Genomic DNA, 223,012 nt, shown 5'->3' with positions numbered 1-223,012 from the left:
TTCTGCCAAGATGAGCCTGAGACACAATCCTAGATAGGCTTTTGCTCACTGTATCCTTTGCATGGGGCTAGACATTGGTTTCCAAGGGACCCTGCAGATACACTAAACTCCTTTATAGGCAGCATTGCTGGGTCAGTACAGCTGGGCACTTCCTGCTATAGGAGGGCAGATGTATGACCCCATCAAGACATGTCCCAGGGTGAGAGTCCCCACCTTCCCCAGACCTCCATAGTGAAAATTCCCAAAGACTCATACTCTCATCACAACTCAGCAGCAACTTCCAAGGGACTGCTTTTGATGTTTCTATTCTAAGGGTTTAACGTATAAGTGAAAGTGCTTCAAAATGTAGAAAGAGCTGTAGAAATACTGATAAAGAAGGTTGAAACTTGTGAATAAAAGTACATTATTTGTGTTAGCTGCTCAGTGGTTTCACAGGGAACTTCTGCTATAGGGAGTCACAATTTATTTCACTATAAAGATTAAAGCCTGCTTTCATTCATTCAGTTAATAGACCTAACCTATTGTGCTTGAGATTCACTGAGAAAATTCATGGGCCTCTTAATGTTTCACCATCAAAACGGGCAAATTATTGCTGTGAAAGTTAGATTGTTTCTTTTGTGGATAAAATTGATTGTAGATTCTCGAATGGGCTCAATTTAGATGGCACTTTAAGCTAGAGACACTAAGTCAGTAAGTATTTCAGTGCACTATTGTCATCTATTTCATTATATTTTTCTCTAATTCATGTTGGAATTTATTTTGTTTCCTTTTAGGGAATGACCTTTATGGTTTTTATACCACTCATTTTAGTTATTTTTCAGAAGGACAGAGGATTTGCATATGTGATAAGATTCACTTCTTTTTTTATTATATAAGAATGTTGGGCCATGCCAATGTTGGGCTACTTTGGGATGGAAGAGAGAGTTTAGTTTCGTGGGTGGGGTTATGTGCGGATTAGGAACGAGTCCTTGGAACTAGAGGGTTTAATAGTTCAAGGACGTAGGATCAGGAACATGGAAACTGCATGGTCTGACATTGAGGCAGCTCCTTAGCAACTCCAAGAGCCTACTGGGGCAGTCTTGGCCACTGCATGGACAGTCAAATGGGGGTGAGAAATGAGGCTTGCTTGCTTCATGTTTGAGAGACTGATCCATTAGGTTTCTTTTTCACCTGTTCCAAACTAATATCTTGGTTTCCAGCATAGACTATAGCAGGGTTTGAATAACCACCACAGCTGCAAGACAGGTGAAGGTCACCCTTCTCAGCAAAAGTTAGAATAGATCAGTCACTGTGAGTGTCCAGGGCACTGGGGACTTCATTTATTTTTTCAGAGGGTGAGAGATGGTAAGCAGCCCAAGTGCAGCTAAAGATTTTCATGAGAGGGCAGTGGTTACCCCAGGCCTCAGCCCACGTTGATGGCTATCCAAGAGGGACAGTCTTATCTAATTCCACTGTGCATTACACCTTGGGTTCAGTGGCCCCACTTCATTATAAACAGAAGAGTCAGGGGGATCGCCCCTTTTCGCCTCTGTATTATTTTCTCTTCTATCTCCTACCATCAGGACTGATGTGGGTTCTCTCAGTCCTGGTCCATGGGAGCTTGGGCTCTCTTTCTTCACCACAACATTCCAGGTGGTGGATATGAGAAATAAACAGCCCAACTTCACATAGCCTGACTCGGGAGTTGGGGTGAGGTCAGGGGTTCTCTCTTTTGATGGAGGGGGCCATTTAACTGGTTAAAAGGATGAAGACAGCTTTTTAAACTCTGGCCACTCCCCTTGAAAGGGAGGGACTGAAAAAACTGCAAATGGTTAAGAAGATGCAAAATGGAGATGTGTCCTTTGAAACAGACAGACAGACAGTGATGGTAAATATAGACCTTGAAGCAGAGAGACAGGATGCTAGGCTGGTGTGATGAGGAGACAGATGGCTGCCTGAGAGAAGGAAATCATGACCTCCATGGCCAGAGAGCACTAACACTTTCTCTACATTTTTCTTTTTGGAACGTTGATGTAGCTCTTTGATATGGTTTGGCTCTGTGTCCCCACCCAAATCTCATGTTGTATTGTAATCCTCAGTGTTGGGGGAGGGACCTGGTAGGAGGTAATTGGATCATGGGGGCGGACTTCCCCCTTGCTGTTCTCATGATAGTGAGTTCTCATGAGATCTGGTTGTTTGAAAAGTGTGTAGCACTTTCTTCTTCTTCTGTCTCTCTCTCTCTCTCGCTCACTGCCGTGTGAAGATGTGCTTGCTTCCCCTTCACCCTTCTGCCACGATTGAAATTTCCTGAGGCCTCCCCAGCCATGCCTCCTGTGCAACCTGTGGAACTGTGAGTCAATTAAACCTCTTTTCTTTATAAATTACCCAATCTCAAGTAGTTCTTTTTAGCAGTGTAAGAATGGACTAATACACTGCTGTTAATGGAAAAAGCAATACACACACGGTTATAAAAAAGTTCAAGCAGAATAAGACAGTGCACTGTAACTTTTAAGTCCTGGTGATAGGCAGTTTTATGTATCAATTGGCTAAGCTATAGTACCCAGTTATTCATCATACACTGATCTAGGTGTTGCTGTGAAGGTAATTTGTAGTTGTGATTAATGTCTACTATCAGGCGATTTAAACTAAAGTGGGTTACTCTAGATAATCTGGGTAGGCTTGATCTAATTGGTTGAAATGCCTTAAAAGCAAAGCTGAGAAAAAAGAAATTCCGCCCGTGGACTGCAGCATCAGCTCCTGTCTGAGAGTTTTCAGCCTACCCCTCCTGATCACCCTCCCCATGGATTTCAGACTTGCCTAGTGAGTGCCCCTTCAATCATGTAAGCCAATTTCTTGTAACAAATCTTTCTCTTTCCTACTGGCTGTTTCTCTGGTGGAACCCTGAATGACAAAGGATCCCTTCTACTCCAGTCTTCGTGTCACCACAGAGGCAACCACTCTTTTTTTTTTTTTGAGACAGAGTCTTGCTCTGTAGCCCAGGCTGGAGCACAGTGGTATGATCTCGGTTGACTGCAACCTCCGCCTCATGGGTTCAAGCGATTCTCCTGTCTCAGGCCCCAAGCAGCTGGGATTACAAGTGCACACCACCACGCCAGGCTAATTTTTGTATTTTTAGTAGAGACGGGGTTTTGCCATGTTGGCCAGCTGGTCTCGAACTCCTGACCTCATGCGATCTGCCCGCCTCGGCCTCCCAAAGTGCTGGGGTTACAGGCATGAACCACCGCACCCAGCCAGTGGCAACCACATTTAACAACTTACCACTTAAGAAATAATCTATGCCCATACAAATGAATATATATTTATGTACCTCATTACTTTTACTCAAATGGCACACTGAATACACACTGTTCTTCACCTTGCATTTTCACCTAATAATATATCTTCTTTTTTATGACTTTTTATTTTGCAATAATTTCAAATTAGGAAAAAAAAGTGCAAAAATATTAGAGTGCCTATATACCCTTTACCCAGCTTTCCTTAATATTCACTTATCTAACTATGATATAATTATCATAATCAAGAAATTAACATTGGTGCAATATTATTAACTAAACAGACCTTATTAGATCATTCTTACAGATCTGCTTGTAAATCTACCAAATCTTTTATGTACCTATCTGAATATACCAATATTTCATATTGCTAAAATTGAAAATGCTAAATCAAAGGGTAGATGCATTGTAAATATTGGTAGAAACTGTACAATTACTCCTGAAAGAAGCTATACCAATTTGTACTACCACCCTCAGCATACATAGTACCTACTTAACCATACCCTCATCAGTACTATGTATTGTCATAATTTTAGGACTGGTCCATTTGATAGGTGAAAGATGCTACAACATTTCAATAACAGCTTTATTGGGAAAGAATTGACACCATAAAATTCACCCTTTTAAACTGCACAATTCAGTGACTGTTAGTATGTTCATGGAGTTTTGCAACTATCACCACTGTCTAATTTTAGAACATTTTCATCATACCAAGAAGAGAGCCCACCTCTATTAGCAGTCCCTCCCCATCCCCGCCCTGCCATTGCCCTACCATCCAGTCATTTGCAGCCTCTAGTCTACTTTGTGTTTCTGTGGCTACACCTATTCTGGACATTTTATAAAAATGTGATCATACACATAAATGAGACTATACAGTCTGTGGCCTCTTGAGTCTCGCTTCTTTGCTTAGCATAAGGTTTTCAAGGTTCCATGTTGTAGCATGTATCAGTGCCTCATTTTTTTAGTGTGTGTGTGGCCAAATAATTGTTCTTTGTATGGACTTTGTTTATCCATTCTTGGGTTATTTCTACTTTTTGGCTATTATAAATAATGTTTCTACAATTATTCATGGACACATTTTTGTGAGGACATGTTTTCAATTTTCTTGGTTATATACATATAAATGGAATTGCTAGGTCACTTGGAAACTTTGTTTAATTGTTTAAGGAACCACCAAACTGTTTTCCAAAGCAGCTGATCATTTCACGTTCCTACCAGCAATGTACAAGTGTTCCAATTTCTCCATATTAATGCTGACACTTGTTACTGTCCTTTTTATTATAACCATCGTAGTATGTTTAAAGTGGTATCTCATTGTGGTTTTGATTTGCATTTGTCTAGTGATGAATGATGTTGAGCATCTTTTCATGTGCGTGTTGGCCATTTGTACCTTCCTTGGAGAAATATTTATTTAAATCCTTTGTTCATTTTTAAACTGGTTTGTCATTGAAAATCAATAAAATTGTTGTGTTGAGTTCTTTATATATTCTGAATACAAGTCACTTATTAGATGTAAAATTTGCAAATATTTTCTTCCATTCTGTGGGTTGTTTTTTCACTTTATTGATGGTGCCCTTTGAGGCACAAAAATTTTTAATTTTGATGAAGTCCAATTTATCTATTTTTTTTCTTATGTTGTTCATGCTTTGGTTTACTTCTGTATTTTTTGTTGAAGAGTTTTATAATTTTAGCTCTTATATTTATTTCTACAATCTATTTTGAGTTAATTTTTCTATATGGTGTGAGCTAGGGTCCAACTTTATTCTTTTGCATGTGGATATACAGTTGTGCCAGTGCCGCTTGTTGAAGAAACAATTCTTTTCCATTAAATGGTCTTGGCACCTGTGTCTGAAATCAACTGGTCATAGATTAATAGGTTTATTTCTGAATCCTCAATTCAATTTCATAGTCCTGTGCATCTATCTACAATGTTTGTACCACAATGTTTTGATTACTATAGCCTTGTAGTAAGTTTTGATATTGGCATGTGTGAGTCCTGCAACTTTGTTCTTTTTCAGGATTGTTTTGGCATTTGGAGCCCTCACAATCACACACGAATTTGAGGATTGGGTTCTTCATTACTGAAGAAGGCACTGGAAATTGTTAGGGATTGTCTTGAATCTTTTGGCCAATTTGTACAGTATTGCCATCTTAACAACAGGAAGTCTCCTGGTCTATGAACCTGGGCTATCCTACTTATTTAGGCCTTCTTTAATTTCTTTCAGCAATGTTGCATAGTTTTCAGTGTACATATCATTCTCTTGGTTAAATTCATTCCTAGGTATTTTATTCTTTTAAATACTATTGTAAATGGAGTTCTTTTTCATGTTGTTTATTGCTGGTATATAGAAACACAACTGATGTTTGCATGTTGATCTTACACTTTGCAACTCTACTGAAGTCATTATTAACTCTAGTAGTTTATTTTGTGGATTCTTTCATATTTTCTATATATAGGATCATGTCATCTGTGAACAGAGATAATTTTACTTCTTTCTTTCCAATTTGGATGCTTCATTTCTTTTTCTTGCCTAATTGTTCCAGCTAGAACTTACAGCACAATGTTCAATAACAGCCATAAAATTAGGCATTCTTGTTTTGTTCCTGATCTTAAGAAGAAAACTTTCAGTCTTTAATTATTGAATATGTTAACTGTGGGTTTTCCACAAGGGTTCTTTATTATGTAGAAGGTATTCCTTTCTATTCCTAGTTTTTTTAGTGTTTTTATCATGAGAGTGTGTTGGATTTTGTCAAAAATTTTTTCTGCCCCAGTTGAGAATTTTTTTGATAAACTGAAGATTTTTTTTTGGTTCTATTAATATGGTGTCTTACATTGATTGATTTTCTTATGTTGAACCACTCTTGCATTCCTGGGATAAATCCCCATTGGTCACAGTGTATAACCCTTATAATATGCTGTTGGATTCAATTTGATAATACTTTGTTGAGGATTTTTGCACTCTATGTTCATCATGGGATTTTGATCTATAATTTTCTCTTTTTGTGTTTTCTTTGTCTGGATTTTGTATCAGAATTTTCTTTGTCTGGATTTTGTATCAGGCTAATTCTGGCCTCATAGAAGCCATAGCTAGAAAGCTGTAGCTCTTCCATTTTGTGGAAGAGTTTGAGAAGGATTGATTTGAATTCTTTTTTAAACATTTAGTAGAATTCATTAGTGAAGCCATCTGGTCCTGGCTTTGATTGCTGATTGAATCTCTTTACTTATTATAGGTCTATTCAGAGTTTTTATTTCTTCTTCAATCACTTTTGGTAATTTGTGTTTTTAGGAATTTATTCATATCATTGTGGTTATCTAATTTGTCAGTGTACAATTGTTTATATTATCTCTTATAATCCTTTTTCTATAGGGTTAGTAGAAATGCCCCCACCTTCTAATTTTAGTCATTTACCTCTCTCCATTTTATAATCAGTCTAGCTAAAGATTTGTCAATTTTGTTGATCTTTTCAAAAAAACCATCTTTTGGTTTCATTGGTTTTCTCTGTTGTTTTCCTATTCTCTATTTCATTTATCTCTGTTCTAATCTGTATTATTTCCTTCCTTCTTCTAGTTTTGGGTTTAGCTTGCTCTTGCTTTTCTAGTTCCTTAAAGTGTGAAGTTAGGTTACTAATTTTAGATCTTTCTTCTTTCTCAGTATAGTTATTTATAGCTATAAATTTTCCTCTGTACATTGCTTTCTCTGTATCCCATAACTTTTGGTATGTTGTATTTTTATTTGCATTCATCTGAAAGTTTTTTTCTAAGCTTGCTTGTAATTTACTTTTTGACTTATTGGTTGTTTATCAATGTTTTGTTTAATTTCCACATATTTTGTGAATTTACCAGTTTTCCTTCTGTTACTGATTTCTAGCTTTATTCCTCTATGGTTAGAGAAGAAATACTGTGTATGATTTTAGCTCTGTTAAAATTTATTGGAACTTGTTTTGTGGCCTAATACATGATCTATCCTGGTGAATGTGCCATCTGCACTTGGGAATAATGTATATTCTGCTGCCATTGGGTGGAGTGTTCTATAGAAATACATTAAGCCTAGTTGGTTTATAATGTTCTGTTCTTCAGTTTTCTATGTTTATCTTTTGCCTCTTTGTTCTGTCTATTATTAAATTATACAGTTCTTGAATTGCCAGTTTCTCCATTCTATTTGGTCAGTTTTTGCCTATTTTTGATGCATGTATGCTTATAATTGTTATATCTTCCTTATGGGTTGACCCTTTTACCATGATAAAATGTCCTTTTTTTTCTCTAATAACAATTTGTGTGTGTGTGTGTGTGTATGTGTGTGTTTGCCTGTGTGTGTTGTTAGTATAGCCACTACACCTCTACTTTGGTTAATGTTTGTATGGTATATTTCTCCGCACTCTTTTATCTTCAACTCCTTTATGTCTGAATGTAAAGTATGTCTCTTGTAGACAGCATATAGTTGGATCATGTTTTTTAAAGTTATTCATTTTACTGATCTTTGCCTTTTGATTGGAATCCTGAGTTTATTTCCATTTAACACTATTACTGAGAAGGTATGATTTACATGTGTGATTTGAGTATCTGGTTTATGTTTGTCTTATGTCTTTTTTGTTTTTTTATGTCTCCATTACTGCTTTCTTGTGTGTTAAATATACATTTTGTGTTATACCATTGTAACTCCTTTGTTTCCTTTATCAAATATTTTAAAATTATTATTATTTTTTTTGAGACAGAGTCTCGCTCTCTCACCCAGGCTGGAGTATAGTGGCATGATCTCAGCTCACTGCAAGCTCCGCCTCCCAGGTTCATGCCATTCTCCTGCCTCAGCCTCCCGAGTAGCTGGGACTACAGGCGACCACCACCATGCCCGGCTAATTTTTTTGTATTTTTTTAGTGGAGATGGGGTTTCACTGTGTTAGCCAGGATGGTCTCGATCTCCTGACTTTGTGATCCACCCACCTTGGCCTCCCAAAGTGCTGGGATTACAGGTGTGAGCCACCGTGCCCAGCCTAAAATTATTTTTAACTTGTTTTCCTGGGGATTACAATTAACATCTTAACTTAAAACACTCTACTTTGCAATAATATTAACTTAGTTTAAATAGTATGCAAAAGCTTTGTTCCAATATAGGTCTGTTCTTTCTCACCTCTTTTTGCTACTAGTGTCATAAAAATTACATATTTATACATTATGAGCCCATTACATAGGTCTATAATTATTGGTTTATGCAATAAGTTGATTTTAATAAGAAGAAAAGAGTTAGAAACTACATTTTTAGTGTCTTTTGTATTTACCTATGTAATTACCTTTACTAGCGCTTATTTCTTTGTGTGAATTCAAATTATTGTCTAGTGACCTTTCTTTTCAGTTTAAAGGACTCTCTTTGGTATTTCCTATAGGGCAGGTCTGCCAGCAACAAATCCTCTCAATTTTTGTTTATATGGAAATATCTTTTTCCTTTATCTTGGAAGTATAGTTTTGCTGGATATAGAATCATTAGTTCACAGCCTTTACCTTTCAGTCCTTTGACTATGTTATCTCACTTCTGAACTCCATTATTTCTGCTAATAAGTTCATTGTTAATCTTACTGAGGCTCCATTCTATATGATAAGTTCTTTTCTCTTGCTGCTTTTAAGATTTTCACTTCATCTTTGGCTTTCAACAGTTTAATTATACTGTTTTTAGGTCTAGATCTTTTTGAGTTAATCTATTTGGAGTTTGTTGAACTTTTTTTTTTCATCAAATGTTTTTCATCAAAATGTTTTTCATCAAATTTGAGAAGTTTATGGCCATTATTTCTTCACATATACTTCCTGTTGCATTCTTTCCTTTATTTTGGAAAAGAGTTTTGCTGGATATAGAATTCTTAGTTGACAGCCTTTAACTTTCCTTTTGGAATTACCATTATGCACATGTTGCTATGCTTGATGATGTCTCACAAGTCTCTGAGGCTGTATACCCTCTTTTTAATTATTTTTTCTTTCTTTCCCTCAAACTGCATATTCTCGATCTCCTGACCTCGTGATCCACCCGCCTCGGCCTCCCAAAGTGCTGGGATTACAGGCGTGAGCCACCGCGCCTGGCCTCAAACTGCATATTCTTAGTTGACTTATCTTCAAGTTCACTGACTCTTTCTCCTGCCAGTTCTAATCTGCTGTTTCATCTGTCTGATGAATGTTTCACTTCAGTTACTGCATTTTTCAACAACAGATTTTCCATTCGATTCTTTTTTTAAAAAAGAGTATTTCTATCTCTTTGTTGATATTCTTTATTGGATAAGCCATCGTTATTGTAGTTTCTTTTCTTTAGATATGCTTTCCTTTAGTCCTTTGAACATAATAGCTAATGTAAAGTCCTTGTGTGTTAAGTCCAACACCTGTGCTTCCTCAAACACTGTTTCTATGGACAGTTTGTTTTCCTGCATACAGACCATATTTCCTTTCTCTTTGTGATAATTTTCTGTTGTTAAAAATGGATTTGTTTTTTGAGATAGAGTCTTGCTTCGTCACCCAGGCTAGAGTGCAATGGTGCAATCTCAGCTCACTGCAACCTCCACCTCCTGGGTTCAAGTGATTCTCCTGCCTCAGCCATCTCAATAGCTGAGATTACAGGCATGTGCCACCACACCCAGCTAATTTTTGTATTTTTCTTAGAGACAGGGTTTCACCATGTTGGCCAGGCTGGTCTCAAACTCCTGACTCCAAGTGATCCACCTGCCTTGGCCTCCCAAAGCACTGAGATTATAGGCATGAGCCACTGCACCTGGCCAAAAATGGATATTTTATATAATATAATGTGATACCTCTGAAAATCAGATTCTGCCCCTTCCTTGGGGTTTATTGTTGCTTTTTGTTTGCTTACTGATATGGTTTGGCTGGGTCCCCACCCAAATCTCATCTTTCATTGTAGCTCCAATAATTCCCATGTGTCATGGGAGGGACCTGGTGGGAGGTAATTGAATCATGGGGTCGGGTCTTTCCCGTGCTGTTATTGTGATAATGAATACGTCTCACGAGATCTGATGGTTTTATAAAGGGGAGTTACCCTTCACAAGCTCTCTTGTCTGCTGCCATGTAAGATGTGACTTTGCTCCTCATTTGCCTTCAGCTGTGATTGTGAGGCCTCTCCAGCCATGTGGAACTGTGAGTCAATTAAACTTCTTTCCTTTATTAATTATCCAGTCTCTGGTATGTCTTTATTAGCAGTGTGAGAACAGACTAATACACTTACTGCTATTCCAGTGACTTCCCTGGACTAACTTTGTAAAGTCTTTATTCTTTGTCATGTGTAGCCACAGACACCTAAGCTTGGTTAACTCAGTGGTCATCTAGTGATTGGACAGAGATGTCCCTAAATACCTTGAACCAATAAGCCTCCCAGCCTTTGCCAAGGCAACCACTTGTGTAGGGCATGACTTTAACACTCTTTCACTTTATAATTCTGCCTCAGTCTTCACTTGCCACTTGCACAGAGGCTCAAAGTCAGCCAGAGGTAGGAGAAAAGGACCTTCTTAGTTCTTTTGTGGGCATGCACACATGTATGAAGCACAGGTATTGCAGAAGGCAGAAATGGTTTTGGATTTTAGGAATATGTTGGAGCTTTATGATTGTCCAGATGTCCCCTATGGAGATCTAATTTCAGTTTTTTTTTTTGGTTAAGTTTTTTAGCCAGTCTCTTGTAAGCCTCAACTGATAGCACTGCCTCAGGCAGCTGTGATGTTAAACAATTGCTAATGATTATCTCTGACAAATTCCCCAGCCATAGGCTGTTCATACAGACCAACCTTAGGCCAAATAAAGACAAGCCCTGAGAATGGAGCTTTTAAAGGAGCTGCCACAAAGATCAAATAGTGATAATTCTCTGGGGATGAGGCTTTTGGGAATTCCAATCCCATTTTATTTCCTTCTGGGAATTCTTGGATGCTGTTTTTCATAGCTGCTGTTACTGTAATGTTCTTGGTTTTCAAGGCTATTGCAGAGCTACAGAGAGGGAGATGGGAATAGGGTACATTAAAATGACAGAAGTGTGCCATTCTTACCAAGATGCAGCTGTTTTCTTGAATAAATAGTCCTCAGATTGTTGCATACCTTTGATTAATTTTGGGAGTTTTGCAAAAGTTGATTTTGAGCATTTTTGACAGTGTTCTTATCACTTTAATGGAGGTCTTCGCTATGCTAGAAGTGCTTTCCCGTCCTCACTTGTTGCTTTAATTTTGAATTTAAAGTATTATTGGAAGGAGAGATATTGACTCAGATATTTCCTCAAATAAAACAAAACAACAGAAGGCCAGGCAAGTGGTCCAAGATGATGAATTGAGAAGGTTTGGACTGTTAAAACTGGCTGTACCTTTGAACTACTTGGGGAGCTTTTAAAAAATCCCCACCCTGAGAGATTCTGATTTAACTGATTTAGAGTATGGCCTCTATAACTGTATTTTAAAAGCTCCCTTCACCAGGTGCCATGGCACATGCCTGCAATCCCAGCACTTTGGGAGGCTGAGGTAGAAGGATTGATTGAGCCCAGGAGTTGAAGACCAGCATGGGCAACATGGTGAGACCCTGTCTCTACAAAAAATAAAAAAATAGCTGGGCTTAGTGGCACGCACTTGTGATCTCGGCTACTCAGGAGACTGAGACTGTGGGTCGCTTGAGCCAGGAGGTTAAGGCTGCAGTGGGCTGTGTTTGTATCACCGCACTCTAGTCTTGGCAAAGAGAGACCCTGTTTAAAAAAACCCAGCAACCATAAAAGCAAAATAACAACAAGACAAAATAAAAGCTTTCTAGTGATTTTCATGTGCTACCAGAGGGAAAACCAATGGTCTAGAGTGGGTTTCAAGACAGGTTGACTTTCTGAGCCAGGGACGCAGTATGATGATATGACCCTGGACAGTAATGTTTGTCAACGTGTGTGCTGTACGTTAATTCCCTCCAAGTCACCCAGACTGGCAATTCCCAAATTATATGTGTTGAAGGACCAAGTTTTCAAAAATTATTTTTTATTTCTAATATGTATTGACTGAAACTTTTATAAAATGCAACAAAAATGAATTACCAGAAAAACAGAGTAAAAAGTGATGCATAAAATATGTCCAAATATTTTATTATTATATCCAACAGACATATGATTATTGTTTAAAATAGATACAAAAATGTCTGCTTAAGCTCAGTGGACCTTGGTGTGGACTGGCAACTAAGTATGTGAACCAGTACAGAGACGAGGTAAACTTGACTTTGGGTTCTTTGTTGAAGAGTCCCATCTTAGGGAGGCATTTCTGCTGTACTGGCAAAGCCAGCCAAAGGAAGCGACCCACAGGTAAGGCTCAAAAGGGAGCCCTTCTTTACCCTGTTGGGCTGGCAAAAAGGCAACTGTGGATGTGTGTGTCTCGCAAGCACACATCAATCTGGGGTGGATACTGGGAATTTTGAGGATGGACAGCTAGCTTACATGCCATCTGCACAGGAAAGTGCAATCCACCAGATGTGGTCATTGACTCAGATCCTGATACAAGGAGACATAGAAGGTTTCCCTAAGAGAAGTGCTGGGTGACCCCTCACAGACAGTGGAATGTGATATGAAGAGAAGCCCTGAGGAGGATGACAATGATGTGTTGGAAGAGGGAGAATTCATACCAGCATGCACCGTGACAGAGAAGCACAGGTATTGCAGAAGGCAGAAATGGTTTTGGATTTTAGGAAATGTGGCAACAGAGTTGGAATTCTCCCATGCTGTGCTCCAGTTGATGTTTGTGAAGGCCATGTTACTTATTAACCTAGGAGACTTGAATCATTCCAGCAGTGAAAGTGAATGATTTTATAGGCCCATAAATATGCAAATTCCTACCACTGACCATCCAGCAGTATTATGAGTGGTTTGATACCCTGAGCTAATGAGGACTTTGCTGGGGTGGAAGGTGGTAGGGTAGGCAAGTGGCAGGTTCTCACACTAATTTGAGCTGCTTCTCAAGGAGATATGATCATAGTCTGGGACCTGAGAGAAAGTGGTTCATTTTCTCTCTTTAGAATTCATTATCTCTAAGTAGACAGACCAAAGTTCCCAGAAGGTTCTTGGTAGCAGCATAACGCCCAGGACTATAAGGGTGAAAGAAGCTCAGGGTCCTTCTGGCCCAGTGTTTAAATTGCACATGATTTCTGGGAGCCAGAGAAATGACACGGTTTGGCAATCAGAGTTCAGCTGTGAGGTCCTATATTTGGTTCCAAAAATTTAATTGTAGAAGTACAGGATCAGAAATTCTTAGTTTTGCAGCAATTTATGCCTAAAAGTTTTGGGGAGACTAGTTGATAAAAAGCTTTGTATGAGTTATCACGAAGATACGGTTGTTATTACAAATGATCATGCTGTGATTAAAGATTACATTCATTATATTTATAAATTATAAAATGAATATATGTTCATGGTAAGGAATTTGAAAAATATTAAATAGTCTAAACTCAGAAATCACTTATAAAATCCAACACCTCTACTACCTAGAGCTAATAATTGTTAAGATTTTTTATGTGTACATATGATCGAGAATATGCAAAGCAATGGTATTGCACCTACAGTTTTGTATCAACTTTTAAAAATTAAACTTATTATTCTGATATAACTATAGATTAATTAACTATAGATTAATAAGCAGTTATAAGAAATAATATAGAGAAAGAAAGGATTTTGAACGTTCGCAATGTGAAGAAATGATAAATGTTTGAGGTGATGGATATGCATGATTTGATCATTATACATTGTAGATGTGTATTGAAATATCACTCTGGGCCGGGAGTGGTGGCTTATGCCTGTAATCCCAGCACTTTGGGAGGCTGAGGTGGGCGGAACTCTTGAGGCCAGGAGTTTGAGACCAGCCTGGCCAACATGGTGAAACCCTGTCTCTACTAAAAATACAAAAATTAGCTGGGCGTGGTGGCTCATGCCTGTAATACCAGCTACTCGGGAGGCTGAGGCAGGAGAATCACCTGAACCCGGGAGGCAGAGGTTGCAATGAGCCAAGATTGCGCCATTGCACTCTAGCCTGGGAAACAGAGTGAGACTGTTTCCCAGTCTCAAAAAAAAAAAAAAAAAAAAAAAAAGTCTGTCTCAAAAAACAAAAAGAAAAAAGAAATATCACTCTGTATCCCATAAATATGTACAATTATTACATGCCGACTAAAAATAAAAGCGAAAAAAGAAATAATTCAGAGAGATCCCATTGTATCCTTTACTCAGTTTTCTCCAATAGTAACATATTGTACAATATCATAACCAGGATATTGACATTTACTGATCTTATTCAAAATTGCCTGTTTTACTTGTACATGTGTGTGTATTTAGTTCTATGCAATTTATCATGTTAGGTTTGTGCATCTATAACCACAGTCAAGATGCAGAACAATTCCATTGCCACAAGGATCCTTTGTGTTGCCCTTTTAAAAATCACAACCCTTCCTTCCTCACCCTCCTCCCACGTGCCCATTCCTCTTCATGGCCTTCACTAATCTGTTTTCCATGTCTACATTTTGGCTTTTCAAAAATACTCTATACATGGAATCATGCTGTTGAAGGACATCTGGGTTGTTTCCAGTTTTGGCTATTATGAATAAACCTTTGTGTACAGATTTTTATGTAAAAATCTAAGTTTTCATTTCTCTGGGACAAATACCTGAGTGTCATTACTGGGTTGTATGGTATTTGCATGCTTAATCTTGTAAGAAACTGCCAAACTCATTTCTAGAGTGTGAATCATAATTTTAAACACATTGTATTATAACTATTTCTCCAAATAATTAAATTATCTTGAAAAACAAAAATTTTAACAATTGCATAATATTACATGGGATAGATGTAGCATAATGTATAAGATTTCCTCTAATGTTGAACATTTGGTTGTTTGAGATTTCTTTCTCCTTGTAGAAATCAGTAATAGACTCCTGCATGTGGAACTGGTGTGAACAGACCCGCTGGAACTGGTTCCTGTAGTCCCCAGGAGTGACTAAGTTCTGAAAGGCTAATTTGTGCTAACCTCATTGCACAGGGGCCTGAGGAAGATATCATGATGTCACTTTGTAAATCTTTGAATGAGTCATATAACTGTCACACAGGGACTATTCGTGGTAGCACTGGCATAAATGATATCCTTTCCACCTATGTTGGAAGACTATTGTAATCAAAAACTACCTTTTAGTTTACCAGGAGGAAGACACTGGAATGCTATGTTTCCATGTAGTCAAGTGCTGGAGGACAAAAATGGTCTTTTTGTGAGCTTTGTACCAGGAAAAGGGGAGTGGGATGCCTATCAGGGCCCAATTTTGGGATGGTCTAGTGCCACCTTCTCATCTTGGGGATGGCCTTGCCATAGGTCAGAACATAGGACAAGTGCCGGCTGTGTTGCAAATGAGCATGGGCCCTGCCCGTGGCACTCTCTGATTTCTGGGTGCCTGTGTTTAAAACCTCTTCCAACTGACATAATATTTATTTTGGAAGTGAATGCCCTCAACCAAGGCCAGTGAGCCTAGTATCTTTTCTCTCTCTTTCCACTGACTTTGCATCCTTGGATTCTAAACCATCTTAGGTTGATTTTGCAGTTTAACTCTCAGTGGGAAGTACAATTTCTTCATTCCCAAGATCTTGGAGGGTAACTCACTGTAGCCTCTAAATACTTATGCCTTTCACTATTGTAAATAACTTCCATTATTAAAGATAAGTTGCACTCTTATTTAAAAAAACCCCATTCTGCATAAATCTTATTTTTAATGTTTAAATTATTTTCTTTTTTAAAAAAATAAAGAAGGGGTCTCCCTATGTTACTCAGGCTGGTCATAACTTCTGGCCTCAAGCGATTCTCACACCTGGGCCTCCCAAAGTGCTAGGATTACAGGTGTGAGTCACTACGCCCAGATTTTTTTTTTTTCTTTCAGCTTATTTTTAAAATTATTTCTTTAAGGGAAATTAAAGAAATTAAGTGGGATCATTGGGCTAAAGAGTAGAAACATTTTGGAAGCTTCGATAATCTACAAATTGACTCCTAGAAAAGTAGCTCCTTCTGAAGCTTAATGACAATGCCCCTTTCATTTTATGCTCACCAACAGTGGGCAATAAATTTAAAAAATTACTAATTTGAGAAGTGAAAAAGGGTATCTGTTGTGTGTCACTAATTTTCAGTGAACAAAACATTAACATATACACAGGCTGCCTCCTACAACAAGCATGAGGGCTATCAATAGGAAACCTGTGAATTACTGGATGGATCATGGTGGGCCATTTCCAGTTTTCAGAGGTGCTCATGACTTTTTAAGGAACTGACTACAGTAAGAAAAGATTTATCTACCAAAGGCTATGGCAATGGATGCTCTCTACTGAGCATGTAACTTGGCACTATCTATGAACCAGACAGTGGGCATCCAGCAGACAATGAATCTGCTAGTGTCTTGATTTTGGACTTTCCACCCTCCAGAACTATGAGAAATAAGTTTCTGTTGCTTATAAGCCACCCAGTTTATGGCATTTCTAAAAAAAAAAAAGTTGCAGCCCCAAAAGACTAAGACAGTGACATTTGAGCAAACGCTTGAAGGAGGAAAGGCAGCTATCCATGTGGGTATCTTGGAGAAGACATTCCTGTAGAACAAAGGGTTTGTGCTTAAGCTCTGAGGAGCTGCCTTTCATTGATCAGAAAACTAACCTTAGCTGGTTTTACAGGCTCTGGTCTGGGAGGTGTCAGGGCAGATGGAGGTGGGGGAGGTGAGATCTATGGTTGCAGACTTCAGGTGCCCTTAGGGAAATCTAATTCACAACTTTCCTGTAGGTGGAAGCTTTGGTGGTTGCAACTTGTCCAAATTTTCCAAGTTCACTTTGATGATCTGAGATCTCAAAGTAGGAGTTGGTCTCCCAGTAGTCACAGTGGTGACTCTCTTTTCCTGCCCTCGAGGCAAGGTTAGCTGCCTGGAGGGTACACTTGTGGAGACAGGTAGGGCAAACAAAGAGGGCAGAACAAGGTCTGTCTTGTCCTGCTGTGGCTTGCTCTGTGCTATCTTTTTGGCTTTCTCTAGTGTAGATCAGAGCTCTTTTGGAACTGAATTTCCATAGAGTAGGAGTGGAGGGTCTGAGCAGAGGGGCAGCAATGATTCTGAGTTGTATTTTGACAAACACGAAAAGTCATACCATTCGAGGGAAGGAGAAGGGAACACTCACTGCATTTTACCAATAGGCCATTCACTGTGCTAAGCGTTTTACATACACTGTCTTATTAAATCTTCATTACTACTGTGCAAGGTGGGTGTTACTGTCACCAATTTTTTTTTTTTTTTGAGACGGAGTCTCGCTCTGTCGCCCAGGCCTGAGTGAAGTGGCGCGATCTCGGCTCACTGCAAGCTCCGCCTCCCGGGTTCATGCCATTCTCCTGCCTCAGCCTCCCGAGTAGCTGGGACTACAGGCGCCCGCCACCAGGCCCGGCTAATTTTTTGTATTTATAGTAAAGATGGGGTTTCACCGTGTTAGCCAGGATGGTCTCGATCTCCTGACCTCGTGATTCAGCCGCCTCGGCCTCCCAAAGTGCTGGGATTACAGGCGTGAGCCACCGTGCCCAGCCTATTGTCACCATTTTGCAGAAGCAAGGCTCAAAGATATTGGCTGTTTTCCTACTTACAAAAATACGTACACCTTGTAAAAACTTCAACAATAAAAAGAAAGTAAAAAACAAGAAGTCCTTCATAGTCTCACCTCTCAGATAAAACCACTCCAATTGTCACTTGGTATCTGCAGGGGTTTGGTTTTAGGACCCTCCCTAGAAGACCAAAATCCATGGATGCCCTGATGTAAAAAGGCCTAGTGTTTGCATCTAACCTATACACTTCCTCCTGTATACTTTAAATAATCTCTACATTGCTTATAATACTGAATACATTGTACATGTTATGTAAATTGTTATGCTATATTTAATTTGTGTTTTTAAAAATTGTATTTTTTTTTAAACTGAGATGGTGTCCTGCTGTCACCCAGGCTGGAGTGCAGTGGTACAATCTCAGCTCACTGCAGCCTCAACCTCCTGGGCTCAAGCGATCCTCCTGCCTCAGCCTCCTAAGTAGCTGGCACCACAGGCAGCACCACCACGCCCGGCTAATTTTTTTTTTCTTGAGACAGAGTTTCACTCTTGCTGCCCAGGCTGGTGTGCAATGGCGCGATTTCGGCTCACCGCAACCTCCGCCTTCTGGGTTCAAGCGATTCTCCTGCTTCAGCCTCCCGAGTAGCTGGGATTACAGGCATGCGCCACAACGCCCGGCTAATCTTGTATTTTTAGTAGAGACGGGGTTTCTCCATGTTGGTCAGGCTGGTCTCGAACTCCCGACCTCAGGTGATCCGCCCACCTCGGCCTCCCAAAGTGCTGGGATTACAGGCGTGAGCCACTGCGCTCCGCATTTTTTTGTTTGTTTTTTTTATAGAGATGTGGTTTCGTCATGTTGTCCAGGCTGGTCTCCAACTCCTGGGGCCAAGAGATCCGCCTACCCTGGCCTCCCAAAATGTTAGGGTTACAAGTGTGAGCCACTGTGCCCGGCTATTTTCTATTTTTAAAACTTTGGAAAAAATATTTTCAATCCTCGTTGGTTGAATCCGTGAATGCGGAACCCGAGGATGCAGAGATCCGACTGCATAGGAACTTGGTGTATAATCTTCCTGAATTTAAAAAATGTACACACATACATACCTAACTTTTTTTTTTTTTCCACAAGAAACCAGGACTATAGCGTACATACACTGCTATGAAATTTGCCTATCCTAGCAGTGCATCTTGGTTATCTTGCTGTGTAGCCAATTCGTCTTACTAATGAAAGCAGAGCTTTGGGGGAGTTAGCGCTCTCTGAGGACACACGTGGTTGTGGCTACACGCAGGTCACTCTGCTCTTAGGGCTCCAGCTTCCTCCATGTAGGAGGACGGCAGGGGACCGGGAGCTCTGCGATGTAACGCCAACCAACAGGGCGCCGCACCCCCTGCCCGCCTCTGGACTACCTGGGATGTTCTTAAGATCCAGTCTTGACTTGGGTGGCAGCCGCCACTTTCAGTAATTCAGACAAAGTCGCCGCCGGCGCCGCCAGGACCTCCCCTCGCCACTCTTCGGGAGGGGTAAGGGTGACCCGAGCGGCCAGGCGGGCTGCGGCTGGCTCAGGGGCGGGGACTCGGGCGGGGCGCCGGCCGAGGGGCGGGGCCTCAGGCTAGGGCGCCTGGTGCGTGCGGGCTGGTAGGCTTGTCGCGGCGTGACGTGCTCGGCGCCTGCGCCCGGCCCCGCCCCATTCCTCCCAGGCCCCGCCCCTCCGTCCCTCGCAGTACCACCCCTAAAGACGCTGGTGCTGCGATGGCGGAGGCCGTGGAGCGCACTGACGAGCTGGTCCGGGAGTACCTGCTCTTCCGCGGGTTCACGCACACACTGCGGCAGCTGGACGCCGAGATCAAGGCGGACAAGGAGAAGGGGTTCCGGGTGAGGGGCCGGCGGGAGCGGCGCGGGCAGAGGCGGCCCGAGGGAGCCGGGGAGCGGGCTTCCCCCCAGCACAGCCTCTGGGGCGGGAGCGGCGCTGTCACTCGCGACGCGGCGCCGGAGACCTCAGCGCGTCCGACCCCAGCTTGACGGATGAGGAACTGAGGCCCTCAGACGGACGGGACCTGCCTGAAGCCGCCCCCCGAGTCAGGAGCATCGCCGAGGCTGGAGCCCCGATGTCCCGGCTCCTGGTCTAGGATTCTGTCTCCGCTCCAGCCTCCTTGGCCAGGATGGCGATGAGGTTTTAGGAGCCGAGGTTAGGTAGATGGTTGCGTTTTGGCAACAGATATTCGTGTTGCCTTCCAATGGCAGTGGAAGCAAAGAAGTCTGCAGTCCAAAAACGTTAGCTGCGTTCAAGTATCTGCGGTGTTTGTTTAAAATGGCCTCGTCAGGGACTCATTGGCAATTTTGCTTCTGCAGTTGTGGAAGACCTCATGGCACATTAGAGAAACCCAGACTTCCCCTGCTCTAAAATGGTTTTCCATTGCGAGGTTCTTGGAATGTATATGTGTGTGATTTGTATGTTTGTGTGTACTGACTTCAATGAGAGGCAGTGAGCTAACAGCAAGAGCACTGGAGGGGAGTTAGGAGATCTGGTTTCCTGCCTGGCCAAAGTTAGTGGCTACTTAGTGGCAAAAGCAAATCATTTCACCCCTCTGGGCCTCAGTGGCCTGATCTATAAACTAGGGGCGTTGGACTGGTATTGATATCCAAACCCTTTTCCAGATTCTGTACTCTGCTCTAATTGCTCCTCACAAGGAGGTGACTTCCTTGGCTGACATTCTGAGCAGCTACCACGGCTTCGGTGGAACTTGTATGACTTGAAGGAGTCAGTCCGTGCACCTCCTCATGATCCTTGGGATCCGGGAATTGTGGAGATTGTCTCATACCCTCTTCTTCACCCCACCCCCTTTTTTAAAAATGTGAGGTAACTGAGACTACAGTTAAGCAACACTGCCATTTTTTTTTCTTTTTTGAGACAGAGTCTCACCGTCGTTTAGGCTGGAGTGCAGTGGCACGATCTTGGCTCGTTGTAACCTCTGCCTCCTGGATTCAAGCGATTTTCCTGCCTCAGCCTCCCGAGTAACTGGGATTGCAGGTGCGCGCTACCACGCCCTGCTAATTTTTGTAGTTTTAGTAGAGTCGGAGTTTCACCATGTTGGCAAGGCTGGTCTGGAACTCCTGACCTCAGGTAATCCACCCACCTCGGCCTCCCAAAATGTTGGGATTACAGGCGTGAGCCACGGTGCCTGGCCTGATGACATTGCCAAATTGATCAAGTAAGTCAGAGGCAGATCCAAGATCTGGAGCCAGATCTCTTAGGTTCTGGGCCAGAGCCCTTTTACACCTGAAATTTCCGTGCTTGCTAGAGGGTCAAACCACCTCTCTAACATCAGAAAATTACTGAAAAACCTTTGCATTAGTATGTTTTGAAAATTTTATAGATTGCTAACTTAAGAATTTTTTTTTTACACCCAGAAGCCATGACAGGAGGAAAAAGCTTTATTCCATGGAGGGGAGAATTCCCTTCTGTCCCTTACCACCTTCTCCATCCATGTTTCTCCCCAGGTGGATAAGATTGTGGACCAGCTGCAGCAGTTAATGCAGGTGTATGACTTGGCTGCTCTTCGGGATTATTGGAGCTACTTGGAGCGTCGGCTCTTTAGCCGCTTGGAGGATATATACAGACCCACAATCCACAAGCTGAAAACCAGCCTGTTTCGCTTTTATCTTGTCTACACAATCCAGGTGCCTGTTGATTCAGGGGTTCTGTTTCCCTTGGTGGAAGGAGCTCTTTGATCCCAAAATAGATTTTCTTCCAGTTCCTAGGGAGGACTCTGTATGTGACTATGGGAAAGAGTGCAGCAGTTACAGTGCAATTACTTTTGACTGTTTTCCTTCTTTTTTTTTCCCTGTCGTCATCTGTAGATCATCTGACCTGTCTTCCCCATTCCTATTTCCTTTTTTATGTTAAGCATGTAAGCTTAAAACAAAGGTGGTATTTTAAAGAATATAAGTAGCTGGGTTAAAGTTTGAGTAATAAAGATGATAGCTGACCTGGAGGAATGAGTCACTTAGTTATTCGAACATCAGCTAGGGATTAATTTTTAGGATGGGATTTATCATTAGAACTTCAGCTTAAACCAGCTTTGAAATGACAAGTTCCTTGAGAAAAGAGTGATGATTTCTTTTATATTATGGAATTTTATTTTGCCACTTACCTGGCAGGCTGATAGCCAAAGGTTGTCTGCTGTGCAGTGATGAAGAGTCTTAACTCTGGATTTCTGTCTCTCCTCCCTCCTTGCTACCTCCTTGTGTCTTGGCAGACAAACAGAAATGACAAGGCTCAGGAGTTCTTTGCAAAGCAGGCCACGGAACTCCAGAACCAGGCTGAGTGGAAGGATTGGTTTGTCCTGCCCTTCCTGCCATCCCCAGACACCAACCCCACCTTTGCTACCTACTTTTCTCGACAGTGGGCGGACACCTTCATTGTGTCCCTGCACAACTTCCTGAGCGTCCTGTTTCAGTGCATGCATATCCTTTCAGTTGCCTGGGGCTGAGGGCCCAACCTGAGGCACCCAGACCTGAGGATCGGTAGCCCGCTGCTCTCCATACAGGCATTTCTTCTACAAAAATGCCCGGGGACCATTTTTATGGGTCACAGGAGGGGGCTGGACAAATTGTGGTTGTTTTTGTCAGTAAGCCAGGGAATCATAAATCTTAGTTCTGACACTGTGCTGCTGAAGTGTTAGCTGACATGCGTGGGCAGTGACAGTGGCAGCAGTGGGGTGCTAGTACTGACTTTGTCAGCAGGCACTGGGGTTGGAAGGCAGCTGCTGCTTGGAGAAACAGGGCAGCCTTGAGAGTACCCTCTCTGTGCATGAAACGTGTTCCCAGGGATATACCTTTGCTGGGATTAGGTACAGATGAGAAGACTTCTTGGGTTGGAACTTCTGTCTGCGTTAGTGTTTGCATTATTGTCTCTAATAGTAACTTCAGTGTTCCTCAAATTGCCAGAAATCACAGTAGCTTTAAGAATATATATGCGGGTATTTGAGAGGGGGAATGAATGAGAATGCAGGTAAATAATTTACAGCCTACCAAGTGTACAAGCCAGAGCTCCCGAGGCCATCGTTCATGCTCTCTAGGCTGGAAATTTAGAGGAGGAGAAGGGATTCTGGCTTGAATGGGGCTGGCTGGTGAGGCACTGATAAACTTGGGTGTTTAGAGGCCCACCCATGGGTGGGCATTTTGGCCTCTGGGAGGAACACTTTCTGGTGGAGGTGGGAAGGGCACCTTTCCCTGCCATTACCCTTTCTGTGCCCCAGATGAATGTGAATTCCACCCTTGCCAGGGCTGCCTTGTTTCCTCCCCCTTGCTCCCTCTTCATCCTGAGAGCTCTCCAGTTAACCCTGTGGGCCCTCCAGTGAAATTGGAACTGTCACTCAAGATCTTTTCAGTGCTCCTCAAACTAGGTTACACACATATGGGCTCCAGTCCTCTTTCCAGTTCTGAGGCCCTGTCTGCTCTGTGCTCCTCCTAACTGAAGCTGCTTGAGGCAGTGGAGAAGGACCAGTATCCCAAGCTATAGACTGTGGTTGTTCTTGGGGTGGCCACGCAATCTGCAGAAAGCTTTCTCTTCTCAGTCCAAACCTTTGCCCGGGAGAGGCTCAATTTGGGGAGGCGAAGCCAAGTGACTGGTCTTTTCTGCCTCATTGGCTGTATTATTGCGGAGCCACTGGCCTCCAGGGCTGCTTTTAGCTGAACGTAGTGACCTCACTAAAGCTCAGACTGGCTGTGAAGTCTACTGGATGCTAGCTCTTTGCTGCTGGTATTTGAGAGAAAATGCTTAGGTTTGGATTTATGTCCCCTCTGTGGGCTGGCCAGGCAGATGGTCATGCGTCTATGAGTCTGTCCGAATGAAATGAGGCCAGACCTAGAGAAAGTCTTGGAGACAAGACTATAGGGAGCGACTATTTCATTAAGCCCACAAGAGCCCACGGCACTGCTCCTGTACTCTGTTCCCTGTGTCCCTGTGTCTCATGTGTTTTACTGGTGTGTCAAGGGTTTGGGAAGGACTTTTAAACATTTCATGGGCTGGCTTATTCTTTAACTTCGTGCACCAGTCCCTGTGATCCTGAACTTTGATGCGGAGTGTCAGAGGACTAACCAGGTTCAAGAAGAAAATGAAGTTCTGCGTCAGAAGGTTTGTTCTGAACAGGCTTGCTCCTGAGGAAGTACTTCTGTTTTTTGTGTGTGAAATCAGGTAGTGGCAGTGGAAGACTACATTAATCAGCTTTCCACTGCCACTACCTAGTTTCTCAGGTGGAAATGAGTCACCAGAAAGTCAGTATTGGGAATTCGGAGAGTAACAGTCTCTGAAAACCAGAGGCGAGATTCATATTTTAAGTCAGATATATAGCGTGAACAATATAGTAACAGTAATTACCTTTTAAGGAGAAAAAGACTATATGCATCCATGCCACCTTATAACTAATCTGTTTTCATGTGTCTGTTTTGTCTTTCCACATATAGCTATATATGTGTATGTATATATACACATATATGTAAACTATACTTATATGTATATATGTAAACTATATATATACACACATATATATGTATTTTACAACCCAGATATAATTTAGTTGTTCCTACTCAGCTACATGCTTCTCTAGTTTGATAAAATAATAGAGCCAGGGGACCCACATTTGCCTGTACATGTTGACTGAGGAACATTTCTCTTTCCTGAAATTAAGATCTCTTTAGGTGATATTGTTAGGAAAAGGAAAATTATAGGCTGTTTAGGTTATGGGGTTTAAGATTCTTGGGTTTTGGGGTGTGTGTATATGTAATTTTCTTCAGGCAAAAGGTTAAAAACACTGTAATTCATTAAAAGTTTTTTTTTTTTTTTTCCATTCCAAAATCAGGCTTTGAGAGTTCCAAAGCCTGATTTTGTAGATTGCAAAAAGCAAAGCAGGATGGGTGGAGCTATTTTTCTCAGTGAGTCTAGGAGGAAGCAAGTCAAATGATTAAAAAGAAAATGGGTTTTGGATTTCTAATGGTTTTTGATTTTCTCACCTCATTGTTGTCCAGTGATAGCAGTCACTTTTCCCAGTCTGCAGTGAGCAGAGTGAGATGGGCCTCTTGACGCTGAGGCGAGTGGCACTCAGACCAGTGGGCTTGGATGCAGTGTGTCTAGAAATCTTCCTCCACAGAGGGAAGGTTAGGTGAGATCATTGGCTAACTCAGTCCCACCCCTGTATAGCTTTTTGCATTGCAAGCTGAAATCCACCGACTGAAGAAAGAGGAGCAACAGCCAGAAGAGGAAGAGGCCTTGGTCCAACACAAATTGCCTCCTTATGTCTCCAACATGGACCGCCTGGGGGACTCGGAACTGTGAGTGTGTGTGACGGCCCTCTCCTTTTCTTTGCCCTCTGTGCTTTCAGCCCCACGGTTCCCTCTGATCTTGCCTTGCCTGCAGCCCTCTGTGCCTGCTGAAGGAGAATTGCGGAAGAGCCTCCTGGCACACACTGCTCTTGCTTGAGAGCTTTATTTTTATTTTTAGAGATGGAGTCTTGCTCTGTCACCCAGGCTAGAGTGCCATGGCACAGTCTTGGCTCAAAGCAATGTCTGCTTCCTGGGTTCAAGAGACTCTCCTGTCTCAGCCTCCCAAGTAGCTGGGATTACAAGTGCATGCCACCTTGCCTGGCTCATTTTTTTTGTATTTTTAGCAGAGATGGGATTTCATCATATTGGCCAGGCTAGTCTCAAACTCCTGACCTCAAGTGATCCACCTGCGTTGGCCTCCCAAAGTGCTGGGATTACAGGCGTGAGCCACTGCATCCAGCCTTGCTTCAAAGCTTTATGAGTAAGGTCCCCATGGCCAAGTCCTCTAGGAGTTCTGAGCCTCCAAGCCTGTGGCTCTGCCTAGAGCTGGGGAACTGCACAGCTCTGCCAGCTCTACATCCAGATATGTGTAGTCGGGATAAATAAAAACACAATCACTGTGGTAAAGTCTTGGGAAGGTTTTGTGCATTGGAAGGAGCATCTCATGTATGGAAAGATTAGTAACCACAGGTTGGATGCATTCCTCAGTAGAAGCATGCACCTCTCTGACAGTTGTAAAGAGGAAGGCAGATTAGACAGAGGTATTTGACCTTCAGAAACACCAGTTAAAGCAGAAGCCCCAGCTGGTGATAATAATAGTAGTGGTTGAAGAAACAGAGGTACACACAGGTGAGGAAGACAGTGATTGGTGAGTCACGATGCAAACCCAGGCAGCCGGATTCCAGACCTCCACATAGACAAGTACTGCACCAGATGAAATAGCTCTAGTGGTAGAGCCAGTTCTTTCTGATGGAAATAAAATGCGAGCCAAATATGTAATTTAATTTTTTTTAGTAGCTATGTTAAAAAAAAAAAGATGAAGTTAATTTTAGTGATTTATTTGGCCTAGTATATTCAAAACATCATTTCAATATGTAATGGATATAAACAAAATGTTAATGAGCTATTTTATACTTTTCATGCCAAGTCTTTGAATTCCAGTGTCAATTTTACGTCCCTAGCATATCTTGATTTGGACTAACCACATTTCATGTGCTCAGTAGCACATGTGACCAGTGGCTATCGGACAAGACAGCTCTGAGTTTACTGTGACCCTCAAAGAAGAGCCGCAGACTTCACCCTTGTAACAGATAAGCTGCTGGCTCCCTTTGTGCAAAAAAATGATACCAAGGATAATACCACCTGAAAGCCCAGGCTCCTGGACCTGACCCAGGCCTGGTCACTTAATGTCATCCATAGCCTGGGAGGTCTGTGTTCTTGGTTTTTCCACATCCTGTTTCAGCCCTCTGACCCTGTGGTGTGTTTGCTGACCAGTGCCATGGTGTGCAGCCAAAGGAATGCCTCCCTCTCACAGTCACCTCGTGTGGGCTTCCTGTCCTCGCTGCTGCCTCAGAGTAAGAAGAGCCCCTCAAGGTTGTTGCCTGCTCAGGGCCCTCAAGCTCAGAGCTCGGCCAAGAAAGAGTCCTTCGGTGGTCAGGTAAGCACAAGTCCTACCCCTCTAACTCTGGCCAAGAAGCCCCTGACAGCTGCCTGTGCTTCCAGACCTCCTGAGCAAGTGTAGACTTGTTGGCACTCCCTTTAGGACTGATTTCTTGGGCCTGTTGATGAGATTCTAAATTGACATCTCATTCCCTTTCTTTCCCCTTCCCTGCCTTTCCTCTCAGAAAGTGATGGTTCTGCAGGATGAGAATCTAGATAAGCTTGTAGCAGAGGAACTGAGAGGAGGAGGTGGAAAATCCACCGAATGCATTCTGGCTCCCGGCTCCATCTTCACCTCTAGCTAGACTGCAGGCACTGTGGTGTTTGATTACTAGGTATATCTTGTGCACTGATCAAGGCAGTGCCAGACCTCACACCCAGGTCTCCTGACCCAAGGGGCTGCCTTCCCTTGCCTGCACTCCTGTGCCAGTTCTCTGAAGTCTATGATGCTTTCTGGTTGAAGTAGTAGATAGCTGATGACAGGAAGTAGGCTTTGAAGAGTCTCTCCTCTTTTCTCATAAATTTCCTATGAACTCATAAGGGATTATGACTGTTTTGGTGGCTCAAGTATGAGTTCAGGCAATTAGAATTTTGAATTTTTGGTGATATAAAAATAGTGTTTGGCTAAAGACTAAATCAAGAATTACCTCTGAAACAAGTTGGTATTTGCTGATTTTGCAAAGGATTTTCACTATTTCTCACTTTTATGGAAGACTGCAAGCGGATTTTTTTTGATGTCGGCTTATGTCCAAAGCAGCCAAGGGTCCCACTGACTAGTTTAACTAGGAGACATTGTCAGAATTCATTGCTTTCAGAAATGCCTGCAGACTGTTTATTGCTTCGTAGGGACACTTTGAGTGTATTATTAGTTACAGATAAAATAAATAGTCATAGTCTGTGGCTTCTTCTCCTACCAGCCTCTGTGTGAGACCAGTTGCAAGTGGCACAGCAGTTTGGGGCTGCTCGCTGTACCCAGGGAGGTAGGGGTCTGCCTCACGCTGCCACTGGAATACGGCACTTGGGCTGAGTATTGTTGAGCTGGAGACACTGAGTAGGACACTGGATCACAAAGAGCATGGGCTTTGGGGCCAAGCAACTTAACTTTCAGCTCTGGCTCCTCATTTGTCATTGGTGCTCAGATTGTTTAAACTCACCCCAGTTTGCTTGGGATGATAATAATAGTATTTACTCCCCAGGGAAGGATGAATTGAGCTGCTAGAAGAAGAGTGCTTGACAGAGGGTCAGCACTCAGTAAATGTTGGTAGTAGAGGTTGTATTCCTGCAGGCCCTGGCCCACGTGGGTACCTGAGTTAGTTCTGAGACCTAAAGTGCCATTAATGCAAAAAACTATAATCTTAGCAGTCATGAGGGTTCAGGCAGTCAAAACTCAATCATGGTTACTCCTATGAATATTTTTCTGAAATTCAAATCTTAAAGTTAGAATTCCAGTTCTGTGGAGTGTGGCCAAGTAAGTTGTAGTGCTTGCTTTCTGGATCTCTCACTGTGCAACATTTTATAAGTTTAACAGGTGACATGTGGAATGTTGAGTCCTTTGAAATGAGCTTGAAATTATGAAATTCAATTTCATTAACTTGAAAGAAAACATAGAGACAGCTTCTGTGGGAGTAAGCTGTGGCCATACTCTATGTGGTTAGGAACTGTGTGTCACATGGTGAGGTTGAAATGAGATTGGAATAAGAATGTGTGATTTGCAGTAAAACATGCCTTACCTTTCCTCTAAAATATAATGGAACAAAGATTGTGTCCCTGTGTGGTATGTTAACAGAGCAATTTCTAGTTCCTCAGTGAAGACGAAAGATATCTCTAATCTAAAAAACCCAATAGTCAGGTCACTTGTTTTTTATTAATGGTAGATGATTTAGATTCAGCATTACTGTTTCACTTCTAAAAATAACTAGTAGATTTGAGGTTCAAGAAAATCACAGAATTTTAGAGTTAAAGGGAAGCTCGAAGGTCATTTGGCCCACCTCCTGCTGAGTATAGGAGTACACTGTCTGGATTGATTGCCTCCTAAGATGCAGAGCTCACTGCTTGTCAAAGCAGGAACATATGCATGTTAGAAAGCTATTAGAAGAAACTTCTTTATGACTTTTCCTCACAGATCTTAGCTTAGCCCTCTGGAGCTACATAGAACAATAAGGCTTATTGTATAGAATGACTCTTCCTAACTTTTCCATGCTAAGCACTCTTGTTCACCCTCCCTCCAACCCCCACCTCAACTGTTTGTCCCTATGGCATGATTTCCCCTCACATCCTGGGCCCCCTGCTCGGGGGGGACATTCTAATGTTTCAATCCCGCTATTACAATTAATGCCCAAATTTGAGTGTACAATTCCAGGTGCTCTCTCACAGATACTAAATGCAGGGCATTTTGAGAATACACTGCTTTGAACTCAGTATACAATGGCATTGGTTTTTAAATAAGCCACATTGCTTTGTAAGTGCATATTAAGCATGTTGTCTTTTTTCCTCGCTACTACCACACCAGAGTCCTTCTTTCTTTTTTACTGTTAAAGAATAAGCACACACACAAAATAGGCTGTATTTTATTGTTAAATTAGCAATATGTAAAAATGATTAGACTTTCCTATCTTAAATATAATTTATAGAAAGCATTGTAAATTTTGCTCACATCAGCATTTTACCTGATTGTAATTGGTTGCTGTACCTGTTGTCATTATTACTGAAATGTTCATAGCATTATTCTTGTAAAACAGATGGCAAAATAGATGCAAAATAGATTGCTTTTATATTGAAAGCCTGGCAAATACTCTCCAGACTTTCAATATGAGTCTGGAGGCAATTTTTTTTTTTTTTTTAGTGGAAATAACTGCAAAACCACACTTCCCAAGCCCTTCTAGGATCTCTAATTACAATAGCCAGCGAGAGCACATCCATAGCAGGCTTGCCTGGGCTGCTGCTTGGCTCACATAGCCTGTAGTTAGTACTCCATCGTTCCCGCCAGCGATAATTCTGCTCCTTTCACACCCACTTGGTGAGCCGTGGAAATTACCTCATTATAGAGATAACCTTTAATCGGCTGTAATGTAAGGCAAGCAAAGCATCCACAAACTTCTGTGCTTGTGACTCTTATTAGTGTCATATTACCTCCCAGTTACTGAGAAGTAAGTGGTCACAACCACTGCCCTGAAGGTTTTTCCCAAGGATCTTGACAGTAAGGAGAAAGCCTGTCTTTCATTCTGGGATTTCTGTGTTACGAGGGCCTGTTTTCTGGGTAGCTTTGTTTAGCTTCAGGTGATACCAAATTACTGGAACTTGTTTCCTGCTCCATTTTGATGGCTGCCATCCTGGTAAGCTCTGTGAGGCTCTGGAATCCCTCCTGACCTACTCAGTCCACCGGAAATTAATGGGTATCAACTTATGTCTGTCTCCAGAGTGAGAAGGTCAAATGATAAGAGAGAAGTTACCGTGTCTCTCCTGAACTGTAGGAGTCAGGTAGATGAAGATAAAATATACTTTAGACTATTGGGATATTCTGTTATTTGAAGCCAGCAGTTAAAGACTATTACGGGGGTTGCACTTGAAATAAAACTTTCAGTTAACAGTTATTTCATCTGTCCATCAGTCCATCCATTTGTGTATTTAGCCAGTCATGAATGAGTGCCCAGCTTATGCGAGGCGTGGTGCTGGGTGCTAAGGTTACAAAGATGTGTAAGGTAGGGTCACAGTAGAAGAAGCTTCCAGAAGGGTGTGAGCTTCTCTGTGTGCAAGTGTCATTGTCTAGAGAGTACGCAGTTCTGCCGACATCTTTCACTCTCCCCAGCTCTTTACCCATACACAAGTGCTTGGCCAGAATTTTATGGATTTGTTTGAAGGTAATTACTTACATAGCATTGTGACTTTACCCCTTTTTCCTTTGTTTTTATTTCTTAGCTTTTTATTTCTAAAAAATTAACAGTTGCCAGTAAGCATTCACTTGTTATGTACATTTGTGGCTAGACACAAATTGGCCTTCACCTACTTATTAAAAAATATTGTGAACAACCGCATTCACCAGCTTTTAATATATTATTATCTTTTGTTATTCTTCTTCAGTGGCTAACATAGATTTAAGGAGAAAGGAGAACCTAGCCTCTTCTTTAAGCAAAATCTGATAGGTCATGCTTAGGTCCATCACTGTCTTGGCATAAACTGCCCTATCATTCTAAAGGCAGTTCTTCTTCTCTGTACCAGATGCCTTCCTTGCTATCTTGTCTTGTGAGGGAAGTATTACCTTTGTACTTCTCAGTGTTTTATTGTTTGCTCCTGCTGGGGAGTTACAAGTGGCTTTCAAATAAGCCAGAGGAATTCGAAGCCTCCTCCTTCCATCAATATTCACCAATTGAATTGAGTACTCTTTACTGTTGCTGAAAAAGGAAAAGACATCATTATCCAGTGGAGGGGCTGAATAAGGCAGGAAGGGGCCCATAAAGTGCCTGTCTCCCTCTGTAACAGTTCCCACCTTTGCTTCCAAGACAGAATCCCCCTGTGACCCATGTAGAGCACGGCATACATGTAGCAGCACAAAATGTGGAAGCGGCACCTCCTGGACCGTGATGTGGCTACTCGGTGTTTGCATTTTCAGTGATTTCTTCTTATGGGGGTTTCAGAGCCTTGTCTTGAAACAGGACATGACGCAACTGCCTACCACCTCCCCAGATCTTAGCCTTGACAGCCGACTCCAACAGGCCACCTCCCCACTCCATCTCTCTGAAACTCTGAGGAGTGGACATTACCTCTCCATGGCTTTTGTCCTCCCGGGGCCCATACACAGTTGTTATTGACACAGTTCTAATACTTGGAATTAAATGTGTTTGTGGCTGATTGAGACAGGTTTACCATCCTTTCTTTGTTCACAGAAGTACTTGAAGTTTATAAACAGGCCAAAAATAGTAAATACCCTGCAGGTTAGCCATGGTTTGGTTCCAGGAAAGCTAATGGTCCTTTAACATTTTGTTTCTTAACTGTTCACATAGTTGCAGGATTCCAAGGAATCCAGGTTAATAATTTTAAATTGTTTACTGTTGACATAAAAAATAACAAGTAGAAGAACTGGAAAGCAGCAGGTAGACTTTGGTTGAGTTTCTTCTCTTCATGTAGGGCTTGTGTAGAAATGGTTTCTTGAGAAGATTGGTTTCAAACCTGAGTAGGTGTTTGCATTCATATCTCTTTGCTAAGAGTGTAAATAATGGAAGTGAGAGTGTTTGACCATCACAATTTGTGGGTATAAAGCTGGAAAAAGACAGCCCTGCCCAACAATCTGGAAAGATGCGGGGGTGGCAGCTCCTTTTAAGAGTTTCTAGATGAAGAATGGAGACTTCTTCTCTCTATATGGGTGGGGTGGGGATGATCAAATTCATTCCCTCTTGCTATAACTTAGCTGACCCTATCACTCTTGTTATGAAAAGGAGCCAGAAAATACCAGTTTATTTCCTGTCCAGTTTGTCTTTCTTAACATTCCTTGGGTTTTCAACAATTTCTGTTAAAAATTTCTGATTTTCTAGTAATCATTTTCAAACACCTCAGTATTTGTTAATAATAGCTGGTTTAGTCCACACTTGGCCGAAAACAAGAGAGGGTACTGTGTTCCTTTTCCCTCCAGAGGCGATTGCTTGTTGCATAAATAACTTTTAGATTGCCCAAACATATTGTTGCTTGTAAATGTGTATAACACCAAGCGTAGCTCCCGGCCTGCCTTAGTCATCACTTAGTAAGTGCTGGCTCCTTCCCCTCAACTAGACTAAATTGTTCCGTTTAGATCAAGATGACATCTCCCTCCAGATGAGAGATACCGCAGGATGAGGATTGCAGGTGACCTGTCCTCTTAACGGATAGAGGACAGAAAGGAGGAGGTCATAGCAGGGGCTGACTATGACCTCACCTACCTAGCTGAGCCAACACCATTTTAACCACCTGCTCCCCACCCACCACGCCCCACCCGCCCAGGGCTGACCACTCCTGGCATGCTTGTCATGGCCTGGGCAGATGGGAAGAGACTTCACAGCCAGCTTCTTTTCCTCTAGGGCACCAAGGGAAAGGACCCGATGTCTGGAGCCAAGGATGGGAAGAGCCTCCTCAGTGGGCTGGCCACTGGGGAGTCCGGTTGGTCACAGCACCGGCAGCGGCGCCTGCAGGACCACGGCAAGGAGAGGAAGGAGCTTTTCTCCACAACCACTTCCCAGGTATGGGGTTGTCCTGAACACCCCTGGGGACACTCATGCAGCTACTGAGGAGCACTGTGGAGGGCCTCCTCTTCTCTTTCTTCTGAATTCCGCTGCTGTGCAGAGTGTGCTTTTGCCTAATTGGTGTCAATGGCTTGTATTTTGGTTATTTCAGTTCATCATTTGCCTGGGGCTTCTGTGGTCCATTTCTCCCATGCAGCATTTCCCTAAGTAGGGGCCAGAAAATGCAGGCCTCTGGAAGTGCTATCAGAAGATGACTTCTGTGATTAAGCTGGCTTGGGAACCTTTGCATACTCATCCTTCCATTAGGTTAATTGTGCTAAGCAGCCTATTGTGGGCTCCTGGAGACCTGTCACCCAGACTTGCTTGGTCACAGGATTCCTTTCTCCTGTGCTGCCTGAGGCCCAGCTGCCTGTATTGATGCACTGAAGGCCATGTGCCCACACAATGGGAGGCTGTGGCCCAGGCCCTTCTGTACCGAGCCCTGGGCTCTGGGGACTCCCCTCACTGGCCACTGTGGGCCACGGCCTGCTCTTCGTGGCATTACAGCTGCTTCTGTTTCTGTCAGATACTCCTGATTGATGGCAAAGTCTAAGGTATTTACCGGTTCTCTTGCCCAAGTCACCGTCTTGACCATTTATCTCATAATTGGGGCTCTTTGCCTGTTTTAAAGGTATTTCCTCATTAACAGCCCAGTACTGTGGTGACAACAGACCCCTAAGGCTCAGATCATAAGTTCTGGCATTTCAGGATTCAAGATGCACTTGGGGGTCAGCCACAGCCCCATAAGGTCTGAAGTTCCTCTGTTATTATTTTTTATTGTTGAACTCCTCCTCCTGCCTCTCTGAGGAAGCACTTGCAGGAGCATCCAGACCCCGGGGCTGGTAGAGAGTGCCCTGGCCGATGCCCTCAGCCCGGATTGTGTTTAGGTGAGCACCAGATTGTAGCCAACACCTGCTGCCCCAAGGACGTAGAGATGGGGCAGCCTTGGACCCCCAGTGGCCCTTGGGTCTCTGTCTTTCTTCCTGGCCAGTTGTGTCTATTTCTTAGTTTCTCAGTGCCCACCTCCCAGGAGGGCTGGTGGGCCTAGGGGTGCACTGGAAAGGGGCCAGGCTTACCTCTCACCCACCCAGCTTCACATCCAATTTCTCCCCCTTGCCAGCCATATGACTTTGGGCAAGGCATTTGGCTTCTCTTTCAGTCTTTTAGTTTCCACAGCTGTAAAATGGGGAAAATAATAGCATCTCATTGTTTGAGGAGGACTAAACGAGAGAAATCTGTAAAATACTCAGCACGGTGTGTGGCCTGCACCACGCATCCTCCGCCTGGTCTGTTGTCAAGGCAGATGTGTGTCCTGGGTCCCATCAGCTGTGTCACGGAGAGGCCACAGCCCCCTCTCCTTCAGCAGGGCCTGTGTGGAGCGAAGTCTCTAGGAAGGGGCTGTCAGGGGGGCAGGCCCCGCACTCTCCCGGGGTGAGCTGAGCACCACCCTTGCAGGTCAGAGCTCTCCTCTCCACTCCATAATTACCGAGAGCCCCGCAAAATGCTGCGGCCTAGGCCTAGACCCCCTGCGGTGTACGCCCCGGTGTGGGGGACCCTTTCCTGGCTGACTTATCCCCGCCCTGCTTGTGACAGTGTGCAGAGAAGAAACCAGACGCCAGTGGTCCAGAGGCTGAGCCCTGCCCAGAGTTCCACGCGGAGCCAGTGGAGCCACTGACTCGGGCATCCTCGGCAGGCCCTGAGGGTGGAGGAGTCCGTCCTGAGCAGCCCTTTATTGTGCTGGGACAGGAGGAGTATGGGGAACACCACTCGTCCATCATGCACTGCAGGTGGGTTGGGCCTGGGGCTAAGGAAACCCTGGGAAGCTCAGATTTTCAGGCAGTACACGTGGAGGTGTGGCCAGCAGGAGATAGCAGAGAATGGGGGCTTGGACGAGGGCCACAGTCATGGCAGAAGAGTCATGGGAGTCGGTTGGAGCTGCCAGTGGACTGGTCAGCCTGTCTGCCCTTTTTTTTTTTTTTTTTCTTTTTGAGACAGAGTCTTGCTCTGTCGCCTAGGCTGGAGTGTAGTGGCACGATCTTGGCTCACTGCAACCTTGCCCTTCCAGGCTCAAGCGATTCTCGTGCCTCAGCCTCCCAAGTAGCTGGAATTACAGATGCCTGCCACCACACCCATCTAATTTTTATATTTGTGGTAGAGACAGGGTTTCACCATGTTGGCCAGGCTGGTCTTGAACTCCTGGCTTCAAGTGATCTGCCCATCTCAGCCTCCCAAAATGCCGGGATTACAGGCATAAGCCACTGCACTGGGCCTCTCTGCCCTTTCTAATTGTGTTTCTCTCAGTTTTAGGAACAAGTTACCCTTTATTTTAGCCCCCCAAACTCACTCAATTTTAATTTGCTTTATGTTGGTACTTTTAGGTAAATACCTGATTTGTAATTTATCATTTGTAAGTTTTTACTTAAGCACAGTATAAACCTTTCAAGAACAAACCCTGGTGGGGCATAATTTTCAGCTGTAGATGGGTTTCTCATTTTGACAGCCCTGACGGCTCTTGGGTCCCTTGGGCTGTTCTGGAGTGTGAGTCGGAGGCTCTAAATCTCCAGAGACTGCAAGTGACCTCAGGGCAGGGCCCTGCAACCCTTGCTTACGGCTCTTTGCCCAGAGTTGACCAAAAGCTCCGCACGTGGTTGGCACTTAATAAGTATTTCTTAGACAAACGAATGAATGAATATTTCTAGAAATAGCCTATACCAGTCATTTGAATGTAGACTTCTAGGGATTGTTTTTTTAAAACAGTAAGGAAGTCAGGAAAGCGATCATCTTGGCATTTGCGGAAGAGGATGGGGACTGAGAGGCCAGCTGACAGGCCTCTCTTTTCTCTTATCTCAGAGTGGATTGCTCTGGGAGGAGAGTCGCCAGCTTAGACGTAGATGGGGTCATCAAAGTGTGGTCCTTCAACCCCATCATGCAGACCAAAGCGTCCTCCATTTCCAAATCGCCGCTGCTGTCTTTGGAATGGGCCACCAAACGGGACAGACTGGTGAGTAATGGTGGCCTTTGGGGCCCGCTCTGCTGGCTCAGTGGAGGAATTCCCCAAGGTTCTCCACTGGCTGAGTCAAGACAGCCAAACCAGTTCCCCTCCCTTCTTGCCATTACTGGGGATTCAGGGACACACATCCAGGACTGGCCCAGAAGGCTCCTGTTGTAGGAAGGCAGGGAGGTTACCAGATTGACAGATTGAAATGAGCTGCAGAGGGCCTGGAACACATGGCTTCTTCCTGTCTGTGGTGGTCTGCCCCGGGGACCACCTGTCTGACTGCTATCCCTCCATCTGTCTGTGTTTCCAGCTGCAGTTTCAGTGGGCACCCTCCCGTGCCAGGCCCCACGGGAAGTGGCTTCTGCTGGTGAGGGGCTGGTGTTGTTTTGTGGTTCCCATGGGTCTTATTGTCCCTAGGAATAGTACAGTGTTCTTCCCTCTGGATTTTATATTTGAGATATAGGACTTTAGGAGGTAAAATTGACTTGCTGTTTTTTCTTTTACTTCATTTGTGGTGATCATACCACATAGCCCAAGATGCAAACCCTGTTTTTCTATAATTTTTGGCAGCTGAAGGGATTATCCTCATGGATGAGGACCTCAGGGCTTGCCCTGTGCCAGCGCCAGTTTGCCAAGTGAATGCTGAGGTCACACTCTACCTAATATTCCTGGGAGACGCCCTCAGAGCTGGGCTGCTTCTGGCACTTTCCTCTGGCACTATTATTATCTTTGAAGCTTTTCACCAAATAAGTCACAAGTTCCTGAAGGCAAGGATAGCCCCTTTTATTTTTTTTTCTGGAGGTCTTTACAGACCCAGAGCCAGAGCTGTCCCCTGAAAAGGCAAATGGGAGTCACCCAGGCCCCGTGGCAGCCGAAGCCAGTACGCTGGGAGGGGTGCTGGGCCGACCAGGAGTGGGAAGGAAGTTCCAACAGCTGGGGTTTCAAACCAAAGAAAGGGAGGATCAGAGGGCCTCATTCACCAGCCAGAACATTTCCAGATGTGTCCAAGGTGACGCGTCTCTCCCATTCCACAGATACAGATATTTTTTGTGGTTTTGCTTAGAAGTTCAAGGTCAGCTCTCATGTCTTTGTTTAATTTTAAAGTGAGGCTCATTGTAGCCAGATTTCCCCTGAACTGCCTGGATGTGTAGAGGAGGGGGCCTCACCCCTGCAGCCTGCCCAGCCTCGCCCCTTCTGGAGATCCTCCCTGACTCAGCCTCACTCCATGGTATCCTTCCCACCTCCCGCCCCTTGTCGTTCCAGCTCTTGCTGGGCAGTGGTGTGGGAACGGTGCGTCTCTATGACACGGAAGCCAAGAAGAATCTCTGTGAAATCAATATCAACGACGACATGCCCAGGTGAACTGGAACCTACCCCTCACCATCAAGGCCGCAGGCTGCCAAGTGTGGTCCGCGGGGCTGGTCCTTTCCCGAGCCTTGTGCCTCATCTCCTGTGCAGGATCCAGCCTCAGGACCAAAGTGCACCCTCCCTCTGTGGGCCAGTGGAGGGTCTGACCCCGGCCCATGTGTGTTGCAGAATCCTGTCTCTTGCGTGCAGCCCCAACGGGGCCTCTTTCGTCTGTTCGGCTGCAGCTCCGAGCCTCACTTCCCAGGTGGACTTCTCAGCACCAGACATTGGCAGCAAGGGCATGAACCAGGTTCCTGGCAGGCTGCTGCTGTGGGACACGAAAACCATGAAGCAGCAGGTATGGGCCTGCCCTGTGGCTCTCTCTGGGGCCAGGCACACTCTGCATTCCTCTGGGTTTCTGAAGAGCCTCTTCCCTCTTTTTGCTTTGGTCTCCTCAGATTTTTAATAAAGTTTTAAGTGTTGAAAAGTAATGTACTCCAACTGGGCAGATTGTTAGTGACATGTCATTCAGAATTGTGCCACAAACTTAGAAGTCACCCAGAACCTACCAGAGGGCCCCTGTGGTTGATTTTTTAGGAGAGGACTCGTGCCTCCCTCTGACATCCTGTTAACTTATAATTGTATGAGAATTATAGCAGCAGCAGCCAGCAGTAGCAAGGATACATGCAGATTCATAAGAAGTGAGGTGACCAGACAGCCTGTGAACTTGCTCCCAGGGAACCTGGGCACCACCTCAGAGCCAAGGAGCCCTTCCTTCAAGACAGTAATAGATACTGCAGCTACCACCCTGAGCCCCAGAGAGATTGAATGATGCTAAACTCACCTTCCAAGGCAGTGCTACTTCTTATTAAAATGATTCGTTTCACTGCTCACAAGTCATATGGCCTTTATGTTGAACACATTGTTTCCTGATGCTGCTGGAAACTTGAGGCTCCTGCTTTCAGTTGGTTCCTGTTCCAGATGTTCAGTTTGTTCTGTTCTGCATCTGCCTGTAGAAGTGGTCTGTGTTCCCTTTGGGTCTGTCAGACCTCTCTCAGGCCTATCAGGGTCACACTCGAATTCTTGACCTCCACCCCTTGCCACATCCATCCCTCCCCTCATAATTTTCCTCACTTTGGCAATGTGCCTCATTTAGAAATTGGGGATCTTGGGCAGGAGCAGTTGCTCATGCCTGTAATCCCAGCACTTTGGGAAGCTGAGGCAGGTGGATTGCTTGATGCCAGGAGTTCAAGTCCAGCCTGGGCAATGTGGTGAGCCCTTGTCTCTACAAAAAATTTAAAAATTAGCCAGGTATGGTGGTGCTCACTTGTAGTCCCAGCTACTTGGGAGGCTGAGGCAAGAGAATTGCTTGAGCCTGGGAGGTAGAGGCTGCAGTGAGCTGATGTGGTGCCACTGCATTCCAGCCTGGGTGACAAGAGTGAGACCCTGTCTCAAAAAAAAAACACACACACACAACAGAAATTGGGGTTCTTCCCAGACCTGTCTTTTTCCCTCTGCTCACACAGTCAGTCCATAAGCAAATGCTGCCAGTGTGTTTCCCGTCTGACCAGTTCTCTGCATTTCCAGGGACATACTCTAGACCTATCTCTCGTGCCCCTCCCTGCCCACTGTCCTCTCCACCGGTTTAATTCAATTCCTCTTAGTTTATAGCATCTTGTATTTTCCTCCAAAGTTCATATTACAATTTGTAATTGTATGTTTACTTGTGATTTTCAAGTTTTTAATTAGACATTGCATACATACAAAAGCATATTGAAATCATAGGCGTATAGTATAATGAGAAGAAAAACAGTACAGTGAGCACTTGCAGACCCATCACAGTTTATACAGAACATCATCAATACTTTTTAGCTCTTGTGTAGCCCTTCCCAATCTTGGTCTTTTTCCCTTCCAGAGAGAACCTGTCTTGAATTTTGTCATACTGTTGCCTTACTTTTTTTTTTGAGACAGTCTTGCCCTGTCACCCAGGCTGGAGTGCAGTGGCACAGTCTCAGCTCACCACAACTTCTGCCTCCTGAGTTTCAAGCAATTCTTCTGCCTCAACCTCCCAAGTAGCTGGGATTACAGGTGCCCACCACCACACCCAGCTAATTTTTTGTATTTTTAGTAGAAATGGGGTTTTACCATGTTGGCCAGGTCTTGAACTCCTGACCTCAGGTGATCCACCCACCTGGGCCTCCCAAAGTGCTAGGATTACAGGCATGAGCCACTGCGCCCGGCCTGCCTTACATTTAAAAAGTTACTTTACCATGTTAATTACTATGTATCGCTAAACAACTGAATTTTTGTTTTGTGGCTTTTCTGACTCCATATGAATAAACCACAGTATATATGTTTTTTTAGAACAGCTTCTTGTATTCCAGGCTGAATACTGATTCCCTAACCTTATGACTTGGTCCATCCTCTGGCTGCCTTTGCTGAGACCGGGACATTAGCTCTCTGTGTAAATGGCATTCCTTTGTTATCTTTTCTCTCTGGCTGCTTTTAAAATCTTCTTATCTGGCTCTCTGGATGTGAATTTTCTGGTTTTTAAGTTTTGAAATTTATTTTTTTAAAGTTCTGCTTGGGATTTGTTTTCTGAATCAGAGGATTTGTGTCTTTGTTCAATTCTGGAAAATTCTCAGTCATCATTTTTTCCAGTATTGCAGTTCTCTTATCATCTCTTGCCTTCTGGAACTCTCATTCCATATGTGTTAGAACTTGCCTCTTCCTCTTTTTTGTTTCACTTTGCTGCATTCTTGATAATAGTTTTTTTCAGATCTATCAGTTTGCTAATCTCTTCTCTACTGTATCAGTTTCATCTATTTATTAGGATGGTAATTTCAGTTATTGTATTTCTTATTTTTAGAAGCTCAGCTTCATTTTTTAAAACCTGCTTTGTTGTGTTTATAGTCTCTCATTTTTACCCATATTTTCAATTCCTTATTTTGTTTTGTTGAACAATTGAATGTGCTTGTATGTTCTGCATTATAAATCTAATGTCTGAAGTCTTTGTGGGTCTGATTCTGCTCTGTTGTTTCTGTGGGTGCTGGCTCCTTTTGCCTTATTTTCCTGTTTCTTATGAATTGTGGTCATGGTGTTTCTTGGGCCAGTATCTCTGAGAATATTTTGAGGCATGGGTTGGAGGTGCATTTCTTTGGATTTGCATTAATTTTTGCCAGGTTCCTCCCATGTCAGGGCTAGTTTGTGGTTATGAATTTGCAGGGAGGTAAGTTTTCTTGTTATCCCTTTCTGTGAACTAGGTTTGTTTCTAGTTCATTCCTGCACTGAAGGTATATAGCTCTTCAGAGTCCCAGCTCCATGTGACGGTTTCTTATCGCCTGACCTTGGGCAGATCACACATTGTTGTCTCCAGGCTCCTGAGCTCTTCATGGGTAGCAGAATGGGAACTTGAGTCATCTGGATCTGATTAATGCCCCATAGTGAAAGGCAGCTTTGGAGTGCACTGGTTCTCTGTGTTCTTGCTTTCTCTTAGTTTTGGCCCTAGAAGATTCTTTTATTTGCTAGCTCAGTACTCTGTGTGTATTTTAAATAACATTCTATCTTGCATTTTTAATTTCAGGATGATTATTTAGTGTTGCCAGGGTTCCATATTGTTTGAAATGATAGTGTTCATTAATTATGTAATTAATAGACCTTATGTTCTATGAGGTGGTTTTGTTTGCTACTATATTTCTAAGTGTTTCTGTGGGGAGCCATAGGGCAGGTTTATTAGTATTGTCTGTCATCAAAGGCAGTTGATGAAGTGTTATTTTCTGAGGGCACAAGACTTTTCAATGAGAATTTGCTTGGAATGCATTCTGGGTGAAGTGTAGGTTGCTAAGATGTATATTATTTATTTTATAATGGAGCAAGCATGGATTATTATTTCTCTATGGAAACCAGAATGTATATAGGCACAGAGACCTTGTTCTCAAAAGAGCACAGAAGGTCACTGGCACAGCACTTTGGCAAAGGCTCAGATCTACATTTCCAGATTACATAAGGGAGGAGCTGGTGGAAAACCCAGTCTGAGACACCTGTCTGCATTGGAATAAGCAGCATGCCTGGGCTGAGTGAAGATCTGCTACTGGCATTTTTGTTTTGTTTCAATAGCTCCAGTTCTCCCTGGATCCAGAACCCATTGCTATCAACTGTACAGCCTTCAATCACAACGGGAACCTGCTGGTCACGGGGGCAGCTGATGGTGTCATCCGGCTGTTTGGTATGCAAATGTGCTCATAGCAATCCTTGATCTCCTTAGATCTCCCAGGCATTTTTTTTGCCGACGTTGGATTTTTTTGCCAGCTAGGCTAGAGGCTTTTGCAAAACCCTGACTTCAGATGCATGTACTAGAGCTTAACTTTGGTCAATGTTTTCAAAACACCCACCGTAATAAACTCGCCCATAGTTAGTGTCAATAGACATGGGAGGGGGTGGAGCTCAGCAGTCCTTGGGTCTTGAGTTGTTCCATCTGAGTCCTTGTCACCCATGTGAAATACAGGAGGGCATACAAGAGTACTGCTGTCCTACCCACTTACTGTGGGTAGTTGATTCTCAAAAGCATCACAACGGTGCTCCTTAACCAGAGGCATACATCAGAATCACCTGGCATGCTGTGTACAAATCCCCAGGTTGGGCTCTGTCCCCAGGATACATCCCCAGAGCCTGGGCTGGGGCAAGGCAACTGTATCTTTAGGGAATTCCCAGGGCACCCATGGGGAAGTTACAGAGGGCAGTTTCTTGGGTGCCTTCCTAGACTCAGGGCTCCCCAGATGAGCTCCCCCCAGGGACTCCTGAGCCTCGCTTCTGACCTGGTGAAAGAAGCTGCCTCTGAGGCTCAGAAGCAGCCTGACCTCTTGGGCAGGGGCAGCTTTATGGCACTCATTGGGTCCTGGGTGCCTGCCCTTGGCCTCCAGAACAGCTGTCAGCCTGAGTAGAGGGTGAGGGGGCCTCCTGCTGCAGGTATATTCCTTCTGCAGAGCCCTGGCCAGGATGTGAGTGATGGTGTCTCATTGCTTCAGACATGCAGCAGCACGAGTGCGCAATGAGCTGGAGGGCCCACTACGGGGAGGTCTACTCTGTGGAGTTCAGCTATGATGAGAACACCGTGTACAGCATCGGCGAGGACGGGAAGGTAGATGGCCGCAGGATTCAGATAAGAGAGCACTGGGATGACATGTGGGCCGGCTGCAGGTTGTGGCCATACCTGTTATTAGCTCTGCGACCTGGGGCCTCTTTTTGCAGCTTTGTTTTCTGTAGAATAGGGATAAACTAGTAATTCGTCTTACAATCTTTGCGAGGTTTTAGTGAGTTCAGTGGGAATTGGCTATCCTTATGTAAGGAAGTACCAAAAATTACTCATCTTACCATAGATGGATCTGTGGGGTCTGGGTTTAGGGCTGAGTTTGCTTTGCTGGGCTCGGTAATGAGTGGTCCCAGGACCACTCATGGATGTGTAGTTTGCTGAGTGGCTGGGGACAGCTTCTTAGATGCGTACAGACCCCAGCAGAGCCCAAAGATGTAAACAAGAAGCCAGAAAAAAAGGAAAAGTACATGCCCTTGGTAGATTCCCTCTGTGGAGGGTTAGGAACTAGGAATAGTGACCGCCTCAGAGTGGGAGCTGGCAGGGGCAGAGGTGGGAGAAGGACGCCCTTTCCATGTGTGCCTGCCTGGACCTTTGGGATTGGACACTGTCTATCTTTTTATCCCTTGAAAGGAGTAACTACAAAGTAAATTCTTCATTTGAAAAGTTTGGGAAGGGACTTTTACATTAAAGCTCGACTTCCTTCTTATGTGGGATGCTCAGTGAGAGAGGTGGTCACAGCCAAGTAACCTGTCCGTGGGGTAGGCTAAGGGATGGTGTCTGCTACGATAAGGAGCTGAGTTTATAATGGCATCTCCCAGTGTTCAATTGATTATGTGCCTGAAACACTGGAAATATATGTGGACTTTGTCCTCTGTACCTTGTTCCGAGGACAGAAAAATCTAGTTGGGTTCTAACTCTGATAATAATAATAATAATAGGTCACTTGAAGCATTCCTCCTGCTTGAGAGACCAGGAATCCAGGCAAAGCCACTTGCTGTCCCTTTTCCTCTCCTAGGGTCAGGCCAGAGGGAAAGAGAAGGGTTGGACTTTAATGTGAGGTTGCTGCCTCTTTTTCTAGATTTTCTTCCCTAAAAAATGCTTAAATCATGTTGGCCAGAGATAGGACCTGTAGACCTCTCACCCGCTTTTCTGCTTCTGGCACTTGAAAGGCTTTTCAAGGATGTCAGCACTGTGGCTGGGGGAGGCGGGTCACCCTCACCAGCCTCTGCTCTGGAGTGGGTCCTGGCTCTTCCTCGAGGCCGGCATTGGCCAGCTCCGCTGAGAGCACCCTGCTTGTGCCCTGTGACTGCAGTTCATCCAGTGGAACATCCACAAGAGCGGCCTCAAGGTATCCGAGTACAGCCTCCCCTCAGACGCCACGGGCCCCTTTGTGCTGTCTGGATACAGTGGCTACAAGCAGGTTCAAGTCCCCAGGGGCCGACTCTTCGCTTTTGACTCAGAGGGCAATTACATGCTGACGTGTTCTGCCACAGGCGGCGTCATCTACAAGGTAACTGATGGTTGGGGGTGGGAAGTGGTGGTATTGTGGTGGGCAGGGGTTCCTCCCTGGAGGTCTGGGCCATGGCCGCTGAGCATGGCCCTCTACCCCGAGCTGCATGGCTGTGGAGATGCCTTTGACAAAGGGTGGGCAGCGCCTAGAGCAGGGGTGTCCAATCCTTTGCCTTCCCCGGGCCATGTAGGAAGAAGAATTGTCTTGGGCCACACATAAAATACCCTAACACTAATGATAGCCGTTGAGCTAAAAAAAAAAAAAGAAAATCGCAAAAAAAATCTCGTAATGTTCTTAAAACACAAATTTATGTTGGGCCTCATTCAAAGCCGTCCTGGGCTGCATGTGACCTGCAGGCTGCACGGTAGACAAGCTTGGCCTAGAGCCTCCTTGCTGCAGGCCTGGCCGGGGCTGCTTTGCAGCTCAGGTGGTTAGAAAAGACGGGACCGGGGCATGAGACCCCCATTCTCTCTGCTCATCCTTGACCAGATTCTGCCCTTTCTCTGCCTTCTTTCCTTGGGAATAGCCTATTACAGAAATCGCTCGGGAGTAGGGAGAAGAGTTGGGGAGTGTTGGGATGGAGGAACATGCCCCCAACCAGGTCCCAAGTAGGTTATTTTAGTACTCTAATCTGGTATAGATTTATTAATTTATTGAATGTCCCATGGGTCAAGTATATTCCAGTCCATGTTTTTAAAAAAATGTTTTAAATTTTTAATTTTTGTGGGTACATCCGTAGATATATATATTTATGGGGAACATGAGATATTTTGATTCAGGCCTGCAATGTGAAATAAGCACATCATGGAGAATGGGGCATTCATCCCCTCAAGCATTTATCCATTGCATTGCAAACGATTCAATTACACTCTTGATTTTAAAATATACAGTTTTTATTAACTATGGTCACCCTGTTGTGCTATCAAATAGTAGGTCTTATTCATTCTTTCTATTTTTTTTTAACCCATCCAGTCCATGTTAGAGACAGAAATTTGAGGGTGTGATTTGTCAAGCCATAGTGTAAATTGTCCACATTGTTTTTTGCCCCTCAGTTTACACGTATTTTTAGCTCTTAAATCAGAACTTATTTCATGTATGTTTAAGTATAAGTGTCTTCTGTTTTACTGGTATCACCTAGACTAGTGATGGGGATTTGTGTCGTAGCCTGAGCTCCTGTGTCTGGTGTCGAGTGGGTCCATTCTCAGCCTGTGTGATACTTTTTAGTTATTTGCCCAGTGGTGGTGTTTGTGTAGATAGAGTCCTTCAAGGTGGGATATTCTCAGCAGCTTTTGCTGCCACAGCTCATTGACCAGTCAAGAGCATGTGTTTTGGATGGCAGTTTTGTGCTGGGTGTTGGACCAGGCACTGAGGAGTGTATGAAGGACATACGGAAAATGATCTCTGCTCTCTTGGGGTGCATACTCAGAAAGAGACACAGTACCAACAAAGGAGAGCAATGCGAAGTCGAGCAGCTCAGAGAGAAGAAAGCTGTCTCAGTGGGGACTGAGTCCTTGGGGGAGGTGGGAGGCTGTGGATTGGGGGCCTTGGAACCAGGAGGAGAGGACGAAGAGGAGTTGTTGGGTAGATGGAGAGGAAAGCAGGGCTTGGGGCCCCACATGGGCAGAGGTGAGCAAGAGCTCACAGTGAGGCAAGGGGCACTGCACGTGCTGAGGTGGAAGTGGGAGCCTCCTAGACTGTAGCCTGAAGTGTGCACGGCAGGACCTGCACTCGCTGTCAGTTAGGCTCCTCTTTTCTGTGGAGCATGATTCTGTCAGTTGCCCTTGCCCTTTCCTTCAAAATTAGCTCCATCATTTCTCATAACCGATATTTCCCAACAGAGACACTGTAAGACGCTTTCCATTTACAAGCCTGATCTTATTCTCCAAAGGTTTGTTTTTGTTGCATTTTTGGTGGGCTGTTCAGTACTTTGCTCTCTGTATGGATATATGTGTGTATGTATTTTATTTTTAGTCATGCAGCCTTTGTCATTTCATCTGATCAGTTCATATGATTTACAGTCAGACTTGCTGTATGACCAATTAGTTGGTTGAAAGATTTTCCTCCGTAGAATTCTTTAAATGTGAATAATGAGATCTAATTACTTAAGGAATATATTGAACTTCAGGTCCCACTTTTATAATCTATAAACAATGTAATTTATGGTTTTTGTAAGTGTTTTTTCTATGATGGCTGAATACTGCGTTGTCTGCTGCTCACAGTTGTTATACATCGTGGTACTGATAGTAATTCAGTTCGTTCCTAGCTTCCCCTTCCCCGTTAGTGCCCTATCGCACAGGATCGCTGGCTAGCTAGTGCTGGGGTTCAGAGGAGAGCCATGTTTCTGCACTAACTGAAGGCTTCCCTGTGGCCAGCACTGTTCTGGGTGCGGCAGGCTGGCCCCCCCCGCAGGAGAGAGCTGCCCGAGGCCCTGCTCTCCACAGCTTGCATTCCCCAGTATGGGACGTGAACCTTCAACAAATAAGCAGATTCATGAGCACCTGTCAGGTAGTGAGAAGTGATGCTGTAGTGAGAACCACCAGTGTGCGTGCAAGAGTCACCAGCCCACAGTCAGTTCAAGGCAGCTGAGAAAATGCCTTTTTTTTTTTTTTTTTTTTTTTTTTTTTTTTTTGAGACGGAGTCTCGCTCTGTCGCCCAGGCTGGAGTGCAGTGGCGCAATCTCGGCTCACTGCAAGTTCCGCCTCCCGGGTTCACGCCATTCTCCTGCCTCAGCCTCTCCGAGTAGCTGGGACTACAGGCGCCTGCCACCACGCCCGGCTAATTTTTTGTATTTTTAGTAGAGACAGGGTTTCACCGTGGTCTCGATCTCCTGACCTCGTGATCCGCCCGCCTTGGCCTCCCAAAGTGCTGGGATTACAAGCGTGAGCCACCACGCCTGGCCGAAAATGCCTTTTTTTAAGGAGCCGCTCAGGGACTTGTTTTCCACTTCAGATGGACCAGCTGTAGTTGGGAAAGTGAAAGCATTTCCTAGTTCAAGAAGTTAAACAGACTTTCTGGAAAGGTGGGCATGTGTGCCTGGCCTCAGGCACATCCTCAGGTTAGGCCACTGAAAGTGGATCAAGTGTGTGTAAGTGGTGTTTGCTGACACCTCCTCCTCTTTCCTGTCCTCTTGCAGCTGAGTGGCGATGAGAAGGTTCTGGAGAGCTGCTTGAGCCTGGGTGGCCACCGAGCCCCTGTGGTCACCGTGGACTGGAGCACTGCCATGGACTGTGGGACCTGCCTCACCGCCTCCATGGATGGCAAGATCAAGCTGACCACCCTCCTGGCCCATAAAGCCTGATGACCTGCCCCAAGGGCCACCCGAGGAAGCAGTATTATCTGGGGTGGGGGGAGAAGATATAGGACAGGAAAAGCAGGTGCTGCACTCCAGCTCCCTGCCAGTGCAGTGACTCTGCAGGGAAAGACTGGCAAGGAGGCTCAGGCACTTCATCTGTGGTGACTGGAATGGGACCCACATGGAGTAGGTGGCATATGCTTCCCAGAGACTGGTATTGTGGCTGTGCCAGGAGTACACGTGAGACTATGGGAGGAAAGCTCTGGAAGAAGGAGAAACATTGCAGTGGCTACTGTGTTGGCCCAGTAGAAATTGACAGTATTTTGTATATATGTGCCCATTTTTTTTCTTTTTTAAGAAAAGAGAACACTCTTGTGGTCCCCTGATGTCTCTTTCTAGGATGTGTGTCACTTTGCTTCAGTGACAGCCCTCCCACCTAGCCTGGCTCTGCTGGCCCCGAGCTGAACCTCTCCAGGCTCTCCTGTTGCTTTGCCATGGAGCCAGGTCAGCTCTCTGTCTGTTCTGCTGGGTAACAAGGTTTGGCATTTCCTGTTTCTCTGGGCTTAAGTCAAGGCCACGGAGTTCTTTTTCTTCCCTGAAAGCTGGCAGCTTTTGTTACAGAAGATTCTCAGGATGAAGGCAGGGGCTAAGGCCTCTGCCACTGGCTGCCCCTTTCCATCCAGTGGCTGCCATTTCCCAAGACGGGCTAAGCGTTCCTTATCTGAAATGCTTGGGACAGGAGTGTTACAGATTTTGGATTTTTTCAGACTTTGGAATATTTGCATATATACATAATGAGGTATCCTGGTAGGTCTTATGTCTAAACGTGAAATTCATTCATGTTTTATATACACCTTAAACATGTAGCCTGAAGGTAACTCTATACAGTATTTTAAATAATTTTGTACATGAAACAAAGTATTGATTGCGGTCAGGTATGGTATTTTCTTCTTGTGGTGTCATGTTGGTGCTCAAAGTTTTGGGGCCAGGCACGGTAGCTCACGTCTGTAATCCCAGCACTTTGGGAGGCCAAGGTGGGTGGATCACTTAAGGTCAGGAGTTCGAGACCAGCCTGGCCAACATGGTGAAACCCCATCTCTACTAAAAATACTAAAATCAGCCAGGCATAGTGGCAGGTGCCTGTAATCCCAGCTACTTCGGAGGCTGGGGCAGGAGAATCACTTGAGCCCAGGAGGCAGAGGTTGCAGTGAGCTGAGATCACACCATTAGGAGAACCCAACTCAAAAAAAAATTTTTGGGTTATGGAGCATTTTGGACTTTGGATCTTTGGGTTAAGGATGCTCAACCTGTACCTCTTTCATTTGGTGGCTCCTCTCCTTCCTCCAACTGAACATCTTTGTGGAAAGGTGACGGCTGTCTGTACCCACTGCTGGCGAATGGTGAGAAGGTTAGAGCAAGGGGGCCAAGTTACTGCTGGTGGGCACCTGGGGTTCAGGCCAGCCCAACTGTGGCTGAGCCAATCTGTAGCTGAGCTGAGCATCAACCAGCTGTGTCCACACCCTGCCTGAGGCCTGTCCTGTCCTCCCTGGCTGCGATGGGACCTTGAAGAGGCAGATCCTCCCACTAGGTGAGGAGGAAGAAGAGACTCACTCCCCTTCTCCCTCTTGCCTTTCACAGCTGAGGCAGAGCTTACGGGAGGAGTCGCTGTGGGAGTGATGGGCCTGGGCTTTGGTCTGCAGTGCTTGGCAGGGGCGACCTTATCACTGAGCTGGGGAAGGTGGCTGCCAGGAGTCATTTTAAGTCTCTGAGCTCCAGCCCAGTTCTAGGGACACAAGGCTGGAGTAGGGATACTCCTAGTTACCTTGAGGAAAAGCACAAAGAAATTGGTACCAAAGCCTTGGCTCTGTTCTGGGAGTTGAGGGAAAAGTAGGGAGGTATTTAAGTGGCTTGATTATGAGAAAACACCAGAGACAGTAGTAAATAGTTATTTACCGATTTTTACCCATTTCTACCCTGGTAATCCTCCCTGCAAATGAAGAAAACCAAGACTTCTTCATTTATTATTTTTCCCCATCTTCTGTATTGAAACAGTGATCTTACTTATCTCACCCAGTGACTCTGTAGGACATTTAAAAAGTGGTCATGGTTTTCACTGGAGTGAGAATGTATTAATGTTTCCTCTCGTCATCTCAAAGTTTCTGTCTTACTACCTTTTCTCTCTCCTTAATACCAACTCTACAGCTTGCTGAGATGCTTTAAGGATCACAGAGACACAAAGAAGATTTGAACCCTGCCCTCTTCCCATCCCACCTCTTACTGCCTCCCGGGTGAGCGCTCGTCCTCAAATAAAGCATGTTGGAACTTCCGCTTATCTCTCCTTCCATAGACCTGCTTGGCATCTGCTTAAGAACCCAAGCAAGACTCTTCCATTGTCTTGGTTGAGGGCGGCATAGAAGAAAACATCTTTCCCAGTCCCAGCCTCAGTTCCCAGCCCAGGTGTGGACCCTCAGCTCTGGGGAGGGCTGCACCAAGAGCCTTGCAGGTGCACTTCCCCACTTCCTCCCTCTCTTCAGATACCTGCCGGTATTTGCCTCTTCTGCTTCATGGCCTCAGGCCTTGGCTGTGTTCTGGGAGTTGAGGGAAGCATTTGAATGGGGAGGGCCTCATAGCCAGTCCCCATTTAAATGCTTTAGGAGTTCAACGTAATCTTTTGAAGTATGTATACATTGTGGAATACAGATAATGTAGAATGATTAAATCTAGCTAACTGACATGTACATTACCTCACATGATAAATAACATTTTAGCTGTCAGTTAAAAAAATTCCCCAAACCCCCAAATGCTTTAGGTGCTGACTCCAATCTGTGCAAATCACACAGTTCAGATTCCTGACCCCTGCCTGGGGCGGGGAGCATCTCTCCCTTCAAATAGCTCTTTTCAGCTGGCTATGGAAAGAGGTTTTAAGGAGAGAAATGTGCAAGGGGTGGTTCTGTTAAAAGAAAAACTTAGTCAATGATACTCGTTAAAGCACCGTAAAGACTACTATCTCGATAGGTATAGGGACCACTGCAATGGAGTCTTGCATGGGGGGAGAGAGATTGGGCTCAATTCTGAATACAGCGTGCACAGTGGGAATTCCTAGCCAAGGAGCAGGGTGGGGGCCTGTGAATAGAAAATTACTAAGAGGAGCCGTCAGGGTAAGAGAGATTCTGGTGAAACTGACCTAACAGGACTCTTGCTGAATACAGGCTAGGGTGATAGACCACTCGGGGATGGTGGAGGGTGAGGAGCCTGATAAGGCTTGGAGGGTGATCAGATACCGAGGGGAAAGGGGTTTTTGCTAAGACTGGATTTTACAAGGAAGCCACAGACGGGCCTTGCAGAAGACTCAGAAGCCTGACCGAAGCTTGGACTAGTAAAGCCTCTTTTGTCAGTTCCAATTGCCAAGGATTTTTTTTTTTTTTTCCATAAGTGGCAAGGCAGAATAGCCAAGTATTTTCTGTTCCTTTATTCACAAGGAAAAGATGCTTCTCCACCCCAGCCCGTGAGACCTGGGCTTGTCCTGGCTCACAGTCAGTGAGAGCAGGGACCCTGGAAGTCAGTGACCCTAACCCCTCAAGGGGCGGTGGCGGAGAAGCAAGTCCTGCCTGAGACTGCCCTCCTGAAGAGCTACGTGGACCCCAGTGTGGCAGTTTGGTTTGTGACCTGAAGGCACTGGGGCCGCCCCTTCAGCCTTGCTATCTGGACACTGTCCCATGCGGCCAGGGGCTGAGGGCAGAGATCCAGCTGCATGGGTGTCGCTGCTGTGGAGGAGCCACAGGCGCCACGCAGGGAGGGAGTGTGGTGTCCGAGCTCGCTGTGCCTGGGTGTGGGTAGCACCCATTCTAGTTGCCGATTTTTTGCAAACCACGTTTCAGATCGCTGTCCTGAGTTCCCATTTTAGGGCCAGATCTCGTCAGATCATCCTTTCAACCTGAAAATGCTGCTGGGGAAGGCCTCACCAGCCACTGCTTGCGCGGGCGTTTCCAGCCTGGGCTCTGGCGTCCTTTGGGCTGTGTGAAGCCAGGAGTGTGGTTTTCAACTAAAACTCAGCGCCAATGTCATGTGACCGTGGCGGAGCCCAGCATCCAGCAGGACATGTGGGCAGAGGGGACCCCCGGGGCCGCCACCAGAATATTAAGCGTTAGCAAGGCTTCGTGTCTTAAAATGTTGTGAAAATTAAGGGACAAGAGAAACCGAAGAATGGGATGCAGGAAAGTTTTTATTTTTAGGTGTACGTCGGCTCAGTGGAATTGCATCCAGAAAGTCTAAGCATATAACAAAGAAAACGAATGTCTTTTAAGCATTTTGAGGCAGGAATCACGTGAAGCAGGAAGCAGGCTTACAGAAGCAAGAACAAAGGCCATTAATTACCTTGTGACACTTTTGCAACATGTCTTACATCTCTGGGAAAACTTAGTATGCAGCTTATGCTTATCTGTCTTGTGACCTTGCAGCTGTGCAAGGAGGAAAGAAAACACGAGCTTACAGAGCCTACAAAATACCTGAAGGGCAGATATGGTTAATGTTTCTTGGGACTGGCAGTTAATATCCTTCTTTAACTTCAGGGGGGCTACTTAAATTCTTTTTAGCCTTGGTTGGTACAGCAATTCATTCTATGAGCTATTATTTCTCTTACTATAATTTTACTATTATTACTTATGCTATTATCCTATTATTTTAATTTTCCACTTCATTCCCCCTTTGGTGCTCTATATAAATGTTGGTTAATAGCACAATTGTGTATTTTTTCGTGAGTCGGTACATATTCTTCTTGGGGCAATACTTAGTCAATGCCATTATTTGAGTAGTAGTGTATTTGGCCACGACTGCCTCTATAGTTGACTGAACACTTCTGATGAGAAGAGGTAGGAGACAAGGGAGCATTAGGCAGGCATCTGTGATAAGTAGGAACCCACCTATTAAGGTTTTGAACCCACTAAAGGTCAAAAACCATCCTTCAAAGAGAGAATCTGGAGACCAACCTGACCAGGTTTGAACTGGAACATGGGCTAACTTCCACATCCTGGCAGTAATTTCCATGACAGCTCACCTATTGTCGTCTATTTCTAAACAGCAGTTTGTTAGATTAAACTTATCACATACTCCTCCTTCTGAGGCTAGGAGGTAATCTAGTGCCAGTCTGTTTTAATATATGGCATTCCTCATCTGTGTAGCTTGTACAACTAGTAAATCTAAAGCTCTTGATGTTTCATAGGTTATTATTTCAAGAACAGCCTGTAACCTTATGATGCGGTTGAGCATATAAATTGGGGTGCGGTATCCCCATTACCTATTTTGTGCCTAGGTAGCTGGCCCATAGTATTTAATGATTTTTTCAGGAGGCCATTCATTATTTTTCTAGTCTCCTATGTCTATGTCTTTTTTGATATTTGTATTTATTTTTGAGATCATGCTCCTTTTAGTTCTTTTCTCATTATAGACTGGATATCCTAAGAGTTCCCCTTGCTTTAGAGGAATTAGAAGGATGGCTTGATTGTTCCTAACACACATGCTCCTGTCCACTTAGCTGGCAGTTGCTGATATGCCTGTGCTCTACAGATCCAATATAGGCCTTTTCCTGAACAAAAACAATAACAAAATAATAAGATAATCAGTATTACTAAGATCACTACTAGGCTTATAAGTTCTATCCACATTTACTTATTTAGTGAAGACTCCTCAAGCTTTGGCCACACGTAGACTAGTCAGCTTCCAGTGTGTGACTAGAGCAGGGTTTGACTCCTCAAGCTTCAGCTGTGCATAGACTGACCAGCCTCCAGAGTGGTCAGAGCAGGGCGGTTGTCTTTCTCAGTGGTGTCGTGGTTTTGCCACAGGATTAGTCATGTTGGATGGGCCGGGTCTTGTTGACTGGTTCACTGGTCCTGCGCAGCCAGCTTCAGTCGACTGTGATGAATCCAAGGTGTGATACCTGCAACTTTAACAGCAGTGGGAGTAGACAAGATTATAGTGTGGCGCCCATCCAATGTGGGCCCTAGTGTGGTTGGGTTCCATTTCTTAACCCAAACCAAGTCCCCAGGTGTAAAGGGGTGAACTGGGTCTGTCAGGCTTATAGGCAATTTTTCTCATACCCAGCCATGAATCTTTTGCATAGCTAATCCTAAAGCTTGCATTTGCTTTTTTAAAGTTAGTTCCCCTAGTTCCCACAGATCACCTTTTACCTGATTTATATAATCAGGGGTGGTCGGCTGAACACAATTTCACAGGGTGAAAGCCCAGTCAATTTGGGTAAGGGTACACCTGACTTGGAGAAAGGCCATGGGCAAGACCTGATCCCACCTAAGATGAGGTTCTTGACAAAACTTCAGCAGATGTTTTAGTGTCTGGCTCATCCATTCTACCTTTCCCGAGCTCTGTGAGTGGCAGGCTATGTGCAATTTCCACTTTGTCTTTAGCAGCTGCGTCAGCTGTTGAACAACTTCAGCCATGAATGCTGGGCCATTATCTGATCCTAAAGTTAGAGGCAGTCCAAACCTAGGAATAATGTCTTTTAGCAACACTCTGGTTACTTCTTGGGCTTTCTCTGTCTTGGTAGGGAATGCCTCAACCCGCCCTCAGAAAGTGCAAACAAACACTAGCATGTACCGATAGCCTCCTGCTCGGGGCAGTTCGGTAAAGTCCGCAAGCAAGTTTTCACAGGGTGTAGCTCCAGTCTCTTGAATCCCTGGGGGCTGAGTTGGCACTTGCCATGGATTGTTCTGGGCCCAGGTTAAACACTGCTCACAAACGGCTCGAGTGATGGCAGTAAGGCACAGCACATAGAAATGCCATCCTACAAGAGTTTCTAATGCAGTCTTTCCCATGTGTGTTCCCTGATGAAACTGCTTCATAATTTGGGGGGCTATTGCTTTCGGAATAGCTAGCCTCCCATCTGAGAACTTCCACCAGCCTCCTTTTATGTAACTTCTGCTTTCTTGTTCAAACCAAGCTTTTTCATTGGGAGAGTAGCTTGGGGTTTCAGGTAAGGAGGGTTCTAGTAGAAGCAGCAGGGTTGGGGTTTTCTTTTTAGTACTTGAGTTGGACATAGCTGCTTGTCTGGCTTCTCTGTCTGCCTTCCTATTTCCTTTTGCTTCTATGCCGCCTCTTGTCTGATGTCCTTTACAGTGAATAACGGCCACCTTGTCTGGGGCCCACACAGCTTCTAAGAGTTGTAAGATTTCTTCATTTTTAGTTTCTTTCCCTCCAGCAGTTAAGAGTCCCCTTTTTTTGTAAATGGCTCCATGGGCATGTAATGTAGCAAGGGCATAATTTGAATCAGTATAGATGTTAACTGTCCTTCCTTTGGCTAGTGGTAGTGCTCTAGTTAGAGCTATTAATTCTGCTTTTTGTGCTGAGGTTCTGGTAGGGAGGGCCTGTACCTTAGCTACTGAATTTAGAGTCACCCTGTATACCCGGCTCGGCAGACCCCTTCTGATATAAACCTACTTCCCTCTGTGAAATATTCAGCGTCTGGTCCTTGAAGGGTTGGTCTCTTAAGTCTTTCCGGCTTGAGAACACCTCATCTACTATGTCTATGCAATAGCGCTGGGGAAACTGGTCTTGCAACTTGGGCATTTCTACAGGCAACAGGGTAGCCAGGTTGAGGGTATTCGCGGTTTTTAAAGTTACATATGGGTTTCCACATAAGAGCCCTTGATATCTTAACATTCTTGGATTAGATAGCCAGTGATATCCTCTTTGCTCCATTAAGGTGATCACTGTGTGTGGCACCCGTATTATTAGCTTGTGTCCTAGTGTCAGCTTCCAGCATTTTCTGCCAACATGGCAGTGGCAGCTAACGCTTTTAAGCAGGGGGGCCACCCCAGGGCCACACGGTCTAACTGCTTTGATAAATAGGCCACTGGTCAATACCATGATCCTACTGTTTGAACTAAAACTCCTGTAGTCATTCCTTTTCTTTCATGGACATAGAAAAAGAAAGGCTTAGTCAGGTCTGGCAATCCCAGGGCTCGAGCTTGGCTTAAGGCCTTTTTGATCTCATTAAAGGCCTTCTCCTGCTCATTACCCCAGAGGAGGGACTCTTTTTCTCCCCCACTTTGTGGCTTCATACAATGGCTTTGCCATGAGTGAAAAGTTTGGCATTGAAGTACAGCAAAAGCCTGCTGCCCCTAAAAACTCCCTTACTTGTCGCCGGGTGACAGGAGTGGGGAGTGCGTATATGGCTTCCTTCTCCCCACTGCTGAGTTCATGCTGCCCTTGGGCTATTAGGAAACCTAGATATCTTACTCTTTTTGCACAGACCTGAGCTTTTTCCTGAGACATCTTGTAACCTGCCTTCCATAGAAGGCAAAGATCTTTGGTGCCCCGGAAGCAATCTTCCTGGGTAGGTGCCGCAAACAAAAGATCACCAATGTATTGTAACAATACACACTTGTCATTTGGTGGGACAAAAGACTTGAGGTCTGATGCTAGTGCCTCTTCAAAGATAGTGGGGGAGTTTTTGAACCCTTGTGGGAGCCTGGTCCAGGTGAATTGTGTTCCTCCCCATTGGAATGCAAAAATAGGCTGACTTATTGGAGCTAGCCTGAGGCAGAAAAAGGCATCTTTTAAGTCCAAACAGGAAAACCAGGCAGCATGAGCAGGAATGTGGCTCGTCATTGTATATGGGTTGGGCACCACCGCATGTAACAGTAACTTTATTTATGTCCCATAGGTCCTGCACAGGCCTGAACCCACCAGACGGTTTTTGCACTGGTTAAGAGTAGAGTATTCCAGGGTGACTTGCATTTCTTTATGATCCCATGTTCTAATAGCCGATTTATGTGCTTGGTCATTCCTTGCACTGCCTCTATAGACACCTGGTACTGGGGAATGCGCACTGGAGTTGCACCTGGAACTAACTCTACTACCACTGGTGCCTGGTTTATGACCAATCCTGGAGGACTGTCTTCTGGCCACACCTCAGGTATTTCAGTGACTAGTTTGTCAAATATTCTGTCCATAAATTCAGACAGCCTGTATGCCTCTTTTACGTATAGCCTCCATTCCTCAGTCTCGGGGAGGGTAAGAGTTAACATCATAGCTTTTGGTCAGCTTAGATCCAGAGTCATGTTTCCTTCCCGCCTGAAAGAAATTTGTGCTTGTAGTTTCTGAAGCAAGTCTCTCCCTAACAGGGGCACAATAAAGTCCATCTGTTGGCCTCCCACTTTCATAGAGACCAGGGGCTCCTGGAGGCCTAGAGAGATGGAGCCTAGTCTGTCTCAGTCCTTATATTCCTCAACTCCTGCTAAGCCGACCAGATCGGCATCCAGCTTTAGAACAATGGCTAGTGGCTGCAGGCCTTGGGCGGGCAGCAGGTCCCTGGCTGCTAGTTTCTTCCTTTTCTCTTTCTGGACATTCATTCTTCCAATGCCCTTTCTGTTTGCATTTTTGCACATTGATCCCTCTCAAGCCTAGGCTGGCCTTCAAACCCTGGCCTAGCTTGTCCTCTACTGTGACCACGACCACATCCGCGTCCTCTCACAAAACCAGTCTCTCAATCAGAGCAGCAGCCAACAAATCAGCCTTTTCCTTGGCTTTGTGCTTTGCCCTTTCTTGGCCTCCTCCTCTGGATTAACAAACACCTTAGTAGCTACTTGAATGAGCTGGGTAATATTCATAGCCTCAAAACCTTCCAACTTCTGAAGCTTCTGTCTAATGTCACCTTGCGCCTGGCCCACAAATGCCACGTTAACCATGCACTGATTCCCTACAGCCTCCAGATCAAATGATGTATAAAGCCGGTATGCTTCACAGAGTCTTTCATAAAATTCACCGGGACTCTAATCAGCCTTTTGGCGTACCTCTGAGACCTCTCCCAAATTCGTTGCCTTTTTCCTTCTGGTCTTTATTCCATTAAGGGGTGCCTCCCGATACCTATGCAGGTTTTGCAATTCTCCTGCCTGGTTTGGATCCCAATTTGGATCTGCTTCTGGGAACCTCTTCTGTGCATACCGCTTAACATCATTTGTGCCTTCAGGCGCATTGCTTTCTAACCACTGTAAGGCTGCCTGAGTAATTCTCCTGTGTTCTTCTGTATTGAACAATATTAAAAGTAGCTGCTGACAATCAGGCCAGGTAGGGTTATGAGTCAGAAAGATGGACTGCATGAAGTCTATGAGGGCCTGGGGCTTCTCCGTGTAGGATGGTGTAAGCTGTTTCCAGTTTAGGAGGTCAGTCCTTTTCTGTCAATGCCTAATGTTACATATTTTCCTTTATTCCACTTTGAGTCTGAGGGGTTTGTGATTATCAATTCTAAAGGGTCACAGCTCCCACTGGTGCAGGAGGGGCTGCCTTTCCTTTTTGGAGCCAAACGGGATATTTTTTAATCTTCTTTCCAAGTAGCCTAAATGACACAAGACCAGTACTGACACATCTTACATAAATATGATTTTTGACAGATGTACTTATTTTCTGCTGTGTAACTTTTTTCTCAATCTAGAGAACTGCATTCTATCCCATGCTGTTTACTATTAATAGCCGCACAAGCGTCAAATTTTAAGGTTACATTTTTGGGGACCCCTCTTCTGTTCTAGCTATTACCTTACTTGTGTCACCTAGAAAAGGACCAGTCCTTAATTTTAAAAACTGTGATCATGGGAGGCTTAAAATGGGTCATAACACGTATCAGGTTGGTTATTTCCTGGGCTACATACCTTGGATAGAATAGCATTATACAAACAAGTTTCTTTTAGAGTCCTGGTACACTTATAATAACCATAAAATAATAGGACTGTAGCAATCTTTTGTCCTACCTCAATGACTTGATGTATATACTGGAAACAGTTCTCAGTCTGAGGAAGGTCAGTTGAAGTCCTTACTGTTCAAGTCCAAATTTTAAGGAAGATGAGTCTGCGATGAGTTTCCTCATGCTTCGGCTGTGCGTGGACCAGTCAGCTTCTGGGTGTGACTGGAGCAGGGCTTGTCGTCTTCTTCAAGTCACTTTGCAGGGGTTGGCGAAGCTCCTCCCATCCACGTACAGCTCCCAGCCTACTGATGTTTAAGGGTGGTCTCGGTGGTTGGGCCTACTAGAATAAACTGAGTCCAATACTTCTACACAGTTATGGTTAACTGGGCTCTCTGATACCGGGAGCAAGGTGGCAGGGTTTAGGGTGTGCAAACTTCAGTGGTTATGTGGGGATTTTCACAGAGCAAGCCCTGGTATCTAGTTAGTCTAGCATTCATCTAGCATGGTGTCCTTTGGTATTTATAAAATCACCACAGCATGGGGGGAGTTTATGTTTAGGTTTTGTCTAAGAGTTAGCTTATCTGCTTCTTGTGCTAACAGGGCCATTGCTACCAGGGCCCTTGGACATGGGGGCCAGCCTTTGGAAACCCCGTCTAGTTGTTTTGAGAGATAGGCCACCGTCCTTGGCCAGGGCCCTACAGTCTGGGTTAAAACTCTTAACTGCCATTTTTTTTCTTTCTGACACAGAGAGTGTAAAGAGTTTTGTCTGGTCAGGTAGCCTCAGGGCTGGGGTCAACATGAGTTTTTCTTTTTAACTCATGAAAAGCTTGTTGCTGTTGGTTGTAATAGATGTAGTTTATCTAATCTACATTTTTATTGACTGTCATCTATCAAAATATTGACTTAAATCCTGTAACTATTTGATTTCAAGCTTTAAATTGATCTGGTATTCCTTGCGGGGCTTCAGTTGCATCTAAATGGATGTGAGAGTTGAAAGACCTATAAGGGGCTTTTCTCGCTTCATGATGTCTTCTACTTATTATTTTTTCCTCTTGTTGATGAAATGTCAGGGTGAAAGGGATAGCCAAATGGACTAAAGCACAAGTGCCACTCTAGTTATTCAGCAGAATGCCCAGTAAAGGTCCACCACAATACCACCACACATCCGCTTGGGGATGAACAAGGGCTGACTGATTGATAAGCTCTTGAAAGTTCTTAAGCTCATCGCATCCCTTCAGGTCTCCAAGGAATGCTAAGTTTCCTCCCTGTTGTGAGAGACAACGAAGTGAACTTAGTGTTGGGAGACGGAGGCTGGATGGCCCTCGGGGGCTGACCTGCAGGGTGCCAGACTTTGGGATATAGCAGAGAGAGCTTGGCATGACTTATTAATCCAGGCTGTAGAATCCTGGAAAAGAGCTACCATGTAGCCCACACCTGGCCGACTGGAGGACCACCTTAGTGGAAGGGGGACAATCAGGGCCTCTGGCCTGCCATGTGCACAAGCATAACAATTGCTTTTGTTTAACATGCAGATGGAATATTTGATCCATTTCAACCAGGCATTTGCATCTTGGTATGCTGTCTTAATTGCCAAAGTTTGTTTTAAGTCTTTAAGTTTTATGATCCTCTAGTAAAATGAATGCTTCCTTTAGCTCCAATTTTCATTAGTTTTTAGACCAAAGAAAGCTAAACACTATTTTATATTTAATAATGCTTCTTGTATGACTTTTATACCAGATAAGCTAAATTTTACCTTTATATTAGTATGTTATTAATGTTAAACTTAATTTTAAGAAAACCTTGTAGACATATTTATCCAATTTTTTATGTTTGACCATAAGTTAAGATGCTATAGACTCTCTAACATTTTATAATTTTTGTTAAAGAGCAGGTAGATGCTTTAAGAAAAACCTGTTCCGTTTTTACTTTAATGTCCAGTTCACAGAAAAACTGGATGATACCTTTTTAACTTTAGCTAATATGTTTACACACAGAATTTTTTTTATAATTAACGTTTTAAAACTTGCTTAAACTTTTAAAACAATAATTTTTTTAACCTTTTAATGTAGGTAAAAATCCACATTTTTATGCCCCTTTATAATTTTTTTTTTTTTTACCAAAGGTATATTTTACTTTTCTTATACATCTTTCACATGAACTGTTTTTTTTTTAAAATAGTACTCAGGAGGCCTCATTACTTTTAAATTATACAACATTTTTTGCATAAAAATTTTTTTTATAACTTTTTTCTTTTACGACTTTCGCAGACAATTTTTTAACGTCTCAATTTTTTGACTTATTACAAACTTTTTTTTTCGTTAAACAACCAGTTAATTTATTTCAGGACAAGAATTTACCATATAACTTTTTTTAATATAAATTCTGTCTCCCCTGTTTTTTTTCCTTTTTAAAAAAGCGAACTTTCTTTATGTCTTTGGACTAGACTGTCGAAGGCCACAAGATTAGAAGTTACCATAATACATGTTACACTGTTAACTTTCAGCAAACTTCACTTTTGTTGAAAACCTTGTAAGTTTGAGATTTCAATTATCCTTTGCTATTAATAAGAAATTGTTTAGTCTAAACTCTTAGAATTGGTACAGATGGCCTCTTTTTCTCTTTGCTGGTCTTTCCTTGCCTCTGCCAGCCGCTTATGCTGCTGTTCTCTTAACTACTGTGGTGGTGGAAAGGGGGTCTAAAACCAGCTGTAACTGTCTATGTACGGAAACCGGTCTGGGTGATTTGGCTTACAGGTTACCTTGTGCCATACCTTTGAAACGAAGGACCTGTCCAGGCTTCCTTCTGGTGGCCAACCTACCTCTAATGCTAGCCAGTTTATTTCACACAAAGTTCTAAGTTTTCCTGTTGTCATAGTAACACCGTAATCTCCTTTAAATTCTCTCTTGAAAAAATTTTTTTAACCTAGGTCCCAGTGGGGTGGGCTTACTTTGCACCTGACCCATGTTTCTTGTTTTTTTTTTTTCTTTTTTTTTTTTTTTCCGAGACAAAATACCACGCTCACACCACACATACTCACCACAAGACAAAGAACGGGTAAAGAGGGCACACACACTTTTACCGTTTATACCAAACCAAAATCATGAAATTCAAAATCCGAGTACCAAAAAATTCAAGCCAAGTCAAAACCAAAACCAAAGTATCCAGCAATTCAAGTCAAGTCAAAACCAGAACCAGAGTGCCAATGCAGGCATGCCGTGGGTGATCAGGCCACGTTTCCACTCAGATGGAGTGGGGCAAGTTCCAAAGACTAGTCTTACCAAGTTTCAGGTGTCCGGACTCCAAGTGCCAGTTCCTTCTGGGTGTTCAGCCACTGTGTTAATCCTCCTTGGAGGCCTGCTATGCGCTGCTCTGGCAAGGCGTTCCACCGGAGCAATTTCCTCCCCGGGACTGCTCTTTGGATCACGTCACTCAGGCTGGCCAGAGTCCCCCGCAGGGATGCTCCACAAGGCAGGCTTAAGCCACCTAAGGGGCTGCCTTGGCCGTCTGTCATTCACCTTGCTTCCCAGTCAGGGAACCAAGGAATGTAGCAGGACGAGCTGCAGATAAAACCTGACACCAAGTTGTGGAAGGAAGGGCTTTATTCAGCTGGGAGCATTGGCAAACTACTGCCTTAAAATCCCCTCTGCACTCCCTGAGTGCACAATTTCTGTCCCTTTTAAGGGCTCACAACACTAGATATTTCACATGAAAGGGTCATGATTGATTTGAGCAAGCAAGGGGTACGTGACAGGGTCTACATGCACAGGTGGTCAGAGAGAAACAGAACAGGGAAGGGAGTTTCACAATGTTCTTCTATACAATGTCCGGAATCTATGAATAACATTGGTTTCTAAATCATGAGTTCATTTTTAACTCCTAGGTTTAGGCCAGGCAGGCCCAGGTCCAGTTTTGGGCCTGGCGCTGGGCTGCCTGTTTTTGATTTCACTTCCTTTTTTTTTTTTTTTTAAACAGGTACTGAGTATAAAACAATATGAGAGGGTCTCTCTCTTCCCTCACTTTAACTTCGGGAGGGCTGAAATTCTTTTTAGCTTTGGTTAATACAGCAATTCATTCTCTTCTAGCTATTGTTATTTCTCTTACTATAATTTTACTGTTAGTACTTATGCTATTATTCTATTATTTTCTTAATTTTCCATTTAATTAGGATAACAAACCGAGGCCGGGCTCCCGTCCTCCTCCAGCACACGAGCGGCGGGAGCGGGGACCAGCCCAGCAGGGAGCCTCGCTTGGTTTCTGAGGGAATTCCCAGCGGGCGTTTCCAAAACACTCCCGTTCCCTTCCGCTAACTTCAGGGGCCGAGAATTGACACTTTCACCCTCCTCAAGCCCGTGGCGCTGCCTCGCTGGCGTTCGCAGCGCACAGCAAACCGGATGCCAGCCGGAGGCGTTAGCACCGCCAGTACGGGGCGCCCGCGGACCTCCGACTGAGCCAGCTGCCAGGAACCGGAAGTGTACCCGGCGCCGGGATTGCGAGAGGGCCGGGAACGCCCCAAGACCGGAAGTGTCCCGGGGGCCAGGAGCGCGCGGGGCCCGGAAGAGGGGGGCGGCCAGAGGAGGTCCGCGGAGTTCCGGCGCCAGGCGAGGTGGCGGGGCTTAAAGTTCCGGGTGGGGCGCGGGTCCGCAACCGCTCGGAATTTGCCTCCCGGCTCCGCTCTGGAAGCTAAGAAGGGGCACGAGAGACGGGGAACCTGAGAGCAGGGAAGCCAGTAGGCGGCCGGAGTAGCGCGCGGCCGCTCGGGTCGGAAGGAGCCGGTGCAGCCCTGTCCGGCGCACGGCGGGGTCAGCGAGGCCCTTGCGGTGCTTCGCCCGCGCCTTCCCCTCCGCAGTCACCAGCCCTTTGGGCCTCCCACCGGTCGGCGCCGCCAGCGGCGGGTACCGGCTCGCAGAACGAGGGCGGGCTGTGAACTGGCAGCACATCGCGTTCCCGCGGGGCCCCCGTTCTGCCCAGGCAGGGAGCGGCTGGGATGGGACTGTCTGAGGTGGGTCCGCGAGCGCGGTGCCCCAGAGCCCCGGCTTCTGGAAGGCGCTCGGCCTGCTCTTGGGGCCGAGAAGCAGGGCGGGGAGGCGCGGGGTCTGGAGTCTGCAGGACCTGGCTGCGAATCCAACCAGCTGATTTCAAACTTTGCTGTGATCTGCAAGTTAACTAAGTCTCAGTTCCTCGTTTGCGAAATGTACTTAATAGGCACCCCAGGGTGAACTAAATTTGTCCGCATAGACTGCAGCACTGTGCTTGAGAGGCGCCTTAGTGGGTAGGAGTCACTAATATCACTGAGTTTTGATAGAAATGAAGGTGCATTGGCAAAGGTGTGCCCCATGGCCGGGCAGGTTAGGAGGAGGGCCTGCTAATATTTTTTCTTAAATTGTAAACAGCCATCTGGATGAGCAATACATTATCAAATTATGATTCAGAGAGGACTATCACTGACTACTCTTTTTTGGGCAAACCTCCGCTTCAGGAGCTTCTGGCTTGATTCCTAAGTGGAAGGTAGAGACCTAGGCCCTCTGAGTCACAACTCCATCTCTCTGGGTGAGGACTGAGTTCCAGGACTGCTGAGTGGAGGCAGAACAACTGGGATAGGGAAAAGAGAGGCCAAACTAGATCAGAGGCTGGCGTGGGCTTCAGAATCTACAAACTGGCACAGTTATGCCTCCGGGCCCCTATTGCTGCTTCACGTTTGACCAATCAAAAGTAGCTTAAGGGCAGCGTGTTGGCCAATGAGACTTTATTGTGAAATAAAATGCCCTCAGTTTCATGTAACTGAGCCACCATAGAGGAGTGGAGAAATCGAGTTGGCCAGATGAGGGAGAGGCCATTAAGAGGTATTTTAGGGATTGAATGGGCTGGGCACCCCGAAGACAGTGGCATTTGGGGTGGTAATAAGAAAGAACATTAGGGGCCTCCGCCTCCTTCCTGCCTTTCCTCCTGTGCTGCGTCAGTCAGCACAGAGGCTGCAGGAGGTATCTCTGGTTGGCTTTGGAGAGGCTGCAGGTATCTCTGGTTGGCTTTGGCTGCCTGTGGGGGGCACCAGCTTTGGGGAGGTCAGAGGGCTCTCTCCTGAGCTGCTCTCCTGCCCACAATCACACCTGCCTGATGCCTGTGAATGGCTGTCTGAGTCTCCTGGGCCTTGGTCACTTCTGGCCTGCCCTGCACCGACCAGTAACTGTGCCTGATGACTGGAGGTATTGGAATTCACTGGACTTTATTGTTCTTTGTAGGAATCAAAGATCAGCTCCCACTGAGGACAAATGGACCTGTAATTCCGGGTGTGACGAGAGAACGAGATTTACCTTCCTGAATTAAAAAACAGGTCATTAAGCTTGGGCCCTGACTCTTCTTTGTGAGAAGGTACAGAGATGGAATCCTTACAATCTGAGACTAAAACGAGGGTCCTTCCCTCATGGCTGACAGCCCAGGTGGCTACAAAGAATGTTGCACCAATGAAGGCCCCCAAGAGGATGAGAATGGCAGCAGTGCCAGTGGCAACAGCAAGGTGCGACAACCCTGGTCGTAAGACTCCTGCGAATCTGGCAAGTGGAGCAGGGGTCTCCATGACCTGGGCCAGGTCTTCCAGCCTAGGCAGAACAGCAAGATGGGCGGGTGTTTCAGTCTTATCATCTCTTGAGCTTTTAGAAGGTGGAGGGGCTGTGGGCGGGAGGCAAAGCGGGTTAACCCTCGAGGACAGGCACCCACTTCAGCCTCTGCACTGGTGAGTGCCCTGTCCTCAGCACACACAGAGTGGGTTCTCCATGTCAGCCAATCTCTGATGCCAGTTGTCCAAAATGCCAGTCTCTTCCTTTACAACAAACATGGTAACATCAGATGGGCAAGATCAGTGGTAGGGTCTGTTCTGAGTGGTGCCTGCCCCTGTGGACAGACCTTTAGGGATGGACAGATGAGCAGCAGCTGCAGGGCCAGCAAGAGATCAGGAGCTGGGGAGTGAGTTAGTTGAATGACGGTAATTGCCGGGGGCGGGGGTGAGTCTCCAGACTGCAGCGTGAAGTGGGCGGGGCCCCAGCACTCGGTGTTCCCGTCGCTGGCTCCTCCTCCTCTAACGTTTCCTGACTGACAGCCTTCCCTTGTGACTGCTGCCGTCTTTCCCTAAGTCTGGTCCTGCTTTCAGGTTCCTCTCAGTGCAGCCTCAGCCCGAGGTCCCCTTCCTCTTGCATCCACGTGTGTGTTTCAGAGGCGGCCATCCTTCCCTACTTCCAGATCCTTGTAGGGCAGTTGGAGGATGGGAGGCACCCCGGTGTTGCCTCCATGAAGCCCTGTGCCAGTCACTGGGCTGCAAGGCTGAGGAAATTGTGTCCGTGTCAGGGAAAGCTCCTCAGCTCAGAGGTGCTGGTGCCTCCTGCGTGGTAGGAAGGCAGGGGGAAGAGGCCCTGTTGCTCCTGTTTTCTTTGCCTTTATGAGACCTGAGAGTCTGTGTCATCTGTGCCTTGCGTGTCTTTGTTTCAGACTCCCTGTGACAAGGACTGTGTACTGCATGAATGAGGCCGAGATAGTCGATGTTGCTCTGGGAATCCTGATTGAGGTAAAGTCAGACAAGCCTCTTACTCATGACCAGAAACTCCGCATGAGCAGAAGCTAGACTAGGCCCTTGGTCACTGTCAGTAAGAGAGACGCCCTCTGCCGTAGGCTACCTCTTCTTCCTCCTGCCACTTGCCTCGCTTTTGTCTCGGCCATGCTGCCCAGGCCCCTCCCCATGTGGGTGTGCGCTCGTGGGGTGTCTTTGGGGCTAGATGCCTGGGAGGGCGTGTGTGTTAGGGAGGGCGTGTGTGTGTTAGGGAGGGCGTGACTGTGCGCTGGTGTGTATGTGGAAGGACATGAAGCGTTTACCTGTTTGTGTTCTCGGCAAGGTTCCCAGTTGGGTAGATGACTTCTTAGCCATGGCCCCTCTCCTGAGCAGAGGATGCTGAGGTTCCTGGCTTCCTGCAGTAATAATTGCAGTGCTTCAGAGTTGCACAGTATTCTACAGTTTACCAGGTGCCTTGAAAGCGTGTGTTCTGTCATTTTAGCCTTGCAATAACCCTGTGGTGTGGGACTTTTCCTGGTGCTAAGGCATGGGCCTACACCCAGGTTTTGTATCCTGGGCTCCTCCCATTCTGTCACCGACCTTTCTAGACATGTTTCTTCCATTTCTTTTTCCTTTCCCCTCAGCTAATCCTCATGCCTCTGCTTGCTTCTCTCCCAAGTGGGTTCTGGCTTCAAGAGCTGTGAAGAGGGGTCAGGGGGAGGAGTGGGGTGAAGAGAGGGTGGGTGCTCAGGATATGGGTACATTGCCTGGCCTGGTCACATTGGCTTTGTAGTTGCTTCTAGAAACATCCTGCGTTACTGAAAGATCAGCATGTTAGGGAAATAAAACAGTATGTTGAGCCTGCCTTTTCCCATACTCCACAGAGCCGCAAACAGGAAAAGGCCTGCGAGCAGCCGGCCCTGGTGGGGGCTGATAACCCAGAGCACTCCCCTCCCTGCTCCGTGTCACCTCACACAAGTTCTGGGAGCAGCAGTGAGGAAGAGGACAGTGGGAACGAGGCACTGGCTCCAGGCCTCAGCCCTTCCCAGAGGCCGGCGGGTTCCAACTCTGCCTGCAGCAGGAGCCCTGAGGAGGAGGAGGAAGAGGATGTGTTGAAATACGTCCGGGAGATCTTTTTCAGCTAGGGCATAAACTCTGCACTGAACTGTCTGCCGAGAGCAGCTGGAGGACAGCTGAGCTTCCACTGGTGCTGCTGGGCCGCCCGCCTGTGGGAATGGGGCTCTCTGTGCTCCTGCCTTTTTGCCTTCTTGGGCCTGGCAGATTCACCTCAGGCCAGAAGCCCCTGGACACTGCAGGCCTTGGGGCTGCCGTTCTGAGTGTGCGGAAGGCAGGACTCAAAATGAGATCCCATTCGACTCAGTCTGTATGTACTGTGCCCTCTCCCGGCTCTGAGGCTCTGGAATCCCAATTAGTTAGTCAGTGACCAGTGTGTTAGTCAGTGACCAGGTTCCAGGGAAAGTGATGTCATTTGGTGGTCCAACTTACTGGAACCAAAGAGACAGTACTTTTCAAAGAAAAGGATCACTGCCAGGTGCACTGGAATTGCTACAGTTTAGTCCACATGATCTCTCTTGAAGGAGGAAGCCTGTTTCAAAAATAGTTTCCATCATGAGTCTATCAATGAGATCCCACCTCTCCAGCCAGCCTAGAAAGCAAACGAGCTGCCCACAGTTATCTGCCCTGTCTGGGAGGTTGAGGCCACAGTGTATAGACTGGTAAGCCAGACAGGCCTCCTCCCACAAGCTGCTATCTTGCTTTCACCTGTACCTTGGTCCCCGGGCAGCTAGCTATAAGGCAAGAGGGACAGGAGCCCAGAAGAGACACTGAGGACAAGAGATCACACCAGAGTACATGTTTCTGCCTTTGTTTTCGTTGTGGCTTTGGACAGGAATAGATGAGTAAATCACTTGCCACACAGGTTTTCAAATACACAGGTGCTGGAAAATACACACAGTTCCCCAATGTGTAAGTTGTGCTAATGTCTTTCCAAGTTCTGGGTTGGGAAGTGGAGGGTGGCAGCGTTTGTATGTGCGCAGCCGTCCAGTCCTGTTCACAGCAAGGATTTGGAGTCCTCCAGCGTCTCATCATGGGAGTGATTTGTCAGCGGATGCCTCTGCCCTGTCTGGCTTCAGGTCCAGGGAAGCTTTGAAGCAGTCAAGGCTTGTCTTTGTACCCTATGTGTCCCGTCTTTGTTGAGTCACTCAGAGATCACTCCTGGACCTCTGGGGTTGGAGTTCCAGTGATGGCTTATGGCGGCCCACTCACCATGGTGGGCCGAGTGGAAGCTCCTTAACCATGCCCCTAGAGACACTGAGGTGCTCGCTCTTGGAATGTCCTTGTTTATTGCCATAAGTCTTTGCTAGGTTTCAGTTTGGCATTTGGCAAATCAGCCTGGAAATCTGGCCCCGTGACAGCAATCGCTCCCTCCCCACCCTCCTGAAGCTAGAGGAGGATTTGCTCACATCCATTAATTAAAGCAGGAATTGGTGTGACAATGAGCTGCGTGGTTTAGGGAGTCTTTGGGAGCCTTGGAAGTCCTGAAGGACAGACAATCTTATACTAAGAAGCTGCAGGTGCCCTGGCTGCCCTTGCCGCCCCTTGGCCTCTTTGATATGGGGGCCCCACCTCCTCTGTAGTGGGTTCCATCGCTGGAGCTGGAGATCAGCGTTAGCTGTAAAATGAGATGGCTGAGCAGATGTGCCACCTCTGACCATGGTTGGAACTGAACCCTTGCAATTACATAAGCCTTTAGCAGCTCCCAAGCTTGCTCTCAGCCCTCTCAGCCCTCAGAGGGAACACAGCCGTGGCCATAAGCAAGAGGATGAGTAAGGCCTGGGCACTGCCCAGAGCTAGAAACCCAGGCCCCGGGAGGGAGAGCCTGACCCACTTCCACACATAGAAGAGGAAGAGGCCCAGGCCGCCGGCCAGCAGCACAGAGGACACAGCCAGGAAGCCCACTGCCAGCCGCCATGCCCCCTCATCACTGTTGCACCGGGCTAGGAGGAGAGGCTGGGGGGCAAAGAGGGTGAGGACTAGGGCCCCGTACATGCCAAGCCTGGCCAGGGCCAGGCCAACCTGAGGCACCCCCAGGGCCTCCAGCTCAGGGAACTGGTGACACTGTAGGGTGCCGGTGTCCTCATTCCACAGGCAGAAGTTGTAGAAGCCGATTCTCAGGTTGGGCAGGTCAATGAGGTTGCCAGCCTTCCAGAGAAGAGCGTATAACATCAGGCAGATGACCACAACCACGAGGACTATGATGCTCACAAACAGCAGCTGGTCACGCCACCGAAGCCTTGGGCTGGCCATCTCTCCTGCCCTCTGCGGGGGGACCTGCGGGGAAGTCACAGCAGTCAGTCCATCTCCCCCTCGCTTGCTCCCTGTGTCCATACAAGCTCATGTTCTCCCTTTGGCATTTCTTACAAACCCATGGCAAGTTTCCCTCCTACCCTGTCCTCCGCCAAGGACCAGAAATCTGAGGTAACCTCCTGCCAGGATCTATTTGCTAATAAGTCATTAGCTGCCCTCTGATTTGAGGTCAGGAGGAAAAGTCTCTCCCAAGCAGCTTTGAAAGTGTGAAACATCTTAAACTGAGTGAAGTGCTCTTTAGCCAAAGGCTTTGCTCCAGTCCAAATACAACAAGCCATTGGAAACACTAGTGAGGGGATTTCTCAGATCTTTTTTGAAGGTGGGTTTTACTGAGGTGAAGGGCAAGGCCCACTCTTAATGGAGACCTAAAGGTGGAGGAAGCTATTGGTTTTCACCACCACTGCCAAGACAACCACCTGGGGAGCTGTAAGAACTACCCATTGCTGGCCACAGATCAATCAGAGCTCAACTTCTGTGCTTAGGGCTGGGCACTGGTGTGTTTCTGAAGCTCTGCAGCTCATTCGAAGGTGAGCCTGGGTCGAGGACCACTGACACACCCACCCTGATTTTACCTGCAGTGCTCTGGGAACTCATTACTGGGTCAAGACATCACCTGGTGATGAAATCCCATCATATACTCTTTACTTTAAAAACTAATACAAATTTTTTCCTGACAATGGTAGTATAAGTTATAGAAAACTTAGACGTTTTTGTTTGTTTGTTTGTTTTTGAGATGCAGCCTCACTCTGTCACCCAGGCTGGAGTGCAGTGGTGCAATGTTGGCTCAATGCAACCTCCGCCTCCCGCAGTCAAGTGAGTCTCCTGCCTCAGACTCCCGAGTAGCTGGGACTACAGGCACCCGCCACCATGCCTGGCTAATTTGTGTATTTTTGGTAGAGATGGGTTTCACCATGTTGGCCAGGCTGGTGTTGAACTCCTGACCTCAAATGATCCACCCACCTTGGCCTCCCAAAGTGCTGGGATTACAGGCATAAGCCACCATGCCTGGCCAGAAGATATTTTAAAAATAATAATAAAAAAGATAACCTTTTATCCCACCATACACATAAAACCACTGTTAATATTCTACCAATATTTTCTTCCTGTACTGATGTATTTTTACATAATCATGATGTTGAATATAGTGTTTTTCACTAGATTTAGTAAACATTTTTCAAAGCCGTTAAATATTCTTCAAAAACATGATCAATGGCTGTGCAGTAGTTCATGTGGAATCATCCGTTACACTATTACTTGACAAATTGTTTCCACTTTTCACCATTATAAGTGATGGTCAGTGAAGATGCTGTGTGAATCGTGTTTGGAATCTGATTTTTCTCAGGTGATCTACCTATAAGTGCAATCATTGGATCAAGGGTAGAAATATCTTTTAGTGATCTTGCTGAATCTTGCCTAACTGGCCTACAGAAAACTTGCTAATCATAGTCCCTCTAATTGTATATAAAAGTGCCCACTTTGTTATACTCTTAAAAAATTCTTTTCACTCCTTTTTAAATCAGAAGGGCTTTGTCCAGTTGGTCTCTGAACAGTGGTCTGCACACTGTATTTTACATATGTGTATCTTCCAATATGGGATAAGGTTTGGCTGATATGGTTTGGCTGTGTCCCTACCCAAATCTCATCTTGAATTATAGCTCCCATAATCCCCACATTGTGTGAGGGACCCAGTGGGAGATAATTGGATCATGGGGGTGGGTTTCCCCCATACTGTACTCATGGTAGTAAGTCTCATGGTATCTGATGGTTTTATAAAGGGCAGTTCCCCTGCACCTGTTCTCTTGCCTGCTGCCGTGTAAGATGTGCTTTTGCTCTTCCGTTGCCTTCCACCATGATTGTGAGGCCTCCCCAGCCATGTGGAACTGTGAGTCCATTAAACCTCTTTTTCTTTACAAATTACCGGGTATCTCTTCATAGCAGTATGAAAATGGACTAATACAACAGCATTCACACCAGGAAGTGACTAGGAACACAGACCTTCAAGCTTTGTGAGGCACAAGGTACCGGGGCCATGATACCAAGTGGCCTCCTGGAAGCGCTGGCAGGGCGTCCCAGGTGGTGTTCAGCAGCAAAATGAGTGGTGGCCCTGGGAAGGGACGTGAAGGCTACACATTCCTGATGATCAGCTTCTGAGGGGACCCCTCTGGGGGAACAGCCCCCTCCTCTTTCCCAGAGCTGACTGGAAGGTCTGTCTCATTCCACACACTGCATTTGTTACAGAAAGGGACCAAGTGGGGAAAAAAAAGAACATGGAACAGGCTGAGAGAGAGGGCAGCTCCATTCAAAGGACCTGGGTGTATGCCAAAAATGAGAATAAAGATTGACCAGCGACTTCTTTGGCAGAGACCTGGGCACGCTGGCCAGCGGAGAGCTGGGGCCTGTGAGTACAGTAAGGGTGGGGTCCACACTGCCACCACTTCCCCTCAGATGCAGCTGCTCTGGGCTCAGCAGCACTGGGCAGTCTGCCCAGTTCTGCCCGTGGCTTCTGCTCCAGAGAAGCCCAGTGGGGACAGTCAGAGTGGAGGAGTAAGGGGCTGTCCCAGCGGAAGCCCTGGCTGCTGCCTTGGGTGGCACTGTCAAAGGCTCTGGAGGTCCCAGAGGGCCAAGGGTCTGAAGACTTGGGTTTGAATGTAGTTGAGAGATTCTTGGAGCAATGATGCTTGTTACAGAAGGATTTATTGGGAATTGAAAAGGTGGCATTAGTCTGGGATGATAAGGAGTTCTAACCATTTGAGTCCATGGTATGGGAAAAATTGCCGACGGGAACATATTTTGTATGGTTTTGCTTATTAAATGTTCGTAAACGCCTATATCTGTGCTTTTAATGGGTTTGGGCATTTTAGGGTTTGGAATAGATTTCCAGGACTTCCCTGATTTATACCGTCCATGCTGTGGAAAAGAAGGTTTGACCTCTTCATTGTTCAGGACCAAATGGGAAGGGACTTGGGGATGCCTTTGTTTAAACACTCCCTCTCACTTTTCCCATTTGAATTCTGTTATACTGGAGTTCCAAAAAAAATTATTAAACATTTTGCTTTGAAAACAGCTGCCTTTTTAAAAATTAATGTGGCTCCTCGGGGAGATTGCCTCAGCCACCTTGCGGCAGCTCCTGCCAGACGCCAGGAGCCTTTGTTTTGACTTCCTCATTTTCTCTCAACTGCCCTTTTAATGTAGAGCAAAACAAAACGAGCCAAGAAGCCCAGGACCAGGCATGTGGAGAAGGTGGTGGCCCCTCACCTTTTTATATTCAGTCCCAGCTCTTACGAGGCTCGCCACCATCTGGTGCGACTTGGAACTTGAACTTGGAATTCTCTAGTGAGGCCCAGCTTCCCCTCTTGCCTTGTGCAGTCCAGCACCTGCTCAGCTGCTCAGGCTGTGTATGAATATATTCCCATCTGCCCGTCCTCAGCCACCCCCCCAGCTCCTAGAGTCCTACCCTACTTTCTGCTTCTCTAAATCTGATCCATGCAGCAAGAGCATTCCTGGGCTTCTTCAGCCCACACTCTGGTTTAGCTATAAATTAGGATTTATTCTTCACTCTAAGTGTCGTGTCTCTGAGGAACAATCGTCATCTGTTTTGTTATTTTGATACATAGTAGGGGCTCTTTTTTTTTTTTTTTTAATGAGCGAATGAAAATGCTACATAGGCTCGCTGAGTTCTTTCATGTACGAGTCTTGGTTACACATCTTAGGACAGCAGAGCTGCCTGAGGGAAGGCTGTGTTTAATGTCGTATGCATGCTCAGCACAGTGCTGGCGTGGCCCATCCATGCTTTCTGTTGAACTATGGACAGACTTCAGGAACTTGTGTATGGAGAGGGTGGAAGTCAGTGCTCGCTTCTTTCCCTAAACATTATGCAGTGACAGCATATGGATCTTTGGTTGGAAACACCATGACACTCTTCTCTGCTTCCCCATGGGCCTACCCTGGTTTTTGTTTTTCTTTTCTTAAACAATCCTGGTAATGACACTTCCACCACAATTAGCTTTTAAATGTCCTTTAATGATAAGCCAGTGTTTCCTTCAGAGGGCAAAGGGGAGACTGCTGAGTCACTGGGCCATTTTTAGATAAACTTTTTCCTGTTTATAATAAAATAACACATGCTGATCGCAGGAAACTAGAAAATACATGAAAGTGCAGAGAAAACACTAAAAGTCATCTATACTTCAGGTCGTAGAAATAACCACTCTGAACAGCACACTTTTTACACTATTGTTTTACACTGTTGGGATTACATAAATATATATGTTTGTATCCCACTTTGTGAACATCATTCTGTGTGAACTAGAAATGGTTCCTAAACTTTAAGGGCTGCATATAGCTGTATCATAGTTTATACATAGATGATGAATCAGTGGTAGTTTTTCTTCATAATAAGTAAGTTTAACATTTTCAAGTGTTTGTTGACCATCTGTATTTCTTCTTTTGTGAAGTGCTGTCAGTTCTTTTGCTATTTTAAAAATAATTTGGAGTTTCAGTTTTTGTTGGTCTGTATGAACCCTTTAAAAATAAAGGCTGTTCGCCTTTTGCCATCGTAGTTGTGACAGTAAAGTATAATCCTTTGCTGCACTAGGTCCTCTGGAACAAGATGCATTTTTAGACTCCAGGTTAGCATGTAACTTGACCACTGTCACTCAAGAGTTACAGCCTGAGCAGGGCCTTAGGAGGGAGATGATTTCTGCTTAAAGGCGACGCAAATTCCTAGTTAGGGGAATAGAAGGAAAGTATTCTCAGGAGATTAATTTAAGGCAGCTTTTTTGTTTGTTTGTTTAAGCACCTCTAACATTTTCATACTAATAAGGGAGAATGGGATGGCGGCTGAAAGAGACACAAATATTGTATCATTTAATTCTAAATTATGTATTTGTCAGATTCTTACTGAAAGAGTAAATTTTCGAAAGGATCAAGATGGCTATCTAAACACAGGTAGTATGTGCCTCCACCGTGGTGAGAAACCAGAATAGTAAGTGGATCTATTTTGAACAGATTGTCTAGGAGAGAATGCTAGGATAAACCAGAAAAGATATGGGAATCATGAGAAGTAAGTAAGGAGAAGATTCGAGGTAGCTTGCCCAGCTGGGAACCGACTGAGAGTCGGGAGAGGCTCTTGATATGGGGAAACAGTAAGAGAGAACCCCCTAGGGCTCCAAAACAAACTTTTATAATCTTGGCCACAGAAGGAAACCTTGACCCACAGGGCCAGGGCCTGGGCCTGACATTCAGAGCTGCCTAAACATTGCACAGAGGCATTGCTCCAGAAAGGAAACCAATACAAAATCTCACATGCATCTGAACCTGCAGCAGCCTCAGCAGGGTGCCATTTTGAAAGCCTAGATACTGGGACTCTACAGACATGGCTCTTGCTGCCGAGCTGCTCCAAGGAGGGAGACGGGAGAGGAGGTGCTCCCATGCACCCCTGGGAGGGTCTGCTGCCCTGCTGTGGGCTGCTGTTGAGACAGATGTGAGTAGACACCCCTCCCCACAGCTTCTTTTCCACACTGCTTGTCTGGGAGGAACACACTCTGATCCCAGGCCCAAGGTGGCATTTTGAGAGTTTAATGCTGGGCTGCATCCCCCTCCCAACCTGAGTTTGGGCTGATGAGGCTGCAGCTGCCTCTTGGCTAAGGAAGGATAGGGAAATCAAGCCATCCTACACATATCTAGGACAAGACCCACTGCCCTGCTATGGGCTGCTGTGAGACCGAGATGTGGCCATCCCGTGTGTTCCACAGCTTGTTGCCAATGCTGCTTGCTTGTGAGGTGCTCCACCCTCTCTGGTCTCAGGCTCCAGGTGCTATTTTGAGAGTTTAATGTTGGGCTGCACCCCTCCCTGGAACTGAGATTGGGCTGGTGCGGCTGTAGCTGCCACCCAGCCAAGGATTAACAGGGAAATCAGGCTGTCCTATGCACATCTAGGTCAATACCCACCGCTCTGCAACATGCTGCTGTTGAGACTGAAATGTGAGCAGACTGCCTTCCCTACAGCTTCTTGCCCATGCTGCCTGCCTGGAGGGAGCCCTGCCCTCCTGGTCACAGGCCCAAGGTGCCATTTTGAGAGTTTAATGCTGGGCTGTGCCCCACCTTCTTGCTGAGTTCAACTTGATGTGGCTGAAGCTGCTGCCCAGTCAAGGAGAAACAAGGAATCCATGCTCTCCCACACATACCTAGGACAATACCCAGTGCCTGCTACGGGTTGCTGTGAGACTGAGACTCAAGTAGACCACACCCCCTACAGCTTCTTGCCCATGCTGCTCACCTGATAGGGGCCCCACCTTCTCTGTTCACAAGCCCACAGCTGGCACCATTTTGAGGGTTTAATGGTGATTCACAATCAGTCTGAATATCAGGCAATGTGGCTGCAGCTGCCACCCAGGTAGGAAAGGGACAGGGAAGACCAAGCTCTCCTAAGCACACTTAGAACAATGCCCACCACCCTGCTACAGGTGACTGTGAGACTTGGGAGTAGCTCACTCAGCCCATCACAGCTTCCAGCAACACCAACATGGACTGCTTGGATCCCAGTTGGCTGCTTCAACACTGCTACTGCCATCACTCACATGATACCACCTGCTCAGGGGCTAGAGATCATGCCCACACACTGGGCTCACCACTCCCACTACTAGCTTCTAAGCAAGCCACTTGGAGACCCAAGAATCAGCCCTCCAAGACCCACTAACCACCAGAGCAGTGTAAGCTGCTGTGGGGCCTAAAAACGGCACACTCACCCCACTGTTGCCATCACTGGGGCCCAAAGGCTGCTCAGTTGGCATCCAAGTCCCAGCTAAACTTCTGGGGACTTAGTCTCAGCTAATTACCATACTCTATCCCACTGAGGAAATCACAGAGACCACTGACCCTATGCTGAAGAAGTCATAGAAAGATCACATGACTGCAGGCATCCAAAATCAAAGTCAAAGCATCTTAATCAACAACATACATCCTCAGGAAAAAATTCTCCCTTATAAAAGCAATTTCAAAAAATTGGAACAAGCAACTGCTACACCAGATGCAAAGAAATCAATGGAAGGATACAGGAAACATGTAAAAGCAGAGAAATATGACACCATTGTATTAGTCCATTTTCACACTGCTGATAAAGACATACCTGAGACTGGGAAGAAAAAGAGGTTTAATTGGACTTACAGTTCCACATGGCTAGGGAGGCCTCAGAATCCTGGCGGGAGGTGAAACACACCTCTTACATGGTGGCGGCAAGAGAAAATGAGGAGGAAGCAAAAGCAGAAACCCTGATGAACCCATCAGTTCTCATGAGACTTATTCACTATCATGAGAACAGCATGGGAAAGACCAGCCCCCATGATTCAATTACCTCCCCTTGGGTCCCCTCTCACAACATGTGGGAATTATGGGAGCTACAATTCAAGTTGAGATTTGGGTGGGGACACAGTCAAACCATAACAATCATCAAAGGACCACAACAGCTGTCCAGCAGCAGCAGATCCCAATCAAAGAGAATTCTTCAAAATGCCAGATAAAGAATTCAAAATGTTGATTTTAAAGAAGCTCAATGAAGTGCAAGAGAAATCTGAAAACTAATACAAAGAAATCAGAAAATTAATCCAGGATATAAATGAGAAATTTATCAAGGAGATAGACATCTTAAATAAAAACAAGCAGAAATTCTGGAACTAAAAAAATTCATTGAAGGAAATACACCATATGCTCAAAAACTTCAATAGTAGACTACACCAAGCAGAAGAAAGAATCTCAGAACTCGAAGACAGGACTTTTGAAATAATCCAGTCAGACAAAAATGAGGAAAAGAGGATAAAAAAGAATGAATAAAGCCTTTGAGATGTCTGGGACTACAAGAAGCAACTGAACTTATGAATTATTGGTATTTCTGAGGGGGAAGAGAGATTAGAAAGTTTAGAAAACATATTTAAAGAAACAGACATCCAGATACAGGAGGCCCAGTGATCCCCAGGAAAATACATTGCAAAAGGACCTCACCATGGCATATTCAAAATGTCTGAAGTCAAGTGAAAGAAAGAATTTTAAAATCAGCAAAAGTGACTAGTTACCTATAAAGGAAATCCCAAATCCCATCAGACTAATTGAGGACTTTTCAGCAGAATCCTTACATGCCAGAAGACAATGGGATGGCATTTTCAAAGTGCTAAAGGAAAAAAAACCAAATTGTCAGCCAAGAATTTTGTATCCTGCCAGAATAAGCTTTATAAAAGGAGAAATAAAGTCCTTCCTATACAAGCAAATGCTGAGGGAATTTGTCACCACTAGACTGGTACTACAGGAAATGCTCAAAAGGATCTTAAAGACTGAAATGAATGGTGTTTTTAATTAATTATTTTTGATACAGGGTCTTGCTTTGTCACTCAACCTGGAATGCAGTAGTGCAATCACAGTTCATTGCAGCCTTGACCTCCTGGGCTCAAGCAATCTTCCTGCTGCAGCCTTTTGAGTAGCTAGAAATACAGACATGCACCATCATGCCTGGTTAATTTTTAATTTTTTTGTAGAGACAAGGTCTTGCTATTTTGCCCAGGTTGGTCTTGACCACCTGCCATCAATTAATCCCCCTGCCTGGCATCAATTAATCCCCCTGCCTAGCATCCCAAAGCACTGGGATTAAAGGCATGGGCCACCGTGCCCAGCCAAAAGGTTGATATTCACCATCACAAAAACATACAGAAATATAAAACTCATAGTTTGTATAAAACAATCATACAAAGGAAGAGAAAGGAATCAAGTGGCAACATGACAGAGTTTCATCAAAACACAAAGTCAAAAAGGCAAAGACAAAGAATTTATAAAACAACTTGAAAACAATAAACAATACAGAAACAAAGTCTCACAGATCCATATTAACCTTGAATGTAAATGCTTTAAATGCTCCATTTAAAAGATACAGATTGGCAGAATGAATGAAAAAACATGATGCATGTTGCTTACAAGAAACTAACCTTACCCATAAAGACATATAGACTGAAAACAAAGGGGTGGAAAAAGATATTCCATGTAATTAGAAACCAAAAGCAAGCAGGCATAGCTATACTTACATCTGATGAAACAGATGACTTTAAGTTAAAAATACTAAGAAAAAAAGATAAAGAAGGTCATGGTATAATGATGTAGGGATAAATTCAGCAAGATGATATAACAGTCCTAAATATATATGTACCCAACATTTAAGCACCCAGATTCACAAAACAAATATCACTAAAGAAAGAGGTAGACAACAATACAATGATTGTAGGGGACTTTTAACACTCCACTTACAATACTAGACAGATCATTGGGACAGAAAATTAACAAAGAAACATTGTACTTAAATTGAACTTTAGACCAAATGGACTTATAAAACATTCTACCCAACAACTACAGAATATACATTATTTTTGTCAGCACGTGGAACATTCTCCAAGATAGATCACATGTAAGGCCACAAAAGAAGTTTTAACAAACTTTTTAAAAATTGAAATTATATCAAGTATCTTCTCAGACCACAGTGAAATAAAACTAGAAATCAATACCAAGAGGAACTTTGGAAACTATACAGATACATGGAAATTAAACAGCATGCTCCTGAACAACTACTGGGTCAATGAAGAAATTAAGACAAATTAAAAACATCTTTGAAATGAATGCAAAAACATTGTACTAAATCCTGCAGGTTACAGCAAAAGAAGTGCTAAGAGGGAATTTTATAGCATTAAATGCCTACATCAAAAAGTAGAAAGATCACAAATTAACAACCTAACATTGCACCTCAAGGAATTAGAAAAGGAACAAACCAAATCCAAAGTTAGCAGAAAAGAAAAAACAAAGATCAGAGCAGAACTAAATGAAATAGAGACAAAACATTTACAAAGGATCGATGAAACTAAAAGTTCATATATTAGTTCTTTGGATCAATGAAAGTAAAAGCTGATTATTTGAAAAGATAAACAAAATTGATAAACCACTAGCTAGATTAACCAAGAAGAAAGAAGATCCAAATAAACACAATCAGAAATGAAAAAGACATTACAACTGATACCATAGAAATACAAAAGATCATCAAGGACTATTACAAACAACTGCATACTCACAAACTAGAAAAACTAGAGGAAATGGATACATCCCTGGAAAAACAAAATCCCCCAAGACTGAACCAGGAAGAACTAGAACTTCTAAACAGACCAATAATGAGTAGTGAGATTGAATCAATAATAAAAAACTCCCAAGAAATCTTAAGACTAGATGTATTCACAGCCAAATTCTACCAAACATACAAAGAAAAACTAATACCAATAATCCTGAAACTATTACAAAAATCAAGGAGAAAAGAATTCTCCCTAACTCATTCTCTGAGGCCAGGGTCACCCTGATACCAAAAACCAGACAAGGACACAACAGAAAACGAAAACACAGACCAATATCCCTGATGAACGTAGATGCAAAAATCCTCAACAAAATACTAGTAAATCAAATCCAATGGCACATCAAAAAGATAATACACTATGATCAGATGGGATTTATTGCAGGGATGCAAGGATGGTTCAACATATGCAAATCAATAAATGTGATACCCCGGGTTGCTGGATTGCATGGTTTTTCAGTTTTTTTGAGAAATCTCCATGCTGTTTTCCCTAAAAGTTGTACTAATTTACATTCCCACCAACAATGTATAAGCATTCCCATTTCTCCACATCCTTGACGACATCTGTTGTTTTCAGAGTTTTTAGACTTTTTTTTTTTTTTTGTGGAGATGGAGTCTTGCTGTGTTGCCCAGGCTAGAGTGCAGTGGCATGATCTCAGCTCACTGCAACCTCCGCCTCCCAGGTTCAAGCGATTCTCCTGCTTCAGCCTCCCGAGTAGCTAGGACTACAGGCACGTGCCACCATGCCCAGCGAATTTTTGTATTTTTAGTAGAGACAGGGTTTCACCATGTTGGCCAGGATGGTCTCGATCTCCTGATCTCGTGATCTGCCCACCTTGGCCTCTGAAGGTGCTGAGATTACAGGCATGAGCCACCATGCCCTGCCTAGACTTTTTAATAATGGTCATTCTGACTGGTGTAAGATGGTATCTCATTGTGGTTTTAATTTGCATTTATCTGGTGATTAGTGACGTTGCGCATTTTTTCATATGTTTCTTGGCCACTTGTATGTCTTCCTTTGGAAAATGTCTGTTTATGTCCTTTGCCCACTTTTTAATGGGATTGTTTTTTCTTGTTGAGTTGTCTGTGTTCTTGTAGATTCTGGATATTAGTCCTTGGTCAATGCATAGTTTGGCAGCCCCTTCCCCATCGGACACCACTAGCAGCAGTTGCTATCATGGCCTTGAGGACTGCCGCATAGAACTTACATGTTTTAATTTTGCTGCTGTTAAACATTACACACTTTGCAAATTTTGCAGAGTAGAATATTAAAAGAAAAAACAGGTAAGCCATTAGGTTCCTAGGGCCTTTCTTTTAATTAATGATTTCAGAAAGCCAAAGGGGACCAGGGAGGGAAGAACTTGCTTTGATAAGACTCTTTGATCAGTGGAAGGTGTCTGAGAAGGAATCTAATTTTAGTGAGAACTTATTAATAATTAAAAACAGACCTCAAAATCTCTTGAGAATTTACTATATGCCAGGCCCCGTGCTAAGCACTTAACAGGTATTGTCTTATTAATTTCTTACAACCATCTTCATTTTCCAGAGAAGAAAACAGGCCTAGTAAGGGTCAGTAACTTGCCCAAGTTAGCACAGCCAGTGAATGGTGGAGCCTGTCAGGCTGCATTGTTAATCACCATGAGGATCTACCTCTAACTGGGGGCCTGGCCCTTTACATGCATTAACTCATTTAATCTTCACAACACCCTTGTGTGGATGTTATTATCACTGTTCCCATTTGATGTAGTGAAGACAGTGTGGAATACTGGTTCTGAGCATGGACCTTGAAGCTATGGCTTCTGGGTTCAAGACTCTGCTCTTCCATTCACCAGCTGTGTGACCTTAGTTACTTAACATCCTTCTGCCTAGATTTCTCATCTGTAAAATGGCTTTAATTATATAACTTATTTTGTAGATGTTATGAAAATTAAATGAAGTAATTTGTGCATGGCATTTAGAACATGACCTGGTAAGTATTATTTAAATTATTACTACTATAGAGAAAAAACTGAGGCTCAGAGAAGTTAAGCCCAGGCTACCAGCCTGACAGTGGTAAAATTCTAAGAAGACAAATAGTGCCAGGGTTGATTCCCAGAGATGAACTCTAGGAAGCTGGTCTCATTTATGTTTGGTTGTGATGACTCCAGGATGCAGCTGCCTGTCGAGAGGTAGCACAGTGTGGTGGTAAGGAGCATGGGTTTTAGAGCCAGATGACCTGGGAGCATGTCGTTGTTCTGTCACTCACTAGTCATGTGACCTTGGGCAAGTTACATAGCCAGCCTGAGCCTCATATCCTCATCTGTAATGCGTCAGTTGTCACGTTCCTTATGGGCTGTTGTGAGACTGAAGGAAGTTCACTCACATATAGAGGGCTTGGGGCCTGACACAAACTGGGTCAATGTGTCTGCTCTGGTCATGATGCTGAAGCAATAGCTCAGCGGGAGAAACAGGAATTGACGGAGAGTCAGGTAGAGATTGTTGGGTGTGTCGCCTGAATGGAGAGAGGAGAACTGGGAAGAAAATGTTAGCAGAATAAAGCCAGGGCAACAGAGCTTGCCAGGGCATAGAACAAGAGCACAGATTTACTTGTCGGAGGCCACCAGTCCTGGCTAAAATATTTCTGGTGGAACACATTGAAGATCAGTGTGTTCATGGTTTAGGTGTGGCTGTCACAAAAAGGGAAGAAGAAAGGGAAATGTGTCATATTTCCTTTGGCAGAAACATGAGTCCAGGGTCTAATTCTTTTCAAAACAGGGCTATTGCAGTGTTTTTCAACAGTGTCATACGTGGTGGCAGCTCCTGGATTTCACCAGTGTTTTCTGTGGACAGCCATCCCAACCACCAAGTTTTTAATGAATGCTGTGATGTTTTGATTTACTTAATTATTCCATGTAAATAAAACAGCTTTCTCAGACAAAATAGGACTATACCATGAGATTGTAACATAAAGTCAGAAGCATGAGTCCAGGCACCCAGATGACAAGCCATTGAGATAGCTGTTTAAATGGTTCCATTAATATTAACTTGCTATTTGTGCAATTGTTTTGTTGATTATTAGCTCTCACTAGCAGATAATCCAAGTGGGAACAAAGATTACAAAAAGTTTAGAGGGAGAAGAAAATCCTTAAAAATGAGAAAATGTCTACAAATGAGCCATCCTAATTTGTTTGTTTGAGACAGTCTTGCTCTGTCACCCAGGGTGGAATGCAGTGGCACCATCTTGGCTCACTGCAATCTCTGCCTCCCGGGTTCAAGCAATTCGCCTGCCTCAGCCTCCCACCACAACGTCCAGCTAATCTCCAGCTAATCTCATTTGGTTTCTGTTGGCAGGACTCCATGGTCCAGTTTATGGGAGGCTAAGGTTCACAAGATTCAGAGTTTGAGAATCAGTAGTACCAGAAACTGGTGACTGCCTTTGGCTGTCAATGGTTAGTTTTCCTGCACCAGCCCTCTCTTCCGCAATTACAAAGGCAATTTGCCACCCCCTTTGACTCGTGGGGTCAGCATTTCATCTTGTAACTCTATTAGTGACACATTTTGGATGACTCCCTGAATCAGAGGCCCTGGGGAATCAGTGCCACACAGGACAAACCAGGTGCCTGCTCTCATTGAGCTTGTACTCTAGTTGGGAAGGCAAACACCAAACGTATTTTTTAAAAGGTAATTATAAGTTTTGAAAAGCTTTGGGAAGGAAATAAACAGGGTGAGTGAGAGAGAGAAACTGGCAGGAGGAAGTGATGACTAGATTATAGGGTCAGGGAAAGCCTCTCTTCAGAAGAGATATTTGTTTTGAGTCCTGAAAGGGTTCTTCATTAACTAATACTGAAGCAATTGATTAGCTAACTAGAAAAGAGAAACAAAACTATTTTAGGTCCTCATCTCACTCCACATACCCAAATAAATTTCACATGGATCCAAGAGTGAACGGTAAAACCAGATAAAAAATCAATGATCTGGAAAAAAGGATGTATTTGATTTATGAGTGAAAAATAAAATTTGGAACTTAAAAGCAAATGGAAACTACAAATAAAGAATTGCACAGGTTTAACTATTCTAAAATATAGATTTCTATTTGCCAAAAACAACATAAATATAATTGAAAGTCAATGAGCATGGAAAATATCTACCACAACTATGAAATGATTAATGTACTTAATGTTTAAAATGTTTATGCAAACTGTCAAAAAACATTAAACCTCATTAAAAATGGACAAATATGAAGAGATAATTCACAAAGAATGCAAAGTAGTTAACTAACATGAAAAAAAAATTCTGTAACTTTTCTAATGTAATTAAAATACGCCAAGTAAAATAACCTGAGTTTCCCTATCAACACTGTAGGTAAAAACACTTGATGATCAAAAATATGGTAAAACTGGTATTCTCACACAATGATGGTGGATGTGAACATTTGTACAAACTTTCAGGGAGGCAGATTGGCAATAAACATTAAAAACCCTAAAAATAGTCATATCTCTTTGGCCCACTTTTATAAATCTGTCCTAAGATAGCAATCAGAAATCCAGTCAATAATTTATACATAGGAATGTTCAGCACAGCATTACTTTTGGCACAAAATGGGAAGCAGCTTGAAAGTCCAGTATTAGAAGTAAACTATGACATATCAAGGATAAAATACTATGCATCTTTTAGAAAAAGCAGGTATAAAATCACTCTACATAGTGTGACTACATCCATATAAAGAGGCATAGGAGAAAGAGACTAAAGAAGTATTTGAAAATGTTAATGTTAGCTGTGGTAGCTCTGGGTGATGACATTACAGGCAATTGTTCTTCTCTATTTGCAGTAAAATATTTTTAGAATTATGTGCTACATTTATGAAAAAAAAGAAATTTATAAAACAGGCATTCAAAACAATCTTAGTAATTAGATAAAGCAGGGACTAAGCTGGAAAGAAAGTTGAGAAAGGGGAATATGTGCAAGATTGAAAAAATATCTCATGGACCTAGTCTCACACCTGAGATTTTGGGGAATGGGGTATGGGAAGTTGATACTGAAAAATGCTCTTCAGTTATCATGAGGGAAGAAGGAAATATGTGTCTTTTCCTTCTTTCAAAGGAGCCTTTGATTTTATAGGTGAAGAAGCATAGTGGAAGTTATTAGTGAAACTAAGCCCACATTAAAAAAAATCTCTTAAAATTCGCACCAAGAGAACTAAAATACCACCATGGATTTCCATTGGGGCATGAGAAGCAATCTGGTCTAATGACTAACATAAGATCTAAACATCTCTTAGGTCCTATTCTTTGAGGCAAGAACACAAGTTTTTCTGTTGGTACTAATCTTCAGTGTGTATTTTAAAGTTTTATGATGTGTTCGTAACTACCATTGAATAGTGGTTTAGTTAGTGCTGGTTGGTGACCTGCTTTTGTTTGCCTATTTCTGATGAACAGTGTATTGCACAAGCCACAGCCATGTCCTTGTACACGCTGCGTGCAAGACTCTTCTGTGTGCAGTCAGCCCTGCATCATTTCTAACCAGTTATACTGGCCTTACTTTCATCATCTTTGAGGCCAGAGCTACACATGTTGATGCTGAAGAATGGAAGGAAGGAGATCAGAGAGTAAAGGGGGTAGATTATGTAGATTTTACAGACATGAGGGAGGGAAGGTCACAGATACTGAACAACCAGTGAGTTCCCCTATGCGGATTGCCAGAACGTGAAATATCTGAGAAGAAAACAAAATTGTCTTACAAGGTAGTAGACGTCTGGGTAAGCTGTGATGCTTGCAGGATCGGTACTTACAGAAAGGAGGTGCAGAGACCACAGGAACACTCATGAAAAGGAGAAGCAGGAAATCAGCGTTGGTTGGTTGAATCTTCCTTCTCGCTGGCTTTCTAATGTCAGACTCCAGAAAGGAGGAGTGGAAGGGAAATGGCAGGCAGATGCAGTCCTGAGCTGGTGCCCCCTTGCCTTTGCAGTCGTGCCTAGTAAACAGCTCTCTGAACTTTGGTACATTTGTTCTGACTGATGTCACTATCAGCTGATTTTACTTTCATTTCCTAACTTGCCAGTGGCCCATGACTTTTCAGAAATGAGGTATGTAAACAACTTTTTATTGTCCATCATGACATACTCTTTACCCACACTGTAGCCGGCAAACCAACTGATTTAAAGAGCCAGGTACATGTCTTGATTATATCACACAATAATTCCAGAAAGGGAAGTAGCCAGAGAACTCTCGAAGCTCCCAGTGATTTAAACTGCAAGATAAACACAACCCGGAATTTTATTAATTTTATTCAGAAGAAACCCCTCAGGATCATCTAGTCCAAGCTCCCAGCCAGCGTGGCAGTCGGGACCCAGGTCACCTCCTACTCATTTCCTTGGGAAGCAGCTATGCTGTCTGTCCCCCAGCCCCTTTCAGAGATCAGTTTTGTAATGATGACTGGGCTTCTCTGGACACAAAACTTTGTGTCCTGAGCATTCTCACTACGGTGTTTAGGCCCATGTTGGAGCAGCTGGAACATCTATTTTATTTCAAAATAAGAGCCAAACAAGGCTTTTATTTTTGTAAGCACTGGGGCTCCTGGCCAGAGTTTAAAAATTGCTTCTGTTGCTCACATGACCAACTGGAAATTTCAACTGTGTGTTAAACTTGGTTACATGAGACTGCTACCTAGTGCTATTGCTGAATCCTTCCGCGTTTCTCTTCTGCTTCCTTGCCCTTCCTCCAAAGGAGGAGTTATTTGAACTGCTACATTGCCCTCCCCCTGCCCCTAGTTCTTTTAAACTCAAACTCTAGAAAGAGGTGATGGGATCCAGGAGGAAGGAAGAACAGAGGCTTTGAGATCAGAGTTCTGCTACATACTAGCAAATTATTTAATCTCTTTGAGCATCAATTTCTTATCTGTAAAATGGAAACAGTACCTACTGTGCATGGTTGCTCTGGGGACTGGAGATAATATAAGTGCTTAGTACAATACTGGGAACATAGTAATGGTAGCTATTATTATGAAAAGTGGAATTTCTGTATATTTAGTCTAGCCTCCATTATTAATGCCTTTAAGACAGAGAAAATTAACTTTTAGATACTAATATAAAGTAGTTACTCTGAAAACTCAATACTGGTGAGTGAAGTGATATAGAAGAGACAGAAACATATTTATATTTATGAAATTTATTCAAGGTTATGATGTATCTAGTTTTCAAAGAGTCAGTTTCTCAAAACTTATGAAAATTGGCAGTCCCACACTCTCCCTTTCTTCGTCTTCAGAGGCAAGCACTTTCACTTGTGCTCATTCTTTAGGCATTTACCTCAGTTCTCTAAATAACATGCTTGGATTGGTACTTCTTGATTTTTCAGTTTCAGGCATAATCTACTGACTCCCAACCATAAAACGTGAAGATTTAGCTTTCTTCTTCCCAACTGCATGTTCCAGAAGTATGCTTCCTCTCTTCCTCCTCTATCCAAATTGGTTATAGTTTTGTTTAAATCAATATTCAGTGTTTACAATATTGTAATATGCGCAGGTATACTTTATTTTATTGTGCATCTCTTTCTTGGTGGATCCTGCATCTTTTACAAATTGAGGGTTTGCGGCATCCCTGCATCGAGCAAGTCTGTTGGCACCATTTTTTCAATAGCCTTTGCTCACTTCATGTCCCTGTGTCACATTTTGGTAACTTTTGCAACATTTCAAACTTTTTCATTATTATTAGGTTGGTTATGGTGATCTTTGATGTTACTATTGTGATTGTTTTGGGGTGCCATGAACTGCGCCCATATGATGGTGAACTTAATTGATAATTGTGTGTTCTGACCGCTCCCCCAACCGGACATTCCTCCATTTCTCATGTTAGGTCTCCCTATTCCCGAGACACAATAATACTGAAATTAGACCAATTAATGTCCCTACAATTGAGAGGTGACAGCGTGCTGGCAGTCCTCACAGCCCTCGCTCGCTCTCGGCGCCTCCTCTGCCTGGGCTCCCACTTTGGCGGCACTTGAGGAGCCCTTCAGCCCACCGCTGCACTGTGGGAGCCCCTTTCTCGGCTGGCCAAGGCGGGAGCCAGCTCCCTCAGCTTGCAGGGAGGTGTGGAGGGAGAGGCGCGATTGGGAACCTGGGCTGCGCGCGGTGCTTGCAGGCCAGCTGGAGTTCCGGGTGGGCGTGGGCTTGGCGGGTCCTGCACTCGGAGCAGCCGGCTGGCCCTGCGGGCCCCTGGCAATGAGGGACTTAGCACCCGGGCCAGCTGCTGCGGAGGGTGTACTGGGTCCCCCAGCAGTGCCAGCCCACCGGCGCTGCGTTCGATTTCTCACCCGGCCTTAGCTGCCTTCCCGCGGGGCAGGGCTCGGGACCTGCAGCCCACCATGCGAGCCTCCCACCCACTCCATGGGCTCCTGTGCGGCCCGAGCCTCCCCCACGAGTGCCACCCCCTGCTCCATGGCGCCCAGTCCCATTGACCACCCAAGGGCTGAGGAGTGCAAGCGCACGGCGCGGGACTGGCAGGCAGCTCCACCTGCAGCCCCAGTGCAGGATCCACTGGGTGAAGCCAGCTGGGCTCCTGAGTCTGGTGGAGATGTGGAGAACCTTTATGTCTAGCTCAGGGATTGTACATACACCAATCGGCACTCTGTATCTAGCTCAAGGTTTGTAAACACACCAGTCAGCACCCTGTGTCTAGCTCGAGGTTTGTGAATGCACCAGTTGACACTCTGTATCTAGCTGCTCTGGTGGGGCCTTGGAGAACCTTTGTGTCCATACTCTGTATCTAACTGATCTGATGGGGATGTGGAGAACCTTTGTGTCTAGCTCAGGGATGGTAAACGCACCAATCAGCGCCCTGTCAAAACAGACCACTGGGCTCTACCAATCAGCAGGATGTGGGTAGGGCCAGATAAGAGAATAAAAGCAGGCTGCCTGAGCCAGCAGTGGCAACCGGCTCAGGTCCCCTTCCACATTGTGGAAGCTTTGTTCTTTCGCTCTTTGCAATACATCTTGCTACTGCTCACTCTTTGGGTCCACACTGCTTTTATGAGCTGTAACACTCACCACGAAGGTCTGCAGCCTCACTCCTGAAGCCAGTGAGAGCGTGAGCCCACGGGGAGGAACGAACAACTCCAGACGCGCCGCCTTAAGAGCTGTAACACTCACCGTGAAGGTCTGCAGCTTCACTCCTGAGCCAGCGAGACCACGAACCCACCAGAAGGAAGAAACTCCGAACACATCCGAACATCAGAAGGAACAAACTCCAGACGCGCCACCTTAAGAGCTGTAACACTCACCGCGAGGGTCTGTGGCTTCATTCTTGAAGTCAGTGAGACCAAGAACCCACTAATTCCGGACACACAATGGCCTGTGTTTAAGTGAAAGGAAGCATCACAAGTCTTTCATTTAAAATTGAAAGCTAGAAATGATTAAGCTCAGTGAGGAAGGCATTGTGAAACCAAAGATAAGCCGAATGTTAGGCCTTATGTTGTGAAAGCAAAGGCTCAGATGATTGTTAGCATTATTTAGCAACAAAGTATTTCTAAATTAAGATATGTCCGTCTGGTTTTTTTAGACATAACAGTATCACACACTAAATAGGCTACCTTATAGTAGGAACATGACTTTTATATGCACTGGGAAACCAAAAATTTGTGTGATTTGCTTTACTGATAATACTTGCTTTATTGCAGTGGTCTGGAACAGAACCTGCAACATATCTCCAAGGTGTGCCTGTAAATACCATTTATAGCAGCTGAGCCATGTAGAAAATTAAGATTACTTTTCCTATCCTGCATAACTTTTGATCTTCTCTGAAGATAATTGCCTTTTTTAAAAAGTTTGTTTGCTTGCTTGGTTTTCTATTACTTAACATTAATCCAACCCTCAGATCTTTATCAGATCTTCTATGAATAAATTTCTATGCATCAAGTATTCTATATCTTCCTGAGAAAGGCTTTTCAGACTCTTCCAACCTGCCCCAGTCTGGGGCTTGACACCACACACAGCTGTTGTCCTGGCTTCTCACATTACCACCATGCTGGGGATTCCCTTTACTTCTGTCCTAGGTTGGATCTCCTGCTTCCTGCATCAAAGGCATTTCTCTTTCTCCATTTATTCAGTTCTGGGAGAGTAAATCTCCAGTAACTTCCTGAGAAATGGGTACACTGAAGATAATTTTTTGAGAACTTACAAAACTGAAAATATCTTCATTCTAACTTGATCTATTCAAATGCGATCAAATTTAGACTGAATATAAAATTTTAGGTTAAAAATAATTTTCCTTTATAATTTTGAAGGCTTTGTCCCATTATGTCTGGCTTTCTTGTTTTGTTGAGAAGTTTAAATTCGTTCTGCTTCCTGGCTTCCAAAATGGTCTCCTCTCATCATCCTTTCAGCTTTATGCCTTAAAAAATAATTATTTTGGTGGTTTTGAGAGGGAGCAAAATTGAATGTGTATCCAGTTTGCCATTTTTAACTGGAGGTCTAAAATATTTCTTTGTTCTTCTTCTTCTTTTTTTTCTCTTTTTGAGACAGGGTCTCTCTGTCACCTAGGCTGGAGTGCAATAGTACGATCACAGCTCACTGCAGCCTTGACCTCTTATGCTCAGGTGATCCTCCCACCTCAGCCTCCTAAGGAGCTAGGACTACAGGTGCGTGCCACTATGCCTGGCTAATTTTTGTATTATTATTATTAATTTTTTTGTACAGATGGGATTTTGCCGTGTTGCACAGGCTGGTCTAACACTCCTGGGCTCAAGGGATTCACCTGCCTTGGCCTCCCAGAATGCTGGGATTACAGGCATGAGCCACTGCACCTGGCCTCTTTCTTATTCTTTATCTTCCCTTTTTCTTTTCTTTGTTTTTACCCCAAGAGGGTTATTTCTTACTGTCTCTTTCACTGGTTTTCTGGCAACCTAGCTGGCCTATGGTTGAGCTTGTTGCTTTTATCAAGCTACTCATTTCCTCTTAATTGCTTACCATCAAAATCTCCATTGTTTTTGGCAGTACTCTTAACCTTGAACTTCCCCACACTCTGTTCCAAACAAGTCAATTTACTTGAGGACAGCTTCAGAGCTCTTTGTTCTTAAGGCATGCCTCTCCTCTGGGCAACATATCTGAGCCACTGCTCTGGACCTCGGGTTGGTGACAGTGGCTTGCTTCTTCTAGAGTGACCCATCTACTTTTTGAGCATGGTGCTGAGTGGGGTAGTAGCCTCTAGTCTTGTCAACTTCAGCTTGACTCTCCTGGCATGGAACCCTCATCCTATGAAGTAGCTGGAGAAAAGGTGACCAGAAATCCAGTATTCCCAGCCCACTGAACCTTTGCCTTATGGTTGAGTGGAGGAAGGGAATCCCTGACCTCTTGGCCTCATTAGCCTCAAATGTTGTTTCTGCTTCACAGAGGTAGGGAGATGAGAAACACTGGCAGCCTTCTCCTCCTAGGGGAGATACCATAGCCCTTGACTGGGAGCTGGAGTGACTGTGATCCCAGTATTCTTGGCCATATCCTCCCACAGTGGAGTTTCCCTTCTGTTGTACATGGGGGAAGGGAAGGAGTGGGCCATGGCTAAGTACCAGAGACCCTCACTTTTCTTACAGGAATTTAGTAAATTTTCTGAAGAAATATGTCTTTATTTGATGTATGTCCTTCGGACAATTTTCAGAAACTTTAAATGTGTTTTTCTAAAAAATATTTCTACCAGGTTCCCCTCCCTGCCCACTGCTGGGGAGTGGGTGAGAAGCTCCTCAGGGTGCTGTTTTAGAGCTGGATCTCTACCCATTTTTTTAAAAAAAATTCAATATTAAACACTTCATTTCTTAGATTGGTTTTAGGTTCACAGGAAAATTGAGAGGAAGGTACAGAGATATCTCATGTAATTCCTACACATACCCACAGCCGTCTAGTTTTTTTTCCTATGTTATCTTCCAGATTTATAGTATTGCATTTTACATTTAGGTCTGTGATCCATTTTGAGTTAATTTTTGTGAAGGCAATAAGATCTGTGTCTGGATTTGTTTGTTTTTGCAGTATGTGGATGTCCAGTTGTTCCAGCACCATTTGTTGAAAGGACTATCTTTGTTCCATTGTATTGCCTTTGCTCCTTTGTTAAAGATGAGTTGACTATATTTATGTGGATCTTTTTCTTGTCTCTCTATTCTGTTCATTGATCTGTTATTTTGCCAGTAACATACTGTATTGATTATTGTACCTCTATAGTAAGTCTGCTTTTAGAATTTTTTTTTTAATTTATTTTTGTAGAAACAGGGTCTTGCTATGTTGCCCAGGCTGGTTTTAAGTTCCTGGCTTCAAGTGAATATCCCACCTTGGTCTCCCAAAGTGCTGGGATTACAGGCATGAGCCACTGCACCCAGTCTATAGTAAGTCTTAAAGGCATGTAGTGTCAGTCTTCTGACTTTGTTCTTCTTCAATACTGTGTTGGCTATTCTGGGTCTTTTGCCTCTCCATATGAACTTTAGAAACAGTTTGTTGATATTGACAAAATAACTGGCTGGGATTTTAATTGGGATCTATAGATCAAGTTGGAAAGAGCTGACATCTTGACAATATTGAGTCTTCCTATCTATGAACATGGACTATCTTTCCATTTATTTAGTTATTCTTTAGTAGTTTTTTTTATCAGAGTTTTATAGTTTTCCTTATATAGATCTTGACACATACTTAAGTATTTCCTTTTTACTTTTTGGTGCTAATGTCAATGGTAATGTGTTTTTAATTTCAAACTCCAATTGTTCATTGCTGGCATATAAGAAAGCAATTGACTTTTGTATATTAACCTAGTGTGCAATCTTGCTATTATCACTTATTACTCCCAGTTTTTGTTGTTGTTATTGATTTCCTTGCATTTTCTACAAAGACAGTCATGGTGTCTGTGAACAAATACAGTTGACCCTTGAGCTACACAGGAATTAGAGGCACCAACCCCCTCATACAGAAGAAAATTGATGTATAACTTTTGAAACCCCAACACTTAATAGCCTATTGTTGATCAGAAGCCTTACTGATAACAAACAGCTGATAACACATATTTTGTGTATGTATTACATACTGTATTACAATAAAGTAACTAAAGAAACTATTAAGAAAATCATAAGGAAGGGCAAATACATGGAAAGAACTGTACCTCCCATGTACTTGATGTATTTATTGATACCATTAAGTTTACATTATCTGTTTATGAAATAAATTGTCTGAAATAGTGGGCAAATGCAGCTGCAGATCTCAATCTATATCAAGATTGATATGCAGGTGCATATCAAGCAATTCAACTTTCTTTTAATGTCATGACACATTACAGTATTAGACATATCACTGAGGCAGAAAACTAACAAAGATATTCTGGAACTAAAGTTGACACTTGACCAAATGGACCTAACAGACATCTACAGGACACCCCACCCAACAACAAAAGAATATACATTCTTCTCATTTGCACATAGCACATACTCTAAGATCAACCGCATGCTTGGCCATAAAGCAATTCTCAGAAATTAAAGAAAAAATGAAATCATACCAACCACTCTTTCAGAATAAAGCACAATAAAAGTAGAAATCAACACCAAGATTTCTCTAAACCATACAATTACATAGAAATTAAACAATTTGCTCCTGAATTACTTATGGGTAAACAATGAAATTAAGGCAGAAATCAAGAAATTCTTTGAAACTAATGAAAACAAATATACAACATATGAGAATGTCTGGGATACAGCTAAAGCAGGATCGAGCGTAAAGTTTGTAGCACTAAATGCCAACATCCAAAAGAAAGATCTCAAATTTACAATCTAACACCACACCTGAGGAACTAGAAAAACAGGAGCAGACCGACCCCAAAGCTAGAAGAAGAAGATAAAGAAGCACAATCAGAGCTGAACTGAATGAAACTGAGACACAAAAAACCATACGAAAGATCAACAAAACCAAAAGTTGGTTTTTTGAAAGAATAAATAGAATTGATAGACCACTAGCTAGACTAATGAAGAAACAGAGAAGATCCAAATAAACACAATCAGAAATAACAAAGGGGACATTATCACTGACCCCACAAAAGTATAAGAAACCCTCAGAGACAATTATGAATGCCTGTATGCATACAAACTAGAAAACCTAGAAGAAATGGATAAATTCCTGGAAACATACCACCTCCCAAGATTGAACCAGGAAGAAATTGAAATCCTGACATACTATAACAAGTTCTGAAACTGAATCAGTAATAAAAACCTACCAACCAGAAAAGGCCCTGGACCATACAGATTCATGGTTGAATTCTACCAGACATATAAAGAAAAACAGGTACCAAACCTACTGAAACTATCCCAAAAAATCAAGGAGCGGGGATTCCTCTCTAACTCAGTCTATAAGGTCAGCATCAGCCTGATACCAAAACCTGGCAAAGGCACAATGAAAAAAAGAAAACTTCAGGCCGATATCCTTGATGAACATAGATGAAAAAATCCTCAACAAAATACTAGCAAACCGAATCCAGCAGCACATCGAAAAGCTAATCCACCATGATCAAGGTGGATGCAAGGTTGGTTCAACATATGCAAATCAATAAATGTGATTCATCACATAAACAGAACTATAAACAATCTTTTCTGCATCTATTGATCATCTTAGTAGAAGCAGAAAAGGCTTTTGATAAAATTCAACATCCCTTCATGTTAAAAACTCTCAACAAACTAGGGATCAAGGCAACATACCTCAAAATAATAAGAGCCACCTATGATAAACCTACAGCCAACAGCATACTGAATGGACAAAAGCTGGAAGCATTCCCTTTGAAAATGGGCACAAAACAAGGATGTCCACTTGCACCACTGCTACTCAACATAGTATTGGGAGTCCTAGCCAGAGCAACTAGGCAAGAGAAAGAAAGAAAAGGCGTCCAAATAAAAAGAGATGAAGTCAAACTATCTCTCTGCAGATTATATGACTCTATACCTAGAAAACCCCATAGTCTCTGCCCAAAGGCTTCTAGATCTGATAAGCAACTTCAGCAAAGTTTCAGGATACAAAACCAATGTACAAAAATCAATAGCATTCTTATACACCAATAATGTCCAAGCTGAGAACAAAATCAGGAATGCAATCCCATTCACAATAAACACAAGTAGATAAAAATACCTACGAATACAACTAACCAGGGACGTGAAAGATATCTACAATGCGAATTATAAAACACTGCTGAAAGAAAGAAGAAATGACACAAATAAATGGAAAAACATTCCATGCTCATGGATATGAAGAATTGATATTGTTAAAATGGACTTACTGCCCAAAACAATGTACAGATTCAATGCTATTCTTTAGCAAACTACAACATTTTTTACAGAATTATAAAAAAAAACTATTCTAAACTTCATATGGATTCAAAAAAGAGCCTGAATTGCCAAAGCAATCCTAAGCAAAAAGAACAAAGCTGGAAGCATCACACTGCTTGACTTCAAACTATACTACAAGGCTATGTAACCAAAACAACATGGTACTGGTACAAAAACAGACTAATGAAACAGGTTAAAGAACCCAGATATAATGTTGTACCCTACAACCATCTGATCTTTGACAAAGTCAACAATAACAAGCAATGGGGAAGGAGCACCTGATTCAATAAATGGTGCTGGAATAACTGGCTAGTCATATGCAGAAGATTGAAGTTAGACCCCTTCCTTTCACCATATACAAAAATCAACTCAAGATGAATTAAAGACTTAAATGTAAAACCTAAAACTATAAAAACCATAGAAGAAAACCTGGAAAATACCATTTTGGACATAGGCCCTGGCAAATATTTCATGTTAAAGACCACAAAAGCAATTGCAACAAAAACAAAAATTACAAGTGGGACCTAATTAAACTAAAGAGCTTCTGCACAGCAGAAGAAACTTTCAGCACAGTAAACAGCCTATAGAAGGGGAGAAAATGTTTGCAAACTATGCATCTAAGAAAGGTCAAATATCGCCGGGCGCAGTGGCTCACACTTGTAATCCCAGCACTTTGGGAGGCCGAGGCGGGCGGATCATGAGGTCAGGAGATCGAGACCACGGTGAAACCCCGTCTCTACTAAAAATACAAAAAATTAGCTGGGCGTGGTGGTGGGCGCCTGTAGTCCCAGCTACTCGGAGAGGCTGAGGCAGGAGAATGGCGTGAACCCGGGAGGCGGAGCTTGCAGTGAGCCGAGATTGCGCCACTGCACTCCAGCCTGGGTGACAGAGCGAGACTCTGTCTCAAAAAAAAAAAAAAAAAAAGGTCAAATATCGAGAATCTATAAAAAACTTAAATCAACAAGCAAAAAACAACCCCATTAAAAAAAAAAGGGCAAAGGACACGAATAGACATTTCTCAAGAGAAGACATACACATGGCCAACATGCATATGAAAAAATTCTCAACACACTAATGATTAGATAAATGCAAATCAAAATCACAATGAGATACCATCTCACAACAGTCAGAATGGCTATTGTTAAAGTAAAAAAAACTAGTGAGGTTGCAGAGGAAAGGGAATGCTTACACACTGTTGGCAGGAATGTACATTAGTTCAGTCACTATGGAAAACGGTTTGGAGATTTATCAAAGAACTTAAAACACAACTATCATTTGACCCAGCAATCCCACTATGCAGTATATAGCCAAAGGAATATAAATTGTTCTACCATAAAGACACATGCATGTGTATGTTCACTGTAGCACCATTCACAATAGCAAAGACATAGAATTAACCTAGATGACCATCAATGGTGGACTGAATAAAGAAAATGTGGTACATATATACCACAGAATACTATGTAGCCATATAAAAGAATGAAATCGTGTCCTTTACAGCAACATGGGTGAAGTTGGAGTTCCTTATCCTAAGCAAATTAATGCAGGAACAGAAAACCAAATGCCACAAATTCTCACTTATAAGTGGGAGCTAAACATTGAGTATACATGGACATAATGAAGGGAACAATAGACACTAGGGCCTACTTGAGGGTGAAGGGTGGGAGGAGGGTGAAGATCGAAAAACTACCTATTGTATATTATGCTTATTACATGAGTGATGAAATAATCTGTACACCAACTGCCCACAACATGCAATTTACCCATGTAACAAACCTTTATTATTTTGTCTTCCACTTGTTTTCTACCTCCTTCTATTTTAATTGAATATTTTGTATGATTTGATTTTTTCCTATTTTAGTATATCAATTATACTTCTTTTTTACCCTTGAATTTATGGGATACATTTACAATGAATCTAATCCTTTTTCAAGTAACCCTATACCACTTGCTTCTTTGGTAGTACAAGTATTTTATAACAGGGTATTCCCAATTTCTCCCTCCTATTCCTTACAACATTGCTGCTATTCATTTCACTTATCAATAAGCTACAGTTTCTGAATACCTTGTTATTGTTTTGAACAAACTATTATCTGTTAGGTAATTAAGAAAAATAAAAGATTTTATTTTATCTTCATTTATTCCTTTTCTATTGCTTTTCCTTTGTTTACGTAGGCCAGAATTTCTGACCTGTATAATTTTCATCCTTTATAAAGAATTTCTTTTAACATTAAAAAAAAGAGCAGGTCTAGAGATGACAAACTCCCACAATTTTTGTTTGTCTGAAAAAGTCCATTTCTCTTTCACTTTTGGAGAATAATTTCACTGGATACAGAGCTGTAGTCAGTGGTTGTTATGGTCTGATGTTGCATCCCCCAAATTTCATATGTTGCAATCCTAACCCCTAGTGTGATCGTATTAGAAGACAGGACCTTTGGGTAGTAATTAGGTCATGAGGGTGAAGCCCTCATAAATGAGATTAGTAATCATAAGAAGAGACGTGGGATGATCTCTCCCTACCATGTGAGGATACAACAAGAAGGCCACCTGCAAACCAAGATGACTGCCCTCACCAGACACTGGATCTGTTGGCATCTTGATCTTGGACTTCCCAGCCTCAGAACTGAGATAAATTTCTATTGTTTCATTAAGCAGCCTAGTTTATGGTATTTTGTTACAGCAGCCTGAGGTGAGACAGTGATTCTTTAAACTCTTTAAATGTTTCACTCCACTCTCTTCTTTCTTGCATGGTTTCTGAAGAGATGTCTGATGTAGTTCTTATCCCTGCTAATCTATACATAAGGTGTTTTTTTCAAGATTTTTTCCTGGTCTTTGATTTTTTTGGTATTTATCCTTCCTGGTATTCTGTGAGCTTTCTGGATCTGTGGTTTGGTGTCATTCATTTTGGGAAATTCTCAGTCATTATTGCCTCAATATTTCTTGTGTTCCTTTTGTTCCTTTCCTTCTGGTATTCCCATTACACATGTTACATACCTTTTAAAATTGTCCTGTAGTTTTTGGATATTCTGGATTTTTCATTCTTTTTTGCTCTGCATTTAAGTTTTGCTAGTTTCTATTGACATTGTTTCAAGCATACTGACTCTTTCCTCAGTTGTGTCTCACCTGTTGGGTAGTCCATTATCATTCATTCTGTTACAGTGTTTTTGATTTCTAACATTTTTTTTGTTTCTTAGTTCCCATCTCTCTGCTTATATTACCCATCTGTTCTTGCATTATCCAATTTTCCCATTAGAACTGTCAGCATATTAATCATAGTTGTTTTAAATTTCTATGGAAATAGATGGAAGGTTTGTCAGAGAAGGCAGCAGTTGAGTTGAATCTTAAAGAAGTAGGGGCTGCCAGGTGGAGGAGATGCTGGGCATGAGAGAATAAATAGCTTTTATGAGAGAGTGGCATGCTCAGAAAACTGAAAGTATTGTAGCATAGTGAGGAAGTGGACTGCCAATCCTCTTACTTTGGGTAAAGCATCTTATATTTGTATCAAATACAAGGACTGCAATTATGGACCAAGGTAAAATTGTTTAGGTAGTATCTGTGCATCCCTAAATCTTCCACGAAACTGGTTTATCACCTTTTTTGGTCATCCACAAAGACAATAAATTCCAGAGTTTACAATTTCAAACTCTTAGGCAATCGAAGATTCAAATAACATTTCACTGAATTAAAAATATTTTCCCAGAGTTTAGGCTTTTGTCCTGATCTATGTGGAAAAGGGCCAACTGAATTTTGAGAACTCTTACTCCATCCTAAAGTCAGCTACAATAAATGCTATGATCCAGAACATTAATCTCCAGCTCTCCCAAGCCCGAGCACCTACCTGGCAGAGGGCATCCCAAAAGCAAGTAGACTTCTGCTCTTGCCCAAGATAATCACTGAGGATGAGAATTTTATACCAAAAGTTGGGGTACTCTCTGAGAACCAGGATACTTGCCTCCAAAGCACCATCTAATGTATTTAGAAGACAGCTATTTCCCACTAGATGTTAAAGATTCCTGAGAAAATCTATGGTCATGGTCCTTTAAAACATAATCGTTACTCTTTTAACAGTGCAGCGGGCTCTACTTGGAAACTCTTTAGCTACTAGAAATACTGTTGAGAGTAGACCACTCAACCCCAGATCTTCACAGTTCCACCCAGCTGTAATTAGGCTGTGGCCTGTATTTTTAATGTACATCTCCTACCTGGCCCTTCTTCTGCTTAGCCTTCTCCTCTAATGGATGCCATTGTTGACCTATGACTCAAGGCTGCTTGATTCTGTTTTCTTACTTACTACATCCATCTTGACTCTTCTGCCTGACATACCTGCTCCTCTGTGTGTCCTTCACAAATCCTCCCAGTGCTCACTGCCTTATGAATGACAAACTGAGGTGATGGACTTATTCCAGTGTTCACATGAATAAATGGCTGGAGATGTAAACCAATTCGCTGTAAAGGAAACTGTACATCTTTACACCTTTGCTACATTCTGAGAAATAAAATGATTATTTTCAATCACAGTCTATGCATTTCAGTGCCATTTTGTGCCACACTTTTGCTTTGTGCAACTGGCAACTTTTAATATACAGTATTTTTTCTAATCATTGGAAGTGCACAACTTAACACTTTATCTTATTCTGTAATCATTTTATTCAGGTATGTTTTATCTGTACAATTATGTGGTAATCTCCTAGTAGAGAGAAATGGTTCCTAGCACAGCAGTGATGTAACAGAAAATCAGGAAATGATGTTTGTTGACTGATTCATTAAAGTGTCTAGTAGGGAGGTTAAAGTCAGTGACAGATTACATGTCATTCCTACTTTGAGTTCTTAAATTTTTTTGGTGTCAAATGCGTAAGTAGTTTTGGAAGAAATCAAAACTTCAGAGATTTTTTTCCATGCTGATAAAAACTAAATATAAATATCTGCTTTAATATTTTTCCATATTTTCTCTGATTTCTTTTTAAATCTCTGAAAGATATTCCCACTACAGAAGATGGGATATCTAAAATTTGTAGTTTATGCATATGCATGTGTAAGGGGAGAGATAGGGAAAGAGGAAGGGGAGGGCTTTCCTTTTTTTCTTTTTACTACATAAGCATATGTTATCCTTCATTCACAGTTCTCAGAGCAGTATAAAGCTAGATTAACTCTCCCTTTGGAACTTCAGATATAAGGTGGGTTGTCCATCATTCTTATTGGCCTGCTCATCCTTATTTTTAGTTAGATGGAGGGCTGTATGCTTAGAGCTTTGCTGGTTAGTTTCTTCAGCTTGAAGACTCTTATATTTTAGAACATTTGCATCCATTCCAAAGCTTGAAGAAGCAGCCTCCCACTTGCTGCTGAGAGGTTTTATGTCTTCATTCTTCATGGCCCAGATTTGAGAATTTTTATTCTTCTTCGGGCCTTTGAGAGGTGATAAACTTTCCAATGACCCGTGGGGCTTAGACTGGACCCATTCTGAAGAGTTTGCCATAACATCCCCTTGGATTACAAAAGGGTGATTTCTGGGTGCTGTCCAAGATGTGCTGTATTTCTTTATATTTCTGCAAGTAGCCGGATTTAGTCTAGAAAAGAAATGAAATACGTGAATTTTTGTCCATCATGTACCTACTTTGTAGTCCTAGGTATGTTGTCATAGTATAAATAATATTTTTTCTTTTTAGTAAGTTCATAATTTCTTAAAAGTTTAAGACTTTTACCATCATTTATAAGTCTTCATCTCTGATCATGATTTTTTTTTTAGCACTACTCCAATCCTGTATTTCTAAATGCCTAGAGGATATGTTTATTTGGATACCTACTCTGACCTCAGCCTTCCTAATATAATAGCCACTCTGGGCCCCAGCTCCTTACCTATATATCTAGTTAAAGTAGATGGGCACTAAAAAGTAAAGTAGTTGTTTGCTCTAAAAATCTACTCTGTTTATTCTATTAGAATGGATTCAGTATATATGCTATGAGATTTTTTTCTGTAACCAGTAAAAAAAATCAACGTGAGTCTAAGAGAGGGAAGTTTTCCTTGAGGGAGCTTTTGTAAACTAATAATTGCAGCCACTTACAATCCGTTTTTTAGCATTCCATTTTTTAACCGTAGAATTTCAGCTATATTTTCAATTAAACTTTTAAATTTTGAGATAACTGTAGACTTATATGCATTTGGGAGAAGAAATACAGAGAGATCCCATGAACTCTTCACCCAATTTCCCCAAAATAGCTTGCAAAACCATAGAACAATATCACAATCAGGATATTGACATTGACGTAGTCAAGATAGAGAACACTGCCCCCATGTTGCCCTCTTATAGTACCTGCTTCCCTCCTTTCCCATCCCCTTCTTAATTCCTGGCAACCATTATTAATCTATTATCAAGTTATATTATTTTGTTATTTTAAGAATGTTACATAAAGGAATCATACTGTATGTAACCTTCTGGGATCAGCTTTTTTTTTTTTTTCTTCTCAGAGTAATTGTCTGGAGATTCATCTATGTTGTTTTGTGCATCAGCAGTTCATTCCTTATTATAATTGCTAAGTCTGTGACATGAATGTACCATGGTTTGATTAATAATTCATCCATTCAATGACATATAGATTATTTCCAGTTTATGGCTCTTATAGTTATACACACAGGTTTTTTTGTGAGTTAATTTTTGTATAAGATGTAAGTTTAAAGTTCATTTTTTAAGCCTATGGATATCCAGTTGTTCCAGCACCATTTGTTGGAAAGTCTCTTTTTTCTCCATTGAATTGCTTTTGAATTCCCTATCAAAATCAGTGGAGCAAATTTATGTAGTCTATTTCTTGGTTTTTGCCTCAGTTCCACTGATGTATATGTTTATTTCTCCTCTAATACTACTGTCTTGATTACTCTAATATAAAAGTTCTTGAAATCAGATAGAATGATCTCTCCCATTTTATCCTTGTTTGTCAAAACTGTTTTTGCTATTTTAGTGCATCGGCAGATAAATTCTGGAATAGTTTTTCTATATATACAAAAGATCTTGCTGGGATTTTGATAGGCATTGTGTTAAACTTGTATATTAATCTGGGAGGAACTGACATCTTTATTGAGGCTTTCAGTTTATGAACATGCGACATCTTTCCACTCATTTAGATATTTTTAAATTTCTCTTATTCATGTTGTATACTTTTCGGCATACAAACCCTGTACAACTAAGTATTTTTTTTGAGATATTTTAAGTGGTATTATATTTGTAATTTTGGTGTTCACATGTCCATTGCTTATTTATAGAAGAGCAATTAATTTTGTACATTTATCTTGTATTCTGAGGCCTAGCATAACTTATTAGTTCTAAAGGTTGTGTGTGTGTGCGCACGTGTGCATGCATGCGTGTGTGTTTTGGTAAATTTATTAGGATTTTCTACATAGAGAATAACATCTTTCACAGTAGGGATCATTTTATTTTTTCCTTTCTGATTTGTATGCTTGCAGTGGCTAGAACTTCTAGCACAATGTTCAATAGAGTGGTGTATTATTCTATTCTCATGCTGCTAATAAAAACATACCCAATACTGGGTAATTTATAAAGGAAAGAGGTTTAATTGACTCACAGTTCCGCATGGCTGGGGAGGCCTCACAATCATGGCGGAAGGCAAAGGAGGAGCAAAGTCATGTCTTACATGGTGGCAGGCAAGAGAGCTTATGCAGGGGAACTCCTATTTATAAAACCATCCAATCTCCTGAGACTTGTTCACTACCACGAGAAGAGTATGGGGAAACTGCTCCCATGATTCATTTATCTCCACCTGACCCTGCCTTGACACGTGGGGATTATTACAATTAAAGGTGAGATTTGGTTGGGACACAGCCAAACTATATCAAGTGGTAAGAATGGACTTTATTAAGTTGAGTAAGTTCCCCTTTATTCCTATGTTTTTCTGAGACTTTTTATCATGGATGGGTACTGAATTTTGTCGAATACCAATTTCTGTGCCAATTAATAGGATCTTGTGATTTTTCTTCTTAAGCTTGCTAATATGAAGGATTTCATCAATTACTTTTTGAATATTAAACTAATCTTGAATTCCTGAAATAGACTTCACTTGGTCATGGTGTATAATTCTTTTTATTTAGAGCTGAATTCTATTTGCTAATATTTTGTTAGATTTAGCTTGTTAAATCTATATTTATGCAAAATATTATTCTGTCATTTCCTTTTTTGTTTTGCCCTTGTCTGGTTTTGATATCATGCTAACATTGGCTTCATAAAATGAACTGAAAACTCCTATTTTCTGGAAGAAATTGTATAGAATTGGTATTAATTCTTCCTTAATTTATTGGTAAAATTCTCTTCTAAAACAACCTAGGCCAGGTGATTTCATTTTTAGGGTTTTAAAATTATGAAATCAATTTCCTTATTAGTTACAGGGGTATTCAAATATTCTATTTCATATTGAATGAGTTGGGGTAGTTCATATTTTATTGAGGAAATAATCCATTTCCTGTAAGTTGTCAAATTTGTGTGTAGTGTTTTCTATTAACGCTTTGATGTATGCAGGATTTTTAGTGATATCCCGTTTCATTCCTCATGTTAGTAATTTGTGTCTTTTTTCTTTATTTCTTTGTCAGTATTAACAGAAGTTTGTCAATTTTATTGATCTTTTCCAACAACAAGTTGTTTCACTGATTTTGTGTCATTTTTCTGTTTTTAATTTTATTAATTTCTGCTCTTATCTTTATTATCTTCTTTCTGCTTGCTTTGAGTTTATTTGCTTTTCTTTTTATAGGTCCCTGAGGTGGACACTTATTTTGATATATTATAGTTTCATTTCCATTAATTTAAATACATATTTTTACTTCCTTTGAGAATGTTTTTTAAATTTTTGTTTCCTTTATTTCTTCTAAAAAAAAGCCGGGATACATGTGCAGAACATGCAGGTTTGTTACATAGGTATATGTGTGCCATGGTGGTTTGCTGCACCTATTGACACATCCTCTATGTTCCCTCCCCTCACTCCTCACCCCCCAACAGGCCCTGGTGTGTGATGTTCCCCTCTATGTGTCCATGTGTTCTCACTGTTCAACTCCCACTTATGAGTGAAAACATGTGGTGTTTGGTTTTCTGTTCCTGTGTTAAGTTTGCTGAAGATGATGGCTTCCGGCTTCATCCATGTCCCTGGAAAAGACATGATCTCATTCCTTTTTTTTCTAATTACAAGATGATTTTTAAATTTATTTTTATTTTTAAGATTAAGCATCCTCTTTGACAATCCAAAAACATAGTCCTTGCTCACTCTGGACACACACACCTAAAACAGTTAAAAGCGATTCTTCAATTTTCAATGACAAAGTAGGAAAAAAAGAGTATGTTCTCAAGCTGCAGTTCAATTTTCTGTCCTCTTTTCCAAAAAATTTTACTTTGCTACCAAGCCACCCACCAATGATAACGAAAGACACTTTTTCAAAAGGCCAACAAAACCCAGAAAAAGGAACAGGTATCGATTCAAAATTATCACCCAAAACACTGCTGTTGCAAAAAAAGAGTATGAAGCCAAATTCCCATAGCTTGTTAGAGAAGACCTTTAAAAATAATTCAGAAAATTAGGACTGGAACTACAGTGGCAAAGACAGGTTATACTGTCACTATATGCATATACAGTGGTAAATGTGGATAATTCAAGAACATTCAGCTTGGGATGAATATTTTATTATATTAAATTAATATATTATTAAGCTTTCTCCTATTCCAGCAGAGGAAATAAAAACGTGTTGCTGGAATTAATATTAAGATTGTCCTTACAAACAGAAGGTAGGGCAAAGGTAAAGAGAAAGAATGTGGAACAAAAGTAGCGAAGACAAGTCATTTTGAATCTAGGCTCTAACACCTAGGAAAGTTGAATGGAACTTAAATTCTTCTGAGCCAGTATCACTGAATTCTAGATTTGGCCTGAAACCAGTGGAGTATATACACCACTAATAAATATCAAGTGCCCCACAGTGTTTGTGGTATTAAAACATATTTTTAAATTATTATTAATTTCCATTCTGAAAAGCAGGTCAAAATGACACTGGACCATCCAGTCAGTTACAGAGTAAAGGGCTTCCTCCAGAGAGAACTGACTTGGCAGAAATTTAGGTTGGTAAGAATGTGATTAACATGGAGTAAATGAGATCAGATTCTCAGTATAATTTTCATAAGGCTTCTTCTACCTACCCCAGTTGTAAGGAGTAGTACTGAGGGAACTCCAACAGAATGTCTTAGAGGGATGCTTCTCAGAGACAAAGCGTCTGTAAGTTTAACTCTTGACCCCTCTTCTCCTTATATAAAGCTTGGGGAAGGCAATAAATATTTAATTTTTAACTATTCAGAGCTTTGGACGCATTATAATATTTAATATTCTGTAGTTTCATTTTCTGAACCTTTGGCTTATAATTTTTCTCAACTTACATTAAAAAATGTATGAATGCACCCTCTTCAGTAGTATCACATGAAAATATAAACCTTGTTCTTCCATATCTTCTACACAGGAAGAGTGAATGAATAGTACCCTAAATATCCTGCAGGGTTACTTTGTGTACTTGACAAAAGATTAGGGAAAACCAATCCACTTCCATATCTTGAGCAATAGTTAACTAGTCTTCAATCTCATCTTCCCAAATATCTTCATCAACATCCACAGCATCAAACAGCTGGTTAAAACATGGTGAAGCAGGATCAGTGAAATGTTTGTAAAGGTTTGCTCTAGAGAGAGAACTCATGCAAATCCAACAGAAATATTGCATACAGCCAGTACATGTCATCTTGTTATATCCATCTAATTTCTCTATGGGAGTTCCACAACATGGGCAGTTCTTGAAGTTTTTCTCTAGCCACTCCTTACTTTCCATCTCCTCCAGTGCCTTCTGAATCACCCTCTTACCATACCTTTGTTCCAAAAGTCTTTTATTGGCCTCTTCTGCTTGCAGGTATTCATTTCGTAAGTCTACTAATTTCTCTGCAGTCACCTTACATGGAGAGACCCCATGGTAGGTCAACCTGCACAAGGTACAGAAGACAAAATTGCAGCTGGAGCAGATACCCATGGTGCAGCCAGGCTCCTGCATCACAGGCAGCTGGCAGCATGGGTGGGAGCAGTACACCACATCTGCCATCAGGTACAAGGTGGCGGTCATAATGGGCAAATAACTCTGCTTCCACTAGCTCTTTGACCTGACCAGGAGTGGCCACTGAAGGGCACTTTGGTTCTGGGCAGTTGAGGCATTGAACCTGGCCATCTCTGATCTGGATTTCAAAGTAGTCCTTCAGACAGGCTTTGCAGTACACATGCCTGCACTCCAAGAAGTACATGCATTCACTACCCAGCTTCTTACAGAAGCAGATATTGCACAGGAACAAATTACTATTAAAGCATTTTATCTGCTGAGCTTGATCAAAGTCCAAGATTTCCTGGATCATATTTAACAATGATTCCACATCCTGCACACAGCTGTCTCATCCACAATTTCCTCTTGGTCTGTATCAGATCCAGAAGTTCCTCCAAAATCTAGCTCTGTGTTGGGAGAGGCTTGAGCTGTCCTCCTCTGCACTTTTTTCTGAGAATCAATCTTGAGCTCAAAAGGAGAGACAATATTCAGGTATACTAGGGTCTCTTCTTTAAGAAATTGCATCCAGGCAAACAGGATCACGCTGCCACGGTGTTCTTCCCATAGAGCAGATAGCGCTCACAAATATCTTGAAATTCTATGGCAAATCCAAATAGATCCTGGTTTCTCCCCCTTGGACAGACTGCTTTTCTAAATTCATCTCCATCGTAAATACTCGCTGGGGCCAGCAATTCATCCTCCTGAGCTTCTTGGTCTTCTGACGACATTTAATTTTCTGAGGAACAAAACCAAGATGACCACAAGAGTGATCTCTGATCATCCTCACTGCTACACTCCCACCAGGCCATGACAGTTTACAAATGCCTTGTTTTTTTGTTTTTTTGTTTTTTTTTTTTTTTGAGATGGAGTCTCGCTCTGTTGCCCAGGCTGGAGTGCAGTGGCGCCATCTTGGCTCACTGCAACCTCTGCCTTCTGGGTTCAAGCGATTCTCCTGCCTCAGCCTCCTGAGTAGCTAGGACTACAGGCACTCACCACCACACCTGGCTAATTTTTGTATTTTTAGTAGAGATGGGGTTTCACCATATTGGCCAGGCTGGTCTCAAACTCCTGACCTTGTGATCCACCCACCTCGGCCTCCCAAAGAGCTGGGATTATAGGCGTGAGCCACCGTGCCCGGCAGATCCCATTCCTTTTTATGGCTGCATAGTATTCCCTGGTGTATATGTGCCACATTTTCTTTATCCAGTCTATCATTGATGGGTATTTGGGTTGGTTCCATGTAAACAGTGCTGCAATAAACATATGTGTGCATGTGTCTTTTTTTTTTTTTTTTTGAGACGGGGTCTCGCTCTGTCGCCCAGGCTGGAGCGCAGTGGCGCAATCTCGGCTCACTGCAAGCTCCGCCTCCTGGGTTCACGCCATTCTCCTGCCCCAGCCTCCCGAGTAGCTGGGACTACAGGCGCCCGCCAGTACGCCCGGCTAATTTTTTGTATTTTTAGTAGAGACGGGGTTTCACTGTGGTCTCGATCGCCTGACCTCTTGATCCGCCCACCTCAGCCTCCCAAAGTGCTGGGATTACAGGCGTGAGCCACCGCGCCCGGCCGCATGTGTCTTTATAGTAGAATGATTTATATTCTTTTGGGTATATACCCAGTAATGGGATTGCTGGGTCAAATGGTAGTTCTGGTTCTAGATCCTTGAGGAATCACCATACTGTCTTCCACAATGGTTGAACTAATTTACACTCGCACCAGCAGAGTATAAGCATTCTTATTTCTCTACAGCCTCCCCAGCCATCTATTGTTTCTTGACTTTTTAGTAATTGCCATTCTGACTGATGTGAGATGGTATCTCATTGTGGTTTTGATTTACGTTTCTCTGATGATCAGTGTGATCAGTGATGTTGAGTTTTTTTTTTTTTTTTTAGACGGAGACTTGCTCTGTTGCCAGGCTGGAGTGCAGTGGTGCAATCTTGGCTCACTGCAACCTCCGCCTCTCAGGTTCAAGCAATTCCCCTGCCTCAGGCTCCCGCGTAGCTGGGACTACAGGCGTGCGCCACCACACCCCAGCTATTTTTTTGTATTTTAGTAGAGATGGGGTTTCACCACGTTGGCCAGGATGATCTCGATATTCTGACCTCGTGATCCACCTGCCTTGGTCTCCCAAAGTGCTGGGATTATAGGCGTGAGCCACCGCGCCCCGCCATTGAGCTTTTTTACATATGCTTGTTGGCTGCATGAATGTCTTCTTTTGAGAAGCGTCTTCATATCCTTTGCCCACTTTTTGATGGGGTTGTCTGTTTTTTTCTTGTAAATATGTTTAAGTTCCTTGTAAATTCTGGATATTAGACCTTTGTCAGATGGGTAGATTGCAAAACTTTTCTCCCATTCTGTAGGTTGCCTGTTCACTCTGATGCTGGTTTCTTTTGCTGCGCAGAAGCTCTTTAGTATAATTAGATCCCATTTATCAATTTTAGCTTCGTTGCAATTGCTTTTGGTGTTTTGTCATGAAGTCTTTACCCATGCCTATGTCCTGAATGGTATTGCCTAGGTTTTCTTCTGGAGTTTTTCTGGTTTTGGGTTTTACATTTAAGTGTTTAATCCATCTTCAGTTAATTTTCGTATAAGGTGTAAGGAAGGGGTCCAGTTTCAGTTTTCTGCACATGGCTAGCCAGTTTTCCCAGCATCACTTATTGAATAGGGAATCCTTTCCCCATTGCTTGTTTTTGTCAGGTTTGTCAAAGATCAGACAGTTGTAGATGTGTGGTATTATTTCTGAGGTCTCCGTTCTGTTGCATTGGTCTATATGTCTGTTTTGGTTACTGTAGCCTCGTAGTACAGTTTGAAGTCAGGTAGTGTGATGCCTCCAGCTTTGTTCTTTCTGCTTAGGATTGTCTTGGCTATTCAGGGTCTTCTTTGATTCCATATGAAATTTAAAGTAGTTTTTTCTAAATCTGTGAAGAATGTCAGTGGTAGTTTGATGGGAAAAGTGTTGAATTTATAAATTACTTTGGGCAGTACTGCCATTTTCATGATATTGATTCTTCCTATCTATGAGGATGGAATGTTTTTCCACTTGTTTGTATCCTCTCTTGTTTCCTTGGTGATCTGTAGTTCTCCTTGAAGAGGTCCTTCACATCCCTTGTTAGCTGTATTCCTAGGTATTTTATTCTCTTTGTAGCAATCATGAATGGGAGTTCATTCATGATTTGGCTCTCTGCTTATCTGTGTTGGTGTAAAGGAATGCTTGTGATTTTTGCACATTGATTCTGTATTCTGAGACTTTGCTGAAGTTGCTTATCAGTTAAGGAGTTTTGGGGCTGAGATGATGGGGTTTGCTAAATAAAAAATCATGTCATCTGCAAACAGAGACAATTTGACTTCCTCTCTTCCTATTTGAATTCCCTTTATTTCTTTCTCTTGCCTGATTGCCCGGGCCAGAGCTTCCAATACTATGTTGAATAGGGGTGGTGAGAGAGGGCATCCTTGTCTTACTGGTTTTCAAAGGGAATGCTTCCAGCTTTTGCCCATTCAATATGATATTGGCTATATATTGTCATAAATAGCTCTCATTATTTTGAGATATGTTCCATCAATACCTAGTTTATTGAGAGTTTTTAACATGAAGGGATATTGAATTTTATCAAAACTCTTTTATGCATCTATTGAGATAATTATGTGGTTTTTGTCTTTGGTTCTGTTTATGTGATGGATTATGTTTATTGATTTGCATATGTTGAACCAGCCTTGCATCTCAGGGATAAAGCCAACTTCATCATGGTGGATACGTTTTTTGATGTGCTGCTGGATTTGGTTTGCCAGTATTTTATTAAGGATTTTCATATTGACGTTCATCAGGGATATTGGTCTGAAGTTTTCTTTTTTTTGTTGTGTCTCTTCCTGGTTTTGGTATCAGGATGATGGTGGCTTCATAAATTGAGTTAGGGAGGAGTCCCTCCTTTTCAGTTGTTTGGAGTAGTTTCAGAAGGAATGGTACCAGCTCTTCTTTGTACTTCTGGTAAAATTCGGCTGTGAATCCGTCTGGTCCTGAGCTTTTTTTGCTTGGTGTAGGCTATTAATTATTGCCTCAATTTCAGAACTTGCTATTGGTCTATTCAGGGATCCGACTTCTTGGTTTAGTCTTGGGAGGGTGTGTGTGTCCAGGAATTTCTTCATTTCTTCTAGATTTTCTAGTTTATTTGCATCAAGGTGTTGATAGTATTCTCTGATGGTAGTTTGTATTTCTGTGGGATCAGTGGTGATATCCCTTTATCATTTTTATTGTGTCTATTTGATTCTTCTCTCTTTTCTTCTTTATTAGTCTGGCCAGTGGTCTATTTTGTTAATTTTTTTAAAAAACAGCTCCTGGATTCAGTGATTTTTGGGGGAGTTTTTTGTGTCTCTATCTCCTTCAATTCTTCTATAATCTTAGTTATTTCTTATCTTCTGTTAGCTTTTGGATTAGTTTGCTCTTGCCTCTCTAGCTCTTTTAATTGTGATGTTTTCGTGTGGATTTGAGATCTTTCTAGCTTTCTGATGTGGGTGTTTAGTGCTATAAATTTCCCCCTTAACACAATGCTTTAGCTGTGTCCCAGAGATTCTGGTATGTTGTCTCTTTGTTCTCAGTGGTTTCAAAGAACTTCTTGATTTCTGCTTTAATTTCATTATTTACCCAGGAGTCATTCAGGAGCAGATTGTTCAATTTCCATGTAATTGTGTGGTTTTGAGTGAGTTTTTTAATCCTGAGTTGTAATTTGATTGCACTGTGGTCTGAGAGACTGTTTGCTATGATTTCAGTTCTTTTGCATTTGCTGAGGACTGTTTCACTTCCAATTATGTGGTCAATTTTAGAATAAGTGCCATGTGGCACAGAGAAGAACATATATTCTGTTGATTTGGGGTGGAGATTTCTCTAGATGTCTATTAGATCCACTTGATCCACAGCTGAGAGTTCAAGTCCTGAATATCCTTGTTAATTTTCTGTCTTATTGATCTGTCTAATATTGACAGTGGGGTGTTAAAGTCTTCCACTATTATTGTGTGGGAGTCTAAGTCTCTTTTTGGGTCTCTAAGAACTTTTTTTATGAATCTGGGTGCTCCTGTATTGGGTGCATATATATTTAGAACAGTTAGCTCTTCTTGTTGAATTCTTCCCTTTACCATTATGTAATACCCTTCTTTGTCTTTTTTGATCTTTGTTGGCTTAAAGTCTATTTTGTCAGAGACTAGGATTGCAACCCCTACTTTTTTTTTTTTTTGCTTTCCATTTGCTTGGTAAATTTTGCTCCATCCCTTTATTTTGAGCCTATGTGTGTCTTTGCACGTGAGACAGGTCTCCTGAATACAGCACACCAATAGGACTTGACTCTATCCAATTTGCCAGTCTGTGTCTTTTAACTGGGGCATTTAGCCCATTTACATTTAAGGTTAGTATTGTAATGTGTTAATTTGATCCTGTCATCATGATGCTATCTGGTTATTTTGTGCACTAATTGATGCAGTTTCTTCATAGTGTCATTGGTCTTTATATTTTGGTGTGGTTTTGCAGTGGCTGGTACCAGTTTTTGTTTTTCATATTTAGTGCTTCTTTCAGGAGCTCTTGCAAGGCAGTCCTGGTGGTAATGAAACTCCTCAGTATTTGCTTGTCTGGAAAGGATTTGATTTATCCTTTGCTTATGAAGATTAGTTTGGCCAGATACGAAATTCTGGGTTGAAATTTTTTTTCTTTAAGAATGTTGAATACTGACTCCCAATCTTTTCTGGCTTGTAGAGTTTCTGCTGAGGGGGCCGCTGTTAGTCTGATGGGCTTCCCTTTGTAGATGACCTGGCCTTTCTCCCTGGCTGCCCTTAACATTTTTTCCTTCATTTTGACCTTAGAGAATCTGAGGATCATGTGTCTTGGGGTTGATCTTCTCATGGAATATCTTAGTGATGTTCTCTGTATTTCCTGAATTTTCATATTGGCCTGTCTTGAGAGGTTGGGGAAGTTCTCCTGGATAATATCCTGGAGTGTGTTTTCCAACTTGTTTCCATTCTCCCTGTCTCCCTCAGGTACTCTGATCAATCGTAAGTTTGGTCTTTTTATGAAGTCCCACATTTCTTGGAGGCTTTGTTGATTCATTTTATTCTTTTTTCTCTAGTCTTGTCTGCATGCCTTATTTCAGCAAGGTGGTCTTCAAACTCTGATATCCTTTCTTCTGCTTGGTCGATTCGGCTATTGATACTTGTATATGCTTCACAAGGTTCTCATGCTGTGTTTTTCAGCTCCACCAGGTCATTTATGTTCCTCTCTAAACTGGTTATTCTAGTTAGCAGCTACTCTAACCTTTTATCAACGTTCTTAGCTTCTTTGCATTGGGTTAGAACATGCTCCTTTAGCTCAGAGTAGTTTTTTATTACTCATCTTCTGAAGCCTACTTCTGTCAATTTGTCTGTCTCATCCTCCAGCCAATTCTGTGCCATTGCTGGAGAGACATTGCGATCATTTGGAGGAGAGGAGGCACTCTGGCCTTTTGGGTTTTCAGTGTTTTTTCATTAATTCTTTCCCATCTTCATGAGTTTGTCTAGTTTTGATCTTTGAGGCTGCTGATCCTTGGATGGGGGTTTTCTGGGGGCTTCTTTGTTGTTGTTGATACTCTTGTTGTTGCTTTCTATTTGTTTTTCTTTCATTGGTCAGGTCCCTTTTCTATAGGGCTGCTGCTGTTTGCTGGGGTTTCACTTCAGGCCCTAGTCATCTGGTTCACTCCTGGGCCTGGAGATGTCACTCAAGGAGGCTGGAGAATAGCAAAGAAGGGTGCCTGCTCCTTCTGGGATCTCTGACTTCAAGGGGTACCAGCATGATGCCAGCAGTATTGATCATGTATAGGGTATCTGACAACCCCTGTTGGAGGGTCTTACCCAGTTGGGTGGCAGGGGGAATAGGACCCATTTAACGAAGCACTTTGTCCCTTGGTCGCGGGGGTGTGCTTCGCTGGAGGGAAACCCATTTGTCTGGGCTGCCCAGATTCCTCAGAACTACCAGGAGGAAAGGCTAAGTCTGCTGGTCTGCAAAGACTGTGGCCACCCCTCCCGCTAGAGGCTCAGACACAGGGAGATCTGGGTTCTGTCCCTGAGCCTCTGGCTGGAGTTACTGCAGTTCCTGCAGGGAAGCCCCACCCAATGAGGAAGGATGGGTCAGGGTCAGGCCTGAAGAGGCACTCTGGCCACAGTCCGCCACAGTTGGTGTGTTGGGCTGTGGGGAACATGTCTTGGGACCAAGCTGTTCAGCCTCCCTGACTCCAGCAGAGGAAAAGCACAGCCTGGAGCTATAGAGATGGATGATGCCCTTCTGCCACCCAGGGAGCTTAGTGTGTTAGGCAGTTGTGAGTCCCAGTGCTGGCTGCTGCCCCTCCCCCAAGGAACTCAAACAGCTTAGACAGCAGGCAGCCACAGCTGTGGTGCTAGTCATGCCTCCCCTGGGGAGCTCTGTAGGCTTAAGCAGATTCCAGCTAAGAGGCTATTGAGAATCTTCACGGCTCTGGGGTTGGGACGCTAGGCCCTGGTGGCGTGGGTTCGTGAGTGGGATCTTCCAATCTATAGGTTTCACAGTTCTGTGGAAAGAGCACGGTTTCCCTGGCTGGGTAGCACACTCACTCACCACCTCCTTTGGCTGGGGATGTAGGGGGGTGCTCTCCTGCCCTGTGTGGCTCTCAGGTGGGTCGCTGCACTACACTGTTCTTCCTTCCTCTCTGTGGATCACACCAGCCTCCTAGTCAGTTCTGATGAGAGAACCTGGATACCTTGCTTATTATAGTTCTTTTCAATGGGAACCTCCGAATGCCGCTGTTTCTAGTCGGCCATCTTGGCCCCATCCCAGAGAATATTTTTGACTCACGATTTGTTCAGAAGTGTGTTATTTAGTTCCCAAATGTTTAGGTTTTTTTTTTTTTTTTTTTTTTTTTTTTTTTTTTCCTATTACCCTTTGGCTATTGATTTCTAGTTGGATTCCACTGTGGTCAGATAATACACTTTGTATGATTTAAATTCTTTTAAATATGTTGAGGTTTATTTCATAGCTAGGATATGTTCTATCTTGGTATATGATCCACGTACACTTGAAAATAATGTGTATTGTGCTGTTGTTGGATGAAGTGCTCCTTAAATGTCAGTTAGATATTTATATTCTTGTTGAATTATTTTATATCCTTGCTTATTTTCTAATTATTGAAACAATTGTGAATTTGTCTATTTCTCCTTTCTGTTTTATCAGTTTTTGCTTCACATATTTTGCAGTTCTGTGTTGTTTTGTTTTGTTTTTTGAGACGGAGTTTTGTTCTTGTTGCCCAGGCTGTAGTGCAATGGCACCATCTTGGCTCACCACAACCTCCACCTCCTGGGTTCAAGTGATTTTCCTGCCTCAGCCTCCCGAGTAGCTGGGATTACAGGTATGAGCCACCACGCTCCGCTAATTTTTTTGTATTTTTAGTAGAGACAGGGTTTCTCCGTGTTGGTCAGGCTGGTCTCAAACTCCCGACCTCAGTTAATCCACCCGTCTCAGCCTTCCAAAGTGCTGGGATTACAGGCATAAGCCACTGCACCTGGCCAGTTCTGTGATTTTATACACACATCTAAGATTGCTGTGTTTCTAGTGGATTGACCTTTTAAACATTATATATAATGCCCCTCTTTGATAATTTTCTTTCCTCCAAAATCTACTTTACCTAATATTAACATAGCCACTCCTGCTTTCATCTATTAATGTTTGCATGATGTATCTTCTTCCATCCTTTTACTTTCAGCCTCCCTCCATTGTCATATTTGAAATGAGTTTCTTGTGACTGCGTATTGTTGGGTAATGTTTTAAAATTCATTCTGTTAATCTGTCTTTAACTGTTGTATTTAGGTAATTTACATTTAATGTAATTGTTGATGTCTTAGGACTTAAATCTGCCATTTAAAAAAACGTTTATTTTTTGTTTTTTGTTTGTTTTCTCTTCCCTGCCTTCCTGTGGGTAATGTGAACATTTTTCAAGAATTCCATTTTGATTTATTTAGTGTTTTTTAGTATATTTCTTTGAACAGCTTTTTCAGTGGTTGCTGTATTATACTACATATGCATAACTTATCACAATTTATTGGTTGTGTTAACTTAGTAATTTGAGTGAAGTACAAACCTTACCTCCTTTTATGTCCTTTTACCTTCTCACATTTATAATGGTCTTAAATATGTCTTTTATATACATTTGGAACCACATCAATATTATAATTTTTGCTTCAGCCATCAAATATGATTTAGAAAAATTTATATTTACCTGTATTTTATATCTACCTGTATTTTTGCTTACCATATTCTTTCTTTCCTGATATTCCTTCTTTTATCATTTTCTATCTGTTTAGATAAATTCTTTAGTCATTCTTTTAGAGTAAGTCTTCTGGTGAAAAATTCTCTTTGTTTTCTTTTATCTGAACATTTCTCGACTTCTCCCTTATTTTCACTGGGTATAGGATTCTAGGTTGACAATTTCTTCCAATAATTAAAATTATTGTGCTACATCTGGCCTTTGTGGGTTTTGATGAGAAATCCACTGTCATTCAAATTGTTTTTCCTCTGTAGGAAAGGTGTCATTTTTCTCTGACTCCTTTCTTTTTCTTTTTTTTGAGACGGAGTCTCTCTCTGTCACCCAGGCTGGACTGCAGTGGTGCAATCTCGGCTCACTGCAAGCTCTGTCTCCCGGGTTCATGCCATTCTCCTGCCTCAGCCTCCAGAGTAGCTGGAACTACAGGCGCCCGCCACCACGCCCGGCCAATTTTTTGTATTTTTAGTAGAGACGCGGTTTCACCATGTTAGCCAGGTTGGTCTCGATCTCCTGACCTTGTGATCTGCCCAGCTCGGCCTCCCAAAGTGCTGGGATTACAGGCATGAGCCACCGCGCCCAGCCTCTCTGACTCCTTTCAATAGTTTTTTCTTTTCTTTTCTTTTCTTTTCTTTCATTTTCAGAAGTTAAATTTTGGGGAATCAGCCTGGTGGCTCATGCCTGTAATCCCAGCACTTTGGGAGGCTGAGGCAGGCAGATCACTTGAGGTCAGGAGTTCAAGACCAGCATGGCCAACATGGCGAAACCTCGTCTCTACTAAAAATACAAAAATTGGCCGGGCATGGTGGTGGGTGCCTATAATCCCAGCTATTCGGAAGGCTGAGGCACGAGAATCACTTGAACCCAGGAGGTGGAGGTTTCAGTGAGCTGAGATCGTTCCACTGGACTCCAGCCTGGGTAACAGCAAGACTTTGTCTCAAAAAAAAAAAAAAAAAAAAAGTTAAATTTTTGGGTATCTTGGCATGAATTTCTTTGGGTGTATCCTATTAGTGGTCTGCTCAGCTTTTTGATCTGTAGGTTTATGTCTCCTGTCAAATTTGGGAACCTTTCAGCCATTATTTCTTTGATTTCCTTTTCAGCCCTGTATTCATTCTCCTGTCCTTCTGAAACTATGATATGTGAATATTAGATCTTGTGTTATAGTCCTACAGGTCCCTGAGGCTCTATTCATTTTATTTTAAGCCTATTTTTTCTATTATGTTCAGTTGGGTAATTTCTATTTTTCTATCTCTCTCAATTCACTGACTCTTTCCTCTATTTGCACAATTGTACTGTTGTGCTCAGCCATTAAGCTTTTAAAATTTCAGTTGTATTTTTCAATTCAAAAATTTCTATTTGGTTCTTCTTAATATTTTTCTCTCTCTCTGCTGAGGCTTTCTATTTTTTTATTTCTTCTAAGTGTGTTTATAAGTGTTTTTTGAAGCATTTTAATTGTGATTGCTTTAAAAATCTTTGTCAAAAAATTCTAACATCACTAACATCTCAGTGTTTGTGTCTACTAATTGTCTTTTTTCAGTTTTAGATCTTCCTGGTTCTTGGTACAACAATTTATTTCTGATTAAAACATGGGCACTTTCATATTATGTTATGAGACTCTGGATCTTATGTAAACCCTCTGTTTTAGCTGGCTTTTTGTTACTTTGCTCCAGCACAGGGAGTGGGGAGATAAGACCTCATTACTGCAAGATGGAAGTGGAAGTCCAGGTTCCCCATCTGGACTCCATTGACACCAGAGATAGGAGGCTTCTAATTATTATTGGACAGATGTAGAGGTTCATCTCCATATGTAGCCTCCATTGAGATTGGGGTGGGGTCTAGGTGACAATTAGGACATGGCTTGATTTTTAGTCATTACTTTCATAAGAGGTTCCTTACATATTAATACTTTGAATCTAGAAATGCACTCAGTGAGGACTGGCCTGAGCATGAAGGTACAGACAAATAGTGAGGCATTAACTAAGACCTCTTTTGTTACAAGTAATAGAAACCAATTCAAGCTAATTTAATTTAAAAAAGCATAAGGTAGGGTAGGGGAAGAATTATAAGAAAGTACAAAGCTACTCATGGAAACAGAGGGAGAGGGAATTCAGCTAGGCTTCAGGAAAGGACTACAGCTAGAAAATGGAAAACTTCCAAGGCTTTTTATTCATCTGCAGTCTCTGCTTTTCTCTCTCCACAGGAAAGTTTTTACTTCCCTTAGCTCAAATTTGCATCCTACAGCAGTTTCATGTGCAAAACTGATCCACTATCTCTCATTCCAATTCCAAAGTATAGAGAAAGATAATCTGATTGGCAACCATGCCAGTGGGTAGAGGTCACATAATTACAAATGCAGCTTTTGGAAGTGCTACCCTTGTGGATCAAGAGGCAGTCCCCAGAGAAGGGCAAATTGTGCCTGAGGTAGACACCCCCAAAAGTATCTAATATAGGTGTATATGGAAATATTAAAAAGTAGGAAAGCAGCAAGCAAGGCCTTTCTTAACAGATGATCTCACTGCAAACTTAAACATTGTCAGGTTGATTTTTGTTACTGTTGTTCTTACAACTTAGTTCCTTATGGCTACCTTTTCTGTTTTATATATCGTTTGTTTGACTGTCTCAACACTCTTACATACTATTACCTATAGTAAGTGATTGCAGGGTAAAATGAGAATAAGCAAAGAATGAGAAGATCACACTTTGCTAAACCATTTTAGACATTGATCTAAGTTAGGATTAAGGAGAAACTAGTTAATGTGCTGTAACAGTTTGCAGAATTATCATGTTGAATATGATATAACATCTGAATGTAATCATAGGGCTGAAACCTACATTGTCTGTTCTGTTCTTAAGCCAAAATGAATAGGGTCTAGGTGGATTAATAGGTGAATTGCATGTTAACAAGATGATTTACATACCTTAAATTTCTCTGTGGTCAAACAGGGGTCAGATTTCAAATATGGAGGAATAAATCTCATGTTTGGCATTCCATTTGTTAATGATGAAAATTCTTGAGAAAGATTATGCAAATCAAAATATAATTGGAGAGATTTTTCACTTCCACGAAGATGAAGCAGATGCATTTTCCCTATTCTTTGCACTAAAAATAACTACAAATCCTGGACATTACATATAAAATGAACAAGAGGCAACTCCGAAAGGTAGAAAGCAGGCAGGCTAGCTAGGGACTTCAAGAACCAAGGAACAACACAATGGTGTCTCCTAGGTTTTCTTTTTGCCTCATATAGCCAAGACTTGGAGCTGAAGAAGCCAGCAATCTGAAAACACAAATGTGCCCAGACACATGCACAAAAAGCTCTCAACAATAGCCTGTACTGTATAGAAAAGGACCAGGAAAGGGACAGCCTACTGATATAGAAAATGTTAGGCAATAACCACTGTACTCCAGCCAAGCACCACAGATAAACAGTGCCCTCACTTCCACCCATGTAAGCAGAGGCAGAGGGGCTTACACTTCCACTCTTATGAGGTATAATGAGGGATCTCAAACCTCTGCTAGGGTGGTGTCAAAGAAGAACAAGTAGAAGCCAGAACTTTGACCCTCCCACTGGCCTATAAAGAGTCTCTCTCCTGCCCCAGGGTGTCATTGGAAACCAAATGGGGAGCCGAGATTTCCACACTCAATGGACAGAAATGAAGTACTTCTTTCTCTCCCCATTGGGCTGGTGTCAGAGGAGGCCTAGTGAAGAGTCAGGGTTTTTACTAATGCACAGTAGCAATGGTTCATAGCCTTCACTCATTTTCTTATGAAAGTATTCATAAGTTTCCAGTTGATATGTAAGCACTCTTTGTATATTAAGTATATTGGTCATGTTTTTCACTTATAAAGAGAAATGGCAAAGCATAATGATGAAGTTCAGGAGGACTCTGGAGTCAGAATGTCTAGGTGGATTTGACTCCAGATTCCACTATGTATTGGCTTGTGAGGCTTTGGACAAATTATTTAACCTCTTTGCACCTCAATTTTCTCATGTGTAAAATGTAAAGTGTATACATATATAACTTAGAACAGTGTGTAGCACATAGGAAGTACATTATAAAAATCTGTTGATAATATTAGTATTGTATTTATTATTTTCAGCTTATTACTGTCTTTACTTTTATTTACACATGTTTCCTTTTGGCCTTAGAGGTGGTTCTGTTTTTTATCTTTAGAAGAAAACTGGTTTCGCTCTTTCTGCTTTCATCTGAGTATCAACAAACCGAAGTAGCTCAGGTTAATTATTTTTAATTCTGGTTACCCCAGAGGATTAGAAGGTTTAAAACAGCTGATAATTTTCAAATCAGGCTATAATCATACTTTATTTATGCATACTTTATTAACAGATCTAAATTAATGAGTAGTTTCATGCAAATAATCAATTAAATAAGGCCTGATAACTTACTCCTTCATTTATCCAGTGTTTTCTGACAGCTTTGGGTCTTTGTTCTTTGCCAAATGTGATGTAGCTGACATCATTTTCAAGAGCAGATTTTTTTTCTTAGGATAATAAATTAATAAGCCCTGCTTTCTTAAAAAAGATGTGTTAAATAGCTAAGAGTGATAAAATTGTATTGACTTACTGATGTTGGATTTGGAAGTTGGTTCTTGGATTGAGTAGCTGTTTTATCTGAGTGGTTTGCATGTTTTTAGTGCTATGCATGATGGGGAGCAAATACTGCAATATTTCTTGAGTTTGAACTATTCCTTTATCCTTGTAGCTTCTTTTTTCATCATCTGTCCAATTTACGCCAGTCTTCTTGCTTTGGAAAGATATGCATTCTTTTATTTTGCTTTTTAAGTTGTGGTGCAGATCTGGGGAGCAACCACAAAAATATGTACAGAGATATGAACTCTATTCACGATTACTTATTGGGCATTATTATATGCCAAGGATTTTATCTAAAATTCCTTGCCCATCTGAAGCTTGTACTTTAATGACAGTGGGCAGAAAATAAACAAATAAAATATATATTATGTTAGATAATAATAAAGTTTACAGGATAAAGTAAAGCTGCGGCGGGGAGTAGAGAATTCTTGAGGGGTTGATTTCCATTTTTAAAAAGGTGTTAAGAAAAAGCCTCCTTATGAAGCTGACATCTCATGGAAGTTAGGAAGTAAATCAAGCAGGTTTCAGGGGAAAGATAATCCGAGGCAAAGGCCCCTACTGAGGTAGGAGAATAGTAGTGTGTTCAAGAACACCAAGAATGCATCAGTGGGTGGAGTAGAATGAACAAAAGGGAAAGTTATAAGGGATAAATTCAGGTAGCTAACATGGACTCAGCTCATGTTGGGCCTCATAGGCCAGTAGAAGGACTTTGATTTTTATTGAGTGTGAGATGGAGAATCATTGGAAGGCATTGAGCAGAGGAGTGTCAGTCTGAGATTTGTTTGGACAAGATTGTGCTGGTTGCCAAGTTGAGAACAGATTGAAGAGAGACAAGAGTGAACAAGGAGGGAGATCTCTTGGAAGGCTGCAGAAACAATCCAGGAGAGATGGTGGTAGCTTGTACCATGGTGGTGGAAATGGCTAGAAGGGTGAGAAGTGGGGTGGGAGTATTCTGGGTACAAATGTGGATTTTCTAAAGAATTGGATGTGAGATGAGAGAATAAGAGAGGAGTCAATGGTGGCTCCAAAGCTTCTAGTTTGAGGAAATGGCAGTATAGGGATATGGGGAGACTGGGAAGAGCATGTTAGAAATCCCTTCTTTATTAGATGATACAAAGGAATTATTGTTTTGTTAATGGAAACACTGGAATATAACATTTTAAAAAATGTTTATCTCACCCCATATTAGGATGGCTGCTATCAAAAAAAACCTCCAGAAAATAACAAGTGTTGGCAAGGATTTAGAAAAATTGGAACCTTCACACATTATTAATAAGAATGTAAAATGGTACAACATTGAGGAAAACAATATGATGGTTCCTCAATAATTAAAAATAGGATTACCATATGACCCAGCAATTCCACTTCTGGTTATATCCCCAATAGAATTGAAAGCAGGGTCCCAAAGAGACATAGATACATTCATATTTATAGTAGCATTATTCATAATGGCCAACAGTTGTAAGCAACACGTGTTCATTGATGAATGGATTAACAAAATGAGGTATATTCATACAATGGAATATTATTTAGTCTTAAAAAGGAAGGAAATACTGACAAATGCTACAATATTGATAAACCTTGAGACCATTATACAAAATAAAATAAGCTAGACAGAAAAAGACAAACACCATATTTGTCATCCAAATATTTCACTCCACTTCCTAATTTGACTAGAATATTCCATTGACTAGAATTCTGTTTGACTAGAACAGTCAAATTCATAGATACAAAAGTAGAAGGATGGTTTCCAGGTGCTGGGGGGAGGGAGAATTGAGGAGGAATAGGCATAAAGTTTCAATTGTAAAAGAGAAAAAGGAGTTCTGGAGATGGCACCACAATGTGACTGTACTTAACACTACTGAATTGTACACTTAAAAATAGTTAAGGTGGTAAATTTTGTTATGTGTATTTTATCACAATTTAGAGTCTACATACTTGGGAAGCAGGTGGAACCCTGAGTAAAGCCTGAAGGAAGACTAGTAGTCAGACATTTAAAAAAATGTCTTATAATTTATGATTGTCATGCTTAAATTGGCCCATAGACAGCATAAGAGAAAGTAGAATACATTTAGAATAAAAGCAAGACATACACTGTGCTTTGTTAATAACTGTTTATCTAGTGATATACACTAAACTGTAACGCAAAATAATATAATTTATAGAATTTATTTTAAAATATTCTAGGAAAAAAGTCGTGGGAAAACAGATGAAACAAGAGTAGCAGGATGCTGATGAGGACAGGTAATGGGCATCAGTGGACTAATTATTCTATTATTTCTACTTTTGTTTATGTTTGAAAATTTCTACAATAAGTTTTTTGTAAAGAAATTATTCTTAAAAGGAAAATAAAAAGATAAATAAAGCAGGCATTGCATTAAGCTAGATCTGAAAGATAATGTATGATTACAATATCTGGCAATATTGGCAAATGAAATGAACTTATTTATAGTTTCTTGATAAGCCATTCTTAGGCCACTCAATAAACATTCACTGAATGTAGGCCGGATGTGGTAGCTCATGCTTGTAATCTCAGCACTTTAGGAGGCTGAGGCAGATGGATTACTTGAGGTTAGGAGTTCGAGACTAGCCTGGCCAACAGGGTGAAACCCTGTCTCTACTAAAAATACAAAAATTAAGTGGGCATGGTGGCGAGTGCTGTAATCCCAGCTACTCAGGAGGCTGAGGCAGAGGAATTGCTTGAACCCAGGAGGCGGAGGTTGCAGTGAGCCAAGATCGCATCACTACACTCCAGCCTGTGTGACAGAGCAATACTCCATCTCAAAAAAAAAATAATAATAAAATAAACATTCAGTGAATGCTTATTATATATCTGGCACTATTTTTGTTTGGTAAATAGATGTGAAAAACACAGTCCCTGCCTTCAATACGTTAAGAATCAGGACTAGAGAGCAAAAAGTAAAGTATCTATTAGAATATACTTCTATAGAGATAAACCAGGGCACTCACTACATACATATACTTATAGCCATACTTATAGATGGGGGCAAAGGGTATGGGGTAAATGAATGAACACAAGTCAGCCAAGTAAAAAAGAAGGAGAGTGATCTATGATGTGGGACTAACATGGCACATTCAGGAAATCACAAGTGTGGTGTAGAATAATTGGGATATCAGGTAGGTATGAAGACATGGTCCAAAACTAGAGGCCTTGTTTGCAATAACACTTTTGAGAGATCCTTTGAGATGGGAATAATTCATGACTGATAGATGCTAAATAAATGTGTTTTGAATGAAACAGGGGGCCATTGAAGATTTTACGCAAGAAAATCAGGTTTGCATTTTTGAAAGATCACACTGGGACCCAGGGAAGCAAAAGGTTGAAGAAAAGTGAAACACAAGGCAGGGAGACAAATTAGGAGGCTAATGCAGTTATTCAAGGGAGGCAAAATGAGGGTCGGAATTAGCGGTAGCATTAGGATGGAGAGAGCAGATTCAAGAGAATCTTTAGAGGTAGAATGGATAGAGCTTCATGTTATTAAAGACCAAAAAACAGAAGTGTACAACATTAGGATAAGTCTTGGGTTTATTACTTAGATAACTGGATGATGGCAGTACACTGACTGAGACATGGGATGCAGGAGAAAGAGATCGGCAGTGGACAAGTTGAATAGAAGTGCCTGTGGGGAAAAACAGATAGAGATATCCAGTAGGCAGAGGAATATGAAATTCAGGAGAGGCTTAGACTGAAGATTAAAAAATATGATGGTTGTCAGTTGCTGGTTGAAGCTGCAGGTAGAGATGAGAGTGCTCAGAAATAAAGTATGTGGTGAGAAAGACCAAAGGATGGACTACTGTAAAATAGCCCACTTAAAATTTAGGCAGAGGTGATGTCCTACATGGGCTCCTCTTCACATATTTCAACACATGTTTCATGAATGGCTACAGAAACAGGAGTAAAACCAGGAGAGAGTAGTGTTACAGATATGACACTCAGATATTCATTGAGCTATTTCACAATAGCTATTGTGAAATGTTATTAAAGACCAAAAAACAGAAGTGTACAACATTAGGATAAATCTTGGGTTTATTACTTAGATAACTGGATGACGGCAGTACACTGACTGAGACATGGGATGCACAATAGCTATTGTGAAATAGCTCAATGAATCAAGGGAAATAGTTTAAAGGCCCTGGAAATAATCAACAGTAGAGAAGTCAGTATGGCTTTGTAAATAACCGTTTCATGGTATGGCAACAGTAGAAGAAACATTCTCAAGCAGTAGGTTGAGAAGTATACAAGTGAGGAAGTGAAGGTAATGAATGTTGGCTATATTTGAGGAAGGTGAGAAAGAGGGCAGTAATTAGAGTTATGTCACTAAGGAAATTCATGGACATGGGATCTAGAGCACTGCTGAATGAATTAACCTTAAACAGAGGGATATTTATTTCTTTGAAACAAGAAGGAAGGATGTTTGAGATGAGTTAATTTATTGATGGCCTCTCTGGTTTTTGTTTCTGTTTTATATGTGACGTAAGAAGTGAGGTTATCTACTGAGGGTAAAGGGGAGATGTTAGGTAGGAGAGAGAGAGGAAAAGATTTAGAATAGTTACTTTGGAGAATGGAAGAGGTAGCTGATCAAGTATATGTATATATAAATTGTGCAAACAAGAATGTATAGTGCCATTTGGTAATGTAATTTTTCTCCAGCAGGGCTCTGTAATCTAAGATAGGGGCAGAGATGGATAGTTAGATTCATCTAGAATTACAGTTGTTCAGCATTGGCTTAGTCAAAGGAAAAGGAGGCAAAACAAGTTTTAAGGACATTGTTAAGAAAGTGGTTGGGAGGCTGGCTAGATGGAGCTTGCATTTGCCGCTCTCATGGAGAGAAACTGAAGGAGTGAGTGAACACAACACCTTCAACTGAAACATCCAGGTACACACATTGGGATTCATAAAGAAAACAACTTGACCCATGGAGAACAGAAAAGCAAGGCAGACAACTGCCCACCCAGGAGCGACACAGAGCCAGGAGAGCCTCCCCTGCCGAAGGAAGGGGTGAGTGAGTGATGCTGGAGACCCACGCTTCTCCCACAGATCTTTGCAGCTCCCAGGTCAGGAGGTGGTCTCATGAACCCACTCCACCAATTCCTGCAGTCTGACACATAAGGTTATTGATACATGGAGTCTTGGCAGAGCAGCTGCTCAGGCATACACAGAGCCCCAGGAGCTTTAGATACTCGGGTTTCCCAGCAAAAGTGGCTGCAACTCCAGCAAAGTGGGAAGTTAGATCTCTGTACATACCCCTAGGAAAGGGGCTGAATCCAGGGGGCTGAGCAGTGACAGTCTGCAGATCCTGCTGCCACAGCACATCTCAGGATAAGACCCACTGGCTCGGAACTCCAGCCAGCCACTGGTAGCAGTGTTGTACCTCCCTGAGATGGATCTCCCAGAGGGACTGGCTTGGAACTCCGGCCAGCCACTAGTAGCATTGTTACACCTCCCTGAGACAGAGCTCCCAGAGGGAGGGTGAGCCACTATCTTTGCTGTTTTGCAGCCCTAGCCATTGTTGCCTTTGGTGCAGCCACCCTACAGAAAAGCAGCTAGACTACTTTTTCACATGGGTCTCTGATGCTGCTTCTCCTCAATGGGCAGAACTTCCCAATCAGGGTCACCAGTCACCCTTACTGGTGTTTTCTAGCTGGCAGTGGTTTGGAGCCTCCCTGGTATAGAGCTCCCAGGGGAAAGGATGGGCCACCATCTTTGCTATTTCATAGCCTTAGCCATTTTTGCCTTCAGGCTCTAGACAGTCTGAGGTGATTAGGGATTGGAGTGGTCCCCCGGCGCAGCACAGCAGCTCTCCATAAAAGTGGTCAGACTGCTTTTTCACACAGGCACTGGATCCCATTTCTCTTCACTGGGAGGAATTTCCTGACCAAGGTGTACAAATACCCCAGCTAGTGTTTTCTGTCAGCAACAGTTTCAAACCTCCCTGGGACAGAGCTCCCAGAGGGAGGGGTGGGCCACCATTTTTGCTGTTTCACGACCTTCATTGTTGGTACCTTCAGGTGCTGAAAAATCCGAAGTGACGAGGGACTGGAGCGGACCCCCAGCATACTGCAGCAGCCATACAGAAAGTGGGCAGACTGTTTGTTATGTGGGCCCTGATCCTGTATCTCTTCACTAGGCATGTTCTCCCAGCCTGAGTCTTTAGCCACTCCTTGCTGGGGCTATCGAGCCAATAGCAGCTCTACAACTGCCTGGGACAGAGCTCTCTGTGGGAGAGGTGGGTTGTCATCTTTGCTGTCTTGCAGCCCTCACCAGTGCTGCCTCCAGGCCCTAGAGAGAATTCTGGCAGTTTGATGGCCCAAGTGTCTTAGGTCCTTCAAATGACTGCATTAGTTCTCCAACAAGGGTTCTTAACCTGAGTTGGCTGAAATGACAGAAATAGAATTCGGAATATGGATAGGAAAGATCATCAAGATTCAGGAGAATGGCAAAACCCAATCCACGGAAACTAAGAATCACAATAAAATGGATAAACGAGCTGACAAACAAAATAGGCAGTATAAAAAGGAACTTAACTGATCTCACAGAGCTATAAAACACACTACAAGAATTTCACAACACAATCCTAAGTATTAACAGCAGAATAGACCAAGCTGAGGAAAGAATCTTGGAGCTTGAAGACTGGCTCTCTGAATTAAGACAGCCAGATAAAAATAAAGAGAACTAAGAATAAAAAGGAATGAACAAAACCTCTGAGAAACATGCATTATGTAAAGAGGCCAAATTTACAAATCATTTGCATCCCTGAAAGGGACAGGGAAAAAGCAAAACATTTCAGGATAGTGTCCATGAAAACTTCCCCAACTTTGCTAGAGAGGCCATCAGTCAAATCCAGAAAATACAGGAAACCCCTGCAAGATTCTACACAAGAAGATCATTCCCAAGACATATAAACATCAGATTTTCCAAGGTAGAAATGAAATACTATTAAAGGCAGGTAGAGAGAAAGGGCAGGTCATCTACAAAGGGAACCCCATCAGCTGACCTCTCAGCAGAAACCCTACAAGCCAGAAGAGATTGGGGGCCTATATTCAATATTCTTAAAGAAAAAAATTTTGAACCCAGAATTCCACATCCAGTCAAACTAAGCTTCCTCAATGAAGGAGAAATAAGATCCATTTTAGATAAGCAAATGCTGAGGGAGTTCATTACCACCAGACCCACCTTACAAGAGATCTTGAAAGGGGCACTAAATATGGAAAGGAAAGACCAATGCCAGCCAAAACACTTAAGTACATAGACCAGTGACACTATAAAGCAATCACACAAGCCAGCCAGCATAATAAACAGCTAATAACACAATGACAGGATCAAATCCACACATATCAATACTAATCTTGAATGTAAATGGGCTAAATGCCCCCATTTAAAAGGCATAGAGTGGCAAGCTGGATAAAAAAAGCAAAATCTAATGGTATGCTATCTTCTAGAGAACCATCTCACATGCAGTGACACACATAGGCTCAAAATAAAGGGATGGAGAAAAATCTACCAAGTAAATGGAAATCAGAAAAAAGCAGGGGTTGCAATCCTAATTTCAGACAAAAAAGACTTTAAACCAACAAAGATTAAAAAAAAAAAAAGATAAAGACATTACATAATGGTAAAGGGTTCAATTCAACATGAAGACCTATTATCCTAAATATATACGTACCCAACACAGGAGCACCCCGATTCATAAAGCAAGTTCCTAGAGACCTACAATGAGACTTAGATTCCCACACAAAATAGTGGGAGACTTCAACACTCCACTGACAGTATTAGATCACCAAGGCAGAAAATTCACAAAGATATTCAGGATGTGAATTCAATATTGTACCAAATAGATCTGAAAGACGTCTACAGAACTCTCCATCCTAAATCAACAGAATATACATTCTTCTCATTGCCATATGGTACATACTCTAAAATTGACTACACAATCAGACATAAAACAATCCTCAGGAAATGCATAAGAACTGAAATCATAACCAACACACTCTTAGATCACAGCACAATAAAAATAGAAATCAAGATTTAAAAAATTTGCTCAAAACCTTGCAATTACAGGGAAACTAAACAACATGCTCCTGAATGACTTTTGGGTAAATAATGAAGTTAAGGCAGAAATCAAGAAGCTCTTTTTAATTAATGAGAACAAAGATATAACATACCAGAATCTCTGGGACACAGCTAAGGCAGTGTTAAGAGAGAAATTTATATCACTAAATGCCCATATCAGAAAGTTAGGAAGATCTCAAATTAACAACCTAACCTCACAACTAAAGTAACTAGAGAAGCAGGGGCAAACCACTTTCAAAGCTAGCAGAAGACATGAAACAACCCAAATCAGAGCTGAAGTGGAGGAGACTGAGACATGAAAAAACCATTCAAAAGATCGATTAATTCAGGAGTTGGCTTTTTGAAAAAAAAAATCAATAATATAGATAGGTTGGTAGCTAGACTAATAAAGAAGAAAAGAGAGAAGATCCAAAGAATCACAATAAGGAATGATGAAGGGGATGTTACCACTAACCCCACAGAAAAACAATACTCAGAGACTACTGTGAACATCTCTATGCACACAAACTAGAAAACCTAGAAGAGATGGATAAATTCCTGGATATATACACCCTCCCAAGACCGAACCAGGAAGAAATCGATTCCCTGAACAGTTCAATAATGACCTCTGAAATAAAATCAGTAATAAATAGCTTATCATCCAAAAAATCCCAGGACAAGACAGATTCACAGCTGAATTCTATCAGATGTACAACGACGAGCTGGTACCATTCCTACTGAAAGTATTTCAAAAAGCTGAGGAAGAGGGACTCCTCCCCAACTCATTCTATGAGGCCAGCATTATCCTGATTCCAAAACCTGGCAGATCCACAGCAATAAAAGAAAACTTCAGGCCAATATCCTTGATGAACATTGATGCAAAAATCCTCAACAAAATACTTGCAAACCAAATCCAGCAGCACATCAAAAAGCTAATCCACCATGATCCTGGGATGCAAGTTTGGTTCAACATATGCAAATCAAGAAATGTGATTCATCACAGAAATAAAGACAAAACCACGTGATTATCTCAATAGATGCAGAAAAGGCTTTTGATAAAATTCAACATTCCTTCATGTTAAAAACTCTCAATAAACTAGTATTGAAGGAACATACCTAAAAAGATCTATGACATACCCACAGCCAACATCGTACTGTGGGCAAAAGCTGGAAGCATTCCCCTTAAATACTGGCACAAGACAAGGATGCCCTCTCTCACCACTCCTATTCAACATAGTATTGGAAGACCTGGCCACAGCAATCAGGCAAGAGAAAGAAATAAAGAGCATCCAAATAGGAAGAACGGAAGTCAGACTATGCCTGTTTGCAGACAACATGATTCTAGAAAACCTCAGTCTTGGCCCAAAAGCTCCTTCAGCTGACAAACAACTTCAGGAAGTTTCAGGATACAAAATCTATGTACAAAAATCACTGGCATTCCTATATACCAACAACAGCCTAACTGAGAGCCAAATCAGGAACACAATCCCATTCATAATAGCCACAAAAAGAATAAAATGCCAAGGAATATTGGTAACTAGGGAGGTGAAAGATCTCTACAATGAAAATTACAAAACACTGCTCAAAGAAATCAGAAGTGACATAAACAAATGGAACATTCCATGCTCATGGGTCAGAAGAATCAATGTCATTAAAATTGTCATATTGTCCAAAGCATTTTACAGATTCAATGCTATTCCTATCAAACTACCAATGACATTCTTCACAGAACCAGAAAAAATTATTGTAAAATTCATATGGAAACAAACAAACAAAAGCCCAAATAGCAAAGGCAATCCTAAGCAAAAAGAACAAAGCTGGAGGCATCACATTACCTGACTTCAAACTATATTATAGGGCTATAGTAACCAAAACAGCATGGTACTGTACAAAAACAGACACGTAGACCAATGAAACCAAATAGAGAGCCCAGAAATAAGGCTGCACACCTACAACCATCTGATCTTCTACAAATCTGACAAAAACAAGCAATGAGGAAAGATTCGCTATTCAATAACAGGTGCTGGGATAACTGGCTAGCCATATGCAGAAGATTGAAACTGGACCCCTACCTTACACCATAGACAAAAATCAACTCAAGATGGATTAAAAACTTGAATGTAGGTTGGGCACGGTGGCTCATGCCTGTAATCCCAGCACTTTGGGAGACTGAGGTGGGCGGATCACCTGAGGTCAGGAGTTCAAGACCAGCCTGGCCAACATGGTGAAACTCCATCTCCACTAAAAATGCAAAAATTAGCCAGATGTGGTGGTGGGCGCCTGTAATCCCAGCTACTGGGGAGGCTGAGGCAAGAGAATCTCTTGAATCTGGGAGGTAGAGGTTGCAGTGAGCCAAGATTACACCACTGCACTCCAGCCTGGGTGACAGAGCAAGACTCCATCTCAAAAAAAAAAAAAAAAAAAAAACTTGAATATAAAACCCAAAACTATAAAAACCCTGGAAGACAACCTAGGCAATACTATTCTGCACATAGGAACTGGCAAAAATTTCATGACAAAGACACCGAAAGCAATCACAACAAAAGCAAAAATTGACAAATGAGATCTAAACTTAAGAGCTTCTGCACAGCAAAAGAAACTATCAACAGAGTAAACAGGCAGCCTACAGAGTGGGGAGAAAATATTTGCATCTGACGAAGGTCTAAATATCCAGCATCTATAAAGAACTTAAACAAATGTACAAGAAAAAAAAACCAAACAACCCCATTAAAAAGTGGGCAAAGGATATGAACACTTTTCAAAAGAAGACATACATGTGGCCAAAAAACATATGAAATGAAGCTCAATATCACTGATCATTAAAGAAATGCAAATCAAAACCACAATGAGATACCATCTCACAGCAGTCAGAATGACTATTATTAAAAAGTCAAAAAATAACAAATGCTGGCAAGGTTGCAGAAAAAAGGGAATCTTATACACTGTTGGTGGGAGTGTAGATTAGTTCAACCATTATAGAAAGCAGTATGGCGATTCCTTAAGGAGCTCAAAACAGAATTACCACTCAACCTGGTAATTCTATTACTGGGTATATATCCAAAGCAATATAAATCATTTTATCATAAAAATACATGCATATGTATGTTCACTGCAACACTATTCACAATAGCAAAGACATGGAATCAACCTAGGTGCGTATCAATGGTGGACTGAATAAAGAAAATGTGGTACACATACACCATGGAATACTATGTAGCCATGAAAAGAATGAGATCATGTCCTATGCAGGAACATGGATGGAGGTGGAGGCCATTATCCTTAGCAAACTAGCACAGGAACAGGAAACCAAATATCACATGTTATCACTTATAAGTGGGAGCCAAATTATGAGAACACATGGACACAAAGAGGAGAACAACAGACACTGGGGCCTACTTGAGGGTGAAGGGCAGGAGGAGGGAGAGGATCAGAAAAAGTATCTGTTGGGTACTGGGGTGATGAAATAATCTGTACAACAAACACCCATGACATAACTTTACCTATATAACAAACCTGCACATGTAGCCCAAACTTAAAAGTTTAAAAATAAAATAATACCATTATGAACATCCTAACATTAAAAAAAAAAGCAGTTGAAGCAGTTAAAGAAAATTGCAACACAAGGAATGGAGAAAATGTGATAGAGACGTGGATGAGGTTGCAAGAGCTGAAATGTAACCATATTCCTTAAATTTGGAATTGAGCTAATGTAGATTCTCAATCTGCCTGGCTATGCTTATTTATACCTGTCCAGATTCCAACTTTCAGTGAGATATGATGTGACTACAGATATCTAATTATTCCCCTCTCAGTCTCCTACTGAGATGGAATGTGAAAAAGAGGAAACTGACTACCATAAGAAAACAGTAGGGATTATGGGTTTCCATATGTCAGAAACTTGAAGGCCTTTCTGTTAAATACAGTGCAGAGGGATCAGATAAAACTCCTGTAGGCTGATTTTTGAAAATCTTTCCTAAGAAAAAAGCATGCATATTAAGAAAATAAAGAAACACCAGAAATATTCTATAAACATACTCTAACTCATATGCGTGAGAGTTTGATTCAAGAACAGATTATTGACAGTTGTGAGAGTATATTTTTGGACTTCGTTTAAAACATTTTCTATATTCCCCAATATAGACAGACTAGTATAAGGAACTCTCTCTTAAACCTATCACTCAGCTTCAATAATTTGATTTTTTTTTCTGCAGTGATTAATATTTAGAATCCACCAAGAGCATTAGAAGAAATGATTATAGACAGCTAATATAAGCAGAAAATCTATGCAGGTGAAGCATGTTCCAAAGAAAGAGAAATAATTCCTGGAATGCCATGACTTATTTCCAGGTGCGGATGGTCTAAGTAGAAGAGTGGATTCTGCTGGAGTCTTGTGTTTGTGTTTACCAAGTTCAAAGAAGAAATGACATAGGTATAAAACGAGGCCTTTATTGGTTGTACATTTGGTAAATTTTTTCCAATATGTCTCATGCATTTTAATTTTCTTAACAGCGTCTTTTAAAGAGAATGATTTTGATGAAGTTCATTAACCAAGTTTTTCTTTTATTATTGGTGTTTATGAGTACTATTTGAGTAGTCTTTTCTTATTCTAAAACCACAAAGATTCTCTCCCACGCTTTTTCCTATAAGTTTTTATAATTTTAGCTTTGATATTTAGATTTGTGATCCATTTTGAGTTAATTTTTTTGCTATGGTGTAAGACAAGGGTTAGGGTTAATTTTTATATGAATATTTAAGAGCCAAATAGATCATCATTTTATGATCTGGAGATGGGATATAGGGTAAAACCTTCCAAGCATTAGAGCAATGAAAACAAAAAAACCCACAAGAGAGACGACCAAAGTTCTCTCATACTGAAAGTACTCTTGGTGAAAATTTAAGCCTTCATGAAATGGTCTACTGGCTTATCATAGCCACATAATACTGAGAACATAAGTAAGTGTGGTGCATATTTTGAGATGCATTTTTTCAATGCTTTGGATTATGTCAATGGAGTATAAAATTTTATTGGCCAATTATTCCATATTGTTATCTTTGATATTATTAACACTTTTTAAGAATTAATGAATAGAATGACTGTTTTTTATAAAACACTTTAGGGAAGGTAAACTAAAAATGTCAATTCATTCCAGAAACAGAAGAAAATATTATAAGTATAATTTCCATGGTAGTCCAATTTTTAGACCTAATGAAGAAACTTTATGTTCCATTGAAGGTCAGCAGATAATATTTAAGTAATCACAGATTTGGAGCAGGTGAATTTAACTTTAGCCTTACTTACTATAATTTAAACGAACATGAATTACCATTGTATTAGTCTGTTTTTATGCTGCTGATAAAGACGTACTCTAGACTGGGTAATTTATAAAGGAAAAGAGGTTTAATGGAATCACGATTCTATGTGGCTGGGGAGGCCTCACGATCATGGTGGAAGGCAAAAGGCATGTCTTACATGGAAGCAGGCAAGAGAGAATGAGAGCAAAGCGAAAGGGGAAACCCCTTATAAAACCAACAGATCTCGTAAGACTTATTTACTATCATGAGGACAGTGTGGGGGACACCGCCTCCATGATTCAATTATCTCTCACGGGGTCCCTCCCACAACATGTGGGAATTATCGGAGCTACAATTCAAGATGAGATTTGGGTGGGGACACAGGCAAACCATATCAACCATGATGGAATCAAGGCTGGGCCAATCTTTTCTGCCCTTCTATAGCACACTTCAGTATAGAAATATCCCAAGACAGAAACTATGAACTATATTAGTCTTCAATTAGTTAAGGGCCACTCTAAAGAGTGATGAAGTAAAAGATGGTTTTCAACTGAAAACCCCATGTCTAGGAAGCAGAAGTTACCAGAATGTCTTTTTATTTTCTTGGCGGGTAGTGGTGAGGATGAAAGGCATCAAGTAACAGGAAGGTATTAGGAATACAGCAATTAAGTTTTTTTTAAAGGCTGTATTAAACTGAAATAATTTCATTCTATATTCAACTCATATACAAATTAAGTAAAGTAAGTATTTTTCAGACAGGACTAAAATAGCTATCAATCTCATCTTTTTACAAAAGTAGTTCCCATAATCCAAGTTTCATAGGATATGTTAATGATGATATAGTGAAAACGATCTTTGTATGTATGAAAATCTTAAACAATAAAAACAAATAACAACCTTCTGTTGGTATCCTTGTCTTCTCAGTCCAAGTAGAAGTTTGTTTGCCCATAGGAGACTTCAAGGATGTCACTTTGAAACAGTTTCCATACAAATCAGTTCCCTGGAGGGGAATTTTTTTCCTGGATTGGCCTCTCACTGATTTCTAAAAAATGTTTGTGTTGGTCTTTGCTATGACTCCGAGTCATACTTTGGGAGATGAAAAAAATTGGGTCCTCTGATTTCATTGTCAACAGTAAACTACTCATGTAAGAGTAATGTAATAGCCATGTTATATTTGCATATTACACCTCAGGGTATGCAAAGTCTTTTAATACATTATCATACTTGGCGCTCTGATCAGTCTCATGATGTAGGCAGGATGGCCAATGTTATTCCCATGTTACATAAGGGGAATCAGAGAGGTTAAGCTATTTGCTCAAGATCACATAACTAGTAAGGGGCAGAGGTGGGTCTAGCATTCACATCTTCTAACTCCAGTACTTTTTCTATTACCTTCTTTTGTCTTGATATATCATTTGATTTCTTTCCGTAAGACATGATAAATAATACGTTTTTAAAAATTAAGTCAGTTTAAAATAATCAATTCTAGATCCAAGTGAAAGTAGGCCCAAAGATGCTTTACATGTTGGTCTCTTACCTAAATTTCTATATTTCTGGGGCAAGAGAGTCTACATCTTTCATCAGAACCCATTTTATTTAACAGAAACTAAGTTCTTAGAAGAGAAGCCAGGAAGGAAGAAAGGATATACCATGGTCTCTCTGTTGTACAAATCTAGTTGGTTCTCAAATACTTACCTATGGTTACCTATTCCACCATCCAGACAGTTGTTTATATTATTCCTAAGTAAGGAGAAACTTGCCAAGGGTGATAGAGATATAATAATTACTGGTTTAGACAAAACTATAAAGTTTGTCTGTTATATTTGACTTCTCATTCTCTTCTTTCTCCAGTTTTTAGTTATTAGTTTTATCCCCCCATGACCAGTGCTCCAGTTGCCACAATGGATAGTAAAACATCTGATTGTCATTCATTCTAAAGTGCTAGATAATTATCTTATGCCACCAGTGTTTCTTTTTAAAGAGAAACTCGCCAGCTGGGCGCAGTGGCTCACGCCTGTAATCCCAGCTCTTTGGGAAGCCGAGGTGGGCAGATCACGAGGTCAGGAGATGGAGACCATCCTGGTTAACACGGTGAAACCCCATCTCTACTAAAAATACAAAAATTAGCCAGGTGTGGTGGCGGGCGCCTGTAGTTCCAGCTACTCGGGAGGCTGAGGCAGGAGAATGGCGTGAACCTGGGAGGCAGAGCTTGCAGTGAGCTGAGATTGTGCCACTGCACTCCAGCCTGGGCGACAGACCGAGACTCCATCTCAAAAAAAAAAAAAAAAAAAAAAGAAACTCAGACAATACAATGCTAAATGCACAGAAATAAATATCTAACTAGATTTTAAGGCATCTATTGGAGTAGTCTGGGGATAGCGAAATCTTCTCAGAACCTGCTAAAACACATCTTGTGGGGCACTATGTATAAAACTGACCTAGTCACAGATACTATGTAGAATATGAGGAGACATCTGATTAGCAATGATTATCCAAAAAGTCACTTTTACCTGTTGCTTTAATTCAAAATCAAAATCTTATAAGACAGAGGAAAAGGTGTAAGGTAGTCAGGTAGAAGAAATCAAGTACAGTTCTCCTACCTCAAATACTTTTTTAGAAGCCAAGAAGGGGCTCGTTCAGGTATTTTCACTAAAAAAGAGAATATACCATAAAATATCTGAAGTCAGGTTTTAAAAATCAATAAAACTTAATTTTTAGCTTTCTTGACAATTACTTCATCCATGTATTTAATGGCTAGTTTAATTGAGCTTATCTTCAGTTAACCTACCATTGTTTCATTCAGACACACAAAATATATGCATACATATTTCCCCTGGAAGCCTTTAAATTAAACTGTTTCAAGAGAACAGCAAACAGTATAAATACCTAACCTATCTAATAAGTGTTAAACATTTCAGAACTGAATTTATCTATGTTAGGATCTATGAAAGACAGTGACAGGTACACTAAGGTGACCAACATTTTTAGAGAGCCAATCTAGGACACAGATATACCAGACCAAAAAATAGTCTAATATATAATAATTACGTACACATATTGTTTTAAAATGAAATATGAAAATAAATGTTTAACATTTTTATTATTCTGTATTATTTGCTTTGCTGTTACATACAGGTGATTAGGCAAAACAACAACAGGACTAGTTAACAGTGGCAGTTAGTAGTAATAGTAGAACAGATTAATAGTATGTGTGAGAAAAGTAATATTTTTATAATGTTTCCTCTGATACAGATTTTAGCTCTTTAGTGGATATTTAAGTTTTATATGTCATATTATTATTGTATATTCTTAGGTTCTAGATAAGACCTTTTAAAAGATCAATGTAAATATTTATTAAAAACTAACAATGACATATTTCTTAGTGTCCCATGATAAAGTAGGATATTTTTGCTTTTCCTGTTTCTTTTTCCAATAATACTTCTCTGAACTGCCTGCAGCCTTTGAGATATCTTTCTTTGATGCAGTGATTAAACAGTGTATTCTCACTTGAATGCCAAATTCCCTTTGACTTTCAGATCTGCTCTTATCAAGCCCACATTACACTGCTCCTGGTATCATTCCAATGCAATGACACCAAGTTAGATATCCTGTCAACAAAAATGTTTTCAGCATGGAATACAGTTGGCATTGTTTGTGTGGGCTCCACATCCGTGGATTTAACCAACTGAGGATGGAAAATATTTAGGAAAAAAATGCATCTGTACCAAACACGTGCAGACTTTTTTCCTTGTCATCATTCCCTAAACAATACAGTCTTACAACTTTTTACATAGCATTCACATTGTGTCAGGTATTATAAGTAATCTAGAGATGATTTAAAGCATACTGGAGGATATGCATAGGTTATATGCAAACACTATGCCATTTTACAGCAGGACTTGAGCATATGCAGATTTTGGTATCTGTAGGAGATCCTGGAACCAATCTTCCATGATACCAAGGGATGACTGTATTTATACTTTACTTATTAGCAACGGTGGGTATTTAGACTTGTAGGAATTAGTTTCCAGCTTTTCCAAACTGTCCACTCACTTTGTATCTATAGACCTATTTTGGTAGACTAGCTGTTTGTCATTTAGGCCCTTTGCATCTACAAATTTGTCATGTAGGGTCTCCATATCTAAAATATCCTGTTTATAGATTATATAAAGCACATTGAATGTCATTATAAGTTAAACTTCTCTTTCTCAGGGAAAATGTTTTTAAAGCACTGAGGTAATCTGAACTTTAACTGAGCATAGATTACAAATAAATTATAATTTTAGTACTGTGTAACTTGTGTGCTCCTTTCTGGTGACATATTTTTGAGTTCTGAGTCAGTCTTATTTCCTCCCAAATGTCATTTTTTACCATACATGTCTTTGTCACAACCTACATATAATATGAAATAACTCAGGTACATATCTAAGGAGGATATCTTCTTCCATTTCCATAAAGTCAGAAGTCTCATTCAGTGCTTCTGTATGTTTTCAGGAAATTAAAAAGTGACCCCAAACTTTTATTACAAAAGCCTCAATGTCACAGGCTAGCAAATCATACCCTTCACAGTACAACGTGTGGAAGACATTTAGTGGGTAAGATCTTTTCATTTTCTTTGATAAGAAGTTCACAGACTGAATGAAACATGCCAAAATTTACATTTTCACTGCCAATAATGCAGATTGACGAGCAAAGTCTAGTTAGTATTTGGACAAAATATTAGCTAGCAATATTTGTTTTTATGTTTTCTTTGGTTTCATTAAAATATTCATAGAAGTCAAGATTATTTGAAACCTCACTTTTCAAATCAAAGTACCTAAAAGCCATGGGGATTTTTTCTTTTGTTGCCATGATTCAGTGTATCACTTGATACACTGTAGAAAACATTATTGTTGGTAAGATCTGACAAAATGAGCTCTACCCTTTAAGAGGCCAATACATCTTTTACAAAATTTTCCCTTTGTTGACCGATGGGATATTTTAGTCGTAACCTCTGAACCAGGAAATGTAATTTTACTTTGTTTCATCAAGCAATCAAGGGAATGAATGATGTGATAAGCATTCATTTGTTGATGTGATAAGCATTCATTTGTGTGGTATGCCCAAGCGAATTCACCAGCTATTATGTTCAACTGAGCATTGGTATCTTCTTAGGTCATAAAAACACTTTCAATTGATTTAGAAGTACTTGCTTTTCTCTTCCAGGACTCCTGAGATTCAGTCTTCATATGTGCTTTCACATCCTTTCCTTTATGATGCACAATCCCAGATTCTTTTCTGCATATTTTGTCATATGCTCTATTTTGGGTATCTTCCTAGTTGTATATGTTCTTCCACCAGTCATTAAAAGAATAGCCATATATGTCCTTCCTTCTTTCCTTCCTTCCTTTCTTCTTTTCTTTTCTTTTCTTTTCTTTTCTTTTCTTTTCTTTTCTTTTCTTTTCTTTTCTTTCTTTCTTTCTTTCTTTCTTTCTTTCTTTCTTTCTTTCTTTCTTTCTTTCTTTCTTCTTTCTTCCCTCTTTTTCTTTTTTGATGATGTTCTATTTTGGGTATCTTCCTAGTGGTATATGTTCTTCCACCAGTCATTAAAAGAATAGCCATATATATCTCTCTTTCTTTCTTTCCTTCCTTCCTCGCTCCCTCCCTCCCTTCCTTCTCTCTCTCTCTTTCTTCCTTCCTTTCTTTCTTTCTTTCTTTCTTTCTTTCTTTCTTTCTTTCTTTCTTTCTTTCCTCTTTTTCTTTTTTGGTGACGTTTGGGCCATGCTGGCATTGGTATTATACTCATTCTCTTTTCATTGTCTGAACTCTTAGGAAACATGATCCCAATATTCACAACACTGAAATTAAGTTAGTGCTATCTCAATGTAAGCAAAACAGTTAACTCACAGGTAAAGTCAAAGATTAATTTTTTTTTTGAGAGAGAGATAGAGTCTGTCTCTGTCACCCAGGCTGGAGTGCAGTGGCACGATCTCAGCTCACTGCAACCTCCGCCTCCCAGGTTCAAGCAATTCTCCTGCCTCAGTTTCTACTCTCCTCCCTCAGTGGGACTACAGGCATGTGCTACTACACCTAGCTGATTTTTGTAGTTTTAGTAGAGATAGGGTTTCACCATGTTGGCCAGGTTGATCTTGAACTCCTGACCTCAGGTGATCTGCCTGCCTCAGCCTCCCAAAGTGCTGGGATTACAGGCGTGAGCCACCGTGTCCTGTCCAAAGATTAATTGTTAGCACCCCAGATTGCAACACACTTAAGTTGCACTTCAGTCCCCCCGTCTACTCAGAGTGATGCTCCCCTGGATGATTCATTATTGTGAGCAGCAAAAATCACGGTTGCCAACATCAGCAGTCAAGGGGAAAAAAAGTGACAGTGACTTTGAATGGTGGATAATCTATGATGTATCCAATTAGCACGAAAAACAGTGTTGCTTCCGTTTTCTATTTTGGGGAACTGAAAGCAAAGATAACATATGGCTTTTGTATTTTCTTGCCTTTTAAAATGCTTTAAAATCTTTTGTTGGTCACAGGACAGTGGGTAACAAAAACTGAAGTGAATAGGCCTTTACTATGGGGTTTTATATTAATCTGACAAGGAATTGGACTGTTTAATGTTTGCTGTAGCCACTGGTATCAAAGGCTTGGAATTCCTCTAGGATATTTGTTTTTGTCTCTCCTGTTGTCTTTAGGATTTCCGAAGAACGACTTATCAGATAGAATCTGTCTTTCTTGCTGCTTTATCAGCTGTAAACCACTGTTATTATACTGGAGTCATGTTGGTGTGGTGGTAAGGTATGGGGGAGAGGAAGTATCCTATAAACTTATTTTTAAATCTCAGTCTAAGTGGGCCTGTGTTCCTGGGCTGTGACCTTAGTAAGGGTTTCTTAGCTTTTCTTCCTGCAACCCTCCAGTGAGACAGGAAGACTAGAGGAGGCTGGAGGTGCAGAAATATCCCTCCTTGAAAATAGGATAAGGTTCTGGTAAAGTCTGTTCACCTTGTGAACTTAGCAGAGTTCCAGGCTTAACATCAGTGACTCTATCTTGGGTTACTGACTCCATATTGAACTGCTGATGAACTGTGAGACCAACAAGGGAGCTATGAAAACCAAGTTCCTTTGCAAACATCTGAGCTCTCAACAATACAAGGAAACTGATCCCAGTCTTTAAGGGATTCTGTATATAGTTTTTCCTTGCCAACTGATGCAAATGCACCATTCTACTAATGATTAAAGCCTTCTTTGTTTGGTAAACCAATGAAAAATCTGACAAACAACTTATATAATCTGAATAAATTCCTATAAATGTAAGGCCTCTTGCTCCTCTTGGGTGGTATGGTCTCTGACTACTACCCAGGTTGCAATTCCTATTCTGAATAAATGCTTCATTTGTCTCTAACCTATTGATTTTCTCCTTTTAGAGTTAACACCCTAAGAGAGTAGGCCCTTGTTACGGAGAATGCTCTGGGTGTATTTCACAGTGTTTACTCTTCTTCTCCCCTTTCCAGAGCAACTAAGAGGTCTTTCTCGGCTCTATGAGTACCTGGTGGGATTCCTGAAGATAAGTCCACGAAAATGAAGCTCCATACAAGACTGTGGCCACCAGGAGTTTCTCACTTTCAAGCTAGTGTGCACTCAGCCTCTGGCAATTTGTTAAAATCACTGTTTAAGTGTTCCTACCAGTTTATGATTCTAGCAGCTTCTGCCTCAGACAAGCAGATCTCAGTAGTGACTCCCTGGATTCCTCTGTCTCTTCAGATTTCAGGGTGGTGGTTTACTTGTCAGCCTCAGTTCTCTGATGGATCCAGTAAGTTGCTGATTTTTAGTTTGTGCAGCTTTTTTTTTTTGTTGTAAGGACAGGAATGTTGACTTTCAAGCATTATTCATGTTGGAGCTAAAATAAGAAGGCCCCTTACTATCTGTTTAAATAGTAAGTCTATATTTTCTTCTAAGAGTAGTTTTAAACTCCTACATTTGTTTCTATGATCCATTTTCTATTATTTTTAGTGTATGGTATAAGGAACAGGGCCAACTTCATTCTTTTGCATGTGGATATCCAGTTTTCCCAGTACCATTTGCTGAAAAGACTATTTTTTTCCCCATCCAATTGTCCTGGCATCTTTGTTGAAAAATCAATTGAAATATATATAAAGGTTTATTTACATATTTTCAATCCTATTTCATTTATCTATATGTTTACCCTTAGGCCAGTACCGCACAGTCTCGATTACTATAGCTTGGTAGTCAGTTTTGAAATCAGGAATCCTCAAACATTGTTCTTTATCAAAATTGCTTTGGTTATTCTGGGTCCCTTGCATTTCTGTATAAATTTCAGATTTGGTTTGTTAGTTTCTGCACAAAAGGTAGCTGACATTTTGATAGGGATTGCACTGAATCTGTCAATTTGAGGAGTATTGCCATCTAGCAATATTAAATCTTCTGATCCATGACCAGAGTTATCTTGCCATTTATTTAGAGCTTCTTTAATATAGCTCAACTGTGTTTTTTGTAGTTTTCAGTTTATAAGTCTTGTACTTCTTTTGTAAAATTTATTCCTAAGTATTTTGTTCTTCTTGATGCTAATGTAAATGGAATTGTTTTCTTAATTTCATTTTTTAAATGTTCACTGCTAGTGTATAGAGGTACAATGGATTTTCATAACAGGTTTTTGAGATGTAATTCACATACCATACAGTTCATTCATTACAACTGATTTTTGCCTATTGATCTTTTATCCTGCAACCTTGCTGAACTCATTTATTAGTGCTAATAGTGTGGCGTGTGGATGTGTGTGTGTGTTCCTTCAGATTTTCTATATACAAGAACATATATCCTACAAATAGAGATGGCTTCACTTTTTTCTTTCTAATTTGGATGCCTTTTATTTTTTTTCTTGCCTTATTGCCCGGCCTAAGCCTTCATTATAATGTTGAATAGAAGTGTTGAGAGTGAATATCCCTGTCTTGTTTCAGGTCTCAGGGAGAAAAGCATTTAGTCTTGCACTACCAACTATGACATTAGCTGCAGGATTTTTGAAGATGGCTTTTTTTTTTTGGTAGAGAAAGATTCTATCTTTCCTAATTTGTTGAGTGTCTCTTTTTTAATAATGAAAGAATGTTGGATTTTGCCAGATACTTTTTCTGTATCTATTGAGATGACCGTATGCCTTTTTCTTTATATTCTATTAACATGGTATATTATATTGTTTAATTTTCATAATTTCATATGTTAAACTAACCTTGCATTTCTGGGATAAATCCTATTTGGTCATTGTGTATAATCCCTTTTGGTTTGCTAGTATTTTGTCTTACTTTTTCATTCTAATTCTTAATAGATATAGAAGTTGGTTAAAAAAAAAGTTCAATTTATTTGGTGCTTGAAATCTTAACATTACCTTTTCTGAGAAACCTTTGCTGATTTGCTCCTACCCACAAACAACTCTGATGTAACCCCATAACACAATAAGTAGTATTTGTTTCATATTACTATGTCTATTTACTTGTCACCCACTCTGTTATATTTTATTTCCCATTGTACCCAAGTATCTAGCACAACCACTTACTATTACAAGTTGGGACTTCTGGGAAGCAGAGAAACATCAGATTTTTAAAATAACATGAACAACAATGGAAAGATTATGTAACAAAGGTTGAATGTAAGAGAGTGGATAAACCATAGAATAGTTTCAGGATGATTAAACCTCAAATAAACTAAGATTTGAAAAAAATGTTGACAACAAAATTTTATGTAGCTATATTCAGAATAAAAATATACCAATGAATGTTCAGATTTATACTTCCGGAATTATTTTGTAATACTTATGGATGACAAAGAGCAGAGTTCCTCAGCTCGTAAGTTACTTTCCTCTTTTCTATTAAACAGAGTTTTCCTCTAACTGGAAAGAGGAGAATAAATATTGGAAGAGATGAGAGAAATCATAAGGCTCTGAATGAGTTCTCTCCATCCCAGATATATTACATTACAAGTAAGGAAAGCATTTACATATAAGATCACAGAACCATTGACAATAGTCTTTTAAGAAGTCAAGGAAGTGATTTTCCTCTCCACCCTACATGCCTAACTTCTCAGTTAAGACTACATCATGATTTAAGGATTAAATTCTTTAAGAAATCATTCTCGCAGATTTCCAGGTGGATTAGATTCCCTTCTCTGAGCCTGCAGACCAACTTGTGCATAACTGTGACTCAATCTATCTCACTCTTATTTTAAGGAACTGTTTGAATCTTATTAAACCTTGGTGCTGATGCCTTAAATGATGAGTAGCTAGTCTAGTTGAAGAGAGGGAGAAGTATATTTCAGGCAGTGAAGTCAGTATGAGCAGAAGCAAGGAGGTGAGAAGACTGATATATGTTGAGGCAACAAGATCATCTTTGTAAATGTCAGGGTCAGAGGATCACTGGAAGTCTTTCATGTCATGTTAAAGAACTTGATTTCTATGCTGCAGCTAGAAGTTGTCAAAAAAAAATTTCATTTCTCAGAGCAATGTCAGCAAGATGGCTGACTAGACGACCTTAGTTCACAGCCCTCAAAAAGAACAATGAATAAACAATTACACTTGACCTGTGAACAACACAGGTTTGAATTGTGTGGATCCACTTATACACAGATATTTTTCAACCAAACATAATCAAAAATACTGTATTCAAAGGATGTGAAACCCATGTACATCAAGGGTCAATTTTTTGAAAATGTGGGTACAGGGCTGACTGTGGGACTTGAGTATGTGTAGATTTTGGTATACATGCGGGTCCTGGAACAAATCCCCCACATGTACTCAGGGGCAACTATATGTTTTAATGAAAATAACTAAGGGAGAGCACCAGAGTGCATGAGAGGAGTAACAGAAACCCTGGTGAGTGCAGAAACTAGGGAAGGCCATATAGAAAATGGAAGGAAACACCAGGACTCTACCACCCCATCCTCCAACCACGATCAGCTGGGAATCAGGAGGAACTTCTTCCTACAGCAAGGAAGAGAAAGCAAGAGGATCCCAGCAACCTCCATCAACACATTGGATGCCTATTGACTTCACCACTGGGGTCCCCTGCATTCCTTACAGGCACAGTCCTTCCTCACAGCTGAAGGAGCTGCCTGGACTCCACTAGCTGTGCTCCCCCCAGAGAAGGAGCTGTCATCTTGGAACTGGAACTACAGCAGAAGTATGTCTTGCACCAGGGGTGAGTAGCTATAGCTCCCCTTCATCCCTGAGACTAGGCTGCTATGGAAACACCTCAGGGCTGGTGGTCCAACATCCTCAAACTGAGCTCTCTGAAACTCAAATGAAGCTGTCACACTCTCCCTCCCCTTTCACCCTTAGGATGGAGCTTAGGTGGTACCCTACCTCCTGGGAAAACAGTACCTTGGCTGCTCAGTGTAGTCATGCCTCCCCAGTGCCTAAGTTAAAGCAGTACCCTGTATCCCAGGAAATGGTGCCTTGGTCACTCAGAGTGGTCACGTACCCCAGTACCTAAGCTGGAGTAGTGCCCTGCATCCCAGGGAAATGGTGCCTGGGCCACCCAGAATAGTCACAGCCCCCAGCCCTGGGCTGTAGCAGTACATTTCCCCTTGGAGGATCAGTGCCCTGGTTGAGCTGAGCAGCTGTGCATCCCAGGACTGAGCTGACGCAGTACCCTGTGTCCCAAGGAAATAGGAGTGGCTGAGCTGAGACGCCCCACCCTACAGGCCAAACAACTAGAGTATTCTGTTTCCCTAGAGTTGAACTAGCCCCTTAGAGTCTGAGCTGCTGAGATACCCCCTCCCTGGAAAATGGAGTCATTACTCTGCTGGGCCCTCTAGGGCCCAGATGACAGCTGTACTTCACCACTCTGGGGTACTTGCTGGCAATGCACCTGGCTTCACAGAGTCTGTGATATACTGACCCTCACTATTCCAGGGTCTAAAGTCACTACTACACAATGCTTCATCCACTGGAATCTGGGTTATCACTGAGTCCTATTGCCTCAGGTTCCTGAATTGCAGCCATATCCTGCCTGCTGGGCCCAAACTTTCAGAGTGCTCCTTCCTCCCCAGAGTCAGGCCAGTGCTGAGTCCAGCTTAGGAGTAGAATCACAGCTACAACCTGGCCCCATGGGATGCCTCAGATTCACAGATCCTGGCTCTGTGGGGGAACCTACATCCAACTCTACCATAGAGAGTGAACATGCACTGGAAGACCCAGATACCACAATAGTTTCATGAGTCCTTGAGTCTAAGACCCTGGTCCCACAATCACTCCAAGCACCTACACCTGGAACCCTACACCACTGCAGCTGCTTGTAGGTTGTATCAGTCCTGACAACAAGAGGGATCTCTTTAGCTAAGTCTCCCCAGTATGGGGAAAACAAAAATAGGAAGACCTCAAAAGCCCTTGACAGTGAAGAGATGAACAACCTTTGCTGCTGCTGCCACAAACCTCTACAGCCTATACCACTGAGGCAACCACAGTTATTGCTTATGTTGAACACAGACGAAACTTCATGGAGACTATACCACTGCACCTATCCAGAAACAAGTCAGCACATCCTTCCCAAATGGCACACAGAAACCCAGCTGCAGGTGAAAGTCTCCCTACAAAAGCCACTCTGGAAAGTTTGGAAGGGACAATCATTCCACCAGATGCACAGGCATCAATGCAGGGACACAAGCAACACTAAAAAGCAAGGAAATATGACACCACTAAAGAGCCATAATAACTTTCTAATAACAGACTCCCATGAAAAGGAAATCAACAAATTGCTGGAAAAAGAATTCAATGAGAAATTGAGGAAACTCAATGAGATACAAGAAAATACAGACAGATAATTCAGTGAAATTAGGAAAACAGTTCATAATGTGAATAAGAAGTTCAACATAAATAGATATAATAAAAAGAAATATCACAGCTGAAACATTCAATGAATGAAATAAAAATTACAATAAAGAGCTTTGATGGCAGACTTAAGCAGAAGAAAGAATCTCTGAACTTAAAAGACAGGTAGTCTGAAATACTCAGAGGAAAAAAAAAAGAATGAAAAACAGTGAAGAAAACCTGCAAGACATATGGGATACCATTAAGCAAACAAATATTCATATCATGGGAGTTCGAGAAGGAGAAGAGAAGGGAAAGGTGTAGAAAACCAATTTCTTGAAATAATAGCTGAAAACTTCCCAAGTCTGGGGAGACATATGAGATCCAGATCCAGGAAACTCAAAGTTTCCCAAATAGACTCAACTGGAAAATGGTCCTCACCAAGACACATTACAGTTATATTGTCAAAAGTCAAGAACAAAGAATTCTAAAAACAGCAAGAGAAAAGCATCAAGTCACACACAAGGGAATCATCATTAGACTAACAGCAGATTTCTTTGCAGAAACTTTACAGGCTAGAGGAGAATGGGATGATAAATTCAAAGTGCAGAATGAAAAAAAAATGCCAGTCAAGAATATGAGACCCAGCAAAGCTATCCTTCAGACATGAGAGAGAAATAAAGTCTGTCATAGACAAGCAAAAACTGAAGTAATTTATCACAACTAGACTGGTCTTACAAGAAATAATCTAGGGAATACTATATTTGGAAGGAAAAAGATAATAATCACTATCATTAAAACATATAAAAGTATAAAACTCACTGGTAGAACAGATACACAAAAGAGAGAAAAGAATTAAACCTTATCAGTACAGAAAACCATTAAATGACAATGATAAACAACAAGAGAGAAGGAAAGGATCAATGGACGTACAAAACAACCAGAAAACAACAAAATGATAGGAGTATGTCCTCACCTATTAATAAAAACCTTAAATGTAAGTAAATTAAATTCCCCACTTAAAAGATATAGACTGTCTGAATGGATTTTAAAAACCAACTATATGCTCCTACAGGAAACTTACTTCACAATAAAGACATATTTAGGCTGAACTGAAGGGATGGAAAAAATATTCCACACAAACAGAAACCAAAAATGAGTGGAAGTATCTATACTTATATCAGATAAAACAGACTTTAAGTCAAAAACTGTAAAGAGACAAAGAAGGTTATAAGGATAAAGGATCAACTCGATAAGAAGATATAATGATTGTGAATACATATGCACCCCACACTGGAGCACCCAGAAACATAAAGCAAATATTATTAGATCTAAAGGGAGAGATAGAATTTGATATAATAATATCAAAGAGGACTTTAACACATCACTGTCATCACTGGACAGATCATCTAGTCAGAAAATAAAAAAGAAACATTGAACTTAAACTGCACTTTAGAACAAATGAACCTAATAAACATTTATAGAACATTTCATCCAACAGGTACAGAATACACATTCCTTCCATCAGCACATGGAACATCCTCTAAGACTTATGTTAGGGAACAAAATAATTTTCAAGAAATTTAAAAGAACTGAAATAATATCAAATATCTTTTTGGACCACAGTGGAATGAAACTAGAAGTCAATAACAAGAAGAACTTTCAAAATTGTATAGTTACATGGAAATTAGACAACATACTTCTGAATAACTGCTGAAGACAGTAAAAAGGAAATTAAAAAATGTATTGAAACCAATGTAAATAGAAACACAACATACCAAAACCTATGGGATACAGCAAAAGCAGCACTAAGAGGAAAGTTTATAGCAATAAATGCCTATATCCAAAAAGTAGAAAGATTTCAAATAAACAACCTAATTATGTGCCACAAGGAACTAAAAAAGCAAGAACAAACCAAACCAAAAATTAGTAGAAGGAAAGAAATAATAAAGATCAGAGTAGAATAAATGAAATTGAGATTAAAAATTATAAAAGATCAATGAAACGAAAAGTTGGTTTTTTTTGAAAGATAAAATCAACAAACCATTAGCTAGAATAACCAAGAGAAAAAAAGAAAAGACCCAAATAAAATCAGAACGAAGAAGACGTTACAACTGATACCACAGAAATACAAGGATCATTGGAGACTATTACAAACAACTGTACTCCAACAAATTAGGAAACTTAGCAGAAATGAATAAATTTCTAGACATGTACAATCTACTAAGATCAAGCAAAGAAGAAATAGAAAACCCAGACAGACCAATTATGAGTAATGATTGAATCTGTAATAAATAGTCTTCCATTGAAGAAAACCCCAGGACTTGATTATATCACTGCAGAATTCTACCAAACATTTCAAGAAGAACAAATACCAGTTCTTCTCAAACTCTTTTAGAAAGTTGAAGATGAGGAAATTCTTCCAGACTTATTCTGTGTGACTAATATTACCTTGGTATCAACCAGACAAGGACACAACAACAACAACAAAAGAAACCTATTGGCATATGTTCTTGATAAATAAAGATGTAAAAGTCCTCAAAAAAATACTAACAAACCAAATCTCCTAAACCCAGCAGCACATTGAAAAAAATTATTCACCATGATCAAGTGGGATTCATCCGAGGGATGCAAGGATGAATCAATATACACACATTAGTAAATGTGATACATTAATAAATGGGATACATCACATCAACAGGATGGAGGAAAAAAACCCTATGATCATCTCAATATATGCAGAAAAAGCATTTGTCGCAATATATGCAGAAAAAGCATTTGTCACAAAAACGTCTTTTTGTGACAAAAACTCTCACCAAATAAGTTATGGAAGGAATGTACCTCAACACAATAAAGGCCATGCAAGACAAACCACACCCAATATCATGCTGAATGAGGAAAAGTTGAAAGCTTTTCCCCTAAGATGTGGGACAAGATAATGATGCTTACTTTTGTTCAACATAGTAATGCAAGTTCTGGCCAAAGCAAATATGCAAGAGAAAGAAATAAAGGGCATCCAAATTGGAAAGAAAGAAGTCAAATTGTCCCTGTTTGCAGACGATATGATCTTACATACAGAAAACCCTAAAGGCTCTATCAAATACTCCTAGAACTGATAAATTTAGTAAAGTTGGATACAAAACCAACATACAAAGATCAGTGGTATTTCTATATCCCAAGAACAAACCATCAAAACAAGAAATCAAGAAAAACAATCCCATTTACAATAGCTACAAAAAATAATATGTAGGAATAAATTTAGCCAAAGAGGTGAAATATCTCTACAAGGAAAACTATAAAACACTGATGAAAAAAATTAAGGAGGATACAAATAGACATCTCATGTTCATGGATTGGAAGACTTAATATTGTGAAAATATCCATACTATCCAAAGTTATCTGTTGATTCAATGCACTCCCTATCAAAATACCAACAACATTTTTCACAGAAATGGAAAAAACAATCCTAAAATTTGTGCAGAACCACAGAAGACCCCAAATAGCAAAAGCAAATCCTGAGCAAAAGGAATAAAGCTAGAGGCATCACACTACCAGACTTCAAAATGAAGGCAATAGTAATCAAACCAGAATGGTTAAAAACATAAAAACAGATATGTAGAACAATGAGACAGAACAGAGAACCCCAAAAGAAATCTACTTATTTACAGACAACTGATATTTGACAAAGGTGCCAAGAACATTCATAGGGGAATGATAATCTCTTCAGTAAACTGTGCCAGGAGAGCTAGATATCAATATACAGAAAAATGAAACTGGACTCCTATCTCTCACCATAGAAAAGGTCAATTCAAAATGGACTAAGAACTTAAATGTAAGACCCCAAACTATGAAACTACCAGAAGAAAACACAAGGGAAATGCTTCAGGACATTGGTCTGATGAAAGATTTTATGGAGAAGACCTCAAAAGCCCAGGCAACTAAAGCAAATATAGGCAAATGGAATTCTATCAAACTGAAAATCTTTTGCACAGCAAAGGAAACAATCAACAGAGTGACGAGATAACCTGCAGAATGGGAGAAAACATTTGCAAACTATCTAACAAGGGATTAATATCCAGAATATATAAGGGACTTACGTCAATAGCAAAAATAAACAAACAAACAAAAGTAACCTACTTTAAAAATGGGCAAATGAGCTGAATAGACATCTCTGGAAAGAAGACATACAAATGGCCAACAGGTATATGGAACAATGCCCAACAGCACTAATCATCAGAGAAATGCAAATTAAAACCACAAGGAGATATGGTCTCATATCTGTTAGAATAGCTATTATCAAAAAGATAAAAGATAACAAGTATTGGAGAGGATGTAGAGAAAAAGGAATCCCTGCACACTTCTGGTGGGAATGCAAATTTGTACAGTCATTATGGAGAATAATATGGAGCTTACCCAGAAAACTAAAAACAGAACTACTATATGATACAGCAATCCCACTACTGGGTATATATCCAAAAAGAAGGAAATCAGTATGTCAAAGAGATATCTGCACTCTCATGGTCATTACAGCACTATTCACAACAGCCAAGATACAGAATCAACCTAAGTGTCCATCAACAGATGAAATGATAAAGAAAATATGGTATATATACACAATAGAATAGTATTTAACCATAAAAAAGAACAAAATTCTGTCATTTGTGGCAACACTGATGAGCTTGGAGGACATTATGTTAAGTGAAATAAGCCAGCCACAGGAAGATAAATACTGCATGTTCTCATTCATATGTAGAAGCTTAAAATGTTGATTTCATAGAAGTAGAGCGTATAGAATAGTGGTTAATAGAAGCAGAGAAGGATAGAGGGATGGAAAGGATAGTCGAAGGTTGCTTAACAGATACTAATTACAGCTACATAGGAGGAATAGGGACTAGTGTTCCATAAAACTATAGGGTGAGTATAATTAACAATTTATTGTGTATTTTCAAATAGCTAGGAGAGCAGATTTTGAATGTACCAAACACAAAGAAATGATAACTGTTTGAGGTGATGCTAATTACCTCAATTTGATCATTATACATTGTATACATGTATCAAAATATCACACTGTACCCCATATGTACAATTATTACATCAACTAAAAATAATAATAAAAGGAAAAAATTTCGAGTTATAGACCATTATTGAAAGAAACATTGCATAAGAAAACTATTCAGGATGAAATAGGTTTGGTACAATTATTATGTCAATTAAAAATAATAAAAGGAAAAAATTTTGAGTAATAGACCATTATTGAAAGAAAATTACATAAGAAAGCTATTCAAGATGAAAAAGGTTTGGATGGGCTGGGCCCCAACTGCTTGGTCTCCAACCAATTTTCACTGTGGCCCCCATAGTGGTAACTTGCAAAGTGTGGTCTGCAGGTCATCAATGCCAGAATTATCTGAAATCCCATATAAACAATACAAATTAAGGGGTGACATCAAAGACCTACTCGGTCAGAAGCTGAGATTTACATAAACTCTTTTGGTAATTCTTTTGTTCACTAAAATTTTAAAACCAGATATTCTATAAGACAACTTGCCAATAATCTTTAAAAATGACAGTGTTGTGAATGACAAAGAAAGGCTGAGCCAATGTTCCAAATTAGGAGAATAAAGAAATATGATAATTCAACGCAATTCATGATCCCGTATTACACCTTGAATTAGATAGTAAGTTTGCTCTGAAGAACACTATTGATATATTTGGCAAAACTGAATTATATATGATACAAAATAATGTTGTATCAAGTTGAATTTCCTGAGTTTAATGTAAGAGAATGTTCTTTTTCTTAGAGAATGGATAATGGGAAAAAAGATAGATTGATTAATAGAGAGAGAAAGTTTTTTTACTATTCTTGAAATTATTTTAAAATTAAATGTAAAAAGAAATTAAAATGAGAAAGAGAAAGCCTAAAGAAAAGGCAGTGCCAGTCTTAGGGCAGTGTCAGTCCAACCCCTGTTAGATGACTGGGAATCACTAAAAGGCTTTAGGTGGTGAGGTTGCATAGTCAGATTTGTGTTTCTGCTAAATCACTTTGATGGTAGTATGAAGGGTGTAATTAGAATGACAATATTGGTGGCAGGGAGACTGACTAGAAAACTACAGAACTCCTGGTAAGTGGATGATGATAAGAATCTGAAAAGAATGATGGTAATGATGGTAGTTAAGATAGAGAAAAAGAGATTCTGAGGTAAAATCATCTGGATTCAGTGGCTGACTGGATATGAGGGACAGAAGTGAAAGTGAGAAAAAAGGATACAGATCAGATTTGTAGCTGGAGTGGTTATGGAGATAGTACTGCCATCAGTTTTATTGAGAATATGTGAGGAAGAGCATTTAGTGTGGAATTAGATGAATTTGAATTTGGATATGTGGGACCTGTGTGGAGATGTATAGCAGATAGTTACATACAGGGTCTGAAGCTTTGACAAGAGGTCAAATACATGTATCTATGTATATGTATATATACACACACATATATGTATTCACACATGCATATCTATATATAGTATAACAATATGACATAATAGTTCATGAAAGGCTGAATCTAAGAAGGTTAAATTTAAATTTAACAGGAATAAATTTAAGGTCAAGCACAATGAACCAAATAATAGGTGAAGAAGTAGAGAATGGAGGAGATACAACTTAGCAGTAGCACTATGAAAATAAAACGTTAAAAGTTTGAATATGTGAAATCCAATGTCAAGATTTTAGGATAATTTTCAAAAGAAAAAATATAATCTTAAACTGCATTAATGGAAAACTAGTATCTATAAAGGAGCAAATAAAAATGAAGATATATTTTGCACTCATTAGACAACATCTGCAATACTGTGTTCAGTTTCATTTAAGCTTGAATAGCAACAAAAAAGAGTAAAATAAAATGGTAAAGGGACTTAAATCACGGTGTTTTATGGATGGTTGAAAGAAACAGGGAAAATTTCAGGGAAATAAATGGCAGCTTTTTAAAAAATAGAGAAGGTATTACAATTGCATTATTTCAAGGAGAATTGGGGAAAATGAGTCAGTTGGAATTATTTACCTTTAAGGTTTCTTCACTATTTTGTGTTATTAGAGAGGACAGATTAAAAGAAGTGGATGAAGTTTACAAGGACACATATTTTTAACTTTTTACTGTTAAAGTTTATTGAAAATAAACTTTTTCAATGCTACAGCTCTTTAGCAATGGAATGAATTATATTGCAATTTAGTAAAGTACTTGTCACCAAGTGTAGTTAACTAGAGGTTGGATGAGCCTGGGGCCTGTCATGGGCAGAAGGTGAAACTAGAGCATTCTCAAGGTTTCTCTCTGCTCTAAGATTTGGTGAGATGGGAATGAAAAGATTAGACAATGAGATGAATATTCTTTTGTTTTGGTTTTGACTGGGTGAAATTAAAAGAAAGCAAATTGACATACAGTAAATTTCTACTGTTTCCCCTGTGTATTTCTAGAGCTAGAGAGGAAAATAACATTCAGATCATAGGGGACCACTCATTACTGTCTGTGTTCCTATTTTACTCACCCAAACCTTGATCAGGTAACTGTCTTCTGAAATAACCAACCATATAATCATCTGGTTCATTTGGCCTTGTATCTAGAGAAGATGATAAAGATCATAGTAGCATGAAAATAATTCGCCCATTTACATTTCATATTTTTCATCTTTTTTCAAAGTGGAAAATGCTAGTAAATAACTTGTAGACAGTAGTTTAGTTCAATGAAATTAAGATAAGCAGTCTTCAAATGTTACAAATTTTTGTTGCATTTAAAAATGTTCATACATTTTGGGCCAGCAATTCCTTTTCTAGGAATTTGTTATAAAGAAATAATTAAGAAAACACAGAAATAGAGAGTTATAAAGTTTTCATTGTTGTTTACAATAGGAAAAAAATCGGAAACAAAATGTAAGTTTAACACTGGGGGTGGCTTAATTAATAGAATGGAATACTTTGCTGCCATTTATTTACATATAAAGAGGTTTATAATATACTCTTTATATAATTTAAAATTTAAAAGTAGGTTGCAAAATAATGCGATGATTATGTGATTCATTAACATGGTGTGTATATGGATAAATATAGGAAAGCATTTAAAATAAATATTCTAAAATATAATTTTTACTTTCTTTTGCTTATCTTTATTTTTAATTTTTGACATTAAAAGTTAACAAAAGAATATATAAAAGTTACTTATAAAAAGCCGCTGAATATGCCTAGCTGACCATTATCAGAAAAAATAAAGTTTAAGTGAATTGACTATTTTAATTATAATAGTATTCTCCCCTTTCCTAGGCATGGTTCTTAGGTTCTTATCTCCTATATTTTTAATTATTTTGCTACATCATAAACTAAATGGATATATGAGTGTGTGTGTGTGTGTGTGTGTGTGTGTAATTAGGTTACCTCAAATCCTTTTGGAAAACAGGTAGATAAAAATGTACAATAAATTAATATATATATACACATAAAAAATTAGGTATTTTAGATAAAATTAAAATATTGCTTAAATTATATGATTTCCCCCTGCCAAAGGACCTCAACTAAAGATAAAATGACAGAATTCAGGAAAAAAAAAGAAAACAGGATGCTAGAGAGTCAGTTAAAGATTCACATCAGACTTAGCAGGTTGCAGTAGAAGCCAATGAACAGTCTATGAATTAATTTCTCTCCTGGGCTTGTCTTCTATTAAATTACGAAATGAGAGGAAAAAGATGGTTTTTAAAACATAAATCCCTTTCCCTTTGGGGGCAAACCTTTCAAAACCTTGGGGATAGGCCTCAAACCTCTCTGTTCTCCAGTTTAATTGACCACTCCTTTCTCTGTGCTCCCTGGGAACCCTGAACAGACTACTGGCATTGTGTCTATGACACTGCACTTGGCTTGTTGTTGTTTCTTTCCTGATTAAAGGATGAGGTCCTGCAGGGAAGAAATGGTATCATATACATTTAATATCCCTAGCACCAAGCACAGTGGCAACCTCAAAGTTGTGGCACCAAAAATTCTTAGTTGAGTAAATGAATTAATTGTTTATGAGAAGGTAGAAGCAGAGTATTACCTTTCACATCAGAATTTGATTGTTTGTGTCTTTGCAGCAAATGTCCTCTATCATAAACCTAATGGAATGTAGAATCAAAGAAAACAATGCTATTTTATCAACATGAAATGGGGTATATTTCCTATATGATTTATGGTATTGTGCATTTTTAACAAATATTTCTCATTTCATCCTTACAGGTTTAGAAGGACCAAAATTATCTTATAAATCAGAATATTCTAATATTTTTCACTACACTACTTTTCTCCTGCATCAATGAGTAGAAGAAAATATTGATACTATATTTTGGCAGTAAAGGGGGCTTAAAAATTTTCCACATCACATAGAATTTATTTATAATGAGAAAGAGACAAAAAAATAGTATTCTTATAATCTCACTTATTTAAATTAGAAGAACAAACATATGGGAAGATAAAAGTGTGAAATTGGTGAAAAGATATAAAATTATGTAAAATATATAAACAGATTGCAAAACTCTGCTTATATATAAAAAGATGAGGCTGGGCACGGTGCACATCTGTAATCCCAGTACTTAGGGAGGCCGAGGGGGGCGGATCACTTGAGGTCAGGAGTTCGAGACCAGCCTGGCCAACATGGTGAAATCCCCGGCTCTACTAAAGAAAAAAAAAAAAAAAAATTAGCGGGGCGTGGTGGCAGCACCTGTAATCCCAGCTACTCGGAAGGCTGAGGCAGGAGAATCGCTTAAACCTGGGAGGCAGAGGTTGCAGTGAGCTGAAATGGCGCCACTGCACTCCAGCCTGGGTGACAGAGCTAGACTCCATCTCAGAAACAAAACAAAAACAAAAACAACCCACAATAAAAGTAGACTATGAAATGGAGTTAAAAGCTCAAACCCACCTCTTCATATATATAATTGATTGGCAGCAAAAAAATGGGCAAAATCAGTATGAAAATGGGAGAAAAATGTAAAAATCAAAATTTGATTATTGAAGAAAGAAACATTCTAGAAAAAATTACACAAATTTAAAAGTAGTGATATTATGTAATCACTAGCAAGACAAGGAGTGAAATCAGGCTGAAGAAAATTAGTAAGACTTGATTTGATAAACTCTTGTCATTTTTAGCTCCCATCTCTTAAGCAAAATGATTCTGTGAACCATAATAAACTATTACACTCAATTCTACAGAAAAATATCACCAGGTCAGTGATCTTATGTACATGAGCTACAATTTCTGACCACAGTAATATATAATTGTTTTTGCTGAAATTCTTCAGAATCAACAAGTGAGAGTGTCTTGGTGGGAAACAAAGTTAACTGAAATATTTAAAAAAATAATTTACCAATATTATTTTAGGGATGTATTGATGTCTTATAAGCAAACAAAGTAAGAAATAGTTCAAGAGCATGAATTTAAGTTGTCCTCAGCCATTTACCTGAGTGAAAATGAGATTGTTCACTCTTTTTGTGAAAGACAAGTAGGAATTTCAAGGTAAGTGACCACAGTCTCCTATTAGCTTATGGGCACACTTAGAATGTATGCAACTTTCTCAAAGCCTTTGACCAAACGAAGGTTATTTTCCATTTGGAAGTATCTAACATTAAATATAATGATTTCATACAATTTTAAAAGCTCCAATGAAGAAAGATGCAAATACATGAGCATTTAATATAAAGGGATTTGTAATATTTTATGTTAAATGTAGCTTGGATAGGTGGGGAAAACCACTCTGTGGATATATTTATGAGAACTAAATCAATATGTGTCTTGCAATATATACATTAAAAAAAAATCCCCTAACAAAACCTATTTTGGTTATTGGGTCCTGCAAATGATTTAACACAGGGGTATCAATTAGAGGATTTGTTTACCATAAAAAAATTTTTAATTCCTATTCATATTACATTCCTGAAATAATGTAATTCTAGAAGGGAGAGCAGAGGAAAAGGAGCATTACTCCTTTATAGCCATCTCTGCTCCCTGCAGTACTAAGCCTCTGATGTTGGTCCTCAGGGGTACAGACTTAGGTATATCCACATTCACTTGGGATGACAGTGCTACATTTCCCTGACCACATTCAGCTCTGCTCTTCAGACTAAATGCAATCAAATTTGGACTTCTTCAAAAAGATAGTTGCAGAGGTCAGTGTTTAAGATTTTTTCTGACTCCAGTAAGACTCCTGCTAGCTGTCTCTTTCTCCAGTTCTCTCTGGCAAACTAGTCAGTATTCAGTTTAGCTTGTAGCTCCAATGAATCTACCAGTGTTGTTGCAGTAGGTAGCTAATCAGGCATCAGTAAGGCAGGAGAGGGCTCCACCAAAACCCCACCAGGAATGTCAGACATTAGGGGATGGTCAGGTGGTTGTTAACAGCCTCTCTAAAATAATAATTGGTTGCAGCCAGCAGCAGGGAAAGGCAGTCTTTCTACAGATAGGAAACACCTGAGACTTGTGATCAGCTGCTTCCTGATGAGAGCTCAGGAGTGAGCTCAAGCATGCGCATTAAGAAACAAAATGGCAGAGTTTAACTGGTACCTGAACATTTTAACATTTTACTCAGGGGCAAAAGGCAGAAAAAGAGACTGAGGCAAGTTTTAGGGCAGAAGTGGAAGGCAAGAATTGATGTTGCTGCAGACCCATACGGATTTGCTGCTGGTAAGATAACTTCCACCAGTAATATATTTGTCCTCCAGAATTTTTTTTTAAGCCATAATTGCACTGGTTTTGAGACTGTCCTTAAGCTTAACTTCTCTTTTTCTGGAAGGGATTAGGAGCTATCTGTTTTATGACCTAGTTTTTCATCAGGGCAAAATTTATAAGCTATGGCTTATGAGCTGGGGATGGCGGAAATGGCATTCTTCCCTCCAAGTGATACCCTGCTTTAGGAGCTGAACTGTAGATGGAGGGGAGGCAGTAGACTTATGTCTCCTGCATTTGCCTCTCCCAGTGTGGAACCATCATTTTACAAACCAAGATAAGGGCAATCAGAGCCCAAGAATGCTCAGTGGTAGAGCATCTGAAGTAGAGCCTCTGTCGCATGAATGGGGACTGGGAGAGGAAGGGAGCCCACATCTCTTGTCTGCACTCACCTGACTTAGCAACAGGCGGCTGGGGGAAGAATAAGAAATACTGATATCCTGCCCCTCCTGGGATAGCCCTTTGGTAGCTCTGGGGAGAGGGAGCCCTAATTTCTTGTCTACACTAGTGTGGACTTTCTGTCTTACTGAGCTGCAGAGTCGGGTGGGGGTAGGGGAAGAGGCAGTCTTGATTGAAATACCACAGGCTTTCACAGTTTTTAATGAATTTTAGTAGACTTTCTTGAATAGATTTTTGTTTCATTTGCTGTATAACCTTAAGACCATTTCAGAGACTTTAAATATCTGTTGTTGTTTGTTGTTGTTGTTGTGGATAATTTCACCAGTTTTGCTGGTGAATGGGTTTGCAGAGCTCTTCCTGTTGTCATGGTAGAAGCTGATGTTTCAGTACCACTATTTTTATTTTTATACCCTTATATTCCCAGTTAATTTTTCTTACTTTTAATTTCTTTATTCTTGCTACCCTGGATGCATCTTTGTAAGCTTCCTCAAATACTTTTTAGAGTAAGGTAAAAGTATAAATGAAATTTAAATATGGCATCTTATTAAGGCCCACCTCTCATCTGTCAAGGATCTTTTGTGTTTTTATAAACAGTAAATAATATGAACTAAATTTTAACTTCTCCTGGGGGAAAATTTGGGTATAAGAAGTATAAGAGAAAATAACTTGCCATTCTCTTTCATTCATTTAAAAAACTTTTAATGACTAGATTAATGAAGATTTACCTCTTGTCCTTCTCTGGCATTTGGGTGGCTTGCTATGGTAGAATTCCTTTCCTTCTTTGTTTTGAAATGTTTTTTCTAGTAAAAGAATCATACTTAAAATCAATATTTAATCAACATATCAAAGAGTACACATGCAGACATGAAATTGTTTTGAGATTCCCACTTCTAAGAAGATGAGAAGTACTTTATTCCTCCCACTAAGTACAACCAAAAATTCTGGGTATTACATAAGAAGCTCTAAAAGATGGAAAGGAGAAGGCAGACTAGCTAGGGAGTTCAAGGCCAGAAGAGTGGCATGATGATGAGTTCACTGGGTTTTCTTTTCGTGTCATATATTCTCGCTTTAAAGCTGGAGAGGCTGGCAACCCAGAAATGCCAATGAATGCAATTTAAAAAAATCCCTACATAAGCCTGTTCCTTCTAGCCCAAGGACCAGGAGACGGACAGCCTAAAGAGACCAAAACCTTTTAGACAGTTAACTGTTCTACTCCAGCCTAGCACCACAGAAATGACTGACTCCCACACCCACCCATGCCAACACAAGCCCAGTGGGAGTGCCCCAACCCCTTCTTCAAGGTAGTGTCAGTGAAGGTTAAGCAGGGGCCCAGGCAAATAAGCATGTGAAAAGATATTCAACATCATTTAACTGTTATGGAAATGCAAATTAAAACCACAATGAGATAACACACTTGTCAGAATGGCTAAAATAGAAAATAGTGACAATACCAAATTTTGGTGAGGATGCACAGAAAATGGATTACTCATAAACTGTTCTTGGGAATGGAAAATTGTACATCCATTTTGGAAAACAGTTTGGCAGTCAATTAAAGAATTAAACATGTATGTACCATAACTACCATACCACCTACCAATTGAACTCCTGGGTTTTTATCTCAGGGAAATGAAGACTTATTTCACATAAACCTGTACACTAACGTTATGTTCATAATGGCCCCAAACTGAAAACAACCCACATGTTCTTCAACAGGTGAATGGTTAAATAGGCTGTGGTAAATCCATATCATGGAATACTGCACAGAAATAAAAAGGAAGAAACTGTGGATGTATGCATCAACTTGGGGGTGGGGGATGAGTATTCCAAGAAGTATGCCAACTGATAAAAGCCAATCCCAGCACGTTACATATTGTGTGATTTCACAGGGATGTGAAAAAACATTTGTGAATGATACATTTACAGAAATGCGGAACAGATTTGTAGTTGCCAGGGGATAACTGCAAGGTAAGGACAGGAGGGAGTGGGTATGGCTTTAAGAGGGCAATATGAGGGATCCTTATGGTCATGGAAATGGTCAGCATTTTGACTGCATGAATATAAATAGCATTATTGTAACATGGCACTGTAGTTTTGCAAGATGTTACCATTAGGGGAAACAGAAAACAGGGTCCCTGACATCTCTGTATTATTTCTTACAACAGCAAGTTAATCAAAATTAAAAGTTTAATTTTTAAAAGTTAGAATTTAATTGGTATTATGTTTCATCTGTTTATTCTTTAAAAGTTAACATTTTTATAATGCTAGAAAAATATCTTGATAAAGATGCCTATACCCAAAATATGGCACATAATCAATATCTGACCATGGTAGGGATTCATTTAGTTTTTGAAAATGATCACACAGAATACAAACTTGTTCTTTTTACTGTTATTTTTTACTCCAGAGGGTGTGTGTGTATGTATAACTGCCTGAATTGTGGGCATGGGTATGAATATTTATCCATGAGTGTCCTGATATATATAACTTGGAAAGAGAAGGTGTTTGTGAAGTAAAGACTTGCATGGTATTTTAACAAACCCACTAGAATATTTGAGTATAATCCTTTAAAGTATTGAGGGTGGAGAGAGGAGAAAGGGAAAGACTGGCAAATGGAGGGAAAGGGAGACTGTGATGGCACAGGAGAGAATATGGGAGGAGGTAAAACACTTATTCTTGTGCTATGCGATTGTTTAAAATTTTTCTGAATTGGGACTTTGTCCAAATTTGTTGTTCATGTCCCCAGAACCCATTCCCTCTTCTTCTGGCAACTGTCTTTAATTTTGTTAGGGAATTTAATCCTACCCACTCTCAGTTCTTGAAGTCTGGGTGAATCCTGTGAAAGTTTGTCAAATAACCCAGGCTGACGCCAATCAGCATAGTCCATCCTGTTAGTCACAGTGAGTGATTTATGGGTTGACACATGTCTAAACCAGCCTGATAAGAATCATCTTTGCTTTTTTCCCTCTAACTTTATTGAGGTCTAAATTGACAAATAAAAATTGTATATATTTAAGGTGTACATGATGTTTTAAGTATACATTTTGAAATTATTACCACAGTCAAGCTAATTAACACATGTATCACCTCACATAGTTACCACTTATTTTGCTTTTCGTGATGAGAATACTTAAGACCCATTCTTTTAGCAAATTTCAAGTATACAATACAATATTATTAACTATAGTCACCACATTGTACATTAGGTCTTCAAAATGTATTCATCTTAAGGGAGGAGACCACCCCTCATATTGTCTTATGCCCAATTTCTGCCTCCAAAGAAAGAAGAAGTAAAAACTAAAAGGCAGAAATGAAATCCACAAGCAAACAGCCCAGCGTCACACCCTGGGCCTGGTAGTTAAAGATGGACCCCTGACCTAATTGGTTATTTGCATAAAAAAGGCACTGTGAAGATCCCTGTCCTGTTCGGTTTCTTTCTAATTACTGATGTATGTGGCCCCCAGTCACGTACCCCCTGCTTGCTCAAACAATCACGACCCTCTCATGCAGACCCCCTTAGAGTTGTGAGCCCTTAAAAGGGACAGGAATTGCACACTCGGGGTGCTCGGCTCTTGAGACAGGAGTTTTGCTGATGCTCCCGGCCAAATAAACCCCTTCCTTCTTTAACCTGGTGTGTGAGGGGTTTTGTCTGTGGCTCTTCCTGCTACAATCTTACAACTGCAAGTTTATTTATTTATTTATTTATTTATTTTGAGATGGAGTCTTGCACTGTTGCGCGGGCTGGAGTGCAGTGGTGCAATCTCAGCTCACTGCAACCTCCACTTCCCAGGTTCAAGTGATTTTCCTTAGCTGGGATTACAGGCACCCACCACCACACCCGGCTAATTTTTTGTATTTTTAGTAGAGATGGGATTTCACTATGTTGGCCAGGCTGGTCTTGAACTTCTGACCTCGTGATCCACCCGCATCGGCCTCCCAAAGTGCTGGGATTACAGGCATGAGCCACCATGCCCGGCTACAACTGCAGGTTTACACCTTTGACTAACATCTCCCTGACCCCTGGTAATGACCCTTCTATTCTCTATTAGGTCAACTTTTTTATATTTCACATAAAAGTGAGATCACGTAGTATTTGTCTTTCTGTGTTTGGCTTATTTTATGGAGCATAATGTCCTCCAGGTTCAAAGGCTAAATGATATTCCAGTATGTACACATACATACACATACACACACCCCTCATCTTTTTTATCCATTCATCCATTGATAGACACTTGTTTCTGCATCTTGGCTATTGTGAATAGTACTGCAATAAATATGGGAATGCTAATATTTCTTTAGCATCTGGATTTCCATTCTTTTAGATAAATACCAGAAGGGTGATTACTGTATCATATGGTAATTCACTTTTAAATTTTTTTTGAGGAAACTCCATATTGTTTTCCATAATGGCTATACCAATTTACATTCTCACTGACAATGTATAAAGGCTTCATTTTCTCCACATCCTTGCAAACACAATTTTTTAACTTTTTGACCAAGCAGGTGTGAGATGATATCTCATTGTGGTTTTGATTTGAATTTCTCTGGTAATTAGTGATGTTGAACAACTTTTCATATAATTGTTGGCCATTTATATGTCTTCCTTGGAGAAATGTCTATTCAAGTACTCAGCCCATTTTAAAATCAGCTTAGTGGGTTTTTTTGCTATTAAGTTGTAGGAGTTCCTTAAAAATTCTGGAGATTACCCCCATTCAGATATATGATTTACAAGTATTTTCTTCCATTCCATAGGTTGTCTTTTCCTGCTATTAAATATTTTCTTCCTTGTACAGAAGCTTTTTAGTTTGTTATAGTCACACTTGTTTATGTTTGTTTTTGTTGTCTATGCTTTCAGTGTTATAGCCATGAAATTATCGTCAAGATCAATGTCATGGTGCTTTCCCCTATGTTTCTTCTAGGAGTTTGATGGTTTCGGGTCTTACTTTTAAGTGTTTAGCCCATCTTCAGTTGACTTTTTGTGTGTAGTATAAAGGTCTAGTTTCATTCTGTTTTATGTATATATCCAGTTTCCCAACACCATTTTTTTTTTCTTTGATACAGGGTCTCATTCTGTTGCTCAGGCTCGAGTGCCCAATCATGACTTACTGCAGCCTTGACCTCCCAGGCTTCATTGATCCTCCCACCTCAGCCTTCCGAGAAGCTGGGACTACAGGCATGAGCCACCAGGCCCAGATAATTTTCTTATTTTTTGTAGAGGTGGGGTCTCACTCTGTTGCCCAGGCTGGTCTCGAACTCCTAAGCTAAAGTGATTCTCCTGCCTTGGCCTCTGAAAGTGTTGGGATTACAGGTGTGAGCCACCACACTCGGCCACCAACACCATTTTTTCAAGAGACTATCCTTTCTTCATTGTGTATTCTTAGCACCCTTGTCAAAGATCAGTTGACTGTATATGCATAGTTTTACTTCTGGACTTTCTATTTTGCTCCATTGTGCTGTGTGTCTGTTCATATGTGTGTATCATATACTTTTGGTTATTGTAGCTTTGTAACATATTTTAAAATCAGGAAGTGTGATGCCTCCAGCTTTGTTGTTCTTGCTCAAGTTTGCTTTAGCTATTCAGGCTCTTTTGTGGTTCTATACAAATTTTAGTACTGTTTGTTCTGTTACTGTGAAAAATATCATTGAAATAGGTATTGCATTGAATTTGTAGAGAGCTTTGGGTAGTATAGACATTTTGACAACATTAATTCTTCTGATTCTTGAACACAAAATACTTTCCATTTATTTGTGTCTTCAATTTCATCAACATTTTAGAGTTTTGACTGAACAGATCTTTCATCTCTTTGTTAAAAATGTCAATATCCGCATTTTTGAGGGAGCTACTATATAGGAGGATGTCTCAACCAGACTTAGTATAGTGAGGATGTGAGGCTGGATTTCTATAGTCATTTTAACACCAAGAGAAGAAAGTCTGTCTGAGAATGGAACCAACCAAGAAAAGGCAGAAATGAGATGAAAGCAGAAGAAAAAACCCTCCAGGATCTTAATGACATCATTTGAGCCCCTCATTTAAGCCATGACAAAAGCCAGCCTTGTCCCTAGACTTTTTATTTAGTAATCCAACAAATTTCCCTTTTGACTAAGCCATTTTGGAAGGATCTTTTGCCTCTTGCAATGGAGAGAGTCCTAATACATCTTCAAAATATGGTATAGTAGCTAGAGAACAAAATTAAGTTTACTATTTTACCATTGTCCTCATGGAATGGAAACTCTAATCTCCAGGTGCTCAGGTCCCAAATTCTGGAGACCACCTTCTTTCCTTTCTATTTTTCAATCTTATAAACATGTCTTCAGCAAATTCTCTTAACACTATCTTGAAAATATATCTAAAATCTAATGAGTTCTCATTCCCTCTACTAGTATCACCTTGGTGCAGCCACCACTTTTATCTTGCCTGGATTATTATTATTATTATTTTTTGTTCTTTATCCAACATAGATTTAATACCTAAGAGATAATCTATAACATAAAGATTCATTAATTATGTCATCTTCTCCACCATTATCCATGATGATCACATACTTTGGGACTTATTCTATGGAGAATAGCCTAAAGTGAAGTCATAATAATGATCACATTGATATGCATTATCTGTCTTCTTCTTTTATTTTATTATACTTTAAGTTTTAGGGTACATGTGCACAATGTGCAGGTTTGTTACATATGTATACATGTGCCATGTTGGTGTGCTGCACCCATTAACTCGTCATTTAGCATTAGGTATATCTCCTAATGCTATCCCTCCCCCCACCCACCCCACAACAGGCCCCAGTGTGTGATGTTCCCCTTCCTGTGTCCATGTGTTCTCATTGTTAACTTCCCACCTATGAGTGAGAACATGTGGTGTTTGGTTTTCTGTCCTTGTGATAGTTTGCTCAGAATGATGGCTTCCAGCTTCATCCATGTCCCTACAAAGGACATGAACTCATCATTTTTTATGGCTGCATAGTATTCCATGGTGTATATGTGCCACATTTTCTGAATCCAGTCTATCATTGTTGGACATTTGCCTTGGTTCCAAGTCTTTGCTATTGTGAATAGTGCCGCAATAAACATACGTGTGCATGTGTCTTTATAGCAGCATGATTTATAATCCTTTGGGTATATACCCAGTAATGGGATGGCTGGGTCAAATGGTATTTCTAGTTCTAGATCCCTGAGGAATCGCCACACTGACTTCCACAATGGTTGAACTAGTTTACAGTCCCACCAACAGTGTAAAAGTGTTCCTATTTCTCTACATCCTCTCCAGCACCTGTTGTTTTCTGACTTTTTAATGATTGCCATTCTAACTGGTGTGAGATGGTATCTCATTGTGGTTTTGATTTGCATTTCTCTGATGGCCAGTGATGATGAGCATTTTTTCACGTGTCTTTTGGCTGCATAAATGTCTTCTTTTGAGAAGTGTCTGTTCATATCCTTCACCCACTTTTTGATGGGGTTGTTTTTTTCTTGTAAATTTGTTTGAGTTCTTTGTAGATTCTGGATATTAGCCCTTTGTCAGATGAGTAGATTGCAAAAATTTTCTCCCATTCTGTAGGTTGCCTGTTCACTCTGATGGTAGTTTCTTTTGCTGTGCAGAAAGCTCTTTAGTTTAATTAGATCCCATTTGTCAGTTTTGGCTTTTGTTGCCGTTGCTTTTGGTGTTTTAGACATGAAGTCCTTGCCCATGCCTATGTCCTGAATGGTATTGCCTCGGTTTTCTTCTAGGGTTTCTATGGTTTTAGGTCAAACATTTAAGTCTTTAATCCATCTTGAATTAATTTTTGTATAAGGTGTAAGGAAGGGATCCATTTTCAGCTTTCTACATATGGCTAGCCAGTTTTCCCAGCACCATTTATTAAACAGGGAATCCTTTCCCTATTTCTGGTTTTTGTCAGGTTTGTCAAAGATCAGATAGTTGTAGATATGTGGCATTATTCTGAGGGCTCTGTTCTGTTCCATTGGTCTATATCTCTGTTTTGGTACCAGTACCATGCTGTTTTGGTTACTGTAGCCTTGTAGTATAGTTTGAAGTCAGGTAGCGTGATGCCTCCAGCTTTGTTCTTTTGGCTTAGGATTGACTTGACAATGCGGGTTCTTTTCTGGTTCCATATGAACTTTAAAGTAGTTTTTTCCAATTCTGTGAAGAAAGTAATTGGTAGCTTGATGGGGATGGCACTGAATCTATAAATTACCTTGGGCAGTATGGCCATTTTCACAATATTGATTCTTCCTACCCATGAGCATGGAATATTCTTCCATTTGTTTGTATCCTCTTTTATTTCATTGAGCAGTGGTTTGAAGAGGTCCTTCACATCCCTTGTAAGTTGGATTCCTAGGTATTTTATTCTCTTTGAAGCAATTGTGAACGGGAGTTCACTCATGATTTGGCTGTTCGTCTGTTATTGGTGTATAAGACTGCTTGTGATTTTTGCACATTGATTTTGTATCCTGAGACTTTGCTGAAGTTGCCTATCAGCTTAAGGAGATTTTAGGCTGAGATGATAGGGTTTTCTAGATATACAATCATGTCGTCGGCAAACAGGGACAATTTGACTTCCTCTTTTCCTAATTGAATACCCTTTATTTCCTTCTCCTACCTGATTGCCTTGGCCAGAACTTCCAACACTATATCGAATAGGAGCAGTGAGAGAGAGCATCCCTGTCTTGTACCAGTTTTCAAAGGGAATGCTTCCAGTTTTTGCCCATTCAGTATGATATTGGCTGTGGGTTTGTCATAGATAGCTCTTATTATTTTGAGATAGATCCCATCAATACCTAATTTATTGAGAGTTTTTAGCATGAAGTGTTGTTGAATTTTGTCAAAGGCCTTTTCTGCATCTATTGAGATAATCATGTGGTTTTTGTCATTGGTTCTGTTTATATGCTGGATTACGTTTATTGATTTGTGTATGTTGAACTAGCCTTGCATCCCAGGGATGAAGCCCATTTGATCATGGTGGATAAGCTTTTTGATGTGCTGCTGGATTTGGTTTGCCAGTATTTTATTGAGGATTTTTGCATCGATGTTCATGAGGGATATTGGTCTAAAATTCTCTTTTTTTGTTGTGTCTCTGCCCGGCTTTGGTATCAGGATGATGCTGGCCTCATAAAATGAGTTACAGAGGATTCCTTCTTTTTCTATTGATTGGAATAGTTTCAGAAGGAATGGTACCAGCTCCTCTTTGTACCTCTGGTAGAATTCAGCTGTGAATTCATCTGATCCTGGACTTTTTTTGGTTGGTAAGCTATTAATTATTGCCTCAATTTCAGAACCTGTTATTGATCTATTCAGAGATTCAACTTCTTCCTGGCTTAGTCTTGGGAGGGTGTATGTGTCCAGGAATTTATCCATTTCTTCTAGATTTTCTAGTTTATTTGCATAGAGGTGTTTATAGTATTCTCTGATGGTAGTTTGTATTTCTGTGGGATCGGTGGTGATATCCCCTTTATCATTTTTTATTGCATGTATTTGATTCTTCTCTCTTTTCTTATTAGTCTTGCTAGTGGTCTATCAATTTTGTTGATCTTTTCAAAAAACCAGCTCCTGGATTCATTGATTTTTTGAAGGGTTTTTTGTGTCTCTATTTCCTTCAGTTCTGCTCTGATCTTAGTTATTTCTTGCCTTCTGCTAGCTTTTGAATATGTTTGCTCTTGCTTCTCTAGTTCTTTTAATTGTGATGTTAGGGTGTCAATTTGAGATCTTTCCTGCTTTATCTTGTGGGCATTTAGTGCTATAAATTTCCCTCTACACACTGCTTTGAATGTGTCCCAGAGATTCTGGTATGTTGTGTCTTTGTTCTCATTGGTTTCAAAGAACATCTTTATTTCTGCCTTCATTTCGTTATGTACCCAGTAGTCATTCAGGAGCAGGTTGTTCAGTTTCCATGTAGTTGAGCGGTTTTGAGTGAGTTTCTTAATCCTGAGTTCTAGTCTGATTGCATTGTCGTCTGAGAGACAGTTTGTTATAACTTCTGTTCTTTTACATTTGCTGAGGAGTGCTTTACTTCCAACTATGTGGTCAATTTTGGAATAGTTGTGGTGTGGTGCTGAAAAGAATGTATATTCTGTTGATTTGGGGTGGAGAGTTCTGTAGATGTCTATTAGGTCCACTTGGTGCAGAGCTGAGTTCAATTCCTGGATATCCTTGTTAACTTTCTGTCTCATTGATCTGTCTAATGTTGACAGTGGGGTGTTAAAGTTTCCCATTATTATTGTGTGGGAGTCTAAGTCTCTTTGTAGGTCTCTAAGGACTTGCTTTATGAATCTGGGTGCTCCTGTATTGGGTGCATATATATTTAGGATAGCTAGCTTTTCTTGTTGAACTGATCCCTTTACCATTATGTAATGGCCTTCTTTGTGTCTTTTGATATTTTTCGGTTTAAAGTCTGGATTATTAGAAGAGCCTCCTAATTGGTCTCCCTTATGGGTCATCATTGTACTCTTAACACAACTGCCAAGGTGACCCTGCTAACCACTTCAGGCAGATCATGTCATTTCTCTGATCAAAGGTCTCCAAACTCAGAGCAAATACTGAAGTCCTAAGCCTACCAGGCTTTACATGACCTACTCCTGCAACCTTCAAAGCCTATCTGATTTCATGTTTTCCCATTGCTCTCTTTGTTCATTCTTCTCTAGCCACATTAGCTTCCTTGGTTTTCCTAGAAAATGACAGACATGTTCCTTCCTCAGGGCCGCTGCACTTTTAGTACTCCTGGCCTGGGAAAAGATACCCCTGGATTGTTCCTAAATGTTCACTATTATATAATTATCCTTCCCCACCCCATTGATGTTGAATTTCGACATATATCTTAATTTGGCCAGTGGAATGTTAATCAGAGGCTTTAAATAGATTTGCATGGTTTGGCTTGCCCTCTTGAACTCTTGTGATTGGCCATGAGCAAAATATGCCCTAGCTGGCTGCTGGTCTAGGTGAAGAAAGAAAGGTGGAATAAACCTGAACCCAACCCACAATTAGGAGCTGTTTGGCTGATTTCTGATTAGTTCAGTAGAGCCACAGCTGACCTTCAGATTCATGAACAAGAAAATACATGTTTGCTATTGTAAGCCATTGATAGTCTGAGGTTGTTATGCCTTAAAATCTGAAAACTACAGAAATTGATATGCAGAAGTAAGATGCTGTCCTAACAAAACCTAAACTATGTCACAGTCATTGCTTTTGTGACTGGATAGTAGGTAATTAGGAAAATATAACAGAAAAATAGTGACACATTCACAAGCACATGGAAATTAAACAATACACTCCTGAACAGCCAGTGGGTCAGTAAAGAAATTAAAAGGGAAATTTAAAAATATCTTAAGACAAACAAAAATGGAAATACAACATATCAAAACTTATCAGATGCAGCAAAAGCAGTTCTAAGAGGGAAGTTCACATCAATAAACACCTATATTAATAAAGAAGATCTTTTGAGCTGGGGCTGAAAAAAAAGGAAAAGCAAGTTCTGAAATACACAACCTAGTGTTACACTTCAAGGAACTAGGAAAAGAAGAACAAATTAAGCATGCAGTTAGCAGAAAGAAGAAAACAATATCAGAGCAAAAATAGATAGGGACTAGAAAAACAATAGTAAAGACCAATGAAATGAAGAGGTTTTTTTTTTTTTTTTTTTTTTTTTTTGAGACAGAGTCTTGCTCTGTCGCCCGGGCTGGAGTGCAGTGGTGCAATCTCGGCTCACTGCAAGCTCCGCATCCCGGGTTCACGCCATTCTCCTGCCTCAGCCTCCGAGTAGCTGGGACTACAGGCGCCCGCCACTGCGCCCGGCTAATTTTTTGTATTTTTTAGTAGAGACAGGGTTTCACCGTGGTCTCGATCTCCTGACCTCGTGATCCGCCCGCCTCGGCCTCCCAAAGTGCTGGGATTACAAGCGTGAGCCACCGCGCCCGGCGGTTTTTTTTTTTTTAAAAAAGAAACAAAATGGACAAATCTATAGCTAGACTAAGAAGAGAGAGAGAGAAGACTCAGATAAAGTCAGAAAAGAAAGATGAGACATTATAACCAACACCACAGAAATAGGATCATAAAAGACTATCATTATAAACAATTATATGCCAACAAATTAGATAACCTAGAAGAAATAAATAAATTCCTAGCTACATATAACCTACCAAGACTGAATCATGAAGTAGCAGAATATCTGAATAGATTAATAATGAGTAAGGAGATTAAATTAGAAATAAAAAGTCTCCCATCAAAGAAAAGCCAAGGACCTGATGGTTTCACTGCTGAATTCTACCAAACATTTAAAGAGGAACTAATATGAATCCTTTTTAAACTCTTCCAAAAAATTGAAGAAGAGGGAATATTTCCAAATTCATTTAATGAGGCCAGCATTTCTCTGATACCAAAGCCAGACAAGTAAACTACAAGAAAAAGATAACAGACCAATATCCCAGATGAGCATAGATGCAAAAATCCTCAACAAAATACTAACAAACCATATCTAGCAGCACAATAAAAGATTATTCATCACGATCAAGTGGGATTCATCCCAGGAATACAGGGATGGTTCAACATACGCAAATTGATAAATATGATACATCACATCAGCAGAATGAAGACAAAAACCCTGTGATCTTCTCAATATATGCAGAAGAAAGCATTTGATAGAATTCAACATCCTTTCATGATAAAAATGCTCCACAAATAAGGTATAAAATGCATGTACCTCAATACAATAAGGGCCATCTATGACAAACCCAAAACTAACATCATACCCAAAGGTGAAAACTTGAAAGCTTTTCCTCTAAGATCAGGAACAAGACAGTGATGCCCACTTTTACCACTTCTATTCAACATAGTACTGAAGTCCTAGCCAGAGCAATTAGACAAGAGTAAAAGGAAGAAGTTAAATTGTCCTTGTTTGCAGTCAACGTGATCTTATACATAGAAAACTCCATCAAAGAACAGAATATAAAAATTCAGTAAAGTTGAAGGATAAAAAATCAACATACAAAATCAATAGTGATTCTATACAAACTATAATTAATATTAAACTATCTAAAAAACAAACTATCTAAAAAAGAAATCAAGAACATAGTTCCACTTATAATATCTACAAAAAATATATAGGAATAAATTTAACCAAGGAAGTGAAAGACCTGTATACTGACAATTATAAAACATTGATAAAAGAAATATAAGAAGACATGGAATGTCTTCTATGAAGAAATGGAAAGATATCTTGTGCTCATGGATCAGAAGAATTAATATTGTCAAATTGTCCATACTACCCAAAGTGATCTACAGATTCAATACAATCCATATCAAAATTCCAATGGAATTTTTCAGAGGAATAGAAAACAAATTCTATAATTCATATGGAACCACAAAGGAGCCCAACTAGCCAAAACAGTCTTGAGCTACATGAACAAAGCTGGAAGCTCACACTGTCTGACTTTAAAACATACTATAAAACTACAGAAATCAAAATGGCATGGTACTGGCATAAAAACAGACACATAAACCAATAGAATGAAATAGCCCCAAAATAAATCTGTGCATTTATAGTCAATTGACTTTTGACAGAAGTGCCAAGAACACGCAATATGAAAAGGACAGGATCTTCAATAAATGCTGTTAGGACAATAAGATATCCACATGCAAAATAATGAAATTAGACTCATCTCACACTATGTACAAAAATCAACTAAAATTGGATTAAAGACTTAAATGTAAGACTTGAAACTATAAAACTACTGAAAAAAATATAGGGGAAAAGCTCCATGACATTTGTCTGGGCAATGAATTTTTTGGATATGAACTTGAAAACACAGGCAACAAAAGCAAAAACAGATACATGGGATTACATCAAACTAAAAAGCCTTTGTACAGCCAATGAAACAATCAAGAGAATGATGAGACATCTAATGGGATGGGAGAAAATATCTGCAAACCATACATCTGATAAGGGGTTAATATCCGAAATATATCAGGAACTCAATAGTAAGAAAACAAATAACCTGATTAAAAAATAGGCAAAGGCTCTGAATAGATATTTGTCAAAAGAACAAATACAAATGGCCAACAGGTATATTTAAAAATGCCCTACATCACTAATCATCAGAGAAATGCAAGTTAAAACCACATATGGCTATTACCTCATGCCTGTTAGAGTGGCTGTTATAAAAAAAAGAAAATTAGTGTCAGAGATGTGGAGAAAAGGAACCCCTGCACACTGTTGGTGGGAATATAAATTAGTACAGCCATTATGGAAAACAGTATGGAAGTTCCTCAAAAAATTAAAAATAGAACTATCATCTAAACTAGCAATCCCACCACTGAGTCTATATCTTACAGGAAAGGAAGTCAGTATGTTAAAGAGATATCTGCACTCCCGTGGTCATTGCAGCACTATTCACAATAGCCAGTGTATGGAATCAACTTAAGTGTTCATCAACAGATAAATAGATAAAGAAAATGTGGTATGTATTACGATGAAATGCTATTCAGCCTTTAAAAAGAAGGAAATATTGTCACTTGGAGTAATACAGATGAACGTGGAGGACATTATGTTAAGTGAGATAAGCCAGGCACAGAAAGATCATGATCTCACTTATGTGTGGAGTATTACAAAAAAAAAAGCTGAATTCATAGAACTTGAGAGTAGAATGGTAGTTACCAGGGGCTGCAGGAGTGAAGGGTGTGGGTTGAGCAGGTGTTGGTCAAAGGACACAAAATTCCAGTTAGATAGGAGGAATAAGTTCAAGAGATCTATTGTACATCATCGTGACTACAGTTAATAACAATGCATTATACTGAAAATTGCTAAGAATAGATTTTAAGTGTTTTCAGTGTTCTCACCACAAAAATAAGTATGTGAGGTAATGAATATGTTAATTAGCTCAATTTTGCCATTCCACACTGTATACATATTTCAAAACAATGTGTCATATACAATAAATATATATAATTTTTACTTATTAAAAATAAATGAATTGAAGAATGATGACACAAATTATGTATAAGTGATACATTTAGTAAAACTGTCTCAACTGATAGTTTGAAAGACTACCCAGAAAATCTGCCTAACAGACTTGGGTCACTGGAAAAAGCGGTTTTGAGGTAGACTATTAACAGTGTGTGTTAGGGATTATATTGCTTGGTTTCCCCTTGTATACTCCGGGTTTTCACCATAGATCTTGCCTGGGTATTCTCTAGCCCAAGCAAATGAGAAACATGTGGAACATAACTGAACTCAACCTGTAGCCTGAATCCAAGACCAGTTGACCCTACCCATGTCTAATAGAGCCAATCTGCAGACCCATGAGTGAGAAAATAAAAGTTAGTTGTAAGCCACTGAGGTTTTGAAGTTGTTATGTACCAAGAAGCAGTTAATATACCTAGTATCTACTTGGCTTGTCCCTCATTTCCTTTGGGTTCTTACTTAAGTATTTATCTTTCACTTTGGTAGCCTCTATCCCAAACTGCAATCTCCACCTAAACTCTTTATTCCCCCTCCTGCTTTAATTTACTCCTTAGGCACTTATCCCCATGTTAACACATCATGTATTTTACTTATCTTCTTTATTTTGTATCTCCCCCAGCCAGAATGCAAGATAACAAAGGGAAAGCTGTTGTCTCATTTTGTTCACTGCTCTATCCCCATCACTCAGCCAGTGCCTGATACGTAGTTGGAGCTCAATACATAGTTGAATAATAAATGTATAAATTAAGCAGTCAGGTGATGTATGTTAGGCTACCACCTCTGTCACTAACAAGTTGTAGGGCTTTTAAGAAATAATTTCATCTCTGGATCTTAACTATTCTCATCTATAAAGCAAGATGTTAGAATAAGAAACCCTAAAGTTAAATAATTCTATGATTTAAAATATGCACATAGTTAGAAAATAAATAACAATGATGACACAATAATTACATATCTGCAATTTTTTTGCCTGATTATTAGACACAATAAGAACAGTACCTACACAGCATATCCACATATAAGCACAAATATTCAGTCATACCTGAGAAGTTAACTTGAGAAGGTAAGTCAGAGAGTCAATGGATTCTGAACTGTCAGAGCCTCGGCTACTACAAAAAAAAAATAATTTTGGTTTACACAGTGTTTTGGTGGCATCTTAAAATTTCAACTGTTGCTTTTATTTATCTTATTTGAATGGTTGAAAAGTTCTAATTATAAGAAGTGGCCGGGCGCAGTGGCTTATGCCTGTAATCCAAGTACTTTGGGAGGCCAGGGCAGGTGGATCACCTGAGGTCAGGAGTTCGAGACCGGCCTGACCAACATGGTGAAACCCTGTCTCTACTAAAAATGCAAAAATTAGCTGGGCATAGTGGTGCTTGCCTGTAATCCCAGCTACTCAGGAGGCTGAGGCAGGAGAATCTCCTGGGCCCAGGAGGCAGAGGTTGCAGTGAGCCGAGATCATGCCATTGCACTCCAGCCTGGGCAATAAGAGCGAAACTCCGTCTTGGAGGAAAAAAAAAAAGAAGAAGAAGATGAAGAACGTTTACAAAGGTTTAGTAGTTCCAGACAGCTTAGAGGGTTTTTGTTGAATGTGTGGAGAGATATAAAGGTTTGGGAATGTGTTAATGGAATGTAAGCTCCAGAAAAGTAGGATTTTTTTTTCCTGTCTGGCTCACTGCTGTATCACCAGAGCGGAAATAGTGCTCGGCATATAGTAGGCACTCAAGATTTGTTAATATGTTAATGAATAAATGCTATATCGGGGAGTTTCCTAGATGCCATAGGTATCATTAGCTCTTAAAATTCATTTATTTGTATATCACTGTATCCATAAAGCAATGCAGCACCATATGAAACATAGTACCTCAAGAAAAAAGGGTCAAATCTGTTTCTAATTATAATCATTTAATGCAGTGGTAGGCAAGTCTTTTTGCTTGAGAGCCAATACAAGAAAGAAAATATTTCTGAGTTGTATTTTTTATGTATTATTTTAAAATTAACATAATTTATGTTTTTAGAAAAGTTCTAGGTTTACGGAAAAATTGAGCAGGTAGTACAGAGTTCCCATACACATGCCCCCACTCCCTGCATAACTTCCTAAATTATAGTATGTGATACATTTGTAAATTAGATATCTGATAGTATGTGGTACATTTGTTACAACTGATTAAACAACACGGATACATTATTAAAAATTATAGTTTACCTTAGGGTTTACTCTTGTGGTATACATTCTATGAGTTTTGACAACTTTATAATGATATATATCCATCATTACAGTGTCATAAATAGTAGTTAAACTGCCCTAAAATTCCTCTGCATTCCATCTATTCATCTTTTCTTTTCCAAGAACTTCTGGCAACCCAGTGTCATATAGCTGGGATCATATAGCATGTGGCCTTTTCAGACTTACATTTTCCACTTAGCAATATAAATTAAAGTTATGCCATATATTTTTATGGTTTGATAGCTCATTTTAAAAAATCACTGAATAACTTTTCATTGTCTGAACGTATGTGTCTTTATTCATTCACCTATTGAAGGACATTTTGGTTGCTTCCAGTTTTTGGCAATCATGAATAAAGCTGCTATACGAATGCAATTGCTGGATCAAGTGTTGAGACTATGCTTAGCTTTGTAAACTGCCAAACTGGCTTCCAAAATAGCTTGTACCATTTTGCATTCCCACTAGCAAAGAAGAAGAGTTCTTGTTGCTCCTCATCCTCACTGGCATATGGTATTGTCACTGCTTTGGATTTTAGCCCTTATAATAGGTGTGTCATGATATTTCACTGTTGTTTTAATCTGCAGTTTCCTAATGAAAATGATGTCAAGCATCTTTTATTTTTTTTTTTCAGGTGTCAACCATCTTTAGACTTACTAACTTTTTTTCTTTCATGGATCATGATTTTGTCATATCTAAAAAGTCATTACCAAATTCAAGAGAATTTAGATTTCCTCCTGTTATCTCCTAGGAATTTTATAGTTTTTTATTTTACATCTAGGTCTATAATTCATTTGGAGTTAATTTTTGTGAAAGGTGTAAAGTTGCTTCTAGTTCACATTTTTCCCTGTGTATGTCCAGTTGTTCCAGTAACATTTGTCAAAAAGACTTATTTCTCCATTTAACTAGGGGCTTTTGTTGCTCTTTTTTTCAAACACCATTGACTATATTTGTCAGCGGTGACAAATATATTGGATATATTTCTGGGTTCTCTATTTTGTTTTATTGGTCTATTTGTCTGTTCTTTCTCTAGTACTGCACTGTTTTAATTATGTAGCTTTATAGTAAGTCTTAAAGTCAAGTAGTGTAGGTCCCTAGATTTTGTCCTTCTTCAGTATTTTGTTAACTATTTCAGGTCTTTTGCATACTCATACAAATTTTAGAATTAGTTTGTCTATAGCCACAAGATAACTTTCTGGGATTTTGATTGGAATTACATTGAGTCAAAAATCATTCCAGGAGGAACTGACATCTTAACAATATTGTCTTCCTACCTATGAACACAAACTCTCTCTCCATTTATTTAGATCCTCTTTGATTTCTTTCCTCAGATTTTGTAATTTTCCTCATATACATCTTACACATATTTTGGTAGCTTTAATCCAAGTATTTTAAATTTTTGTGCTAGTGTAGATGGTATTTTTTTAAATTTTAAATTCCAATTGTTCGTGGCTGGTATATTGAAAGGCAACTGTATCTTTAAATCTTTCTATGATTATTAGTTTCAGGTTTTTAAAAAATTCTTTGATATTTTCTACGTAGATAACCATGTCCAGTGTGAACAAAGATAAATATTTTAACTAAATTTAAAATACAACATCAATATTTGTAGAATGGTGCACAAGCAGTGATTAGAGGGAAATTTATAGCATTGAATGCATATGTCAGAAAAGAAGAAAGCTTTAAAATGAACAATCCAAGTGTCCACATTAGGAAATCAGAAAAAGGAGAAATAAAGACATAATGCAAGCAGAAAAAAAGAAATAATTTAAAAATCAGAGAAACTGAAAACAGGGAATCAATAATCAATGAAAACAATGCTGCTGCTTTGAAAAGATCAATAAAATAGATAAATCCCTAGCCAGGTTAACCAAGGAAAAAGAAAGGACACAACTTGCTAACATCAGAAATAAAAGAGGGGTCATCGCTACTGATGCTATGGAAATTAAAGAGATAAAGAAGGAATACTAACAACTGTGTCCTCACAAATTTTATAGCTTAGATGAAATAGACCAGCTTCTTGAAAGACACAATCTACCAGAACTCAAACTGGGAGAGATATAGATCTAATAGATAGATATACAGATCTATGTATCAATTAAAGAAATCGAATTGATAATTAGTGACCCTACAAAACAAAGCACAAGTCCCAGAGGGTTTATTGTGGATTCTACCAAACATTTAAGGAAAAAATAATACCAGTTTTCTAAAATCTGTTCCAGAAAATAGAAACAGAGAGAACACTTACTTTTTCTAAAAGGCTAGCATTATCCTAATACCAAAAGCAGACAAAGATACTGTAAGAAAGAAAAACTACACCAATATGTCTTATGAACACAGGTGCAAAAATCTTTGAGAAAATATTAGCAAATTGAGTCCAACAAGGAATAAAAAGAATTATACACCATGACCAAGTAGGATTTATTCCAGGTATGCCAGGTTGTTTCAACATTCAAAAATCAGTTGATGTAATCTGTCACATTAACAGGCTAAAGCAGAAAAAAAGTTATATCAATATATTTTTGACATAAAGCATTTGACAAAATCCAACACATATTCATGACAAAAACTCTCAGCTAACGAAGTAGAGGGAACCTTGTTCAACTTGATATCTACAGAAACCTTACAGCTAACATCATACATAATGGTGAGAAACTAGATGCTTTCCTGCTTTGACTGAGGACAGGACAAGGATGTCTTCTCATAGCACTTCTACTCAGTATCATACTGGAAGTTCTAGCTAATACAGTAAGACAAGAACTATAATATGGTTTAGCACTTATGGTTTGTCCCCACCCAAACTCATGTTGAAATTTGATTCCTAATGTGCCAGTGTTGGGAGGTAGGGCCTAGTGGGAGGTGTTTGGGTCATGGGGGTGGGTCCCTAATGAATGACCTGGTTCTCACTCTTGTGAGACTGGATTAGTTGTGGTGATGGATTCATTCCCACAAGAGTGGGTTATTACAAAGCAAAGATGCCCCTTGGGTTTTTGCCTCTTCGCCTGTGTCCACTTCCCCTTTGACCTTCTCTGTCATGTTATGACGCAGCATGAAAAGCCCTCACCAGAGGCTGAGCAGGTGCTACCATCGTGCTTCTTGTACTTCCTCACCTGCCAAACCATGAGCTAAACAAACCTCTTTTCTTTATAAATTACCCAGTTTTAGGTATTCTGTTGTAGCAACATTAAACAGAGTAAGATAATAAGAGAAGCAAATAAGAAGCTATACAGATTGATAAATAAGAAAACTCTCTGGGTTGTATTTTGGAAATAAGCAAACATACAAATATATGTGTGCATGCATATTTTTATAACTACAGTAATGTGTATACACACATATTTATGTTTTTAAGCATATTTTAATTATCTACCATTAAATATTTTCCTTTTTTGGCTAAGAAACTATATAACTAGTTTATTATATTTACCACAATATCTGATTCAATGTGCATTAGAAAATATTTTTTCATTAAACAACATACCTTTTAAAGTTGCTGTATCTTTTTTATGTTAATTATAAAATAGTGTGTCCTAGTGGTACTACTGTATTCTCTATAAGCAAATATTTTCCATTGCAAATCAGAAAATGTATCAATGCTTTTAAATCAAAGAAACTTCTACATTTCCTTATTTTGAAACACAATGCTTCCTTTTTCAGCAGCAGCTATGAAAGGAATTTAAGTTTCATTTGGAAAATTTCTCCTCTGCACTCACAATTTAAGTTCCAGTGGATTTTATTTTACTTTGCTTCTCAGATATAGCTACAAGGTGCTTATAAAATGGCCTTCCAGGTAAATTTACTTATCTTTATTTCTGTGTTAGATCCAGCTTAAAGAGAGCCAAAGGCAAGAGGATAGGCTGAGGTTAATTCATTGTCGGCCTTAAACTCCTTATTTGTAATATGGAAACTCCTAAAATTATATAGAAGGCTGTCACATATGGTTAGAAAGTTAAGGGTCTCTCAATACTGACTTGATTTGTTTCACTTATGCCATTATAGAAGGTAACCAAATTTATGAAACAATAAAAGTAAACAAATTTTTAAAGAATAATTAATATATCATAACTGTTGTTCATATCAGCCTTGATTTTGACACAGTAGGAATCTATACTGAAAGGTCTATGTTTTAAATTGCTTTATAATAGTATTTTCTATTTAATATATACTCATTCTTCTTAAAATCAAAGACATTGACCGGCAGACTATACTTTAAATGTCCATTTCCTATTTATTAGAAATGTTTTTATTTTCTTAAGATGAATTGTTAAATTGACAGTATCCATTAGAATCTTATAATTTTTTAGGTCTCAGGAATAATTTAACTAAATCTTTCTCACAATACAGGAATTATTTTATTAAGTCCCATAGCAGATGGTCCTCCAGCTTTGGCTGAATCCTTTCTGTGTTTTGTTTTGTTTTTTTGAGACGGAGTTTTGCTCTTGTTGCCCAGGCTGGAGTGCAGTGGCACGATCTCAGCTCACCGCAACCTCTGCCTCCCAGGTTCAAATGATTCTCCTGCCTCAGCCTCCCGAGTAGCTGGGATTACAGGCATGCGCCACCATGCCTGGCTAATTTTGTATTGTTAGTAGAGATGGGGTTCATCCATGTTGGTCAGGCTGGTCTCAAACTCCCAACCTCAGGTGATCCGCCTGCCTCAGTCTCCCAAAGTGTTGGGATTACAGGTATGAGCCACCCTACCTAGCCTGGCTGAATCCTTTCTATAACAAGGTACTAACTACTTTCCACTAACCCTTCTCAGAATTAGCACTCATTATTAGGGAGTTCTTCCTTTTATTGTCCTGAAAGTCAGCTTCACGCATTTTTCACTCATCACTACTGGGGTGGCCTTGCTTTGTTAAGCAAAGAATGAAGCTATGCCTTCTACAGGTTTCTGCATACAAAGTTCTTAAAATATTTGGACACTTTCATTTAAAATTGGTTTATATCTCTGGAAAAAGTGGTTATTATGTTCCTTTTTCAAAAGGGCAATATACATAAGTAGCACATTTGTAATATTTCTGCACATGTAAGGATGAAGCTTTCTTCAATGTGTATCAGATGTTACAAAGTTTCCAAAATAACCAACATGGAATGATTCTGCAACCTCAAAAAACAGACTCCAGGCTCCTATAGAATATTGATTGGTGCTAGGAAATCAAGTTTATGTCCCAATTTACCATAAATTCCTGAATTTCTTAAAAGGTATTCTAGATAGATAACACATGATATACATTATTTATATAGCATTTTACAGCACAAAGTTACAGAGGATTTACTTACACATTATCTTATTTGATCTCACTTCTATCTCTTATCCTAATTTTGAACCACATTAAAAAGTAAATCGTTTTCAAATACCGCATGTTCTCACTTACAATTGGGAGCTAAACAAATGGTACACATGGACATAAAGATGGAAACAACAGGCACTAGGGACTCCAAGAGGGGGGAGGAAGGTGGGGGAGAGGGGTTGAAAAACTACCTATTGGGCACTATATTCACAATTTGGGTGATGGGTTCAATGGAAGCCCAAACCCCAGCATTATGCAATAAATCCATGTAACAAGCCCACACATATACCCCCCTGAATCTATGAAAAAAATACTAATTGGAAAAAGTAGGCGATTTTCAAATGTTCCATCAATAGAGGACAGACTGAGTAAATTATGATATACCCACCCTGTGGAGTACCACACAGAAATAAGGAAAACCCCTATGTACTGAAAAATCTACAGTGATTTCCAGAGTATTGTAAGTGAAAATAGCAAGATATGGAGCAATGCTGATGGTATGCTACCTTCCGTATAAGGTACAGGGACATGAAAATATGTAGTTATTCAGTCATATTTTCAAAGTAAAACAAAGAATAAGTAAAAAAGTTAATGAAAATGGTTACCCATGGAACAAGGGCGGAAACAGGGTAGAGAAGGGGGGATGGGGTAGAATCAACACTCTTTTGAATGTTTCCTGTTACATAGTTTTGATGTTCTTATGTAAACGTGTTATATAATTTAAAAACAAAAAAATTAATAAAAGTTATTCCTAAAAGTTAATATAATCAAAAACAAAGACACTTAACTGTCAGACTGGTGGTATAGCCACATAGAGAAAATAATCTCTCTCCTTTTAAAAAATACTTTATACTAAGCTTAAAAAGAATTACAAAGAAATGTTAAACTGCATTCAATAGTCATTTTATTGGTAGCATTATTATGGGTATATGATAGGAAAAGGAAGAAGCAGGTAAATATTTACCCTAAAGTAATTAGGAATGAAGATTTTTCAGTATAAGAGAAAACAGATACAAGTATAAAAATAAGGAAGAATAAGTTCTATAATATTAAATTTGAACTGGAAATATAATTATGAACTGAAGATTTTTTTTTCATGAAAACACGTATTTCCTAACTCAATCCCCTGGAAAAAAAAACCTAGAAGCAATAATAACTATCATCTAGGCTATGTTATCTAAATATCCCTTTTTACTGAAAAGAACCAGGACTTCTGAGAGAAATGGCAGATTGCAGTTCTGGTGCAGGAAATGTACAAGATGAGCCTGGGAAATCTTATCATGGCTGAAAGTTACTGAAGACTATGAGAGTCATGTCAAAAAACACAGGCCAACTTAATCGGTCTTGTATTGTCGAGGTTTGGGAAAATTTGAGCATTCAAGTAATAATGACTGAAATTGATTAGAGCACATCAAATATTATATAAACAAACTCATGAGCTCAAAATCATACTCTGCATCTGGAAACAAACATATTAGTCACCAGGGAAGGTTGCAGGGGCACTAACTCAAGACTGAAAAATGTGTAAATATAAGGGAAGAATCATACATTTGTTTTACCTTTCCTGTAAGTACTGTACTCACCAAAAGTGGGAGCTTATAAAATTAGTACATTCTTTCTTCCAACTATATTCCTGTGGCATTGAATTTCCCAGTTATTATTCATTACCTTTTATTATACTGCTTTTGTGTCATCTCAATAAAAATGTCAGTTCTCTGTGGGTAGTGACAGCATTAGAAATAATTTGAAGAGAAGAAAAGAGAAAAAAACTATAAGACTAATAGAAAACAACAAAATGGCAATAGTAAATCCTCTGTCAATAATGACCTTAAGTATAAATGGACTAAACTCAATCAAAGGACACAGAATGGCTGAATGGATTAAAAAAAGAGGACCCAACTACAATCTATCTACAAGATACTCCCTTTAGATTTAAGGAATAGGCTGAATTAAGGGATGGGAAAATATTCCATGTTAAAATGGTAACTAAAAGAGAGCAAGAATAGCTATAGTTATATCAGATAAAATAGACTTTAAGTGAAAAACTGTCATGAATGACAAAGAAAGATATTATATAATGATAAAAGGGTCAATCCACTAGGAAGATATAACAAATAAAAGGGCCAATCCACTAGGAAGATACAACAATCACAAATATATATGCAGCCAACATCAGAGCACCTAAATATATAAAGCAAACACTGATAGAACCAAAGAGAGAAAGGGCAATACAATAATAGCGGGAGACTTCAATATCTCATTTCAATAATAGAATATCAACATAGATGATCAATAAGGAAACAGAGGGCTTGAACAACCTTATAGACCAAATGGATCTAACAGACATATACAGAACATTGTACCCAACAGCAGCAGGCTACATGGTCTTCTCAAGCACATCTGGAACTTTCTCCAGGATGGGTCACATGTTAGGCCACAAAACAAGCCTTAACAAATTTAACAAACAAGTATTATTACTGACCATAATGGGGTGAAACTAGATAAATAGCAGAAGGAAAACTGGAATATTCACATTCTCAAGTGTAAAGAAATTAAACAGCACAATCTTGAACAATCATTGGGTCAAAGTAGAAATAAAAAAGGAATTAAGAAAAATTTGAGACAATGAAAATGAAAACGTAACATACCAGAATTAATGGGATATAGCAAAAGCAGTACTAACAGGGAAATTTATTGTGATAAATGCCCCCTATTTAAAAAAGAATAAAGATCTCAAATAAACGACCTAATTTTATACCTCGAGGAGATAGAAAAGAACAAACTAAGCCCAAAATTAGCAGAAGAAAGGAAAAACAAAGATTAAGGCAGAAATAAAATAGAAAATAGAAAAACAATAGAAAAAAATCAGTGAAACTAAGAATTAGTTTTTTGAAAAGCCAAAATTGACAAACTCTTAGCTAAACTAATTATGAAAAATGGAGAAGACTCAAATAAAATAAAAAATGAAAGAGGAAACTTTATAGCTGATACTACAGAAATAAAAAGAATCATAAGAGACTGTTATGAACAGTTGTATAACAATCTAAATAATCTGGAAGAAAAAGATAAATGCCTAGAAACATACAAATTACCAAGACTAAATTTTGGATAAATAGAAAGTCTGAATAGGCCTATAACTATTATGGAGATTTAATCAGTAATCGAAAATCTCCTAACAAAGAAAGCCCAGGATTAGATGGCTTCATTGGTGAATTCCATAAAATGTTTAAAGAATAATTAATGCCAATCCTTCTCAAACTCAAATAGAAGGAGAGTGAACTTTCAATTCATTTTAGGAGGCTCACATTAACCTGATACCAAAGATCTACACAAAGATACCAGAAGAAAAGGAAGCCACAGGCTAATATCCTTCATGAACATAGATACAAAAATTCTCAAGAAAATACTAGAAAACTAAATGTAACAACACATTAAAAGGATTGTCCACCATGACTAAGTGGGATTTATCCCTGGGATGCAAGTATGGTTCAATATATGCAAATCAATTAATGTGATAAACCATACAAACAGAATAAAGGATAAAAATCCATGATTCTCTCAATAGAGAAAAAGCACCTGACAAAATTCAACATCCTTTCCTCAACAAACTAAGAATAGAAGGAAAGTACTTCAACATAATATAGGCCATATATGAAAAGCCCACAGCTAACAGCATACTTAAAGGTAAAAAACTGAAGGCTTTTACTCTAAGATCAGGAACAAGGCAAGGATGCTCACTTTGCCACTTCTATTCAACATAATACTGGAAGTCCAAGCCAGAGCAATTAGGCAAGAGAACGAATGAAAAGGCATGTAAACTGGAAATGAAGAAGTAAAATTGTCCCTGTTTCCAGAGGACATGATCTTATATATGTATATAGAAAACCCTATGGACTCCATTTAAAAAAAAACAAACTGTGAGAACTAATAGATAAACTCACAAAGCTACAGGTTACAAAATCTGCATACAAAAATCCATTGTGTTTCTATATACTAATAATGAACTATCTGAAAAGGTGATATCCCTTTTACAATATCCCATTTTACAAAATATCCCATTTACAATAGTACCAGAAAGAATAAAATAGGAATAAACCTAACTAAGAGTTGTATAATGAAAACTATAAAACATTGATATAAGAAATTAAAGAAGACTGAAATAAATGGAAAGACATCCTCTGTTGGTGGATCAGAAGACTTAATATTGTTAAAATGCCCATACTACTCAAAGTGATCTACACATTAAATACAATCACTATCAAAATCCCAATAGCACCTTTTACAAAAATAGGAAAAACAGTTCTGTGATTCATATGGAAACACCAAAGACCATGAATAGCCACATCAAATCAATCCTGAGAAAAAAGAACAAAGCGGGACTCATCACTTTCTCTGATTTCAAATTAATATTACAAAGCTACAGTAATCAAATGAGTATGACACTGACAGAGAGAAACACCTATACTTACAGGATAGAATACAGGGCCCCAAAATAAGACCACACATATATGACCAAATAATCTTCAATAAGGGTGCCAAGGGTACCCAATGGGAAAAGAATAATATATTCAACAAATAATGGTGGGAAGCTGGATATCCACATGCAAAAGAATAAAATTGGATACTATACAAAAAAATCAACTCAAAATGGACTAAACACTTAAATATAAGAGCTGAAACTATAAAACTTCCAGAAACATAGGGGAAAAGCTCCATGGTACTGATCTCCGAAAGATTTCATAGATACAACACCAAAAGCATAGGCAACAAACCCAAAAATAAACACATGGGACTACATCAAACTAAAAAGCTTCTGTACAACCAAGGAAACAATAGAGTGAAAAAGTGGCCTATAGAATGGAAAAAAATATGTGCAAACTATACATCTGATAAGGGGTAGTCTACAAAATATATAAGGAATTCCTTCAACTCAATAGCAAAAACCCCTATAACCTGATTTTGTTATAAAATGGGCTAAGTACTTGAATAGATATTTCTACAATAAAACACACTGGCCAACAGGTATATGAAAAAGTGCTCAACATCGCTTATCAGGGAAATGCAAATTAAAACACAATGAGGTATCACCTCATGCCTGTCAGGATGGCTGTCATCAAAAAACCAAAAGACAAGTGTTAGGGAGAATGTGGGGAAATTGAAACCCTTCTACACTGTGGTGGGAATACAAAACAGTGCAGCTGCTACTGAAAACAGCACAGAGGTTCCTCAGAAAGTCTAAAAACAGAACTGCCATATGATCCAGCAGTCTTACTTCTGGATATTTATCCAAAAGAACTGAAATCTAGGTATTAGCATTCCCGTTTTTATTGTAGCACTATTCACAATAGCCAATATATAGAAACAACCTAAATATCTTTTGACAAATGAATGGATAAAGAAAATATGGCATACCTATTCAGCTTTAAAAAAGAAGGAAATTCTGCAATATCTTAACATGGATAAACAGCGAGGACATTACACTAAGTGAAATAAGCCAATCACAGAAAGACAAATACTGCATGATTTCACTTTTATGAAGTATCTAAAATGTCAAATTCATAAAATAAAAGTCAAATGGTGGTTTCTAGAGGGTGGTAGGGGAATGGGACTTTCAGTTAAGCAAGATGAATAAACTCTAGAGATCTGCTCTACAGTATTGTATCAAAAATAATAAAATATTGTACAGTTAATAATTTAAGAGGGGATATCTCATACTAAAAAATAAAGAAAAATCGACTCCAATGCTGGAAGAAGAAAAGCCACGAAACATATTCTTATACTGTCTAGCAACCATGCTCCTTGATATTTACTCGAAGTCAGACTTATGCCTACACAAAAACCTGCACATGGATGTACATAGCAACTTTATTTATAATTGCCAAAACTTGGAGGCAATCAAGATGTCCTTCAGTAGGTAAACTGATATATAAACTGTGGTACATTCAGACAATGGAATATTACTGAGTGCTAAAAATAAATGAGATTTTAAGCCATGAAAAGACATGGAAGAAACTTAAATGCGTATTACTAAGTGAAAGAAGCCAGTCTGAAAAGCCCACATACTGTGTGATTCTACCTATGTGCCATTCTGGAAAACGCAAAACTATGGAGACAGTTTAAAATATCTGTGGTTTCCAGGGGTTAGTAGGGAGAGATGGTTGAATAGGTGGATTCTTAGGGTGAATCCATACAGGGAAAATACTCTGTATGATACTATAATAGTGAATACATATATTATACATTTGTCAAAACCTGCAGAATTAACACCAAGAGTGAAGCCTAATATATCCAATGGACTTTGGATGATAAAGATGTGTCACTGTAGACTCATTAACTGTAAATAAGTACCACTCTGGCAGGGGATATATAGGAACTCTCTGTACTTCCCCTTCCATTTTGCTGTGAATCTAAAACTGCTCTAAAAAGCTAAAATAAAAGTCTATTAAAAAGAAAGAGAAAAACAAAAACAACCAAACAAAAACCAATTTCATATGTCTTTCACACACTATTCACAGTACACTGTATATAGTAATGTTCATGTTACTTGAATAAAATAATAAAGTCTTAATGAGGTCTGGCCAAAATAATGGGCATGGGAGAAATTTTCCACCACTTATAGTTGGGATTTTCAGTTGAGAATTGACAATAAAATGCTGGTATAATTATAAAGAACATAGTAAAACAGCATGAAAAATTGCATTACTTCAGTAGCCTTGAGTTACCTAGACTCTACATCCAATGTAATGTCTATCACAGGAGTGTCTGAATCCTCAAAGACTTTTTCCAGAGTTATATGTCTTTCCATTTCTTCTAATTCTTTCAGGCACCGATAATACTAGGCAAAAGTAATAAATCAGCTCATTATGAATTTGCTAATTAAACTATTTGAGTATTTATAGACACCTGGAACAATTGTTACTGGGAAATTAAGTGCCAAAACCCCAACAACACTGTTGAGACATTAAAGGGCAGACACTGCATAGGCCCATAGTCAGCTTATGTTATCTGATAGGCTGGAGTCTGATGCATTACCAAATGAACTTTGCTTACCTTGGTCCGGTCGGGATCACAATAATCCAAGAGAGAATCGCAAAAATGATATCCCATTGATTCCAGGTCTTTCGTGCTGAAATGAGTGCCTCGTTTATTACCTAAAACATCAATAAGTTTATCCACCCTTGAGGGTAAGTTAATAATTTTTCTTAGCAGGTACATTGCAAAACAGAGTATAAACAAAACGTTGATATGATTCCATATCCTGTCCTTTAGATTTTCTTCTCCAGGGCAGGTCATTTAACAGCTCATTGCTTTCCCTTGTTCCTTTTCCACCATCTGGACCAAAGCTGATTTAACACACATTAGTACATGTTTTAAAGGCAGAAAAAAATTCAGTAAGACAGTTATAGAATATTTGGTTGTCAGTTAGAAACAGTGGTAATAATCACTTTGAGAAAAACTCGTCTAAAGATTTTATGAGAAAAGGTTTTCATCATCACAAATAATGTTGTATCAGTATCAAGGTGCTTTAAAAACTAGCTGGAAAGTACATATGTGGATTTCTAGCACTTTCCTTTAAGTTGATACATTTTTCTGATAATGTGACAATTATTTTAATATGGAGTATTCTAACCGTGTTAGGATATGCTAGCTGTAACTAAAAGATTTCTTAAATGGGACTACAAAGCACACTTTTAATTTTTTGTTCAGGGAACCAAGTGCTTTCATTTAAACATATATTGACCCTCAAAAGTCCATTTTGCCTTGCAAATAGCAAATCCAATAAAAAATATTTTAAAAAAATCTGTAGATATCCCCTTAAAAATAACAAGTATTTAAAGATAACCATATGAAACAACCAATTAGAGTATTCTATTTATATGCTTAAATCTTTCTTTCTAAACAAAGGAAAATTATGAAACAGAGATACCATATTGTGAGAGTTTATTCATCCTGTTTATAGAATTGATTAAATATTAGTATTATTTAAATAGGAAGAAAGTGTTATTGTCTGTACTATTACATTTACATTAAATTATACATGTTTGGTTTAAAGCTTTGAGAGCTGTGAATGAGAACCCTTGGTCTTACCCAGAGTAGATCCACAAAAGGTGGCCTCCATGGTAAAGCTGTTCCTGATTCCCATTTTCCACATTACCACCCTTCCTGTTCCTTCTTTGCTCTTCTGGACATTAAACTTGCAAGCTGAGAATGAAAACTGAAAAGAAGCAAATAAAAATGAGACTCGTTGTTCTGGTACCTATATCTTTTTTTGAAAGTAGTATTAAAAGTGGTTATGGAAAGTCTATAATTCTCACTAAAGCTTCAGGAGCTACTTTTTATTTCCTGACCAGTGGGAATATCTCATTTTAAGGATGATATGTTCACATTTCTGAGAACTATAGATTCTAATTCCTGCAATAAAATTTACTTTCTATTTTTATAGAAAGATATGTACATATCTTTATGTAACATATTCAAAATCAGTTCTTTTTTAATTTTTAATTTTTGCGGGTACATAGTAGGTTTATGTATATAAGGTGTACATGAGATATTTTGATAGAGGTATGCAATGTGTAATAATCACATCAGAGTAAATGGGGTATCCATTACTTCAAGCATTTATCCTTTGTGTTACAAACAATCCAATTTTACTTTTTAAAAAATGTATAATTAAATTATTATTGACTATAGTCACCCTCTTGTGCCATCAAATACTAGTTCTTATTCTATTTTTTGTACCCATTAACCATCCCCACTTCTGCTCTCCCCCACTACCTTTCCTAGCTTCTAGTAACCATCCTTCTATTCTCTGTCTCTACAAGTTCAACTGTTTTAATTTTTAGCTCCTACAAATAAGTGAGAACATGCAAAGTTTGTCTTTCTGTCCCTAGCTTATTTCACTTAACACAGTGATCTCCAGTTCCATCTATGTTGTTGCAAACGACAGAATCTCATTCTTTTTTATGCCTGAATAGTACCCATTCTGTATATGTACCACATTTTCTTTATCCATTCATCTGCTAATGGACACTTAAGTTGCTTCCAAAAGTTGATTAATTCTTGATGCTGTTGGGATAAAATTTTGTACTTTTAAAAAAGTTATAGGAAGGGATTCAATCTTCATTCATGTTAGGAATGAAGATTAGTGTTGGAGATGTTCAAAAATATTCTTTATCTTCATATGAAAGACCATTTGAAATTATGCCCTGAAAGATTGTCTACAAAGAAATTTTTTTGAGGTGCAATTTTATTTTTTCAGTAACATACAATAAAATTGACTTTTTATGTTTCATTCTATGCATCTTTTTGTTTTGATTTTTGAGACAGGGTCTCTCTCTGTCACCCAGGCTGGAGTGCAGTGGTGTGATCATAGCTCACTGCAGTCTCAGACTCCTGGGCTCAAAGCTATCCTCCTACCTCAGTCTCCCAAATACCTGAGACCACAGGCACTTACCACCATACATAGCTATTTTTGTATTTTTTTCACAGAAATGGGGTCTTGCTATGTTGCCCAGGCTGGTCTCAAATTCCTGGCCTCATGTGATCCTCCTGCCTTGGTCTTCCGAAGTGCTGGGATTACAGGTATGGGCCACTGTGCCCAGCCTCATTTTATGAATTTTAACACACATATAGATTCCTGTAACCACCATCACACTCAAGATACAGAAGAGTTTTATTATCCTAATAGGATAGTTATAGTCACACCCTCCTGCCACCTCTAACCCCTGGCAACCATTGATCTGCTCTCTGTCACTATAGATTTGCTTTTTCAAGACTGCTATATAAATGGAATCATATAGAATGTAATCTTTTGAGACTGGCTTCTTTCACTTAGCCTAATACTTTTGAGATTTATCCAAGTTGTTGCATGTGTGAATATTCATTCCTTTTTATTGCCAAGTACTATTCCATTGTATGGGTGTACTAAAATGTATATCCATTTACCAGTTAAAGGACATTTTGGGTTGTTTGCAGCTTTTGGCAATTATGATAGCGTTGTTATAAATGTGTGTACAGGTTTATATATGAATGTACATTTTCATTTCTCTAGGGTAAATACCTAGGAATGGGGTTGCTGGATCATATAAGTGTACAATTTATAAGAAACTGACAAACTACTTTTCAAAATGATATACCATTTTGCATCGCCAACAAAAATGTATAGTATGAGAGTTCCAGTTACTCCAAATTCTTATTAGAACTTGGGATTGTCAGTATTTTTATTTTAGCAATTCTAAAGGTATATAATTGTATCTCCTCATGGTTTTACTTTGCAGTTCCCTGAGGGCTACTGATGTCAAACATCTTTTCATGTGCTTATTTGCCTTCACATACCCTTTTTGGAAACGTGTGTATTTAAGATTATTGCCATTTTTAATTGGGTTGTTTGTTTTATTACTACTGAGTTATTCTGGATAAAAGTTCTTTGTGAGATATGTAATTTCTCCTACCTGGAGCTTATCTTTGTATTCGCTTAACAGGATCTTTCAGAGAGCAAAAGGATTAATTTTGATGATGTCCAATTTATCAATTCATTACAATCCAATGGATAATGCTTTTGGTATGTTCTAAGAAATTTTTGTCTAATTCCATGTCATAAAAATTTTCTTCTATGTTTTCTTCTAAAAGTTTTACAGTTTTACATTTAAGGTTTGAGGGTTAGGTGAGAGTTTTTTGTTTTTTAGATGGCTGTTCAATTGTTCCAACACTTATTTAAAAGTTTCTTTCTCCATTAAATTTCCTGTGCACCTTTGTCAAAAGGCCATATGTATATGAGTCTATTACTAGACTTGCTATTCTGTACCACTGCTCTTGGTGTTTACACAGTTCCTATTAACATACTATCTTTATTACTGTAGTTTTATAGTGTCATAAAATTTGATAGTGATTCCTTCAACTTTATTTTTAAAAATTGTTTTGCCTATTCTAGTTCCTTTGCATTTCCTTATCCATCTTAGAATCAGCCTGTTTATATCTATAAACAATTATGCTGTAATTTTGTCTAAAACTCTTTTAAATCTACAGATCAACTTGGGGAGTTGATATTTTACTGTGTTTAGTCTTCCAATCCATAATACAGCACGTTGTCTCCATTTCTTTGGGCCTTTGATTTATTTCGTCAGCATTTTTAAGGTTTCAGCATATAGAATCTGTACATTTTGTCAGATTTATAACTAAGTATTTATTTTGAAGCTATGATAAAAATGGTATTGTTTTTAACTTTGGTTTCCAATTTTTTCATTGTGAGTATACAGAATTGTGTAACAACCCACAATTGTTTTTTGTGGGTTGATCTTGTATCCTACGACCTTGCTTAAACTCCCTTGTTCTAGTTTTGTGTGTGTGTATGTGTGTGTGTGGTGTGTGTGTGTGCGTGGATCACTTTGGATTTTCTGTGTAGATAATTGTGCCACTGTCATTACTTCTTTCCAATCTGTCTGCCTTCTCCTTTCTTTTGTCTTTTTGAACTGGTTAGAACCTCCAGTACAAGGCTGCATGAAGTAGGGAAGAGTGGACATTCTTGTCTTCTTCCTGACCTTGGGCAGAAAACATTCAGTCTTTCATCAACTATGTTGTTAGCGTAGAGTTTTTTGTAGTGTCCATTATCAGGTTAAGGAAGTACACTTTTATTCCTTATTTGCTGAAAGTTTTTTTTTTCATAACAAGATACTGAATTGTGTTAAAAACTTTTTCTATATCAATTGATGAGATCACACAGTTTTTCTTCTTTCAACTCTTAACATAGTGGATTACAATGATTAGAAACCAGCCTTATATTTTGGGATAAACCCCTTCTGGTCATGGTATATTACTCTTTTTTATATATTGCTGGATTTAATATGCTAATATTTTGGTGAGGATTTTTGCATCTATGTCCATGAGGGATATTAGTCTGTAGTTTTCTTTTCTTGTACTATCTTTGTCTTGTGTTGGTATCATGGTAATCCTGGGAAAGACTGCCTTTAAATTTTTGGTAGAATGCTTCAGTGAATCCAACTGGATCTGGATATTTGTTTTCTGGAGTTTCTTTTTGAAATGCTTTTCAGGACTATTCAGATTATTTCACCTTGGGTGAGTTTTGGTAGTCTGTAGTTTTCAAGGAATTGGTTCATTTCATCTAAGTTGTTAAATTTATGTGCATAGAACTGAATTTCCCCTTATTGTCCTTTTAATGCCTGCAGGGTCTGTAGTAATACCTCTCTTTCATTCTTGATATTGGTAAGGTGTGCCATCATTGCCTCCCCCTCCTCCTCTTTCTCTTCCTCCTACTTTCTCATCAATCTTGGTAAAGTTTTATCAGTTTTACCAATCTTTTCCAAGCACAAATGTTGCTTAATTGATTTTTTTCATTGTTTTTCATTTTCCAATTTCATTGACCTTCTTGTCTTTATTATCTGCTTCCTTCTGCTTGGTTTATTTTACTCTTCTTTTTCTATTCTTAATGTGGAAACTTAGATTACTAATTCAAGACCTTTGTTCTTTTCTTTTCTTTTTTGAGATGGAGTCTCACTCTGTTGCCCAGGCTGGAGTACAGTGGTACGACCTTGGCTCCCTGCAACCTCTGCCTCCTGGGCTCAAACAGTCCTCCTGCCTCAGCCTCCCAAGTAGCTGAGATTACAGGTGCACACCGCCATGCTTGGCTAATTTTTATTTTTAGTAGAGATGAGGTTTCACCATGTTGGCCAAGTTGGTCTTGAACTCCTGACCTCAAGTGATCTGCCCACCTTGGCCTCTCAAAGTGCTGGGATTACAGGCATGAGCCACTGTACCCAGCCTATTCTTTTCTAATATAAGCATTTCTTGCTATACATTTTCTTCTAAGTGCTACTATTTAGCTGAATTTCATAAAATTTCATGTTACACATTTTTATTTTCTTTCAGGTGAAACTATATTCTAGTGTTCCTTAAGAGTTCCTCTTGGGCCTACGGATTATTTAGAAATGTGGTTTAATATCTACATGTTTGTAGATTTTCCTCTTTTATTGATTTAGTCTAATTCCATTATGCTTAAAAACATACTTTTATGATATGAATTATTTTAAATTTGTTAGTATTTGTTTTAAACCAGGATGTGATTTATGTTGGTACTGTTCCATGTGCATTTGAATATAATGTGTATTCTGCTGTTTAGTAGAGTGTCCTATAAATGTCAAATCCAGTTGGTTGATCCTTGCCTACTGTCTATCTACCGGTTTCAGATTAATGTAAGAGGTATTTAAAATCTCCAACGATAATTGTGGATTTTCACAAAAAGATGTTTCTTTTTTTTTTTTTTTTTTTTTTGAGACAGAGTCTCGCTCTATCATCCAGGCTGGAGTGCAGTGGCGCAATCTTGGCTCACTGCAAGCTCTGCCTCCTGGGTTCACACCATTCTCCTGCCTCAGCCTCCTGAGTAGCTGGGACTACAGGCGCCTGCCACCATGCCTGGCTAATTTTTTGTATTTTTAGTAGAGACGGGGTTTCACTGTGTTAGCCAGGATGGTCTCGATCTCCTGACCTTGTGATCCGCCCGCCTCAGGCTCCCAAAGTGCTAGGATTACAGGCTTGAGCCACCGCGTCCAGCCCAAAAATATTTTCATAAGAAACATTTAACAGAAAACCTAGAAATAGAAGCCTCTATGTTTTAAGCAACCTTTAGATGATGTGGAAGACCTGTTTAAGCTGCAGAGTGGTGGTTTGGGTTATTCAAGAAATTGGTCCATTTCATCTAAGGCACAACAGGTTAGAGATCTAAAACCCTAAGAAGCATGTCAATAGACAAACATTAAAATATCTTAGCAACACAGAATTATTTTATAGGAGTAATAAACTATACCTAAGAGTATTGACAGTATAAATTTACATAGCAATAGCTTCAGCTATGGGGTTGGGTTTTCCCGTCTTTTTTTCTGAGGAAATGAATACTCTTTGGGGAACAAACCTGTTCTTTCTTTAAATAGCTATTTTTATCAGATCATCCTTTCCTTTTTATGTCTTTGGGCTCCAATTATCCCCAAAAGACAATTAGTTCTTCTCAGTAAGTCCTTTATAATTGAATTGGTTGGTTGAGAACTTAAGGGAAAGTCTGCAGGAATTTTCTTTGCTATGTTAACATCTTTTCCCTAAAGAAGGATTAAAATATAATTTTCACATCTTGGTAAATGAGGCTCCAATATTTCCATAGTTTGTGAAAATAATAATATACTTTATTCTTTTCTCATTCTAATTTCTATATATTTTTAAAATATTGGTTATTGGATTAAGTTTTTTCCTGGCAAAATTCTAATAAATAGTTTGAAGAAACTGTTACACTGTTACATATTTCTTAAGAATACAGTGTTTAATTTGTATAATTTAGGCACTCAATGACTATTAAAACAATAAAACAATAAAAAGACCCTAAAATTGATTGATAAAAATGACTAATAGAGGAAGCTTTCAAAAGGTAAAAGAGCAGTGGTATTATGGTTGTAGGTTTGGGAGCATTTTTGCCTTTTTTCCCCATATTTTCAAATTATTGCTCACTAAGTAGTTCTATATAGTTGCTTTCTTATTGTCAATTGTATAAACGGGTCAAACTAACTAAAGAAAAAGCAGTTTGGAACAGTATTATCCACGTGGGCCATTCTGCTATCTCATATGGGCAAAATTTGGTAAAGGAAAAGTTAATACCTTAAAAGGTGCTTACTTTATCTGGACAATTTTTGCTTAGCATAAGTGGGAAGATTCGTTGCTGTAAGTATAATGTCTTAGATCTGTCACTACCATCACAGCCATACATGAAGATGTTCTCTTTCCTACTATGGCCATGAAGATCACAGTATAAAATAACCTCTCGTTTCTCCATCAGTCTGCCAGGAAGAAAGATAAGTTACTAACTTTTATCTGTGCATTTTTCTTCTATAGGTACAACTATGGATTTATAAGTGTAATATCCAAATAAATACAATTTCTTATATCCTAGCTTTCTCTTATCTATAATGCATATAGATAAGAGATAATATACAATTTTTATTATACTATATACTATATTGCATATAGATACTTATATACTATATTGCATATAAATAAGAGATAATATGCAATTTTTAAAATCTACAATAATTTATTAACTATATAAATATCTGAATGCAGGCCGAGCGCAGTGGCTCATGCCTGTAATCCTAATGCTTTTGGAGACTGAGGCAGGTGGCTCGCCTGAAGTCAGGGGTTTGAGACCAGCCTGGCCAATGTGGTGAAACAACCTCTCTACTAAAAATACAAAAATTAGCTGGGTGTGGCAGCACATGCCTGTAATCCCAGCTACTTGGGAGGCTGAGGCAGGAGAATTGCTTGAACCCAGGAGGCGGAGGTTGCAGTGAGCGGAGACAGCATTACTGCACTCCAGCCTGGGCAACAGAGTGAGACTCTGTCTAAAAAAAAAAAGTCTGAATGCAGTAGCCTTCCATTATAAGGACAAAATTGACCTTACTCCCAAGACTTTCTCCAACAAGATCTCTCTGCTTTATTATTTTGATGTTTTCACTCTTGCCTTTGCCCATTACCTTTCACATATTTTCTTTCTGACTGGAATACCTTCTTTCTTTATCTTTGTAAATGTAAATACTACCTGCCATCCTTCAATACTGACCTCATGTCTCACTTCCTTTCTAATTTGTCAAGGCCACAGAGCTTTCTCTTTTTGAACTTCAGTAGCATTTAAAGATATTGGTACCATTTGCTTGGCCCTTGTCTAGGAAAGTTTTTATATTTTTCATATTCAAGCTTATTAAGAATGGGGAGTGCTTCAAATCATCTAGAACAGTGCTATGCACATAATAAGTACCCAAATATTTGTTAAAAATTGAGTGCTTGATGACTTGGTGCTGAAGCCAATTAATATTTAACCCTTGATTAGTGTGATGATTAAGTTATTATTTTGAGAAAAATGGTACCAAAGTTTGAACTGACTTTTTGTGATAAATTTCTAGCAAATATCTAAAAAAAAAAATTACTCATTCCTGAAGAGCACAACCTTTGGTCTATATAATTTAACACTCAATATAAAAATAACAAAACAAAAAATAAGTCCCTCAAACTGACTGATAAAATGACTAATATTAATAGAAGAGGCTTTAAAAAGTAAGAAAGCATGGTGTTAAGGTGGTAGGATTATTACTTAACTAATCAAAATTACATATACTATTTGCTATATCTGGAAGGATAAACACCAAAATGTTAGCAATAGTATTTATAATATTATGAAATATATTACATTTGTAACAAAAATATTAAAACCTAAAATATAAACATTCAAAGCATTTTGCTTCTATTAGAAACCATACTGCTTTAAACTACAGTGAAATTACAAACTAAAATTTATTATGTGTTAATTTATTGCCCTTTTCTCATTTGCTGCCTAATAAATTCTCATTGATAACATAAGATTGATATAAAGCCACTAAATGATAGTTACAAGTTTCTAGAAAACTAACTAGATTATAAGGCATGAATATCAAGTTAAGTTCTTAAATATGAAATATGCTGTACATTTTTAAGTCACAAATTCCTCAGTCTTTCAGTTTCTTATAAGCAAGTCAAAAGGAACTCTACTTCTAACAAATTAATTTCCAAAGAGATGGTATTACTTCTGAAGTGAAACAGGATATTAGGGTCTGTCATCTTACATTAATTTAAATAACTTTAGAAACAGTTTGGATTTTCTTTTTACCCATAGGTAAACAGAAATACTTAGTATAAGATTTTACCCATAGGTATCTTTATGGGTAAGAAGATATTCTACTTATCTTATACTAAGTATTTTATACAAAAATCTACTCTCTTATTCTAATAGGCTTTAAATATACTTAATCTTATATATACTTATAGCTGCTCACCTTTCCACACACATGTGACTGACTTCTTATCCTACTTACCTGTGTATGATTAACTAGATTAAGATATTTCTCTTTCTTGGAAGTCTTTTAGAAACTTGCTGAGTAGACTCCTGCCTTAACCTTCTTACAAGACAATCAGAGACTAACTGACATTTAAAAGAGTTTCTAGAGAGAGAAACCAATGGGCATTGACCTGTAATCCATCATGTCTCAGACCAGAGACCCTTAATCTCAGACAGCATTAAGCAGATGTTATAGATATTCTATTAGACATACCATCAGCTCCCTTTATATGTATATATTTCATGTATATAAAATATATATATTTATTAAAAAATAAAATTATTTTAAACATCAGTGCTACCATTATCTTTAGCAAGAAGCCAAATTTGGGATATGCAAGCTTATTAGTTTTATTGAGTCATCAAAACATTCTAGAATCTGTTTCATTATTTAAGGGGAGGTTAGTGAATCCAGTGGCATAATGACAGAAGGGTATAGAATCACAGTTGTGAATAATGGGGAAAAAACAAAGTAGTTATACAGTAGTTAGACTATCTTGAGAAGTTACAGTAAAATGAATGAGATTGTGGGAGCAAAATTCTTACTACCAAGTTTACTAAATAAGCAGAGAGGTAATTTGAGGCTTATTTTACCTATGAACCATGTTCCGGGTATACCATACAGAAGGAAAAGTTTCCTTCAGGAGAGATGTATAATTACGGTTTAAATCCCGTCCAGCTAAGGAACAGCGATAATTTCCCACAATCACACCATCTGGATTCAGCATGGGGACCACCTTGAAGACGAAAGTGTCCCGAAGCAACTGTGCATCACTTGAGTTTCCTAAAATATAATCTAGGAAGCCTTTCATGATCCAAGAGCTGTTGGTTTCCCCTGGATGGACCCTTGCAGTCAGAATCACAGCCTTCCGCTTTCTTGAGTCAGAGTTCTTCAAGGGGGTAGTGATTGTTAAAATATACACCATGTTCCTAGCAAGCGTGTGGCACAAAACACGTATTTTACAAAACTTTGACCGTACTGGATCATTATTGATGCCAGAAAGGTATTCTTGCAGGTTGGTGTAAGTGTATGGATAGCAATGAGCAAAGTAGCAGGTATCTTTGTTGTGTGGAAATTGAAATGTCCATGTAAGAGAGAAATAATGGCGCCCATCTTGGCCTGCGTTGTTCCTATAATACTTGATTTGGTCTCCTATTCTCTGCCAGCCAATATGATGAGCCTTGGCCTCTTTTTCAGAATAGAACAATGGACGCATACCCCGACTGTAAAGACTAGCAGGTTTGGTGAAGTTGACAATAGTGAATCTGTAGACTATTCCTGCTCGCATATTAGTGACTTGGAAATAGTACCACTGGGTGTGTTTATTTGTGAAGAGGTCAGGGCGTACAGTCAATTGGTATTCATATTCTGCCCTAATACACAAGAAAGAGAGGAAAAAAGCACGTAAGAAAGTAAAAATGACATTTTGTAAAAAATGAATGTAAAATTTTGAGTTAAATAAGGAAAATTATTTTATTTTTACTCATTCACAGAAAGCTTTGTTAGGAAACAATGTAAAAGATAAAAGTTTTGAAATTTTCCCTTTTATTGGATGAGAAACTGTTTCTATGCTAATTCTAAATCCTTTGTATTCCTTGGTAACTCAAGAGAGCACATAAAAACACAGGTATTTGATAAAAGTTTATATATTTCAACCTAATTATATTTTCTATATAATAAATGATTAAAGAGTTACCAAAACTGAAGCAAAGTCCAACATTTCTTTTTTCACTTCAGACATATGTATTTCTTACAGTCTAACACTAGGGATATAAAATAACTATCATTGAGAGATTTAAAACACATATAAATTAGTATGATCACATAGATTACATAATTTGAACTATTTGAGAACAAGAACTGCATTTGATAACTATTTGCATCCCTCTACTTAGTCTTTGGAGATGCTTAAATAAAGGCAAAAATAATAATTTCACTGGAATGTTATTTATATACATAACAATATTATCTGGTTAGTCGTGACTATTTTTCTCTACCAAGTAACTTTCTATTCTATCAGCACTCTGCACTTAGCATGTAATGTGTATGTGTACAGTTGTAAATAATCACCTAGGAATAGGTAAAATAAATGTTGCAAAACCTTGATAGCTGTTGAGTCTAAGTGATAGGTATGTGGCAGTGAACACAGAATTGTACTATTCTCTGTACTTAAGTGTATGTTTAAAGATTTCCATAATATTTTTAAATAAAATAATGCCCTTGGGATATTCTATGGAACACTCATCCCAAGAACTATTTCAATACAAAGTTTGAGAAGCACTGTGTGTGTGACAATTCATATTGCCATATTGAAAATGTACAGTACAGAAGCCCTCTTAACTTTACCTCATAGTTCTCAAAATTATTTGAACTCAGAATCTTTTATACTCCCCTCCTCCACAATAATTTCTAATTATTAATAGTATCCATACTTCAAAGAATTACAGTTTCATAATGGATACTAAGAACTTTAATGTACTTGATACAGAAAATAATAAATAGTTGATGGTCTAGCTCCTTAAATAAAAATAATTAGAACCTACACTTTGACTACCTTCTGTAGATTACCACTCTCAAACCTTGCTTCAAACATCAAAGTATTGTCACGGTAATCCACAGGTTGCTTCAAAGGTGTTCGGTTACCCCCAACTCGGGAATACACAAAACAGGGCTCTTTGTAAGCTGATGAGAGAAGAAGATCATAAAGATGTCAAGGCATACCTAAAGTAAGAAGGTTATTCTGCACAGAATTTGGAGCAATAGTATAAATTTAAGGATTGTATATTTTAAAGTAACTGGACACTAATTTATATAGACATGTTGAAATAAGAGAGTCTAAGAGTATTTAGACTAGAAAAACAATGCCTAAAATAAATTTGTATATTTCTTACATTAAAAATACTCATTTGGCCAGGCGCAGTGGGTCATGTCTGTAATCCTAACACTTTGGGAAGCCGAGGCAGGCAGATTGCCTGAGCTCGAGGAGTTCGAGACCACCCTGGACAACATGGTGAAACCTTGTCTCTACTAAAATTACAAAAAAAAAAAATTAGCCAGGTGTGGTGGCACATGCCTGTAGTCCCAGCTACCCAGGAGGCTGAGGCAGGAGAATCGCTTGAACCTGGGAGGCAGAGGTTGCAATGAGCGGAGATCACGTCACTACACTTTACCCTGGGTGACAGAGTTGAGACTCTGTCTCAAAAAAAAAAAAAAAAATTCACTCCATTTCTGGTCATGATGAAGTAATTGGTTCTGAACTTGCCCTTTCACTATAAATGACTGTAAAACTGGCTAAAGGATATGAGCTGTTTTCATGCATTTGGACAACAAATAGAACAACTATGTAGGATCTTTGAAAGAAGATCAATACATGAAGTGAGCCCTTGTTGAGCCCTGGCTTGCTGCATAGGGGTACTTGCTGGACTACAGCCTAGGGAGGTGGCATTTTAGAACAGTATGATAGTCTTGAGCTGAAGAGGAAAGATTGTTGCTTGGGGCTGCTGAAATTTGTGGGTCAGGACACCAGGGAAAAGAAAGCTACATAGAGAGAGAACCTCAACAGTCTACATAGCGGTTTCCCAGTCCTTGGATGAGGGTTTGGCTACCCAGTCAAAAGATGAGACTAAGAAAGACAGGAGAGAGCACTACTGTGGGCTGAGATGCCAGAGGACATACACTTCTGGGATATATTAGAATTCCAACTTATCCAGAGTGGAACGATTTTATGGAATACCTTAGGCTTTCAACTGTGACTCCAGAAAGCCTGCATCTTAGGCATAAGGACCACATTCAAGAGTAAAGGTCATGACCTAGCATTGGGGATAAAATGAAAACAGACCTGCCCCTATACAAAATCAAAGCAAGCCTGAAAGAAGCCAAATGATCTGCCAGCAATTTAATTGCCTGCTAGAACAAAATTCAACGTAATGTTTAAAAGAACATAATACACGACGGATGCAGTGGTTCACGCCTGTAATCTTAGCATTTTGGGAGGCTGAGGAAGGTGGATCACATGAGGTCAAGAGTTTGAGACCAACCTGGCCAACATGGTGAAAACCCATCTCTACTAAAAATACAAAAATTAGATGGTGTAGTGGTGCATGCTTGTAGTCCCAGCTACTCAGGAGACTGAGGCAAGAGAATCGCTTGAGCCCAGGAGGTGGAGGTTGCAGTGAGCTGAGATTGTGCCACTGTACTCCAGCCTAGGTGACAGAGCGAGACTCCATCTCAAAATAAATAAATAAATAAATAAATAAATAAATAAATAAATAAATAAAAGAACATAATACAGACTTCCTAAAACATATCTTTTACAATGTTCTACATATGATAAAAACATAAAGCATTCAGAGAAGCAGGAAAATGTGATCCATGAATACATATAAAATTCAGTAGACTCCAAGATAATGCAAATGATGGAATTAACAGAGAAGGACTTTGAATATATATTCAAAGACAAAAATGAAAAGATAAGAGATCATGAGAAAACAGATAAGAAATCTCAAAAAAGAAAAAAATGAAAAAGAACCAAATGAAAATTCTAGAAATAAAACTACAATAACTGAAAGATTTACCAAATGGGCTGAAGATTTAATTATTCCACACTACATTCATAAATCATAACATCATTTTATATGCCATAAATATATACAACCATAATTTGCCAATTTATAATTTAAAAATTTTAAAAGAAAAAATAGTTAAAGCTTGCAAAAGAAAGAATCAGTGAACTTGGAAACAAATACAAATTGTCCAAACTGAAAGACAGAGAGGGAAAAAAATGGACAAATATACAGTGACATGTGGGGACGTATCTAGAATCCAACATATGTGCAATTCTAAAAAACATGAAAGAAAGAGTGGTATGGAAAAAAATATGTGAAGAAATAATGGCTGAAATTTTCTCAAATTTTGGTGCAAAACCCCTACTAACCTATGGATCCAAGAAGTTCAGCAAACTCCAAGCAGGATAAATATTAAGATAACCAAATCTAGGCACACCGCAGTCGAATTGCTGAAGACAGCCAAAGAGAAAAAGACACATTACATACAGATGGTCTCCTACTTATGATGATTTGACTTACGATTTTCCAGCTTTACAATGGTGTAAAAGTGATATGCATTCAATACCCTCCTTGACTTACAATGAATAAATAAATCCATCATGAGCAGAAAATATCACAAGTTGAAAATACGCCTTTGATTTATGATATTTTCAGCCTAAAATTGTTTTATTGAGAGGTAACCCTAATGTAAATTGAAGAATATCTGTATAGGAAACAATGATAAAGGCATACCTTGTGAAATTGTGCTTTGCTTTATTGTGCTTCACAGATACTGTGTGTGTGTGTTTTTGTTTTTTTTTAACAAATTAAAGGTTGGTGTTGAGCAAGTCTATCAGCACCATTTTTCCAACATGTGCTCACTTTGTGTTTCTGTGTCATATTTTGGTAATTCTCACAACATTTAAAACTTTTTCATTATTATGATATCTATTATGAATGATCTTTGATGTTACTGTTGTAATTGTTTTGGGCCACCACAAACTGCACCCATATAAAATGGTGAACATAATTGCTGTGTGTTCTGACTACTCTGCCACCACCCATTCCCCCATATCTCTCCCTTTCCTTGGGCCTCCCTATTCCCTGAGACATAACAATATTGAAATTAGGCCAGTTAATAATCCTACAATGGCCTCCATGTGTTCAAGTGGAGAGTCACACATCTCTCTCTTTAGATCAAAAGCCAAAAATGATTAAGCTTAGTGAGGAAGGCATGTCAAAAGCTAAGACGGGCCAAAAGCTAGGCCTTTTGTGTCAGTTAACCAGGTTGTGAATGCAAAGAAAAAAAATTCTTGAAGGAGACTAAAAGTGCTATTCCAGTGAACACACAGATGATAAGACAAACAGTCTTACTGCTGATATGGAAAAAGTTTGGTGGTCTGGGTCAAACCAGCCATAACATTCCTTTAAGCCGAAGCCTAATCCAGAGGAAGGCCCCAATTCTCTTCAGTTCTGTAAGGGCAGAGACAGGTAAGGAAGCTGCAGAAGAAAAGTTGGAAGCTAGCAGAGGTTGCTTCATGAGGTTTAAGTAAAGAAGCCGTATTAATAACATGAAAGCAGCAAGTGATGATGCAGAAACTTCAGCAAGTTATCCAGTTCATCATAATTGATGAAGGTGGCTACACTAAGCAACAGCTTTCAATGTAGACAAACAGCCTTCTATTGGAAGAAGATGACATCTAGGACTTTCCTAGCTAGAGAAGTCAATACCCTGCTTCAGAGCTTCAAAGACAGACTGACTGTCCTCTTAGGGGTGAATGTGGCTGGTGACTTTAAGTGGAAGCCAATGCTCATTTACCATTCTGAAAATCCTAGGGCCCTTAAGAATTATGCTAAATCTATTCTGCCTGTGCTCTATAAACAAAACAACAAAATCTAGACGACACCACATCTGTTTACGGCATGCTTTACTAAATATTTTAAGCCCATTACTGAGACTGACTTCTCAGAAAAAAGATTCCTTTTAAAATATTACTGCTTATTGACAATGCATCTAGTCACCCAAGAGCTCTGATGGAGATGCACTGGAGACTAACATTGTTTTCATGCCTGTTAACACAACAACCACTCTGCAGTCATCAAGAAGTAATTTCAACTTTCAAGTATTATTATTTAAGAAATAGATTTTGTAAGGCTATAGCTGGCCTAGAGAATTACTATTCCTCTGATGGATCTGGGCAAAGTAAATTGAAAACCTTCTGGAAAGCATTTTCCATTCTAGATGCCATTCAGAACACTAGTAATTCATTCATGGGAGGAGGCAAAAATGCCAATGTTAACAGAAGTTTAGGAGAAGTTGATTTCATTCCTTATGGATAAGTTTGAGGGCTACACAACTTCACTGGAGGAAGTAACTGCAGATGTGGTGGAAATTGCAAGAGAACTAGAATTAGAAGTAGAGCCTGAAGATGTGACTAAATTGCTTTCATCCCATAATAAAACTTGAATGGATAAAGAGTTGCTTCTTAAGGATGAGCAAAGAAAGTGGTTTCTTAACATGAAATTTATTACTGGTAAAGATGCCGTGAAGATTGTTGAAATGACAACAAAGGATTTAGTATATTCCATAATATTAGTTATAAACTAAGGATTTAATAGGACTGACTCAAATTTTGAAAGAAGTTTTACTGTAGGTAAAATGCTATCAAACAGCATCACATGCTACAGAGAAATCTTTCATGAAGAGTCAATTATGTCTAATTGACTCATTGCTGTCTAATTTTAAGAAACTGTCAGAGCCACCCTACCTTCAGCAACCACCACCCTGATCAGTCAGCAGCCATTAACACTGAGACAAAATCCTTCACCAAGCAAAAAGAATATGAATTGCTGAAGGCTTAGATGATGATTTGAATTTTTTAGCAATAAAGTATTTCTAATTAGGGCATAGATATTGTTGTTTTTAGACATGATGCTATTTCACACCTAATGGACTTCCATATCCACTTGGACACCACCAAAAAGTTTGTGTGACTTATTTTATTGAGAGATTCACTTTATTGCAGTGGTCTAGAACTAAACCTGCATCTCTGAGGCATGGTTGTATAAATTATGGCTGAATTCTTTTTAAAAATTTGTGCAAATATATAGGGTTCATGTGAAATTTTGTTATATGTATGTAATGTGTAATGTGTAGTGATCAAGTCCAGGTGTTTCGGTGTCCATCTCCTGAGTACAATATATTCTTGTTTAACTACACTCTATGGCTGACTTCTTATTAAAGACAACAGGCTACAAGACAATGGAAAAATATCTTTACAGAAAAAAAAGCCAACTCAGAATTCTATATTCAGTGAGAATGCCCTTCAAAAAGTGGTGGAAAAAATACAGGATTAGACAAATGAAATTTGAAATAATTCACTGCCAGCCAACTTAAAATTGAAAAGAAATGCTAAAGACGTTCTTTGGGGTAAAAAACAATGGTGCCAGATGGAAATTCCGATCTACAAGAAGGAATAAAGAGGAGAAGAAATGGTAAATATATAAATAAATATAAAATATGATTTTTTCTCCTCTTAATTTCTTTAAAGGCAACTGACCCATTTAAAACAAACAAAAAAGGTATAATATTAATTTTAAATAGACCATAAGAGGCCAGAGGCTCACGCTTGTAATCCTAGCACTTTGGAAGGCCAAGGTGGGTGGACTGCCTGAGCTAAGAAGTTTGAGACCAGCCTTGGTAACATGGTAAAACCCCATTTCTACTAAAATACAAAAAATTAGCCAAACATGGTGGTGCGCACCCTAGTCCCAGCTTCTCAGGAGGCTGAGTGGCAGAATCACTTGAACCTGAGAGGTAGAGGTTACAGTGAGCCGAGATCATGCCACTGCACTCCAGCCTGGGTGACACAGCGAGACTCTGTCTCCAAAAAAATCAAATAAAAAGTAAAATAAAATAGACTTTAAGAAATTGTATATTGTAATTTCTAAACCAATCAAACTAAACATGAGGTATACCTAAGAAAATATTTTAATTAAAATGAAATAGTAAAAGGTGTTTGATTAACCTTCCCAAAAAGAGGAGTAACTAAGGAATAAAAATGAGATGGGCCAATTAGTAAGATAGACCCAAACCCAAACATACATGCAAATACACGAAATGCAAACTGTCAAACCACTCTAATTAAAAGGCAGAGATTGTCAGATTAGATTTTTTAAAGTAAGGTACTACTATATACTATCTATAAGAGATAGAATTAAAATATAATTTCATAAAAAGATTGAAAATAAAAGGGGGAGTTATTCTAAGTAAACAGTAAACATAAGAAAACTGGTATTGACTATATTACTCTCAAACAACATAAAGACATGATGTAATGCCAGAGATAAAAAGAAATATTTCCTAGTTATAAAAGAGACTGGCGGGCATGGTGGCTCACGCCTATAATCCCAGCACTTTGGGAGGTCGAGGTAAGTGGATCACTTGAGGTCAGGAGTTCGAGACCACCCTGGCCAACATGGTGAAACCCCATCTCTACTAAAAATACAAAAATTAGCCAGGTGTGGTAGCACATGCCTGTAATCCCAGCTACTTGGGAAACTGAGGCAGGAGAATCGCTTGAACCTAAGAGGCGGAGGCTGCAATGAGCCAAGATCGTGCCACTACACTCCAGCCCGGGCAAAAGAGCAAGCCTCCATCTCAAAATAAAATAAAATAAAGGTATTGATTTCTATTTTTATTGCACTGTGATGTGAGAATGTGCTTGGGGTGATTTCAATTTTTTTGAATTTATTGGGTCTTGCTTTATGACAAAGCATGTGGTTGATCTTAGAATATGTTTCATGTGCAAATGAGAAGAATATATATACTGTGGTTGCTGTGTGTTCTATTAGGTCCAATTGGTCAAGTGTCCAGTTTAAGTCTAGAATTTCTTTGTTAGCTTTCTGTCTCAATCATCTTAACAGTGTCAGTGGGGTGTTAAAGTCTCCTACTGTTATTGTGTGGCTAAGTCTTTTTATAGGTCAAGAAGAACTTTTATGAAACAGGATGTGCCAATGTTGGGTTTATATATATTTAGGATAGTTAAGACTTCTTGTTTAATTGAACAGTTTATGTAATGCCCTTCTTTTTCTTGATTATTGTTGATTGAAAGTCTGTTTCATCTGATATAAGAATTGTGATTCCTGGCCTTTTTTGTTTTGTTTGCCTGGTAGATCTTTCTCCATCCCTTTACTTTGAGCCTGTGGATGTTATTACATATGAGACGGGTCTGTTGAAGACAGCCAACAGTTGGGTCTTGTCTTTTTATGTAGTCTGCCACTCTGTGCCTTTTAAGTGGGGTGTTCAGACCATTTACATTCAGTGTTAGTATTGATATGTGAGATTTTAATCCTGTCATCATATTATTAGCTAGTTGCTATGTAGATTTGACTGTGTAACTGCTTTACAGTGGGCTATATGGTTAAGCATGTTTTTGTGGTAGCAGGTATCATTCTTTTATTTCCATATCATCTTGTAAGGCTGGTCTAGTGATAACAAATTCCCTTCGCACTTACTTGTTTGAGAAGGATTTTATTTCTCCTTCACTTGTGGAAGCTTAGTTTGATGGGATATGAAATTCTTGATTAGAATTCTTTCTTTAGGGATGCTGAAAATAGGCCGCCTTCTGGCTTGTAAGGTTTCTGCTGAAAGGTTCACGGCTAGCTGGATGGGGTTCCCTTTGTAAGTGACTTCACCCTTCTCTCTAGCTGCCTTTAAGATTTTTTCTTTCATGTTGACTTTGGTGATTCTGCTGACTATGTGCCATGAGGATGGTCATCTTGTATAATATCTTGCAGGGGTTCTCTGTATTTCTTGAATTTGCATGTTAACCTCCTTAGTGAGATTGGGGAAATTTTTGTGAACTATATCCTAAAATACATTTCCCAAGTTGCTTACTCTCTCTCCTTCCCTCTCAGGAATGCCAATGGGTCATAGGTTTGGAATCTTTACATAATCCCATATTTCTCAAAGGTTTTGTTCATTAAAAAATTATTTCTTCTTTATTTTTGTATGAGTTTATTCAAAAAACTCGTCTTCAAGCTCTGAGGGTTTTCTTCTGCTTGGTCTAGTCTGCTGTTAATGATTCTAACGGTATTATGTAATTCTTGTAGTGAATTTTTCAATTCCAGCAGTTCAGTTTGTTTTTTTCTTAAAATGGCTATTACATCTTTCAGCTCTTGGATCATTTTACTGGATTCCTAGATTGGGTTTCAACTTTCTTCTGAATCTCGATAAGATTCCTTGCTATCCAGATTCTGAATCCTGTGTCTCTCATTTCAGTCATTTCAATCTGGTTAAGAACCACTGCTGGAGAGCTAGTGTGCTCATCTGGAGGTAATGGGACACTCAGACTTTTTGAATTACCTGAGATTCTTGTGCTGATTCTTTCTCATCTGAGAAGGCTGGTGTTCTTTTAACAGTGGTTTAGGTTGAGTATAGTCAGTTGGCTTCATTTCTGGGTGTTTTCAGAGGGCCAAAGCTCTGTACAGGGTTTATTTGTGGATAGATTCTTGCCCTGGGTTTTACAGGCAATGAATGTATATTGGGCAGAATATTTTTGGTATTGTAATTTGTGCTACAAACCGTAGATGGCGCTTAAGAGTAATGGCCAGCAGAGAGGCTCTTAGCCATAGGGCTTGTTTGTATTGCAGCACACCTGCAGCAGCAATCTATGGTGGGCAGGTGGAAAGATGACCCCCATCACCAGGCCCGCTCTGGGCCTTGCAGGAGTCCCCTCCAATCACTGGTGCCACTTCTGTGTTTTTTTGTTGTTAGGTGTTCCAGGTTGTGGGGCTCCCAGGCACATCACACCCTTCCCAGACAGTCATGTGGAGGGAGGTGTGCCCTGCTCCTTTGCTGGCCCATGAGCTTGCATGTCTCACCTCTCTCAATGTTCTCAGAATGGGGGCTCCTCACACTCAAGTGGTCACAGATCTACACTCAGCACTCACAAGCTGCATGCCAAAGCCCTGGGACATTGTTACTGGCCTGTGCCTCCATCTGGCCCCTTGGGGTCGAGCACTGGCTGTGCTGGGGGATGTGAAGTGCTCCTAGGCCACTGGGAAGTATTCAGATGCGGCCACCAGCAAAGCACCCAGGTTGAGCAGAGGAGGCTGTGCTGTGCACGTGCTCCTGCAGGAGCAGCCAGGCAGGGGCCTTGGGAAGGGCTAGCGGGCAGGAGGGCCTGAAGAACAGACATGTCCCAGTCCCACAGGATAGGATAGGATAGTCAGCCCTGCTCTCTCTTGACCCTGTAGTCAGCTAGGGTTACAGTGACTCAGAGGAACATAGGGAGCCTTATATTAGAAGATGGGCACCTATGGCTGTGTTCTGCTTCAGCTGCCCCATGTGCAAAATCCCCTGGGCTCCATGCAGGCGAAAGCTCTGTCTCTGCCTACTATCTAGGCAGATTCCCCTGCCAGTTCAAATATCTGTGGGAGTCATGAAATCTCTTGTAGCTAGGATCCCAGTAATCTGCAGCAAAAGTAGGCTGCCCCACCATCCCTTCACTTGCCTTTTCCCTAGGACTATTCAGGGGTGGGAACTAGCCCTGGCATTCAGCAACCCTATGCAGGGTTCCTAGCTTTCTCTTCAACCTTGGTGTCTGCATCACCTCTCTATCAACCCTCAGTGTTTTCTCTCTGAGGAGAAGAATCTGTTCAAAGTATGTTGATATACTTGAAATTTTGGTTTCTCTCAGTGGGAGTGGTGCTTCCTGACTGTCTAGTTAGCCATCTTGTCTCCTCCTTCATTGAGTTTCTATAGCACATGAAAAAGTAAAACATTTGAAAACCATAACACAAAGAAAGGGAAGCAGGAATTGAGAATATACTTTTGTAAGGTGCTCACACTATATGTGAAGTGGTATACATTATTTGAAGATAGTCTTCTAAATTAAAGATACATACAAAAAAAACCTAGGGCAAAAATTTAAAAACAGGTATACATGATATGCCAATAGTGGAGATAAAATGGAATAATAAAATATAGTCAAATTAATGTCAACGAAGGCAGCAAAGAATTAAAAAGAAATAACAGACGGAATAAAACAAAAATGGTAGCTATTAATCCAATAACAACAATTATATATTTAACATAATAATTAAAAGACAGCTTTTCAGTTTATATAAAAAGCAAATCCAACCATAAAAACTCTAGAAGAAAACCTAGGCAATACCATTAAGAACACAGGCATGGGCAAAGATTTTATAATGAAATCAGCAAAAGCAATTGCAACAAAAGCTAAAATTGAGAAATGGGATCTAATTAAACTGAAGAGCATCTGCATAGCAAAGGAAACTATCATAAGAGCAAACAGGCAACCTACAGAATGGGAGAAAATTTTTGCAATTTACCCATCTAACAAAGGTCTAATATCCACAATTTACAAGAATGTAAAACAAATTTACAAGAAAAAAAAACCCATCCAAAAATGAGCAAAGGATATGAACAGACACTTCTCAAAAGAAGACGTTTATGTGGCCAACAAACATAGGAAGAAAAGCTCATCATCGCTGGTCATTAGAGAAATACAAATCAAAACCACAATGAGATAGCATCTCACACCAGTCAGAATGGCGATTATTAAAAAGTCAAACAACAGATGCTGGTGAGGCTGCGGAGAATAGAAACACATTTACATTGTTGGTGGGAATGTAAATTAGTTCAACCATTGTGGAATAAAGTGTGGCGATTCCTCAAGGATCTAGAACCAGAAATACCATTTGACCCAGCAATCCTATTACTGGGTATATACCCAAAGGAATATAAATCATTCTATTATAAAGATACATGCACATGTATGTTTATTGCAGCACTATTCACAATGGCAAAGACATGGAACCAACCCAAATGTCCATCAATGATAGACTGGATAAATGTGGTACAAATACACCATGGAATACTATGCAGCCACAAAAAGGAATGAGATTATGTCCTTTGCAGGGACATGGATGAAGCTAGATGCCATCATCCTCAGCAGACTAACACAGGAACAGAAAACCAAATACCACATGTTCTCACTCATAAGTGGGAGCTGAACAATGAGAACACATGGACACAGGGAGAGGAACAACACGTACCGGGGCCTGTCAGGGCCAAGGTAAGGGGAGGGAGAACATCAGGACAAACAGCTAATGCACATGGAGCTTAAAACCTAGGTGACAGGTTGATAGGTCCAGCAAACTACCATGGCACACAGATACCTATGTAACAAACCTGCACATTCTGCACATGTATTCCAGAAGTTAAAAAAAAAAAAAAGCAAATCCCAACGATATGCTGTGTATCTTCCAAAATTAAAAAAAAAATAAATATAAAACATAGGTTAAAAGTAGGGCTGGGCACGGTGGCTCATGCCTGTAATCCTAGCACTTTGGGAGGCCGAGGTGGGCGGATCACGAGGTCAGGAGATCGAGACCATCCTGGCTAACACGGTGAAACCCCGTCTCTACTAAAAATACAAAAAATTAGCCAGGCGTGGTGGCAGGCGCCTGTAGTCCCAGCTACTTGGGAGGCTGAGGCAGGAGAATGGCGTGAACTTGGCAGGTAGAGCTTGCAGTGAGCCAAGATCGCACCACTGCACTCCAGCCTGGGTGACAGAGCAAGACTCTGTCTCAAAGAAAAAAAAAAAGTAAAATGATGGAAAAATATATATGCACTATACAAATGCTAATAAAAGAAAGATTGAATATCAAAGTAGATTGCCATGGATAAAGCTACAATATCAATATGGTGGTACTGGCATAACTATCAATACATCAATGGAACAGAGTGAAGTGTCTAGAAATAGACCTACATATATATTGTTAACTGACATTTAAGAAAGGTGGCTGGGCAATTCAATAGGTCATAGGATAGTCTTTTCTTTTTTTTATATATTTTATATTATTATACTTTAAGTTCTAGGGTACATATGCACAATGTGCAGGTTTGTTACATATGTATACATGTGCCATGTTGGTGTGCTGCACCCATTAACTCGTTATTTACATTAGGTATATCTCCTAATGCTATCCCTCCTCCCTCTCCCCACCCCACAACAGGCCCCAGTTGTGATGTTCCCCTTCCTGTGTCCAAGTGTTCTCATTGTTCAATTCCCACCTAGGAGTGAGAACATGCGGTGTTTGGTTTTTTGGCCTTGTGATACTTTGTTCAGAATGATGGTTTCCAGCTTCATCCATGTCCCTACAATACTTATGGCTGCATAGTATTCCATGGTGTATATGTGCCACATTTTCTTAATCCGGTCTATCATTGATGGACATTTGGGTTGGTTCCAAGACTTTGCTATTGTGAATAGTGCTGCAATAAACATGTGTGCATGTATCTTTATAGCAGCATGACTTACAATCCTTTGGGTATATACTCAGTAATGGGATCGCTGGGTCAAATCCTATTTCTAGTTCTAGATCCCTGAGGAATCGCCACACTGTCTTCCACAATGGTTGAACTAGTTTGCAGTCTCACCAACAGTGTAAAAGTGTTCCTATTTCTCCACATCCTCTCCAGCACCCATTGTTTCCTGACTTTTTAATGATCGCCATTCTAACTGGTGTGAGATGGTATCTCATTGTGGTTTTGATTTGCATTTCTCTGATGGCCAGTGATGATGAGCATTTTTTCATGTGTTTTTTTGGCTGCATAAACGTCTTCTTTTGAGAAGTGTCTGTTCATATCCTTCATCCACTTTTTGATGGGGTTGTTTGTTTTTTTCTTGTAAATTTGTTTGAGTTCTTTGTAGATTCTGGATATTAGCCCTTTATCAGATGAGTAGATTGCAAAAATTTTCTCCCATTCTGTAGGTTGCCTGTTCACTCTAATGGTAGTTTCTTTCACTGTACAGAAGCTCTTTAGTTTAATTAGATCCCATTTGTCAATTTTGGCTTCTGTTGCCATTGCTTTTGGTGTTTTAGACATGAAATCCTTGCCCACGCCTATGTCCTGAATGGTATTGTCTAGGTTTTCTTCTAGGGTTTTTATGGTTTTAGGTCTAACATTTAAGTCTGTAATCCATCTTGAATTAATTTTTGTATAAGCTGTAAGGAAGGGATCCAGTTTCAGCTTTCTATGTATGGCTAGCCAGTTTTCCCAGCACCATTTGTTAAATACAGAATGCTTTCCCCATTGCTTGTTTTTGTCAGGTTTGTAAAAGATCAGATGGTTGTAGATGTGTGGTATTATTTCTGAGGGCTCTGTTCTGTTCCATTGGTCTATATCTCAAATGTTCCATTTGGTACCAGTACCATGCTGTTTTGGTTACTGTAGTCTTGTAGTATAGTTTGAAGCCAGGTAGCATGATGCCTCCAGCTTTGTTCCTTTTGCTTAGGATTGACTTGGCAATGCGAGGATAGCCTTTTCAATAGCTGGTGATGAATCAATTTTGTTAAAAGGTGGGAAAAAATGAACCTTGACCCGTATCACAAACCATTCACAAAAAATGATTCCAGATGAATCAAAGACAAAGATAAAAAAGTGAAAAGAATAAAGTTTCTTGAAAAAAAATAGGTGATCTTGGGAAAAGCAAAGTTTATAGGTAGGAAGCATGCAAAATGCACTAAATTTGAAAGAAAAACAATTGGTAATTGACTTAATAAAAGTTTAAAAGTTCTACTCATCAAAAGATATTGTTAGGAAAATGAAAAGGACTTCCACAGATGAAAGTGAAGATTTCACTATATCATATATATGATACAGCATTTATATCTTGAATACATATCATAAAAAGACAAATGATGGAGTACCATTTGGCAATATAAAAGAGTCTGCTAACATGTATAAATCTGAAAACATAATCCCAAGTCAAAGAATTCAGACATAACAGTGTACTTACTGTATGACTGAATTTATATGAAGCTAAAAATCAGGCAAAACTAATCTATGGTGACAGAAATCAGACCAGTGTTTGCCCGGGGCTAGAGCTGGGAACTGACCAGAAGGGGAGAGATGGGAACTTTCTGGGGTGATAGAAGTATTACGTATCTTGATAGCAGTGTTGGTTACACAGATGATGTATTTTTCAAAACTCACCAAATTGTGTACTTATGATCTATACTTTTCATTCTGTCTACATTTTACCTCAATTTATTCAAAATAAAAACTAATCATGTCTCACAGTATGACACATTCTTCAGTACCCTGTCCTAGGGTTTTAACTTTATATGAACATTTTAATTTTCATTGACATTTAAATTACATCTTACCTACTGAAATTTGTCTTTTCTACTATTCTTTTTTGTCATTTGTAAAAATGGAAAAAGGTAAGTATTTACAATTAATCTTTCACATGTTCAGTGAAAATCAAGTAAGTCAAGACTTTTTCATCCTCAAACCTTGTTTCTATAGCTTTCCTTTCAACTCATGGAAAGGCAGATCTTCACAACTCCCAAGTAGGGCATAAAAATAAGATTAAGTGGGGTTGACTGAGATGGATATTCTGTTTCTACCTACAGATCTGTCCTCTACTCTTCTCCACATTATACGTTTCCAAAGAAGCTGATCTGTATTGACTGCCTCAGAGGTTCCCTTGCCCTTTGGCTGTGGACAATGGGAGGCACTTGTAGAACATGGGAAGTCGGGAGGAGAGTGAAATTGGGTTATTTATCCCCCTAGCATTTTCCCTTCAGTGCCACAGGTGGGCAGTTGTCTATTTCTTTACTAAAAGCCACAATTGTTTCGAGGCTGCCCTCTCCTATACCTAAAGGATTCTACAGGTCTGGAGACCAGTTCTGTCTTCTCACCCTTTCAGGCCTAGCAGACATGGTTCTCCTCTGTTGATAGTCCTATGTTGCTTCACCATCCCTTGTTAATCTCAATTAACTCTGTCTACCCTTTTTAAAATTCATTAAATTAAATTTAATTAAACTTTCTTAAATTACCCTGAGTATGCTATCTAATTCCTGAGAAGACCCTGACTGATTCATCTCAATTATTTTAGTTTTTTTAAAAATCAGACCTCATTTCAGTTATGTATGGCAGTTCTGAGGCATGTTCGCCATGTAAATACTCGCAATCAAATTGGAAAAATCATAGGTATTCCTCTCACTCCATTTGTTTAAAAATATTGTGAGTATATTTTTGTGAGTTGTTTGTGAGTATATGATTTCTAGAATTGCTTACTGTACAGGAAGCAGCTTCTGTGAATTTCTCTTTGTCTTGCTAGCTCCTTAAATAAAATACATATGCTCCCTGGAAGTTATCTTTAATATACGGAAACACTCTAAGATATTAAACTGTGATGGTGAAATTATGTGGAGTCTATACTTCTTTATGCTGGTGCTTCAGGAGCAGTATAGCTGAGAATATACTCTGAGACTTCTATGTTTGATTTTTTGCAAAGTGGGGTAATTGTTTCTCTTTTAAAGATTATAATGCCGAGAAATGCATCAGAGTCAGGAAATTCAAAGAAAAACATCTGAATGAATGCATGAATGTGACCTGTACATGGAGAGAGAACAATAGTTGCAAAGCACTTCACTGGGTTTATCTTTCAAAATTGATATGAAGCAAAATTCATTCTAAATATAACTCTTCATTCTAATGGCCAACATGATGTTTAATTTTAAAGTAACTTTGCATAAACTGCAATACACCTTCAAAAATATAACTGGCTCTAAATCAACACTTGGATCAATATATAAACAAACATCTTTACATTTAAGGACTAGTCATCTGAAATTTCCACTAAAAACAGCAAAACAAATATAACCAAGAGATTAACCTAAGTACCAAATTATATTTTACAGCAACATGTGTCATTATGTGCTCACCATCTTCAGCTAGATAAACCACATTAGCTTCCTTGGAGTCTGGATAAAGGGGTTCTGTTTCTAAGCCCGTTGGGATATACACTGGCTCAGGACAAGAAGGAGTCCAATCTGGAAAAAAAAGTGAAACATTATTTGAAAATGACTTCAAAATAAAACAGAAAAATTTTATTGCATATTTTCAAATTATTCATTGATAGATCTAGGCTAAAATGTAGTGTTTTGTGTGGGGTAAGATTTTACTAAGGGTTCATTGGAATAATGAACATTGTCACACTGTAATACAACTTATGACATTTCATTCATATCTTCTTCTGAATTATTACATTGAGTAGTTTCATGATTGCTTTTTGCTTATTACTGATTTTATACCTATTTTATAACACAATTCTCTTTCTCCTGGGCCCTTGATACCATTCTGTCCTACCTCTGTCTTACTCTACCTTTTATTCTTCCTTTCCCTTCAGCTTCTTTGCTTGATAACGGCTGTCAAGATAAATCTTATAAACCTTTTCAAGTTTATCTCCCAAAAGGAAAGATAGTGTTAGATGCTCCCCTACCCCTGCCACTTCCCCTTTAGCTATCAGCTTTCCTTCTTTTTAGGATCAAATTTCTTAAACATCATGATCTGCACTACTCTCAGGTCTTTCTGACCATGACCTATTTGATGGGGGAAAAATGACTTCACAGCCTAACTACCCTAGTTATTTGTATTTTTTTTTAATGGACAAACAATTTGATGACAAACAAGTATTACTGGACAAACATTTTGGAGATTATGTGTACATCTGCTTTAACAACAGAAGTGTATTTGACATTATCAATAGGGGTCAACTCTAGCTACAGAAGAAACACAGTCTACCATATTGATGCAAATGTGTATCACTGTATTGTAGAGTTAAATTAATCACACAGGACCGAATAAATTGATAATAAAGATAAGCAAATTATAATTAAAAATGTAAATGTTTTATTTAAAAATCTTCTCAGTTGAAAGTCTTAACCAACTTAAGTCAAAATTAATGAACTAATAAAATAGCTCTCATTCTGAAAACATTAGGAATTTCAGCTATTTGCCTTTGTGTATGCTGATTTTCTTTTCTTTTTTTTTTTTGAGACAGAGTGTCGCTCTGTTGCCCAGGCTGGAGTGCAGTGGCATGATCTCAGCTCACTGCAGGCTCCGCCTCCCGGGTTCACACCATTCTCCTGCTTCAGCCTCCCAAGTAGCTGGGACTACAGGTGCATGCCACCATGCCCAGCTAATTTTTTTGTATTTTAGTAGAGATGGAGTTCCACCGTGTTGCCCAGGCTGGTCTTGAACTCCTGAGCTCAGGCAATCCACCCGCCTCGGCCTCCCAAAGTGCTAGGATTACAGACATGAGCCACTGCGCCCGGCCAACATTTTGGTTTTTATCTTTTTAGGCTTTCTCGCTTTCAACCATCCAGTTCAGATGCTTTGGGCATATGCTAAGAAAATATATTATTTCACATATTTAGAAACCCAGAAGTAGAGTAGATTCAAGGGATGGTATAATCAGTGACTCAGTGGTCATCCAGAGCTCAGTTCCTTTATGTCTCTCCACTTTGTCATCCTCATCCTAAGGCTTACCATTGTAAAATGTAAAACAACATGACTGTCAGTGGAAGAGTGTCTTGTACTAACTGACTTGATCAACTACAATGGAATCAACCACAATGAGTCAACCACAATGTCTTCTTCATGTATATGGCATCATTCTATATATACTGATCACCAATTTGTTTTTCCCGCCCACTTCACTAAACATCTTAGAGATGTTTAATATACATAGATCTTTATCATTTTTTAACATCTGTATAGTGTTCTCTAATATAGATTGCCACAATTTGACCATTAGTGGACATAATAGTTATGTCTTTATTTACCTAAGAGATAAACTGCTGGTCAGGGAATACATGTATATTTTCCTTTATTAAGAAACAAAACTGTCAAACCTTTTTACAAAGTGATTATGTAATTTTACATTCCCACCAACAATGTATTAAGAGTTCCAGTTGCTCTACATTCTAATATTTGGTTGTCAGTCTTTTAAATTTTTTGCCATCCTGGTAGATGTAAAGTGGTATCTCACTGTGGTTCAAATTTTCATTTCTCATGTTGAAAAATGTTTTCATATGTTTATTGATTATTATAATTCTTTGAGAAATGTCCGTTCGAGTCTTTTGTCCATTTTAAAATTAGGTTTTGATTATTGGTTTGTAGGAATTCTTCATATATTCTGCATAAAGTCTTTTGTCATATATGTGTTGGGAATATTTTTTATAGACTGTGGCTTTCCTTTTCATTTTTAACTGTCTCTTAATGAGAAATTTTAGATTTTGATGAAGTCAACTTTATTAATTTTTCATTGTTTCTTTTTTCTTTCTGGCTCCTAAGGAATTGTTGCCTTATCTATAACTACAGAGATATTGTTCTATGTTTTCTTCTAGGAGCTTTATAATGTTAGGTTATATATAACTTTATATGTTTAGGTCTGTGACCTGTCTTGAATTAATTTTTGTTTACTAGTGAGGTAGAAGTCAAGGATTTTTTTTTCTACATGTATGCTAAGTTGTTACAACACCAATTACTGAAAAGACTTTCCTTACCCTCATTGGGTTTCTTTGGTGCCTTTGTCAAAGGTCATTTCGTAATAAACACGTTGGTCTATTTCTGGACATTTTACTCTGTTCCACTGATGTATTCATCTTTTTGTCAATTGTGCCCATTAAAAAAATCTACCAAAACATACTTCTATCCATATTTCACAGGGCCAGAAACAAAGCAAATGTTTAAATGCTTATTAGGTGTTATACTTATGCAAAAACAAAGAACTACAGCTTACTGATTTATCACAAAGCAAATACCACATAGGCCAAGAAATATTACATTGCAAGCACCTTCCATACTCCATTCATGCCCCTTTCCCATCACCAGCCTCTCCCTCCCTTTGAAAAGTAGCCATTAGTCTTAATATAATGCAATCATTTCTCTACTCTCCTTTATAATTTTACTGCCTAAGCATTCATATATATGCATGTGTCTTGTAAATAAAACTTGCTTTGCTTTGCCTATATTTGAACTTTATAAAATTAAAATCACATAGTATATGGTATTCTTCTATGCTGTTTTTCACGTATATTCGTGAAATCAATCCACATTGTGGCATATTGCTGTAATTTGCTTATTTCATTGATACATAATATTGTACAAAATGTTATAATTTATCAATTTCTATTTATAATGGACATTTGGGCTGTTTCAGTTTGGGGCTATTAAGAACAATGGTGCTATGAACAGCTTTATACATATTGCTTAGAGCACCTGTGCTCACATCAGTTTTAGGTATACAACTGGGAGTAAAAATTCTAGGTTGCAGGGCATGTATCAATTTCAGTAAATAATGCCAAGCTATCATCCAAAATGATTATACCAATTTACACACCCACCAGCAGGTCACAAAGGTTTTATTTGCTCCATATGCTCACCACTGCTTAGTATAAGTTAAATTTAACCTTTCGAGGTGTCTGTGAAACAGTACTCAGCCTCCTTAACAATCAGGAGATAGCAAATTAAAATCACAACAAGACTTCACGATAAGGTTGATATTATCTCATATGTTTATTGGCCATGTGAATATCATTTTTTATAAAGTGCCCATTCAAGTCTCTTGCCCATTTTCCTACTGGGTTGTTTGTCTTTTCTTATTACTTTCAGAAATGCTTTGTATATTCCAGAAATGATCTATTTGTCAGTTATGTATTGCAAATATTAATATATTCTCCCAATCTATTGTTTGCCTTGTTTTATTTTTTGATGAACTGAGGTTTTTAATTTTACTGTAGTCAAATTTATCCATCTTTTTCTTTATGGTTAGGGTATTTTATGTTCTGTTTAAGTCTTTCCAGATTTTAATATTATGAAGATATTTTCTTGTATTATTTTCTAGAAGTCTTATTGTTTTACCTTTCATTTTTATATCCATAACCCACTTAAAATGGACTTTTGTGCATAAGGTTGGGGTGAGATTTCACTTTTTCCATATGGAAATCCAATTATTCCAGTATTATTTACTGAAAAGACCATCTTTAACTTTCTCTTGCAGTACCACCTTTTTCATAATGACCATATATACATAGGTCTGTTTCTAAGCGTTCTGTTCTATTCCATTCCTGTTTCCTTTCAGCAATGCCATATATTACTATAACTTTATTAAGGTTTAAGAGCTAGTAAATCTTACAATTTTTTGTCCTTTTAAGATGTTGTTGGCATTTCCATATGCATTTTTAAAGTACCTTGTCAATTTCTATAAAAAATCACAATTGGGATTTTGACTGGTATTGCATGGTACATGTAGGTCAGTTTGGAGATAACTGACATCTTTAAAATAATGAGTCTCCCAATCTATGAACATGCTATTTCCCTCTATTTATTTAGGTCTTTTAAAAATCTCTCTCAATAATGCTTTATTGCTTCTTCATAGAAATCTTGTCTATCAGATTTATTCCTAGGCATGTGGTTTCTAAACTTTTATTTGAAACAGTTGAAAACATACAGAAAAGTTGCAATAACAGGAAAAAAACACTTTTTTCCCTGAAATATTTGCCAACATAATACTCCATCCTCTCCAAATACTTATATTTCCTCCAATGAAGGAAATCCTCCTATATAAATAACCATAATACAACTATCAAGATCAGGACATTAATAGTGATTTATTTCTAATATTTAATCCTTAGACTTAAAATTTTGACAGTTGTATAAATAATGTCCTCTATAGCAAAAGGATCCACTTTAGAATCACACATTGCATTGAACTTTAATGTGTATTTTAGTTTTCTTCGATATAGAACAGCTTTCCAGTCTTTCCTTGTATTTCATGACTTTGACACTTCTGAAAATTACAGGTCAGATTTCCAATGTCAGCTAAGAGATACAGAACGTTAAAAAAAAAAAAAAAAAACAGCACTCTGGGAAGCTGAGGCAGGCAGATCACGAGGTCAAGAGATGGAGACCATCCTGGCCAACATGGTGAAACCCCATCTCTACTACAAATACAAAAATTAGCTGGGCGTGGTGGCGTGCCTGTAGTCCCAGCTACTTAGGAGGCTGAGGCAGGAGAATTGCTTGAACCTGGGAGGTGGAGGTTGCAGTGAGCCGAGATCGCGCCACTGCACTCCAGCTGGTGAGACTCACTCCAGCGTGAGACTCCATCTCCAAAAAAAAAAGTGTCATCCTCACCCTTACAACAAAAAATAAACTAGACAAACAGCAAATTAATGACTTTTTGCCAACCCACCACAGAAGATGTTTCAGGGCAACCAAATGCTCCAAAGTCTGTGAAAAGACAGAAACCTGCAAGGTGAAACTGGATCTCAGTAGTTGCCCACTGAAGGCAGATGCTGCTGAACTTCATATAATCTGGTAAGAAGGCACAGTTAAAGCTTTTAAAGTAGATTATTAAAAGCCAAATATGAGTGTGAAGCCCCTTGGGGCTGCAGATATAAGATGTAGGGGGTTAGCACCCACTTTCAGACTTTTCCTCTGGGAATCCCACCAGGTAGGTGCTCACAAGGAAGATCAAAGAGAATCCTGGGAAAGTTATCCTTGTGGTGGTGTGTTGGGGAGGGGAACAGCAGCCTCTGCCAAACTCCACCCAGACCCATCTATGCATCTCCCTTTATGGAACAAAATACTTAATCTATAATAAGACATTAGTAGAAAACCATGCATCTGGGGAAAGGGAACAGAAAAAAACAATACAAAAAACCCCAACACTACCACACTAACCTTGAGTGAGATGTAGGCATATGTGCTATTTTCTGTCTATATAGTTGCCTGTTCTAGACATTTCACACAATTAGAATCACATTATTTGTTCTTTTGCGTCTGGCTTCTATCACTCAGCATAATGTTTTCAAAGTTCATCCATGTTGTAGCATGTATCAGTACCTCATTCCTTTCTATGGCCAATTAACATTATATTGTGTGGAAATACCATATTTTGTTTTTCCATTCATCCATCGATGGACATTTGGGTTGTTTCCACCATGTGGCTACTAAGAATAATGCTGCCATTAACATTTGTATGATAAGTTTTTGTTTGGATATATGTTTTCATTTCTCTTGGGTACATACCTACAAGTGGAACTGCTGGGTCAAATAGTAACTCAATGTTTAACTTTCTGAGGAAAAACAAAACTGTTTTCCAAAGTAGCTGCACAATTTTACATTCCCAACAGCAGTGTATAAGGGTTCCAATCTCTCCACATGCTTGTCAGCACTTGTTATCTGACTTTCTGATTCTAGTCATCCTAGTGGGTGTAAAGACATATCTTATTGTGGTATTAATTTGCATTTCCCTATGACTAAAGATGTTGAACATATTTTCATGTGTTCATTGGCCATTTGTTCATCTACTTTGGATAAATGTTTATTTAGATCCTTTGCACACTTTAAAATTTAGTTGTCTTTTTATTATTGAGTTGTAAGAGTTCTTTATATAGTCAAGATAGAAGTCCTTTGTCAGATAAATAATTTTCAAATATTTTCTCTTGTTCTATGGGTTTTATTTTCATTTTCTTGACAGTTTCTGTTGAAACACAGAAGTTTCAATTTTGATAAAGTTCAATTTATCTATTTTTTTTCCAGTTGTTGCTTGTGCTTCTGGCATTATACCTAAGAATCCATTGCCAAATCCAAAATCATGAAGATTTGCCTCTATGTTTCTTTGTAAGAGTTTTATAGTTCGGGCTGTTAGTTAGATCTTGATCCATTTCAAATCAATTTTTGTATATGGTGTGAGGTAAGGGACAAACTTATTTTGCATGTGGTTATCCAGTTGTCTTGGCACCATTTGTTGAAAAGACAATGCTCTTCCTATTGAATAGTCTTGCCATCCCTGTCAAAAATCAGTTCACCACAGACACATGGGCTTATTTCTGGACTTCCAATTTTATTCACTGGTCTACATGTCTATCCTCATGACAGTACCACACTGTCTAAATTACTATTTGTAGTAAGTTTTGAAATCAGAAAGTGTGAGCTCTCAAATTTGTTCTTAAGTTTGTTTTTGTTTTCTTTTTTTGGCCATTCTGGGTTCCTTGAGTTTCTCTATAAATTTTAGTATCAGCCTGTCAATTTCTACAAAGCAACCCACTGGTATTCTAATGGAAATTGCATTGAATCTGTAGATTCATTTGGGGAGGACTGTCATCATAATAATAGTAAGTCTTTTGATCCATAAACATGGGATGTCTATTTACTTAGATCTTTTTGTAGTTGTTTTGTAGATCTTTTGTAGATGTTTTGTAGTTGTTAGAGTATGTCTTGTACTCTATACCTAAATGTATTCATATTTTATTCTTTTGCAAATTGAATAGTTTTCATAAGTTCATTTTAGGGTTGTTTATTATAAGTGCACAGAAATACATTTGATTTTTATATATTAATCTTGTATTTTGCAACCTTGCTGAACTCATATATTAGTTCTAAAAGTTTTTTTCAGTGGATTGCTTAGGATTTTCTATGTACAAAATTATTTTATTGGCAAATATAGTTTTACTTCCTTCTTTCCAATCTGGATTTTTTAAACTTCTTTTTCTTGTCTAATTGCCCTGGCTAGAACCTCCACTACAATGTCGTATAAAAGTGGAAAAGTGGATATCTTTGTCTCG

General features: G+C 39.9%; 4 protein-coding genes and 1 pseudogene across 14 annotated transcripts; 2 read left to right on the top strand and 3 right to left on the bottom strand.

The window, feature by feature from the left end:
* Positions 1-19,531: 19,531 nt before the first annotated feature.
* On the top strand, positions 19,532-49,624 carry WDR91 (WD repeat domain 91). 5 transcript variants are annotated; one of them, XM_003261373.3, is made up of 15 exons: positions 19,532-19,710; positions 21,337-21,516; positions 22,095-22,302; positions 23,892-23,974; positions 25,037-25,167; positions 26,653-26,815; positions 32,862-33,020; positions 34,656-34,849; positions 35,913-36,063; positions 37,324-37,418; positions 37,597-37,765; positions 41,524-41,632; positions 42,432-42,544; positions 43,809-44,006; positions 47,140-49,624. In XM_003261373.3, exons 1-15 carry the CDS (start codon positions 19,588-19,590, stop codon positions 47,302-47,304), a joined length of 2,241 nt encoding a protein of 746 aa, XP_003261421.1. In that variant the 5' UTR covers positions 19,532-19,587; the 3' UTR covers positions 47,305-49,624. The 5 variants fall into 5 exon arrangements, with proteins under 5 accessions (XP_003261421.1, XP_030681590.1, XP_030681589.1 ...); XM_030825730.1 differs by having other exon boundaries at positions 37,519-37,765; positions 47,140-48,219; XM_030825729.1 differs by having other exon boundaries at positions 19,617-20,023; positions 47,140-48,219.
* Positions 49,625-62,896: 13,272 nt separating this feature from the next.
* On the top strand, positions 62,897-67,509 carry CYREN (cell cycle regulator of NHEJ). Of its 4 annotated transcripts, none has more exons than XM_030825725.1 (4): positions 62,897-62,984; positions 64,222-64,313; positions 65,462-65,537; positions 66,404-67,509. In XM_030825725.1, exons 3-4 carry the CDS (start codon positions 65,490-65,492, stop codon positions 66,662-66,664), a joined length of 309 nt encoding a protein of 102 aa, XP_030681585.1. In that variant the 5' UTR covers positions 62,897-62,984; positions 64,222-64,313; positions 65,462-65,489; the 3' UTR covers positions 66,665-67,509. The 4 variants fall into 4 exon arrangements, with proteins under 4 accessions (XP_030681585.1, XP_030681586.1, XP_030681583.1 ...); XM_030825726.1 differs by having other exon boundaries at positions 64,222-64,351; XM_030825723.1 differs by having other exon boundaries at positions 64,222-64,496.
* TMEM140 (transmembrane protein 140) lies at positions 67,389-85,150 on the bottom strand. Of its 2 annotated transcripts, XM_003261371.4 has the most exons (2): positions 84,815-85,150; positions 67,389-68,870 (listed from the first exon to the last, which is right to left on the bottom strand). In XM_003261371.4, exon 2 carries the CDS (start codon positions 68,844-68,846, stop codon positions 68,289-68,291), a length of 558 nt encoding a protein of 185 aa, XP_003261419.1. In that variant the 5' UTR covers positions 68,847-68,870; positions 84,815-85,150; the 3' UTR covers positions 67,389-68,288. The 2 variants fall into 2 exon arrangements, with proteins under 2 accessions (XP_003261419.1, XP_012367635.1); XM_012512181.2 differs by lacking the exon at positions 84,815-85,150 and having other exon boundaries at positions 67,389-69,649.
* A 13,822-nt stretch (positions 85,151-98,972) lies between these two features.
* Positions 98,973-215,453, bottom strand: LOC100588251 (cytosolic carboxypeptidase 3). 2 transcript variants are annotated; one of them, XM_030825717.1, is made up of 10 exons: positions 215,321-215,453; positions 188,176-188,302; positions 187,138-187,238; positions 186,810-186,922; positions 173,615-173,681; positions 158,350-158,424; positions 154,571-154,628; positions 153,039-153,110; positions 119,324-119,555; positions 98,973-99,907 (listed from the first exon to the last, which is right to left on the bottom strand). In XM_030825717.1, the coding sequence occupies exons 1-10, from the start codon at positions 215,321-215,323 to the stop codon at positions 99,487-99,489; spliced, it is 1,269 nt and encodes a 422-aa protein (XP_030681577.1). In that variant the 5' UTR covers positions 215,324-215,453; the 3' UTR covers positions 98,973-99,486. The 2 variants fall into 2 exon arrangements, with proteins under 2 accessions (XP_030681577.1, XP_030681576.1); XM_030825716.1 differs by lacking the exons at positions 188,176-188,302; positions 215,321-215,453 and having other exon boundaries at positions 187,138-187,943.
* LOC105740769 lies at positions 104,578-106,227 on the bottom strand (annotated as a pseudogene). Its single transcript, XR_004032983.1, has one exon. The product of XR_004032983.1 is annotated as an E3 ubiquitin-protein ligase RNF14 pseudogene (transcript).
* Positions 215,454-223,012: the final 7,559 nt, after the last annotated feature.

This window comes from Nomascus leucogenys, chromosome 13, assembly GCF_006542625.1.
Source record: "Nomascus leucogenys isolate Asia chromosome 13, Asia_NLE_v1, whole genome shotgun sequence".
Taxonomy (NCBI): domain Eukaryota; kingdom Metazoa; phylum Chordata; class Mammalia; order Primates; family Hylobatidae; genus Nomascus; species Nomascus leucogenys.
The sequence above is the reverse complement of the archived record's forward strand: the minus strand, read 5'-3'. Positions and strand labels throughout refer to the sequence as shown.

Excerpts from the sequence above, each read along its gene's own strand:
- WDR91 (XM_030825730.1), top strand. The coding sequence starts at position 19,588 with ATGGCGGAGGCCGTGGAGCGCACTGACGAGCTGGTCCGGGAGTACCTG. Across the intron at positions 25,168-26,652 it reads CGCCTGGGGGACTCGGAACT|TGCCATGGTGTGCAGCCAAA; the intron begins GTGAGTGTGTGT and ends TTTGCTGACCAG. Across the intron at positions 37,766-41,523 it reads CGAAAACCATGAAGCAGCAG|CTCCAGTTCTCCCTGGATCC; the intron begins GTATGGGCCTGC and ends TTGTTTCAATAG.
- CYREN (XM_030825723.1), top strand. The coding sequence starts at position 64,360 with ATGGAATCCTTACAATCTGAGACTAAAACGAGGGTCCTTCCCTCATGG. Across the intron at positions 64,497-65,461 it reads GTGCCAGTGGCAACAGCAAG|ACTCCCTGTGACAAGGACTG; the intron begins GTGCGACAACCC and ends TCTTTGTTTCAG. Across the intron at positions 65,538-66,403 it reads CTCTGGGAATCCTGATTGAG|AGCCGCAAACAGGAAAAGGC; the intron begins GTAAAGTCAGAC and ends CATACTCCACAG.
- TMEM140 (XM_012512181.2), bottom strand. The coding sequence starts at position 68,927 with ATGGACACAGGGAGCAAGCGAGGGGGAGATGGACTGACTGCTGTGACT.
- LOC100588251 (XM_030825716.1), bottom strand. The coding sequence starts at position 187,380 with ATGACCTGCCCTGGAGAAGAAAATCTAAAGGACAGGATATGGAATCAT. Across the intron at positions 173,682-186,809 it reads ACATTGGATGTAGAGTCTAG|TAGCCGAGGCTCTGACAGTT; the intron begins GTAACTCAAGGC and ends TTTTTTTTGTAG. Across the intron at positions 154,629-158,349 it reads ATGCCAGAGAAGGACAAGAG|GTTTATGATAGAGGACATTT; the intron begins GTAAATCTTCAT and ends ACATTCCATTAG.